The 206,076-nt window shown below is 56.2% G+C and overlaps 8 protein-coding genes across 20 annotated transcripts; 1 reads left to right on the top strand and 7 right to left on the bottom strand.

Annotated features, from left to right (window-relative positions):
• Nucleotides 1-3,861: 3,861 nt before the first annotated feature.
• Nucleotides 3,862-9,619, bottom strand: HYAL2 (hyaluronidase 2). 2 transcript variants are annotated; one of them, XM_056129004.1, is made up of 4 exons: nucleotides 9,513-9,619; nucleotides 6,517-7,496; nucleotides 5,469-5,558; nucleotides 3,862-4,624 (listed from the first exon to the last, which is right to left on the bottom strand). In XM_056129004.1, exons 2-4 carry the CDS (start codon nucleotides 7,444-7,446, stop codon nucleotides 4,214-4,216), a joined length of 1,431 nt encoding a protein of 476 aa, XP_055984979.1. In that variant the 5' UTR covers nucleotides 7,447-7,496; nucleotides 9,513-9,619; the 3' UTR covers nucleotides 3,862-4,213. The 2 variants fall into 2 exon arrangements, with proteins under 2 accessions (XP_055984979.1, XP_055984978.1); XM_056129003.1 differs by lacking the exon at nucleotides 9,513-9,619 and adding an exon at nucleotides 8,308-8,444.
• A 2,121-nt stretch (nucleotides 9,620-11,740) lies between these two features.
• On the bottom strand, nucleotides 11,741-14,981 carry TUSC2 (tumor suppressor 2, mitochondrial calcium regulator). Its single transcript, XM_056129022.1, has 3 exons — nucleotides 14,706-14,981; nucleotides 13,119-13,239; nucleotides 11,741-12,949 (listed from the first exon to the last, which is right to left on the bottom strand). Exons 1-3 carry the CDS (start codon nucleotides 14,849-14,851, stop codon nucleotides 12,884-12,886), a joined length of 333 nt encoding a protein of 110 aa, XP_055984997.1. The 5' UTR covers nucleotides 14,852-14,981; the 3' UTR covers nucleotides 11,741-12,883.
• A 2,884-nt stretch (nucleotides 14,982-17,865) lies between these two features.
• Nucleotides 17,866-27,667, bottom strand: RASSF1 (Ras association domain family member 1). Of its 2 annotated transcripts, XM_056129013.1 has the most exons (6): nucleotides 27,361-27,667; nucleotides 25,016-25,122; nucleotides 21,054-21,158; nucleotides 20,502-20,799; nucleotides 20,268-20,383; nucleotides 17,866-18,981 (listed from the first exon to the last, which is right to left on the bottom strand). In XM_056129013.1, exons 1-6 carry the CDS (start codon nucleotides 27,608-27,610, stop codon nucleotides 18,835-18,837), a joined length of 1,023 nt encoding a protein of 340 aa, XP_055984988.1. In that variant the 5' UTR covers nucleotides 27,611-27,667; the 3' UTR covers nucleotides 17,866-18,834. The 2 variants fall into 2 exon arrangements, with proteins under 2 accessions (XP_055984988.1, XP_055984989.1); XM_056129014.1 differs by lacking the exons at nucleotides 25,016-25,122; nucleotides 27,361-27,667 and adding an exon at nucleotides 24,301-24,675.
• Nucleotides 27,668-28,114: 447 nt separating this feature from the next.
• ZMYND10 (zinc finger MYND-type containing 10) lies at nucleotides 28,115-33,630 on the bottom strand. The gene is made up of 12 exons (XM_056129023.1): nucleotides 33,506-33,630; nucleotides 33,063-33,171; nucleotides 31,239-31,355; nucleotides 31,081-31,134; nucleotides 30,789-30,947; nucleotides 30,616-30,704; nucleotides 30,438-30,541; nucleotides 30,038-30,210; nucleotides 28,770-28,895; nucleotides 28,566-28,687; nucleotides 28,351-28,476; nucleotides 28,115-28,263 (listed from the first exon to the last, which is right to left on the bottom strand). The coding sequence occupies exons 1-12, from the start codon at nucleotides 33,595-33,597 to the stop codon at nucleotides 28,188-28,190; spliced, it is 1,347 nt and encodes a 448-aa protein (XP_055984998.1). The 5' UTR covers nucleotides 33,598-33,630; the 3' UTR covers nucleotides 28,115-28,187.
• Nucleotides 33,631-36,170: 2,540 nt separating this feature from the next.
• Nucleotides 36,171-40,253, bottom strand: NPRL2 (NPR2 like, GATOR1 complex subunit). Its single transcript, XM_056129011.1, has 11 exons — nucleotides 40,124-40,253; nucleotides 38,922-39,013; nucleotides 38,652-38,820; nucleotides 38,416-38,524; nucleotides 37,534-37,670; nucleotides 37,360-37,457; nucleotides 37,223-37,259; nucleotides 37,019-37,112; nucleotides 36,826-36,943; nucleotides 36,436-36,575; nucleotides 36,171-36,349 (listed from the first exon to the last, which is right to left on the bottom strand). The coding sequence occupies exons 1-11, from the start codon at nucleotides 40,199-40,201 to the stop codon at nucleotides 36,282-36,284; spliced, it is 1,140 nt and encodes a 379-aa protein (XP_055984986.1). The 5' UTR covers nucleotides 40,202-40,253; the 3' UTR covers nucleotides 36,171-36,281.
• LOC130037283 (transmembrane reductase CYB561D2) lies at nucleotides 40,125-43,587 on the top strand. Of its 4 annotated transcripts, none has more exons than XM_056129016.1 (4): nucleotides 40,125-40,514; nucleotides 40,957-41,108; nucleotides 41,591-41,628; nucleotides 42,497-43,586. In XM_056129016.1, exons 1-4 carry the CDS (start codon nucleotides 40,219-40,221, stop codon nucleotides 42,998-43,000), a joined length of 990 nt encoding a protein of 329 aa, XP_055984991.1. In that variant the 5' UTR covers nucleotides 40,125-40,218; the 3' UTR covers nucleotides 43,001-43,586. The 4 variants fall into 4 exon arrangements, with proteins under 4 accessions (XP_055984991.1, XP_055984992.1, XP_055984993.1 ...); XM_056129017.1 differs by lacking the exon at nucleotides 40,125-40,514 and adding an exon at nucleotides 40,608-40,814 and having other exon boundaries at nucleotides 42,497-43,587; XM_056129018.1 differs by lacking the exons at nucleotides 40,125-40,514; nucleotides 41,591-41,628 and having other exon boundaries at nucleotides 40,973-41,108; nucleotides 42,497-43,587.
• Nucleotides 43,588-44,135: 548 nt separating this feature from the next.
• Nucleotides 44,136-48,793, bottom strand: TMEM115 (transmembrane protein 115). The gene is made up of 2 exons (XM_056129012.1): nucleotides 47,497-48,793; nucleotides 44,136-44,944 (listed from the first exon to the last, which is right to left on the bottom strand). The coding sequence occupies exons 1-2, from the start codon at nucleotides 48,345-48,347 to the stop codon at nucleotides 44,740-44,742; spliced, it is 1,056 nt and encodes a 351-aa protein (XP_055984987.1). The 5' UTR covers nucleotides 48,348-48,793; the 3' UTR covers nucleotides 44,136-44,739.
• Nucleotides 48,794-53,608: 4,815 nt separating this feature from the next.
• On the bottom strand, nucleotides 53,609-188,898 carry CACNA2D2 (calcium voltage-gated channel auxiliary subunit alpha2delta 2). 8 transcript variants are annotated; one of them, XM_056128995.1, is made up of 39 exons: nucleotides 188,738-188,898; nucleotides 162,782-162,863; nucleotides 122,802-122,918; nucleotides 84,837-84,896; nucleotides 77,488-77,532; nucleotides 74,504-74,645; nucleotides 70,558-70,689; nucleotides 70,378-70,435; nucleotides 69,740-69,790; nucleotides 69,519-69,618; nucleotides 69,273-69,431; nucleotides 68,949-69,056; nucleotides 68,785-68,863; nucleotides 68,240-68,289; nucleotides 67,955-68,044; nucleotides 67,712-67,783; nucleotides 67,294-67,368; nucleotides 64,583-64,657; nucleotides 64,422-64,493; nucleotides 64,269-64,340; nucleotides 64,126-64,187; nucleotides 63,224-63,300; nucleotides 62,263-62,283; nucleotides 59,696-59,756; nucleotides 57,336-57,433; nucleotides 57,080-57,170; nucleotides 56,911-56,973; nucleotides 56,511-56,614; nucleotides 56,160-56,258; nucleotides 55,984-56,072; nucleotides 55,550-55,600; nucleotides 55,323-55,394; nucleotides 55,081-55,233; nucleotides 54,891-54,943; nucleotides 54,760-54,815; nucleotides 54,535-54,661; nucleotides 54,122-54,232; nucleotides 53,937-54,024; nucleotides 53,609-53,824 (listed from the first exon to the last, which is right to left on the bottom strand). In XM_056128995.1, exons 1-39 carry the CDS (start codon nucleotides 188,878-188,880, stop codon nucleotides 53,678-53,680), a joined length of 3,405 nt encoding a protein of 1,134 aa, XP_055984970.1. In that variant the 5' UTR covers nucleotides 188,881-188,898; the 3' UTR covers nucleotides 53,609-53,677. The 8 variants fall into 8 exon arrangements, with proteins under 8 accessions (XP_055984970.1, XP_055984971.1, XP_055984972.1 ...); XM_056128996.1 differs by having other exon boundaries at nucleotides 55,550-55,597; nucleotides 188,738-188,897; XM_056128997.1 differs by having other exon boundaries at nucleotides 53,937-54,019; nucleotides 54,123-54,232; nucleotides 188,738-188,897.
• Between the last annotated feature and the right edge of the window lie 17,178 nt (nucleotides 188,899-206,076).

The raw sequence follows: 206,076 nt of genomic DNA on the forward strand, positions 1-206,076 counted from the left end.
GAATAAAGACAAATGTAGGGGCCAGGAGAGTGCTCAAAGCACTTCCAGCACCACCAGCTGTGACTCTAGAGGTGCTCAGTGCTTTTTGCAGAGTAACTGGGTCTGAGCATTGAACTGTCCAGTCCACACAGCCAGACCAGCATCGCTGGAAGTGTCTCACCAGGCTCCTTGAGCATGGTTTGGGAGGTCAGCTCCCCTTCACCCCAAAATTCCCAAATAGAATCCAGATTGAGTTTATTAACATGTGTGTGCATGTGTGTATATATATTCATTAGTATGCTTTCCTTCTGATTAAAAAAGACAAAATGAAACCTTGCATTATCGCTTTTTTCCTATCTCCCCAACAGTGCTGGAGGTAACCAGGGTTACACCAGGTGGAGCTCAAGAGGCCCTTGTTGCTGGGGCTCAAACCAGGGCCCTATTCATGCCAGACCTCAGCTCCAGAGCTAGAATTATCTCCACAGCTCAAATTAAAACATTTAGTGGGAGGCAAGGTGATAACTTAAGGGGTTGGACTGCGTGAGTTGCATGCAGAAGTCTTGGGTTCACGTAGCCTTCAATAAAGCCAGAAGCAGCCCTTATGCCATACTGGGTGTAGCGTAACCTCACATCCAAAACCTGTAACATTCTTGTTGGGGCTAAGGAGATGGTTCAATCAGCTGAGTACATGCTTTGCATGGGAACAGCACAGGTTCTGACACCAAATGGTCCACTGAGCACTGCTAGGAACAGCTCTCAAGTCAAAGCTTGAGGGGACTTTATAGCAAGCAGTCGATGAGGAACAAAAACTTCTTTGTTCTGTGGCCTGTGGCCCTGTAGTAACTGAGCCCAGTGGATCAGAGGCACCCCCACTTTAAGCATGTTTCTGAGAGGTACTATGTTTGACAAACAGAAACATGGTGCTACTTTGTAGCTGAACTGGGTTAGTGACTGTGATGCCCAAATTACTGGTTGTCAGTGCTGTGTGGGAAACAGTGTCGGGATGAAGGTGTGAGACCCTGTTGTCTGCTGACAAGACCCCGTGGTCACATGACTTCAGGCATGTGCACGGAGCACCATGAGCTCATGCTTATTCACCTTCTTGTGGTTTCATATGTTTGTTGATCCAGAAGCTGGTAACTGAGACGGGCAAAGTTCCGGCAAGCTCAGGATCAGGCTAGTCCCAGGATGGGCTGAAGGAACATCTTGTCTCTGGCCCAAGAGAAAGTGCCAACTGGGTTTACAGCAGGTCAGAGCTAGAGTCTGTGGCATGGACTCCCACTGTGTCCTCCCGCCCATCAGCCTGGTGGCCACTGGAGCAGTGTCACAGTGGCTAACATTGGGGTTTGGTCTTTCAGGATGGTGAGGTTGGAGAAACTGGCAGGGCTAAATAAGATTTGGCCCCAGGGTCTGGGATGTGTCCATCACAGCCGGAGCCCAGGACCAGCTGTGGTGGTGATGGCTGCAGAGACTGGTCAAGAGAGTCTGGCACAAGTCTCCCGGGTGCAGAGAGAGAACATCAGACAAGGACACCTTCCCCCAGATGCTACATGATACAACTGGCACAGTCCAGACTGCCCACAATCCAGCTGGCCTCAGTCCACGGGAGAAACAGCAGGAAGAAGTTGAGGGCACTGAGGGCACAGAGAGCAGGTCCTGGAGCCCATAAGCCACCAGCTCAGACCCAGCCAGCTCTTGCCAGACCAGGCAGGCTGGCTTGGCACCTGACATGTCTGGGGCAAACCAGCTTTATGGCCAAACTCAGCCTGCTTCTTCTGGTTGTATGACTTCATGTCCTTGGCTACCCAAAATACAGCTCGGCTGCCCCCAACTTGCACTTTCCCGATTCCCTTCCAGGCTCCCAGATTTCTGTGAGCCACAGTGTGGTGTATAACTGTGTCAGTGACAAGTGGGAGATTACAGGTCTATGCACAGGTCATTACAGGCATGGAGGGGTCAGTGCTAGGAGAAAAGGTCACAGGTATGTCTGGATGACTGCTGGATATTAACCCTAAGCGTTTTAGGCTTTATCAGTGAATTGCTCCTTTTCTTCTTTTGTTTTTGCACCCAGCAATGTACAGGGGTTACTCCTGGCTCTGTACTCAGAAATTACTCCTGGGGGTGCTCAGGGGACCATATGGGATGCTGGGGATTGAACCCGGTTGGCCGTGTGCAAGGCAAACCTGCTGTGCTATGGCTCCAGCCCTCCCCCTTTCTTCTTCCCAGAGAAGCTTATCATTGTTCCTGTGAGCATCCCTAATACCGTGAGTTTATTTTTAACTTTTCCTGATCTTTCCCCAGCACCCAGCTCAGTGTTGCCACACATGCAACAGTGTTTGTGGATTGGGTTCGACATCACCACCATCACTGACCTCCTGCCTCTGCCTGCAATGACCCCTACTTTGATGCTGTTTTTCTTGGCCTGCACCTGGTGGTGCTCAGGGTCACTCTGGCAGGCTCAGGGACCATGTGGGGTGCTGGAAATCGAGCCCGGGTTGGCTGTGTGCAAGGCAAATACTCTACCTGCTGTATTCTCTTTCTGGCCCTGTGACACCCAGTCTCCACCTTAGTCCCCAGCTGTGCTCCGACGCCTCTATCACCTTTAGTTCCCATTGTAGGGTTCTTCTCACCTATTCAGTGTGACACTTCTTCCAGGATACCTTGTGTGCTGGCAGTCCCAGAGGGCTGCCCAACTCAGCAGGCTGTTCCCGAGCCAGAGATTCCTGAGTAGAAGCCGAATCCACACTGGTATGGTTTGGGGGACCGAGGGCATGGGGTGGGTATTTTGGCTGGAGAAATGGGCAGAGGCACAGAAGCAGGGGAGTTGACCCCTGGACCTCATGACCAATACAGAGCTGATCTTTGAGAACCTCTGCCCCAGCTCAGGATCCCTTCCTTTGCCCTATCAGGCGTCCCTGCGCCGGGTGTGGACTTGATGCTAAGACTAAGACCTCAGGCTGGAAAGACATCTCAGAGGACTGGAGAATGTGCCCACCATGAGGAGGTCCTGGGTTTTGTCCCTGGAATTGCATGGCCCCCCAATCACCCCATTATTACCAGACCTTGGTGGTCGCCAGCACTGCTGGGGCCTGAGTAGTACTAGGCTGAGCATTGCCTGAGTGACCTCAAGCACTGCTTAGAAAACACCCTGTTCCTCCCCACCCCTGCCCCCCCCCCCCCCCCCCCCGCTTTAGAAAACAAAAACCATGGGGCTGGAGTGATAGCACAGTGGGTAGGGCATTTGCCTTGTACTCGGCCGACCCGGGTTCGATTCCTAGCATCCCATATGGTCCTCTGAACACCACCAGGAGTAATTCCTGAGTGCAGAGCCAGGAGTAACCCCTGAGCATCGCCGGGTGTGACGCCAAAAACCACAGGTTCAGACGCCAATTCCCAGCTTGCCTCTTTCCCATCTTAGCCAGTGCAGGACTATGAACCAGAATGGGGGAGGTGTGCGTGGCTGGGGCGCACTGCCCAGAGGGGAGAGCAGAGCGGAGGAGGCGCCCCTGCCTGTGCGAACAGCAGGGAGAACTGGGCTGGCCGCCTGCCCAGCCAGAAGATCAAACATCACTCCCCCTTTCTCCTTGGGTGGGCAAGGCGAGGCACTGGCACTGGGCCAGCTGGGGGCAGAGGGGCAGTGGGAGAAACACAAAGGGCCCCACCCCTCACGCACACACACAGTGGACCCAATGCCTGTGTGATCCACACGGAGGAAGCAAAGTATGTGGTGCTGGGACAGAATGTGAGTCCTTCCACTCCCAGGGCGGGCCCAGCAGCAAAGCTGTGGCTCCCAGGGAGCACACTTTACAGAACCGACACCAGCAAGATATCACGAAACGCATAGAAAACCCTGGAATCTCACACATGCCCTGACCCGGGTCCTGAGAGTTCAAGAGCAGAAGCAGTTGTTTTATATTTAATTTACAAAAGAGACCACCCCAATAATAATAATAATAACAATAATAACAATAATAATAACAATAATAATAAGAAACTATCCAGGTACAGGGAGTACAGTCAAGTTCCCTGGCCCTCCTTTGCCCCTCTTCCCCTCTGCGGGACTACCCCTCCCCCTTAGAACAGGGGGGTGGGTGCTGGTGTGAGTACTGCACTGGACATCTCAGGGGCACTGCCCCCTCCCAACTTCAGCTTGTTCACCCTCTACAAGCTGCTGTAAGCTTGGCAGAGCCCTTGCGGCAGAGGCCAGTTTGACCAGCTGCCTGGTGAAAGACCCCTACAAAGTCCAGGGGAAGACCAGTGCTGCTAATGCCAGCAGGCCAGTGGCATGGGACCCAGCCCAGGCCCGACTGGCACCTCCCGCAGTCCCCCTGCGATCCCACTGGCACTGCTCGCCGCCCCAGCCTAGATAGCACTGGCATCGAAAGTGTGTTTGCAGGTGGATGCGATCAGCACGGCTGAGCTCCCCCTCTGGATGCAGCTGGGGTTCACCAGGGGTGTGGCCAGGCACCAGCCGGAAGCTGCTGGCACTGAGGTGCAGGAAGGCACTGGCACTGGGATCACGGCGCACACAGCGCCCGTGGCTGTGGCACTGGGACCAGCTGCAGTAATGGGCCGCCCAGGACACGTTGGCAATGTAGGGTACCAGCAGCTGCGTCAGGTAGTCCTTGAGGTACTGGCACGTCTTCTGTGGGCAGAGATCAGGAATCAGGGTTAGCTGCCTCAGCCCAGCCCAGATGGTAGTTTTGTGTTCACGCTCAGGTGAGCACATACGCTTTTAGCAGCACACATGTGAGAGTAACACATCTGTGGCTGCAATCTCACTTGCTGAGGAAACGCACAAGCTCTTCTAGACGCAAGTATTTTGTGGGGGCTGGGGGAGCGGTTTGAGCCACACCAGGCGGTGCTGGGCACTCCTCCCAGCTCTAGCTTTTAAGGCCATATATAGTTCCGGGGAATAAACTAGCTTCGCCGCTAGCTCTGTCCTATCTCTCCAAGCCCAGACCCTAGCCTCTTAAACTGTGGGTCACAAGCTCATCAAATATGGCAAAAATAAAGGGTTTCTGAATGTGCAAGAAGTAAAAATGATTTCAAAATCAAACAGGGAATGAATCTGAGTTGTTTCTGGCAGTGTTTGTCTTTGCTCATTTGTCAGTGAAAGGGGTCACAATTGGAACAAAGCTAAGAAGCCCTCTCCCGTTCACAGCATGTCCTTTGCTGTGAACGGGAGAGGGGTCCTAAGTTCTCTGATGGGTCTGGGGACACAATGGATGGGAGACAAACCAGTAGGTCACACTAGGATGCCCATCTTGAGGTCTTTTTATGTATTTTATTTGAATTTTTGAGAGACACCCTGGTGGTGTTGGGAGGATCATATGTGGTGCCAAGGACAGACTGGCTGACTACATACAGAACCAGTGTCCTACCCTCTCTACTACCTTTATGATTCTGTCCACCTTGATGTTTCAAGCCCAAAGTCCGTCACTGTCCCTGTCAACTCAGTCCCAGCAGGTTGCCTAAGTCTTACTTACATTGCTGGTGGTGTACCCAGCATCGCCCCAGAGGATAACACCAGCTGCACCCAGGGCTGCACTCTCGCCAATAGTGGAGATGAGATCCATCTGTGTGAGAAAAGAAAGGGAAGAGGGGATGACCAGAGGGCCGAGGGAGGACAGATGGGCAGGCCTCAGCTCTTCTGACCTGTGGACCTTGCAGCTCCTCCCCACCACCAGGCAGAGAGGCTGTTTCACTTTCCCCTGAAATGGTGAAGCCCTTTCCATATCCACTATGGGCCCTAGTTTGCCAAGTGAGGGTCAGTTGGAGTCTCGGGCCTATCAGGATGAACTAAATCCACACTCTATCCTGGGTTTGCCAGGAAGTTTTTGAGCAAAAGTCTCAGCATAGTTCAGTCTCAATTTTTTTTTTTGTTTTGCTTTTTGGGTCACACCCAGCAATGCTCAGGGGTTACTCCTGGCTTTGCACTCAGGAATTACTCCTGGCTGTGCTTGGGGGACATATGGGATGCCAGGGATTGAAGCTGGGTCGGCCGCGTGCAAGGCAAACACCCTATCCACTGTGCTATTGCTCCGGCCCCTCAGTCTCATTTTTTTTTGTCTTTTTGTGTGTGTGTGTGTGTGTGTGTGTGTGTGTGTGTGTGTGTGTTTGGTTTGCAGGACACACTCAACAGTGTTTAGGGACCCTGGAATACTAGGGATTAAACCCAGGCCTGCTGCATGCAAAGCATAAGCCAAACCCACCCCACCCCCTTACTCTATTTCTCCAGCCCTTTTCATTTTCTTCTTTTTGTTTTGGTACTGAGGATGAAAGAATCCAGGGCCTCATATTTGCAAGCCAACTGATCTTAGCTCATATATACGTTTCTAGCTTGCTTTAGCCTCAATTCTTTTATCTGCAAAACAGGGATAAGGGCGCTATCTGTTCATATGCCTAGAGAATGTGGAGAGGGGTCAGACAGCTGGTAAACAACAGGGTGAAGGCCCCAGAAAGCCAAACCTGCAGTGGTTCCCTGAGGAAGAAGGTAGGAGGCCCTACAGGGGTGGGGGTGGGGGGAACACATACCTGGCTAAGCCCCGTGAGCGTGCGGCTATAGGTAGGCCTAGTGAAGACATAGACGGGGAGCGCATGGTTGGCATGGTGGGTGTGTGCCACGCGAAGGGCCTCCTGAACGCGGAAGCTGACAAAGTTGCGACCCTGGACAGAGGAAGCAAGAGTCTCATCTAGGTAGACGGAGGGGAAGAGGGCCGTGCTCTCGGCCCACAGCCAGGCCAGCTGGTCGTTTCGAGAAACCTCTACATCAGGGCAGCGGCCTGTGTAGCTCTCCCAGTTCTGCACATAATCGTGGTTGTAACAGTCAGGGAAGAGGTAGAAGCCCCAGAGGTGCTGAGGCCGCACTGCCTTGACAAAGCGCAGAGTCTCCAGCATGAACTCCCGGGCAGCAATCTCAAACTCGTACTGAGCCTCCTTGACCACACGATCTGACGACCAGTCAGGGTGCTGACGGGCCACCAACTGGCGTGAGAAGCGGCGGTATACGTCCTTGTCCTGCCAGTTGCGCACCCACACAGGCCTCCAGTCTTCCCAGTCGATGACTGCCAGGCCTGCGGGCTCCGGGGTGCGAATGTAGTGCTCCACGTGTTCCTGCAGCATCTTTAGGTGTGCCCAGAGGCTGCCATTCTGTGGCACACCTCCATGCACAGGCTTCCCTGCTGCATCGAAGCGTGGATACAAGCCCAAACGGTCACGGTAGAAGATGGTGATGTTCTGGTTCACAAAACCCTCATTCGGTGAGGCCTGCACGTCAAAGTCCATCAGGTCCTTCCGGTCTAGTGGCACCTTGAGGCGTGGGCCACAGTCCTGTGTGGGCACGTCCCATGCTACCACAAAGGGCCGGCCTGTGAAGATGGGTGGTGCTGTGGGTTTGAGCTCTGAGGCCCATACCACTGCCAACACGAGGGCCAATGTGACAGCAGGACCCAGGCTTGCCCACATGCTGGGAATTGCAGGAAGACTGTGTCACCTGCCTGATAGCAACTCAGGAACTGGGAGAAAGGTGGGAGAGAGCAAGTCAGTCTAGAGAGTCCTGAAGGTGCCCACCACAAACCCACCCACACTCCCAAAGGCCAAGCTGAATGGGGCACTGTGCCCAGAGCTGCAAATCTCTTTCATGGCTGTAACCACAGGCCACGGAGGGGCAAGACCTGGGGCCTCACTGCCAAGAACACAGGGTTCTTTCCTGAAGCAGGTGGTCTATGGCAGGGCAGTGATGGCTGTTAAGTCTGGGTGCCCTCTAAGGATAGAACCAACTGAACTAAGGGCTCACTGCCCAATCACATGCATGCCTGCATACCACCCAGCACAAGATTTCTGAGCCCTGAATTCGCGACCCACTCCATTCTGTGAAGAACTTTTGAGACAGAGAAAAAAATAAAAGGGCATTCGGATAAGGCTGGGCACAGCAATCTCATGAAATAGTTGGCAAGCTGGAACGAAGCCACGGTGCTGGTATCTGTGTAGCACCGCCCGGCAAGAGTGTGGCTGTCAGCACTTTGGAGCGCAGACGCTCTCCCGGGCTTGGTGGAGGCTTCGCCAGGACAAAGGACACCAGGACCTCCCACAGTGGCGCCCGCAGTCCTTCCCTTCCCAGCCACCCTAAAAGCGCGCACTCGCCAGCCAGCGCCTTCCCTCTGGCCTTTGTGCGGGACCCCGCCTCCGCCCCGCACGTGGGGCTTAAGCCCGGCTGGGGACAGTGGGGTGGGGTGGGGTGGGTGTCTGCTTCTTAGAGCGCGTCCCCGGGACTCAGAACCCAGCCTGCGGGTAGAGGACCATCAGGTCTGCACTGCCCGCCCTCACCTCGCTCGGGGCGCCGCCGGGACTCGCGCCATGGCCATCACCAACCGCGGCCCAGCCCGGCCCGCTCCGGCCGCTCGCCCCGGCTCGGCCCCGGACCGGTCCCAGCTCGGCTCGGCGCCTTGGCTGGCTCCGCCCCCCCAGTCTTCGGGCCCTTTAAGAATCCAGCGCGGAGGCGGGCCCGGGTCCGGACTTGCGACCCAGGGGGAAATACATGCCCCCCTTTCACGCTGCCTGCGCCGCATGTTGCGACTCGGGGCCCCCAGCTCTCCGTCGATGACAGGGATACCCATGTGAAACCTGGGGACCCCCCCGCACCGGGCTTCCCCTCGCCGTCTCAGCCGCCAGAGTCAGCAAGCCTGAGATTTCGCCCCCGCCGCTTGCGGCCGGTGGTACGGCCCGATTCGCTCCGCGCCGCGGCCAGCCCCTTAAAGGAACCGCAAAAGAGACGTGGTAGGGGAGAGAATAAAGGAGGCGGCGCTCGCCCTCACAGCCGTAAGGAGGTGCTGTGGGACTCCCAGGCCTTGTTTGGGGGCAGCGGCGGATGTGGCTCTATACCCCAGGGTGGCCCCTAGTCCCTGGTGCCTCTTGGCGTGGAAAGAGGTACCGACCTCCGGCCTCCCAGCACAGGAATGCCCCGCCCCCTAACTGATCCCGGCTCCCCTCCCCCCGAACCTGTCCCGGGCCAGAAGGGAAGCACGGCCGCCTCCCAGACTAGGGGAGGGGGCGAGCGTCCGCCTGAGCCCTCCCCGGGTAGGGCCAGGCTTTTGGTTGTCTTGGCAACACGAGAGCCCTGGGTCTCAGCGTGGCCAGCTGACCTCGGTAAGCCCAGCCAGGGCTAAGGGCACCCCCGCTGCCTCTGATCTGGGAGAGCCCTGGACTGCTGTCCACTCTGCCCACTCTGGGGTGCGGGGCACAGTGGGAGCTGCCGCCCATGCGTAAGTTCCTGGCCCGACTGTGGAAAAAGCCGGCCAGCCAGAGGCTCCTCGGGGCCTTCCACGCAGTATCCTAAACCATTCCACCCCGAAAGCCCCTTCAGGCAGCTGAATCCTACACATCTTCCTAGACGCGCTCCTCCGCGTGGGGCTCAGCTCCCCAGAGAACAGGGGTCCGAGCTGGCGGCAGATGGGAGAAGAGAGATGGGGCGGGGTGCGGGGCGCGGCAATGAAAGCATATAGGAGTCGTCAGCCAGCCTGCCTTGGGCTCACCTGTGTGGGACTCCGTCTGTCCTGGAGGTCGGCGGCCCCCGCGGCCTCCCTCCTGCCGGGATATGACTTTCCTGCCAAGCTGTCTGCACCAGCTGCTGCCCGCTGGGCAGCCACCGCCGACTTGATAAACCCCATCCCCTCCCACCCGTTCCCGCCTCCCATCCCAGCCCTTTCTCCTCACTTCCTGCTGCCCCTCGGAGAAGAAAGGGCCTGAAACAGGCGCGGGGGAGGGGACCGCCTTGACCCTGCTTCCCTCCTGCATGCCCTGTTGGCTGACTGCCCTCCCCACCCTTCCCAGTAGGCCGTCTGGTGCACCACCTCAGGTGACAGGAAGGCTGTGGGACTTTGGCTCAGGTGCCAGCATTCCCCTTGCCCACAGCGTCCTTAATTAAGGGTTAGCTCTTCTCTCCAACCATTCCTTCCCCATGGGGAGTGGAGAAGCTGGGCTTCTCTGCTTCCCCTGGGGGATGGAAGGAATGCTGATGGTTGAAGTCCCCCCCACAGCAGGTGGTGAAAGAAAAGACTGAGCACTGGAGAGGGGGTTGGGGCAACTTCAGGAACTGAGTCAACTTTTCCAGTGAGAGCGGAAGTGTCCCCAGTGTAGCTGAGTGGACAGTGTTGATGGATGTGACTACAGGGTAGGGGGTGGGACAGGATTTCTGCTAGTCGATATTCCCCAGTGAATTTCACCAAGTCATTGCAGAGTAGGGGGCTTCTTATAAACCGGGTGAGGAAAGGGGTGCCTGTAACTTTGCTTGTCCTGGGGAGGGCTGCAAGATCACAGCAGGTTCCTCCAGAGGCGTAGACAGAATTGCACCCTCCAGACCCTACTAGCCTGATGCAGGGGTCTCTTCACAGAAGGCTATTGGAAGACCAGTTAGTAGTGGGACACACCCTGGTGTGTCTGGACATAGCATAGGAGGGTGGCCTTCCTGTGTCACATGGACAGGCCTTGGACACTCCAAGGGTGGGGCCCCTGGGGAAACAAAGGCTAGGCCAGACTGTCCCAGGGCAGGGAACTTCCTCAGGCAGTCAGCAGGAAGGAAGTGAGCACAACCCACTGGGAGGGAGTGTGGAAGCACTACCCTGACCCCCATTGTTTCCAGATTTGGGGTCAGCTGGGCCAGGCCCAACACAGGGAGTTCCCCATACTGGGACAGTGGTGACAGGAGATGGGATGCCATCTGACGCAGAGAACCCTGGCAATGAGGCAGCCAATAGAGGGGGACCGGGAGCTGGAGAGAGTTGTGTTTGCCTTGCACTTGGCCAACCCAGGTTTGATTCTCAGCATCCCATATGGTCCCCGAGCACCACCAAGAGTGCAGTTAGGAGTAACCCCTGAGCATGACTGGGTGTAGCCACAAAACAGAAACAAAAAAAGACAATATAGGGGGACAGTGGAGGATGACAGGGCCTTATGTCTAGCATCTTACCAGGATAGAAGGTGCCCCCACAGAAGAAACAAAGTTCAGGCAGCAGTGTTTCAAGTTTAGGTCTCCAAAAGACTGGCAGGTCAGCTTCTCAGACCCCAGAGTCTGTCTCCCTGAATTCCCTCCTTCCAACTTGGGAGTTGAGCAGATTGCTAAGGGTTAGGCAAAGAACCAGCTCATCAGCAGGCCCTGAAGTGTGGGTCCAATATCCATGAGGCAGGATGGGGTGGGGTGGGGTTAGGTGGGGTGCAGGTGAGAAGATAGGCAGCAGGAAACAGGAAATAGTGGTAGCTGAGCTTTGTCCTCTACAGCAGTCTGCTCTCTCCGTGGTGTCCACAGGCAGCCTGGGAGGGTTTGGGTTGCAGAGCCTGGCAGAGGGCAACAAGGTGTAGCGGCACCCACCTGGCTGCTGTCCACATATAGCTGGGCCTTCGAGATCTATGGAGCTCAGTCTGTGACCTCGTAAGTCAGCTGATGTAGAGGCCAGAGAGCTGCTCCATTCCCTACTGGAGGTAACATTCTCACCTGTGATCAGGAGAGGTGGGGTCAATTCCTACAGAGGAATCTCAAGGCCTTAACAATTCCAGGGGTTCTTTTCTTACCTATTGAACACAATAGGCAAGTGAATGCCCCCTCCCATCCTGAGGTGAGGGGGCTGCAGTGAGGTCTGCGTGACTATACTGCCACATGCTGGTCACAGCTGGGATGGCCGCAGGTTTACCCTCAGGGCTCCTGGCGCAGGCCTCCCTAGTTTGCCAAAGGGAGTCAGGTTCCAGGTGTCACAGTCTCAGAGGATGCCACTTTGTATGCAGGGTCTACAAATCATTTTATTGAAACTGAACATAGAACACAACAGTCTTCCTAGGTGGGGGGCCACCCTCCCCAAGCCACTTTCCACACTCTTAAAGCACAGAGCTTGCACAATAAGGAAATTATATATATATATATAAAAAAAAAGTCATTTCAATGTAGAAATCAGACTCTGCCCCAACAACATCATGGACTAGACTATTTACAAACTTTCACATTTGAAATATCCTTTTATGGTTGTTCTTTCCTTTCTGTCCTTACCCAGTGACTGCAGAACTTTTCCTTGACTGATCCTGAAGGGGTGGGGAGACTGTAGGGAAAGGAGTGGTGGGCTCCTCAGTGTTACTGGCATCAATCCTAGGGTGCTTTCTTTCACAGGGTGGTAGATGGTCTCCTGCCAACAGGGGTAGGGTGTTTGGGGGGAGGGGGGGTGAAGACCTGACGCAAAGTGGGTCAGAGTAGATGGGCTGGGGCAGCGGTCCATAGGTATGGGCATCCACAGCCCTGCCCTGGGTGGGAGGAAAAGTCTCTTCCACAACAGTGTCTACTCCTTTTACAGCCAGTAAACTGTCCGTCCATCTGGAGGTGGGAACAGGCAGGCAGACAGGCAAAATCAGGCTTGCACTGCCTCCAGCATCTGTCCATCACAGGAGGAATCGAGGTAGCAAACGGCTGAAACGCTCTGACAAAGGGGTAAGGAAAGCAAGGGAAAGGAAGTTCCCACTTGCATACAGCTCCCACAGCCCTGGGGCTGGAAGAAGGCAGACCTTGCTTGTAAAGTGCTGTAGCCCTTAGCAGGGCTAGACCCTAGGCAAATTTGGAAGAAAGCAGGCTAGGCAAGGGCCCAGAAACCAGGTATTTCTCATCAGCCCTACCATGCTCCTTGCAGGGATTGCTGGGGAAGGTGAGCTGGTAATTCCACCAGTAGCCCATGCCAGCTACCTCTTTCCCGCACGGAAGCCAACACCCAACCAACATTGCAGGACCATCCCGCTCATAGCTGAAGGTTCCAGGCCAGTGGAGTTTATTCAGGGTTGTAGCCCCAGCCTAGGTTTCTTAATGGAAGCCACATTTGAGCCTGGGGGTTTCTTGTTGGGACAGGGGAAGCTTATTCCTGCCATCCCCCCAGGCTCACACTTCATAGAGGATCACAGGAAAATCCACGTGGATGCGGGGTGTATCCAACTTCACGATGCCCTGCCATGGAAACAGAGGCCAGTAAGGGACTGCTCAGGGCTCCAATGTGAGGAAGTCTTAATGTTCCTCCCAGCTCCTCTCCCAACAGCCCCCCCATGACAGCATATCCCATCTCAGTCTACCTCCATACAGTCAACATAGGATCAGTAACCATTATCCAGCCCCTCACCTGAGGAATCAAGTTCTTATGCACCCGCCTTAGCTTGGCCCGCTTCTGCCCATTCTTGGTGACGATTGTCTCCTCATAGAACTCGTGAGCCAAATCTCCATCCTCATCATAGAACATGGAGCTGTGCAGAGGGAGAGGGGGAAAAGGTTGGGCTGGAGACCCACACCTCGACATAGCAAATACCAAAGACCAGAGAACAATATACCCACTTGAAGGAAGGATGAATGATAAGTCTGGATAATCTCCTGCATAAGTCGGGGGTCTTTGAGAAGAAAGTAGGAAAGGGATAGTGGCTATCAACCCCCAAGAGAAGCCATATCAGAGCCCACTGTCCAAGCAATCAAGATCAATTCTCTTCACTGATTTGTTCTGCCAATGCAGTCACTCCAGTGGGACCGGAGCAATAGCACAGCGGAGTAGGATGTTAACGTTGCATGTGGCCAACCTCGTTTCCCACGCATCAAAGCCTTGAGCACTGCTAGGAGTAAACCCCTTAGCATTGCTGGGTGTGGCCCAAAAGCAAACAAACAAAAAACAGGGCTAGAGAGGGTACAGGGGTTAAGGTGCTTGCCCTGCATAGAGCCAAGGTTCACTCCTTCCTTCCCCACCCCCTGCCCCACATATGGTCCCCTGAGCCTTGCCAGGCAGGATCCCTAAGCACTGCTGGGTGTGGCCCAAATATAAAAAAGTAATTGTTCCAACATCACACCCATGCCTTCACCCAAGACTTCTAGAGTGCAAAGGATGGTGGCCTGGGCATGTTGGTCCTGTTCCAGAAGTAACCACTGGCTCAGGAACCTCTGATGGAACTCAATGACAGAGCGCTTGACTAGCATGTGTCAGGCCCTGGGATCGATCTCCAGCATGGCAAACAAGGACAGAGATTACTGTTCCAGGGCCAAAGTCTGAGACAGCAGATACCTGAATTAGAACTAGGAAAACTAACAGGGAAAAAGCTGCATTTTCCCTGCACCCACCCAGGGGTGGCTGGTGCAGCCAAACTGCCTCTATTTGGTTTCTCTGATATGGAGAGCCAAATCTCCAGCATCGCCTGAGTACCAGTCCCCAGGGCCCCACCCGGGACAGGCCAATCTAGTGCTCCTGTTTGGGGTGCTGCGGGAGAGGGCGGTCAGCACTCAGGATCAGAACACGCCTGGATGCTGAGGTTTCCCCCCAGGCCTCGTCCCCAACACTCTCAGCAGCCCGATCCCTCCACAGTGAGGAACTGGAACAGCCCCAACTGTGGGTCATCTCCACTCAAAGACTTGGAGAGGGAGTTGGGAGGCTTCACCTTGCATGCTGCCGACTGTGAGGGTCCTGAGGTCTCAGGGAGGCCTACTCTAGCTAACAGTGCGGAGGGCCTGCCCGGACAAGCCCCTTCCCCTAGGGAGTCCGTCAGTGCAGGCAGGGCACCAGGAAGCAACAGCACGACTCCCAATCTCTTGTTACTATGGGGGCCTAAAATAATGGGAGTCTCCTGGGGTGCGGGGGGCTGGGGGGTTGCGGACGGTGGTGTAAGCTTTCCAAGACACAGGGTTCCCGGCCGCCCGCCCACTGTCCTCCCCGGGGCGGAACCCGCGCCCTTACCCGCGGCGCGTGAATACGAACGGGGGCACGACTCGGCTTCGCGGCCGCACCAAAGCCTGCTCAGTGACCGCTGCCTCCGGGCCGCCGCCCCCTGCCGCCGAAGCGAAGGGCCACAGGCCCCGAGCTTTGGAGCCGCTGGCGCCCATGTCAGGGCCGCCGGCGCATGGCGGGCCCCGCGGCCGCTACGCTCTCACAGGGCCGTGGGCGCCGCCATGCCCCGCCTCGGCCTCCGCTCACAGGTGCGCCGCCGCCGCCGCCACCTTCCGCAGGCTCCTCTGTCTCCACGGAAACTTCACTTCCGCTTCCGCACGCTCCCCTCTTGGATTGGCTGCTTCGCTTGTCGGTTCGCAAGGCAGGACCAATAACCGCTCTCGATGCTAAGCATCCCACCAGGCACAGCGAGACTTCAGGTCCCAGCAGGCCACGCACTTTCTTGGTGGGGCGCTGCCACCCCCGGGTGCATCGTAGCGTTTACGGCGGGTCGTGGGGCTGCTGAGCTCTCCCACCACCAGATTTGCGGTCGCGTGTGTGGGCCAAATACCTTGTGGACAAGTCAGTATTTTAGGGTTTCACTGCAGGACCGGCCGCTTGATAGATTCTGACCTCATTCTACTCAAACTCCATTTTTTTTTTTTTTTTTTGCGATCGCCCAGTCACGTGTGGAGAAGAAAGCTGGGTGGTGCTGACCCAGCTGACAGTGTCCTGTTTCGGCCCACAACCACCTTACCTGATACGTTCCGGGAAGAAGTCTGCATAAACTCTTTTTATGACATTGGATGGGCAGTAAAGTCCTGAACTCAGGTTCCTAATTTCATTTCTTATTCTTCCATAAAGAATTTCAGGAGATGTCATTAAATCAAAATACATTTAATTTAGGGGAATATGGCAGGAGAGAATTCCGTAAAGTTAAAGGGGTCAAAGAAGTGGTTCAAGGGTAATACAGCGGGTTAGGCGTCTGCCTTGCATGTGGCAAAAGTGGTTTCAAACCCCAGCACCACGCTTGGTTGAGCAGCCACTGCCAGGAGTGATCCCAGAGCAGAGAACCAGAACTAATCCCTGAGCATCGCCGCTGGGTGTGGCCTCAAAACCAAACCCAGACAGAAAGATGGCTTAAAGGGCTTTATTAATGGGTGTTTTGCATATGGAAGCCCCCAGGTTCAATGTAGCACTGATGGTTAGCTGATTTTATAGGCCTTTTCCAAGCCACCCCAGGCTAGTTCCAATGAAAAACTAGGGCTTAGTCAAGGGAAAAGATCTGAGTTCTGATGGTCTCTTCATTTAGTCTTTTGTGTGTGTGTGTGTGGGGGGGGGGGAAGGGGACGATGGGTTGTGTGTGTGTGTGTGTGTGTGTGTGTGTGTGTGTGTGTGTGGCTACGTCTTGATCTGGCTGCCTTTGGGGGTCAGCTCTTACTGCACTCTGGTAACAATGGGGCATCAGGGACTGATCCCAAGCTTTCTGAAAGCAAAGCATGCACTCTGCCAATTAAGCTACCTCTCCTCATTTACTTTTTTTTTAATGGTGAGGGGTGGGTTGGGCTACACCCTTCACTTCTGGCTTTGTCCTCAGGTGTGACCTCTGGTAGCATACAGGGGACCATATGTTGTGCTGAACATTCAGAATGGGTTTGGTAGGATGCTGTAAACCTTTTACTATCTTTGACCCTCATTTTATAGTCTTATCCAGGCCTTTTCCAGGTTTTTTGTTTTGTTTTTTGGGGGGTGGTGGTTTAGACTACACTCAGTTGTGCTCAGGACTTACCCCTAGCCCTGCACTTAGGGATCACTCCTGGTAGTGGTCAATGGACCATAGGCAATGCCAGGGATTGAACAGCTCTGCCACATGCAAGGCCAGCACTTTACCTACTATCTCTTTGACCCCAACATCTTTGTTTCTATTGCATCCTCAGGAGGCAGGGTGTCTGGGATAATGGCGGGAACTCCATCTTGATTTTATGACTTTTTTTTTTTTTTTTTGCTTTTATTCACTGTGCTATTGCTCCAGTTCCTTTTATGACAGTTTACGTCATGTATTTATGACAAATGTATTGCCAAGGGGCCCCTTATCACACTACCTCCTTCAAACCAAACCTAAAGAAAATTTTAAAAATTGGGAGGCAAGAGTGTAGGAATTAAGGGGCTTACCTTCCATGTGGCTGTCTATAGTTTCATTCCTGGCTCTGGTTCAGTCCCCAGCACTGCATATATGCCCCCCCCACTCCTGCCCTGACACCACTAGGAGTGACCCCTAAGCACAGATCTAAGAGTAGGTCCTGAGCTCTACAGTATACAGCACAAAGTTTCCACCTCAGCCCCAAAGTTAAGGAATTGATCAAATATTGTATAGCTACATTCAAATCTAAAAACTTGAAATTCAGTGGCCTTGGGCAGGAAATATTGGTCACTGTCACTGTCCTCCTGTGGTTCATAGATTTGCTCGAGCGGGCCCAGTAACATCTCCACCATGAGATTTGTTGTTACTATGTTTAACATATTGAATACGTCATGGGTAGCTTGCCAGGCTTTGCCGTGCGGGTGAGATACTTTCAGTAGCTTGCCAGGCTCTCTGAGATGGGCGAAGGAATCAAACCCGGCTCGGCCGGGCCGGCTGTGTGCAAGGCAAATGCCCTACCACTGTGCTATTGCTCCAGCCCATCGGTCACTATTAAGAGTATATTCTTGGTGTTTCACTAATAAAAAAAAAAGTATATTCTTAAAATATATAAAATCCTGAATTCAGTCTCTGATACCCAAAAGAAACCAAATTCAGTGTCCTTTCCAAGATCACCAAAGTGAATGCTTCTTGAAAGCAGGAATTAACACCCGTACATAATTAACACTCATAGACTTAGTCACTCCCAGCAGTGCTCAGAACGTGGGGAGAGGAATAATCAAGTGCCATGAGCAATGTCTGGTCCACAGTGGTATGTGAATTGCTGAGAGACACAATTCAGGTGTGTCTGTGTGTTTTCCTAAGCTCGAGCTACCCTTGTGCCCTCTATGCACTGAGCTCCCAATGACTGAGTGAAGACTGAATACCCCTCCTACCCCACATTCCTCATAAATTAGTCCTGTGGTGACTGCAGGGATGCTGTCCTGGCAGTAACTGGCATGAAGGGGAAACAGCACCCGAGTGTCCTTAAGAAGACTACAAAGGCAGGAGAACTGTTAAAGTTTTATTTAGCCAAATCTCTCAGGCCCCGTGCCCTGATGATGACTGTTACCCCCACCCCTTCCCCCACAGGAGGCATTCAGCTGAGGCCACAAACTATTACATACATTCGCACACATCATCAAAAATACTTGAGGGAAAAACCACGGCTTTGGCTGGCAAGCAAGGCACAGATCTGGGTCAGTGCTCACACTCAAAACCTGACCCAGGACATCCTCTTGGGAGGAGGCACTTAGGCACTGTTGCTGCACTTTGAGCCAGTATTCCCTGGCCCAAGGCTGTGGCACCTAGACCTTAGCAGGAGTCAGGACATTGCAGAGGGAAACCAAGACACTTTTCTTAAAAAAAAAAAAAAAAATTGGGGCCACACCCAGTGGTGCTCAGTCTTTCCTAGCAATGCTTGGGGGACCATGCTGTTCCAGGGATCAAAGTAGGGTTGGCTGCAGGCAAGCCAAACACCTTAACCCCTGCACTATCTCTCTGGCCCAGTGAGACTCTTCTTGATGATTGCCTTACCCTGACTCCTTGGTTCTACTCTCTGACTCTTGGTTCTACCGTCCTGACCCCTCATCCAAGACCCAAAACATACAACCTTTTCCCACAGATGAAGGCCCTGCTCCTGGCAAACATGACCCTATTGTTGTAGGTTCTCCAAGAATGTTGTATCTGAGATCCAAATTAAGGATATTTCTGTCTGCACTACCCCTGCTGCCTGGAGCAGCTTCCCAGGGCAACCCTGGTCCACCCTGACCCAGTACACAAAGGGCCAAAGAGTGCAGAGCCTTGCTCTGCTATACCCACTGGTGGACACAGGGCCAACTCCTTCTGTTCTCTGGGCTTGTTCCCCAGTGAGAGGGCCTCCATGCACACTCATTCTTCAGGCCACACAGGCCCTGTCACATTCACACGGCATGCCCTTGGCGTTGCCTACTCCCCTCCTTCCACCAGGGGTACAAGAGGTCATCCCAGGGGGCAGGCATGTAGGGCCTCTTGGATCTTCTGTCGGCAATAGGAATACTTCTGCAGGATCTGTCGAAGGTGTTCCTCCTCCTCCCGCTGCAGGATACGCAGAAAGTTGTGCAGTTCAGGCATGCTGAAGGCGTCCCACTGCAGGGGAGGGCGGGAGGGAAATAGGTTGCAGTGCATTATGGTTACACAATAGGATGGGGGTTTACAGATGTCAGGTTCTTTTTATTCTTCATTTTTGGCCACACCTGGTGGTACTCAGGACTTACACAAGGCTCTTCACTCAGGACCACTCTTGATGGTGGCTCAGGGGACCATATACTGTTCCGGGGATCAAATCTGAGTTGGTTGCATGCACTGTATTATCTCTCTAGCTGGTGTTAGATTCTTGCCTAAATTATCTGCTAGTATTCCGAAGATAAAATGGGTTCCACAAAATAAGGAAATTATATTCTGGAGAGGAAACCACATTACATGTCTAGTTTCCTGAGGACAAATCATGCCAACAGAGTCTATTTCCACTTCTGGTTCCAAGACTTAATACCTTAGAACCAGAAAGCGTCCATTAAAAAGCCTTGATGCTTAAGGGGAGCTGCCACGACATCCTGGGTCCATCTGTGTGGCTCTGACCTAGCCAGGGAGCCCCATGCCTTCAGACTCATCTGAGGACTTTTTGCACTGACAAATAGTAAAGACAGGTTCTCTTGGGTTCTGTGTGTGTGTGTGTTTCTTTTTTTTTGGGGGGGGGCATGGAGGACTTGAATTACACCTGATTTTGCTGGTTACTTGCTCAGAGGTCACTCCCAGCAGTGCTGGGGAACCATATGCGGTGTAAAGGAACAAGTAGAGACAGTCGCAAGCAAAACAGGTGGCTTAACCCCTGTAATTATTTTTCCAGCCCCTCCTTCTGGGTTTTTGGGAAACAAGAAGGAACATGCCTTACACCTGGTCATGAGTGGCCTAGAAACCTTCACTTTTCTGTAGTCCTCTGGAGAGGATTCTACAGGACTTGTCCTCTATCCTCAAACAGTTAAAAGAAACAGGGTGTTGCGGCTGGAGTGGTAGTACAGCAGGTAGGGTCTTTGCTTTCCACGCAGCCGACCTGGGTTTGATTCCCAGCATCCCATATGGTCCCCCTGAGCACCACCAGGAGTAATTCCTGAGTGCAGAGCCAGAAGTAACCTCTGTGCATCGCCAGGTGTGACCCAAGAAGCAAAAAAAAAAAAAAAAAAAAGGAAAAAAGAAACAGGATGTCTGCGGCCAGAGCAATCATACAGTGAATAGAGCACCTGCTTTGCATATTGCCAACCTGGGCTCAATCCCCAGCACCTCATATGGTCGGTCCTCTGAGCACTGCCAAGAGTGATTCCCCCACAATAAAATAAAATAAATAAACCGAAAGAAAAACATGATGGTTATGTACTCACATTCACCTCCCCAGAGTCATTTTCCTTCAGGACAAAGCTTAGGGCCTTCTCACTGGGCCCAGCGAGGAGACGCAGTCGCAGAGGCTGCTCATCATCGGACAGCTTCCGGAGGTACACTGAGGGCCAGGCAGGGGAAAGAAATGTCTGGTTAGTCAGGAGAGTCTCCTCAGCCCTTCCAGGCACGTGTATGTGCATTACAAACATCACACACAGCAAGGTGAGTGGGAAGCCCACCTTGGCCATGGCGCTCAGCCCGTTCAAAGAGGGCAAACTTGCGGGGATCGTCCACCACCAAGAACTTGCGCAGCAGGGCTTCAATGACCTCACGAGCACGTGTGCGGGACAGCACGTGCAGGTGCTTGACAGCATCCTTGGGCAAGTAGAAGGAGGTGCGACGCCTCACTGCTGTGCTCCGCCCCGTGCCCCGCCGGGCATCTTGCAAGGAGGGCGGCTTCTTGCTGGCGGGCACCGAGACAGGACGCACGAGTTTTAGCTGCACCTTGATGAAGCCTGTGAAGGAGCCATCCTTGTTCTGAAGAGAGGGAGAGACTCAGCTATGATCAGGTGAACTGCAACAGATTCCTCACAGCACTTAGTCCAGCTGAGTGTGAAAAGTCACTGCTTGGGTTCAGCCAAGGTTACCTCTGCGTGGGAACCAGGTACATGATTGTGTTCCTGCCCCACCCTGGCCTGGCTGCATGCAAGGCAAGTGCTCTACCTGCTGTACTATCTCTCCAGCACTGTGACCCCGCCCCTCCCTCCTCAACCCCAATGGCTTTAACTCACCAGGCTCATGAAGAGGTTGCTGTTGATCTGGCCATTGTAGTCCTTGATCTTCTGCTCAATCTCAGCCTGAGAAAGGTCAGGAGTCTCCCACTCCACAGGCTCATCCTGAAAGAAGATGACCACAGGTACAGACAGAGCCCTTGAGGAAATCATCATACTAAAAGGCGAGTCCCAGGGGCCATGTGGGGTAGCTTTTAGAAACATATAACCAAGTGCCAGGCCTGATGAGAAGAGCCCAGCACTGCTCCTGGTCCTGCTAGAAGAGACACTTTGCTTTCTTCTGCCGCCTGTCTGGGACCTACCCAGCACTGGGTGTGGCTTTAATGGGACATAAAAGGCAACTGAAGGCCCAAGACAAGGGCCAGAAAAGGATGACTGAACTCCTTTAGTGTAAAACCACTTCTAAACAGCACAGCTGACCCAGCCTTGTAGGAAGGTATGTCCTGGAGAAGGCACGCACTTTGCTTCTCAGCCTCAGAAAAGGGTCATGGGAGATCTGGAGCCTGGAGCCCGCCTGCCCAGGACAGGAGGGGAAGGGCAAACTCTACAATATTAACAGCCTTAGTAGGGGACGCGGGGCCAGCCTTGTCTGTGTCAGACCTAGTGAGGAAACCACTCAGACAAGTAATTCAACTTTGACCCATACTGCATAAACAAAAGGCAACTTCAGGCTTGGCTACAATCTCCCAGAGATGTACAGGCTGCCAGGCAGTCTCCTGGGACAATCTGTCCCCCAGAGCCAAGCAAGTGGCTTCTACATCTCCTCCCTTCTGCCTGGCAGCTTAGCCCAAAGATTTTAGCTCCATCACTCAGCACTTGCTCCATTCTCCCAGGACTGGATGATTCTGGTTTAAAGGATGGGCAGGCAGGGTTCTGGTTTATTTCTGTAGACCTCTCTGGGCCCATTGCATCAGCCTTACTTCCTGTTGACGTCAGACTGGCTCAAGCTGGAATGGGAGTGTCACAGATAGAACTGAGATCACTGCTGACCAATGGCTTAGTTCCAGGGGAGTCCCCACGCAAAAGTCTCTGCAGAATAAACTTGTGCCCAGCTCTGTGCCCAGGCTTTTCCCTAACAGCTGTCTGGAGACTCCCTAAACTTAAACCATCTGATGAGAAAGACTGGGGTAGAAGGACAGATTAAGGGGCAGAGGGTAGAATTCAAAAGCTCAACCTCACAGGAAAATCCAACTGAGATAGGAGGTACTGGGATACTGGGGAAACTAAAGCCCATTTGCTTCAAGTTTCTTCTGGATGGAGTTGAGCAGTAAGAAGTGAAAATTCTCCCAAAATGTGTTGGGGACACTGAGACACTCAGCAAGCCTAAAAAAAACACATGCTGTAGATCTGGAAAATGGGAGATCTGACAGAGGTGTTTATAGAAGGCTGTGCATAAAGGGTGTATGTGTTGTGCAGGCCCCGAGGGCGTGGGGCAGGAAGGAATGCCCAAAAGGAAGGAGTGCCAGGATGGGTGGGGTGCTATGGGAGGAAAGCCAAGCAGACCAGCACCGGGGCAAGGGGTAAGACAATTCTGTTTGCAGAACAGGCTAGGCACAGAGATGACATAATCTTATTTCCCTCCTTTTTTTTGGGGGGGAGGGAGGAGGTCACACCAGGTTGTACTCAGGATTTACTCCTGGCTCTGTGCTCAAGGGTCACAGTCTTGGTGGTGGTCAAGAATGCCAGGGATTGAACCTGGGTTGGTCGTGTGCTCTACCCAATGTGCTATCGCTCCTACCCCAACAGGTTACTATCTTTTAGTTTTCTCATCTTTCCCACAGTGGAAAAGATCCAGGCCCCAGTAACAAAGACAGTCCCAGGGAGCGACACTCAAACCCTGTATCCAAACCCTGAGCTGACTTGTTGCTCTGTAGTGCTGGGGTTCCTGAATGCATGGCATGTGCTCCAGCCATCCAGGACTGAGTTTCTAAATTATAGAATTTTGGGGCTGGTGCAATAGTACAGCAGGTAGGGTGCTTGGTGTGTGTGTGTGTGTGTTTTTTTTTAATGAAATCACCATGAGATAGAGCCTTCCAGTCATACATTGTTCCAACACCCATCCCTCCACCTGTGTAATTTCCCAGCACCAGTGTACTGGTGTCCCCAGTTTTCCCCCCACACACACACCTTCAAGCCGCCCCCCACCCCAGGTGCTTGCTTTAAATGCAGGTGACCCAAGTTCAATTTCCAGCACTGCATATATATTCAATTTCCTGAGCTCTGCCAGGAATGATTCCTGAGCTCACAGCCTAGAGTTCTGGGCCACACACCTGAGCATTGATGGGTGTGACCCCAAAACTAAAACACAAAAGAACAGAGTATAGAACTTTCTTCTGAAAATCACCCACCACTCCTTTTCATGATCTATGTAAGGAATGCTATCCCACTGCTGCTAGTTATATTACGTTTCCCCATCCTATCTCACTTTCCAGATGTTATCTGATGCTGGCTGTCACACTGAAAACACACAGCACAGAAATGTCTGACAAGGGAGACACCTCGGCGACTGCATGTTCGGCTGCTCCACACCACTGAGTCCAGATTAGGAGCCTCCTCTCTCTTGACGCCTTCCAGGCCATTTTACAATCTAGCTCTCTCCACCCTGGTGTGGTAAAGTGCGCCCGGATGCTTACGGTTTAAAATAATGTTTCCTACCTAGCCATTCCCAAATCCCCTTTCTGAAATCAACCGATCTTGGTATACATGTGCGTATATACTAAGTATATAGACCAAGCACTCTCCGTCTGCTTCAGAAAGGAGCCCAGAATCTCCCACATTCCATTCGCTGGTGAACGTTGCTGGGGTGGGGCGACCAACAAGAGTGCTTTCCTTCGCCTCTCTCCTAAGCATACATTTCAATTCCCGGCGAGGACTCCTCCCTCTCCACTTCCTCCTCCCGGTCCCCCAGAAGAGGGGGTGGGTGCGCTCCAACGCGGAAATGGAGGTATTGGTCCAGACCCCGCAGCTGGCTTTACTCATAGATGGATAATGCCCTTCCCTGCTCTAACCCAAAACCACGAGGCTGCGTCCCCTGGTTCAACCAGTCTGTGGCAGGCAGCACAAGGCGTCCCTGGCGCACACAACCAAGGGGCTGAATCCGACAGTTCTGCAGGCTGGCCCCGAGCCGGGCCGGATCCACGCAGACACAAAAGGCGGGCCTACGCACACTCTCGACCCGGCAACTTACGGGGAGGGCGGGGTCCCCGCCGACCACCCCCACCCCCGCCCGCCACCTCCGGCCCCCCACCTGGTCTCGGCGCGGCTTGCGCGCCAGCGAGGTGCGCGCTGTGAAGTACTGTTCGAGCTCCGAATCCGAGTCTTCTTGGCTGCAGTAACCACTGCTGGTCGTGCTGCTCCAGGTCATCTCGAAAGAGGGCGTCCCCGCGTCCGTCTCGCCCATTACCTTGCCACCCGCCAGATCTCCTACCCCCGTGCGCCTGGACCTACAACCACCAACCCGGGCGCGTGTGCGCGTGCGTTGTCAGTGCGCGCGTGCACCAGGCCCCGCGTACGCGCCGCAACCGTTAACACTGAAACGTCGACAGCCCGGACCCAGATCTAGACCAGTCAGGGAAACAACGTCGGAGGGCGGGGCCGCTTACGCCCCGCCTTCAGCAATGACTTAATCGCCCAAGCAGCTCGCTAAGCTCCACCTCGCAGGCCCCCCACTCCGGCGGGGAACGCGTCGGAGCGAGTGCGCATGTGCACCAGCGTGGCCACAAGGCCCACGGCGGATGTGGGAGGGTACCGGAGTCGCGCGTGCGCGGGACCTCAGCCGCTCCGAGCACCTGGCACCCCTTCAGGCCGTTGTGCTGAGTTTGCCCCTCTCTCCTGCCGCATTACTCTTTTCTTGGAATGGTCATTGTGTGAAACACCCGGGCGACCCTCCAGAATGCCTGTAATGTGGCTGGTTCCTTTGTGTATCCCGGCCTTGCCCGTGCGCCTCCCCATCCCGCGCTCACCACATTCGTGTCCCGTTCCAGCGCCGGCTCCCAGCCCAGGTCCCGGGGTCCGCAGCAGTCCAAGCAGACGAGCGCGCGGCAACGGTAGTGGCAGGTGAACTTGCAATCTGCAGAGAAGTCTGGCTGTGAGGCGGAGAAGCCCCTTCTCCAGCTCGGAAAGTCGTTTCAAGAATGGAAAAGAAGCCCCGGGGTGAAGACTGCCTGCTGGGTTCACTGCTGATCACTCAGTGGTGTTTATCACTATTGCTATAGCCCCTTAGTATTGGTCCCTCAGCTTCAGGAAACTGTTGGGAAGTCCTCAGGCATTACGGATCCGGGTTTGCTCCATCTTTGAATTGGATCCGGGTTTGCTCCACCTTTGAATTGCTAGTGCCTGCCGCAGAACTGATGAATTAACTCCCCCTCGCCCATTTACTTAAAGGCATTAAAAAAACAAACAAACCCTTTAATTGCCATTGGTCTCCCTTTAGTTGTCATTGGTCTCTATTCACACCAAAATTTATCAGCACTGGTCTATACACACTGATTCCTCGCCTTCACTCCTTTATTTTTTGGTGTGGGGGGAGGAGGATACACCTGCACCTGGTGATGCTCAGGGTTTACTCCTGGCTCTGCACTCAGGAATCACTCCTGGTAGTGCTTGGGGAACCATATGGAATACAGGGATCAAATCTGGGTGAGCTATGTGTAAAGCAAGTGCCCTACCTGCTGTACTATCTCTGTCCTGCCTTCACTACCTATCAGCTTGTCTCTCCCCACAGGAAACTTAATTGGTTTAGGGTCCTTAGCATCTGATGCACTGCCTCATCCAGTGCTCCTTGGAAGGCACATTCACCTCCTGAGCACTGCTGGCTCCCATGATTGCCCAGGAGCCCATACTCTCAGTTTCCCTCCCACTTCCACTGCAGCTATTTTGTTAGTTGTTTCAGATCACAGCCCTTAATGGCACAGGGTCCTGGGTTTGGTCCTGATCTCCCCCTGCACTGTGCACACTCACAGGTCCCAGACCCAAGGCTTCCATCATATCCCCAATCAAATGCTATTGTGGTGTCCTTATCTCCACTTGAATGCCTCCTCATTTCAAACTGACAGCTTCAAAATTTAACTGAATTTTTTTTTCTTATCCCAGCAATGATAGCTACTACTTTCCCAGTTTGAGGCAAAAGAACTCCCTCCCCACCCCCAAGAAACCCACACACAAATTCATCCTTTTTTCTTTTTATTAAAAAAAATATTGAGCTGTGGACATACCTGGCTGTGCTCAGGGTTTACTACTAGTTCTGTGCTCAGGAATCACTCCTGGAGGGGGTTGGGGAACCACATGGTGTGCGGGGACTGAACTTGGGTTGGTGCCATGCCAGGCAAGTGCCCTACCTGCTGTGCTATCTCTCTAACCCCAAAACTCATCTTTGATTCTTCCCTTTCTGCCTCTGATGCACACATTGTCCTGTTTTTCCTTGTTAGGATCACTTTATTTCCCCCTGCAAACACTGCAGTGTCCCAGCCCTTGTTAATTTTCCTGCAGCTGAAGTCAGGACAGACTCCTATACGGAACCAGAGTCTCCCTACGCACTCTGACCTGGGGCACAAGGAAGCGAAATATCTTTATGGGCTAGAGGAATGATTCTTATCCTTGGAGGCCCGTTAGCATCATTTTTTTTTTAAATCTGATACACTTCCAATGACGGATTCAACAAGCCTGAGGTGAGCTTCAGGAAGAGCAGATGGAGAACTGAAACATTCCCAGTGATCTGACATAAGCAAGTGGGAGAGCAACCTAACCTCTCTGCTTGTCTGGTGATTCCTGAAAGGGCAAAATGGCTGGGTTTCATCGTTTAGCACCCGGCTCATGGGGTCTGCAATGGGTATTGGCTAAATAAAACCTCAACATAAATTCCTGCTTGCAGGGCACGCCCCCCCCCCCCCCGCAAAAAAACAAAAAACAAAAAAACCTTCTTTTTCCTGGCCTTCCATAGGTACATAAGTCCTCTTCACCCCAGGGATTCTGGAGTGAGGGACAGATAAGTGATCTTCGATTGAGGGTACACCTGGGAATATGGGTTTAAAAGACTAGTAGGTGCCTATTAAAGTCTTTCTCAAGGGCCAAGGTTAAAACTTGAAATCCATGCCTGGTTACATACTGGCAGTCTCTGCCCAACACCCCCGACAGGTCGGAGGCAAGGACGAAAACCATTTGTCTGAACTCTCACCTGGGGCAACAGTAACGGACCTGGTCCTTGGGGTCGTCCCCACCTACCCCCTCCATCACAACTTGACCCACAGCGACACGAGCTACCCCTCTGCCGCCTGTTTGGCTCTCGCCAGCGTGCGGGGCCGCTACTCACGCGCGCACTGTAGGCCCTTTCGCACGACGCCCCAGATGAAGTCGCCGCAGAGGTCGCACCACGTGTGTGTGGCAGGCCCCGCGGGCTGGAAGCGGTGGCCGCGGCCGGGGGCCAGCTGCCGTGCGGGGTCGCGCGCGGTGCCCGGAGCGATGCGCAGCGCGTTGGCGCGCTCCAGCCGGGTGCGGCCAGGGCCTGGGCGCCGCGCAGGGGACAGTTCTCGTAGCTCAATGAGCTCAGGCTCCGCTGACATGGCCCGGGCGGGCCGGGACTCGGGACTCCCGACCCGCGCCGGGCGCGAGCGAGTGAGCGCCGGGCGGGCGCGGCTGCGGGGCGGGCCCGATGCGGCGCCGCCCCCCGGGATGCTGGCCTGGTCGGTGGGGCCGAGTCGCGCCGCGCAATGGAAACCTGGGCCCCCGGCTGTGGCGGCCCGCAGGCAGTGTGGGGCGACGGGGGTGGGGGTGGAGGGGGTGGGGGACGTTCCCACAGAGTCCCCGCCTTCCCTTCCTTCCCTCCCCCGAACGACAGCAACCACAGAAGGCCGCTCAGAGACACATGTTTCTGGAGGCCAGCTTTACTACTGTGCTTAGAGGAAGAGGGTCCCCACATCCGGCCCTTGCCCCTCAACCCCCACCCGCCCGGGCCTCCTGTGTCAGCCGATGGTCGGGTGAGGCAGGAAGCGGGGGCTGCTCCGCGGAGGGGGAGGAGGCGCAGCGGCTTGTCACCACCCGACTGTGCTCGCCACCTCGGAGGCTGTGCTGGGCAGAGGTTCAGGGGAGCACTTTGGACGGCCTGTATGTATAGCGGATGGCCCGCAGGCTCCTCAGCCTTCACTTGGCTCTGTCACTCTGGTCGGCCAGTTTGCAAACATTCCTGTGCTTCTCCCAGTGCTTGACCTGGCACTCCCTGCAAGCAGATGGACGGTGAGCTGGTGGCCTATGTGGGAGTGGGGTTCTGAGTCCCAGGTTCTAAGACCCCCCTCCCCCACCTCACCTGCAGCAGTACCATTCCTTCTGGCACCGAGAGCAGCGCTTGGAGGCCTCTGCGCTGCAGTAGGCGCAACGGGGCTTCTCTGGAGCAATTGCCTGTAGCACGTCCAGCCTGTAGGTCTCAGCCCACCTGGGAAAGGGTCAGGGGGGCCTGACTGGACCTGGCAGGGGACACCGGAGCACCCCTTCCCCCCTGCCGGCCGCAGCAGCTGTCCGCACCTCCTTGCCTGCAGTCGCAAGTCCCGCTCAGAGGGACTGAACACGGTTCGCAGCTGGTGTTTGGCGATAGCCCGCCACTTGCCTCTGTTCTCTTGCTCCAGACGCGCCCAGATTTCTGGGATCTGGGGTAGGAAAGTGGCAAGGAGCATGGAGAAATGGATATAGGCGACAGCGTTCCTGAAGTGCGGACTTCCTAGTGCCTACCTGCTCCAACACCAGGTCTTTTTTCGGGGACTGGGCTTCAGTCAGGGCCAGGTGGGCCAGGAAGGCCTGCAGGTCCGTTAGATTGGGCAGCTGGTCCACTAGAGTGTCTGTGAGGAAGGCCCGAAGCTGGAAGGGTGTTGAGGGGAAGTCAGTATCATGCTGACCCGAGGACCAAAGAACAGATCAAGGCTGGGCTAAAGGTGCTCGCAGGGCCCACATCCCACTACTGCCGAGTTTTCCAAGTGGGCCACTACACTGCAACGATCTAATGGGGCTTGTAGTGACCTTGAGGGTAACTAGGGGCCACTTTCTGTTTTGCCTCAAAGAAGGTAGATTTAGGAGACTGGAGTGATGGTACGCTTTGCCTTGCACACAGCTGACCCAGGTTCCACCCCTAGCATCTGATTTGGTTCCCTGAGCACTGCCAGGAGTAAACCTGGAGCATCACCAGTGTCACCCAAAAACATCAAAACCAAAGAAAAAAGAAGTTAGGTAGGTAGGTAGATTTTGGGCCAGAGAGATAGTACAGTGGGTAGGGTTTTTTCCTTGTACACAGTTGATTTGGGTTTGATCCCTGTACCCCATATGGTTACCCAAGCACTCCCAGAAGTAATCCCTGAATGCAGAAACAGGAGGAACCCTGAGCATTGCAGAGTGTGGCCCAAAACCAAAAAATAAAAAAGAAGAAAAATTTGGTGGGGTAGCGCACAATTTTTCTTTCCCCCTGAGAAAGCATTTACTGGGACTTGAGAAATAAAAGGTAAAGGTAAAGGCCCTCCCGTTGATCGTCGATTTGCTCGAGCGGGCCCAGTAACGTCTCCATTGGAGACTTTGTTGTTACTGTGTCTGGCATATCGAATACTCTCGGTAGCTTGCCGGGCTCTCCGAGAGGGGCGGAGGGATCGAACTTGGGTCGGCCATGTTGGCCGCTTGTAAGGCGAACGCCCTACTCGCTGTGCTATCAGTAGGTCGGGTGCTTGCCCTGCACATGGCTGACCCAGATTCAATCCCTAGAACTCCATATGGCTCCTGAACACCATTCCTAGCACTGCAGCATATAGTTGCCTGAGCCCTGCCAGGAGAACTCTGAGAATCAGGAGCACACCTAGGGCGTGGCAAACAAAAACAACAACAACAACAAAGAAATAAAGGGCTATTTGATAGGCCAGACACATTTGACCTAACTCTGCATTAGTGGCTGTGTCTCCTGAGGCCCATAGGTAGAGGGCTGGGGTGAGTGGGGCTTGGGCAGTATGGGAAGATTTCACCTTGAGTAGCTGTCCCTTGGCAAAGTTGGTGAGGCAGTAGCGGTCCCGGGCTTCAGGGCTCAGCAACAGGTTGTACAGGGCGAGCCACACCTGCCCATCCAACTTGCTCAGCTTTTGCTGCTCTGAGGGGGCCACTGTCTTCCAGCAGCCTGCCTCAAACCGCTGCAGTGTGCCTAGGGAGAGGAAGCAGAGGAGGTCTCTGGACCAGTCTAGGCTAGGGTGCTGTTCAATCCAGAGCACTGCAAGTCCTCCGGATGGACACATGGGCTACTACCAAGCCCAAGCATAGGCTCATACTGGGCAAGGTGGCCTGCGGCTCTCTGTGGGCCTCACTTCCCTCAATTCTGGAGGCTGGCCTAGAAGCAGAGAGCTGGAGCTTAGGCTGACGGGGAGGCCTTACCTCCTTCCCCCTGCCGGCTCCAGGGACTGTGCTCCAGCAGCTCCACCAAGAGGCAAGGCAGGTTGTGGGTGCTGAGCATGCGGTTCAGGGTGCTCAGAGAAAGGCTAGGAGTGGGGAATGAAGCCGCTGAGAACAGGCCGCAGGCCCAGCTCCCAGCCCTCCACAGCAGGCTGCCCACCTATCCACGCAGTCTGTAATGTAGCGCAGCACGGAGAGGGCTTTCAGTGCGATCTCAAACTCCATCAACTCTGCCTGCTTCTGCAGCTCCTGGGGGGGGGGGGCACAGGGTGCTTAGGCAGGGCCACCCCTGCTGCTTCCAGCCTTCATCAGGCCCAGGGAAGCTCAACCCACCTGCATGGGGTTGCTGTACTGGGACTCCCCCTCCTCCTCCTCCTTCACCTCTTTTTCCAGGGGGCTACCATGGCCACTCCGGGCCACCAACAGAGTCAGTTTGCGATGGCAGTAGTCCAGCAGGTCCAAGACAGAGTCCTCTGCTGACTCACACACCTCCTGGGGAGTGGGCCGGGGAGGGGCGGCAGGGAGAGGATGGGGAGAGAGAATGGACGACATTCTGTCTGTTGCTTCCCACATAGAAAACAGGTCCCTGGCAGGACAGGAGTTGTGTGAGGAGGGTGGGCCTCACCTTATGGAAGAAAACCGTCTCCAGGAGGTTGATGATGGAGGCCTCATGGTGAACCTGACAGACACAGACTGGAGCTGCTGCAGGGGCTGCCAACTCTCCCTTCTAGTCCAGCACCCACTGGAGGGGCAGCTAGGGAGGGAATCAAGGGTGCAGCTCACCACCATGTATATGGGGAAGGTGTTCTGAGGCTTGAAGTCCTCCAGCTTGCACAGAACCGGGAACACCTTCTGCTTCCATATCTCCACAGTAATCAGCTCCTCCACCAGTGTTGGGATCTGAGCAGCACAGGGGAAGGGCAGGGACCAGGGACAAGGAGGAGTCTTTTTTGGGCCTGGCAACCCTCCTATCCCTGGCACAGACTCACACTGCTCTGCCCACATCTTCTTCTTTTTTGGTGGGGGAGATGGGGAGACAGTGGTGCTCAGTCTTACTCCTGGCTCTATGCTTAGAAATGAGACTCCTGGCAGGGCTCAGGGGACCATACGTGGTGCCGGAGATGGAACCGGGTTGGTCACATGCAAGGAAAGTGCTCTTCTTGCTGTATTATCACTTTGGCTCTGCCCACATCTTCATCCATGCTCCGTGCCCACCTTTTTTGCCTCTCTCTTGCTGGTTTTACCTTCCAGCTATTCCTGACATCTGTGGGGGCCAGCTTCCTCCTGTTTCCCATCCCCCATGCTCCACGTCCTTGTCTTGTTCCCAGGTTGCCGGTTCCCCTCTATGGAATCTCTCCTCCCAATTCAGGTGTCCCTCTTAGGCCAGCCTTCCTGCTCCTGCCCTGTCTTCTTCCTGGCCTCTGGTTTCTGAGATCTTGTGTGCCGCCACCTTACCCTTTTTCCTTGCAGAGGAACATTTTTGTTGAATAATATGTCAAGTTATCTATTAGATCCTGATCCAGCAAGGCTAATCTCTAATTTATGATTTTTTTTTAAAATTTGGGGCCACACCTGGCATTGCTCAGGGGTTACTCCTGGCTCTGTGCTCAGGAATCACTCCTGGCAGTGCTCAGGGAACCATATGGGATGCTATGAGATGCCAGGGATTGAACCTGGGTTTGTTGCAAGTCAAGCAACTTACCTGCTGTACTATATCTCTGGCTTTTTTTTTTTTTTGTGGAGAGGCTACTCCTAGCTCTGTGCATAGGAAAAACTCCCAATAGTGCTTGGGGGACCATCCTAGGATTGAGCTGGGGTTGGCTGAATACAAGGCAAGAACTTAATCTCTTTGCCCTAATTCCTGACTTCTAACTTCCTTAAAGAACAGATTCCTTCTTCCATTGTAAAATCCTAGTCTCAATTTCAGTGGCGGACCCTCTGGCCTTACCTTATATTCAGGAAGGCATTTATTTAGGGCTTTTTGTGGGGCAATTCCTGGCAGTGCTCAGGGATTATTCCTGGCGGGGGGGAGGGTGTTTTACTCCATATCTGGCAGTACTTAGAGGCTATTCCTGATTCTGTGCTCAGGAAATGACCCCTGGCAATACTCAGGGGACTATATGTGGTACCAGGGATTCAAATTGTGGTGCCAGGGATTCAAATTGGGGCTGTAGTCTTTGGAATCACATGCAAGGCAAGTGCCTATCCTTCTGTACTATCTCTCTGGCCCCATACTCTTGACTTTTCAGATTTCTCCAGTAGTGCATGAGGATCATGCAGTGTTGGGATGGAGCCTGGGTCTCCTGTATGTAAAGCAAGTCAAGAACTCAAGCCTATTAAGCTCTCTCTTGGATCCAAGAATGGTCCTCCCCTGTAGCTTGGGCTATCTTAAGATCACCATATCCTAATCAACCCATGCCCCAAAGCTGGTCTGGGGTACCAAGGTCCTGTTCAACAGGGGTGCAAAAGCAAATGTTTATTATACTTCTCCTTTGGGGAGGCTACAGACCAGCCAGAGGGAAGAACAGGTATCCAGAGTGTTCCTGAGAGATAGAGTAGCGGTGGAGGGGATTGAAGGTAAGAAGCCTGACTGTGACCCCAATATACCTTCCCATGGGTGACCAGCAGCTCCTGAATGGGCTCGCCCTGGCTGGCGGTGGCATCAAGAATGGCCTGCATGTTCAGCTTCTCCAGGTTCTCGTGCTGCTGGTTCCACCTGCCCCAGAGTTATAAGTATTTGGGTGCAGATGTGTGTGGTCTGAGTAGGCGATGGGGTCCCACTAAACGACTATATTCCCTTATTCCAGAAAGTTTTGCCTCCCCAGCTGGGGGCTCCTCCGCTCTGGGCAATCTCTCCGCCTAATATCAGGGCTGCATTCCACCCTTCTGAAGACCCTAATCCCATAACTTCCCTGACCTCCCCGTGTGTGTGTGTGTATAAGAGGAGAGAAACACCCGGCAGTGTCAGGATGAAACCCGGGGCTGCGCTCCACAATCCTTGCGGCCATCTCCCAGGTACCCCGCTGACCCTCGGTCGGGTGCTGCCTCACCCTCCGGAGCCCATCTCGAGCAGCGGGAAGCTTTGCAATCCCCGCACCAGCACATCAGCCTCCCCGGGTAGAAGCAGCTCCAGGTCGCTCATGTCTGTGCCGAAGTCAGCGAGCGTGGAGAACGGGTCCAGTTGACTCTAGGTAGCAGCACTGGGGTGAGGGTGCAGACAGGCTAGGGAAGATAATTTCCCGCCGAGCCAAAGTCTGGGACCGACGGTTGCCGAACAGTTGGTGTGAGTCGGTCCTCGTTGCCACGGAAACAGCGGGGCGCCTGCGCAATGACGCCTGACCCGCCCCTGCTCTTGTCCGGCGTGGTCCGCACTCGCTGGCCGTGACTCGCTTCTCCGGCTGCAGGCGGCAAGGCTGTAGCTATGGCTTACGAGGCTCTCGTAACTTCCAGACGCCCGTGACCTAAACTTTCTGCTTGGACGTCAAGTCGACCCGCACAGGGTGGGTCCCCACGGCCTCCCCAGCCCCGCTTGCACGGCTCCTTTCCAGCCCCGTGGAGGCGCTTCTCCCGGCTGCCCAGCGCCATCTGGTGGCTCTACCCGCTTAATACTAATTCTCCCATCTACTCTGGGCTGCGCACCTCCCCTGAAGTCAGGAAATGGGTCTCCCCTATCCCTTACCCCCCTCGGGCTGTGTTCAGAGTTTGCTCTTGGTTCCGCTCTGTGCTCAGGGATCACTCCTGCAGGACTCAGAGGACCATATGGAATTGCCAGGAATTGAACCCTGGTCATCTGTAAGGCAAAGACCCTACCCACTGTAGTATTGCTGGGGCCCCAGCCAAGGTTTCTTTTGTTAATTTTTTTTTAAAATAGATTTTATTTGGAGGATTTTTAGGTATGGAGGGAGGGAGAGAGAGTGAGAGAGTAAAGTTGACACGAAAGCATGAAAGTACACATCTCAAGAGGGGAGATGCGGGCGACACATGTGCTCGGGCACCACATGTGCTCGGCCACGTGGGCACAAGCAGCACATGGGCTCGGGCAGCAAATGCGCGCCTTGTTAATTTTTTTTAATTAAAAAAATTTTTTTTATGTATAAGTACTGCTATTTATTCAGCCACTGATTAGCTGATTGAATTGTGCATGAACTCCGTTTTTTTTTCATTTTTGGCAGAAAAAAACCTCCATTTTTTTTTCATTTTTTATAATTTTATTTATTGAATCACTGTGAGAGCAGTTACAGAGCTTTCAGGTCTGTCTCGGTCATGCAATGAAACACCTGTACCTTCACCACCACCAAAAAACCCAATATACCCCCATCCCACACCCTCCCCCTACCTGTGGGGCAGATGATTTCCACATTACTCTCTCTCTCCACTTTGATCACATTCAATATTTTGACACCAGACCCACCATTATTATTTGAGATTTTACCCCAACACTCAGATCTGCTGAAAAGGCAACAGTAGACAATTTGTGTTCTATTGCTGGTTATGAATAACATATGATGTCATGTGGCTGCAATAGTGGCTGCACAATTTTGAAATTCTGAGATTTTAACACTTAAATCTGGAGGGATTTCTGCCAAAAGCCACTGGGTTTTGAGATTTGCTCCTGAGTCTCTGGGATCATGGCCGTTGAGCAGCTTCATCAGGAGCCAGAGAGGCCATTCGTGAGCAATGACTCGGGATCTCGTTGGGACGGGGAGACCAGGACCAGCTTCACCCCCATCCTGTGAGGCCCAACAAGTTTCATCACTGCGGGCCCAGACCTGACTGTCCAATGGCCTCTGGAGGGTGATGGCCACCGAGCCGCCTAGGGGGAGCAGGCAGAGGGACAATACCCTTTCCCCCCTGGGGGTGGCCCGGCTACAGTAACCTACTGTGGGGTCAGGACGCATTTCTGCCAAAAGCCGCTGTGTTTCAAGATTCAGCCAAGGTTTCTTAAAGGTGCATATTAGACGTTGCTCTCTGGCCCGAGGGTGATTCTTTCCCTCAAAATTTTGTCTAACCAGGTTGCTAGCAGCGCTGCAGCTTCAGCTTTTGCCCCTCTCCTGCCTTGGGACTTCATTTTTTTCTTTTTGATTTGGAGGCCACACCCAGTGGTGTTCAGTCCAGTCCATACTTGAGGAGACCATAAGGGAGGATGGAAGTTAGGTCTACCACATGAAAGTGTCTTACCCCTTGTACTATGTCTCTTGCCTGGAACTTCATTTCTTCTTATTCTTTGAGTTTGGGGCCATAGTCAAAGATGCTCGGGACCTACTCCTGGCCCTATGCTCAGGTGATGTCAGGGGCCCCAATTCAGGCCACCAGCTTGCAAAGTCTTCATGTGTGCTAGCTCTCTGAACTATCTCCCCCATCAGGCAGTTTTTATTTTTGGGTCACCCTGTGCTCAGAGCCTGCTTCTGGCAGTGCTCTTCATTGGAGCTATCTCCCCACCAGAGGCTTCCTCTTTTCCCTCCTTCAGGCCTCAACTTATGCTACCTCCAAGGGCCCTTCCCAGCCCTGTAATGGGTTGCTGCTCCAACTCTGATCCCACATCACTCTTAAAGCTTCCTCTCCCTGATTTTTCTTTCAGTTTCTTATTAGCGGGCTTACTAGCGCCATCCTACTCAGCAGATGGCGCTCCTGAGCGCTTGCACCAAGGCCGCTCCACTCACTGTAGCATCTGCGCGGACTGCTCAGAGGAAGTACTCAAGGCAGGTAGGCAGAAATGAATGACTTTATTTACAGAAGTCTGGGTCAACCTTGAGGTGGGCCAGAGCAGTCTGCTGCTCTGTCCCTTTGTAGCAGGCAGGGTAGGGTAGGCAAGAATCTCCACTAGTTTCACTTCCAGCAGATGATGATGTTGGGGTCATTTTCCAGCCGTTCATCTAGCTCATGGTAGCTCATGCCTGGGCGTGGGGGTGGAGGTGAGGTCAGCAGCCTTAGCTTGGCCACCCTTCCCTGACCCCACCCCAACTGCCCACCCTGCCTCTACCTGTCTTGCAGCAGATCTCATCATAGCTGTGGCAGCCTGTGTAAAGTCGGGCCGGGCTCCGTTCTTCACGGGACACACGCACAGGATACTTCTGTAACCGCCGGATGAGGTTCTTCATAAGTCCAAACTGGATCAGTTTCCTGGGGTGGGTGGGGTTGCAAGAGAGAGGAGTGATGCCCTGGCCAGAACTCTTTACAGTCTGGTCAACCCCTTCCAGCATTGCCCACCAAGTCATCACCTTCAGGAAGCCTGCATGGACTAGCAGTACCATATGCTTCTGCTCAGTCATTACTTGCATTCTCTCGGATCCCCAAAGCTTCCCAAAGAAATACAAAATGGAGTGCCTCAGGAAACCCCCTCCCCCCATGCCCCTACAGAGCCCCCTCTGACCTTTCATCTACACGTTGCAGCTGCTGGGGATGGCGGCCAATGAGATCTCTCACAGTAGTGCCAGGGCTGAGGCTGCAGTATAGCTGGAACACATCCCGGAGACTGGCCCTCTTGTGCCCTGTAGGTGCCAGGGGTCAGCTCTCAAGGTGGCCCTCCTCTCCCCCATACAGCTGCCTCCAGAGCCTGTCCTTACCTTGCTTGGTCACGTAAGACAGACACGCCTCCTGCAGGGACTTGTCATCTACCAGGTCCTGGACCTTAGGTGTTGGGCAGTACACGTTGGAGTACTAGAAGGTAACAAGAGGCACAAGGGCCAGAGTGAGGGCTGGGAAGCCTTACACAGGGCCCATTTGGCCCAGTCACATGCTGTCTCCAGGGAGAAGCCTGACTCACCTACCTGGAGGATGGACACCAGTGTCACCACACCGTAGTACCTGGGGAGACAGAGGCGCTCAGCTTTTGAGAGTCATGCCTTCCCAGGCCCCACTCAGCCTTGGCCCTTCACTGTCCTAAGCCAATGGCCACCTCACTCACAGAAGGTTCTGGATGGCGATGCGCACCAGGTTGAGCTCCACGTCTGCCTCAGCTGAAATCTTCTGGACGTGGCGAAAACCATCAATGTAGGGCAGGATCTAGGCAGGGCAGGACAGGGTAAGGAAGGGCGGGATGAGGCCAAGGTTGTGGTGATTAGGAGGAAGGCCTGCACACCTGTTGTGTGGTGAGGTCCCACTGTGAGTTGAAGAAATCCTCCTTGTCCTTGGTAAAGACAGGCACATCATATTCCTGGGCCACAGGGGGGTCAGGCCGCTGCTCAATCACCTTCAAGTGGATGGTGTTGGACTCATCTGTAGGGGCCCCCATTCATATCCTTAGTGCCATTCCTCCCCAGCCCCTTTTTTGTTTGTTTCTGAGCCACACCTGGTGATGGTCAGGAGTTAGTCCTAGCTCTGTGTTCAGGAATGACTCCTGCTGGAGCCTATGGGACTAATGGGGTTCTAGGACTGAACATAGGTTAGCCATGTGCAAGGCAAGGCAAGTAGCCTACTCATTATACTATCTCTCCATACCCACCATTTCTTCTAAGGGGCTTTTTCTTGTTTTTTAGTTTTTGGCCACACCCAGCAGTATTCAGAGCATATTCCTGGCTCTGTGCTCAGGGATCATTCCTGGGTGGGGCTTGGGGAGGCATGGGGTGCCAGGAATTGAACTTGGGTCAGCTATGTGCAAGACAAGTGTCTTAACCACTGTACTATATTTCTGGCCCACAAAGAGACCCTTAATTTTCATTCATCCCTCTCATTCACCCTTGAGGTAAGCAGGCATTTCTGAATGAGCTAATTACCTCCTTTTATGGAGTAAGAGGAGAACCAGAGACGGCAAAGAACATGCAAAGAGCAGAGCTGGGGAGGTCTTGTTGGCCTCTCATTTCTCTAACCTCCTTCCCACAATGCACTGGACGCTGGCATCATCAGCCCCATTCTTGACTATTTCCTAGCCACTGGTGCATGAGTCTCATCCTTGCTTGGAGTCATCTTCCCCTGATACTTTCCTATCTACCCTTCTGCTGTCTTTGCAGAGGCTGGGCCTTACCAATGGGCAGAGTGCACCGGCCTGAGGCATTTAGCTCCTCCAGTAAGATGGTCATGATGGGCACCAACTTCTGCTTACTCTCCTCAGATGACACAAAGCTGCTCTCCAGCTGGAAGGGGCATGGACAGCATGGTGGGTATACCTCTCAGGATGCATGGCTAGCACCCTATCCCTAGTCTGGGGACACCTTCCCCAGCTCAGCCTGCCCACCCACTCAAGCCCATCATTTTGTGGACCTCCAGTGTGGTAAGGTAGCCAGCCAGTTTTTTGACAATGGGCTCAAGGGCACAGGTCTTGGCTTGGGCATCACACACGAAGCCTAGGTTGAAGAGCAGGGCATTGCGGCTGTACTTCTTGTGCTCAATGCACACCGGGCAGCCAATGAGTTTCTTCTCCATAGCTGTGCTAGACGGGGTGAAAAGATGCAAACAGTTAATTCCTTTAGTCTCCAGGCCTATCCACATTTCCTGCGAACCCCTCCATCCTCTCCTGTCCAAGGGTCTCACACAGTGATAAGCTTGTTCTGCAGCTCTGGCTTGGTGATGATGTACACCTGGACTGTGTCAAACAACTCCCGGGAGATGAAATCCTCAGGGACCTGGAGAGGGGAGCAGAGTGATAAGAGGCACCTTAGAACTGTTTCTCAACTTTTTTTTTTTTTTTGCTTTTTGGGTCACACCTGGCAATGCTCAGGGGTTACTCCTGGCTCATGCACTCAGGAATTACTCTTGGCAGTGCTCGGGGGACCATATGGAATGCTGGGAATCGAACCCGGGTCGGCCAGTGCAAGACAAATGCCCTATCTGCTGTGCTATCATTCCAGCCCGTTTCTCAACTTTGTCCAACTGTGGCCCCTTCCAACCTCATTCCTTTCCTGTGACTCCCCCCAGTCTACCGGCCCCCTAGTCTTGTGCTCTAAATGCTTCATTTATCTGATCTCACCTGTGGCCCCTTGGAATGTTCAGTGGTTGAAAAACACTGCCTTAGAGGACCATGGAGCTGAAGAGTCAGGGTGACCTAAAAAGCAGAAAACTGCTTCTCTCGCTTTTCTTCTTTCCTCCAGGCTATTATTGTTGCTGTTATTATTAGGCTTTTGGGCCACACCCGGTGGTGCCTTACTCCTGGCTCTGAGCTCAGGAATTACTCCTGGCGGTGCTTGGGATACCATATGAGATGCTGGGGATGGAACCTGGGTCAGCTGGGTGTAAGGCTAACACCCTACCCGCTGTACTATCTCTCCGGCCCTCTCAGGGCTTATTACTGTTGACCGTATGGGGTTCCAGGGATTGAACCCTGGTCAGCTGTATGCCAGACAAACGCCCTACCCGCTGTATTCTCTCTCCAGCCCCTGCCTCTACTGTTGTTTCTAGTCATTGGCTATGTTTTTGTTTTCATTGGCCATGTTTTATGTTTTTATGTCTCCTGGCTTTTGCGTATATACTATACCCTTCAGCTCTACTCCCCTTATTTAAATTCCTGTGCATGCAGAGTGGATCGTCCACTGTGGCCCCTCTGCTCTCCTCTGCCCCCCAAGTCGTGATCTCCCGCAATCACTGCCCATGTGATGATTATCGGCCCCAACACCCCGGGAGCCAGGGCCAGCATTAGAGTATCCTCTCCGATACTGTCTGCGAACGAGAGTGGCGTGCCGCCGTGTCTGCGTGCAGCACGGGGATCCACACCGCCTCCCCGCGAACCTGGGTGGTACCTGATAGGTGATCTTGGGTCCCAGCGTGGGGTGGAATTCGCTGAAGAAAATACATTCGATGCGGCAGCCGCTGCCCATGGCTCCAACGGGCGAGAATGGGCAGTTCCCAGGTGCCCAGATACTGGAAACACACCTGCCAGAAGCAGCCCAAAGCCCCGCGTCTTGGGATCGCGCAGGCCTGCGCGCTCCTGCGCGCGAGCGGCCAGCTGCTCACGGGCGCCTGCGCACTGCGGCTCAGAGGTGTGGCTGAGGGTGGGTGGGGCTCATCCAGGAAGTCCCGGGCGGGTACGTCGCACCCGGAAGTGAGGAGACGGAGCGGCGGCGCGCACGGCCGGCCCCCGAGTATCCCGTTTTCTCGGGAAGAAGTCACCGCGGACGGCCGGTGTTGCAGGTGAGGCAGGCTGGTCCCTAGCGGTAGAGGCTGCATGAGAGCCGCACAGGCGGGTGCTGTGCACTAATGCATTCACGCTGTCGTACGGATGCAGCCGGGAACTACAACTCCCCTAGTGCTCCATATTCTTCCTGCTGGCGCTCTTGGCAGGAGACGGCGTGGTGCACTCTGGTACTTGTAGTCTTAATACACGGTCTTGCGCATCCTACCTGGAAGGTGGGTCAGTGATCATTTCCAGTTCGCATATGGGTACATGCTGATAGGCCACCGATCACGGCAGCTTTATAGTAACTACTCCTGGTACTTGGCTTGCTACTTTGCCTCTCTACCTTAACTTCTATCTTAATTTCTTGAAAGAGACTGATATTCCTGTCTAGCCCTTTCTCCAGTGAGGAACTGATATAGGGTACCTGAGACTCTTGCCCCTCTGTCATGTTTTCAGGCTACAGGTACCGGCCTGGATGACCATGGCCCTTTCTGTGGAAACCGAATCACACATCTACAGAGTTCTACGCACTGCCTCTGGAGCTGCTGCCCACCTTGTGGCCTTGGGCTTCACCATCTTTGTGACTGTGCTTGCCAGACCTGGCTCCAGTAAGTAAAATTCATGGTTGACATCTGGGAAAGAAAAGTTACGCCTTTTCTGGGCAGCAAGGGCAGTAGGAATCCTTGTATCCATCTCCTGGAACAGACCTGGATGACTGGGCATGAACGAACCACAGAATGTTGGAGGGATAAGTAGGACAGAGCAGGTGGATATGGGAGCTCTGCCAACTTGGCCCTGCCCCAGAGTACCTGGATTCTTTCTTTGTCTTGGTGCTTTAGTTGACTGCCTTTGCAGTGTGCTGCAGAAAGGAAGGAGGACTGACAGAAAAGTCGCCAAGCATGGCCTCTAACCCAGGGAGGAACTGGGAAGAGACAATAGGTATTGGGTCAGCTTGCAAAAAGAAGTGGTTCACAATCTGACAACACTGCTTTGGGCCGTGAACTGCCGTTTCCCTTAGCCTGTCAGGGATGGTATGGCTGGCTGGGTTCTTCTTGCTTCAGCCCCAAAAAGCCTCCTCTTCTCATTCCAGGTTTGTTCTCCTGGCACCCTGTGCTTATGTCTCTGGCTGTAAGTAGTGGGTCTGACCAGATCTTAGGGGATTAGGGGAGATGCGGGAGGTAGTATAGGTATGGGCAGTGGCCCTGAGGCCTTTTAATCCTTACACTCAGTATCTGTTTGGATGGGATATGGGATTGGAAGAATTGCCTGTGTCATCTTTTGCCCAACTCCATCTCTGACTTGAACCCCAGGATGTTTAAGACCAAGTACAAGTTGGTTGAGCTCATTTTAAGCACAAAATGAGGCTTCACTCACCTCCATGCAGGAAGCTTAGGAATGCATTTGGATGATGGGTTGGAGGACAGTGGGCTGAAAGCATGCTTTGCATGTAGGAAGCCTGGCACTGCATGGTTCCCTGAGTACTTCTGGGTAATCCCCACCCAACCACCCACCAGAACTGGGAGTAGCACCCTGAGTCATGAACAGGTATGGTCCAAAACAAGAAAAAAGGAAAAAAGAAAAAGAAAAAAGGAATGCATCTGGGTGAATGTGTTCCTTTATACCTTAATCTATAGTGACACATCTAGTTTTCCCTGTAACAGTACACCTATGCAGCTAGTGCTTGCCAAGAAACTGTATCCATTCTGTGTCAAAGAAACAGATCTTGTGAATCATTTATGACTCTCACATCTCAAACCTTGTGTGCTGGGTAACAGAGATAGCATTTTAGAAAAGCATCCAGGAAGAAGCTTGGAGAGGCACCTTGCTGGTTCCTCAGGCTGGATGTTATATCCAGGAGTTCTCCAGGCTTGCCCCTCATAATGGATACTGTTGTCGGTGGTGAGAGAATGAAGAGGGGGGACTGCTGGCATTTACTGGCAGCTTGTTACCTAAAGCCCTCTTCTCCTCACTTTGTGTCCCATTCCTGTCTTCCCAGTTCTCTTTCCTGATGACCGAGGCCCTGCTGGTATTCTCTCCTGAGAGTTCGTTGCTGCGCTCCCTCTCTCGGAAGGGCCGGACACGCTGTCACTGGGTACTGCAGCTGCTGGCCCTGCTGTGTGCACTGCTGGGTTTGGGCCTTGTCATCCTCCACAAGGAACAGCTGGGCAAAGCCCACTTGGCCACGTGGCATGGGCAGGCTGGGCTTTTAGCTGTGCTGTGGGCCGGGCTGCAGTGCTCAGGTGGGGTGGGGCTACTCTACCCCAAACTGTTGCCCCGATGGCCCCTGGCCAAGCTTAAGCTGTATCATGCCACTTCTGGTCTAGTGTGCTACCTCTTGGGTAGTGCCAGCCTTTTGCTGGGCATGTGTTCACTCTGGTTCACTGCCACAGTCACTGGTGGGTTCTGGTACCTGGCTGTGCTCTGCCCCATTATCACAAGCTTAGTCATCATGAACCAGGTGAGCAATGCCTACTTGTACCGCAAAAGGATCCAGCCATAAGCTCTTCCCAATTTAGGGGAATCCTGGGTTTGCTCCAGCTGGGCTGGATTCTCTCAGTTGACTAGGTCATGGGGCCACCTCAGGCACTGGAGCAATCAGAGGAGGAGTCCTGTGTGCAACATTCCTGCTTGCTCCCTCCCCCCCATGAGTGTGCCCCCTTTCCTCTCCTTTGTCAGAGGAGGATATATATGAATTATGTCTGGATAAAGCTGGGATTGTAAGAGTGCTTCCCCAGAAATTCAGTTCACGTTGGTATGTCCAGAAATTACAGGAGGAAAAAAAAAGTAAAATAAATGACTGAAAAGACTAACTGGGAGGCAGAGCCCAGAGTTGAGGGTAGTTCTTGCAACTGCTGTCAGCACGAAATGTTGGGCAGCTGGGTAAGATGGTCATCCCTTGTCCCGGATTGCTCACTGACAAGCATGCAGGCCCTAGGCTGTCACTGAAAGGAACAGCTGTGTCCTGTAAGCCTCCCACCTGCCTGCTATGCTGGGGTCTCCAGACTGGTGGTCAGATCTCAAAAATGCCTGGATGGGAGCTGGGGATGGGCTGTCTTCCTAAGTGTCATGCACCAAGCGCTCTGCCTTTGAGGTAGGCCAAGGATAAGACCAGTTCCTGGGTTAGGGAGGAAGCTCAGGTGCAGAACAGTTGTCTTTTTCTAGGCTTAATCCTTAACACCAAAAAAAGGGCTTTGATAGAGACTGGAAGATAGTAGAGCAGCTAAGCCATTTTCCTTGGATGCAGATAATTAAGTTTGATCCCTGGCACTACATATGGTCTCTTGAGCCCACCAGCGGTGAATCCAGGAGTTTTCAGGAGTTAGCCCTGAAAACTGCTGATGGGCCCAAAACCAAAAGGAAAAAAAAAGGCTGTGATAAGAACCCCTTAATCGTTGGTCTGTGACCAGGGCCTCCCTTGACTGGGGAACGGAGGAAAGAATACATTAAGGCTGAGGTGGCAGCTCTGGAGGATATTGGCAGTAGGCATAGAGTTAATGGTGGGAGCAGTGGACATGGGTTGCTGATCCTAGTTGGAATTTCCCTAGGGAGGGACCAAGTCCCCTAAATGGAAACACCCCCAAAGCTGAGCAAAGTAAGGGGGCTGCACAAGGTGGTCTTACAGAGCCGAGGAGCCATACCTCAAAGAACTGCTTTATTGATACTGCGAGGCTGGGCTTAGCCGCCCGATCAAGTGGTCCTGTAGAAAATACCTGGGGACCATGGCTGCTCTGGCCCAGAAGCAGTCACCGCCACAGTACAGGGAATCAAATCTTGACATGAACATAGTCTTTCTGGGGTGGGCAGGGATGTGCAACTCAGGGCTTGCTCCTGCACAAAATGTTGCGGGCTTGCTCCTGCTTCGCCATAAAATGTCGTTTTTCTTTTGGCAATTTCCTGCCTTGGCTCTAGGCTCTCGGCAACCAGTCTCAGGTGTGAAGGCTGACTTGGGAGTTGTGGCACCTGTTGTCCCTTGTTTGGGGCTGCCTGCTGGAATACAGTCTTACCTCAGATGGCCTGGGACTGTCTGATGCCTTAGAAGTCCCGTTCCTGGCATAGTGGTTGTCTGGAGTTGGAACCAGGTAACAAGAATCCTGGGTAGTGTTGGCAAGAAACAGAAGACTGTGAAAATCTCCAGTGGGCCTTCTTCCCTCTCCTCAGAGCAGTCAAAGCTCTGGAGTAGCGGAGAGGGTGTCAAGGGGAGCATGGGCGAAGAGGCGTTACACTTGAGGTGGTCTGGAGTTACAGCTTTTGGGGAGCTGCCTCAAAGGTGATTAGGCTGGACTCTGGGAGAGCCCCCTTTCCTGGTAGTGTGGGAGCCTTGTCTGAAGGCAGCGAGTTTTCCACCTTGGCCCCAGCCTCCTCTTCGTCGTCGTCCATGCTGGGCCAGACAGACTGGTCCTCCACTCTCTTCAGCCGCTCATTCAGGGCCTTCAGGGCCAGTTGCCTGGTCAGAGGAAAGATGGCAGGTCACTCTGGGTCTGGACTAGGCCCCTGCCTGGCTGTCTCAGGAAGCTGACACCTGTTTCTGCTCAGGCTCCCTGTATCCCTGTCTCCGTGCAGGCTCTGGACTCACAGAGATTTGGACTCACTATATCATCAGAATGAGGACTCAAAGGCTAAAGCCTTCCCTTTATAACTGGGGTACCAACAGATTGAAAAGGCCAGTTTGGGATCTGCCAGACCACCCACCTGGCAGCCCAAAGACTGATTCTGAGAGTGGTACTACAGAGTGGGCAGAACTGGTGTTCTGGGCAGATGGGTGGCAGGGCAAACCCTTGGACAGAACTTTCTGATTGGGCAACAGACACCATACCCAAGGAGAGGGTTGTTACTTCTCCCCTCTCTTTATTAGGGTGTCATGAGTCCTTTGGCGTGACTGTGTGGGGAAAGCTGAAATTCAAACACCTGCCTCAGCTCTCAGCCTGGGAAACAGGCCAGCTTGGGCTGCCCACCCCTCCTACCTGACTGTTAATATTCTTCCCAGAAATACCAGGACCACAGCAGACTGCAGGGTCATACTTAGCCTTTGTAGAAGAGATAAAGGAAAAATCGCCAGTGAGTAGGTCATGGCCTAGAACTTAAGCCCCCTGGCTCCAAAGGGCAACCCTTGAGGGTCCTGCTAAAGAGCCATGCAAGACTCTTGCTGCCAGTGATAGCTTCTGGGAGCACTACTGTGGCTCCTTGATGCCTCAGCCTGGAGACCGCCTGTGGAGGTTTCCAGATCCGGCAAAGAACCAACATCTCCATCATGCCAGGGTGTGTGACAGGAAAGATAACAAGGACACAGGTACAGGAAGTCCCAGCATATTTCCAACCTGTCCTTTAGCGTAACACACAGCAAGTTGGCAGTCAAAATGTTTTTTCCCCCTGCTGCTACCGACCCAGACACCTGCCCCATGGAATCCCTTGTCAGTTCTCTTAAAATGCCAAAGCAGTGGCCTGTTAATGATTTCCTTATAAGGGTCAAGGATGAGAAACTGCTTCCTTCTACTCAGAACCATTGGGGTGTGGGAGCTGTATGCAGTTAGATCTCAAACAGATTGGAGAAACTTGCACCCCTAGTAAGCTAATAACCATTAGGCTTGCTGCATCCTACACACACACACACAGACCCCGCCCCACCCCATCCACCTGTTAATCTCCTTTGATCTAGGCAAGGATATTGTGAATATCAGCCAACCCTAACAATCCAAGAACTCTCATCGACAGAGTTCACTGTCAGTGAACTCTGGCTAACTCCACCTCAAGTGCTTTGAGGGCAGTTAGTATAAAAGCTCTCTGGCTCCATCTCCACTAGATAAGGTTAAGACATTTTTTTTTTAATTTTAGGATTTATTAGCCAGAGACAAATATAGGCTACAGAATTAGGCCCTGGCGCTTGGGTAACATGTGTATCTTTGACACCCACCATCTTGGACCACAGTAACCTGTCACCCTTTCCAGCTAGAAACTATGAACAATGGGACATGGAGCTTGGAAAACAACTCAAAGGCATGGAACACAGACCTGGCATGCTGGGGGTCTCGGGTCTGATGTGGCACTGCCTGGCCTCCCAAGCATTGCCAGTATATCCATGGTGAACCCCAAAATAAAACAACAAAGGGATTGACCTCAAACCCACAGCTCACTGGAGAGCACACAGAGGGCTAACTTCAGAATTTATAAAGTGACCAAGCCAAGAACTTGTTCCTTAGGTGAGCAAAAGCAGAGCTTTGACAAAGTGCCTGTTCTAGATTTCAATATTCAAGTAAACACATACCTTCAAGAAGGCTGGAAATGGAGCTATGACCACTCTCAGTCTACAGAGCTGAGCTAGCTTAAAAAAAAAGAGGTGTCTTGCCCTGGCCAAGGTGTATCCAGTGAATAATTCAGCCAGGTTGCCTGATGGCTTGGTTTACAGATAAAAGAAGGGTGGTTTCTATCCCAAGGTGTGGTCAGCAGACTCCCTCAATCCTGTGTCCTGGTTTTGGGGTACATATACTCCATGTGGTGGCTAACCCTAGTAGTACCCAAGTAAGAGGCAGAGAAATACAACATCTAAACTGAGACACTTGGAAATTGGGGGTACTCCAGATGGCTTCTAAAGGTTTCCAAGTCTCCTCTGTTATTCCTTCCCTATTGGGGTGAAATGATTCAGCAGGTGGTTTCTGGCTACCACAAGATTAGGCTCTAGGATCCCAACGGTGTGAGAAAAGGCCAGGGTTATGTGTACCATGCTTCCTTTTGGTGTCTCAAAAAGCATCAAAGGAAACTGGGCATTCCTTGAGATATCTTAAGTGGCCTGGGCACAGGAAGGCAACTTTTACTTCCTAGTGTTGGAAAATACTAGATGCTATTTCTCAAGACACACAAACCAGACTTGATCTCTTCCTGAATCTACCTAACACCTGAACCCTGGCTGCCACCTACGCACAGCAAGCATCTCAACTGTCAGAATGTGACTCGAACAAGCAACACTCTCCTAGCTTGACAAGGATGCACGAGATTCCACAGTACCTTCTCCGCTCTGCGTCCTGAGGGTCTGTGCCCGGGAGGCTGATGGTGATGGAGGACGGGGCGCCCACATCATAGCGCTTCACTGTCTTCTGGCAGAGCTTCACCTTCACCAGGAGGCCATGCACCAAGTTCGCCAACAGCCCCACCACGGGCTGCAGGATCTCAGGGAAGAAGGTGGCGAATGCAAAGTGGTCAGCCATGTCCCCTCGGCCTCGGCTATGGCGCTGGTAGAAGCGAAGGTACACCCAGCTGGACAGCAGCCCGAAGCCGTAGGAGGCCAGGGCTGGACTCTGAAGCAGAGTGGCTAGCCGCAACAGCAGCAGCAGCCCCAGCAGCAGCATGGGCACCACACTGACCCGCACCTGGGGCACTCGTAGGACCACGCAATCCCCCATGGTTTGCTTGAGTGCCACTAGGACTCCCCCAAGGAAGCCCAGGGCACCGTGGATGCGGATAGTGAAAAGGTAGACCAGGTTGAAGGAAGCCATGTAGGTGAGGAGGTAGGCAAAGGCCCCCAGCAGCCCCACAGATACATTCACCACCGAGAAGAAGATGAGCAGCTCCAAGGCCCCCCAGAGAGGCTCCAGCAAACGTCCTGCTACCACCACTGTGGCCAGACTGATGGCCACATCCCACACATGCTGCTCCATCAGCCCATGGGTGGCCAGGGTCCAGATCCAGAAGTTGGGTGGAAAGAGGTAGCCTGGGGTGACCGCCAGGCAGCCTGTGTCCACGGCGAAGGACAGCAGGTAGAGGACTAGTACCGCTGTGCACAGGGCTTTCACCACCACGCTGGCGCTGGCCAGGATGGCCCCCAAGTGCTGGCGAGCGCCCGGCAAGGCGCGCTGCATCTTCCCGGCGAGTCGATTTGCGGGAAGGGTTTAGTGGGCTCGGGGCCTCCCCGGGGCCTTGTTCCAGTCCGGCCCCGTCGGGAGGCCCGGGCTCGGCCTAGTCACTGGCCTATGGCCCCGGTGAAGGCTCCACTTCCGGTTGGGGCGGCTCCAGTCACACAGGGCCGAGTGTGGTCGCGGGGCCCGAAGTTGGCCCCTCGCGGGGACCTGAAAGAAGGCCCGAGGCGGCTTCAGCACGCCTGCCTGCCCGCCCTGTGGCCCCCCGCCGACCGGGCTGGCGCTGATCTCAGGACTCGGCTTCCTCCATTCGCTCCGGGCCTGCAATCCGCGCGGGAACGGAGCCGAGTTTGGGGACTGAGTCAATCCTAGCCAGCTCCGGGTCTGGGTCTTGGGCTTGGCTACGACCCGTACCTCCTCCCTACTCAGGCGCCGACAAACAGCGGCGCTGCGCCTGCGCGTCCCAGGAGGCGGTGAGCGCAGGTCTTCCGGCTCCGCGGCATGCCGGGACACGCAGTCCCAGGCCGAAGCGAGGGTTCCAAGTAGAACTACAAGGCCCAGGAGGCTGTGCGCCCGCGCCATTCCTGGTGATGCCGGTGGTACTAGGCGGGTGTGCCTGGGAGTTGTAGTTCTCAGGACTGTTTCCGCCGGGCGGGTTCTCGGCTGGGAACAACGACCTGCTGGGGTGCCACTGGCCGGGAGTCCGTTCAAATAGAGGTAGCACGACCTCAGCGCACACTCTTGCTCATTCTCCGGGAAAGAAGGGCACTTCTTATGTATGAGCAACTTGAGTGGGTGTTTCCTTGAGGTCAGTTGTATGGCTGGTTCTGGTGCGCTTACTCTTGGAATTTACAAAGTTGGGGTATACCTGGCTCATATTGTATGGGGTGTGCCAGGTCTAAGGAAATTTTGCGTGGCTGTTATGGTGACATCGGCCAAGTTCCTGAACTTTTTGTTGTTATTTTGAGGCCACACCTGGCAGTGATCAGACCTTCCTTCTGGCTGTTTGCTCAGGGATCACTTCTGCCGGTGCTCAGGGTGCTGGGAATTAAACTTGGGTTGGCCGCATGCAGGACAAGCCCCTTCCCTCTGTACTATGTCTCTGGCCTAGTTTCTGTACTTTTTTGAAATTCAATTTTATTGAAAGTCAAATCTACTATGAGAACCAAAAGGGGTTAAGATGTAAAATCAATCGAGTCTGGATACTCAGCGCAGGCTGCCCATGTTGCAAGTATAGTGAAGGGACTGGAGAGATAATACAGCAGGTAAGGCACTTGCCTTATTCGCAGCTGACCTGACCTCAATCCCAGACACTGAATATGGTCCCCACAAGGAATGATCCCTGAGCACAGAGCAGGGATTAAACCCTGAGTATTGCTAGACCCAAAATAAAAACAAAAAAATATAACTGGATGTATTTTATCTTGGCATCTCTATACCAAGACTTCTGGAGCTATGTTGAGGCAGGGGAACTTTTAGGGGATATTAGTTAGGTTTTGCTCTGTGGTCAACTTCTGTGGAGTTGTGAAGAAAGAGAGGTGTCATTGCCAAGGCCTAGGATACCTTCTGCTGTTTAGTATTTAAGATTCCCTCAGCCACAGGCCAACTCATTTCTGAAATATTTTGGGCGTTGGAGAGGGGTTTGAGCCACATGCAGTGCTGCTCAGGGGCTATTCCTGGCAGTGCTTGAGGGACCATATGATATGAACAGGGGTCATATTGAACATGGATCAGCTGTGTGTAAGGCAAAAGCTTTAACACCTCAATTATCTTTCTAGACCTCATTTCTGAAATTGTTGCTAACTTCTTGCCCTTCTCATCTGGGGAGAAAGAATTTCTCAGTTTTCCCCCATCTGCATAGGAGTCTTATTCCTCTCATCTGTGGTATGGAACTAGTATCCAAATCAAAGATTGTGCTGAGGACTGCTGGCTGCTCACCAGGTGAATGCAGTGTGTGTACTGTATGAAGAGAACAAGTGTCAGTAGCACCAGGAAACCTGCTTTAATGTTTCTAATTTCCAACAAACAAACATGTGCTCAAGCCCTTTGAGCTATCTCCTGGTCCCTCTCCCCTCTCTTCTTTTCTCTATCCACCTGGCTTTGATTCAGAATACTTTTTCTGTTTCTTTTTGGACCGCACTTAACAGTGCTCAGGGCTTATTCCTGACTCTGTGTGCAGGGATCACTCTTTGTGGAGCTCAAGGGATCATATGTGGTGCTGGGGGTCAAATCCTGGTTGGCCATGTGTAAGGCAAGCATCCCACATGCACTGTCGGTTCAGTCCTAGGAAATTTTTCTTTACTTTTGAGGGGAAAACCACACCCAGGCAATGCTCAGGGGTTACTTCTGGCACTGCACTCAGGAATTACTCCTGGCAGTGCTGGGGGACCATATGGGATGTCGGGGAATCGAACCCGCATCGGCTGCATGGAGGGCAAACAAACATCCTATCCTGCTGTACTATTGCTCTGGCCACCCCTGTCCACTGTCCTGTCCTCCTGTTGTTCATCGATTTGCTCGAGCGGGCACCAGTAACGTCTCCATTGTGAGACTTGTTACTGTTTTTGGCATATCGAATACAACACGGGGAGCTTGCCAGGTTCTGCCGTGCAGGCGGGATACTCTCGGTAGCTTGCCGGCCTCTCCGAAAGGGACGGAAGGCAAACACCCCTATTGCTCAGGGGTTACTCCTGGCTTATGCACTCAGGAATTACCCCTGGCGGTGCTTGGGGGAACATATGGGATGCTGGAAATGGAACCCGGGTTGGTCGGATGCAAGGAAAATTCCCTATCCACTGTGCTATCGCTCTAGCCCCACCCCTAGGAAATTTTTAAAGAGAGATTTTTTTCAGTCCCAGGAAGTTAACTCAAAGGGCTAGAGTATGTGTATATATCTCTCTCTACACACACTTATATGTATTAACACATATATATATACATATACATATATATGTATGCTCAGGAGATCCTGTGTAGTGCTAGGGATTGTATTTGGGTCAGCTGTGTGCAAGGCAAATGCCCTACCTGCTGTACTAACTCTCTAGCCTCTAGAGATTGCATGTGGAAACCCTGGGTTTGATCCCCAGTATGACATGGTCCCCTAAGCACAGAGCCAGGAGTTATCCCTCCCACCATTGGGAGTTCCATATCCACCAAAGAATAGTTTTTCCTGAGTCTTTGACTTTGAGACAGTTACACAAGACAAAAGCTGGCTGGCACTGAGGAGCATGGCCTTAGCAATAGCATGGCCCACATAGCCCTGAAGACCAAAGTTGCTATGTTTTCTTTCCCAGTGGAGCAATAAGTGGATTAAATCATGAACACTGTTTCCAACTACCCAACCCTCATTCCAATGCGGACACAGTGGATGGGAATCATTTGAAGTGAAAATATGAACATTATTTAATAACTGATCTTCTGTAATAAACCATTTGAAAATATTTTACAAGGAATCACACACACAATAATTTACAAAGTTTCTTGACTTTTTTGTTGCTGTTGTTTTTCCGACTTGTCTGTACAAAATAGAACAACAACCAAAAAAAGGGCAGAGAAAAGGAAATGGCCCCCCAGTCCCGCACAGATCCCCCCAAGCCCGAGGTGAGGGGCAGCCAGGTCGGGTGGGTGATAAGCGGAATCAGACCCAGCTGGGGCTTGTTGGACAACTACCTGATGGGGATTGTTTTGCCTGTTTTTTTTTTTGATTTTTTAAAACTTAAAATATATGTTATTCTGTATATGTTTGATTCTTTTTTATTTTTATATTCTCCATTGAGCACCTGACTACACTACAGTTACACACACGCCCCCGCAAGACACGGCTGGCATCTAGGCTGGGTGTGCAGCATGGGCGGCCACCCCGGCACCAGCAGCGGGCACGGACCATACACACACACTGAGAAAGCGACAAGCAACATGACATTAATTAACGGAGCCATTAATTAATGCATCACCCTCCCCCCTCCTCCCAGTCCATCTAAGCCCCCTGGCCACATCCCCCTGTCCTTAGTCCCCCGCCAGCCCCAAGCTGGGGTGCCTTTGGGGGAAATGACCCGAATGAATGGTGTGAAAGGATGTGCCTGGGCCCAGCCTCTCTGTGCACAGAGTGTGTCCGTGTGTGTGTATGTGTGTGTGTGCGTGTGTGTGTATGTGTGTGTGTGCGTGTGTGCGTGCGCGCAAGTGTGTTCAGCAGGGAAGAGCAGTTTGGCTTCCTGGAGGCAGGAAGTGTATGAATGGGAGATGGGGGTGAGCATAGGCCAGATTAGGGTGGGACAGTCCAGCTAGGAGAGATCAAGATACCCCTGCTAAGGCAAAGGGCAACATCTGGTGAGGGATCCTCTGCCAAAGGGTGCGGGCAGGGGCACGCAGTCCCACCGGGGGCCTGACACTAGTGAGAAATGGTTACAATGAGCACCTGCGGGGTGAGAGGGCCTTTGGGGGACACTGGCGGCTAGGGAGGCACAGAGGGCTCTTTACCCCCTGCCCCAGCATTTGGCACTGTTTGACATTCAGCTTTAGAGGCAGAGGACCAGCGGGCTGCAGGTCAAATTTGCGGTGGGCAGTGAGCAGGAGATGGAGTGTGCACATGCCAACCCTCCCGCCAACCTTTTGCCCTGTGTAAGGCTTTGTGAGCCCCGATCCCACACCACCGTGTGCCCTCCTGGGCTTTTCTGACCAGAAGTCACTTTCTGTCCTCAGGGCTCCAGATGTGGGCGGTGGTATCTGAGCCAGTGTTCCTGTCACTGTCCTGACACCTGTGGTGCTGGGATGTGGCCGTAGCATGAGAGGGCCAGAAGCCCCCCCCCAACAGGCTACCCCAGGACCTCTCTCATGCTCTGACTTAACCTGGGATCGCAGAGCCCCAAACTGCCCATCTCAAATTCCTCCAAAACTCCCAGAGGATCAGGATTTGGATTGGGTGGGCTAGAAGGGTGAAGCTGGAGTCCAGTTGGGCCTAAGTCTCCCCACAAAGGGGACCTCAGGCAAGCAAGCTGCGAGGCCTGGTTTGTCAACCACTGCGCCTTCCTGTCCCAGCTGTGGGGGATGAGTCCAAAGGGACAGGGAGGTTCTGAGGGCATTTTGTCAGTTCTGTGGTGACAGGTGGCTTGGGAAGCCTAAGACCTGCAGGCCTTCCTTTGGAACCCCCCCAACTCCTAGGTGCAGATCTGGGGTGGGGTCTGGCGAGCTCAGATCCTTGCTAAGGGAGGGGCGAGGCTCTACGGCGGCGGGTGGCAGCAGAGAGTGAGGGGCGGGTGTCGGGGGGTGGGGGGGAGCTGGGAAGAGGCGGGGAGGCCTGCGGGGTGGGGGCGGGGGCGGGGGAGGGGCGGGGGCGCTCAGCGGCGGCGCGAGGCGTGGGCGTGGGCGTGGACTTGAGGCTGCGGCCGGGGAGGCAGGCCCAGGAGCAGCAGCAGCTGCAGGGAGACCAGGACGCCTAGCGACGGCGGGAAGGACGCTCCGCGGCCACAGTCTGAGGTATCTTCCTGCGGGCAGAGACAGAACGGGCGCAGGTTGGCCCGGGCGGGCGGGCGGGCGGGCGGGTCGGGCAGGATCAGTCCTGGGTCGGGACGCGCAGCCCCGCGACCTCTTCCTTACCGTCGCGTTGTAGTCGAAGCAGATGTGCGGGCCTCTCCGGTACCGCGGTCTCTGCACCAACTCACACTGCTCCGGGCCGTCCGCTGGGCATGGGTGGGGAGTCAAGGAGGCGGCGGCGCGGGGAGGGCGCGCGGGGCGGGAGGGGGCGGCGCGCAGGGCGGGGCGGGGAGAGGCGGGGTAGGATACAGTGTGTCTCCTTCTGCAGCAGCCGGCCCGCCTCGCACTGGCTGCACAACGGCTTCTCGGCCACCACGAAGAGCAGGTTGGTGTTGGTCAACCTCTGAGCGTGGAACAGCCTGCGGCAGCCCCCCCGAAGGCGGGGCGTTGAGTAGCTCCGCCTTCGCACTATCCCCGCCCACTGCCGCCCCCATATCAGCAAGGACCCCACCCCCAAAGCCCCACCCCTACACCCGCCCCAGGGCCTCGCCCTCAGGGCCCCGCCCTCAGGGCGCCCCTACATCGGCCCAGGGCCCCGCCCTCAGGACGCCCCACACCAGCCCAGGGCTCCGCCCTCCGGGCCCCGCCCCTGCTTCAGCCCCAGAGCCACGCCCCCATATCAGCGTAAGGCCCCGCCCCACCCCATCCCGGGCGCCCGCACCTGGAACAGTTGCCGCAGTCGATGATGGCATTGTAGGAGACGTTCACTGATCCGAAGTAGTACTGGGTCTGTTTCATGACACAGCTGCTCTCTCGCCCCTCGGGGCTCCCCTCGGCCTCCGCGGGGTCTGCGAAGGCGCAGAGCATCTTAGCCCTCCACCCGTGGCGTGTAGCTCCGCGCCGCCTTCGACCTAGAGAGGGGAGGGGCCGCCACACCCCTACCTACCTGCTTGGAACCAGCTGTGGTAGATGAGCCCATAGAGAAGCTGCTGGAACAGGGACCTGCAGGGCAGGGAGCCTGTGGTCAGTACCCCGTACTACTTCTGAGCCTTCCTGGCCACCCTCTTGCGGACTCACCAGGCGGCAGCAGAGGTCCACCAGGCCAGGTTAAGGAAATCTGCAATGGTGGGCTGCAGCGGAGAGAGAGAGGGGCCAGGGCTGTGACTGCTGCACCCCGCCCCCCAATTGCCCCCAGCTCTCTAGTCAAGAGACGGCAGGTGCCATCTGTCTCCTGATCCCTACGTCTACAGGAGTCATTGCCACTCACCACAAAAACACCGCGGGGTGCAGCACCCAGGTTGCCAGGAGGTTGGGGGGCACAGGCCGCCTGGTAGTCATAGGACTCTTTTCGGGCGTAGAAAGAATTATTGTAGAGGGCCAGCATCAGGTTGGCATCCACCTCACTGAAGAACCTGCCCACCTGGGGATTCCGAGAGGGAGCCTTGTCAACCCCCAGAAGGCTCCGAGAGGGCTCCCGTCCTGCCCTTCTACCTGCTCTCCGGCCCTCACCTGGTCCCACTGGTGGTTCTGGTTTGACAGCACCAGGAAACCCCCGTCATCAATGAGCACACACAGCAGGTCCTGAGGGGGAAGAGGGTTCAGGCCCAGACATCCCTCCCCAGGGCCTGGCAGGCCAAGGCTGGGGTGCAGGGGGCACCATCACCCTAGTTCTGGTGAAGATGATGGGGGAGCTTCAGGCCAAGGGATGGGGTCAGCTAGGCTCGGGGAACACATACCTCGTTGTTAACCTCGCAGTCCATCTCACAGTGGCTGCTGGGGCCGCACTGCTGGGCAGAGAGCAAGGACCATGAGGTGTCCTTCAGGTTCCCTCCCATCCCTCCATACCCTTCATACATCGGGGCTCCTGAGCCAACTATAACATCCTGCCCTCCTCTAGGGGCCAGAGCCACCTGGGAGCCTTGGTAGGGTTTCCTGGGCTCCCCAGAAGGGGTACTGCTGGGCTTTCTGTCCCCAGACTACTCAAGTACCTTTTTTTTTTTCTTTTTGAATCACACCCAGGGATGCCCTGGGGTTAGTCCTGGCTATGTACTCAGGAATTACTCCTGGAGGTGCTGGGGGACCATATGGGATGCCGGAATCAAACCTGGGTCGGCCTCGTGCAAGGCAAATGCCCTACCCACTGTACTATCGCTCTGGCCTCCTTAAGTACCTTCTGAGGTTGGTCCTGATGGGTTCGGTTGCTGGCCAGCACCTTGAACTTCTCAGCCCAGGCTTCTAGGTCCAGTTTAACACCTACCACTGGAGGGAGAGTAGGGGGCATCAATGCCTGTCTACCTGGACAGCATCTGCCCACTGTCTCTGCTCATCTCCATCCTGGGCATTTACCTGCTGGCCTCAGTGTGCGCCCGCCCAGGCTGAGCTCCACAGCTGTGCTGACAAGGATGCCCACCGTGTCATTCTCCAGCTCCACAGGCCTCATCAGGGCTGGGGGTGGGGTGGTCAGTCAGGAGCGGGTGGTCACCCTGATCACTCCCAGATGGGCTCTGTGGACCGGGGCACCGGAGCCAGAGTCCGCGCCCAGTCTAAGTGCCCACTCCCAGCCCGGTATTTTGTAGGGTGTGGTTCTTCTTGTCCGTCCCTGTCTCAGTCCGCCCTTGAGTGGTGGCCTCAGAGCACAGCACTGATGTGCTGACATAGACAGGGTTGCAGTGGTGTGTTTCCTGGGTGCTCACTCACCATCCTGGTGTGGGGGTTTGAAGATGTAGCCCTGGTTATCCAGGCTGCGGCGGTAGAAGCTGGCATTGAAAGGTTCAGGGTTCTCTGTCCAGTCCTCAGCTGCCCTGCTCAGAGACAGGCAGAGTCTGATGGCAGCGGGGGCCCACAGGGGTGTGGCAGCAAGACAGGTGGGGCTGGGCTGGGGCAGGACATCAGGTCATGGGTGATTCTTTTTTTTTTTTTCTGTTTGGGTCACATCCAACAATGCCCGGGGGTAGTCCGGGCTCTGCACTTAGGAATTACTCCTGGCGGTGCTCAGTAATATGGGATGCCAGGGATTGAACCTGGGTTGGTGGCTGTGTGCAAGGCAAATGCCCTACCTGCTGTACTATCACCCTGGCCCCCATGGGGTAGCTCTTACTTGTTGGGGAAGACACGTGTGATGCCACCATCCGTGGAGGCAAACACCGCCAGGAGGCTGTACCTGGGGGGAGGAGGGAGGTGAGGTCATAGATTTGCTGTCTGCCAGATGGGACCAGGATCTGGGGCCTACCCCAATTTCCTGTCCCCCTCGGCAGAGCAGTGCCTACGTGTTCAGATCCTGGTCCCGCCACACTCGCTCCACCAGCTGTTGCGTGATGCCTGTGTCCAGAATCAGATTGTGCAGGAGGAAGTTGTTACCTGAAACGGGAGGGCGGGGTGCGGGGGTGTCTTCTCAAGATTCCTGACCCACCTGCTTCCCAAGTCCAAGGTCCCACTAGAATCTTCCTCCTGGCCTGGCCCAGGCCATCTGCTTGGCTTGGGTCTGCCTGGGGTTGGGTTCTCCTGGGCTGCTCTGGCACTCACATTGCTTTGAGTCTGGAGTCACTTTCTCCATGAGCTCAATGAAGTTTTTCAGGAACTCGGTGTTGTTGTCTGAGGCATTCAGGTCCTTGCAGTACTCTCTGGGGTGGGGAGGGGTAAGAAGAATGGGCTTGGGGGGCTGGACAGATCAGTGAGGTATAGGTTTCCCGCAGGCCTGCCTGGCCAGGTGCTGAGAAGCCTAGGCATGGGTAAGGTGTGAGCATGACTCACATTTTCTTTTCTTTTTTGGGATCATATCCAGCGGTACTCAGGGATTACTCCTGGCAGGACTCAGGGAATTGTATGGGATGCCAGGAACTGAACCCAGGTCAGCTTTGTGCAAGGCAACTACCTTCTGTACTACCTCTCTGAACCCATGATTCACATTTTAATTGGGACCACCCCAGCAGTGCGGGGGTAGGGTCTTGTGTGTGTGTATGTGTGTGTGTGTGTGTGTTTGTGTGTGTATTTGGGGGGGTCATACTTGGTGATTACTCAGAATTACTCCCGGCAATGCTCGAGGGGCCATATGGGATGCTGGGGATTAAACCCAGGTCAGGAGTGTGTAAAGCAAGTGCCCTACCCATTGTACGATCTCTTCAGCCCCATGGATCATATATATTCTTACAGGTGGCAGCCATTCTGCTGGCCAGGCTGCTGGTCCTGGATAGGTGATGGCTGATGTCAGAGTGAAGACCTGCCATGTTCTCTTGCCACAAATAAGAGTTGGCCGAACGCCCACCATCCGTGTCCCTGGATCCATGTGCCTGGTGTGGGTCCATGGTCCCAGTTGGCACATGAAGATAGGACTGCGCATGGAACACGCCCCCTCCCAGTCGGTTCAACTTTGCCCCTGGCTGTCACATCTACCTGTGTGTGGGAGTCCAGGATCAGGCCTGTGGGTACCAAGTATGGAGCGGGGCCCCGGGAGCTGAGTCTACGACTTTATCTTGCTGCTTTCTGGCCCTAGCACAAGCACCTGGAGCCTCAGCCCTTCCCATCACACCCAGAGGTGACAGGTGTCAGGGAACCGGGGCCCTGAGACTGGTGCTCTCTGGCAGGGGTGCTCTTCCCTGAGGCGGACAGGTCCAGTTCCTCCTCAGAACCCTCGTCAGGCAAGGGCGAGGTGGACAGGAAGGTCCTCTTGGCTGTCTTGCAGAGCTCGCTCCTGTCCTGGCTTTCCACCAGAACTCCCCCATGGCCAGGGTGGCAGTGACCTGCACAGCTCCAGTGACCCCTTGCTGCCTCCCCAGGCTGGCCGGGCCCATGACTTGGTTGCCAGTCCCCACTGCTCTCTGGCCCCTAGACCTTCTGTGGAGTGCCCACCCTGCCCACCTACATGTGGAGGCCACAGCTGATACACCCGGAGTGGCACTCGCCTGCAGTTGAGATCCGTCATCTGCAGTCTCCCCCCAGTATATACGCTGACATTAGTGGATTACTTCATTCACTCACCAACACAATTTATTGAGCTGTCCTGAGCCAAAGATACGGCGGTGGCAGGAGCGGTCCCTGCCCTCAGGGCTTCTGTGCTCCCCCCAGCCTGGTCACTCGTCCCCACAGCCACCGATGCACACAGCCTGCTTTGTATTCCCACGCGGGACTCCCGAACACACACACAGACTCACAAGCACGAACGCACATCTACATGGTCACAGAGAACTCGGTGCATGCACCACGTGCACACACGCGGAGGGGAGGTGTGTCCAGAGCCCGTGCGGTGCCTCAGGGTGCCCTTGGGTCTCTGTCGCTGCACCCACCTGCCCTCAGCCCAGGCTGGGCCACAGGGCGGCCGACAAGTCTGCAGGCAGAGGGTGCATGAGAGGGTGTGTGCGACGCCCAGCAGGCGCTGAAGATCTGGGCCCACCCTGCCCGAGCAGCTCCTCCGAGTGTCTGCCCCCCACCCCCTCAGTGAGCCACCACCGCTAGACTTGGCACTGCCCACAGGGGCTCTGGCTGGCTCAGCAAACACTGACTGACACAGGACAAGTATGGAGTGCGGGTTGAGGGGGCAGTGGGAGGGCACCACAAACCAGACCAACAGCTGCCCAGTGCGGAGTGGACTGCAGACAGCCAGCCCAAGGCAGAGGGGGGCTCCTTCCTGGGGACCTGGGAGGGCGGGAAGGTGTGGAGTTCAGAGCCCTCCCACCCCAGGCCAGGGCGGAGCCAGAGTGGCGGTCACAGCTGCCTGGGGCGGCTGCATGGCCCCCGGTGTGCACACGGCCGCACGCACGGTGGGGCTATGCATGGGGGTGGCGACACTGCACAGGACAGACACACAGAGCTCCGGGTAGCAGTGCAGGAAGCGGGCCAGGGCGGTCGGGGTGGGGGAGGACACCTCAGCAAGGCCACACGCAAGCTACCTGGGAGCAATGAAAACATGTCCTTCAGACTCAAAGCTGCTGGGGAGCAGGAACTCAAAATCTGCAACAGAAACGGGGGGTTATCCGGCGAGGGCTGGGGAGGCAGGAGGCCAGGGGGCTCAGAGCTGAAGGGGCTGGAGGGACGGGGAAGAGGGTGTCTGGGGTGGGAGGGGGAAGGCACCAGCAAAGAGGGAACCCGCCACTTCCACGTTCAAGTTCGAGCCAAGAGAGAAGGGGCAGGTGGGGAGGGGAGGGCCTGTGGAGACTAGAGCATGGCAGGAGGAGGGCAGTTATAGCCAATATGTTGCCCGGGCCGGTCCTCTGTCGGCAGTGAGTCCCTTGGCGTGGCTGTATATGCTCCCATACGGCTGTATAGCACATATACACGGACACACACACACACATATATATATACACACACTGCTATATATATGCATGGTCTGGGGGAGGCGCCAGTCTCGCTCTTATCACATCCATAATGGAAAAAAACCGCATGCTGAGCTTCCTTTGCCTCCAAAGAGACTTTGAGGAAGGGAATTGGCTTTTGGCAGCGGATTGTATCTCTCTTTCTTTGCTGCAGCTGTTTGCATTTTGGTAGGTCTTGCTTTTATTCTGTGTCAGGCATCAACATGGCCAAACCGAGGGGGTTTCTCACGGGCAGAGACAGTCCAACCAGAGACGGTGTGGGCAGCTGGGGGTGGGCTGCAGTGCATTGTGGGGCGTGGGGGAGTCCCATGACCCTCCCTGGGGCAGGAGGCTGGGGGAGGGGGCTGGGAGGGGTAGGGACATTGCTCAAAACTGCACAGCTACTCTCTGGATGGGGGATATGTGGGGGGGCTAGAGTGGGGTTTCTTCCTAGCACTCTCTGCTAGCTTCCTTCCTAGCAGGGAGGAGTGTAGGAGCTCCAGGGCTGTGGGGTGCTCTTGAGGGAAAGTTTCCCATTGGGCCTCTGACTGGAGCTTGTGATCTGGGTGTGTGTGGAGGTGAGCATGTTTATGTGTGCGTGGAGGTGCACGTTGGAACGTGTGTGTGTTTTTGTGTGTGTGTGAGTGATGGTAATGTGGGTATTGGGATCTGGTCATGTAGCCCTTGGAGTGCTTCTATGGCCTTTCCTTGCCTAATGGACTGGCCTACATTTGGGAGGGGTCCCCCATGCTCAGCCATTGTCCACAGGTTGTTCTGCCTTCCTAGTGTATCCTGACTGCAAACTTTCTTCCTCTGCCCTCTCAAGGCAGGGGTTAGTGGTGGTGGGGGGATGGGGGGTGGGGTGGGCCGTCTTTCCTCTTTCCAAATACTCCCACAATGCACTGCAAGATTCTGGGAGGGGGCATTCGGGGTGGCCGGCAGGCTGGGCAGTCACTGGTTGGACCGTTGCTTTCTGATGGGACTGTGAGGCAGGGTCTGGACACAAGCCGACAGGGAGAGGGAGAGAGAAGAGGAGGTAGGGAGGAGGGGGGAGGCTAGGCTATGGCTGGCTTCCTCCCAGGGCCCTGCATTTCTGGGGTCACTGGGGGGGAGTTGGGAGGGGGAGAAAAGACAACTCAAGCCAGTGGGAGCAGGGCACGACCCCCACCCCCATCTAGGCCAGTGTGGGCTTCTCTCTCCCCTTTGCTGGACTGAGCTGGCAGGACCCTGGAGCTCGGTGTGGAGTCTGCTTCCAGCCATGGGTTCCGAGATGGGGCACCCCTCATGACTCTGCAGGTCCTCTGTGTGCTGGGGGTCCCTGTGCACTGTGCAGCACCCCGCATGTGCTGTGTTCTCACCACCTGGCTATGCAGCCTGCTTTGGGACTCACTGCCTCCCTTTCCCGACGTCTCTCTGAGGCCTGGAGCCCTTCCTTTACACGCACCCTACTTCCCTCTAAGTTTTCTGCTTGCTCTTAGGGTCCAGACAGATCCCCTCCTATTGTCGGCCGGCCCACACTCCAGTCTGCCTTTCTTCCAAAGGGGCTGTCTGCAGGAGTTGCAGGAAGGGGGCCCGGGGCATCATCCAGGATGTGTCTTAGGCCTTGCTCTGTAGGCCACAGGCTGCCCCTCTCCTGCCACTGCCTTGGAGGAGGGCCTGAGGTCTCACAGCCCTCTCTGCCCGGCTTTGTGGGATGCTCACTCTGGAGCCGCTGCTGGAGATCAGAGGAGGGAGAATGACCCCAGAGGAGCGCTTGAGCTGCGGGCGCTTTCCCGTAACCTCGCCGCAGCCCCTCGGGGGCCGGTCTCCCCATTAGTAGCTCAGGGGTGAGAAGTCTCCAGCTCTGGCCCCACTGTTGAGTTGTCTTGGAGGGACAGAGAACGGGGAGCAGGCGGGGGCCTGCCCTGTGGGTGGAGGAGGATGAGGAGGGGGCGTGAGCTCTCAGGACACAGGACCCTGCAGGCAGAGCTGGGGTCAAGGGCCCCTGTCGCTAACGGGGCTCAGGGGTCAGAGGAAAGGCGAGAACTAGAGGAACCAAGGGGATGCTGGGTGGGGTTCCTGGAGAGCGGGGATTTGGCTCATCCTGGGCAGGGAGGGGGGCAAGCAGGGGTGTGAGGGCGGGTGGGGGAGGAGGAGGGTGCACTGGTTCTGAATATACTTGCCCTTCAGTTTGCTGATTGGCACTGGGACAGTCCACCAAGAGAGAAAGCGAGGAAAACAAAAACAACACAAACACAAAAACAAACGAAAAGGGGGAGGGGGAGGGGCACAAACAATATTTTATTCAATGGCTGTTTGAATGAAAATATTGTGTCTCATCATCATACCGAAAGGAAACTTCTTGCAAAAACGACATGAGAGAGAAAGAGAGAGCGAGAAAAATCAAAGAGATGAGCCCCAGTCGGCCAGGCAGGTGGGGGGCGCCTGGTGCGGCCAGAGCCCCAGCCTCCCTCCCAGTGACCTCTGGTGGTGGCAGGCGACCGCAGGCTCCGGAGGCCTCTTGGGGAAGACCCAGGGTGAGTTGGGCATGCAGGGAGGAGCTGCAGGCAGAGAAGGGGGCAGGAAGAGGGGAGAGGAGGGCAGGGCAGGGGGGTGGGGGTGGTACAGGGCTGAGGGAAGGAGGGAAGGGGGGAGGGAGGGAAAGGAGGAGCAGGAGGAAGAAGAAGGAGGGAGGGTGGTGGGCCAGAGGGAGGGGAGAGGCAGGAGAGGGCAGAGGGGAGGAGGAGGATCAGGGGGCAACAGACAGGGGACGGAGAGGGCTGTGGGGAGTGGGGAAGGAGAGATAAGAGGAGGGGGTGTCTTCCAGGAGTGCAGCCCCCAGGGATGTGCGGAGGAGGCAGGCTAAGGCGGGAAGACACGGAGCAGGAGAAACCAAAAACAGAAACCTCAACGGAAACCATGAGAGAATGGTCTGGAACCAAATCTGAGAAAAGGCGAGCATGCAGATTTCCACAGACTTTCCGATGGCCATGGCCGGTGCCCCAGCCTGCGGGCACCTGGGGGCTGGGCAGATGGGGCAGGAGGGGCTGTCTTGCCGCAAGCGGCTGGTTCTGCTGCCTGGGGACGGCCAGGGTGCGGGCGGAGGCAGGGGTGCAGGGCGCAGGCAGGGGCTGGGCCACTTACACTTGACCTGCAGGATCTGGTCGCTGAGGTTGGCCTGGAGGTAGAAGGTGCTGTAGGGTGGGAGCACTAGCCCGAGGCTGGGGAGGAGGGAGAGGAGGAGCTGGTCAGTACTGGAAGGAGGCTGGCCACAGGCCTCTCCCCAGGGCCTTGAAGCCGGGTGGACAGGCCTGGGCTGTGGCACTTCCTGAACACAAGGACAATGTCCCAGTAGCTGGGGGAGGAAGGGGGCTCATGGCCTAGAGGCCAGCACCCTGGGCACACACCAGGGCCTGGTACTCCCCCCCAACTCTTCTGGAGGCCTTCCAGGGCTCCCCCAACCCCTGCTCCACCCCTCACTCCCAGCAGCCTCTCCCAGCACACCACCTGCCCACACAGCTTCCTCCATCTGGCTGGCAGCAGCTCCCAGGGGCTGGAAAATCCCAGTGAGTGAGCTGGGCGGGTGGGTGCTGCCTGGGAGAAGGATCCGAGTCCCCAGAGATGCCAGCACTAACTCAGGCTGGTTCTGGAGGGGTGATGGGGGCATTCCATGAGTGCACGAAAGAAAGCCTGCAACTGACTGGCCTTCCCTACTGGGCAGGCCTGCTGCCTGCAAATGCACATACTGAGGATGCTATCCAGGGATGGACACCCCGGGGGGCAGGACTCAAGAGATGGCCATGGGGAAACTTTAGCAGCTGCCAAGGGAGAGCCAGGGTGTCCTGTGTGCCCAGAAGGTGGCGATGGCTCCTAAAGAGCCAGCAGGAGACCCCCAAGCACTGAGTTCAGGGTGAGCAGCCGGTGACTGGTGCCCCATAGTGCAGAGTCCTACCGCTGGCAGGCTGGCGTGGGAAAGAAGGGGGGACAGCAGGGCTCAGGCTTTGGCTCTGGGGTGGCCCCCAACCCCCCATCCCTGGCCTGCTCACCTGTAGTTGGTGCTCCGTATAGGTACCCAAGTGTAGTTCCGCATCACTTCATCGATGTACCGCTGCGAGAAGAGGCAGGGTGAGGTACTGTGGCAGGAAGGAGCGGCTGGGGGGCAGGAGGGTCCCCCACCCCATTTTCTCACCTCATCCAGGGACTTGACCAAGGCTCGGATCTGCCTGTGGCCCTTGTTGCCGTCGATCATACTCCGACGGATCTGGGAGGGCAAGACAGGAGGGGTGCGACCCCTTTCCTCCTCTGCGCTGGGTGCCCCCCATCCCTACTCACTTCTCCCTACCTCCTCCTTATTCTCGTCCTCCAGCTCTGCATCCAGGAAGTCCAGAGTCACAGGCTCCCGGAAGTTGGTGGTCTAGGGGAGGTGGGGCAGGAAGTCAGGGGTCCCCATCTGGCACAGCCTGCCCTTCCTGCTCCTCCCCACCCCCCCTCCTCCATGCTCACCTGGGGCTTAAGGTTGGGGTGAAGCAGCACATAGCCGTTCAGGTCAATGGCAAACACGTAGCCGTTGGCACCAAGCTGTGGGGGAGATTGGGACTCAGGGCCAGACGGCTGGGCAGACCCCCAGTGCTCCTCCTTGTCCTGATTGGCTTTCACGGATGCGGTGCCTACCTTTCTGAGGCCTCCACATGCTCACATGCCCCGTGAAGCAGGCTTGCCTCTGTTGCCAGGCACAGCACTGGCCCTGGCCGAGGATGACCAGCGTTGCTGTGGGGTTTACTGGCACTCAGTTCCGGTTCTTTCTTTTTTTTTTTTTTTCTTTTTGGGTCACACCCAGCGATGCTCAGGGGTTACTCCTGGCTCTGCACTCAGGAATCACTCCTGGCGGTGCTCAGGGGACCATATGGGATGCTGGGAATTGAACCTGGGCTGGCTGCGTGCAAGGCAAATGCCCTACCCGCTGTGCTATCGCTCCAGCCCCTCAGTCCCAGTTCTTAACGGAACTGCTGGTCTGTTGGAGTGCCCCACAGGAAGGTGGCTAACCATGCCATTTCAGCAGAGCACGGCAGATCCTGGGAAGCCTGAGGCCTGGGGCATCCTTTCTGGATGGAAGAGAAGGCAAGAGGCAGGACCCTGCATACATTCAGCCCTTACCTCTGAGCCTGCTTCTCGTAGCTTACAGGAGCCAAGGATAGGCCCTCATGGGGCCCAGGGTTAGAGTGCTGCCCCATCTGCCTCTTCTCCACTGGGGCCCTTCCCTGCTTTTTTGGGGGCCACATCCAGCAGGGCTCGGGGCTTATTCCTGGTTCTGCACTCAGGGATCACTCTTGGCAGACTCAGGGGACCATATTGGGTACTGGGACTTGAACCGGGTCAGCTGCATGCAAGGCAAACATGCTACCCACTGTACTATTTATTGCTTGGGCCTTTATTTTTTTTTTTTTTGTCTGAAGGTGACTGACAGCAATGACTAAATAAGTCATATGCTATTTACCTGCAAAGGTTAGTTTAGAAACCCTCCCCCGTCTTTCGTCCTTAGGCCTTGGCCCAGAGAGTTCCCTCTGCTTCTAAGTTATCCCTCCCTTTCTTTTTCCCCAGGCACTCCTGCTCTTTCCGCAGTTCACCCCATGGCACATGTTTGGCCTACCCTGTTACTGTGTGGCTGTGAGCTGAGAATAGCCTTGTATTCTGCATTGTTGTTGTTGTTTTGGGCCACAACCAGCAGTTCTCAGAGCTTACTCCTGGCTCTGCACTCAGAGGTCATTCCTGGTGCTCAGGGGACCGTATGGGGTGCTGGGGATGGAACCTGGGTCAGCAGCTTGCAAGGCAAATACCTTATACTCCTTCCCTGTTTTTTTATTTTTAATATCATTTTTTGAGGATTTTGGGTCACTTAGTAGTGCTTAGGAGTGCAGTCTTGGGCTTAGGGACTGTGCCCGGCAGTGTCAGGGATGGAACCAGGGTCAGCTTTATATGCAAGGCAAGTGCTTTTGTTATCCTTTTTTTTTTTTTATGTATCATCATGATCTTTTTAAAAATATTGAATCACTATGAGATACATAGTTACAAAGTTGTTCATGATTGGGTTTCAGTCATAAAGTGTTCCAACATCTGTCCCTTCAACAGTGTGCATTTCCCACCACAGTGTCCCCAGTTTCCCTCCCGTCCCCCCACCTCAGTCTGCCTCTATGGCAGACACTTCTCTCCTCCTCCTCTCTCTCTCTCTCTCTCTCTCTCTCTCTCCCTCCCCACCCCCCTTTCTCTCTCCTTTTAGGCACTATGGTTGCAAGGCAAGTGTTTTAACCTCTGTACTTTTCATAGATGGGAACTGGCTCAGCAGCAGAGTGCAGTCCTTGGGCGTATGAAGCCTTGAGTTCTGTCCTCAGCACAGTTGTGAATCCCTCCTCCTCCTCCAGCACTGTGGGGTGTGACTCCGGTGGTTCCTGAGTATCACCACCACAAATCCCCCCAAGTTTTTTTTTACATATGTTTTAGGCCCTGGTGGTGGGGTGCACCAGGTGGTACTTGGGAGGAACCAGCGTCACACACACAGTGCCGTGGGTGGCTGCCAAGGCCACACGGTCTATTGGGGTGGGGGCTTGTGGGCCAGGGCATAAGCCCATGGCCTTGTACATTTGTTTACTCTACCACTGAGCCACAGCCCAATTCAGTTGTTTTTGTTTTGGGGGCCACACCTGGCAGTGCTCAGGGGTTATTCCTGGCTCTGAGCTCAGAGATCACGCCTGGTGAGCTCTTGGGACCATATGTGATGCCAGGGGTTGAACCTGGGTCAGCCTGTGTTAGGCAAAAACCATACCCGCTGTGCTATTGCTCCAGCCTCACCAGTTTTTTTTTTAAAGTAGCAGGAAATGATTGAAAGAATAATTATATTTCATGATGTGAAAATGACCTGAAATTCAAATTTCAGTATCCACAAATAAAACTGTATTGGAACACAGCCAGGCCCACTTATTTGTTTTGTCTGTGGCTGTCTTTTTCATACAACAGCAGAATTGAGTTTGGCTACGAGTTTAGGTTGGCAGAGCCTCACAGTCCGGCTCTTTGTGGAGAGTTTGCTGGCCCCAGCTTTAGGCCCAAGGTCACTGCCTCTGGATGCCATCTCTGATAGCCTGAACTCAGAGGTGCCTATGAGGCAGTGTCATCCACATCAGGACTGTCCTCTGAGCCTGGCCTGCGTCCAGGCAGACACTCACCGTGTAGTTGGGCGTCAGCCTCTTGATGTCATTCAGAGCCACATCAATGCCCATCACGCCCAGGATCAGCTGGTTCTAGGAGCAGAGGCAGAGGCATGGTGGTCTGCCGTGTGCTCTGTGCCATGGAAGCCCCGACAGCCTCCTAGCTTTAGGCCTCAAGCTGCTCTCACGAGCCGCAGCAGGCTTGTCTGGCCCAGGATGGCATGCACCCCCACCCTTTAGGGGAACTCTTTTTTTTTAAAATTTTTATTAGTGAAACACCATGAGGTACAGTTGTAGACTTACAAATTTTTGTGCTTCGGTTTCAATTATACAATGATCAAGTACCCATCCCTCCACCAGTGCCCATTTTCCACCACCATGGATCCCAGTATCCCTCCCACCCCCCATCCCCCCCATCCTGTAGGGGAACTCTTACCTTCTTTTCCCCTGGGCCATCCTGTGTCAGGTTGAAAACAGGGAGGGTCCCGGTCACCACTAACCCCAGCCCCTGAAGGGAGAGGAGGATGGGTCAGTCTGTAGCCAGCAGTGTATCTGACTCAAGTTTGGATCAGGGTTCACCTGTGTGGCCCCTCCTCAGAAGGGGCCTCAGGGAGTCTAGTCCTGTAGGTACCTGGGGGATGGCAGCCAGCCCCACCTGTTCCTTGCCTAGAGGCCTTACCAGCGCATCCTCATACACGTTGGTCCATTGCACCTGCTTGGCCTCCTTGCCTGCCAGCACCATGGGCCGTCCCAACACGTCTAGATATTCCTAGGGAGGGGGTCGAGGGTGGCGGTCAGGAGCTTGGCCTCTCCCACCCAAGGTTCCATTCTGCCCGCCCATTTGCCATCTCGCCACCAGGGGGCGCTCTCACCACACAGGAGCCTACGTCCCAGGTATCCAGCAGAAGCAAGAGGGGGCTTGGGAGGACACTCCCCATCCCTCCTCCCCCCACCCCATTCTCACCTGAGTGTTGATGCGGATGGCACCAATGGAAGGAATCTCAAAATAGTAACCTGTGAGGAAAGGGGACACAGAGGCAGACTTGTACCTCTGGATGTGTCTGCAGCCCTAACTTGGCCCTTGGGGCTCCTTCTCTTTAAGATGTCACTCACTCCTCCCTGGCTCATGTCCTCAGAGCTGCCTGCCATGACCCTGGCAAGTGGGAACGAAGGTCTGAGAGGGACCATGAGTCCAGGGGTCCAGGAAGCAGAGCTGGGGGGAAGGAAGGAGCCTGAGGCCGGAAGTCCCTATTCTAGGATGACAGTGGCACTCAGGGCCCACCCAGGAACAGGCCCTGTGCAGAGGGGGATGGAATGACCAGGAAACAGATGGAGGAGCAGGTAAACCAGGTGACAGATGGACAACAGACAGATGGGCAGAAACTGTTTATTTAGATGGAAGCTAGTCGGCCAGAGAGAGGGACAGACATTGCCGGGCCAGCAGCTGGACACCGCCTGAAGGGATGGGCAACTGGGCCACCAGGGCATGCCCTGCAGGACCCACGGTACCTTTGTTTGTGCAGGCCATCCACTGCAGCGGTGTCACGTCGTAGTTGTGCTGCCCCACGGAGAAGGTGAACACACGCACCTGTGTGTAGCTTGAGGTCACTGCCCCGGTGGGCCCGGACAGCCCTCCCCTCCGCTAGACCACCCCCGCCCCGGCTGCGCCTCACCGTCCGGTTGGGCCAATTGTATTTCTCAAAGACATCCTGCACACGGTCCTCACCACCGTCCGTGAACATCATGATCATCTTGTTGCAGTTGGCGCGAGTGATGTTGGACTGGGGGGGAGGTGGTCAGGGGCCCTCAGCACCTTCATTTGAGGGCCAGTTCCCCTCTGTAGGCAAGCCTGGCCCTTGCCACCCTGCTGCTACCACACACGGGCGGCCTGCTAGCCTTGTGGGCTCTAACACGGCCTGTCTGTCTCGATCTGCTGAGTGTCACCCAGCCAGGCCCTTGCCCACCCCTGGCTGCCCACTTGCCACCCCAGGGCTCACGTTCTGCAGCTGGTCGAAGGCGTACTCAAAGCCGGCCTTGTAGCCTGTGGTGCCCTTGGCCACCATGCCCTGCACGGCTTCCTTGAACACCTTCTTATTCCGCACGTTGGCTTGTACCAGGTGGGTGAAGCATGACACAGGTTGGGCCTTCTCGTTGAACTGCAGGGCCAGTGGAGGCTGGTGAGGGGTGTGTGAGGCCACCCAGGGGCAGGGGGTGGGGCGGGCCCTCAAGCCCGCTGCACTCACCGAGGCCACGTTCACGTAGTCATCGTCAGAGAGTGTGTCCAGCATCTCGCAGACGGACGTCTTCATCAGCTTCAGGGTCAGGCCGCTTACGCTGCCACTGCTGCGGGGGCCATGGAGATGCCAGGTCGGGGCGGCAGCTGCTCTGCCTTCTGCCCTCCTGCTGCTTGGCAGTCAGCTCTACCCCCTGCCCTGCCCCCCGCCCGCCAGCATTGCTCACTCACACGTCCACAATGATGACCATGTCCTTGGGCGACGAGGCCCCCTGGATGTACCTGTGGGGGAGCCTCGGTAAGGCTGGCTGATAAACGCTCAGTGCCTAGTGCCCGGCCAGATGCTATTTTTTGCACCAAGGACTCCATGTCCAAAAACAGTTCCTCCCCATGGCCCACGGGATCAGGTCCTATAGCAGATGAACCCCAAGGAGCACTGGGCAGGTGACCCAGAGAGGGCAAGAGAGAGGCCAGTCTGGGCCATGTGGGGACTGAGTTGGCAGAGGAGCAGAGGTCGGGGTGGGGGTACCACAGGAGGGCCGGGCTGCTGAGGGTGCAGATGGGTAGGACAAGAGTGGGTCAACCCCACAGGGCAGACCCCCACTCTTGGGAACCTTCCCCCCTCCCCCTCTCTCCTGGCCCAATTCCCTCAGCCCCGAAAGGGTGGTGTGTGGGGCAGCGGACGGGGGCAGAGGCAGCTGGGAGGCCTGCCCGGGTGATGGGATCCATTTTCCAGTGGCAACGATGTGTGAAATGAAAATTGGACAGAGCTGACTGCGCCCTGCTTGGAGGCCTGGAGACGGGAGGGAGGGGGCAGGCAGGAGGGGGAGCAGGGGGTGGCCCTGTCCCGCCCCTCCTGGGCGGCTCACCAGGGTCTCCTTCGGACATCGTATAGGTCTATTTTCTTGGGGGCTCGCCACGGAGTAGCTGTGGGAAGAAAGGGGGTGAGGGGCCGCTCTGGCAGCTGAGGGGCTCCGCAGGAGAGAGCACAGGACCCCTGCCACCCCATGCCCCCCATGCTGAGAGTGGGGGCAGGGGCCAGTGCCCACCTGGATAGTAGCGCGTGACCCCTGTGGCGCTGCCGAAGACCTGCCACAGCAGCGTGGGGTCCTGCCTGCGGTTCTCGATGAACACGTTCTCCAGGGCCTCCGTCCAGTTGAGCTCGTTGAGGATGACTGTGGCTGTGGGGGACGCATGTGGCTGGAGTGGGAAGTACTGGCCTGGCCCCACATGTGTCCCCAGACAGCCTCAGCGGTGCTCAGCCTCCTGCCCAGGGCTCACCAGCTCCATTAGGAGGTCTTCCTGGTCATTACCCTCTGTCCCCTGAAGTTACCAAAGAAACAGCTTGGCCGGCACTTCCGCCAACTCCCACAGGACAGGCAGGGCAGCTGTGGCTGTGGCCCCCAGTGAGGAGCCTCCCCTAGTGGCAGGGAGCTGCGACTGGGAGGTCTGTGCTCTGTGGAGCCTGCCACTGCGCCAGGGAGCTCACCCACTCAGCATGCACTCCAGGCCGTAGCCACAAGAAAGCAATTAAGGGCCCGATGATGGGGCTGGAATTATTCAGCTATTAAGGTACCTGATAAGCTGGAAGCCACTCAGCTCCATGATTAATCAACTGGGGCCAGGAGCGGGCAGGGGCGGGCGTAGGGGTTCTCAGAGGGGCAGCGGCTATGCCAAGATCCTACTCAATACCGGCGCGCACACACACGCACACACAGGCATACACGCACACATGCACGCACACGTGCATGCGTACACACATTGCACAGGAACACCTCAGCTCCTCTCCCTGTCTCAAACCAGGGATGCTCCCCCTTGGCTCAGGTCAAGCTGCCCAGCAGACTCTCCTGTGGGCACAGGCACCCCTGTGGACATGACATGAGACCCCTCCATGGGGTCGCCCCACACCAGTTACCCAGCCTCCCTTTCACTGACTTCTGGAACTGCAGGTCTGAGTTCCCTGGGAAAACCTGGGCAGCCACAAGGCCAACTTCCTTCAGTGAATGGATCCAGCCTGCAGATCCCACACCTGGGGAGACTTGGGGTGGCCAGAGGCACCCACCAGAACCTCACCCTTTCCCCACCTTGTCTGGGACAGCCCTAATCCTCCCTGCTGTGCCTGGCACAGCTCACCTGTGCTTTGTGCTCACCCGGCTCTGTGCCCCCATTAGCCCCCACACTGTTATCTCTGCCTCTGGTTTCTTTCTTTCTTCTAGGTGCTCTGCTGACATCACCCCCATTCCTAGCGAAGGTGCCCCTAACCAGTGCAAGCTGGAGAAGGCCTTCCAGAGGCCCTGTGTGATTCTCTGCACATGGAAACTTCCAGAGCAGATGACGGGTTGTGGGTAGAGATGGTCAAGATTCCCAGACTTGAAGGGCTGGATAGGGCATTTGCCTTGCACACGGCTGACCTAGGTTCGATTCTGGCATCCCATATGGTCCCCCGAGCACAGCCAGGAGTAATTCCTGAATGCAGAGCCAGGAGTAACCCTTGAGCATCGCTAGGTGTGACCCAAAAAGTAAAAAAAAAAAGATTTCCAAACTTTCTCACCTGCTTCCCCCATTTCAGCAAAAGTCACTAAGTGCTTCCCTGGAAATCTACCTTCTTTAGCAAACGAAAAGAAAGTACACCCTAATTGTACCTGAGACTCTGACTAACTCTTGGATGAGTCTAGCACCAACTTTGGGAAAGCCAGCCTAGAGGGTGCCCACACAGTCCTGGGCTCCTGTCTACAAGTGTGAGGTTTCTGCTGCCTTGTTTGCCCTCTTTGTCCCCTGAGCCCCTGTTTGCTCCTCTCTGGCCCTGAGGTTTGGTTTTCCTCAGATGACCATAAAGTAAAAACAAGCCTCATTCCTAGCCTTGGCTGTGCCTATTGAACGGTATGTGATGGTTCTGTTCCTAATTTAGAAAAGGCACTGAGCCATTTCATTTCTTTTTTTGTTTGGGGAGGGGGAGGAGACGAGGTGGAACAAACCCGGAAATGCTCAGGGGTTACTCCTGGCTTGGCACTCAGGAATTACTCCTGGTGGTGCTCAGAGGGCCATATGGGATGCTGGGGATTGAATCTGGGTTGGCTGTGTGCTAGACAAGCACCCAACTCCCTGTACTCTAGCTATGACTGATTTTCTCTTTAAGAGAAAAATAAAATTGTGCTCTGAACTATCATATACATAGTGCTGCCTGCTTAGTATGACCCCACCCCAACCTTCCCTGGCCTCAGTTTCCCCATCTACACAGGAGACTAAGAGCCAATTGCCCCAGAAGCCCCTCCAGCTGCTGTAGGATGTTCCTGACTCAGCTTTAAGAGTCCAGAGAGAAGCTGGACCTGGCGGGGGTGACCTGTAGGCTGCAGCTCTGCCCTGAGCACTAGCTGCTGGCCACGCAGGTGTGGACGCCCAACCCCACACACTCATGCACCCATGCATCCACGCACACACCATCAGACTTGGGAAACGGGGACCATGCCCCCTCAGGCAGGCGATTACAGATTTAATTAAAAGTGACACAGTAAATAAAAAACATATAAAATGTAATTTGTGTGGGTAGCGAGGGGTGACTGGGGAGGGCGGCGTGGCTCCTGTTTTAATTAGCGTGCCTGCCTGTGATAGCGCCCCTTGGCTGAGAGGGCAGGTGGCCTGCGGGAGGCTGCAGAGGGGACCAGGGCGGGGCCTCCCTCAGGACCCTAGAAGATTCCTTGTGTGCTGGAGTCTTCCCAGTAGCCCTGGGGCCTCCCCCTGCAGCCCCCTTCACCTTGTGGGCTCTTTGGATTCTTTTTTTTTTTATTGGGTGGGGGGCACACCTGGTAGTGCTCAGCGGACCATATACAGTGCTGGAATTCACACCATTGTTGTGCTTAGGACTACATGCAAGGCAAGCGCATCACCCTCTGGACTATCTCTCCGCTCCCCGGAATTCTGACACGTAGCCACCGATCCCAGGGCCTTCAGTGCTGCTGCCTGCACTCCTGCGTGGTGCCTGACTTACCAGCTCTGCATCCCCCACCTAGGAAGTGCCTCCTCTTGCTGGACTCACATCCTTCTGGCTGGAGTGACCGGGGTTACCCCTTTGTGCAAAGCTGCCTAGTTGCTAGAGCTTGAAGTCTAAAGTAATCCCATTCTTACCTCCCCACTCCCTCCCAGCCTGAGTGGGTAGAGGGGGGTAGAAGGGGGATTCTGTCTATAGAGCTGGGGGCAGGGAGGGAGCAGCTGCAGGAGCAGGCAGGGACGCGCCAGTGAGGGCAGAGCAGCATGTGTGTGTGTGTGTGTGTGTGTGTGTGTGTGTGTGTGTGTATGTGTGTGTGCGTGTGCATGTGCGTGTGTATGTGTGTGAGTCCCACGTGTGTGTGTGCCCACATGCGTGTGTGCGTGTGTTTGTGTGTGTGTGTGTGTGTGTCTGATGCATCCACCACAGGCATGCGTGTGCACAGGGCTTGGCTGGGCTTTTTCACCCGCAGAGAATTAGCATTAGACTGTGCCCATGAGTGTCTGGATGCCAGCGTGGGGGGGGGGGGTGGGCAAGTATTAGGTAAAGGTAAAGGCCCTCCCGTTGATCGTCGATTTGCTCGAGCGGGCCCAGTAACGTCTCCATTGGAGACTTTGTTGTTACTGTGTTTGGCATATTGAATACTCTCGGTAGCTTGCCGGGCTCTCCGAGAGGGGCGGAGGAATCGAACTCGGGTCGACCATGTTGGCCGCTTGTAAGGCGAACGCCCTACCGCTGTGCTATTAGGTAAGCCTTCTTTTTTTAAATTTTGCTTTTAGTCACACCTGGCAGTGCTGGGGCACCTTATGATGCCAAGGATCAAACTGGGGTTGGCCACATGCAAAGCAAGTGTCTTAACCCCTGTCGGATCTGTCCAGACCCAAGGTGAGCATGTATGACCTTGGGTGCAGGTGGGTGGCACTGGCCTGACACTGGGGTACAGCCATACTGGGCAGTGGGGGGCAGCCCCCGGAGGTGGGAAGAGCTGCTCCGGTCCATGGGGCTGCACTCACAGCCTTTGTAGATGTCCGTGGGGATCTGCACGGCTGTGTAGGAATAGTTGACCTTGTTCTTGAAGTTTGGGTCTTCAATGAAGTCCAGCCTGAGGGTGCTGGCCTTGGACCCCCTCTCCATATCCTCAGTTTCAGGGTCATCCTGTGGAAAGGGAGTCCCCGCCCCAGTAGCAATGTTAAGGCTCCAGCAGGGAGTGCTGGAATCAAGGTGACGGGGCATTTTGAGACTGTTGCAGAGAGGGGAAAGGAGAGGGAGAGAGAGAGAGAGAGAGAGAGAGAGAGAGAGAGAGAGAGAGAGAGAGAGAGAGAGAGAGAGACAGGGAGAGAGAGAGCGCCCAGGGGGTCTCCTCACCCCACCTTCCATACTCACAGATGCTGAACCCAAACTCCAGAGCCAAATCTGAACCACCCCTTCCCCACCTCCTTGGAAACCAGTTAGGGAAGGAGGCCAGGCCACTGGTGGGGAGCAGCGGGCACACAGGCCTCGCTCCAGACCCCCTTGTTCCCATGGGCCCTGCCCAGCCCCTGCAGGGAGCCCTTTGGGATCAGAACTGGGCACCCTGACCCAGCGCGGGGGAGGGGCAGCAGCCCTGCAGCAGCAGGACTGAAAGGCCCCGTTGACTTTCTAAAACGAGCTGCAGCCGTCTGACAGGTGCCAATTACGGCGTCTCTCGGCTGGGCAGGCTAGGCATGCGCCGTGTGCCCCCGCCCACCACCACGGCTGGCAGGAGCAGGTCTGCCACTACAGTGGCGGATGCCGCAGCCGAGTGGGGTGGGCAGGCCCAGTGCAGGTGTGCAAGGGGGAAGGGAAGAGAGGTACGGGAGGAAGGAGACGCGGAGCCTGAAGCAGACAGAACCTGGCGGCTTTGTGCCCTGGGAGGAAGGGACAGAAGCAGTGGAACCCGCCACAGGCTCCCTCACTGCCCACCCCCCCACGCCAGTGACTTATGCTTCACCCCAGGCTCCTTTGGGTCCTGCCCTTGTTTCTGCCTCCAGGCACTGCTCAGCCCGTCTTGCCTGGGTGACTGTACAGGATGGTCCCCCCACCCAGCCAGCAGTGCTCTCCCTTCCCCAGGAGGGCTCTGGGTTCACTCAGCCTGGGGGAGGTGGGGGGATTCTTGCCGCTTGGGAGCTCAGAGGGGCCTGCAGCAAATACCCTCTCCACCTCTGGGCGATGTTCTACAGCAACCCCTTGCCATCCGCTGCTCTGACCGCCCCAGCCCTCGGCCCCGGGGACCCCGCCAAAGCCCTTGGATTTGGGAAAAAGCTGGGGGTGGGGTGGGGGCAGCCACCAAGCACGGAGGCCGGGGCCGGATGGAGCAGGGAGCCGCCACCTCTGCGTGGCGCCACTCACGTTCTGGAGGAGCAGGAGGCGCGGGAGAAGAAAGCCTCGAAATGTCAGCGGCACATGAAGGGCGGTGGGAAATTTAATCTCCCAACTTTCCCAACTAATGTGACATTTGGATTCCGTTCTGATAAGCTATCAGCTGGCGAACTTTTTCTTTCCTTCTCTTCCCCCCCACCCCCACCTTCTGGCTGGCAATTTAAAAGTAAATGGTCTAGAAAGATCTCTAACTGTACCTCTGGCAAAGATTAAAAAACAAAAAACAAAAAACCCAAAAAACAACACAACAAGCAGGGGAGTCGGCAAATGTGTTCCTGATGCTACTTATATCCAGGCCTGGCTCCAAGACCTCCAGCCCTGACCAAAGCCCACCACGTGCTGGAGGGGGGCAGGGAGGGGCACGGGGGGGGTGCTGCAAGCGGAGGGGGTGCAAGGAGTCAGGGGTTGGGGATCTGGATCTAGTTTGGGGCTGCTGGGAGCAGGAATTCAGGATGTCCTGGTAGGAGGCTGGGCACAGCTTGGCCAAGGAGCCCCCCAGTGGGCCGAAGCCACCCCCAGACTCAGAGGCTTTATGAGCGGGCAGCCGCAGTCTCCTGGTTTATATTTAATGCACTGATTGCTAAAATTACAGCCCGCTGCTGAGGGGGGTAAGGAATTAGATTCAGGGTCTAATTAAAGGTTCGCTCTTCATTTGAATTTCAGATTCCAGCTTTAATTTTAGCAACTTCTCTGGGAGCCATGGAGGCTCAGCTAGGCCGACGCACACCTGCTTTAGCCCCGCCCCTCCTCCTCAGGGCCCTGCCCCTCCACCCCCTCCCCTAGGGTCCTCCAAGCTAGCCTAGTGCCAGGGGCCCCTAGAGGGATTCTGCTCAAGTCTGCCTGGCTTCTGCGGTCGCTGCATGCTCTGCTCACCCCAAGAGGTCCCCCACCCTCAATCGCTGGTTGATGGGAGAAGACAGGTCTGCGGGGGGGGGTTTCGCACCAGCCAGTGCAGGTCCAGTGGTCTACTGTTCTGTCTGTGGGGGCCACAGCCTACTCCGAGGGTCCTGCACCTCGGGAGGTTCCTATTGCCTCAGCTGGTGCCCCCACTCCCCAAGATATCACACATGGTTCACCTGAGTCCTCTGGTTAAGGGACTTCCCTGGGAGGCTCAAGTCCATCAGCGACACAGGCGGGAGGGCAGCGCCACTCTGGGCTCCGTGTGGGACCCCTCAGCTGCAGCAGGGCCCTCCCCTCCATCTGAGGAGTGGGCACAGGGCCGGGCTGCCACTGCCTCTGCTGCCTGGGGTGCACGGACGCTCAGGGCCAGCAGGGGTGGGGTGGGAGGGCACGTGTGAGACTGGGGCTCCCTTCCCCACCTCAGAGACACCTGGACAACGCTGCCCTTGGCTTCCTGCCCTGACCCCACATTGCTCCCTCCCCTTGTCCTTCCTACACCCCAGCTGACCTGGAGGAGGAGGGTGGGGGCTGGGAGTGCCCCAGCCTGGAGGGGTGAGGCCTCAAGGGAATCGTGGGTGGTGTGGGCTGGAGGTTGTGGGGGGGTGGGCCACCCCAGTTCTGCAGGACTGGGCTCTGAGTCTGAACACCCCTTTATGGCTAAGGACTGGGGAGTGTGTCTTTGCCAGGTGGGGACACTCACCAGCTCAGCGTCAGCCTTGGCATCGTAGTATAAGATGTCTTCCTCCTGGTGGGCAAGAGAGAGACCTCAGCCCTTACTTCACGGTCTCCGGCAGCCTGACCCCGCACCCTGGGCTGCCACCAGGGAGAGCTGTATGAGTCACACCTGCAGTGCCCCCCTTGCACCCCGCCAGGATCATATGGGGGGCCTCCCAGAGTCCAGTGCCGGGGTCCCTGGCTCACGGCCCACTGGGAGACTGCTGTGAGGCGTCCTGTGTGCAGAGGCGGGACCAGGATGAGGAAGACGGAAGCATCCGAGTGTGGGGAAGAGTGAAATAATGACTCGACACTGCATCTTCCAATTTCTTCTATTAAAAAGCCTGCTCATTACGGGCATGTACTTATTAATTATCTGTGATTTGTTGTGAAATACAAGGGGGTTTACACAACAGGAGCGGCAGACAACAGAACCCGGCCCCCGCGCCGCCTCAGGCCCTCGGCTGCCGGCGCTGCCCCTCCCCCTCCCCCCAGCCCTGCTGCCCGCCTGGGTTCTGGGCCATCTGCACGTCATAATCACCGGCCACCCCAGGGACCCGTAACACAAACGGGCTAATTTCCTGTTTAATGATCTTTAATCAGAACTGAGCACGGCTGACAGAGGCCGCCAGAAGGTGAACCTGGTGGCATCAAGTGCCGTCCGCTCAGCAGAGGCCGCCCTGTGCTGGCCCCCATGGCCCCGTGGCCAGTAGGGGGGCCAGGCCCAGGATCTGAGTCACTCCTGGGGTGCCACAGCAGGGTTCCCACGCCAGACCTGCGGCGCGGAGCTGGCGACCCTGTGCTCTGTTTCTTTGTGGTTGCCAAATGGGGTGATGACCAAGTGGAACCTCCAAGGCCTGGCACATGGTGAGCAGAGAGGCCACAGCACAGTGGACAAAGCTGTCTTGGTCACCCACTGTCTCAGCCTGGCTGGGCCCCAGGTTCTGTGTGACCTCAGGGCGGTGCTGTTCCCTCTCTTGAGCCCGGCCTCCTCCTGCTGCTGGGAGGAGCTGGCCACAGTGCCCCACTGGGCCTGAGGCATGGGTCCCAGATGGTCTCCCTCAGAGATCTGGGGTGTGGGTCTTTGGCTGTACCTGGATGCATAGTCCTCGCATTCTACGACACTGAATTCTTCTTTATTTTTTTTTCTTTTTGGGTCACACCTGGCGATGCTCAGGGGTTACTGCTGACTTATGCACTCAGGAGTTACTCCTGGCGGTGCTCGGGGGACCATATGGGATGCTGGGAATCAAACCCGGGTTGGCTGCGCGCAAGGCAGACGCCCTACCTGCTGTGCTATTGCTCAAGCCCTGCAACACTGTCTGGCAATAGGCTCGCAGAGATAACAACCTCTTATTCCCCGTCTGGTGCTGCGGTAGAACCCGGAGCTCCCGCAGGCAAAGGCTCCAGCGCTTTCAGCCCTCAGGGGCCCCAAGACCACAACTTCTTGCTGAACCAAGGGTCAAAGGCCAGTTTTGGTCCCTGGGGTCATCTTCTGTGCCCACATCTGGGTTGACAGCCCGCAACCCCAGTCCCAGGGGGATGAGAGACTTGGCACCCTCGCTCTGGCTGCTTGCCAGACTCATCTCCACCCCCACCACCACCCTCTAGTCCCAGAGGGCTGGAGCTCAGGTGGGCACCCGGGAAGGGGCTGAGCAGGGCCCGGCTCTGGGGTGCTTGGCCTTCCCCTGCGCGCGCCTCTGACCAAAGTACGTAATGAAAGCTGACATCACATCAAACACAATAAGGAGTTTCGGTTGATGAAGATCATTCCTGAACACACAAACCCATTAAACCGAGGGGGAGAAATATCAATTCAACACACTCGCTGGCGAAAAGAAAATGTGATTTGTTATCTAAAAGGGGGTTATAAACATGGTTCTGATGCTCTTTCCCTTCATAATGAAAACAGGCGGGCGTGGTGGGAGGACTGCAGATGAGAATGAGAACGCGGGGCTGCATCCCCCAACTTTGGGGGCAGGCCTTCTGCAAGGACGCGAAAGGGTGCGGGTGGGGGTGGGTGGTGGTGTCCTGCCTGCAGTGGGCTGTCCCTGGGGCACCTGGAACTCATACAGGCCTCCAACGCCCCTGACAGCCCTGCGGCTCCCCTGCTTCCTCTATCCGTCCTGCCATCTCAGGAGCTCAGCTGAGGGTCAGATACTGGGACAGGGGGAATATGGAGAGCGTGGCTCGTGCCTCACAGGAGGCTTTTCTGCGTCCTGCAGACTGTGGGACGGCTCAGGATTCAGCTCCTTGCTCTTCAGGGGCTCAGGTACACATGGCTGCACTGATCTCTAGAGACCTGGCCCAGCCCCTCCTTGGCAGGGAGAGCAGCCTGGGAGGGTGCACGGCCACAGCACGGAAGCCCATTGTCAGCAGCTGGCGGTGGTGGCAGGATGGGGCCAGCACACTTGGGACGCAGGGTCCCTGCAGAGGCTACCTTGTGTGTGCTTTGGCCTCTGCAGTGCCCAGTATCTATACCAGGGCCCCGCCCACTGGATGGACAGGGTCCTGTGCCACCTGCAGGCCGTGGGAGGGGCTTGGCAGTGGGTCCTGGCCTCAAATCCTGACTGGAACCTACAGATACTGGGATGCTGAGCACGGAGTGAAGACCCCATTCACATGGGGATGCCTGGAGGTAACTCCATCTCTCAGGAGGCAAGGACATTTCCTGCAGCCCTCAAGAGGAGGGACCTGGGGACCTGGACTCCCCTTATCCAATCAGGAAGAGGGGGTATGAAGAGGACAGGGCTTTCCTGGGGACTGTAGCCTATCCCCAGTGGGGTCTCTGTGTGTGCACCCCCCTCCCCCCACAACCCAATGGCAGGGCTGGGGTGGGAGGGCGTCCCGCTGAGTGGGGGCACACCACAGACCCTTGCTCCAGCTGCCTGACACTTTAGCCTCAATTTTCCCAAGCTGAGGAAGAGGAACACCCCCCCTAGCCCCCAATGCACACCTGCCCCTGGGGACATGGGCGGAAGGGCTGAGTCAGATGACACAGTCTCTCTGTAGCCAGAACAGTGGGAGACAGTGTTGACAGTTGGGGCTTGGGGGGTTAATGACATGGGGTGAGTGGGGGGAGAGAAGGGAAGGTGACTCCGGAGGGGTGACCAGACTTTGCACAAGGCCAGCACTAGCCGGCTTCAGAGTATGTTTTCTGAGAGAGCTGTCTGGCTGCAGACCTTAGTCCAGGGTCTGCTGGGCCATCACCTCTGGCCTGGCCTCCACTGCCTGCTCTGGAGTTCCTGGCAGAGCCCCTTCTCCCCACAGCCTCAGTCTCCCCTTGCATGCTCCTGGTATGGGACCACCTCCCTCCTTACCCTTCCCGAAGCTCCAGCATTGACGCAGAGGCTGGGGGCAATGGCTTCCCTTGCATCTCCCAGCCCTGATCTGGCCCAGCTCCTCCTGGGGACACTGCTGGGGTCAGATAATGCTGGCATGACGGAGAGCCGGCATCAGGCTGTGTCCAGCAGGTGAGCATCTCCACCTACTCTAACTGTCCAGGCATCAGGATACCTGCTGCCTCTCTGTGCTTCCCAGATGTCCCTTTGCCTGGGGACCACGGCCTGTGGTCACTGGCTCCCTGCTCTGCCATGCCAGAGGTCTGGGGTCTTGGCCTGGAACTTCATATCCAGACAGTGCCTTGCTTTCCTACCCCTACCTGGGGCCTGTGGGCTCCAGGACCCCCAAGTCCCAGCCTGGTGCTGAGGGAATCTGGGTGAAGGTGGGGACGCTTCCTGTCAACCAAGCAGCAGAACCCAACAGCCTGGCCCCATGGCCATCTGTCTCCTCTGTGTTTGGAATTCTGGGGCAACTCTCAGAAGTAAGAAGTCAGCATCTGCTGGTCACTCTGTCCTCTGGACCCCTGGCAGGGCACACAGTTGGGTGATGGGCAACTAAGTCAGGCTAGAGGAGCCTTGAGCCGGCCAGGGCAAGGGATGCCAGGCAAGCACCTTACCTGGACACTGTTCACCACGGAGGCCACAAAGGTGGGTATTTTGGATAGTGTGGGCCAGAGAAAGGAGGGCAGAGGCCCAGCCCTCTGGCAGAGGGTGGTATCTAGGGCATTCCTGGGAGAGAGCGCCCAGAGGACGGGCCCGCTGTGGAGTCTGGGGAGGGAGCAAGGGTTTGTCTCCCTGGTTGGGGAGGAATGTGGGCCTCGTATCCTGTACCTGCTCTTTATCCTTGTCCTGGGAAGGTGGGCGAGGGAGGTACTCAAGGTCCCTGAAGGTCACAGGGAAAGACTTGCTTTCAAGGGGGGTGTGCCAGGGAGAAAGACAACTTCCCTTCCCAGTCCTAAGTCGTCATTCCCCTTTCCCCAGTCTGGACAGTCCCCAAGGGCGGCTGCCGCCAGCTCTCCTCTTGCTGGGCTGCCAGGCCATTCGCACAATGCCTCCAGCCGGCAGCGTGGATGCCACAGCTGACCCTGTGCTGGGAAGGGGGCTGGTTATGGCTCCACCCTGCCTAAGCAGCCGGAGGGACTGATGACAGGGAGGCCACTGACGGACTGAGCAAGGGCAGCAGGGCTGGGGCATCTCTGGTGGAGCCTGGGGGACACGGGCCAACAGGAGGGGCTGAAATGGAAAGGGCAGGAAAGCTAGGTGGATGATAGTTTTTTCTTTCCAATATGTTTTTATTTTGGGGGGTGTTGGGTCACACTCAGTGGTGCACACGACTTACTCTTGGGTCTGTGCTCAGGGATCACTCCGAGTGGTGTTTGGGGTACCATATGGGGTATTGAACCTGGGTCCGCGGCATGCCAGGCAAGCACCTTACCTTTTGCACTACCTCTCCAGCTTGCTCTATCTCCTATTTTCTAGTTCCTGTACTTGCTCTGCACCCTTGTCCTGGGAAGGTGGGTGAGGGAGGTCCTCAAGGTCTAGAGAGGGAGGAGCTGATGGGCTGGGCAGGGCATAGCCTCACTGGGACCAGTCGGGCTCAGGAGAGACAGGGTGGAGGGATGGTGCTGTGTGGAGCCTAGGGGGCGGGGAGGGATGCACAAGAGGAAGAACAGCCAGAACTAGGGCTCTGCAGCTGAGGAGCCCGGCAGGGGTTACCTGCAGGCAGGAACATGGATGAGCTGGCGGCTGCCATCCCTGGCTCTGGGCAAGGGGCTGATGAGGCACAAGACCCAGTGATGGGCCTCTGTTGTAAGGAGGAAAAAGGGCAAGGCTCTGGGGTGGGCGATGGCTTAGGGAGTCCTGTGCTCTTGGGAATACTCGAGCAACCCAGGCCAACTGTGCTCTGCAGGCAGCAGAGAGAGCCACATCGGCAAGGTGTGCTGAGTCCAGGCTGGCCTGAGGTTTGAACAAACTGATGGGGGTCTGGATCATAGGCATGAACTTCCCACACCTGAGAGCCTGCTGGTAAGTGCCTGTTCCCAACAGGTAAGCTCAGGTAAGAGGGGGGGTCTACCACTCTGTCCCCATGTGCTTGTCAGTTAAACAGGATGAAATCTCATCATCTCTTGATGCCAGGCCGAGAGCCAATCAGGGTCTGCCCCTGCCCCTTTGTTGGGCTCTGGAGTCCTGGCACTGGGAGTGTTTTGTCCTGGCTTGAGCAGAGACTGTCTGCGCCCCCAAGTGGCAGGACTGCTGCTGTGGAGAACAGTGGGTCCTGCCAAGGGGTTTGGTCCTGGGGTTCCATCACCGTTGGTAGTAAGTCTTGGAGAAACCTGCCTCAGTTTCCCTTTTAGCTTACTGTGACTCTGAGATGTGGCCAAAGAGAAAGGGTGCAGAGCTGGAGCGATAGTACAGTGTTGTAAGGCGTTTGCCTTGCATGTGGTTGACCCGGGTTCGATTCCCAGCATCCCATATGGTCCCCCGAGCACTGCCAGGAGTAATTCCTGAGTGCAGAGTCAGGAGTAATGCCTGTGCATCGCCGGGTGTGACCCAAAAAGCAATAAATAAATAAATCAAAATTCAAAGAGAAAGGGTGCAGAAACCTTTGCAGCCACTGCCCACAGCAAATGCAGCGACCTGAGTTTGTGAGGGATGCCTGGGGTGCGGGCTGGGGGTCAGTGGCTCAGCTTCCCTCCTGCACGTCTGGCCACGCTACTCACTCTCCAGACGGTTCCAACTATATCAGTACTCACGCCTCCGCTCCACTGCGGGGAGGTGAGGATTCTGTGGCAGTGGCAGCTGGTCCCCTCAGTTCTGTGGCTGTGCAGGCCTGATCCCAGTCTGGGGGCCTCCCGGGGTGGGGGGAGGATGGGGCCCCCACATTCCATGGTGCTTCCTCCCCACTTGTCCTTGGAGCTGGAAAGCCAAGCTCGTGTCCCCACTTCTTCTGAGCGGGGGGTGGGGGGAGGGAGAGCCAAATGCTGGGATCCACTCAGGCCTATTCTTCCCCTTAACCATGTCCTCACTGAGGACGCACCTGCCTGCAGCTCAGGGTTGGGGGGGCAGCCCAGCGTGGGCGAGGAAGGGTGCGGCGTGGCATGCTACATCTCTCGCTCTCACGGGCCCTGAGAGTCTGACTTTTTTTTAAAAGCTAGAGTCAGCAGCTTTTAAATATCTCTTTTTTTGGGACATGCCTGGCAGTGTTGGGGGCTACTTCAGGCATTGTGCTTGAGGGGTTGTCCTGGGGGGCCATGTGGTGGCAGGGATCCAGCCCATGAAAAGTCTGTGCTCAGGCCCCGAGCTACCTCCATGGCCTTAGAGTATCTGCTTCCTCATCAAACCAGACGAGAGGCTTCTTCTTTCTTCTTCTTTCTCCCCACCTCCCTGCCCTCACCCAGCAGTGCTCACTCCTGGCAGGCTCAGGGGACCATACGGGGTTCCAGGGATTGAACCCGGATTGGCCAAGTGCAAGGCAAGCACCCTACCTGCTGGGCTATCTCTCCGGTCCCAGTCTGATAACAGGCTTCTTACCTTGGCATCTTAGCCTCTCTGCCCTCCTGCCAGGAGCCTGCAGCCCTCGGAGAGGGGAAAGGCTCAACTCAGACCTGCAGGAACATACTAATAAACCTGATTCTGGCTGCAGAGGAGCGGAGAGGGGGTGCCCTCTCCAGTGCCCCTCCAGGCCAGCATGCTGAACTTCACCCCAGGACCTCTCCTTCACTGCCAAGGGACACCAGCTTTGGGGAACACTCCTTAAAGTAGCCTGTCGGGGAACACTGTGGCTCCTCTAGGGCAGAACAAGACGTTCCCCGATCCCAGCAGATAGGGGAGCCTGAAAGGTACACTGAGTGTTGGGTTCCTAGCTCCATTCCAGACAGACCTTGGTGCCCCTCAGCGGGTCAGGGCAGTGCATCACCCCCCCCCCCCCCCGCCCACACACACACACACCCACTCCCCACTCGCAGGGGACCGGGAAGGGTCCTGTGATTCTTACTTTGATGTTGTCCTGCCAGCGGTGGGATTTCTGGAAGTTCTCAGCAGCATCAGCCAAGTTCTGAGGGAGAGAGCACAAGGAAGAGAGTCATGAGGAGGGCCAATGTCTGCCCCGAAGCCTTTTATTATTTTCATTGTGTTATTATTATTATTATTTGCTTTGTAGGAATCAAACTCAGTACCTCCCACACTGTCTAGCTGAGTCCCATGCCTATCCCTAAGCCTTTTATATTATTATTATTATTATTATTATTATTTTATTTTGGGGCCACACCCAGCTGTGCTCAGGGCTTACTCCTAGCTCTGCATTCAGGGATCACTCCTGGTGGTGTTGGGGAAACATATGGGGTGCTGAGGATCGAACCCGGTTTGGCCGTGTGTAAGGCAAGCTCCCTACCCTCTGTACTATGGCTCTGTCCCAGCCCCTTTTATTATCATTTGTGCATGGGGCGGGGGGAGTTGGGCCATACCCTGCTGTCCTCAGGGATTACTCCTGGCTCTGTGCTCAGGATCACTCCCGGTGGGGTTCAGGGACCATATGCCATGGAGATCAGACAGGGTTGGCAAGCAAGCACCTTACCCACTGTACTATTGCTCTGGCCCCCGCACCTGCTTTTCTGGGTTCCATTCTCTGCCTGATTCCACCCGGTTTGCTCCTGGGTCTACTCACCCCCAATCTCTGGCCTCACCACAGGACCTCAGGGCCAGCTATTCCTGGTTGCCTCCCACATAATTTCTCTAATTCTGGCCCCTTCGGAGCTCCTGGCTACCTTCCCGGGGTGACCCTCAGGCCCACCTGAGCTCACTATACTGGCATGGATCCTGGTGCCTGGGACTGCTGTGCCCACAGTTCCAGCCTGCTTCCATGCAGACCACCTCCTGTTCCACCCTGTCAGCCGCTCTCCATGTAGCTCCCGCCTCACCGTTGTCCTTTGCCATCTACTTATCCTCCACATGGCATTTGGACTTTCAAAACATGGGCCGAATTCTGTGCCCCCCAAACTCACCAGCTGCTCTGCACATAAAGAGTGAAGCTTTCCTGAACCCCCAGGCCTACCTGTGCCTTGCTCTGTCCCTCTACGTGCACCCTGGAACTCTCAGCAGGGACTTCGACACTGCACCCTGACCTCAGACCTGGGGATGTACCTGCAGCCGTGTCCTCAGTGACATTTCCTGCCACAGTGTTGACGAACTTTGAGGGGTGAGCCCTGGGCAATCAGTGCACCCCCCCAAGGGTGTTCCCTTGCCACATTAAAACGGCCTTATAAGGCTGCAACTGGGCCAGGGCCTTGAGGAGCTCTCCTGCCCCGCCTCTGCCCTGGCCTGGGAGTACCGACAACTTCCTGCTCTCAGAGCTTGCTTCTGACCCTGGGATTCCCAGGCCCCATGAACATGGGGGCTGCTGGCCCCGCCAGCTTCCAGGCATCACCCCCCTTCCCAGCTCCTTGAACTCATAGAGGCGCCCCTGAGGGTTCCAAGGCCTGGGTCAGCCCGCTGACTCGTGAATAACGGAGTTGCAATAGCCACAGCGAAAGGATTACTTTTAATCCTCAGTAACGATCAAGCCATTATTATTTTTTCGGTGTTACAGATCAATCAGTCCATCCCCGGGCGCTGGACGTGTGGAAACTGCTAAACACGCAGCCTGGTGGTGCGGGGGAAGGGCAGCGGCAGCTGGATGGGGCTGGAGGGAGCAGGCCAAGGCAGGCTGGGGGTGGGGTGGGGGGAGGCGGGTGGGACAAGAGGTGGGGGATTGGGAACCCCCTACTCAAAGGCTTAAGTTGTGAGCCTGGCCTAGATTCAAGTCTGACTTCCTTGAGCACATGCCCCCCTCTCTCCCCACAGATACCACGCTGGGCCTCAACTTTCTGCCTTTGATTGGAGAGTGACCATCCCCCTCAGGGGATGGGGAGGATGAGGGGGAGGGAGGATCTTAGGCAGCCCCATAACTCCAAACCTGGGAAGCTGCCCATAGTGGCCTGTGCCCTGCAGCTCCTGCCTCTCCTGTGGGGGCGGGGGTCCCTGAAGGTCTGGGTGGAAGAGAAAACTGAGGCCCAGAGATGAAGAAAGAACACCCCAGGGCCCTGCCTGGCTGGGGGAAAATGCTCTTCCTTCCTGTTCTTGACCCCAAATGCCTGTTCCCGAAACCCCCGGCTCCCCGCCCTCCAGTCTGGTTCTGCTCTGAAGACCTTTCTCATTCTGGCCCCCCAAGTCCCCCACTTCCGTGGTTTCTTGCCACTCACCTCTGGCCTGGTTTATTGCCCCCATCCAGGACATCTTCACTTAAACCGCTCCTCTCTTCCTCCCACACCCTGACTCCTGCCACGCCCCATCTTTCCCATCACAGTACAAGGGAACCCTCAACCAAGCCTTCTCTCTCCCTAGAGCTCTGTGCTGGGCGTGGCCTTCTCTGCTAATTGCTGAGCTGAGAGCCAGGGCCAGGCACACAGTAGGTGCATAAAGGAATGTCTGCTCAATTGAGGTCAGTGTCTGTGACCTGGGAGCAGCGTGGTGTGACCCCCAGGTGTGCGAATGAACCCCGAATCCCTCTGGGTCTCTTCTCCTCCTCTCCCAGGGGTTTGGGCTGCCTGGGAGGGGAGGGTGGTTCACCCGTCTAGGCCCGGCAGTGGAACCATGGTGGAATGGCTGAGCCGGGCTGCTCGCGGCCAGGTCCATCACGAGAACAGCGGGCATTTCAGATGCAATTATCAGGAGTTTCACTTAACAATCAATTTCTCTCAGCTCTGCGAACTGTTCTTAGAGGAAAAGGCAAGAAAGAGGAGGGCTGGTAGTGTGCTGGGCGAGGGACAAAGCTCCCCCGGGGAGCAGCTCCCCACAGACTCCTTCAAATTTCACTAAGTTAAATTGCTGTGGAGCTGAGAGGCAGACGATGAACCTGAAATGAGGGACCTGGGGCCACAGTGGGGGCCCCTCAAAGGCCAGATCCTGGGGAGGGGCTCTGCATGCCGGGAGGGGTAGGGCTAGAGCGGGGGCTGGAATCCTTGATTTCTCCATCCTCTTTGAGACCACACTTACCCAGGCAGGGGGCCCTCACTTTCCTTTGCCACCCCCGTCCCCCAACTTCTGCCCCCTTCCACCTGACCGCTCCTCCCCACCAGCCAAGCCTGGCCGGGCCTGGACAGCAATGACCCATCAATCAGGATTTGCTCGATGCTGTCCAGAGGGAAGGGCTGTTACGGCTGTTTGGGACTTAATTAGTGGAAGCTACTCCCTCTTCCAAGAGGACAGGAGAGGCTTAGGATGAAAGGCGCTGAACCTGTGGGGCGCCGGATATTGAGATCTGGGCTGGGGATACTGAGATCTGCAGCTGTGTTGGGGGCTTGATGGTGGAAGCCAGAGGCGGTGAGTCCCAGCCCCGAGAACACTCCCCAAGGGGCTACAAGGAGGATGGGGAGACACCAGATGTGGGCTAGCACCTGCCTGGGTACTGCCCGTCCAACACGGAGTCCTTCCTGCCCTTCTCACAGCAGTGATGACAGATGGGAACCTTCATTTCCCTAAATCACAGTGCAAGGACTGGGGTTCAGGACATTCATGCCACTGTCCCAGGCCGCTGATGAAGAAGCAGTGGAGAGGCAACAAATTCAGGCCTACCTCACACAATGCCCCCAGGGGGCACCACTGAGCACCCAGCCTGTGAAAAATAGTAAAACCTCAAAACAATTCAGGTCTGCCCAGGCTATTGGGCTGTGGGTCCACTGGGTCCACTGGGTTGGGCTCTGGCTCTTCTCCAGGAGAGGGTATCCATCACTCAGGTCTTCACGGATGATGCTCAGAGCCCACTCCCCAACGCTGGTGTCACTGGGCCTAGACCCTAGCAGGGATTAGCACCAGAGTGCCCTAAAGCCTCTGCCCCGCCCCATCTTTGCCGCCATCGCTTCCTCCTGCACCCGTCTCCCCCCCACCCCGCGGGTCCTGTATTAGCTCTGTATTGTGCACTGATAGATACTAAATACAGATTTCCAATTTCCAGAGCTGTTATGGTCTAATGAGTAAATAATATACATATTTAAAACTGTCTAAAAACATATCTGCATAATTAAAATATCTGCATAATAATGAAGCAAGATGCAGCTTAGCAAGTAGGGAGCTGGAGGCCCCAGGGCTGACAATAGAGCAAGGCATGCAGGTGGGGGTGAGGGCTGATCTCGTAAGGCCTCCTTCCTACCATCTCCACCTGAGGGGGCTTGTGTCTGTCTATCCGATATCTGCTCCAGGCAGGTGCCACGGCATCAGGGACCACAAGATTCCCAGTTTGGCTCTGACCCTGCAAGGACGGGCGGGGGGGGGGGGGCGGGGAGCCACATAGCCAGGTGCCCCGCCGCCCCCCCTCCCCCCACCTGGACTCTCTGGCAGGTAACTCTGCTCCCTGATGGGCAGGACCAAAGGGGCCGGACAGAGAGGCTGAGCAGAACATGTGACTTGCACAGGACATGTGGCAGACTGCCTGGGGTCCTGACTTCCTGCCAGGCACACTGGGCACTTGCCCATTACCAGGTCTCCTGGACACTGCCACTTGGCCTTGCCCTTTGGGTCTCTCCCCCACCCCCCTCTCTCTTTTTAGCTTTTGGGCCAACCCAGTAGTGCTTAGTCTTGGCTCTTCACTAAGGAATTACTCCTGATTGTGCTCGGGGGACCACATGGAGTGCCAGGGATTGAACCTGGGTCGGCCATGTGCAAGGCAAATGCCCTTCCCACTGTATTATTGCTCCAGCCCCTCCCTTCTTTTGAGGCACCTTCTTGTACCCCTTCCTGTATCATGCTGCACACCCTAAGCTCCTGCTATGATCCATTCAATCCCCTCCCCTTTATACTAATATAACATTGGTTTATAATTGTGGGGTGTTTGAGCCACACCTGGCAGTGCTCAGGGTCTATTCCTGGCTCTGTGCTCAGGGGTGACCACTTATGTTGTCAGGGATCATACTGGGGTCAGTCATATGAAAGGCAAGTACAACCTGTATCTAATAATATACTTTCATACAGGTCATGCCCAGTGGTGCTTGAGGAGGTCTGAGGCCCCTCCTGCTGGACACTTGGCCTGATACTTGCGGGCCTGATGGACTGAGCCTCAGGGGCTTAAGAACCAAGTCCAGAGGTGCTCAGCGGGGCATGTGGTGCCCGGGATTGAATTCAGAGACTCATGCAATGCAAGTCATGTGCTTTACCACTTATGCTAAGCCCTCCTAGATTTTAAGACCTTAAAATTTCAGCGGTACAGGTTAGCACCTTTCTGTATGGACTCCCCACACTGACCAGAGCCGTCTTGGATCACCACCATGGTTTTGGCTGGGTCTCCAAGTTCTGCTGCTGGATGCCAATTCCTTTGGCTTTAATAACTTCTATCCCCTTCCCCCTCCCTCCTGCATAGTGACTGTCTTTTGCTGACCCACCCTTTTGATATTAACTGTGCTTCTAGATTAAAAAGAAAAAAACATCACTGGAACCAAACAAACAAACACCCCCATTGCTGCCTGGGCTGCCGCCAAGGGCTGTCACGTGAGGGGGCCGCATTGCCGCTGTGGGCACGACAGGCTCCCTGACCTTTCCCTCCCCGGCTGCACGGCGTCCTTGGTGAGCTGATAAAAAAAAATTAGTAAAATGGATTTTTTTTGTTCAAAAAAGGTCAGAATGCATGTAACAGGGAAAAACTCATTCGTGGTGGAGGTCCCTGCTGGCGGGGAAGCACCTGCCTCTCCAGTCCGGGGGCTCTGGCTCATTCCCTCCCTGCGGCCATCAGGGCTCCGGTATCGATTCCCGGCCCTCCCCCAGCCCAACCTGTGTTTTAATTTCCCAGGAAAAATATGAAGAGGTGAGGGGTGACTGGTGATGAAGATGAAGTCCCAGAGACTTCGGTTTCAGAGACAGGACAGTCTAGAATATTCTGGGCTCTGGTCATGAAACACCTTTTGAAAGACATTCTCCCACTGCAGGCTGTCACACCAATGGGGCTCCTGTCAGCAGGAGGGATGCATGCTCTGAAGTGAAGCAGGCCCTGATTTTTTTTTGCTCACCACACCTGGCAATGCTCAGGGATTACTCATGGTTCTGCATTCAGGGATCACTCCTGGCGGTGCTCAGGAGACCACATAGGATGCTGGGGAATGAACCCGGGTTGGTCACGTGCATGGCAAATGCCTTACTCGCCCCAAAGCAGTCCTTGTTAAGGATGCAGCTGCCCCATCCCACCCCCCTGGCTTCTACTCTCAGAAGGAGAATCCTGCCCTGGATGGAGCATGTGCCCGGACTGGAGGGCAAGGGGCAAGGAGAGGGGCACTGTGGCCAGCTCAGATATTCAGGGCAGTTTCCAGAACTTGTAGATGGAATTCACCCCCGGAGATTTCATCTCCAGGCAGGGCTGCTTTCATGAGGTGAGTGTGGCCCCTTCATCCTGGGCTGAGGCGGTAGGGTAGTTTGCCTGGCCACTGCAGCTGCTCCTCAGTGAGCACCTGTGAGAGGTGCCCTGGTAAGAATAAAGTCTAGGGCCAGAGAGACAGTACAGGTATTACGGAGTTTGCCTTGCCTGTGTGTGACCCTAGTGGGAATCCCCAGCACCATATCTGGTTCCTTTAGCACTTCCAGGGGTCACTCCTGAGCAAAGAGCTAGGAATTGCTCCTGAGCCCCTGAGCACTGCTGGGTGTGGTCCTCCCCAATGCACCGCCCCCTCTGCAAACAATCCTTCAGGAGGTAGCACCAGTGCCTAGCCTTGAGGCAGCTTAAGCTGAAGGAGGAGACTTGTGGGAATCCAGGCAGCTCATCCCGAGGCCCTACCCTGCCCAGAACATCCTGGGAGCCCAGTCCTGTTGGCACCACTTGGCTCCAGCATCAAACCCGCATGGCGCTTCAGTGACTGGACTCTGGGAGCCAAGTAGAGGGCCTCATCTCTCTGAATTCTGACCTGGTGTCATTTATCCTTTAGAAAAGCCATGCAGATTTCTTAGTGGTTAGAGGAGCGGGCCCCTACATTTGTCTAAGGGGGACCAGGAAACATGGCACTGCTGTCCCAGGCCAGTTCCAGAGACTCACGTGTATGTGGGGTGCTTGTGTGTGAAGATGCCCAGCCCTTTGGCCCTGTGGCTGGGCCACTGAGCCAGCACATACTGCTTCAGACCTCCTGTTTCCTACCTCTGCCCCCACCCGCATGGGGGCCTGGGTGCATGGGCTGAGAGCAAGGTGTGGACTCACTGGAGAGAAGCCCTAGGTTCTGGGCTGCCTCTGCTTTCAACCTCTCACCAAGGACCTCCTGACCTATTGCTTCTGGTTGAAACCGGAAGCCTCTCTGGCCTTGGTCTGATCTGGCTCCCTCAGCTCATGCCATAGGCTGTCCTTCTCTTGGGCACTGCCTTTGTCCACTATCCCCAACACCCTGGCCTGGCTTTGGCTCTGCTCTAGCCCATCAGAGTGTTCTACTCAATAAACCGCCCCACACTGGGATATCACTTCCCCAAGGTCACCTCTCGGAAGCTGCTCCCCTCCAAACTCCCTATTCCTGTGCTATCCTTCACCCTTCTCGACCCGACCTTTCCAGAGCGTCCCCAACCCAAGCTCAGCTGCCTGGCACCTCCAGACTTTCAGGCCTTTCCTGGGGCTCCTGTGCCCCCACCCAACACTACCTGGATGCCCCCACCATGCCTCCCTTGCTTGCTGCCAGGGCCCTGTGTGGCCTGCCTCTGCCAATAGTCCACTAGACCACTGTCCACCGTGCTAACTCTGTCCTGCTGTCCTCCTGGGCCCCTGCTCTCCTCCTTGGCCTCCTCCATCTGGCAATTTAACCTGGGTAACCTCAGCGCTTTGGAGTCTCACTTCAGGTCCTAGTGCAGGGGTTTGCTCCTGCAGCTGGCGGCCCTGGGGTTGGGCCATTTACCCACAAGTGCCCCATGCTACTTAGGTCAATGGGCAGGTGGCTCAGGAGGGCTCTGAGAGGCTTGCTGGTCCCAGGTTTCCTGTGGGACACAAGTGGCAACAGGCACCAGGCTGGACAGCTGGTGATAGGCCATGGGTCTGTGAGACGGGACAGAGTGAAGTGGGTGGGGCAAAACAGATTCCATACCCGGGTCTTCGTGCTCCCCAGGCAGAGGGCCTGAGGGTGCTCCAGGAGTTTGACTGGTACTGCCTCTCACCAGGACCTGACTCCATCCAGAACTGTGTGAAGCACATCACTAGCATCCCCACCTGCCACTGCTGTGCAGAGATGGAATGGCCTGGAAGCAGCAGTCCTGGTTATTGGAGGGAGAGGACAGGGATGGTGGAATGGACCCTCATTAGGTCAGGTCAGTCAAGACTTTGGGCCCTTGCCCATAACCCACACTGTCAGCATTGACGGGATCCTGCTCCCACACCCACCCCATACCATCAGTGTAGACAGACCCTGCTCCACAGCCCACACTGTCAGTGTAGACATGGCCCGGCTCCCACAACCCACCCTATATCATCAGTGTAGACAGACCCTAGTCCCACACCCAATACTGTGTGTACAGACATAGCCCTGATTCCGCACCCTGCACTGTCAGTGTAGACAGGACTCTGCATTTGTAGACAGGACTGTGCTCCCACACCCCACACTGTCAGTGTAGACAGACCCTGTTCCCATACCCCGTACTGTCGGTGTGGACAGGCCCCTACACTGTCAGTGTAGACAGTGTCCTCCTCCTACACTCTGTGCTGTCAGTGTAGACATACCTTCTCCACACCCTGTGCCCTCAGTGAGTTCTTTCTTATCTCCCTCTTCCTGTTGTGATTCAGTTGCACTGTCCTGATAAAGCAGATTAAGGCCTTCATAGGAAGAGCCACCTGGGGCAGCAAATTCATTGGCAGAACCTAGGGGTGTCATTAAATATGCTATGCTATGAAATGTGTCCCCCAGAAAGCTGGCCTGAGCACCCCGTCAGCCTGAGCCCTGTCCATGAGGACAGCAGCACCAAAGCCCCGCCCAGCACCATACTCTCTTCCCATGATGTTATTTTTATACTTTTTCCTAAAACACAGCCTGAGCAGGCCCTTCTCGACTCTATTAACATTAGGAATCTAATCAGTAATCAGGCAGCTCATAATTTTCTGATTAGCTCTGATTAGGCCCAACTTCGGGGGGTGGGGGAGAGGGAGTGGGACAGGGAGGAGGGAGGCGGGGCTAGAGGGGCGCAGGGATGTGGCTGAGGGACAGCGCGTGGGCCGGGCCTGGGGTAGAGGGAAGGAGCCCTGATCACACTGTGTCTGTCCTGGGGAAGAGTGTGGGTGGCTCTGTTGGGTGAGAGGCTTCCAGGGGTCAGAGGAGCCGGCAAAGGCAGAAGAGAGGGTGAGAGGAATGGTCAGCACCACGGACAGGGCTTGGAAATCAAATGGGACCCCAGACTGGAGAGGGTTCCCTTGGTCCGTGTGGAAGGTCCTAAGTACACTCTTTCTTCTTTCTTTCTTTCTTTCTTTCTTTCTTTCTTTCTTTCTTTCTTTCTTTCTTTCTTTTTCTTTCTTTCTTTCTCTTCCCCTTCCTTCCTTCCTTTCTCTTCCCCTTCCTTCCTTCCTTCCTTCCTTCCTTCCTTCCTTCCTTCCTTCCTTCCTTCCCCCCTTCTTCTTTCCCTTCCTCCCCCCCCCCCCCCTCGTCTCTTTCTTTCTATACCCAGCGATGCCCAGAGATTACTCCTGACTCTACACTTCGGAATCGCTTCTGGCAGTGATCAGGGGACCATGTGGGATGTCGGGGATTGAACCTGGGTCGCCCATGTGCAAGGCAAACACCCTGCCTGCTGTACTATCGCTCCAGTTCCTGTTTCTTAAAATTAAAAAAAATATTTTTCGCGTTTTGGGCCACACCTGGTGGTTATTCCTGATTCCACCTTCAGGTATTACTCCTGGCAGTGTACAGAAGACTATCTGGAATACCAGAGATCAAACCTGGGCCAACTGTGTGCAAGGTAGAGCCCCACCTGCTGTGCAACTGACTTTCGCAGCCAGGACAGGTCTGCTCAGAGCATGGCAGGTGTGGTGCTCACATGGAGCTGGCCTTGGCCTCTGTGAGCGCACCACTAACAGCCCGGCCCAATGAATCTCATCTTCAGTGTTAGAGAAGGAGGCCGGAGGGGTCCCCAGGCAGCAGTGAGTTAGAAGCTGAGCTGGGATGTCCAGGCCAGGGCCAGGCCCTCTCCATGGAGGGGCTTCTTGTTCTCTTAGCAACAAGTGCTTTGATCGAACCGTGAGCCAGACTAGCTCTTCTGGGCCCACTACACAAGATCCCTACCCCACCTACCCCAGGTCCTGGCCGGGCACAAATCTTCCAAACCCCCAGATTCTGTCCTTTCACCAAGCCTCACCTCCTTGGAATCACTTTCTGAAGCTCTGGTCAGGTCAATGTGGAGAGGAACTGCCTGAGCCCGGTGTGGACCACAGGTCACCACCCCTGAGGGAGGGAACCCTCCAGGTGACCTCTGATGCAATGCATGAGTGTGCTGGAGGAGACATGCACAGCTAATGCCATGCAAATTGGCACGAAGGCAATCAGCCTGACTCTAAAAGCTGCCCCACCGGCCGCTGGCTGCCTCATTGTCTTTTCTGTCAATTTGCATCTCATTACCCAGAAGGCTGTGCTCACTGGAGGTTAAAAGAAAAAGAGCATCAAGAAGGCCCCACTGTGTCTTGCCTTGGGACAGGGCTGCTCAGTGGGCGGCCCTGTGAGACGTACTCCACAGGGAGCCCTGCCAGGTTTGCCACCCCACCGTCACCAGAATGTAAGTCCCCATCATTGTTACCTCCCCCCAACATTAGAGTGCCCCGTTATAACCACCAACATTCTCATGGCCACTGCCAGTATTTCCCATCACCACATTCGTCACCCCTGTCATCACTGCCAACCTCATCACTGTCAACCCTGGGGTGTCTGCCAGCTTTGTTCCAGCCTCACGGTCGGTGTTCTTATCATCACCACCCCCACTATTAGCCCCAGCGGTACCCCATCCCTATCACTACCTCCATTTCCAGCATCAATCACTAACACCAATCCCCAGAATCACTGAAAGGCCGGGGAACCTGTAAACAAATGATGCGGTTGATCAGAGACCTCAAAAATCTACCTCCTTGGATCTGGCCTGGGAACTGGTGCGCATCTCTGGGTGTCTCAGGAAGGGAGTCTGCAAAGCTAGGCTGGGTGAGTCCTGGGGACAGTGGGGTTAGCTGACTTCCGGCCCAGTGGGACAGAGCTAGGAAGCTGTGTGTATAACACTGACATCCTTCTCTCAACCTTGACTGTTTCATCTCTATAGGGGGTTTCTTAAGACTGGAGAAATACAGTGAGTCAGGTGTTTTCCTTGCATGTTGCCTTGCACGGGTTCAATCTCCAGCACCCCATATGGTCCCCTGAGTCTGCTAGGAGTGAACCCTGAATACAGAGCCAGGAGTAAGCCCTGAACACTGTTGGGTGTGACCCCCAAACAAAGAAAAAAGTAAGTGGGATTTTTTTCTAGTGTTGACTACAGGGAGCTGGGAGTGGGGATGGGGGCAGATGACAAGGGGGGCACTCATAAAACCTGTGGCAGAGAACTGTGGTTAGATCGAGAAGGGCGGGGGTGGGGGCTCCCAGGAAGAGGAAACAGACTAAACCTGAGGAACGAGGTCAGGTGGTAGGGGAGGGGAGCCTGAACCCCACAAAGTTGTGGGGTAGGACTGGGAGTGAGGGGGTTTCTCAGCAGGGAGAGGGATCCTCAGGGCCAGGTCTGGCTCAGCCCAGCGCCCTCCATCCCAGACTCTGCTCAATGGACAGCCATGTCTCTTCCCAGCTTGTCATGGGTCGCGCTTTGCCTTGTACACGCTCCCTCTGCAGGGCACCCAGACCTTATTCCCATTCTGCTGACTAGGACGGCAAGGCTGAGAGAAGGCAGACCCAAGAAGGGTAGGTGCGGGGCTGGAGAGATAGCACAGTGGGTAGGGCATTTGCCTTGCACGTGGCCGACCTGGGTTTTTCCCAGCATCCCATATGGTTCCCTGAGCACCGCCAGGAGTAACTCCTGACCCCTGTGCATCGTCAGGTGTGACCCAAAAAGCAAAAAAAAAAAAAAGGGGTAGGCGCTCCCCCACCCAGTCACCCAAAAAAGTAGGCATGGAACCTCATCTTTTCACCTAGGCAGTCACGCCATGGGCTGTCGATGCTGGTCATGCCACCCCATGGCTACCTGCTGGCTTTGGTGGCAGCAGCATGGGTGCCAACGGGGACACGGAGGAGCAGGGGAGCCTCAGCTGGCCAGAGGCGACAAGCAGACAAAGGCCTGGAGGCGGGGGGCGGGGTCTGCACAGCCTGGCGGCCAGGTGGCAACGCCCAGGGTAAAAGCTGCTCTGAATCGGCCCCCTCCCGCTGCTGCAATCAGCCTCGACACTTGGTTATTACGAGGAGTAAAGGCGGCCGGCGGGACAGCTGGAGCCTTGGCGACAACATTCAAGGCGTTTGTCAGAGCCGTGGGACACGGGCTGCCAGGCGCTAATGGCTTCTGCTCGCTGCTGCCAAGTGAGAGGAGGGCGGGCAGGCGGGGGCGGCCTTGCTCCTGCCCGGGCCTTGTGCCCACCTCATGCTGTGCGGCTGCGCTAAGGCAGGTAGGGCCCACCTGAGCCTTCCAGATGCCTAGCAACGGCCACAGAGCAATGGCACCAGGTGGGGAGGGTGGGGCAGCGGTCACAGAGCACATGGCTGGCCTTCTTTGGGCATCTCTGCGCCTTCTGAACCCTCTCAGGCCCTCCTGGGATGAGGGTCCACTATGCTGGCAAACCCCCTAGAGCAGACACTGTGGGGGAGAGACCCCTCGAGTGAGAGACCTTCCCGGGATTCAGATGGCAGGGGAGGGAGCCTCAGCTCCACAAAGCTGCGGGGTGTGTGGGGTGGGACTGGGAGTAAGGGGGTTTCTCAGCGGGGAGAGGGGTCTCGGTGGAGTTTCCAGCAGTCCTGGCCTTGATGTTCCTTCCTGGGCAATGGGGGAAAGGACACTTTCCACCCAGGAGAAAATAAGAGCACACAGAAGTGTTGGCCACAGGGAGCCCTGTGACATCTGGGGTCCTTAGGAAGGTCAGACGGTGAGGGAATGCAGACTCCAGGACTGCCTGAAGAGGGGTCGTGCCTGGAGAAGGGGCAGCTGCAGGGGAGGTGAGAAGCCCACCCAGGTGGTCAGGACCTGGAGTGAGGAGGATTCCTAAAGTGTCCAAGGCGGGAGGAAGGAGTGTCCCTGACATGTGTCTGCAGGACATCAGCTGTCACTGTTCCAGCCTCTCGTGTTGACAGGCCGACTCCACTGTGCCCCAGAGGGGTCATCAATTCCCAGGGCAGCACCTACAAAACAGGTCCCATGTGCAGATGAAGAAACTGAGGTTGGGCGGTGGTTACTCAGTGTCTCACAGCCTAATGAGGGTAGCAGGGACTGTCCCTGGGCTATGTAACTAAACCCCTTTCAGGCTGATTTACAGGCGAGACACAAAGCCCTCTCTGAGGAGGAACGAGACTAGGTCTGCCTGGAGTCACAGAGCATGGGATGGGGACCTGGTGGGGCTGAGTGGGGTCGGGGGCTCTTGGGGGCAAGGGGAGACCTAGATGGAACTGGACATAGCCCTCAGCCTTTGCTGCAGGCCCTCACAGTACTGCCATCCTGGGAAACCCTGAGTTTGGGAGTCCTGATCCTTTCCCAGGGCCCAGGCTGGTGGAGGTAAGAGGGTCCCTGAACAAAGTGGGGAGTTGTGTCCCACTTCCAGGTAAGCGCTGGCTCCCAAGTGCCCTCTCTCACCTGTTGCCAGATCCAATCTGGCACCCTCACAGCTTCAGGCTGGGGCTGGGGCTCTGCTGTGGGGCTTTGTTTTTACTTGGGAACTTCTATTTGCAGTTGATCACAGCTGGCGGTATCAGGAGCTACATCGGGCCCTGTGCTTGGGGGGCGATGCAGAGCTGGAGATTGAACCCGGGTCAGCTGCATGCAAGGCAAGCACCTTAATCCCTGTACCATCTCTCTGGTCCCCTCTTAAAAAAATAATCACTCAGGAGCTGGAGCAATAGTACAGTGGGTAGGGAACTTGCCTTGCACACGGCTGACCTAGGTTCGATCCCCAGCAACCCACTCATATGGTCCGCAGAGCTCTGCCAGGAGTGAACCCTGAGCACAAAGTCAGGAGTAAGCCCTGAGCACTGTTGGGTATGACTCCAGAACAAAATAAAACAAAGGAAAAAAAACAATCAAACAAAAATCACTCAGTATGTCAGTCGACTCCTATCTTCTTTAAAGAACTTTGTATTATCTTTCCCCTGCTCTTTAACAGAAAGTAGCCCTCCCCTCCACCCACTGCCCTGCAATTGTGCTCGAGACTGCTACCCTCCATGGTTCCAGGATCCTGTGCATGGTATCACCCGCTCTGGCAAACACTGGTGTAGACTCTAGTGACCCTCTGGGGCGGCTGCATGTGGCTCTGCCTCGGTCTCCACCTCTAATACCTGCGAGAAGGGACTGATGAGGCCTGCCAGCCCGTCCATTCCCGAAGGAAGACCCTAGGCTCCTGGAATCACTAGGGGAGACCCCAAGGTTATCCTCACCCCATTTCTTTCACAATGGGAAAATCAAAGCAGAGGTGAGATTCCCCTGGGAGGGCTGAGCAGTGGAGTTCGCTATAGAACATGCCCAGTACCCCTGGGTCTGTTCTCTTCCCCGAACCCACAGGCCAGGTGCTATCTGAGGAGGGAAAGGTCTTTGCTTCCCAGTGCCAGTTCAATCGTAGGGCACCAAAGATTTCAGGCTTCTGGGCCACCTGCCTTCTAGTCCACTGCCCTAGCTGGCCCACGCACCCAGAGCATCCTCAGAGTAGGTTTACCCTCCCCAGGCCCCTTTGGGCCTCCAATGGGGGAGATCTGTCAGACAGGAAGGCAGTAGAGGTATGTTTGGCTTTGGGTGGGAGATGGCCACGAGATGGATGCCTTTCTTTGTGTTTGACAGCTTTGGAATTCTGGGGTGAAGGGCTTGGCAGAAGAGAAGGAAAAATGGGTGCACATGTGTACATGGCAGTATAAGAAACATGTAAACATGCGAACAAGCCAGACAGACGTGGTGTGAACATGCATACATGCACGCCAGCACGGGCTCAGGTGCATCTGCACATGTGGGTGGGTTCTCACTTTGGGGTCCAGCGCTACCTCCTAAGGGGGGAACTGAGAAGCTTCCTGCTGTGGCTGGCTGAGGGTGGCCTACAGCTCCCACTGCCTGTCCATCTGTGCCAGGCAACACAGACCTTTCCGGCTTGGTCACACCCAGTGGTCCCCTCTCAAATGTCCCCTCAATTTGCCCTTGGCTTTATGTTCTTCCCAGCCAGTGATGACTTTGTTTGAGGTTCTTTCCCCTACTGACATTGCAGTATGGAAGAGCTGGGAAGGGGCCCCAGAGCCCTTTATTCTTTTATCTGTAAGTATGCTGGTGGCCAGTGCTTTGTTCCAGACACAAACGGAACCAGATGCAGCCCCACCCTCTCGCGGAGTCCGCTGATGTCCAAGCTCACCCTCCCAGTTGTAGTCACAGAACTGCAGCACCAGGCTGGTCAACACCTTGGACAGGAAGCCTGTGCACGGGTCCAGAGCAATGCCCACTGGGCACCTTTGTGTCATAGTTATCGTTCAAGGCCTGCACGTGACCCACCCAACCACGGAGAGTGCGGCTGGCACTTCTGCCACTTCTTCAGAAGGAGCCTCAGGATAACATGACGGCTGCTCCAGTGCAACACTGGCTGGAGCAGCCAGGAGCACCCCCGAGCCCCTTCAGCTCTGCATCTCCCACTGGCTGCGCCCAGGACAGCAAGAATTCAGTGCTCTGTCAGTCCCAGCCTATGGCGCCCTCAAAGATGGGGCTTTGGGGTCTGGGGAGAAAGAACATGCCAGGGTTGTGAAAGAACATGCCAGAGCCTGCCTGAGAGTCTGGGGGCACTGCTGTGAAGGCCTCCCAACACCCCTCCATGGAAGCCAGATTGGGTCCCGAAAACGAGATGCTTCTTACTGAGATAATGAATTGCTCCATTTAGGGGTCTTGGTCCAAACATCTCCCTCCAAGACTTCGGGGCAGACTAGAAAGCTCGAATCTCCCTTTCTCCTTTGCTTACCAGGGGGCTCCATGAGACCAGTTGTGGGTCCTGAGGCCGCTGACCACGGCTCTTTGGTCTCATCTTTATTATCACTCGTCTGTTTCACTACATGTGCTTTTGTGAGAAGCTGCTGTTTTACTGAACAAATTAGGGGAATTAACAGAATTAAACTGGACTCCCTACCCTGCTGACCCCAGTGGAGCTGCACTAGGCAGGAGAGAGCCCTGTTGCTTCATGCGGGGGGGGGGCAGGCTAGTGACGCCCCCACTGCCTTTCCTCCTTCCTGAGCAGCTGTCTCATCCCTCCCTGTATCCCCGGGCTGCTCCCTGGCTAGACTGACCGAGGTCAGCAGGGCACCCTGCTCCCAGCACAGCCCCGCCGGGCCTGCTTGGCCAGCATCTGGCAGGCACAGCCGTCTCCCCGGAAAACGAGATGCTTCTTACTGAGATAACGAATCGCTCCATTTAGATCCAAATTAACCTCCCCCAATTACCCCATTTTCTACCACATTTCACCAGATCGAAATCCCCTCTGCCCGCGGTCATGCGCCCAGACCCTCTGCTCCGCCTGACCCTGTGCATCCATTAGGCCCAGAAGGGCTGGCAAGGGGGCCACACTTCCCCTTTTTTGGAGGGTGGGGGAGAGGGCTGAGGTGGGCGGAGACGGGGAAGCTTGATGCAGCTGCTCCTCTAAGGAGAGGGAATTTTTATTTTATTTTTTTTCAGCTCATTCTTTGAAATAAGGATGCAATATGGGATCAATTTTTGATGACAGTGAAGTAAAAGGGGAAAATAGTAGCAATTTTCTCCTCTGAACATGCCCTATTTAATGGAAGGATGTCACAGTGGAGCTTTATCCAGAGAGAGAAGGCCTGGTTCCCAGGGACATATGGTCAATCAGAGATACCGCAGGCTGGGGTGGGGGTGGGGGTGCGGCTGGGCATCCCTCCCCCAGGGCAGCCCTTACAGAGGGGAGAGACGAGGCTTCGGGTTTCCATGGCCTTTCCCCATGCCCTCTGTGGACAGACTCTCTTCCCTGTCCTGACAGCAGGGTGGACCCTCCTGCTTTGCGCTCCTGGCTCTCTGGCTCTGCCTGCATCAGGACACGGGAGCCGGGACCCCAGGGAATCCCCAGGTAATCAGGAGTATAAAATGCTGTCCAGCTGCCGTGCCTTTGTGTGGAACCTTGGAAGCCTGAAGCCAGTGCTGGAGGAGCAAGGTGGGGGCGGCTGAGGGGAGGGGAGGGGCGGGCACCCCAACACGGGGAGTGGGAAGTGCTGAATCTGGAGCTGACCAGATTCACAGAGCTCTTGGCTGTGGGGTGCAGGAGGCAGGGATGGGAAGGTCTCAGGGGAGATGGGTTATTGCAGGCAGATGGAATTGTGCCGCTCTGGGGATGCAGGGGTGTGTGGGCCAGGAGGTGGTGCTGAGGGAACCTCAGCCTCCTGCTGGGTCCTGCGGGAGTTTCTGGCCAGCTCCCTGGTTTTAAGCTGCCCAGTGAGGTTCAGGTTGGTTCCTAGGCTGGAGGGACTACGGGGCCTGATCTGGCTGCCAGGGCTACATTTCCACCAGGAATCCCACCATGAGCACAGAAACCTGGGTAGCCCCACACCCCCTCCCCATGGCTGAGCGGCTCCCTGGCTGTCTCACGTCTCCCATTTCTAGTCCCTCCATCATCTGTCTTCCCAGGTTGTCCTCACCTTGAAGGACAGAGACTGGGGGGTGGGGGGCAAAAAGACTTAAGAGAGATCCTTCAAAGGCCAGCAGCTCAGCCCGACACCTTCGCACAGAGATGCGGTCACCCAGGCGGCCATGTCCTGCAAACCCTCACGCCAAACCCCAAGTGCTGGTGGAGTCCATAGTCATGAAGACAGCAGCCACGTGTCTGACACCAGCCTGCTCGCTTGGTAGGGTCTTTGTCCATGACTTGCCTCTGAATGGTGAGAAGAACACAAGTGCCTTTTCCCTGCACCGCCCACAGGCCCACTAAGCCTCAATATCCATCCAAGCTACTCAACATGGGGTCAAAGCAGCACAGGAGGAATCCGAGTGATAGAACAGCGGGTGGGGCGCTTGCCTTGTATGTGGCTGACTGGAGTTCGATCCCTGGCATCCCATATGGTCCCTCAAGCACCACCAGGAGTGATTCCTGAGTGCAGAACCAGGAGTAACCCCTGAGCATTAGTGAGTTGGCCCCAAAATAAATAAATCAAAAGAAACAAACAAACAGAAAAAACCCAAGCAGCAAAAGGAGTGGCAAGGACAGCTCCCTTTGCTCCACAGGGGAACTTCCAAAAGCAGGACCCCAGAGGGACATGTCCCCAGGCCCGCAGGGCAGGTGAGAAGTGTCAGACTGGGTCCTATGTCCCACTGCCCATCTGTTGACCGACATTGCCCCAAGCCCGGCCGCCGCCTCCCTTCCCTCCGAGGCTGTGGCCGGGCCTCTGAAATAATTAGCAATTCTGCGCGACAAAACGCCGGCCCGATGGGATAATAAACTCCAACATCTGTCAGAAGAGCGAGCTCCTATGGAATTGCCAAGAGAAACATTTTTCTCCTCATTCAATTCACATTTAAATCGAAAACAGCCCCTCCAAGTCTGCGCCAGGCCGGTGGCACCGGGCTCCGGGAGCCCACAAGCTGTTCTCAGGCTTGCAAAGAGGCACCGACGAGTGGTGATCACTCACTCAAATTAACAAATCATTTTATTTAGAAGTGAAGAGAATGTGTAAGTGGCGGGTGGCTTCAGTGCCATGGAGGAGGGGAAGACGTCCACCAGCCTCTTGCTGTGTTGGCAAAGAGTCTGCTGTCCCCTAGAAGAAAGGCCTCCTGGAGGGTTCTGCTGGGGAGCCAGCACCCTCTGGCTGCCCCGTGAGAGGCAGCCTGGCCAGGAAACACTATGCCATTTCTATGGGGGGGAGCTGAGGCTCCATGAAATGCTCCAGGGCTTTAGTTGCTCTGTTGACCTGAGAAAGACACAAGGCCTGCTCTGAGGGAGCTCCAGCCCTGTGGGGCTCTGCCAGCAAAGCAACCTGGCTAGCCTGCAATCCCACATTTGGGCCATAGGAGGTGCTGTGCACAGAACCTCGAGTGCAGAGCCTGGCAAGCTACCCGTGGCGTATTCGATACGCCAAAAACAAAAACAATAACAGGTCTCATTTCTCTGACCCTGAAAGAGCCTCCAATATGGCAGCATTGGGGAAATATGAGGAAGAAGAGGCTGCTAAAATCTCAAGGCTGAGACGATCAACGATGTTACTGGTGCCCGCTCGAGTAAATCGATGAACAATGGGATGACAGTGATACAGTGATACAGTGATGGGTAATACTGGCTGATGGGTAATACTGGCTTTATTCAACACAATCATATTCTTAAGCAGGGGTATAATTTTTTTTGGCTATACCCTACAATGCTTGGGGCTTACTCCTGTCCATGTTCAGGGATCATTCATGCCTGGTGGGTCGTGGAGGACCATATGGGTGTGGGATTAAGCCGGGTCAGCCATGTTCAAGACAAACACCCTACCCATTGTACTGCATCTCTGGTCCCAAACAGGACTATAATTCTCAGGGAGCCCTGGAGACTTGATTTCCAGGCCCAGGGCCTCAGATTATGTATTAAAGGATGTAAGCCTGAAGTGCTTTACTACATCTTTTACTCTACCTTTTTTTTTTTTCCTTTTGGGTCACACCTGGCGATGCACAGGGGTTATTCCTGGCTCATGCACTCAGGAATTACTCCTGGCAGTGCTTGGGGGACCATATGGGATGCTGGGAATCGAACCCGGATCGGCCGCGTGCAAGGCAAATATCCCCCACCCCCCGCTATGCTATAGCTCCAGCCCCTTTACTATACTCTATTATATTATCTAAGGACCTTCCCAGCTAGGAAAGTCTCTAAAAACTAGGGAATAAATACTGGTAAGTTAAAAAAAAAAAAAAGGTAGATGAATAAGGCTCCACCTTGGCCAGCTCGACTGTGGGTTCCCACTGTGCCCACATCCCTCTGCCTCAGGCTCCCTCAGGGAACATGGAGCCTTCCTCTGCTGTCCTAGAGTTTCTCAGCATTCTGTGCCCTGTGGGCAGGGACCACTGAGATGGCACCCCTAAGCCTCTGAGTAGACTCCCTCCCTACACGAGCCCCAGTGCCCAAATCAGCAGCTAGTGAGTGAACCCACAGGTATCTGCCGCAGACACTCCATGCGTGAGACAGGACCCCAGCACCTCTGTGTCTTTGCCTCTTCATGCCCAGCTCAGTGGCATTCCAGTGTGAACACCTTCCCACAAAGCTTCTCAGAGCTGTGGTCACCATGGGGCAGGTCCCAGGCTGGATGACAAGGCTGGTGACCCTGGACCAGTTCTGAGCTCCCAGTGCCTTCTAGGGCCAGGGCTGGTTAGTGGGGGGCTGAGGGCATGGCCCACCCTGCCGAGAGTTTCCTGCCTGGGAACATCAGGAACTGCTGAAGTAAATCCAGAAATGCTCCAGGAGGTGGAGGGTTCTGGTGGCTTGGGAGGTGACAAAAAAACAGGAGATAGGAGCATGGAGGGCTGCGTGGGAGAGGGGAGACTCCCAGGAAGGCAGGAGGAGGGGAAACTGCGCTGGGAGGGTTGGGGGCATCCGCAGAGGCTCGGCTGAGACCTTAATTTCTCCTTGGGTCACCTTCATGCAGGAGGTGCCAGGAAATGTTTCTCTTCCCTGAACTGCTGATTGCGGGGGCCTGCAGGCGGTCCTGGATGTGTTGGCTGATCCAGCGGTTCAGGGAGCACCAGACAAGGGGCAAGCACACAGAAACGGGGGTGACTCAAAGCCCCAACTGATTGTCTTGGAAGAGACGGCAGAGGAATGTGGGCCGCTGCTCGGGCAGGGAGGCCACTTCCGATGCAGACAGGTTCCATGCATGGGAGCTGGTGCTATGGAAGGGTCTTAGGTAAGACCTTTCCTTTCTGTGTGGAGAGGAGTGAGTGGGACCAGCAGCGCAGCAGGAAGGAGAGAGAGCACATGTATACCAGGAGGCGTGTGAGCAGGAGAGCGTGTGCACCAGGAGGCGTGTGCACCAAAGAGGCATGTGGAAGCAGGAACACGTGTGCAAGCAGGAGGGGCGTGTGAGCAGGAGCGAATTGCATGGGCTGGCACCTGTGGCCCGCTGAGGTGGTGCGTGGTCGTACAATGTGCGGTTCTGCTATGTGTCTGGAGGTGCTCATCTGGACGTGGGAGATTAGAGATGGGTGGGAAAGGGCACATGATTATCTTTTTTTTTTCTTTTTTGGGTCAGACCCAGCGATGCTCAGGGCTTACTCCTGGCTTTGCACTCAGGAATTACTCCTGGTGGTGCTCGGGGAACCATATGGAATGCTGGGGATTGAACCTGGGTCAGCCACTTACAAGGCAAATGCCCTACCCTTTGTATTATCGCTCCGGCCCCCATGACTGTTTTTTAAGGGCACGGGGCTCCCAAGTAGCACTCGGGCCTGTGTGAGGACACTCCTGGTGAATCTGTCAACTGGGCCAGACAGCTGAATGCAAGGATCCCAGGATGGATGCTGTGCACCTGGGCCCTATGGTGCCTGAGACCACCAGGGCCTTTTGAGGGCCAAACTCAGAGGTGCCAGGGCTACAGGGTTCGAACCCAGGCTCATGCACGTGTGTGATAGGTGCCCTATCTTTGAACTATCTCCCTGGCTCCAATATCTATATGTTTTTTTAGCCTCAGGTGGGCCCCACAAACCATGAACTCTAATTTTTAAATTTTATTTATTTATTTATTTATTTATTTTGTTTTTGCTTTTCGGGTCACACCCAACGATGCTCAGGGGTCACTCCTGGCTCTGCACTCAGGAATTACTCCTGGCGGTACTCAGGGGACCATATAGAATGCCGGGGATCAAATCTGGGTTGGCTGCATGCAAGGCAAACGCCCTACCCGCTGTGCTATCACTCTGGCCCCCCGAAGTCTAATTTTTATTATTTTTTTAATTTTTTAGTTGCTGGGGATGGAACCCAGGGTCTCACACATGCAAGGCAGGTGCTCGACCATTGAGTCACCTCCCCGGCTTGAACCATGAACTCTAAAGGGCAGTTGAAGTTCTCTCCTGCTGGCCAAAGACCTCACCTCTGCCCGAGTCTTACCATCTTTTGGAGGCTCTGCTCAGTGTCCTGCTGGGCACAGGTGGTCATCTGCAGAGTCTGGGTGTGTTCTTGCCTCCTGTGGCTCCTAACAGGGGCAGGGGAGACCCCACAGACCCTCAGGCTGTCCTGTCTCAGGTCCCAAGTCCGGGGAGGGGGTCTGGCGTGCACTGGAAGGAGCTGTCTCCTTTCCACCCTTCACCCCACCTAGGTTTCTGCACATGTGGGTTTTTTGTTTTTGGGGGCTGGAGGCAGGGTTAGGCAGGTCATGTGGCACTGGGGACTGGACGTGGATCCTACGCGTGAGAGCATGGCACCAACTCTCGCACCAGCTCCCCGACCCATTAGCTCTGCACTTGTGGATGGTGTGGGGGTGCACTTGGCACATTCCCAGCTCGCCTACTGGCCTCCCTCACACCCCAACACCACACACACAGCTTTGCCCGACCGCTTGTCTACAGGCCTGCCCGTCTGCAGGTCCCTGCTGGCAGACAGGGAACACTCAGTGTGTACCTGGGTCATGGTGGGTAGGGTCTTGCCCAGGGGACTCAGAGTGCTGAGAGGAAGAGAGCCCCATCCCAGCCCCACCTGGCTGCTCTCATTTAAGGGATTAAGGGGCAGCCAGGAGGAGCCAGCCACAAGCAGCTGCGTTCCCCTTCCCTGAGGAGGATGCACAAGGCTCCCCTCCATCACCTCCCGAGCCCGCCCCAGAATTCCAGAGCATCTGCCGGGGGCTGGGCCAGCACATAGCAGACACCAGCACATAGCAGGCGCTAACACTGGCCGGCAGAAACCTGCCGCCCCTGCTTTTCTGGGGTCGCCTGCGTGTCCCACACTGGGGTCTAAATTCCTGTGCTCAGGCTCAGGCCTCCCACTTCCATGTCCCCCTTCAGTACTGTCCCCCTACCCCCACCTCCAACCAGTCCCGCCCAGAATCCCTTTGTTTTGGCCCCTTGGGGCCAGTTCTTCCTTGGCAGCCCCTTTACTGGGACATCCCGAGGCTCCCAGGAGGTGGCTGTGCCGCTCACCCTCTGCTGCAGGCTGGAATGGAAAGAGGTGGAGAGGTGAGAGGCGGGTTTGGGGGCTGGGCCCATTCATTATGTTCCTCTCCTCCCCCTGCGTCTGGTTGGTGTCTTGATCCCCGAGCCTTGGGGTAAGTCTGAGAGGGTCGGGCTTCTCGGTGGGAGAGGTAGAGTTGGAGGGGTGTCTCTCAGGGTGGGGCATGGGGATATGCCTGAATGAGACTGTGAGTTTGGGGGTGCTCCCAGGCTTCTGCTGCTCAGTCTCAGAAAAATGGGGAAAATAGGAGGTGAGGATGGTGACTCTCTGGGAGGGCCCGGCAGGTGGAGCTGGGAAGCCCCATTTCTCCAGAGCTGGGTTCTGAATCTGCAGGCGGAGACCCCCACATGGGATCACATCATTGCACGTGGGGGTCTTGGCAGCAGTGAAGGCCTCTGAAGGCACCATAGCCAAAAAATTAATTCAAAATGAAATGCGTCAGGAATCTGAGGTGCTTCTGAGGTACTCGCCTGAGCTGTGAAAAGGGGCTGCAAGGAGGGAGACGGAAGCAGCCCTGACTTGGGGGGTGGCTAGGAAACTGGCTTCGGCCTCAGCAAGGGGGGCTTAACCCAAGGGGGATCACTCGGACCGTCAGCAGGAGGGCTGGCTCTCCACAGTCAGGGGCTGGCCTCGCTTGGGCTCATGATTGGAACAGCAACTTGGTTCCCCAAGTCAAGAACCTATTCCTCCAGAGTCAAGGGGCCCTGAACCGTGAGCCAGGTCTGGTCCTGAGCCCCTGAACTGAGCTGGGAACTGTGCATGGGAGGTACCAGCGACCCAGAGGTGACCTTGAGGCCCCCAACACCAGCCCCTTTGGCATCTCTCCTGAAGAGTCAGGTGAGACTTGGGACCTGCCACTGCTGGTACTAACAGCAGCCTCATGGGGAATCAGGGGTCTGTCCCCTTGGGCACGCACTGCAAGCTTGCATGAGTCTGGGGGGGTGCACAGCTGCCCCCCCTCCCCAGCGATACCCAGAGTGGGTGACCGCAGTAATGCCCCCACTGACCCCCCAGGAAAGCCAGGACACCACAAAAGGTGGACATGGGGCAGAGCCAGCAGCCTCCTGGGGCCTGTTCCCCGGAGTGACCCCTTCACCTGGGGCCCACTCCTCCCACCTCTTCTGGAAGAAAATCACAGGGTACAAACCTGGGGCGGGGGGCACATGGAGACTGCTTTTAATTAAGTTTCAAAGTATCAGGTCCTAAGGGAGCTGAAGCCGGAGAAGGTAGAGACAGTGGGGCGGGAGGGAAAGTAGGCCACGCCGCTGAGGGCTCCAGCCCAATCCGTCCCGCCGGGGCTCCCTGTGAAACAGGCCCTGCAGCCTCTGGTTGATCCAGCAGGGCATGGGTGGGGGTAGGGGTGCCCTCAGCAAATGACAGCTGGGTGGGAGCAGCGCCCAGCTGTGATGCCCCTGCTGCCCGGTCCCCTCTGGACATGGCGGGGGTGGGGGCAAATGTTCTATCGTGGGGAGGAGGATGAAGCCCGCTACCTGCGGGCTGTCCTACTCAGGGGTCTGCAGGTGTTCTGTCTAGGGCCTGCTGTCCGGAACAGCCTTACCACACAGCAGGACCAGATTCTGGTGATGAAGGGGGCAGGTGGCGGGAAGCCCAGGCCCTGTGGGACCTTGTCCAGAGGGGATGTGCATATTGGAGATCATCAGATTTCCCACTGACCAAGCATTTGGTGCAACAGTTCCTGCTCACCCAGCCTCCCGGCCGCCCTGCCTTTCCACCCACCTCCAGCCTCTCTGCACATGTGCCCACCTTGGGAGCGGTCGTGTATAGATGCTCCCAGGGCATGGCTGAGCCCACATGATTCCTTTCTCCTATGTCCCCTGCAGGCTCCTGCCCACGACTTCCACCTGGTCACGATGCCTGAGGCCCTGGGTCTGGGCCCTGAGTCCAGGAAAGGCCCTGATCACATGCCCGGGGGACAGGTGTGCCCGGGGGCAGGGCCAGAGCCGCCCTAGGAGGGAGCCGCGTAAGCAGCAATTTTCCTCTATTCCTTCCTCTCTTACCTTTACTTGGGAGAAGAGAAATGCTAGGGGAAATATGACAGATGCAATATTTTGCAAAATGAACTAATTATATGGCAGCCACACTGAGATATGATGCGAGCAGAAGAATATCGATAAAAGGTGGTTCCGGTGGACACACGGTGGCAGGGACATGGCAGTGCTGCCGTGAGGACAGGCGGCACCCCTCACTCAGGCCGTATCACACGGTGAGGCCTGGAATCACCATCTGGGGGAGCGAGCAGGTGTGTACAGGTACACAGGAACACACAGACACCCCCACATTCACAACACTCTCCCCTCCCCTCCCTGCAGTACAGCTGTGTCTGACCCATGTGCATGGCACAGGTGGGTTCATGTGCTCTGTTCAGATGCCACCACTTGTCTGCTGGCTCTGGAGACAGCGGCTCGCATCAGCCCACCCCTCCCAGCCTGCGATGCCCAACTAAATGCCACACTTGGCACCCGGGTGTGCAGAAAGCTACTCTCGAGCACAGAGCCATCCAGAAGGTACAAGACCCCAACCCTGATCCCTGTCACCACATGCCTCTGCCTGCCAAGCACTGTCCGGTGGAGCCCTGCACCTCTTTGCTGGGTCTGAGTGTCGAGGCTATCACTTGCACCTCTGGGCTGAGCATTGAGTGACCTGGGCACCTGAGCACTACTGGGAGGCCCCACTCATTGCCCCAAACCGAAGGGCTCTGAGGGGCTCAGGGCCTGGAGTCGTGAGTCCAAGCTCAGACAAGCGTGATCCGGGCAGGAAGGTGTGGGGCTAAAATCAATTTGCATAGGAACCCTTAGTGCAGAGGGTCCAGGCACTGCCCAGTGGCCTCCCTGTTCGCTGATCCTGCCAGCTTGCTGGACTTCCCTTTTGGGGAGGGTGTCCATCCTCCCCCCCGTACTCGAGGAGGGAAGGCAGGAAGAGTCCTGGGCCTTCAGCCTTTTTACTCCACTTGGCTCCTGTCCCTAAGTGTCACCTTCACCCAGCCCCTCCTCAGCACTGGGGTCTGTCTCCCCTACCCTTAACCTGCTATGCTAATCTGCCCAGCCCCCCCCCCCCCCCCACCGCCCTGACCACCGCACTTCCTGTGGGCTGGGGCACAGTTCCCACCCATACCCGGAACTCAGAGGGTCCAGACCTGCTCGCCCCTGCCCCCCTCTGATCCTCTGCCCCCACCCCCACCCCTCCAAGCTGCGCTTCTCTGAATGTTCTTTCCCACCTTCCCCTGTAGTCTCTGCACAACTTTCAGGCAAATGGAACAGTTTTCCACCAAATCCCAAAATGAGGTCTGGTGAGGGGCATCTTCCCCATGGCCCCACACACTTCTGGTGACAGTAATCAGACCTCGGCACCTGTGTGATGGACCTGGCCAGGACTCGGCTCCTGCCTTCTTCTGGGTCACTCCTGCCTGACAGGTGGCCTCTGACCACCTGTTTTGCAGTGAGGAAAACAAACCCAGAGAAAGGAACTTGCCACGGGCTGGAGTGATAGCACAGCGGGTAGGGCGTTTGCCTTGCACACGGCCGACCCGGGTTCAATTCTCAGCATCCCATATGGTCCCCTGAGCACCGCCAGGAGTAATTCCTGAGTACAGAGCCAGGAGTAACCCCTGTGCATCGCTGGGTGTGATCCAAAAAAAGCAAAAAAAGAAAAGCAAAAAAAAAAAAAAAAGGAACTTGCCCGAGCTGCAGCACTGAAGAAAACTGTACCCCTGCTTCCTTGTCTGCTCCCCCCTCACCTGCCCAGCTCCCCTCACCTGCTCAACATCCCCCTCCACCTGTCTACCCTTCCTTGAGTCCTCAATCACCTGGGTGAGTCACCCCCACAGCTTCTTCTCCAGAAGTCCCACTGAGGAAGGACTAAGGTCTCATTACACAGGGAAGCAGGGTGTGGAGCTCGGCTCTGCCGTGTGGCCAGCCAGCGCCAGCTCCAAATGATGCAACAGCCCTGGCCGCAGGGCTGGTACCTAAACTGTCTCCAGTTCAGGGTAAGTCTAACCCCACCCACCATCCCTCCCCATGCTTCTGCTCCCCAATCTATCACTGACACTCGCCCCTCAGTACCAGCCGCTGCCCAGAGCTGCCCTTTCTATCCTCCCCCGGGCTGTGGCCTGCACAGCCACCCGCCACCCACACCCACACATGTCCATCACTTGCTATAGTTCTGCTCCCTGGGCCTGGCTCTGCCTCGCTGTCTCTCTCTCCATCCGTCCCTGCCTGGTTGCTCAGGCTGCCTCTTTTGGATGACGCTGACTGGGGCCCAGGGAAGGTGAGGCTGGGGCTGACACGTCAAGGTGCTTCTGCAGGGGTGTGGTTGTGCAGGGGGATGGTGGGGGGTACCATCTTTTTTGCTTGTTTCTGGCTTTGAGCTATACCTGGCAGTGCTCAGGGCTCACTCCTGGCTCTGTGCTCAGGAATCTCTCCTGGTGGGGCTTGGCGCACAATATGGGGTGCCAGGAATTGAACCCATGTGCAAGGAATGCACCCGACCTGCTGTGCTGTCTCTCTGACTCCAATCTTAAAAGGCTTGAAGGAAGTTCCCCTGGGCTGGGCCAAGGGGAGAGTATACTGGTCCTCCCTAGTCTGGCCTGCTCCTGGCCTGCTTCTGGGCACCTGCTCAGGGCACCTAGCAGCCAGGGGGTGAACGTGTGGGTGAGAGACGGGGATGTGCCCACTCATCCCTGTAAGTCCAGTCACCCAGGATGGGCTGGACCCCCAGGGCCTTGGGAAGCTGGTGGCGAGGCCTCACAGCCCTGGCTCTCCTGCTCACAGCGCTCCAGCTGGTGTTGACACAGCAAACAGACTGCGTCTCCCTTTTGCTGAGGCACAGAGTGGGCAAATACAGGAAGGCTGGAATAAAGGGCCGGCAACCGTGACCAGCTTCTCAAACATGGAACTGCGGCGTGTGCCAAGAGGTAGGCAGCATGGAGCAGCCGGACTGTGCAGCCGCAGAAGTATGAAATATGGCTGGGTCCTGGGTCCATGCCCTAACTGAAGTGGCACAGTCTCCTCCCTGGGGCCTACCCGCGGCATACTCTTTCTTGAACTGGTGCCTCCAAGGTCCAGGCGTAAAGTCCTGATAACAGAACAGTGAGGCTCCATGTGTTCCTACTGCACAGGTAGGGAAACCAAGGCACAGAGAATGTGAGATTTCCCCGGGCTACTGAAATGCTGAGTGGGGCTCACTATACAGAGAGTGAAGCCCCGGATTCTTGTTTGTTTTTTTGCTTTTTGAGTCACACCCAGCGATGCTCAGGGGTTACTCCTGGCTCTGCACTCAGGAATGACTCCTGGTGGTGCTTGGGGGACCCTATGGGATAACGGGGCTCAAACCTGGGTCGGCTGCATGCAAGGCAAATGCCCTACCTGTGTACTATCTCTCCAGCCCCTGAATCCCTAACTCTTGGTGACCTTCTGGCTCTGGGCCTGGCCATGTATGACAGGCACCATGTCCTATCTCTTCTTTTGTTTTGTTTTTGCTCTTTGGGTCATATCCGGCTATGCACTATGCACAGGGGTTATTTCTGGCTCATGCATTCAGGAATTACTCCTGGCAGTGCTCAGAGGACCATATGGGATGCTGGGAATCGAACCGGGGTTGGCCACATGCAAGGCAAATGCCCTACCTGCGTGCTATCGCTCCAGCCCCCATGTTCCATCTTTTGAAGGGGCTCCTGGCCATGAGCTTTTTCTTCTTAAGTGGTGCTCAGCCTTTCTCCCACCCATACAGTGCTTGGCCACCTTAGGCACTGGTTCAATGCTTGGGGACGAGGTTGTGCTGCCAGGAAGCACACAGAGTGCCCAGCTCCAGGCTGCACTTGGCTATGCTCAGGGGCCTGTTGTGTTGGACACTGAGCAGAGTCAGTGCATTCTAACCACTCAACAACCTTCTGGCCCCTTGGGGTTTTATATATATATAGGCTGGAGTGATAGCACAGCTGTAGGGTGTTTGCCTTGCATGCAGCCAACATGGCCAACCCGAGTTCGATTCCTCTGCCCCTCTCGGAGAGCCCAGCAAGCTACCGAGAGTACCTCGCCCACACGGCAAAGCCTGGCAAGCTACCTGTGGCGTATTCGATATGCCAAACACAGTAATAACAAAGTCTCCAATGGAGACGTTACTGGGCCCGCTCGAGCAAATCGATGAACAACAGGACAGTGATACATATATATATATATATATATATATACACACACACACACACACACACATATATATATATATATATATATATATATATATATAGGCTTACTCCTGGCTCTGTGCTCAGGGATCACTTCTGGCAGTTCTTAGGGGACCATATGGGGTACTAGGGATCTAACCTTGGGTTGGCTCATGCAAAACAAGCACCTTAACCCTGTACTATCTGTCCGGCCACATAGTCTGCCTCTGTACGGTGCGCAGTGCTAGTGAACAGAGGTCGAGGCAAGCAAGGGCATGATAGAAAACCTGGGGGTCCCATCCAAGGTAAGCCTGGTGCCTGGGGTGCTCCAGGCTTGGAGAAGAGAGGTGAGGGTTTCAGAGGGCCTTCCACCATTCCCCCAGGGGCTGGGCCCTTGGCACTGTGTGCCCTCCTCAGCACCCCTGGGGCTCACTCCTCCCCCTTGGTCCACTGCTATGCAGGAGGCAGAGTCTTTTAAATCACAGAAAATGGGGTGAGAGGCACCTGGCTGCTCCCAGCGCCACCTGCTCTGCAAAGGAGTCGGGTTTGCTCATGCACAGTTCCCAGCCTGGAGCAAGGAAAGCCATCTCACCCTTCTGTGACTGTCACCTTCCTGTCCTCTCAGGGGACGCAGCGCTGCACTGGCTGCCCCTCCCACCGACACTCAGCGCTCAGCCTGGGTCACTCGTGTCTCCCTCACTGTCAGGAATCTGCACTTTCCTTCTTCCCTCTCCTGCCGTTGAAAATTCCACTCTCCTTCCAAGGCCCAAACACCACCACCTCCAAGCTGTCCTTTCAGACCTCCGGGTCAGCTGCTCTGCACGTGGGGAGCCCACAGCCTGTCAGTCTGAAGTCTGGGTGTCCCAGGGACAGGAACACTCCAGGCTGCTGGCTGGCCGAGCCTTAGATGTACCCCTCCCTCCCCCAGCCCTCAAACACAAGGATTTCAGAACAAAGGGCCAGATGCTATTAAAACTCAATTAAATTTCTCACATCTCTGATCCTGAATTAGACTGGTTTGTCCCTGTGGCACTTGTGGGCCCTTTTATTCTGCCTCCTAGCCTCTGCCTCCCCCCACTGCCAGCCAGGACCCCCTCCCTGAATGTGCGCCTTCCCTGGGGCACGGAGCCCTGCATCTCCCCTGCATCTCCCTCACACCCAGATGGGGTTTTCTTCACTTTTCATGGTCGCTATCCCTCCAACCTCCACCATGCGGTTTTCTTCACTTCTCGTTGTCGCTATCCTCCCAGCCCCTGCCATGCCCTAGATTTCTGTGCCTCTGTTGGTTGGGATGTAGGGGTGCTAAGGGGAACCCAGCACTATGGCCTCCAGTCTGCATCTGGAGCTTCTCCACCGCAGCCCCCCTCTCCAGCTATCCCCAGGACTTGCAATCCAGGGCCTGTCCCAGGTCCCTGCCGGTGCTCTGCCCTCCGTCTGCAGCCCGCACTTTCCTTCCCTCACCCCAGCTTCTGGCGGCTCCCAGAGGGGCCCCTGCTATCCTGAGCAGAGTCCTTGAGGACAGAAATACCCTCTTGGGGTGAGGGTTGGTCGTGAGATGCCTCAGGAAGCGGGAGACGGTGAGTTCCATGGCCTGACATGTGGCTACATCCAGTTCTTTCCTGCAGAAACCAGTCTTGAGGAGAGCCCAGTAGCGGGCATGGGGCGTGGGGGGTTCCACCAGGCCACAGACCCAGGGACATCACATCCCGGGCTCTTAGGACCTCCCTTTGCCTAGTACCTGGTTTCCTAAGCTTGACTAAGCTACTGCCCCCTTTGCAGAAATAAAAGGGAGGTCCACCTAGAAATCTACCTTCTTGGCCCAGATAGTACAGTGGATAAGGCCTTGCACGTGGCTAACCTGGGTTTGATCCCCAGCACCCCAAGCACCACTAGGTACGAAGAGCCAGGAGGAAACCCTGAATACTGCAGGGTCTGGCCCAACTGCTTCTCACCATCTCCCCCAAAGAAGTCTACCTTCTGTAAATGACTGAACAGAGTGTCCCCCCACCCCAAGCATCCACCCAAGGCTATTCCAGGCCCATCAGGGAGTAGTACTAGCCACTCTGGGAGAGGCCTCGTGGCTGCAGAAGAGTGACCCCAGTCCCCTGAGCCTCTCAAGGCACCTGCCACAGGGCTGATCCCAGGGGCCAGGGAAGCCCACCCCCCAGCCTATGCTGCCTTTCCTGAGCTGAGCAGCACAGCGCTGCAGGCGGGTCTCCAAGGAAGGGAGGCTGTTCCCCAGGATCTTTGGCCCGGTGCTGCTCAGGTCTCACCACCTGCACTATCTCCCTCCCTCTTCACTGTCAGGGCCGCCACAGCCTGGAGGTCTTCAGGGGTCTTGGGGTTCCCGGTGGTTGGTGGGATGTGCCTCCACACCCGTGTTCGTTGGCTGCTGGGCACGGCACAGCCTGGTGCGACTCACGGCAACACACAGCGCCCTGCGCCAAGGTGTGCCCTCTGAGCCCCACATCAGAGAGGCTTCTCAGCCTCTGGACGCAGCTGATTGTCTGTCTGTCTGTGGCTCTTTCCTCTTCCTTGTTTCCTGGCAGAGCTGCTCCCCAGAGGCACCCATACAACGGACCTGCTCACTGATTTGGCACCCGGGCCCCCCGCCCAGCTGGGGGCTCCTCTGGGCAGCAGTGGCACCTTGCCAGGACGCAGGCAGCGTCTGGGCGCGGGGCACATAATCAGCCGCCAGCGCAATCTGGGAGCCCGCTTGGCGCCCACGCCTGTGCCTAATTGGCGCCATGTGTGAGGCTCCTCTGGAGAGCGGGAAGTGGAAGGTCAAGATCGCTTAATGTTGGTAATGGAGGGGAGGCAGAAGCCACTGCTAGCTCTGCGTAAACACCTTTTAATTGCTCAGAGCAGGCTGGGCGGGGGCAGCAGCAGCTACGGAGGGCATTCATCCCCCCCCCCCACTCCACCCCCCCAGCTGCCCTGGGCTGCAGCGGAACCCAGGGGCTGACCTTTGGGAGGTCCAGAGTCACAGTCCTGGCCATCCTGGCAGTTGGGACACCCAGGGCCCCTCAGCCTGTCCAGCCCCCATCAGTGAGAGCAGTGAGTGGACCCAGCTGTTCTTTGCTTTGTTTCTGGGCCACGCCTGGCAGGGGCTGGAGCTGTGCTCGGGGACTCTGCAGTGCCAGGGAGGGTTCCTGCACTCAAAGCACACACTCTATCCTTTGAACCACACCCCAGCCCCTAACCTCGCTCTGAACTGGTTTCACGCTCCCTCAGCAAGCTGACATGGCCACCACAATTTGTGTTAATTAAACCACATTCAAGTGTGAGCCACCGGTGGTATGCAAACTTGTTAACGCTGACATTTTTCTCCCCCACCCTTGCTGCCTCTTCCATGCAGCCCCTATCACCAGCTTACCCCCTTGAACCACAGGAAACTCCTCCTTTCAGATCTCCACCTCCCTGATGTCCCAGAGAGCACTCTGCTTATGGGGTTTCTCAACTCGGGGCTTTTGCCCCCCAGGGACATTTGGCAAGATCTAGAGGCTCTTTATTTTTGGTGGGAAAGGAGTTTTGGGCCACATCCAGCCATGCTCAGGACTTACTCCTGCTTCTGTGTTCAGGGATCACTGTTGGCAGGCTCAGGGGACCATCATGTGGTGCTGGGGATCGAGCCCAAGTCGGCCACGTGCAAGGCAAATGTCTTACATGCTATACTATCACTCTGGCCCTTCGGAGGCAATTTTGGCTGTTACAACTCAGGGGGTGGCATGCCACTGGCCACACAGTGGGTAGAGGGCAAAGCTGCTGCAGGGACAATGCCCCAGCGACCCCCAGCAAAGATTCATCTAGCTCAGTGTCAGCAGGGCTGAGGCCGAGAACACCTGCACGAGAGGAAGCCCAGGACCAAAGGGGAGTGTGCGCATCCACATTCGTGGCACTGGGCAGACAGTTCTCTTCTTGATGAGGGAGGTCAGTCCCACCGGCCCTGCCCCCGGCTCCATCTCCTGGTCCTCTGAACACCCAGCCCAGTTCCTGAACAGGCCTGGCCACACTGCCAACAATGCATCAGTTTAATTGGGTTAAGTGGCCATTAGCGGCAAAAGCAGGGCGGCTATGTGCAGAAGGGTTTTTAATTTTGCTTTTTAAATGATGCTTGCTCCCCAGAGAGGCACTGATGGTGGGAATGCTGCCCACTGGAGCCCCCATAACACCTGCACCTCCTTCGTCCTAGTGGACAGGTTGGGTCTAGAGTCTCATCTCCCTGGAGGGACACTGTAGACAGGAATGCGTCCAATGGTGCTTGGACAGACCCAACCCCTCTTCCCTTGGCATGATCCCCGGGGACAGCCAATGTCACTGGCCACTGGTAGCAACATGGAGGGCAATGGGGACGGGGCAGCAGTTTGTGGGGGCTGGAGCCCAGTGGCCTGGGCTTATCATATGGTTTTGCTGTGAGCTATGGGGCATTTGATTTAGCCTTTCTAGGCCTGAGTTTCCTCAAATGTAAGCTGAGAAGAGGCAGAATCTAGCTTGTAGTGAGGTGGGCGGTGGGGGGACCCGGAGTGCCTGGCTCATCGGCTTGGCAGGCCCACAGAAAGAGGCCAGAGTATAGGGAGGATTTATTTCTGCCATTTTAGGGACGGTGCCCTGAGTTTTCACAGAACTGTCTGAAGAATAATGAGAAATACTGGGGCCCAGCCCTGCCACTGAAGAATCTGATGCACTTGGTGCTTTGAGGAAGGAGGGTGGGCATCTCAACTTAAAAGTTCCTTGTGTATGTGTGTGTGGGGGGGGGGCGGGGCGGGGGGGCAGCCGGAGAGATAGTGCAGGGGTTAAGGTCCTTGCATGCTATGGATCCCAGTTCGATTCTGCAAAGCAAATGGTCCCCTGAATACCACCAGGGGGCACTCTGGAGCACAGAGTCAGAAAACACCCCCACCCACCCCTATCCCCAGCACTGTTGGGTGTGCCCCCTGCAAATAAAATCTCCTTCAGAGGGGCTGGAGAGATAGCATAAAGGGTTGGAGCACATGCATGAGGTCCTGAGTTTGATTCCCTGCCCTGTGTAAACCCTGGGTTCCTCAGTAACGCCAAGGTGCAGGTAGGTTGAAGATACTGTCTGAAGGGGCTGGAGAGACACCTGTCTTGCATGTAGCCAACTGGGAATGGAACCCTGGCACCACATATGGTCCCCTGAGCACTGCCAGGTTGAGTACAGCCAGGCTGACCCAAAAACCAAAAAGTGAAGACAACTAAAAATGATACTTCCTGGAGGAAAAGGTACAAAGGTGAGGCATCTGGAAAGGTCTTGCTCTCCTGACAGCAAAAAGTACCTGCATGGGGAACAGGACGTGGAGGAAGGGCAGAGCTCAAGGCCCAGTTTAATTCCTGGTCCCCCAGTCAGCGCCCAGCTGCCTGGTTAAGGGAAAGAGAGAAGCACGAAGCAGGGGAGGGTTTAGTGACCACTCTCCCAGAAGGTCTTAGTTACCACTCACAGCCTTTAGAATTTCCCACTAGCACTGGCCCCCCTGCCCCGGGCAACCATTTTCCGGAAGCTGCAGTGCCCTTGTCGTGAAGGAGGTAGAGAGCCCCTCGGGAGTCACCCCTCAGCTTAGCTCAGGCAGGGACCTTTCCTCTGAGTCACACCACAGGCGTCAGGGACGGTGCTGGCAGAGACATCCCCTCCACGGATGGATGCTGAGGTCACAGGGGCCTTTGTGAATTACCAAGTGTAAAGGCAGAACTTCTGGCTAGAGAGGGCCCTGGGTCCTTTCACGGGTCGGGGAAACAGGAGGCCTGACCCAGGATGGGCTGAGAGTGCATGAAGGCGGGATGGCGGTCCTTCCCCACTGCCCAGCACACAGGCCACAGGGAGTGCTGATGAGCAGACAGAAGGGAGCACCCCAAAGAGACAAGCCTGCCTGAGGGGCGTGTCCAAGGCTGGGCTGGGTGGACAAGAGTCCTGACTGGGGTCCAGCTTCACCCCCAAGGTGCGATAAGAACTTAGACATCTGCTCCCTCCTGGGCTGAGACCTGGAGAGAGAGGACCTGGTTTCGTTCAGCGGGCCTTCTCCCCTGGGAGCTGCAGTCCAGACAGGGTCCCCCATATTTCAGTGGCTGAGCCATCACCCGCCTCCCTGGCCTGCTCCTGGCCCCATGAACCTTGCCCTGTACAACTAGAGAACGTTGAGAAAACCACTGAGGGGTGCTAATCACACAAGGCTGGGCACTCCCACCTCGCGCTGCTCACAGGTCTGCCCTGCCGGCCCCAAATGAGGACTCCAGGTCAGACCATGGGGGCTTGGTTGAATTACTGGAGAGGGACAGAGGAGTGGGGAGTTGGTGGGGGTCCAATCCCCCAACAGTCCCCTCTGCATTAGCACTCTGGTCACAAGCAATTGGTAGAGGAGAAAAGGGCCAGAACTTGATTAAAAGCACAATTAAGGCCCAATTTCTCTTCGATGATCAGGACCAAGGGGAGGGGGACCGGCAGGCCCCGCTTTCGCTGAGGATTTGTGGCCTGGAGCCAGGGGGCAGCAGCGGGAGAGGGAGCTGCAGGGAGGGCCGGGCAGGGCGAGGGGGCCATGCCCGCCTTGGGAGTAGAGAGCTGGGAGCCATCGCATTGAGCATCAGAGCTGCCTGGGTTCGAGCCCCGACTCCGCCTTTGCTGGCAGCTGCATGGCTGCACAAAGTCTGTGTCTGTGTCTGGGACGTGGCCTCTGCATGGGGTAACTCAGAATGCGGTCAGTTGGGCCAGGGAGGAGGGCCTCTCCCATCATCTTTCACTGAGAATTAGGGCCCATGCCAGGCCGTGGGCTGGACATAGAGGCAAGAGAGGAGGGACACACACGTGCCTCATGGGTGCAGGAGGGTTAGATCAGCCTCCCTGGCCCTGGGCAGCCACACCCCATGCTGTCAGGGTGGACAGTTCCTTCAGCAGTGGGAGAAGAGCTGGGGAGGGACTCCAGCCCAAGAGCCCAGAGCGAATGGCCAGGTCTGGGTCCTGGCTCCGGCTGCGAGGTGGGAGGGACACCCATCACCACAGCACCCCCAGGGGCAAACCTATGGGGAGTGGGACCAAGGGCTGCAAACTGGGATGAGAGCCAGCAAAGCAGGAGTGCAAGCTCAGCTTTGGGAGAGGCCAGTGTGCACCTGGGGGACTGTCATCCCAGCTCAAGGTGGCCTTGGCCCGCTCTCCATGACATTTCATGGTCCCCAACTGTGATTAAGAGCCCCTGAAGGTCAGGCTGAGCAGAGCCTGGTTCTGGGTCCTTGGGGTCATACCAAGTGGGTATCTTCAGGGGCTATCTCTTCTGGGCCCCTGGACACCAGCCTTGCCCTGATCCCCCATCACACAAGGGAAGGCAGGAGACCCACCAGTGACAATGGTGACAGCTTCTGGGGGGAGGGGCTCAGTGGACATTTGGGCCAAGTAGCCACCCTGACCTGATCCTGCAGGTCCCTAGTGGGACCCTGAGCATGGCTCATGTGCTCTTGTTAAAATCTCTTTTGCATTGCTGGGGATGGAACCCAGGGATCTCATGCACGCTGGGGAGAATCTTAGAGGGGAGCCGCATACCTGGCCCCTGCTCTTCTTCTTTTTCCCCCGCTTCAAATTGGCTTTATTGAGCTACTGTTTACATCTGTAAAAATTAACCCATATAAAGCATACAAGTGGGTGGCTAGTAGGCATATTTGGAGTTGTACAACCATCACTGCGATCTAATTTTAGGATATTCTCATCACCCCAAAAAGAAACCCCATACCCATTAGCAAACACTCATTGTCCCACATCTTCCAGCCCTAAGCAACCACTAATGGACTTTTCATTTCTATGGATTTGCCTAGTGTGGACATTTTGCAGAACGGGGATCACACAAGTGGTGGTCTCTGGTGACTGGCCTCTTCCTCTGTCCGACCTTTCCAAGCTTAGCCATGCCAGCCTGTGGATCAGCACTGCCTTCCTCTTCATTGTACCATACATCTGTGGCACGTTCCTCTGATCTGGGGGCAGCTTGAACACCCTCCCCCCTGCCCCATTACTGCACAGCCTGCCCTGGGATCTGAAGTTCCACATCCCTCCCCACCTGCGCCTGGGGGTGGGCCAAGTCCTAGGGGCTGTGGCTTTGCAGACCTAGTCACAGCTGCCTGGCAGGTTCTGTCCCCTCGTGGAACCACAGAGCCAGGAAGCTGACAGAGACCCCCGACTGAGGGTAGATGGGGAGGCTGAGGCCCAGAGAGAAACAGAAGTATGTTCCAAGACACAGGCCGGCAGGGGCTCCAGCCCCCCAGCACCAGATGACCACAGCCCTCTCTGGGGTACATTCGGGGTCCCTCCACAAACCTGACCCTCCCAGTCGTCACTGTCAGGGCTAGGCACTTACCCAGATCACTGACAGCCCAGGAGGAGCTAGTGTGATGGGTCACCCAGTTGCCTCATCCACAGAGAACAGCTGCATGCAGGGCTAGGAGGGTACCACGGGCTAGGAGATGTGACTCACAGAGCCTGGCCCTCTGCCTGCCCACCCCTCCCCCAGACAATGAAGAGCACCCACCTTCAGGGCCTGCACCTTCCTGTCCAGCAGGCTCTCAATGTCCCCAGCCACCTTCTCCACCAACTTCTGTGGCTCGTTCTCCTGGACCTCAAACAGATTCCGGTTTTCCTTATAGATCTGGAAAAAAGCAGAAGCTGGGGTGAAGATAGGAGCGCCCCACCTTCTTGGGCCCTGGCACCCACCTGCTCTCTGCACAAACTACCCACGAAGTTCTCGCCCCCCACCCAACCATGGCTTTGACTGCAGAGACAGCTCAGCGGTCTGGGGGTGGGGAGATACAGTGCTCCCGGGGAACAAAGCAGGGCCATCGCTGCCCCATTGGGACTGGCCACACTATCGCTCCCCACTAACTCTGGGGGGCTGGACACAGCAGAGGTAAGGCGTGGGCTGCAGCGAGGGTGGGCATCAGGGAGATGACCCGCCAGGCACATTGCACCCCACACCCCCACAAGGATGCTCTCAAAGCCGCCCGTGTCTGCACGCGGCCCCTGCACACGTATCTCTCAGCCGCCCTCCACGGTGGGTCCTGCGGCAGCACTGCTTTTAACGGCTGCTACCTCTAGGGTATTTGCAGAAATGAGAGCTCTGGGTGCCCCCTGGGCCTCTCCTGTCACTCAGGGCACAGATCTGGGGGCAGGGAGCAGGAAGAAGGCTGGTGGGGGGAACAAATATACCTCCCCCATTCCTTCGTGGGTGGGTCTGTGCACATGTGCTGATGGTGTATAAATCCCATAATATCTGCATGTGCATATGTGTGCGTGTTTGTGAGCGTGTGGGTATGCACGCGATGGCTCAACACACACGTTTGCCTGCAGAAGGCTGAGTGTGGGGAGGGGTAAGTGAGGGCCTCCACACCACGCCAGGGGCTCGCCTGTGAGCCGCAGATTCCTGCAGGCAGCCTTTGTTCCTGGCTGGGGTCCTGAGTGCACACATGTGTGTGCATGTGTGTGCCTGAGCGTCACACACTGTGGATCAATCCAGTGACCCCAGCAGGCTCCTTCACTGGAGGTCACTGGGTGGGCAGCCACCAGCCTGTGCCATCTCCCTGCACAGAGCCGAGGGCTGTGGGGACAGGGGTGAGGAGAGGAGATAAAGGAGTGTGTGTGGGGAACACAAAACAGGCGGGAGAGATAAGGTCGCAGAGTGACAGCAAGATGGGAGATAAGGCATAGGACAGGGATGGGGGACCTGCGCCTCCATAGCCCCTGGCCTGCCCCTCACCCCAGCCTGGCAGTCCAAGGGTTAAAGCAACAAAGCAGCTTAGGCAACCTCCCCCCCCCCCAACACTCCCCAGCCCTCTGTCCCTCCCTGCTTCTTTTTCCCTTTTTGTCCTTCTCTTAGAACAAAATAATTTGTGGTAAAGTTGCTCTTTCCCCAGAAGCGAGAGCAGTGAGTGCTGGTGGCACTGCCAGGGGCAATGGAGGCCCCAAGTGGGCATCAGGTCAGGCTGCAGGTCAGGCACCCCCTTCCCAGTGGCAAAGTGTGCTGGAGACAAAGGTCTACAGGTTCAGAGTCTGGAAATGCAGGGATCCTAGAGCCTAATGCCCAGGGTCATTGATTGGCAAGGTGCTTGCCTTGTGTGAGACTGACCCAGGTTCTATTCCCAGCACCAGCCATGGTCTCCTTAAGCCCATTAGGAGTGGGGGTTTGAGCATCAAGCCTAAACCCTGAGCACAGCTGGATATGGACCAAACAAACAAAAATGCTGGACTATGAAGTGGTAGGAGAGATGGTACAGCGGGTAAGGCACTTGTGTTCTACACAGATGCCCGGGGCTCCATCCTCAGGAACACATGTGGTCTCCCAAGCACTGCCAGGAGTGATTCCTGGTCACAGAGCCAGGAGTTAAGTTCTGAGCACCGCTGGGTATGGCCCTAAAACCAAAAACCAAACAACCCTCCCCCTCAAAAAACAAAGAACCCCAAAATAGACTAAAGTCCAATACCCAACACTAGGGAAACAGCAGAGGACAGCTCAAGGTCAGCGGCCAAGCAGGGCTCCCCATCCTCTCAGAGTCCTTTTCCTCAGACTCCAGGGCTCGGGACAATGCCCCCACGGCTGCGAGGAGGCCACATGCACCAGCAGGGGGTGCAGCCACTTGCCTTCTCGTCAGGGAAGGAGTTCTGGTGCCTACTCCTCTGCCAAGGTCATTCCGGGCATCCTGATTGCCTGTCCACAGTAGCAGACCCCGTACCCAAGGCTGGACCAAGCGTTCCTGCCAGCTTTCCTCGGGACCTGTGTGCCCCAGGCAGACTGTCACAAAGCTGGGCCAGGGTCTGAGGGCTTACTTCCTGGGAACAGGGTCACACGATGATACTCTCTCCCCAGAAGAGAGAACCATGTCCAGTCCCCCTGTCTCTGAACCGTGGTGACCGATCTAGTAAATGAGGGAGCAGCAGTGCCCGCCTCACTGGTGGACGGGGACTGCAGAGGAACCTCTGTTACTGTCACCATAGCTGTAGTTCAGGGTCCCTGGGATGCATGGGAGTCACAGTCCCTGCAGAGCTGCTTGAGTCACTCCCCCAGCTGTCTTGCCGCTTGTCCCTGACACCTGAGTCTTGGCCCTGGAAGTGATAACAAGAGTGCCCAGACTCGGGGACACCACTACCAGCGGGAGGGTGTGGATGCCACGTTCACATCTGAGAGCAGAGCTCAGGCTGGTGGGCCCAGGAATGACTCTCCCCCTCCATTCCCCTTCCACCCACACCTGAGTTCTGCAGGGAGCTTAGGACCACCTGTATGTGGCTGTTTCTGGTCCTGCCTCTACCCACCATGCTGCTCTTCAGCTGGTACCTGGAGCCCACGACCAGGCATACCCCCACACACCTTTGCTCACTCTTCTCCTGCTCTCCCGCCTTTTCCTGCCTGTCTGATTCCTCCCTAGAGCGGGGCTGGGGAGGGGATAGAAGGACTTGCTGGGGCTGTTGAGGGCAGAATCCTAGAACTGCAGGGACAATGCAGTTCCCAGCCAAGCCTGCCCCTCACTGGCAGATGTCCCACCTTGGAGAAATGGTACATCTCTTGATGGCGCCCGGGCGGTCTTCCCATGTGGATGTGGGGGCAGGAAGCCTAGGGGGAGCCCCGGACTTGCCCAGACCTGACTTACTTGGGCCTCGGCCTCTAGCTCTGGTCCCCAGGTCAGCTTGGAAGCAACAAAAGGTCAGGGCACACTGGGTGTGGGAGCCCCCAGACAGAGCAGCAGGCACGCCCACTGGCGTCGTTGGCCCCGTGAGTTGGTTGGGAGAACCTGCAGTGCCCCCAGCCACGCTTCCAGGCCCCCATCTCTGCGTGTGAGGGGCCAGCATGCGTCCCAGAGTTCCACTCCCGCTGGCCATAGTGGGGGTAGAGAATATGACAATGGAAGGGGCAGGGTGGCAGAGGAGGGGATAGGCTGAGGGAGCAGGCGGGCACTGGGAGGACTGGTGACGGAGGGGCAGGGGCGAGAAGCGACTGAGGCCTGAGGGAAAGGTCAGAACGCCTGGCCCCCACCCCAGTTATGGAGACCTGCCCCCCCATCTGCCCCCTCACTTCTTCCCTCACCCCACCCCAGCTTCTCAGTCCCACTTTGTCTGGCGGCTTGTCCGGCCAGCCTGCTGCTTCCCTGGGACTCCACAGGAAGGTGGGGGGAGCCTGAAGGGCACTCGAGGAACGGTCACCTTGGACAGGACGCCAGCGACAGACCAGCCTCTGCCCCACAGCTCCCAACAGCTGTCCCTCAGAGCCTGAGTGCTGGGCAGGCTGGGAGGCCGGCAGCAGTGGGGTCTGCACTTGCCAAACCCCCAGCTTCAGGCCAGCACCCAACCCGGCTCAGAGAAGAGGAAGGTGATGAGAGGAAAGGGGATGGCAGAAGGGGCAGCAGGAGGCTGCAGGGGTGGTCCTGGCCACCCTGCAGGTGCAGGAGATTTACCCATTTGCCCTCTCACCACCCCGGGGTGGGGGACCATGGTAACTAGGCCCCCTAGCAGGTAGGACACGACGGAGAGGTACAGATGCACGGGACAGAGGACCCAGCTGGGTCTGTTGAACCTGAAGCCCCCACACTGGGTTCACTAGATAATCCCATCCCCGCATTTATCACAGAAGGGAAAGGTGGGGTCTTTGGCAGAGGGGAGCATGCAGCAGGGAGCTGGGGGTGTGGTGGGTCTGAAAGGGGCCTGGACTGGACCGCAGATGAAGCTGAATATCCAAAGTCCAAGGAAATCAGGGCAGGGGGTCGTGTTCTTTTTCACTTTTTTTTTCTTTCTTTCCTTAAGAAAAAAATTGGGTCATGCCCAGCAATGCTCAGGGCTTACTCCTGGCTCTGCAGTCAGGGATCACTCCTGGTGGGGTTTGGGGGCCTAAATGGGGTACCAGGGGTTGAGCCAGGTTGGCTGTGTGCAAGGCAAGCACTCGAACGGCTCTGCTGTACTATCTCTCAGCCCCAGGAGGGGGTGGGAAGGCAGGCAGAGCCCCCGCCTCCAGCCCTGGGAATGAAAACAGGTGTGTGCTTGAAGCATGCTCTGCAGTGAAGGGGAACGGGCCCTAATCTCTGGAAAATTAAATCAGAAAGAAAATGGAACGAGAAAGATTTGACGCAGTCTGGGTCCTCTTGCTGGCTTTCTTTTCAAAGGCCGGCCCAGCTGGGGGTTCAGCTGGCAGTTTCAGCACCGCGGCCTCCTCCCCCTGTTGGGATGATGGGGCAGGGCACAAGGCAGGGCTGGTGGAATGAGTGCAACAATTGGACCCAGGGAACTTGCCCTCCTCAGTCCCCTCTCACCCTGTCTTCACTGGTGTCTGGTCTCTGGTCATGCAAAGGGAGAGAGCGAGGCAGAGAAACAGTGCAGCGGGTAAGGTTCCTGCCTGCATGTGGCCAAACCCGGTTCAATCCCGGGCACTGTACAGGGTTCCCTGAGCACTGCCGGAAGTTAGCCCTGAGCATACCGGACGTGAAGCCATGAGTGTGGGCTTCACCTCTAGCCCTCGAGCCTGAGGGTCCTGAGAAAGTGGTGAGAGGACTAAGGGTAGTGCAGGGGGCTCCCGGACTGGTTTGCATGGGCAAGCACTTGGAGGCGGGACCCAGGTGCACAAGGAATTGGAGCAGCCCTGGGAGGGAAAGTTGGGGGCTCATGGTGACCCAGACCAGGAGGGTGGTGGGGACAGGCAGTGATCAGCTCAGGAACCCCAGACAGTCAGAAACATTGGGGCCAGGGCCCTGCCCTCACTCACCCCTACCTGGCTACTTTCCCCTTCTCTTGCCTTTTTTGGAAAAGTCAAGGGTAAGGATCTAGCTGCCATTCAGGCTGTAAGGGCATGGGATCGATGGGGGTCTGGGGCGGGGGACCCCACTCACCAATAGCATCTAGGACAGCTCCAGGACAGGATGCACCCCCGACCTGCCCTCCAACCAAACAGCATTCGCTCCAACAGGACCAAGGGACTGCCCTCACGAGTGTGAAAGCCTGACACCAGCTGCTCGGACACTTCTGGGCCAAGGGTACAGAATGGCTGTGGGGCAGGGGCCATATCCCCACACCCCCTGACGTAGCGTCCAGCAGACATGTGCCGCAGAGTGCCCTTGCCTGAGCACAGGAGGGATCCTCCTTCCCTGGTACATCAGGAGAGAGCTGGGTGGGAATGTGTGCCACTTAGTTCCCGGCTACATCAGCTCTGACATCTGGCAGCTGCCACACTGGCTCCCACGTGGCCATGCCATGTGGCCACTACCCTGTGAGGGGTTGGCCCCGTCACGAGCAGCTGTGCATCAGGCCACACCCAGGGCTTTGGATGGTGGGACGCTGCCTGTCACATCATTAATGACTAACCTTCCCATCAAGAGGAGACTTCTTGGAACACACCATTTAGGCTGTTTACAGAGGGCAGAACTGCCCAGGTCATTGCAATGTGGGCTCTGACAGGGGACATGGAGGCAGGAGCACGTGAAGGTGTGGTCCCTTCTCCCCACCTCCCACCTGGGCCTTCTACATTCACGCCACAGTGTCATGTGGGCTCTTGAGCCCGGGGCAGTGGAGATGGGCCAGATGTTGCTCCTGCACTTGGAGGACACCCCATCTCAGGGTTCAGAGATCCAGATCAACAGTGGCCACACAGGGATGGCTTCAGAGTGTGCTGAGATGCTGGGGACTGCCCTGCTTGGCTAGGGCCGGGGAGGGGGGTGTGGTATTGAGGAAGACAGGGGATGGGGGGGTTGGGGTTAGTGAGTCCGTCTGAGCAGGTTCTGAACAGCTGGCCACTTAGGCCATGCAGGGGTGGACGGGACTAAGGAGCCCTAAGCAGGAGTCACGGCCTGTGCAAAGACCAGCAGAGGGGAGAGTTCATGGGTGGCTCAGTGACCCCAGCAAGTGGTGTGCAGGGGGCAGTTGGAGGCCAGGGACAGACTGGGACGGAGGGAGGGGTGTGGTTTAGAGTACAGGCTGGGGAGGTCTGGGAGGCAGCAGCCAGGCGCGCCCACCACCAGGTTCCCTCTGCAGCATACACAGGGGCCCCACGCCCCTGCCGCCACCCCCAGCAACGCCTCCCTGTTTTTAAAGTTAAAGTTTAGTTGACTGTCATCCATTACCGCAATTAGTACATTATGTCTAATTATGCAATTAGTGTAAAAAGTGCACTTGCTGCTGAGAATGGGAAATTACGCTGCCTCGTTACGCTGTAAAATCCATGTCATAAAAAGGCTCAATTTCTTGTTTTTCAAAAGACACAAAACCCAACACAAAACAATAAACTAAATCCTCCCAGTTGAGCGAGGACCAGTCTGTGCCAACCTTTCTGTGCCTATCCCCACGAAGCCCTGCAAGGCCAACTCCCACACAGTGAAGGGCATGTGGGCGCTGCCCTGAAGGACGCTGAATGACTGAGGCCCAATGTAGGGATGACCCATCTCTGCTCCCCTGAAGTGTGAATTCACTGCTGTTTTCACCCTTTTTTGAGAGGGGTGTCTAGTGGTGCACAGGGAACCACGTGGTATGGGGCTGGAAGCCAAGCCCCAACCAGAGCCAGTGCTCAGCTCTCCATGCTGGTACTCTTCAGCCTTTCTGCACTTGCAGACAGAGACCTGTGGTACACGTCCATGGACCAGCAGCTACAACCAAGGCAGCTGACCAAAGGTTTTTCACCTTTCTCCACCTGCAGGCCAGCACCGGTCCATGACTGGAGGTTGAAGACCACTGTTCTAAGACATCTCCACCGCCCCTGGAATGTGACTTTCTAAACAGACTTAAAACCTAATTGGTTGGCAATCATGAATCCTGATTTTTCCATCCCTTAATCCAGACCTGCTTAGGAGCCGGCCCCCCTCATGAAAGCCCCTGTTTCAGGTGGGAGCAGTCATGGGGTAGCCCCACCCTGCTTCAAGTGTGTGGGGGCTGGGGGCCCTCCCCGGGGTTCCCCAAGGCAGAATTCTGAGGCTCCCACTGGTGGGAGGAGCAGGGAATCTTCCAGTTTGGTAGCGGGACTCTTGGCTGCCATCATTTGGCAATAACGTTTTTTTGGGTTTGTTTTGTTGCCATCATCAGCTGTGCTTGGGGCTTAACCCTGGCTCCATGCTCACCTCTGGCAGCCTAGGGGAACCATGAGTGATAGGGTTGAACCCAGGTTGATCCCAGATTGAACCTTACCTGCTGCACTCTCTCTCTCTGGCCCAAGATTACAGCATTCCCACGCTGTACTGATGTGAAGTTTGGTCGTGACTATCTTCTCCAGGATACGCAAGGGGATGGGTGGGAGGTGAGACAGGAATCTGAAAGATTCCATGGAAGTGACAACCATCCAGCATTCCTGAGTGCCCACGTGGGCACTGGGCACACTTCTGTACTCAACAACATGATGCCAGGGCCAGGTCTCGTCAGTCATGCCCCCACACTAGGTCCTGAGTTACAGCTCCAGCAGGGGCTGCTTTTACCTGCCACACTTAGTCTAGCCTAAGAAGACCTCCCCTGAACCCCTTCCTCACAGCTGTTGCCACCCCAAGAGCCCAGGATTCTTGTCCAGGTCCAGTGGTGGGTGATGTCCCCGCCAAGGCTTGGCCTGACCTCCAGAGTTGATGCTACCCTCTGGCAGCTGTCACCGTGCAGCCAGGCAAGGTGCACCCTGGGCAGAGAACCCAGGACCTGGAGCCTGTGGGGGCCCCCGAGCCTCGGCCGCCACTTCCATCTGCAGGTACATCCATCCATTTTGGGGGTGCTGAGGCTTCTAGGTGCTATCCACCCCAGTGGAAAGCATTCACTGAGAAGACAGCTGGGTTGTGGGGGGTGAGGGAGTCTGGACCCACTGGAGGGACACCTGTTGCCTCTGACGAAGGCACTGGGGTTCCCGAATGGTTCCACCTCCAGGCCATTGGCTCCACAGGAGACCCTGGAGAACTGGACAATGGGACCGGCCCTGCTGGCACACCCCAGCCATGGAGACTCTCCAGGGGCCCCGTCCTCTCCATTTGGTCCAGGAGGGCAGCAGAAATAGGGAATTGGAGCCTGAACTCAACCAAACTGCAGGCAAGATCTGGGGGCCTCTGCCTGCTCCCCCTCCCTGAGCTGGGAGCCACCGGCTGTCGAGGCAGCTGGGAGAGAAGCTGTGCCCAGCATACCAGCTGGCACGGGGGAGTGTGAGTAAACACACCCGCACTTCCCCAACTCGCACAAGTCTCCGGGTGGCGGCCGGCTGGTGTGGGCGCCCGTGTTTATGGGAAACAGATTGTTTGTGCCGGCGACTGGGCCCTCTTGCCGCCCAGCCTGGCTCCTCTCTCAACTGACTCTGCCGCCTCCCCACCCAGTCCCAGCCCGCCTTCCGTCCCCCCAAACCCTGCAGCCTGTCCACTGCAGATAAGCAGGGGAGCACTGACAGGGCTAGACGGGGCTCAGCATGACCCCTGGGCTGCTGGGCCGATCCTCCTTGGGCCAGGTCGGCCACTGTCCCCCCTTTACAGCAGAAGATACCAAGGCTCTGGGAGGGTGGAAATGGGCTGGAGATAGCTAGTAGTGAGTGGGGGAGCTGGGAATCTGGGTCCCTGACCCTATCATCAGTGCTAGGTCCTGGGGTCCTCGGTGTGCCCTCACCCCGGACAAGCCCAGTCTTCTGTCTCTCTGGGTGGCCACCCGAGCAGTCCGGCTCTAAGACACCCAGATAGGGGCTCTGCCTTCACAGCTCCCACAGAACAACCTGCTATTGGCCTGTGTCCAACCTTGATACTTTGCAGTTCTGAGTCTCCATCTTGGGAGCTGTCACCTGGCAGTTTAAGTGAGGTCCTGTTGCTGTCTCCCAGGGGCAAGAGGACTGGCAGGAACAGGACAAGAGCTTGGGAGCGGCCTGTGGTGGGCCAGGGTGGACTCCCCATCCGTTTTCCTGCAGAAACCTTCTCTGTCAACTCCCATGGAGTGATGTCCAGGAGCTGAGGGTGGAGTGGGCTTTATCTGCCATGGTTGAACCATCACCACCTTTTCCTAGCACTGACAGTTTGGAGGACCACTGTCTTCAGGAGCTGGGCACACTCTTTCAGGGACCTGAGAATGGCCAGAAATGGACCCTGCCCCAACAGTGCCCAGTTGGACTTTGTGTATGTGGGGGTGTCACCTGGTCTAACTATATCCACTTGTTCCTAACCTGTGACATAGAACCAGCAGGGGCTCAGCAGCTCGCTGGCTTCTTATAGATGAGAACACGCAGTTGCCAGCAGGGTGACCATCCTGTCACCCTGAGGTCCATTGTAATCCCAGTCAAGAACAGCCCAAGCTCCAGGGTTTGTGTGTCCCCACCTGCTCCTCCAGCCGCGAACCTTCATCCGGCATGTGCACAGCCCTCAGCTGCTTAGCGAGCTTTTGGGGTGTTCTTTGTGGTGAGAGGCCAAACGCATTGGCTCTCCCTGAGCTCCCTCCAGTGACCCTGAGGGTCCAGGAGTGGCCCTCACCTCACCTGGTTCTCCAGGACCTCCTTTCCTTGACAGGCCTGAAGGACCTGCGATCCTAGCATGAGCCCTCTTCTGCTGCTTGGTGGAAATGTGAGATCCAGGCCTATCAGTGGCCGGTAAAGACAGAGATGGAGGTGAGCTAGTCCTTTTCAGGCCAGGTCACCCCACAGTCCTGTCCTGTCCGCGTGTACCCACTGCAGCTAATTGGCTCATACATACAAACCCCACTCTCCACTGGGTTCACAGTGAGGAAAGACCCAGGCAGCTGCTCCCAGATCCTGTCCTGTCTCATACTCAGACTCTCAGATAAAGCACCAACTCTGGGATGGGCCAGACACCCAGCAGCCCCGGGTCTCTGCAGGGCATCACACACAGCCTCTCCAAAGTTTTTTCAGTTCTGGAACTCTTTTTTTCTTTCTGGGTCACACCCAGCGATGCTCAGGGGTTATTCCTGGCTCTGCACTCAGGAATTACTCCTGGCGGTGCTTGGGGGACCATATGGGATGCCAGGGATGGAACTCAGGTCAGCCGTGTGTAAGGCAAATGCCCTACCCCCTATGCTATCGCTCTGGCCCCCCAGTACTGGAACTTTTGTTTGTTTTTTTGGACCACACCTTGTGGTGATCAGGGATTATTCCTGGCTTTGCGCCCAGAGGTCACTCCTGGTTGGGCTCTGGGAGCTACATGGGGTGCCAGGGATTGAACCTGGGTCATTTGTATGCAAGGAGAGTACCAAACCTACTCTATACTATCTCTCTGAGTCCTGGAAGAGCAAATTTTCGGGCCTAGATACTCGACAATTTGAAGGCCCTGAGTCTACATCCTGGTGGACAGGGCCAGGGAAAGCTTGGAGCAGCTCGGAGTCTGGAACTGGGGGCAATGACCTGGCCTGGCTGACAACTAACTTCTGGACCAGGATCTCCAGGATGACCCGCTCCTCTGAGTCCAGCTAACCACATGCTGGCCATCTTCCTGTTAGTATCTCCCTGCTCCTTCTGGGTCCTTCCCATAGATTTTCTTTGATTTTTCTCCTACTTGCAATTTACAAGCTCATCTTGAATTTTATGGATTCTTGTAAGTGCCCTTAAATCTTTCAGAGAACAAGTTGGAAGCATAAAATAAACAAAGGGGACTGAGACGCTGGCTGAGCGGACATCACCCGAGGAACAGCACACATCAGGGAAGCCAGCACGAGGATGCACGTTCTAGAGATGCACGTTCTAAGGACAAACACTCAGAAGGGATGTCTGTGCCCACCAGCTCTGTGCTCATCCATCATGCCAGGTTCTCATGGGCCCGCAGAGGAAAGTAGGAAATGCAGGTGGTCACCACACTGCAGTTCCATAAAGTTAGGAGCTCAGGGACTGCCACACCCAGTCCTATCAGGGTGCTCTGAACAGGCCCTAGTCCCCCTTTCCTGCACGCAGAGAGGGCCAGCCTCAGGACCCCTACATAGGCTCAGGCTCTCCCGTGAATGCCAGCACACCAACTGCTGCAACCACACTGCCTTCCCTGAGCCATGCTGTAAGTCTGCCATGCCACCAACTGTGCAGACAGCACCCACTGCCCAGACCCACCCACGCAGCAAACATCGTGAGGACCTCTGGCCTGACAGCCACATACATCAACAGCAGAGAGCTGTGTTCAGGGATGGGGTGAGAGGCAGATGCTGTCCCAGGCCCCCACTTATGGCAGGCTGCCTCCTCACAGTCCTGCTTTGGGGGCTACTTGATCTGGGGGTGATTACCACAGAAGATGCTCCAGCGAGCCTGCATACTGGCCAGACCCACGCCCAAGCCTGGAGGTCCCCATTGCTCAGGAACCAGCAGGTCTGGGATTCAGTGGCGATCCAGACCCCTTCCGGACCCCTCCCATGGGGTCCTGTAATTCTAAACCCAGCCCCCAAGGGCCACTCATCCCAAGGCTCTGAAGGTCTATGCCACAGAGCTGGTGGTGTCTGCAAGCCTCACCCTGTCTGGTGTGACCCTGGAGAGCTCATGCCCCTCTCCGCTGGCTCTCTGAGGTTATATAGAAGGTTACTCTGTTGGGACAACAGGCTCCTGCCTGCTAGGGTCATCCCTCAGCTCCTCTTCTCAAGCCTATCGAGCCCTCACCATGCTCGGTGGCTCTGTGGGCACCCTACAAACTCACCAGGCCCAGGGGTTCATTAGCCCAACCTCTGCCCAGTGGATTATGAGAGGACACACCCAGCACAGTGTAGGGTACAACACGTGGGCCCGGCCTGAGAAGTTTGTTTCTACTCAAAGAAACCTATCTTGGCCTCAGCTGTGAGTCCAGACCCCCAGGATACAGATGGGTAAACCGAGGTCCCAGAGGAGGGATGAGCAGTAGGGCAGGGTCAGGAAAATTCTGCTCCAGCTGTGGCACATCCTACTGTGTGGGGAGGGTGTGGTAAGGCTTCTGGAAGAGGGGTCGTGAGAGGGGAATCCACAAAGGCTTGAGGGATTGTGCAGGGGAAGCGAGGCCAGTGGGAGAGAGCAGCGAGGGACCCTCACGCTTCCCTGGGGATCTGGGGGAGGGTCCGAGAACCTAGGGTGTCCTATGGCAGGCTGAAGGCAGCACAGGGACCACACTCTTGGCCTCACTCTCCCCTGCAGCGGCGCCAGAGCTCAGCAGCTGGGCAACGCTGGGCCCTGCGTCCTCTGCTCAGTGACCTACAGCAGGAGGGAGGGACGTCTGAGCTTCCAGCCTCATCAGGGCTCCCTGAGCAAGGAGGCGGTGAGGGCAAGGATGCCAGGAGGACGAGAGTGGAACAAATTGCCCCAATTATGTAAGGCAGCCCTACTTCCTCCTAGGCAGGGAGAAGAGAACCGGGAACCCCCCACCCATGCCAGGGGGGCTCTACTGGGAAAACCTCCATGTGGACCTGCCCGGTCTCAGGAGTCCCCAGGCTGGAGCTGTGGGGTCTTGTGATGGACCCCAGAAAGGCCCTTTGTGGAGACTGACAGGGTAGGATGCAGACAGGAGCCCAGGTTCAGTCCTTATCAGGAGATCCCTCGAGGGTGTGTGAGCACGGCCGGGCAACTCTGGGTTTCCGGCAATACTCTAGATCCCAGGTCCTTGCCTGCCCTGGTCGCCACAGAGCTCGGGCACTCTGAGTCCCTGCAGAAACCAACTCCGGCCCTTTTGTCGTGCCCCAATTTGGTCAATTCTTCCCAGTGCCTCACAGGAGTCTGAGCAGAAAGTCCCCTCCAGCACAGCCCCCACACAGGCCCTGCCACAGAAGGCTGAGCTTCCATCTGCCCCCGACTCCAGGAATCTTCTGGATGCCCACCCCTTTCAGACACCTGGGGGCAATGGAAATGCCCCAGGTCAAAAAACTTCCAGGCAGTGACTCTGCCCTGCCCAGTGCCCAGCCTGCAAGGTGGGCTTGGAAGGCCCTCCCACGCCGTGCTCGGGCCACTTGCTAAGACCTCCGGGCAAGGGCGGCCAGGTCAGGGCTGCCAACTGCCCCTTCAGCTTGTCCTGCGGCCAAGAGTGGACCTGAGCATGTGTGGGGAGCTGGTCTATGTACATGGCTTGATGAGTACATGACACACACACAGACAGGTTTCCCAGCAAGTATGTGCCCAGGTGTGTATGTGCCTATGTCCCTGTGAGCGTGTCCCCAGGTCTGTATGTGCCTGTGTCCCAGATGTGTGTGTGTGTGTGTGTGTGTGTGTGTGTGTGTGTGTCCCAGCAAGTATATCCCCAGGTCTGTGTGTGTATCTCAGGAGTGAGATCAGGCTCACAGGTACTCATGGGGGGAATCTCAGGGTAAATGAGGTGGGATGCATCCTTCCTCGATCACAGATCTGAGTATCTGTGTCCTTGCTCAGATATAACACAAGTTGGTCCCTTTGAGCATCACCTCAGTGGACCAGGACCCTGCTGTGGTGACACATGAAGACTCTAGGCAGGCATGGGTGGGGGCCCCTTTCTGGCCTCAGTGCGTATACCTCTCTATGGTGCCAGTTAGCAGAGTGCCTCAGTGCACAGCTTCCTCTGACATGTGCTTGTTGGGGGGAGCCCAAGGATTCTCTGAACACTAAGAGTAAAGCCCCACCTCCTGAAGCAGGGCCCTCCCCGGCCCACAGCTTAATGAGGCTTCGTCCAACTCCCAGTGTAGATTTGCTAGAGAACTCTCAGCGCTTCACCATGGCTCGGCTTCTGGGCAAGACACCACTCCTCCCGATCTGAGCCTGGCCCTCAGCAGCCGGCGCAGTGGGCCACGGTGCCACGGGAGCCAGGCGGGGACGGCAACGCAAAGTGGGTCCATATGCTGCCCGGGCCTGGCTAATGGGCTGACAAATGAGAAGGTCTCCCCTCCAGGAGGTGATGAATGAGAAGGCGCCCAAGACAGCTGGGGGACAGCCCCTCCCCTACCTTAGCCTCAGCCCTAACTTGGCCTCTAGGGGGTGCCTAGCCCTGACACTCAGCAGGAGTAGGAGATGGTGTCAGCGTGGGTATGGGCAGAGAGGGGTGGGGAGCAAAGGTCTTCAGTTTCCTTTACTTATCTAAGAGCACAATAACCTCTATTTGCCCCCAAGTCCTTTTGGGGAGAAGGTAGGTTTGGGTCACAACTTGCAATGTTTAGGGGCTACTCCTAGCTCTGTGCTCAGGGATCATTCCTGGCGGTGCTCAGGGGATGATATAGGGTGATGGAGATCAAACCTGGCTGACCACCTGAAGGCAAGTGCCCTGCCCACTTTACTATCTCTCCAGTCCCCGAAAGTCCTTATGTGGCTGCTCGGCCACGGTTTTGGATGTGAACATGGAGCAGGGCTTAGAGCCAGACAGACGCGGGGCAGCCCCCGTGAGAGGGGTCCAGCTAGGTGTGGTAGCCCCTGCCCAGGTCCCCTGTGGACTCCCACTCCAAACAGCCCCAAGCCCCCTGCTTACACAGGCACCCCCACCCCCACCCCGAGTAAACAGAACCCGCCCGCTCTCTCCCAGGGGCTGCTAATTCCTCACCAGAACTGCTCGGACGTGAAATTGGAGTGAGACAATGTGTGTTTAAGGAAATGATTCTCGCATCTTAAGAGGCTCGGGGAGCCCGCCCTGCACCCCGCCCGCCCACCCAGAGGCAGGGAAGGAGCACTTGGCATCGGGAAAGAGAAAGGCGGAGGTGACATTCCGTGCCAAATGAGCAGCCGCCACAGCCAAATATTGTACTTGCCTCCAATCTTCTTTTATTTTTCGAAAGAAAAGGCTTTTACAAAGTGAAAGAGGCTGTTGGAACACCAAGGCTGACGATTGTTTGAAAATGCAGGCCCGCCACGCGCATGCCCATCTGAGCACTCCCATCCCCTCTACTTGCTGCCTCTTCTCTGCCCACAGCCGCACCCCTGGGTGCCTGATCCCACCATCAGGCCCCTTACACCAACTGCATGGGCTGAACGCTGGTGTGTATGACCCAGCCTCCTACCCTGGGCTAGCCCTGGACATGGGGTCTGACTCTGCTCTGCCTTCCTACCTGCATGGCGTCCTTACAAGTAAGGGGTCATGGGGGCAAAGACCCAGAAACCTCTTGCTTCGAGGCCTCAACCAAAGCCCAGCCCACAAGGCCCCCGCCTGCCTCTGTAGGTTGTCAGGGCCCTGCCACGGACAGCCACCCTGTCTATGTGTGCCATTGTCACTTACATCTCTGCCACTGGACCTGTGTAACCCCCACTTTTTGGCCACTTTGTTGAATACCACCAGCCACCTGGGAGTCTGGGCTCATGAAGCCCGCCTGTCTCCAGGTGCTAGGACTCATCAGTCCCTTGGCAGGATGACCAGCACCCTCTGCTTGTCCATCCACAGTGAACATTTTCCACCCTGACCTCACAGCCGGACGTAAGGGGGTCATCACTGCCAGGAGCCAGCTGATAGTGTAGCCTGGCCCAGGTTTCCTGTTTCTTGTAACCTGGGCTACCCCAGCTCTGGGCTGCTTTGCCAGGAGAGGACAGAGGCATGCTGGCTCTGAGCCCCAAATCCCCACCTGGCCCTGCCCCACACGAGTGTTTTTCAGACCCATGCCCTGAGAGTGCTGTGGGGTGACGGCTTGGCAGCACCCCATCTCACAGCTGAGACACTGGCTCCGAGGACTCTTGGGAGGAGGCACAATCAGGGGCTCCACAATGGGGACACTATGGGTACTGAGTCAGAGCCCCCAGACCCAACATTCTTCTGGCTTCCATGACCCTGCCTGAGCACTGTTCCTGGCTGGGTTCCTACCCAGGCAATGCCCTGGGCAAATAGGAAATGCCAAGTTATACTCTGGTCAGCATGCAGGGGTGGGAGAAACAAAGGCCTGGTCTCAGCTGCACACGGTTCTCGGGGAGATGCTGAGTCCAGCCTTCTGTGTGGAACCCGGAGGCTTCTGCTCTGACGCTTCTTGGCCAGATCTGCCTCTGCTCAGTCCTGTATCCTTTGTGCCTCCCAAGTGGGGGTACCTTTATTCCCATACCCCAATAAAGTGCATCTTAGCATCTGGTGCCACAGAACCACACTACCATAACTGTTATGGCCCGTGCTGGGGGTGGCCCCAGAAGGCTGGTTCTAAAGTGGGCACGACCCTGCTGTCTTGGAGAGCCTTGGGAGGATGAGTGCCCACAACCCTAGTGGGTCAGGGCCGAGGTACAATCCATCAGCTGCTCACCCATCACCAACTGAGGCGGCAGACCCGGGGTTGGTGCAATATTTCAGGAGTTTGAGGAGTTCACAGCAGTGTTATTTGAGGGACTATGGAATGGGACAGTTGTTGCTGAGGGCTATGGATGCTCTGGAGAGAGACAATGAAAGGCTGAGTGTGATTAATCATGAATTTAAGGTGAAGTGTAAAAGTCAGAAGGCCCCTTGGCAGGATATAAAGACTCTCATCTCCTGCAGCCAGAGGCAGAAAAAGCTGAGAATGAAGCGCCAAGACTTAATTAGAAAAGTGGCAAAGATCTAGTAAGGGTAACAGTCTCAATCCCAGCAGGTTGGCTACTCAGGTCAGACCCTGATTTGGTTCCTGAATTATGGGTTGGGGACATGTGGGCCACTGCATTCAAGAACCTCGAATCCCAGAGCCCCCCTAAACGCTCTGACCTTATAGAAGTGGTCGCCCTCCATTCCTCTATTACAAGATAATTTGCTCCTCTCAAGATCTGTACCTCTCCTTTCTAGTGACCAGACCTCAAATTAGGGCTAGTTTACAGCAAGACCCACCTAGGAAGTGCTGGGCATGCTCAGGGAGAAACGGGACCATTTTTGAAGGAGTTGGAGGATCAAACCAATTGGCTGGATCCTGGGATTGCTGAATCCAGGGTTGCTGGATCAAGGATGGCAAAAGATCAAATTGGAGATGGAAGAGATGACTGATACGAGAGCACTTTCCCATGATGTAGGATCTAACACCACAGCAAGGAGCATGGAAGGTAGTGGAAGCCAGAGACGTGCAGTGGCCCATGTTAAGAAAAGTTGAAATGCCAGAACTTCTAGAGAAAATCATTGAAAATAAAGGATCTGGGGCTGGAGTGATAGCACAGTGGGTAGGGCGTTTGTCTTGCACGCGGCCGACCCGGGTTCGATTCCCAGCATCCCATATGGTCCCCTGAAAACCACCAGGAGTCATTCCTGAGTGCAGAGCCAGGAGAAACCCCTGTGCATAGCCGGGCGTGACCCCAAAATAAAAAAAAAATTAAAAAAAAATAAAGGGTCTAAGGTTCTCTAAATAAAGAGTCAGACTAGCGGATCTACCATAGGGTCTTACCATAGAATCGGAAAACCTGTCATGACTATATTCCACGGAAGGGCTCAGAGGACACTTCTTTTTTAATTAGGGGGAAAGGAATGTGTTAGGGAGCAGGCGATGAGAAAAAGAGAGAAAGAGTCAGAGAGGACTGTCTCTGTCAGCCTGGGAATATTGCTTCAACTCATATCCTAAGGGACACAGAAGGATCTCAGCTCTGGGCACTGCAGCTGGATCAAGCCAAGATGAAAGTGGCCAGCTCAGGCCACATGACCTGGCCAGCCCAGTGAGATATCTGTTTTGGGGAAAGATGCTGTGTGTGGCATTTATGCCAGATTTTAATAGAAAAACTGTAGTTTAGATAGCTCTAGAGCCCAGATGGTTTTCAACAGAAAACTATGCATCATGCAAAGGGTAAATTCTGGTTGTCTCTGGGCCTTGGTAGAGGTTGCACATGATTAAATGGCCATGGTGTATTAAAAAAGATTTGGTTTCTATCTAACCCCTCAAATCATGAGGTCTTGTGAAGCCAAGAGCAATCCATCGTGAGAAAGAAATAATGCATCCTTGATCAAGTATGGGCACGATCTGAGGGCACAAGAAAGCTCCAGGAGCAGGTGGTCTGAATGGCTCTCATTCATTCACGACTGTCGCATGAGTGCCCCTCTCTCAACTATGACTGCACAGGGAGCGGGGGAGGCGACTCATGATTAGCTGATGCAGGGGAATGAGACGGAGCTTATTCTCATATGGGTCAGCTTGGCCTGCTGATGTGAGCGGAAAGCAGACAGCAACTATATTCCAGTCTCACTAGGGGCTGGCTCTGTGAGATAGTGCTAAGGAGAAATCCTCCCAAACAGCAAAGCTTTGGACCGTACACCTGGTCACCCATTTGGTATTCAGAGAGGCGAGTGTGTAGACTTTTGGAAAGTGACAGATGAACTGGCTGTTTATCAGGATGATGTCTGAAGGATTGGGGACAAAGAAGCTTGGTAAAGAGTCATGTGGATAGACTTTTGAGCACAGGCACAAAATGTGAAGCTGTGTGTGTGTTAATACGTATCAGAGAGTGGTACCCAGGAGGAGTCACCAAATTATCAGATGAAACACTCAGCTACTTGCCATTAGTCAGCCTCTCTCATCAGACACTCCCTGGGCTGGTACAACTTGTGCACGCGCACAGAGCAGCCCCGAGGCAAAAGCAGAGATTCTGCATGGACCCAAGACCAAGGTGAATGTAGCTCCTGCTGCCGCCGGATGCCTAACCTGCAAGAAACATAGGTGAATCCTGAACGCCCTCATGGCATGATTTGTCAAGAAGACCAGCCAGCCCTCTGGTGACAAGCTGACTTTACCACACCTCTTCAGCCTTCGAAGGGTTGATTTATATCAGTGAGGCTCAGCACCTCTGTCGTCTCGTTTGACAACAGACAGGGCATTGGCTAGCCTAGACCTAAGGGTTTAACTCACTGGTAGGAGCACCCCATTTTATAAAAAAGGAAGTGTTTCTGTCCTATCACTTATTGCACCACTCTGAACTATCAGCCTGCCAGTGTTGGGATAACTTTCCCCCCTTAATAAAGCTTTATAGAGATATGATTCCTGTATCTTCAAATTCACCTTTGTGGCACGTACAGTTCAGTGCCTGTTTATCTATGTACAAAGTTGGGCTACCATTAACACTTTAATTTTAGAACATTTCTGTCACCTACAGAAGAAACTCTGGCTCCCTTGAGTCCCTGGAAATCTCTAATCTGCTCTGTGTTTTGTGGGATTTATTTATTCCAAACATTTCGTATAAATGGAATCATACAATATATGCCCTCTTGCAGGCTTCTTTCACTTGGCACAATACTTTCAAGGTTCACCTACATTCGTAGCACAATATAAGTATCTTCTTTTGTTTTATTAATGAAGAATATTACATCATATAAATACACCACATTTTCTTATTCATTCACTTGGTGGACATTTGTGTTGTTTTCACTTTGAAAAGCATTATGAGGCACGGGAAAGGTAATGCCACGGGTGCTGAGACACTTGCCTTGCACGTGGCCAATCCCAATTTGAATCCCAGCACCACATACGGTCCTTTGAGCACCACCAGGAGTGGCCCCTAAGCACAGAGTCCTGGGTACCACTTTTTGGGTGTGTCCCCTCAAATCAAAACCTGAACAACAACAACAACAAAAACAACAGAATATTACAAATACTGTTGCTAAAAACAATATTAGTGTGAAGCCTTCTGTATGGGCACACGTTTTCAATCTTCTCAAGTGGACTTTCTTTTTAAATAAAACACAGCAAGGTCACCATCAGGAGGGAGCAGCCATCCAGCGAGAATGAGGCACGGCCCCTCAGGCACAGTGCTACTATGAGCCTAGGCCCATTGCAAGTTTCAAGTCCCTCTGGGAGGAACACACGGGTTCAGCGACCAAAGAGAGGTTGTAGCAATCTCATTCCCGTCACTCCCAGTCTCCCATTTGGGCAATGTTGGTTTCCTCTCGAAAGTGTCCCAGGCAAGGGGCCAACCAGAATTTAAAGCAGCTGAGTGTCACAAGGAGACAACTGAACTCCATGGAACAAATGGGTCTTGATGACTCCAGAGGTGGGCTGCTCTGTAGGATACTGAAAGTCCTGTAGAATCAGCTCCCATTCCTCAACTTCCTGACAGGTTGAGTCTTTTTGTTTTGCTTTTAGTTTGGGGGCCACAACCCGTGGTACTCAGGGCTTACCCCTGGCGTTACACTTGGACATCACTCCCAGCAGTGCCTGGGGAACTATATGTGGTGTCAGGGATCCACCCTGGATCAGCTGCATGCCAGGCCAGTGCCGTAACCCCTGTTCTATCTCCTGAGTAGCTGAGTCTATCTCTGGGACTCTCCCCTAAGCCAAGGGAGCTGCCTCACCCCAGGTCTCTTCTGAGCAGCAGCCTACATTCAGCCAAGGGGGGAGAGCAAGAGACAGACCAGGAGCTCTGACCGTAGAACCAGATGTAGAGCCTCTTCCCTGTGTTTGTTTGGGCGCTGCACCCAGCATTTGCTTGAGGATTATTTGTGAAGGTGCTTGCGGGCCCCCGTGGTGATGGGGCTCAAGACCAGGCCTCCCACATGCTAAAGCTGGGCTCCGGGCCTTGGTGCTCCCTCCCCGCCCCTATCAGGACTTCTCTAAAGAGCCACGTCTGAGGCTGCTGAGCCCACCAGTCAAATGCTGCTAGGCTTTTCCCTCTCTGCCCTGTTTCATGCATCCCCTCACCAAGAGGGGCGCCTCAGGTCACAGCCTCCCCTGCAGGACACCTGTGCATGCCTCTCACGAGTCTAGTTTCAGGATCCAGAGCCCAAAGAGGCCGCTGGCCACCCCCACCAGTGTCAAACCCTGCTGGTCTCTGAGGCCCAAGCAGCCTTGTCTTGGGGACTGCCTCCCACCTCCAACCCCCACCAAGGAGCGGGCCTCACCCCCTCAGGGGAAGACTGTGCAGTGACAACAGGTCTGGGAGTGGGAGGTGACAGCTCCCCTGGACACAGGCTCCAGACAGAAGGCCGAGAGGGCTGGGGCAGGCACAGGTGCCAGGGAAGGCGCTCCAGGGGGAGGCAGGCCTGGGGGCGGGGGTACCAAGCCCTGGTCCGGGAGATCCTTCAGGGAAGGGGTTTGAGGCGGGTGAAGGTCGGTGTGGCCACAGACCAGGCTCTGGTCCTACATCTGTTTTGCCGGCCCCTGCCTGGCAGTGTCCCATCTCCCCCCGGGGTTCTGGTGCCTGCTCTGAATGGCCAATGAGGCCATCTGATTGGCTCATCAAGGGCAAATAATAGCTTTTGCTGAATTCAGCTGCAGCCAATCAGAGGCAATCAAGCACACAAGAGACCTGATGGGCGCACCCACAGGCACCAGCTAGCCCTTCAGTCAGGTTCCAGAAGCTTCTCTCCCCTCCCCCTACCTTATGTCTTGGGGTGGGGGCCAGGGGAACTGAGTCCAGGAGGTCTCAGAAGGAGCACAGCTGGGCTCCAGGCATTTACTTGGCGCATGCTGAGGGGACCCTGGCAGAGACAGAGTCTTGCCCAGTGACCGGGAAAGAGGCACCAGCCGAGCTTTACTGAACCCCGCCCTGGCCCTGGCCCCCTCCCCCTGCAGACCGCCTGCCCTCCCTCCCTGGTGTCTCTGTGCCCAGTTTCTGCCTCTTCCCCGGAGGAGGAGAGCGGAGCCTCCAATCAGACCCTGGGAAAGCAATTTTTCAATCTCCAACTGCAAACACTAATACTGCTGAAGCTAATTTTACAGATTTCCACTTCGAGGCCTCGCCTTTGTCCCAGAATCCCACAGCCCGAGAGATTAGTAGTTTAGAGACTGGAAAAAATAAGGTATTTTAAAATTCAGCATAAAACTCAGGCTCAGTGAGCTAAAAAAAAGAAGAAAAAAAAGATTTTTTGATTGGAAAAGGGCCTGTTAGTGAGGGAGGAGCCAGATCTGGTGCCTGCTCCTCTGGGCGAGGGGTTGGAGGAGGGGTGCTGTGCCAGCCCTCCACCCCCACCTCTGCTACAGCCCCTGAGGCAGGGCTAGAGCCACAGCTGCCTAGGGAGGGGGGACAAGGGAAGAGTGAAAATGTGCAAAAAACCCAGCCTGAGTTGCACGGTCTAAGGACCCCTTAAAGTTACCCAGGAGTCCCATGACCTCCACCCCAAAGCCTGCTGAGAGGTGGCTTTGAACCCCTGGATGGAACAGGCGCCGCCCACACTGCGGGAGGCCCATTCCACTCCACAGCAGACTCTTTGGGCCTTGGTTTCCCCATCCAATATCCCCCCCAATTGGGTCTCTCTAGTACCCTGCGGTCCAGAACTGAACCCCTGAGACTGACCCCAGGCCCCACGCACTGCGCCCACCCCGCCAGGATGCAGAGGCTTGAGGGAGGAGGAGCTGAGGCGCCCGCACGGCTCCTCATCTCTCACAGATGAGCGGCGTAATCACTTGGGCTCTCCGGGGGCCACAAGCTCAGAAACGTCCTAATGAAAAATAAATGTATTTACAGGGAGACGTCAGAGCTGCCAGGACGAGTCAAAGTAATATGCCTGCGACCAGCTCGCGGACTTTTATTTCTTCCCCCTCCACGCTCCAGAGCTGCTCCTGCGGCGTAGAGAGATAAATATTTTAAATAGCGACACTTTGGCGATGCACGGTTATGCAAGACAAGGAATAATTAGAAAATAAATTACTTTTTTTAAACACAGAGTTACAAACATCAGGCGCATCAGATTACTGCTCTCCGAGGCCCAGGGCCGCCCAGCTCCAGAGGCCAGCGCAAGCAAGGACCTCAGGGGGCAGCGACACGCCAGCCTGTCCCCACAGCCCCCAGATGTGACATCCCCTCCCTGCATGAGGAGCCTCCCAGAATCGAATTGAAGACCACACTTGGCAGCTTCCAGAAAATCTCAGCGATGGAAAGGCTTCCTCCGGCGTCTCACCAGCAGTGGCGCAGACTAAAAATAGTTTAATCTCCTTGAAAGCAAAAGGAGCAATCAGCAAAACAGACACTGGGGCCCGCACGCTCCCCGCTCCCCCCGCGGTCCTCACCATGCTCTGCCCCATCCATCCGGGCCTCGCCCCAGCTCCTGGCATCATCAACTCCTGCCTCACCCTGGCCAGCGTCCTGCAAGCCCCCAGGAAGGCATCTCTGGCCCACTGCCCAGGACTTCCGCGTTTTGCAGCTTTGGACCACTTCACATGCAGGACACATGTCCTTTAAACCTGGTGGCACCCCCCTCCCCTCCAAGAGGAAGGCAGGGCGTGTGATCCTGCTCTACAGATGAGGAAACTGAGGAAGAGAGGTGGCATGACCTGCCTAGGCTAGGGAAGGATGCAAGTCTGATCCCTAGCTGAGCTGTGCGCTGGCCGGAGGGGCTCTCCTCTGCAAAGGAGGGGGCAGCTGGCTTCCTATTCACGCTGTCTTTCTGGTTGGATTCTGAGACATCAAAGCAGCCCGGGGCGGAAGGAGTGGAAGGAGGTAGGCTAGGCGAGGGCTGGGTGAGGCGCACACTTGTGGGGCACAGGCAGGCCAAGGGGCACAGGCAGTTGTAGTTCATACAGCTGGGACAGCGCTGGGGTGTCTCCCTTTTCACCTGCTGGCCTGGCCTGGGGTCCAGAGTCCTGTGTTTGGACCCCACTTCTCCTACCAGCTGTCTGTATGGTGGAGGGTTTACCTCATCCATCTCTTGGCCGTGATTTTGAGATTGGCCAAGATGATCTGAGATGGAGGCTCCACCAGGGAAGCCCACTGCCCTTTCAGGGTTCCCCTCCCCACAGGGGCCTGTCGCCCAACCTTTCCCTACCTGCCTTTCCTCTGCGCCCGCCTGCTTCAGCCTAGGAGCGAGGACAGTGTCCTTGTCCCCCACTTGGTTTCACAAGAGAGTACTCCAAAGCAGGGAGGGGAAGGTCATGTCCCTAAGGTTACACACAGAGCTCAGAGGAGGCACATCCAGACCCCTCGTGTGACCAAGAACTGTACATCCCTGTGGACGGAAGTGCCTTCCGTTCCCTTCCCCCACCCTCCAGAAGGAAACCAGCACAGGAAACAATACAAATACACTGGGCTCTGGGAGTTGGTCCAGCTCGCCCAGTCTCTGGAAATGCCACCCAGGAGACTGGAACTAAAACCTCTTTTCCCACCAAATATCTTTCCTCATAATCAGCAACTGCCTAGAAAAAAATCCCCATGCCATGAGTGTTTGTTTGATTTTAAAAAAGCCTTTGGGCCTACTTGTAGAAAGGCCCACCTCTCTAACCCCCTCCACTGTTCTCAGAGGCTCCCCACTGCCCAGCCTAAGCCCAGACCTGGGCTGACAGTTTGTCTGCCACCAGGTCAGTTCCGGAAGCCCAGGCAGGACCCAGGAGGTCTCGAACAGAGCAAGAGGAAGGCCAGCATGCCAGCCCAGGCACGCCTCCTCCCTCAGCAGACGCTCCTGCTCTTTCAGTCACCGCATGGATTTCACTTAAACAAATAGGGCTCAGCTGCTACAAAGGCGTGAAGCAATGATGCCTGGTGGATTGAACTTTCACTCTTTATCAAAGCTCCCTGACACAACAGTAAAGGGCTATTTAGAAGGCAAAACGCCAAGGGACTAAAAACAAACAAACAAACAAACATGGAGGCCAGGGTCGGAGTAATAGTACAGAGGGTAGGGTGCTTGCCTTGCACACCGCTGACCTGGGTTCAATCCCCGGCATTCCGTATGGTCCCCGGAGCACTGTCAGGAGTAATTCCTGAGCACAGAGCCAGGAGTAATTTCTGAGCATCGCCACAAAACAAACAAACAACAACAAAAACCCAAAACCAAAACATGGAGGAGGCACCAGAACACCATTGTGTAGAGAGCTGGAAGCAGAGGATGGCAGGCGATTGAGTCAGCAACGGAAGCGATGGAGTGCTTGTCTCTGCTGGGAATAACCAGAGCTGAGCCCCAGGTTAAAAAATAAAGACTCTTCTCTGGAGAAGCTGCAGCCCAGGAGGGCAATTTATGTATCCCTTATTGCCCACCCCCAACCCTGGCCACATCACCCACGATGAACCCCAAGGTCCCCCGGCACACCCAAATCCCCACCTCTACGCTCAACTGACTTTGAGGTCCAGAGGGCCGTTAGTTCTCATCCTCAGCACCTGGCACACACTCTTTTCATTTGCTTAGATATGAGGGGATGACGTGGCGGCTCAAAGCCTGGATGGAGCAGGTGGAGAGGCACGGCACAAGAGTCAGACAGCAAAACAGATACTCAAAACGGGAAGGAAACTAGTTAAACATGAAAATAAGAGTGTGGAAATGGCTATCCACTGTGTATAACCAGGACCAAAGAAATACGCTAAAGGATGTGGGTAATGAGAGCTGGGTTTCTCCCTGTTGGGAAGGAGAGAAGAGGAGGATGGGAAAGTCCTGGAGTGCAAGTGTCAGAGGTTTCTGTGTGCACCCGCAGTTTTGAATCTATCTTTAGAGGAAGACTAACGGGCTAGCAGCTGGACATGGATTTGCTGGTTCTGGTGAGAGAGGCTGGAAGCAACTCTCCCCAGTAGGAATGAGCATACTCAGTGGGCCAGAGAGATGGCACAGTAGGTAGGGCACGTGCCTTGCTTGTGGTTGACCCGGGTTCAATTCCCAGCACCACATATGGTCCCTAAGTATGACCAAGAGCGAGCCCCCATGAAAAAAAAAATCATATGCAGCCCCCAGCTTTTCTGGAGGAGTATACTCAGAAGTGCTCGGGAGCAACTCCTAGCTTAGTGCTCAGGGGTTCACATGGTGCCAGGGATCAAACCTGGGCATCCCAGATGCAAAGTATGTACTCCAGCCCCTTGGGCTTTCTTTCTGGACTCTCATCCTCCAGTGCTTGAATTCCAATCACCACTATCCAATGAATGGAACCAAAACTCCTTGGGAAAGTGTCTGATTCCAGGGAAAATATCAAATATGCTGGGGGTATTTTGTGGGCAGTGCTCAGAGGAGGACAGGACATATCAAAAGGATCCAACCTGACAGACCTCCCAATGGCCAAAGGTGGGCTCCGAAACAAAGCCTATAACATTGAAAAGTGACCCACAAAATACAATAGGAACCCATGATTCCAAACTTATAGCAATAAATAATTCAATAGACAAAGAAGGGATAGTTTTTTCATTCCAAGAGAATTTCAATTAATAGACATAGACGGAAAGAGCGGTATAGAAAGGCACCATTAGTACACTATGGTACTAATTGCAGTAGGCAAGATCCACCAATAGATGCTAAATTTAATGGGCAAAGCCTGAGGAGAACCAGAACATTTGCATAGTCTCAAAATATCTCCCAAAATGTATTCGCAACAAAGGGGAAAATAAGCTGCTTTACAGTGGAGGAACTGAGCAGACAGCACCTTAACTGAATGAACTGAATGATCAAGGTGAACATCACCGATAATAAGACTCTGGCATCCTATGCCCCTGATGTGAGGCCCAGAGGAAACATCACTTCTATATCTTCCTTAAAAATGGTTACTCTCAACTGTCCCGGGAAAACACCAAGCAATCCCCCCCAAAAAACAACCCGAATAGTGATGAGCACACTGCTACTGGTGCTGCAAGTTGTGTTACTGGAACTACATCCAAGTGTGAGGCATCAAGTGAGTGCTGTGGTTTGTTGTTGTTGTTGTTTTGGTTTGGGGCCACACCCCGTTGTGTTCAGGGCTTACTCCTGGTTCTGTGCTCAGGGGACCAAATGGGGTGCTAGGAATCAAACCCAGGTCAGCTGTGAGCAAGGCAAGTAATCCTACTATACTACTGCTCCAGCCCTTGGTGCCAGCATTTTAAGCAATATCACTGGCCAGCACTTCACATGACCTTTAAGTCTGGGTCAGTGGTGTGGATCAGCCATGGAACATGTGATTCCAATGTGTAGGATCATCAGTTTGGGCTCTGGCACCCACAGAAGATATTAAGGCCATAAAGAACAAGGAAAGATACAGGAAACTGTCACAGATCCCACCCAGAAGACTATGAAAACTTGTTAACAAAATACAATGGGGTGTCCTGGGTTGAATCTGAGCATAGAAAAAGGCTGTCAGTAGGAAAACTGAAGCATCCAAATGGAGTCTTCACTTAGGTTACCAGTTACGTATCCATGTTGATTTCTTAGTTTTGATATTTGCTCTGTGGCTCTGCAAGATAATAACTTCATTTTGAATTATTATTATTATTGGTTTGGAGGCCACACCTGGCTGTGCTCAGTGCTTACTCCTGGCTCTGTGCTTGGGGGTCACTCCTGGTGGGCTTGGGGGACCATATAGGATTCTGGGGACCAAACCCAGATCGGCCACGTGCTAGGCAAGCGCCCTATCTTTTTTCTTTTGTACTATAGCTCCAGCCCTTTATAATGCTATTTTTAATAGGAGACACACCCACAGTGCAGCACCAGGGCCACACCCAGCCGAGTAGGGCGGGAGTGGGGGTACACAGCCCTGGGGAACGCACAGCCTAGCACATACAGAGCATGTGCTTTACCACTCAAGCTATATTCTCAGTCCCACGATGATAACTGTAGAGAAAACTGGGGGGAGGTTAGGGAATTTCTGTACTATTATTAAAATCTCTCTAAGTCTAAAATTATTCAAAATAAAAAAGGTTTTTTTCTTTTATAAAAAAAAAGCTATAATACTATCAGAGCGCTAAGAGACATCATAACAATATTGAAACAAGAACAAGATGTTATTTTTATAAAAGGACCAAAAAGAGATCCTGGAAATTAAAAATATGGTAGCAAAATGAAAAACTTGATCGAAAGGCTGGAAGATAAAAATCCTGAAACCTCCTGACACAGATATGGAGGGGGAGGGTCTGCAGCTCAGGTGGTAGAACACACGTCTGACACAGGAGGCTCTGGGTGCCAACACCTCTGACCAACCCAACTCTGAGACAGAGGTGGCCCTGGAGGCCTCTGAGCATCAACAGCTGAATTCTGATCTGCTGGCCCATACCAAGGATCAGAGTGGGACACCCAGGCAGCACTGCTGGGTATGGCCCCTATTTTAAAAAGGGGGGAGGGGGAGGAAATAGGAGAGGGGTAAAGGTACTGGCCTTGCATGCAGCCGACTCTGTTTTGATCCTAATACCACAGGACGCCCTGAGCATCACTTGGGTGCCCCCGCCCCCAAAAGAAAAAGATACAGAGAACAACAGGGATATGGCTTAAAGCACTGAAGGCAGACTTTGCTTGGTGGGGCCCCGAGATTAATCACTGGCACTGTATGCTCCTCTGAGCACCATCAAGGGTAACCTCTGAGCACCAATTCAGGAACAGCCCCTGGGCACCAGTGGGTGGGGCCCCAAAACTGGAAAAAAAATCTAATGGAGAGATCATTTTTCATTATTTTCTCCTTTCTGGTAGGATGGGGCCACGGTGGAAAACCACTTACCCAAAAGTGCTTAGGGACTATTCTGGTTCTGTGATCAGGAATAATCTCTGGTGGAACTTGGGGAGCATATGGAATGCCTGGAATTTAAACTAGGGGGTCAGCTTCATGCAAGACAAGTTACTTTCTAGAACCTTTAACTTAGATCTCTAAGAGCTGAAGGTTTACAAGCATCTACTAAGAGTTAAGCAGAGAAAAACAAACCTCACTAAGGTCTCCCAGTGAGGGGTTTCTCAGCATGGGACACAGGGAGATGGACATGCTTCTAGAGAGGAAAATTTGGTCCTGTGCAATGAACCAAGACTAATAATGCAAGAAACATCTCCTCAACTCAGGGCCACAGGCAGTGGAGTTCTGCCATGACAATTTGGAAGCCAACGGTTCCACCATTTCCTCCTATCCTCAAATCCAGCTCCCATGTACCCTTGCTCAGAAGCTAAATGAAAATGTTCTCCAGGGGCCGGAGAGATAGTACAGCGGATAGGGCATTTGCCTTGCACAACCGGGTTTGATCCTCGGCATCCTATATGGTCCCCCAAGCACCATCAGGAGTAACTCTTGAGTATAGAATCAGGACTAACCTGCATCGTCAGGTGTGGCCCAAAAAGAAAAAAAAAGACAGACAGAAAGAAAGAAAGAAAGAAAGAAAGAAAGAAAGAAAATGTTCTCCAGCTGCATGAGGGAGAACACCAGGGCCCGAGGAATAGGAGGAATCCAGGGACAGGGACAGCATCCTGAAAGAGACCCGAGGGGAACTGCAGGCATGTGGCTGCAACAGGAACAAGACTCCTCTGGGGACGAGCCCCTGATGCATTTGTGTGGAAAGCAGGGCTGAGAGTAGCAAGGGGGTCCTAGAAAACTAAGCAAATGGACCAGATAGTTGCAGGGCAATGACCAGAAAAGCAGTCTGCTGCTTGAACCCTGATATGTGTCTAATGGGTTCCAGTTCTGAATAGCATTTGCCTGATGGGAACAATGACAACCCCGAGTCTCACTCACCATATCATGACACAGGTAGGGCTGGGGTAGGACTGGAGAGGGAAGGGTGGGGAGGTGCTGGATTCTCCTCCCCCAGCCCTTCTGTGTGCAGAGTTGCTACCAGCGACAATCACGGAGCAGACTTAAGTATGTCACTTAGAGATATGGAGCTCAGAGACGGGAGGGGACAGCCTCTGGGGAGCTGGAAATGAGCTCAACACAACACGCCTGGTAGAACGATGACTTTACACCGTGCGCCTGCGAGATGCTGATTTAAAACCCCTAACTTAAAAAATCCATCTAGAAATGTAAGAGAAAGCAAAGACGGGGAGAGGCACAGAGCGAGAACAATGTAGATGGCAGGGTTGGGGATGGGGATCCCAGCCTCTGACCTCCAGTTGGGGACCCCCCAGTGACACCAGGGACATCACCGGCATCTCTGCCCACTCTTGGGGCAGATGAAGATAGTCGTTGGCTTCTCCCAAGAACACAGACCACATGCCACGGACCCCAACATCCCACTGGAATTGGTGGCCGCTGATCTGAGTGGCTCTGTGTTCCCACTCCTGAATTTACCCAAATTTGGGATTAATCATAAATCAGATTGGGGGACAATAGTCCACACGTGGCTGAGAGATAATGTTCCATGCCCTGGGGCTGCGGGCACAGTGGGGAGGAAGAATCTCTGAGCCTCCACCCTCCCCCATGTCCAGGCAGGGCTGGCATCCTCCTGACTCTGCAATCCCCCCTGCTTCAGCCTGCGCGGGGTGGGGCTTCCAGGCTCCCTGAGTCCACAGGCGGAGAGGACCAGGTGGGCTGCAAATGGCTTTGCTCACTAACACCCTCCCTGGAATCCCAAAATCCCAGTGTCAGTTCCAGGAAACACAGACCCATGACTGCTCAACCCTCTGGGTTCCTTACTGGACAGGGCTGTCTTCCAGGGGACTGGAAGGGTCTGCCCCGTGCCCCTGAGCTGCACGCAGAGGGAGCGCCGGTGAGAGGCGAGTTAGGTGTGGGAGAGGCCGGGAGAGGCCAGGGCTCCTGAGAGTGGGGTATTGGGGCCACCCTCCCCCCACGGAATGGGCCCCCTTGGGAGCTCTCATGTCTTATAGGGGAAGAGGGAAAGCTGGGGTGACCCAGGAGAGCCCCCTCTCTGCCCAGGCCCTGCTCTGGCCTAGGCTCTTTCATGTCCCGACACGCTGGTGGAGAGCCCAGATCCCCAAACCAAGACCATGCCGCTGACCTGTGGTGAGGGGCTGTTCCCAACTCGCCCACCAATTGCCCAAGTTCATTGTGTGCTCTCTGCAGAAGGCCTGAGCCTCCTGAGGACGGACTGCAGGTCCCGCCACCCCTCAGGATGGACACGTCCTTCCCCAGCTCTGCCATAGTGTGTAAGGAGGCACCACTAAGGCAGGTGGGAGAAACTCGCCTTCTCGGGCAGCAGACAGGCAGTGTCCTACCCCCGTTTGAGTCTGAGGTGGGAGGCAAAAGCACCACTCCCCCCACCCCCTGGGCAGCCCCATGCAATGAGAGGGTCGCTGTGCTGGGAGCCCCACCTCCACCCCCGCCCCCGTCTGCTGGGGCTATGCTGCTGCTGTCACAAAGCTGTGGTCTGAGGCTGAGCGTGTGCAAACCTCAGGGGTCCTGGCGGAGTTGGGCGACTGCCAGACCCTCCTCGATACAGAGCAGTGAGTTTTCAGGGCTAGGCTCGCCACCCCCCCCGCCCCTCCCCCAGACTCCAGACCTCGGTTCTCCCTGAGCTCCTCCACCACTTAGCAACGGAGACAATTTACATAATGCATCGAGTGTGAGAGCAGTGACGGCTGGGGAAGCAGGGTGCCCGTCAGTGGCTCCTCTGGAGGAAAAATACCTGCTCCCACACCATCACCTCCTCCCCGCACAGCAAGAGCTGCGAGGCTGCCGGGAATCAGGGGCCTCTAAGTGCTTGGTCACTGCCAGAGGGGCTGGGAAAGGCCACGCCAGACCCGGCAATGGGAGAGACCAAATGGGAGGAAATTTCCAAAGCACCAGAGGTGCGAACATAATCCCCCCACCCCCACTCCAGCCGTGCTCCAGAGCCCCTGCTGGGTGCTGCATCCCGAGCCTTCCCGGAGGAGGCGGCGCTCCAGCAGGCGGGAAGCTGTAGCCCAGGCCAGGCTGCAGCTGCCCGGGAGGCGGTCACGTTCAAACACAAAGGCGACGACGGAAGGGGGAGAATACAGAAAAATTACTGCCACGGTAATTGCTTTTTATATAAATGTTCTTTTTAAAAGTTTTCCCCAGTGTGAAAGTCCCTCTTTTAAAAAAGAATAAATTCGCCGCACACCAATTTATTCCGCGCCTGTAGATGGAGCATAATGAAGGCTCCTCCGTCAACACCTGATCGCGAGCAAGTGGCTGTCACTTGACCCAGCTCCCGGGGCTTTTGCACGACGAGAGGCAGTTATGGGGCTCAGGGGTCTGCGTGGGGTGCTGTAAGCAGGCGCAGACCTGCCTTCCAGGTTCAGCATGAATCTGGAGTGGACCCTGGCCACGATCACATGGAGGATATGGAACAGGGGGTGCTCCCAACCCCATGGTGGGGGGCAGGTCAGGGCTGGGGGAGTTGGGAAGCATGGAGACCCTCCTTGCGAGGGAAAGGAGGGCTGAAACAGGAGCAGCAGGGGAGAGAGGGTGGCAGGTGACAAGGAGCAGCCTGCCAGGGGCAAAGGAAACTCCTGGGAACTCCAGCTCTATTCTAAGCCAGAGGCCCCCTGACCTGCCCCCTTCAGAGGCTAGTTCTCAGCCCAGGGCAGGAAGCACTGGCCCTGGCCAAGAAGCCTGGGAACAAAGCTCCTGCCCGGAGCCCCTGCCTAGCTTCCACTCTTGTGGGAAATAGGGGCTCCCCACCCAGCCGCTGTGAGCACTGGACTGGGGACAATGAGGACGGCCTGCACCAGGCCTGTCCTCCTCACAGTGGGGTCATCTGGAGTTGCTACCCAGGGACACTGACACACAGAGGCATGAGACACAGATAAAACAATCAAACTGATGTCAGGGCTACGGAGTCAGGCAGAGAGACTAGGGAGGTGTTCCCATTGCACAGGACATGGTGTGTGTGTGTGTGTGTGTGTGTGAGAGAGAGAGAGAGAGAGAGAGAGAGAGCTTCCACAACTGAGATTTCTCAGCTTCACTAATTAATCAATTAAGTAGTTCTCGCCTCTTCAGGTGACAGAGCACCAGCTCCTGCCTCCTTGCAGTCCCACCCAGATCCTAATTGTGCCTGTTCACACCCCACATGTGGCATGGAGACCAGTGCACTCAGCCCCATGCACACGCATGCACACGCATGCACATGCATGCACATACTCGCCTGGTCATACCTACCCAGCACACACAAACAGGGACCACATGATCTCATATATACACACACACACACAGCACACACTCACACCACACTTGCTTTCCTATACACATGCATGCACACCTGGTCACACTCACACCGCACCCTTCTTTTTTTTTTCTTTTTTGGGTCACACCCGGCGATGCACAGGGGTTACTTCTGGCTCTTCACTCAGAAATTACTTCTGGCGGTGCTCGGGGGACCATATGGGATACTGGGAATCGAACCCGGGTCAGCCGCGTACAAGGCAAACGCCCTACCCGCTGTGCTATTGCTCCAGCACCTGACCACTCCCTTCTTTAGAGAGACACAGAGGATCACTGTCCATGCCCCTCTGCAGTAAGCGCTCTCAGGCTCCCATGCACACATGCACTCACCTTCTCTCTCTGCATGTACACACAAGTACACTCACATTCCCATATGAGACCACACATCTCTCCTCACTTTCATGCTACCACACACATGCCATGCAGGTCAGAGCCAGTGTCTCCCTAAAGCCATGGGATCAACCATCGCCAAGGGCCGGAGGCCTTTGGGTCTGCCCATGGCCTGTGACTCTCCTGGCCTCATCTCCCCACAGGATGCAGAGATTCTGGGGAGCCCCTGCCTTCGAAGCAGAAACAGGAGGGAGTGCCTTGGGTGAGAGAAGTAGGGTTTCCTGGGGAAGTGGGCTGTGGGCTGGCCTGGAGAGGTGGGTTAGTAAGCAGAGCGGCAGTGAACCGGGAGCAGGAAACAGAAGCCCGTTGGAGGTGGGAGGCTCAGGCTGTGCCCCTTGGCTAGGCCCCAGAAGCCCTCTAGGAATAACTGCTGAGGCTGTGGAGTGGCTCTCCTGGCTCTCTCTCCACAGCCCCCATCCTCTCTGACCCTCACAAAGAGCTCCTGGGGGGGCTGGGCCCTCCCTTCCAGGACACCTGGACTGAAGCCCAGCTTGTCTCAGCTGCCCAAGGTCTCCATGGTTCTGTGGGGTGGTCTCCATGGTTCTGTCGGACCTACCCTGGGCCTCAGACTGTGTCCCTTTGATTATCTATTTGCTGAATGGTGTGGACTGCGCGCAGTCCTGAGTATGGGCAAGTGTGTGTGTGTGTGTGTGTGTGTGTGTGTGTGTGTGTCTATCTGTCTGCATGTGCTGCCTGCTTTTCCACTCAGTCTCACCTCCTCTTGGGTAGGGGCCCAGTTCCTGACCTGATATCCTAAGACTAGGGCACTGCAGTCAGGAGGGCCTTTCCTGGGGTTCTCTGATTCCTAAAGCCCAAGGGTCAGGGTGGGGTCTGGGGATTCTGCCCAGGATCCCCCCTAGACCATGCCAAAGCTAAGAAATGCATAGAAGGCACAGCAAATTTGAGGCTCAAACCTTGTCTGGACACCAACTGTCCACTGGACATGGACAGGGAGCCATGCCTGGAGGCAGTGGTGGGAGGCTGGGCCAGGCCTGGATGCCGGGATGCCCGGATGTCTGGATGCTGCCTTCCTTGCCTGCCTTGTCTTGGTAAATGCTGCTTGGGCAGCCCCTGGGGCCGCTGTGGTTTGTCAGAACCAATTAGTTCTCTGCCTCTGCTGAATGCCTGGGGCTTCATGAATCTCAGACAAACGACCCCGTGGCCGCCAAAGATCCAGCCCCAGACTGGGGTGGAGGAGCGGGGAGAAACACATCCTCCGTTGCCATCCCCCACCTCCCACCTTGAACCCCAAGTTCACTCCTGCTCTGAACCCCAGCCACAGCAGCCACCCCACTCACGAGAAGTCGGGGATGGAAGCTGGTTCTGGCATCTGCCAGGCAACCTATCACACTGGGCCCTGTCAGAGCCGATCCCCAGCTGTGCTGGGGCGACTCAGAGAGGCAGAGTGTGCCCCTCAACATCCACAGGGGTCGGGGAGCAGCTCCTTACTGAGACTATTTCAAAGCCCGGCAGGCTCCCTGCTGCGGACTGCACCCACTCCCCAGACTGATGGACTCCTGAGCAGAGAGCTCAAAATAGGGACGGGGGGGGGGGGGGGGGTTTGAGGTGGGGGACTTTCCTGTGGCTGCGAGGCAGGCAGAGGGGGTACTGGGGCTCAGAGGGCTGGGAAGTGCAGCTGCTGGCTCACCTCAGGAAGAAGCAGGCTCCGGGGCTGGTGCCATGCCCAGGGTTGATGCGGGTCAGGGGTCTCGGGACAACCCTCTGCATGGTGCTTCTCCACCCCACCCCACCAACACACACACAGACTGCACCAACCTCCTGCATCCCTCTCTGGGGAGGGGGAGGGGGGGGAGAGAGGTGCGGGAGACCCCAGACAGTTGGCTGGCCTCGGGCAGGAGCTCCTGCCACAGATGAAATGCCTTGTGAAAGGCGTCTCAAAAATGGGATTTTCTCCCATGGGCGACAAGGAAGCAAGTGGTGGGGAGGGGCGAGCAGGCTGATGAGTGCGCCCCTCCAGCCCTGTCTCCCCACAGTGTCGGGAGAAAGAAGAGAGGTGCCAGTAGTGTCTGCCCCGGGACAGGGCCTGAGAAGGAAAGAGGTAAGGGACAGGGGGTACACAAAGGGGGTCTGGCCCAGGCTTTGGGCAGGACCCCTTGCACGCACCTCTTTGTACCCAATTATAATCAAGCAGCGGCCTCCCCACGTCTCAGACGCCCTCCCAGGAGCCCCCGCGCAGCCCCCTGCATCCCCGCTGGGTGCCGAGCAAGAGGACCATATGGAGGGAATAATAAGACAATTAACTTTCCATTAAAGAATAATATATGTGGGTTTTTAAGGGACGCGGGCGGCAGCAATCCCCCCCCCCCCCGCGGCATATTTCACACCAGAGCCCCCATTTTACTCCCACTCCACCCCAATGCACCCCACCCCCATCACTTCCTCAGGGGGGGCAGAGGGCAACCCGGGACTCCTGGGAGATGTTGAGGGGGAGGATAGGGCAGCACCATGAGGAAATGCAGAGTCCCTGGTTCCTGAGTCACTGACTCTGAAGCTTTGGGGGACTCTGGGAAGGGCTGGGTCAGGCCGGGGGGAGGGCATCCCCCTCATCTGAGCAAGCTCATCAGCTGGCATGGCCATGCTGGTCCCATGGTGGGGTGGGGGGTATTTGCAGGAGCCCCAGGTCACCTCTCCGGGAGCCGTAGAGGGGAGCAGTCAATGGTGCAGGTACTGTGTTCTGGCCCTTTCTCTGCTGCTTCTGTCCCTGGCACCTCGGCACACTCACTATGTGCTCTCCTGGCAGCCCCTCGTGAGAAGCCCCAGTGCCCAGAGAGGCCCCTTTTCAAATGGGGGCAGACCCTGCCCTTGCCCAGCAGCAGAGCCAGGGTGAGTGTGTCCATGCCTGGCGGTACGGGGCAGGGAGGCCGAGTGGACGGGCCCTGAGAGAGGCCGGGAAGCCCTCAGGAGCGGGTCCCTCCACGAGACCAGACTGGTCCTCGCGGGAGCCCGCTCCAGATGCGGCGCTCCGAAAATATTAATTACACATTCCCGGGGAGCGCCGAGCAGACGGCGCGCGGGGATGGCTGGGGGCAGACAAGATGGGCTGGGGCTGGTTCAGAAACGCCACTCCTGCCAGCACAGACGCAGCCACCGAGCCCCCATGATGGTCCAGAGAGCATAGGAGAAAACCATGCGGGGTCCGGGACATCTCCAGAACCATCTCAGGGTTCCACTCTGTGGCTGGAGGATCAGCATGGCTGCTCCAGAGAGGGGCTCCAGGGACTGCTCCATTCTTCTCCTCACCCAACCCAGGTGGGTGGGTCTGTCAGAGCTGAGGGGCAGTGTGGACCCTCTTTTCCCTTTGTCTGACAGGACCAAAGGAGTCCCCCACCCCGGGCTGCAGCTGGACACACACTCGCCTGGGAGTTGGGGTCGCCGGGCTGTGGGCAGGTTCTCCAGCAGCAAAGTTGGGGTGGGGGGTCGTTGGGGGGCCATTAATGCAGACTGGGGAAGGTGCAGAAGGTCCAGTCTGGAATTGAGCCTTCTAGGATACCACCCAGGCCCATGCTCCCACCCTGCCCTGAACTGGTCCCTGCAGAGGATTCCCTCCTTCCCTCTGCAGGGTCCCACAAGATGGGGCCTCACCCACACCAGCTACCCAAGGTGGGACTGGGACACCTGACAAGTCTCTGAATCCCCTCACTTCTTACTCCTGTCTCCCTCCACTGTGTGGCCTCCCCACAGCTCCCAGAGCCACTCCCCTGCTTCCTGGACACCTGCCCAGAAGGGGTAGGTCCTTGGCTCTAGCTTGTGAGGTGACCTGGGATCCAGCGTAGAGAGATGAGCCCATTGCCACAGCATCCATGATGCGCCCCCCGCCCCCAGGCACCTGATGAATTATTCATCCCTGATCAGCCTCATTATGCAGATGAGCTCGGAACCCAAGCATATGCTCCCCGCTCTCCCCCCCAGGATGGGAACAATATGGTGTTGGTGGGGGAGGGGAGAGAAGGGGGGCGGAAGACCTCACTCAGCTTCCGGGGGCTCTGGGGTGAGGGGCAGACTTCAGTAGAGACCCACACTTCTGTGGTCTATTTGAGGCAGGAGTGGGCCAGGATCGGGGTCACCAGGAGGGCTGGCTCAGTATCTGCCTACGTAAGGGGGTGGAGACAGCACATGAGTACTGGGCCACTGGGAGCACTTCCCATGTAGGGACTCTGGGAAGGGGTCTTTATGGACAGCCCCCCACAGCACTGATATGCATTTCCAACCTATGAAGGGGCTACTGTTTGTATCTCTCCGCAGGGCTGTAGAGGGTCCAGTGGAGGAGGGAAATGTCTCAGGAAACGCTCCCTCCCTGAGGGGGGTGGAGCAGATGGAGGGGGCAGCCGGGCAGGGAAAGACGCCCGTGGGGTCCTGGACGCCAGCGTCATCCCAGCTGCAAGGTAATGGGGGACAGTTCTAATCTGCTCAGGACACCCTAGGAAGGACCCTAGGAAGGAGCCGCAGCAGCCAGGTAGAGCTAATGCCAGGGGTCATGACAGCGACCCTCCACTGATCCACCAGTGCTGGGCTCAGGCTGGCACACGGCCCCCTCCTGCTACTTTCACCCAAAAGCTAGGTGAGGCGCCTCCTACTCCCACGGGGTCATCCTAGAACTCCTCCTGCTCTCTGCTCCCGCCCCCCTCCCCCCCCAGCACCTTGGGTCAGGAAGCATCCCCAGAGCTGTCCAGGGGAAGAAAGAGGCTGAGGGAGCAGGCGAGAGAAACTGGAGCAGGACAGAGCTGCCGGGGAGCAGGCAAAAGGGTGCCAGGAGGGCCCGGAATGCCAGCTTAGCACTTCTCTGGCCTGCGCTGGACAGCCCTGCTCTGGCCCAGATCCTCACCCACAGGCTCATCCTGAGCTCAGGCTCGCAGGGAGGAAACAGCCCGAGGAGGAGGAGCAGCGCCCTGGGCAGGAGCCAGAGCCCAGATCCACACCTCCCCCCACCCCTACTGACTACTGGGCCACTGGGCTCGGCAGGATGTGCTCATGGCTGAAAGTCCCTGGGATCACTCAACTCCCCACAGGTCAGAAGGGGACAAGACACCCTAAGGGGGAGAAACCACCAATCCAGCTCCGATTCCTAGAAAAGGTCTATGCACTCCATTCCACTCCACTGCCATTCTCACCACCTCTTCCTCCAGGCAGCCCTCCAGCCTGTGCCTGGGCCACAGCTGAGCGTGAGAGAGGAGCCTGTGGCAGGGAGTTGGGAGGAAACCCACCTGAGGTGGATTCATCCCTCAGCCAGCAAAGCGTTCAGCCTTTCCTCACTGGGGAGCTCCAGGCTCTGAGCAGTCCCTGACAACTATTTTTAAAAATGTGCTGGAGCTTAAGAGGGAGATTCTTGAAGGTACCTGCATCCCTACTGGCATGAACTCCATTTTCAGACCCCCAGAATCTGGACAGGCACACAACGAACATCCCAGAAGCTCTCGCTTCTTCTTCATTAACCTACGCGGCTGCGCCTGGCAGTGCCCACTCAGAGCCTTGCTGATGCCGGGTGCTATTCCTGAGCACAAATTGACTTCTGTTCCGGAACAGCATTTCCTACCGTGCCTTCTCTGGAAAGCTCTGCCGGCCTCCAGTGCCGCTGAGTCACGGGGAGTTCGCAGGAAGGGAGTGGGATGGGGGTTACCACGATTCAAGCCCCGCAGCCAGAGAAGGGAGGTTCGAAGAGGCTGGGTCAGTGATGGGAGAGCCCCCAGTAAGAGAGGTTCCGGGGTCCAGACCGCCCCTCCCAACCTCAGTGCCAGCCCCAACGTGTGCCTACACCCACTTCCAGTAACAACACACTCGTTGTACCCCATTCCCTACCTGCTATAAGCAGAACCTGGAAAAAAGTCTGAGGCAACACCAGGGTATCTGCCCACCTCCCCTCCCCCTGATAATATTTTATGACCCTGACCAAGAGGGACACAGTGGCAGAATGGAGTGTCTAGTCACAGAGCCCTGGGTCATAGCTGAACCAGAACGCTAACACCGTTTGATGCTCTGGGGCCCATCAGTCCGGCGAGATCCTCTGGCCAGTACCTACTGGCCAGAGTCCCTGACCACACGTTCCGGGCCCCATGGCCGTCTCACCCCCACCACTCAACCCTCTGAGCAAGTGACGGCTCAGGAGCTCTTGTCCTGACAGAGACACATTTTGCAGCCTCTGGGGGTGACGGATGGCCTGCTCTTCACATCACTATTTCAAACATTAACATAATCTCCCAGGATGAATGTGGCTGCTCGTGCCTAATCAATCACCCATCCCGCCCCCTGATCCCTCATCCTCCAACACGGGCTTTCCACAGGCTCCAGCTCCAGCACCCTAGCGGCGACCCTGCTTCCTCCGCTTCTGTGTGGGCAGAGCATCAGGTTCCATGCGGCAACCACTGGACACAGCACCTCCAACACCGACCCCCACCTCCCCAAAGCCTGAGGAAGCCACTGGTCTTGATGCCAACTGCCTGGGGGACGGCTTCAACACGACCGCTCTGGAAGAGCAGGCCGAGCCCCGAAGGGGGGCACCCCTCATTTCCCCACCTCCCTGTCCAACAGGTGGGGGCTTGAACAATGCCAACCCTTCCTGGCTCCTTCTCCAGCAGCCCTGGCCCCAGAGCCACTCACAAGAGGGTCCCGGAAGGGAAGGGAAGTGGCGGAAGGCAGACTTACCTCACGGAGCTGCTGGACGCCCCCGAAGATCCGCATCACGCCGTCGATCTCCTGCTCCAGGCGCCGGGCCCAGTGCTGCATCCTGCATGCAGAGAGGAGAGAGGAGTCAGGGGACCCACCAAGCACGGGAACAGCCCAGCCAGGCCACCCTGGGGTGAGTGGAGCAGCAGGCCTGGAAGGGTGCGGTTTCCACTCAAGAGGGGACAAAGGCCGTGCACCGGGGTTCCCCTTGAAGCGGTGACCCCGCAGCTGGTCCCCTCGGGCCTCGAGGACAGAGGACTGGGTTTAAAGGCACCCAGAGTGGCGGCTGCGAGCAGCCTGCAGGGAGCCTCTATTTCAGCGTGAGCAGCCAGTCCTTGATGCTGCTGCCCTGCACAGGGGGACGCCGGAGGCAGGGAGGAGGGCGTGTGAGTGAAGCAGGTGGAGGGCTGCTGGGGACGGGGAGGAGGGTGGGGGAGAAGGCAGGCAGCCTTGCTGCCACTGCCAGGCGTGGCCCTTCCCCTCCGCCCCTCAGTGCCTCGCCTCATTTACGCTGCGGTGAGAGCTCACCGGCAGCGCCCTTCCTGGAAGACAGACACCGCGGACGCCTGGTGTGAGCCCCCACCCATCGCCCCCTCCAGTCGCCCCATGAGCAGGTCCTTCCAAGGATGCTCCCTAGGCTCCGCTTCCCCCCATCTCAGTGTCTTCTAGGCCCACCTCACGGGGCACAGAGCAGGGGGCTCCAGGGGGCTGCCCAGGGTTCTTTGCAAGCGGGCAGGGAGGACATGAGCTCTGGGTGCTCAGCCTGCACCCTTAAACTGGCCAGTGTCTGGGAAGGGGCCGCAGAGTCCTGACCTATGACACCCCCTCTAACTTCAGGTCATGCCGGTGCAGGTGAGCACAGTCGCATGCCCACTTGCCGGGAGCTGGTTGGAACACTGCCATGCTGCCACAGGTGCTTTGCTGTGACCAGCGGCTCTGCCCCCACACCTGAAAAGGCACCGTGCTGTCCCCACCGCTGCCTGATGCACAGCAGGGCTCTTGGAGGAGCACCACCAAATGCAAAGACACAGCCACAGGGCAGGGGCGTGGGGGAATGCCAGTCCCCCAGTCTGGAGTGAGGAACCACGGGTCTCAGGGATTGTGTTTGGCCCCAACACCTGGCCTGGGCCTACAACCCGCCCTGTCCCCCCGGGGGCCCGTTGGAGCCAGGACTTGGCTTGCTCCAGGGTCAGAAGAACCCAAGCCTCTCCTCTGGTCCCTGGCCCACCTTCCCCTTTTCAGGCCTGGGGTTGGGGGCTGGGCCTGTGCCATTGTATGTGCCCTGGATGGTTGGCATGGGAACTCAGAGCAGGAGGCGGGCGGATCACTAATTGCAATTTGCCAAGCTGAATGTCAGGACCGTGATGGGGGAAAAAAAACAACATCAAAAGAAAGAGGAAGTGGCTTCAGTTTGTTGCTGGCTGAGCCACACGCGGAGGCCCACCTCTGTTCCCCATCACAGAGAAATGCAGACCCCTAGCCGGGGCAGAGGTCAGGCAGCAGGTCAGACTCTGAGGGGCCAGGAGCCCTCATCCACCAGCTGCAGGAGGACAAACGAAGAGCCTGCTTAGCCCCGGCTCCTGGCCACCGGGCAGTGATGATGGGCCCTGGCTTCGGAGGACTGTGACAGGTGGTGGTTTTGTGCTCCCGAGACAGAGCCCAGGTGGGTTGCCACACCACCCCACATCCAGCAGGGCAGGTGGCATATGAATGGGCAAGGACGAGGAGCTGATTTCCAGCAAACCATTAGCACTGCCCTGGCCCTAAAGCAGACCTTGGCCATTCTCTGCTCTGGGAAACGGGCTGATCACAAAGCTGCCTGGGACAACTAGGGCACCCACCGCACTCCAGGTGTGGTGCCGTGGTGCCAGCATTCACCTGCCCTCTCGGTTCAGTCACAAAGAGGCAAACCATTCACCCCCAATTTACACAAGAAAACAGAGGCACAAAGAAAGATTCCAGGTTGCAGCTGGGGGAGTAGTTGAGCCCAGAGCAGGGCCCCCGGAGCGTGCTGGGGTCCTTGCCCTGGAAATGTGAAATGGACCAGAGAGGAAAATGCAGGCTCAGACAAAAAGCCCGGTTTCCCCTCTGGAGCATGGACTGGAAACACTTGCCAGCACATCACCGATTCAACCCCAAGCCGCTGTCTCCTTCCAGAGTAGCTCTGAAGCTCTGCTTAAGGATTTCAGAGAAGTCAAAGTAAATTAATTGGGAGAAGAGACACGGATGCCAACTTTTCATTTTGCTCAGACAACACATTATTTTCATGAGGGCCATCGTTTCATCTGGGCTATTTTCAACTCTCAGCATAAAGTCCATTTCTTCCTTACACACAAACACTCTCTCCACCTGCTCCAGTTTCTCTACTCCCACCCCAGCTGAGGGGGTTCATGCGCTTTAGGATACATTCTGGGGGTGGGTGGCTCTCAGCCCTGTGCACTGCCCAGGGAGGAGATGCTCTGAGCCTTCACTTCCCCCAACCCCAATTAGGAAGGCAGCATGTGTGTCCAAGAGCTAAAAGAACATGACAGATAAATCGCTTTATCATCACAAGGACATGACTCGGTGGGTTCCAGGGTTTGGCTGGTGTCCCAGCACAGGCTCCCAAGGGGTGGCATGTGGGAGCTGAGAGAACAGGGGTCCAGGAGCCCCCTACAGCCTCCAGCCCTGGGGCCCGAGAAGGCCCCCCATACCGCGGCCTGGTGGAGTCAGGTCAGAGGTTGGGGGTGGGAGGGTGAGGGCGGGTTAAAACATGGGGTGGCATCAAGATGCGTGACCCTATGGCGTTAAAGGCAAGGTGATGAAACGTTGGCGGGGTGCCCATCAGCCTAGGCCAGCTCAGGTGGTGCTGTGACGTAAGGCCCACCCATCCACAGACACCCCCACCCCCTGGAGGGTTTCTGAATTTTGCACTGAGAGGACACAGCTTGTCTCCAAGTGTCCTGAGGACCAAGGGAACAGGCGTCTGGTAGGACATACAGCTGAATGAGTTCCGCATCACCAGTCACCCAGCATGCCCGACCTGGGGGGTACAGGTCCTGACCCTGGGAAACTCAGGGCCTGGGCAAGGGGTGTGTGGCAAAGTCAGCCGGGGCACTAAACCTGGTCTCCTGACCCCAACTTCAAGAATATGTGGACTCCAGGGAGCCTCAGGGGAGAAGCCAGTGCTGCCAGCTGGGTGAGCTTGGGGACCCTGAGACCCCTAGCCCCTGGGCTTTCCAGCGGGTGACAGTGATTGGCAGGGTGAGAGAGACCAGCAGGGTGACAGTGACCAGCAGGGTGACAGTGACCAGTGGGGTAACAGTGACCTGTGGGGTGAAAGAGACCAGTGGAATGACAGTGATCAGTGGGGTGAAAGTGAGCGACGGTGAAAGTGACCGACAGGATGACAGTGACCAGTGGGGTGACAGTGACCGACAGGCTAACAGTGACCAGCGGGGCAGCAGTGGCCAGTGGGGTCACAGACAACTCCAGGGACACAGTGAAGGTCAGCTTAGCCTGGACCTTCCCCGTGGGCTGGGAGTTTCCGGGCACAGTCCGGCCAGTGGTCAGGTTCCCCGGGAGTCCTGCAGTTGAGGGCAGAATGCTGAGGTTCCCCAATGCCCCTTTTCACCCCTTGCTCCCGGTCTGCGCTGAGTCTGGGGTCTCGTTGGGAGGAGGGCAGCCCTGCACAGGTGACCCCTACCTAGTGTGGAGCCACCAGGCCTTGGCCCGCAGGGCACCTTCAGAAACTAGAGGACTAAGAGGAGGACAGGAGGCAAGAGGGGGCGTCACCATAGCGCCGGGGCAGCCATGGAGTGTGGGGAGGTGACAGGACACAGCAGCGCAGGCTCACCTGGGGGCCCAGAAAAGAGAGAGGGCTGGGGGGGGGGGTGGGGGGACAGGCAGGGAGGGGGCCAGGGAGGGAGGGGGGGAAAGAGAATCTGCAGGCAGATGCAGTGGCATAGATTAAACTGTTGCCAGTTGTTAATTTTATATGTGAAGTTGTTGATCAGAATGTGATTTAATTGTACAGTATAATCCAGGCTTTTGGAATAAATTATGCAGAAAACTCATCTATAATTAAACAAATCAAAAAACCAGAGACAGGTGACACTGCAGGCGCCCCCTCAGAGGGCACGGGTGGGTGTGGGTGGCTGGACCCTGCAGAGGGGCAGGCACAGCCGGACAGGAGGGGTGGGGGAGGGGTTTGCTCACGAGGCGACAGGTGAGGCCCAAGAGAGGCCAAGCTTGGGAGTGCAAAGGTTCCAAGACCCCCACCACAACCTCTGCCCTGAGGTACTTTTGCCATAAATGCCCTGCACGAGGGGCCTCCTACCCCTCTCCTCCCCTCCTGCCTCCACCGGAGCCTACCTGAACCAACCCGTTCCACAGGGCAGGGCTGACGGCTGCCCTCGGCTCTGCGGGGCCACCCGTGTACGTGCGTGGGGGTGCTGGGACAGAACAGCAGGTGAGGTGGGGGCCGGGGGTGGCACAGGGCGAGGCTGGGGCAGGGGAGGGGGGGTGGAGACACAGTGTGGGGTGGCCACTTCCTTCCAAGGGCACAGAGACCCAAATTGGCAATGGAGGTGGGGGGCCATGGATCTCTTGCTACTCTTGCGACAAGTTGGGCCAATCACTCTCCCAGCTCTGGGGGAGGCAACTCTGGGTTTAAAATAAAGTGCTATTTAATTATTCCGATTATTTTTCAGCTGGCCTGCCACCTCCCACCTTGGTACCTTCTCAGTCTTCTGAAGGAGAAAGAAAGAAAGAGGAACCAGGAGGGGGTGGTGGGCTGGAGAGACAGACAGGGCGTGAAACAAGCCCAGGAGAGCCGGGGCGGGGGTCGGAGCCATAGTACAGCGGGTAGGGCACTTGCCTTGCACGGCAGCCACCCAGGTTCAAGTCCCGGCATCACTACGGTTCCAAGAGCAATGCCGGGACTGATCCCTGAGCACAGAGCCAGGAGAAACTCTTGAGCACCACCAGGTGTAGACACACACATAATAAAAAACCAAAATTAAAAAATAGGGCTGGAGCGATAGCACAGCGGTAGGGCATTTGCCTTGCACGCAGCCAACATGGCCGACCCGAGTTCGATTCCTCCGCCCCTCTCGGAGAACCCGGCAAGCTACGAGAGTATCTCGCCCGCACGGCAGAGCCTGGCAAGCTCCCCGCGACGTATTCGATATGCCAGACACAGTAACAACAAAGTCTCCAATGGAGACGTTACTGGGCCCGCTCGAGCAAATCGATGATCAACGGGAGGGCCTTTATTAAAAAATAGAGAGGGGGAGCTGGAGTGATAGCACAGCGGGTAGGGCGTCTGCCTTGCACGCGACCAACCCGGGTTTGACTCCCAGCATCCTATATGGTCCCCTGAGCACCGCCAGGAGTAATTCCTGTGTACAAAGCCAGGACTAATCCCTGAGCATCACCGGGTGTGACCCAAAAAGAAAAAAAATAGAGGGGGGTGGGGGAAGAGGAGAGGGAGGGAGGGAGAGTTAAAGAGAAAGAGAGTGAGAGAGAGAGAGAGTGTGTGCCCTGGGCTAGAGGGTACCCTGTGCTAGACTGACCCCCACCAGCGGAGATAACGGGCTGAGGGTCAGGAGGCCTCTACCTTATCCCGGCCAGAGGACGCATGCTACAAACCTAGGGTTCAGCAATCTGGACACTGTCAAAAAGGTGTGGGGCAGGGTCAGTCCCTCCCCTAGACCCCAGCCCCCAGGTGAGTGGCTACCCTGAAGGGTGAGGACATTTCAGAGCCACTTCCCTGACCATACAGCCGTCAGTGCCTACATCAGGCCTGGCTCCTCTGAGACCTTGTACCAGATCTGCTCTGAGGCCTCAGTTTTCCCACCTGCCAAGTGGAGACAGAAAGGTCCCGAGGAGGCCAGGAGGTTAGAAACTCCCCCTGGGCTACAGCACTAGTGGGAACTCCCCCCCCACACACACACACACCACGCTGGTGCATCCGAGGATGCTACAGCACCGCATCACACTGCCGCTGAGATCCCATGCCCAGGAGAAGCCCTGGGCAGGGCAGGACCTTGCCCCTCCCCATACTTCCCTGGTCACACGACAATGGCCTGCTTCCATGGATCAAGCCACAGTATCTTTGGGACTCAAAGCCTATAGGGTATGGCTCCCTGGCCCCAGTTTGATCATGGGATGAACGGGCTGCAGGGGGCAAAATCTGGTCAAGGTCACATGCTCCTGAGAGCCACTAAGTGTCATGGAGATCAGAGCTGGGGCTCAGAGACGTATCAGCCCACATAGATCCCAAAGGGGCATGTGGACTCGCAGGAGGGGCCCGGGCCCAGGTGAGGGGGATATGCTTGCACGGTTGACTCATGAGATCCAGGCTCTCCTGGTCACAAGAGCCACCCACCCTTCCGCCAGCAGAAACAGGATTTAAAGGGGCCCCTTCCCTCTGCCTTTTTGTTTGTTCGTTTTAGGGCCTCACCCAGCGGTGCTCAGGGCTTACTCCTAGCTCTGTGCTCAGAGAACACTCTTGGCAGGCTCGGGAGACCATATGGGATGCTGGGGATCAAACCCAGGTCGGCCGCATGCAAGGCTAATGCCCTACCCACTGTACTATTGCTCTGGCCCCCAAAGGGGGCCATTTTCGACTGACTTGTGATTCACTAAGGGGACCCTGGTGTAAGGAACAAGACACCCTGAAGCAGCTTCCACATGCACCCTCCCCTCCAAAGCAGGCAGGGAGGAAGCCAGCGCCCTTATCACAGGACCCCAGGACCTGAGGAGAGGCTGGAGCAGCAGAAGCTGAAAAAATCCAAATCCACTAGCCTCCAGGCATGCATCCTGGGCCCCTGGCCCACTCTCTAGTCAGCTCTAGTCAGGAGGAGCAAGTCTATGCCTCCTCCCTCAGACTACCTGGCTCTGATCAGGGCACCTTCCAGCCCAGTGTTTACTCCTGAGGGGCTGACGGCAGAGGGCGGCAGAGGGCAAGTGGAGGGAAGAAGGCCTGGAGATAGGAGTCCGCCTCCCCCTGGGCTGGCAGCCCACCCCATTGACAGTGCAGGTGAGTGGGCAATCAGGGAGGACTGCCTGGAGAAAGCCAAATGAGGATGACGTTTCTTGGCCGTGTGTGGACAGTGTAGAAGGCCCACAAGAGCCTGGCTTTAGTCGCTCCCAAGGCAGGCCTATGACCTGGATCAGGCCTGTGACGTCTCTGGACCTCAGGGAACAGTCTAGAAAGTGAACGGAGGCCGCAAAGGACGTGCACATGGGCCCATTCTAGCCGCTGAGGCACCAAGGCCCTGACGGACACTGCTCTGGGGTTTCCCAGAAGCAAGGAGAAGCCCCTAAGGATGGTCACTCCAGCTCCCTTGGGCACAGTTTGTCCTGGGGTCTCTGGAGGCTGTGAGGGGGGCTGAAGGTAACAGAAAGAGCCGGTGTGGGGGGCTCACTGGAGCTGCTGACCTCATTCCCTGGCCTGCTCACTGGCCCAGCCCCCAGCTCTCAGTTTCCTCTTGGCCAGGTCACGTGATGTCCTGCTTCCCAGGAGGGCTGATGGTGGCCATCGTGCTTGGGCGGCACCCCAGAGCCTGTCCCCCAGGGACCCACAGGGAGATGAGCATGGTCATCTCCACAGTCGCCACATGAGCACGTCTAAGCCTCAGAGTGGAAACTGAGGCAGCAGCCCTGAACACCAGTTTGCACCAGCATGCCCTCCTCAGGAGGTAGGCCTGTGTGCCCCATGTCACATAGGATGGCTGCCTGGACCAAAGATGCCCAACACTGATACCCCACTGCACCCGAGCCCTCACCCCTCCTTCTCCCAACCTCACTTCCCTTTGAGGGCTCAGCTAACAGCTCCTTGGTTTGGAGCAGAAGCGTCTCTCACACCCACATCCAACCTACAAGCAAGCCTGGCAACCTCTTCCCGTGAGCCTGAATCAGCCTCGACCTGCCACCCTTCTGCCCTCCAACACTTCTCCAGGGACAAGTGACCCGCCAGCTCACTGGCCTCTGGCTTCTATCCCACAAGGAGCCTGTGTCCTGTCAGGGCTACGTCCCTCCTGACACCCTGGTGCTTTCATCTGGCTCCAGAGGCGGGCAGAGAGGGAGGACAGGGGGTTAGGCACCTACCTTGCATGCAGCCAGCCCCAGTTTGTATCCCTGGTCCCACACTTGGTCCTCCGACTCCAGCCAGGAGTGATCCCTGAGCACAGAGCCAGGGTAACCCTGAGCACCGCCGTGTATGACCTCAAACGAAAAACACAATACATCCCCTAATCCTATCCCTATTTCTAACCCTAAGCACAACTCCAACCCCAATACCAACCCTAACCTGTCACCAGCACCGCCCAGCCCAGATGACCCTCCCATGGCCCCTCTCACCTCCTCAGGTGAAATCACCTTGCAGGCCCCAATGGTAAGCTGCACCCCCAGCAGCAATGGGTCTCTTGTCCTCCTGGGATTGCTCTTTTAGCCCGGACACCTTCAGATCTCCCTGCCTGGCCAGGAGCCCGAGGGAGGAGGTTCCTGGTCTCCAGCTTGGAAGAACAGGCCATCCGCTGAGGGAACGCATCCCCAGTCAGATGCCCTCCCTGGTCAGCGTGTGGCTGGCCACAGGGCCAGGTGGAGGGCTGGCCAGGGGAAGCCTGTGGAGGGGTTGGGGATGTGCACACAGCCCCAGGGATGGCCCAGGAGGCCCTCCCTTTCCTGAGCTCCTCGCAGATGAATTATTAAAGCTCACTTATGACGGCCTGCCCGGCTGTGGCTTCCCTGCATAATTCATGGCTCTCCGGTGCTGGCGCGCCACCACTTTCAAGAAGCAAGGCCACAGTGCAGGCAGGCGTGCTCCGTCCTGGGCCTCCCCTGTCACTCTGTCCCTACACCTCCTCCTGCCCCTAAAACATGTGGACTTGGGGGCCAGCATCCCTTTGTGCCTCAGTTTCCCCCACACAGCATGTGATAGGCGATTTTCAGACTATCATGGCCCAGGGTTCTTCCCTCTCATCTCTCCTAGTCGTCGTGGGGCCTCCAAAGTGTCCACCCCAGGTGTCTGGCAAACCTCCCAGCAGTCCAGAGCTGGGCCTTGGCCATGAACAGGAGGCGTCCAGGAGCCAGCTAAAGCCTCTCTGGGCAAAGCAAAGGACCTAGCCAGGTTCCTGGGTCCCTGCCATCCACTCAGCTGCTCCCTAGGTCCAGGACCACCTGCCCCAGTCACAGACATACTTCGTGGCATTTTGGGGTCTGCAGCATCTTTCTCTGCCCAGAATGTCAGGCACACTGGGTAAGGGATCCTTCCCTGGGCCTACTGGGCCAAGGGATCCACAGAGCTTCAGAGAGTCTGGCCCTAAGACACATATGTGGGTGCTGTGAGAGGCGAAGGGGTCCAGCCAAGCCTGGTTTCGGGGCTGCAGAATAGGAGAGGACGGGATCCAGAGGTGTCGGGGCAGGTGGGGAGTCACAGTGGCCGGTTCCTGCCCCACACCAATAGCGGGAGCTACAGTGGAGGGGACAAGCCAGGGCCTGTGCATGTGCCACCCGGCTCTCTGGTCAGATTCTGATTCACATGTCCCCATCTCCCCTCCGGCTCATCCTCCCCACCCCCCAGAATGAGTCAAATCCTCGCTGATCCACAAATAGCCGTCCTCTGTGTGTGTCCTCAACTTGGCTTCCTGCCTTGAGAAGGACAGAGACCCCCTCAGGACCCTCTGCTCCCCCGCAGGGACCGCCCTGGGATAGGCCAGCACCCCCCACCCCACCCCCCAGAGGAAACCAGATTCAGGAGGGGAGGAGCAAGACTTGGGCACTCAGTGCACCAGGGCCAGCTGTGTTCTTGGCCTCCTTGCCACTGGGAGCCCTCCTCACTGACCCCGAGCCTGGCTCCAGCTCCTTACAGAACTTTCTTGCAGCCTGCAGTGTCTTCTGGAAACAGCCTGGTATACATCCACCAGAGGAGAGCCGGCAGGGAGCGACGCCCACCCGGCAGATAGGGCTGGGGAAGGAGCTGCCACCTCAACAGGCAGCAGAGTGAGAGAAAGGCTCTGTGTGGGGGTGCTGCAGTCACCCGGAGGCCCACAGCAGCCCCACCGAGGGGCGGACTGACTTGGTCTGCTTCAGGGATGAAGACTCTGACACCCAGGGTCTAAAGTCACTCCCAGAGCTGCAGAGACCATCTGTGCTGAACCAGAATTTGAAGCCAGCAAAGGCTAGCATGAGAACCCAGGTCCTGTCCCCTTGGCCATAAGACACCCTGATCCCAAGATTTATGAAATAGAGTGCAGATAAGGTCTTTTTAAATTTATTTGGTTTGGGGACCATAGAAGACTGTGCTCAGGGCTTATTCCTGGTTCTGTGCTGCCGGCCGTGGTCGGGAAACCATTTGTGGTGCCAGGGATAGAAACAGAATCTGCCATGTGCAAGGCAAGCACCTTAACCCCTGTACTCTCTCTCTCTGGCCCCTTCACTCTTCAAAAAGAAATTGGGGTGGGGGCCCATATCCAGCTGTGTTCAGGATCTAACTCCTGGCTCTGTGCTTAGGGATCGTTACTGGAAGGTTTCAGGGAACCATATGCAGTGCCAGGGATGGAACTGCATGCAAGGCATGCACCTCATGCCCTGGACTACCTCTCCAGTGCCTCATTTATATTCTTTTTGCTTTGAGAAGAAACCCGTCCTCTATCAGGGTCCATACTGCCTCCCCAAGCTGAGTACAAAGGGGAAGGCCTTCCTCACACCCCATTCCTAGCCCAGAGCTCACTGCTAGGAATGCCATCTCAGCAGTGAAGCACCCAAGAGCCCTCACCTGCCCCCCAGCCCACCTGTGCTTCCACTTGGGAGCCTGGAGCAGGTAGGGGAGAATGCCCACTGCCCACTTCCTCTGGAATGTGCTTTTTCCTAGCCTCTGGCATCATCTCAGAGAGCCAAGCTGCGAACCTAAGGTGAGTGTTGAACCCTCCTAGACCCAGGCAGAGGCAGCTCCTCTGCTGACCGGTGAATCCTTCAGAAATGCAAATCCCTCCACTGGTGGTGTGGGAACCAGAGCTGCATGGAGGAGGAGGCTTCAGGTGACCCCCACCCCCTAGGGGCTTCACCTCCTCGTGAGGTAACCTTGTGGTGGCCAGGCAAGAGCAGCCACAGCTGCTTAGTGAGTGCCAGTTCTCAACCCAGCAAGGCACTGACAAAATACTCCGTAGGGCTGCCCAACCATCTGTGAATCCCCAAATAGCTCAATTCCTTCCATCCATCCATCCATCCATCCATCCATCCATCCATCCATCCATCCTTTTTTCCGAACACTTGTCCGTCCGTCCATCTATCCAGGTTACTGAGCACCCCTCAAGCCAGGCCCCCAGTATGCACTGGAGAGGGATAGAGAGGTGAGCAGGGCAGACACAGACCTGCCGTGGGGAGTTGGAAATTTCAGCAGAGCAGACATCTGATCCAATCCAGACCTGAGGAGTCCTAGAGCCTTGGAGGTGGGCAGGCGTGGGAGTGGGGGGGCTGACCCAGCCTAGGGATCTGGTACTGCAGAGTTAAAAGGACGCCATGACACAGGATACAGCACACGCAAGGGGGAGCTCTGCCCATAAACACCTCCTGGACACCACCAACCAGCAGCCAGAGGCACTGAGACCTGTTCCCACACTGAGACCTAAAGAGCTCCAGCCTCAAACACACACACACACACACACACACACACCACTTTGTGAAGGATGGCAGAGAGGTTTGAGGAGAAGAGGAAAGTGAGTACAGACAGTGGATGAGAAACCAAGGGTTTCTAGGGCAGGGCTCTCTGCTCAGTGCTCGGCACCCAAGCTGGACAGGCACAGGTCTGCTAGGTCTGCTCCAGAGAACACAAACAGCTCTGCCAGCAACTCCCATACCCGGCTGCCTCACAAGTTCCTTTTGTACCATACCTGGTCATCCTGGTACCCAATCCTTCCTCCTCTGGGGCTGCGAGACACAAACAACCTGGTCCTGCCAGCCACTCAAGCCAAATCCCCTGGGACCCTTCCCCCTTCCTGACACCCAGGAAGTGAGTGCTGCACCACAGCCACTACCTTCCTCCTCTGCCTGTGCCCCACTCCCACCCATGCCTCCCACCTTGTTCTGGATAACCAGCAGGACAAGAGCAAAGGTAGAGTGGGAATGGTGCTTGCCTTGCACACAATCCCCTTGGGTTCAAGTTCAGACAAGGTGCCCTGAGGCACCCTTGGGTCCCCTGAGACCTGCCAAAAGTGACCTCTGAGCTCTGAGCAAGGAGTAAGTCCTGAGTATAGCCAAGTGCATGGGCCCCAAATCAAAACCAAACAACTGCCAAAGCCTCAGGTGACTTTCTTCATGGCTGCTGCCCTCTGTCCACTCTATTCCACTTGCCTCTGCTCTTCCTACCTGGAATACTTTCCACCCCAGGGCATTTGCACTGGCTGCTCTGCTTGGCACTCTCTTCCCCTACATATCCACATGGCTCCCATCCTCTGCTCCTCCCAGATCTTGCTCAAATGATTCCATATTACAGAGGCTTACTTCATCCTATCCCAGTTAAACCTATAACCTCTCCCCAATTCATCATCCTGTCCCTTCTCCATGCCACTTCTCCCTCTCCAACCCTGCATTCCTCTGTATGTGTACCCCTCCCCCCCAGCAACAGTTGTTTGGGGGCCACCTTCAGTTGGCTCTGAGCTCAGGATCACTCCTGGCAGGGCTCAAGGAACCCTATGTGATACAAAGCAAGCGCCCTACCCACTGTACTATCTGTGGTTGACCTGTACCTCCAGCGCACACTTGTGCCAGATGTTGGGGGTGTGGTGGAAGAAAGGAGACCCCAGTTGGAAAGAGTATGAATGGAGTAAGAGTCTCAGGCTGGCCCAGGATCTCCCTGGGAACAGTCTGTGTGGCCCATCCTCTAAGTTGTTCCACATATAAGGACATCTAAGGGCAGTCCAACAGCCCCTGTCCCCAGGCCCGTACACCCCTCAGCACTGAGTAGCATGGGGGGTGATTTCTACCATGGAGTTTGGCTTGGGCTTCTCAGCCTCGCTCACCAGCCCCCAAGGCTCACAGAGAAGCAAGGAGGAAAGGAGCCACTTCGTCCCACTCCTCAGATGGGGAGCAGAGATCCACCTGGCTGCCAGCAGCACTTGCCAGTTTTGTTTAAATGAAGTTACCAAGTGTGGCCTCACTTCACACATGGGCCCTTGACTCGAGGGGCTGAGCATCTGGGAGGAGGCCTGGGGGCACCCACACATCTGGTGTCCAGCACAGCTGTCAGGCCACCGGTCAGCTGACCGGTGACTGATCTCCAGCCCCGGGGGGAGGGCAGCAGCAGCACTGGGTCACCAGCTGGCAGCCTCAGAGGTGGACCTAGTATCTCCCCCCACCATCAAGACCCCCCAGCAGTCAGACCCTCACTCTGCCGAGAGGAGCCCACAAGTGTAGCACTCAACAGTCTCCTGATAGTGACAGATGTTGCCAATGGTGCAGCATCTCCTGGTACAGGGTTGGTCACACAGGGGCGTATGCTCAAACAGCAGCTGCCCACAAGCATGGACGCAAAAGGGCTCAACTAAAGGATCAGGAAACCAAGGGGCTATAGAGATGGTACAGCAGGAAGACTTCTTGCCTTGTGTGAGACCAACCTGGGGTTGATCCGCTGCACCACATATGGTCTCCCATCAGAATTCCTGGTTCTGATCCCTGAGCACAGGACCAGGAGTGGGTCCTGAGCACAGTCACCCCTAAAACAAAAACTATTAGGAAACTAAGGCACAAATGACTCTAATGAGGCCAGATGGCTCACCTCTGATCCCAGTTCCTCAGGCCCCGAGAGACCCAGGTTTCCCAGAAGGCTGAATGGACATAGCAAGACAGTGCAAGCACAGGGTTCTGGGTCTTTCCAAGGGGTCATGCACTCCCCACCCTTCTCCTCAATTTTTTCAACAGTTTTCTTTTGTTTTTTTGGGGAGGTGGAGGCGGAGAGCCACACCCAGCAGTGCTCAGGGCTTAACTCTGGCTCTGTCCTCAGGGTTACTCCTGGCAGACTTGTGGGCTGAGGCTCAAACCCATGTTTGCAAGAGCCTTACCCACTGTACTATCTCTCCAGCCCCCTATTATATTTTTTTCTTAGTGTGCTTATATTTTTTAATTTTGGGCTGACCCAAGCAGTTCTTAAGGGGGCTGGGGGGGGGGGGCACTCTTATTTGGCCTGGCTCTGTAGGTAAGACAGTTGAGGGATTGGCCAGGCAATGCAGAGCTACTCAGGCCCAGTTTGGGGACAAGGGTGCCATGCTGTACTGGGGATCAAACCTGGGGACTAATTGGTGCAAGGCATGTGCCCAGCACTTTGAGCTGTGCTCTATTCACCCACCACCCTCTCCCCACCCCCTCATTTAGAAGATGGTGCTTCTAGAAGGCACTGCTTTAGGAGTCACCAGGAGACAGATTTGCCCTGGGCTGGTCAGGAACCATCTAAATCACCTGCTAATGAGCTAATGGCCTCTTGGATTATCCCCTGCTCACCTCTACTCTGTGCCAGGGAATCTCGGGTGGCAAGGTACCAGGTCTTGGGGCGCCTAGGGAAAACTGTAGATAACTCATGCATTGTGGATGCCAGGAGGGACTGCACAGGGGTGCAGAGGGGGGGGATGGGGCCGGCCTGGGGCTACAACATGGCTGATTTTTTTCCCTTCCATACCCTGGCCCCTTGCCCTGTGCCCCCATCAGAGAATTACCCACAGGAAGGGGTGGGGGACTCTCTCAGCATCTCCTCAGTCCTGACTGGGGGCAGCAGAGACTATGGGGAAGGGACGCTGGAAGTGTAGATCAGAACACGGTGAGATGTAGGGGTCCCACTTCACACACATGCATACACACACACACACACACACACACACACACACACCCCACAGCCATGCACCATAGCTATTCAACTTCATTTCTGTTTCTTCACTGTCTTGCAAGGGGGAGAGTGGAGGGAGGGAGAAAGGAGGAGGGGGAATGGAGTGATTTGCTCTGCTCCCTCCTCCCCCGGATTATATACATAACCTCAGGGGGTTCAAGAGCCTGCTTCATCCCTCAGGAGCCAGGCCACAGAAGGGGGTTGGGGGCTGCCCTCCCCCCATGGCTCCAGCAAACAGTGCCCTGTATGGGGGCCTATCCCAGATCAGGTCAAAGTCCCTCGTCCTCTAGGTGCATCCCCTGGGCTGAGACACCAGCACAGCCTCGCTGCCCGCTGCTCGAGAACTCTGAGCTCCACAGGCCTGCAGCTTCCAGGCTGGCCCTCACCCTCTGCAGCAGACACATCTCTGCAAGGGACGAGGTGAGGTTTAGGGCAGGCCAGGCATGGGAACTGCGGGGCAGCCTAGGGTGCCCTTGAGGAGGCTCCAGGTCCCAGGGGCACTCAGAGGGCAACTGGACTCGGTGCGGCTCTCACTGGAGCAGGCCCTGGTGGCCCACCTGGCCTGCCCCAGCAGCTTCCTCCAGCTTAGGGCCACTCCAGGGTTCTGAAGCTCCACCTGCACATCCCCCCAACCCCCCGCAGGAGATGCTGTTCCCTGATGGGCAGACAGTTCTGAGGGGCAGGGGCCTGCCTTGTGCTGCCCCTATGCCCAGTGGACCTACCCAGTGGGTTCCTGAGCACCCATGTGCGGGGCAGTCAGAGATGGCAGCTCGACAGAGGGGTGGCAGGGAACAGTCCTACAGCTGTGAAGGATAATTCTCGGGAAATGGTGAGGGCACAGAATCAGGGGGAGCAGAGGGGGAGGGGGCTGATCAAGACTCCCACAGTGAGTGGGAGTAGGGCCACAACTGGGGTGGGGGTAAGGAGACTGGAGCCTGGGCCAGAAAGCACACTGGAGCGGCCAAGCCCTCAGAGCAGGCCCCTAAGTTTGGGGTGTGCACCAGCCAAGGTCTGGTGACATACTTGCACTGCCGCCTTCTGCCCCAAGTATCCTGCCTCATGCCTCGAGGCATGGCGGGGGTGTGGAGGTAGGAGGCTGGGAGGACTGTAAGGGGACTGGGTGGGGTACACCTCCTTCCTCCATAGGCCAGCTGACAGGGTTGACTGGAAGAGTCACGGGGCGACTCAGCCCCAGCCAGCCCTCTCCCCTAGGTGACAATGGGGAACAGTGGCCGGTGTGTGTGTGTGGGGGGAGTCCCATGCAGCAGTAGACAGAGCCCAGGGCTTCTGCCACCTGTGCCCATGGGGACTGATGCCTCCACAGGATGACCAGCCTGGACCCAGAGCTGGGACAGTGCACAGAGCCCACACACGGGAAGGGCCAGGATTGATCACAGGTCAGTGAGGAGAAGCCTGCTGGGGGCTCCCAGCCTCTCACTGTGGCGGTGAGCAAGCCCGGGAGAGTGAGCTCTCACAAGCAGCCCCCAGTTAGCTATGTCCCCCCTTGGCCACACCTCCCTGAGGGGTCACTTCCTCAGCTGTGCCCCTGTAAGGCCATGTCAGCTACATTCTCTAGCCCTGTAAGCATCTTCTCAGCCCTCTTGGGCTCCCCAAGGCAACCAGGGGGCCACATGCTCCACAAGAAAGCCAGCGTCCTGGGAACATGCTCCAAGGACCTCCTCTGAGAAAAAGGCAGCCCTGCTCAAGTGTCAGTGGTCAGGGGCTATCTGGAAAAGTACCTTCTGAACTGCAGAAGAGCTGTAGGGGCAGCAGCTAAATGCTCAGACCCCAGGTTGGGTGACTGTCCTGCCCCCTCCACTCCTGTCCCTTGAGTTCAGTCTCACCTAGTCCAGCAGAGACTCCATTTCTCTCATCTGGAAAACGGGAATTAAAATGGGCGAACTCACCCGCCGGCGTGTGTGCAATAGGACCCTCACCCTAGATCACAATGCCGGAGGTTTTACAAAGGTCTGCTCATGCCCTTCCATGTTTCCATCAACCTTAACTCCCCCCTTCCTTCTCAGACCCAACCTCGACACTCAGGGCTCTGATCTGACTCTACAGTAACAACGCCCCCCATTCTCCAGCCTCTCCTGCCTTCTTGCTAACAACATCCAAGTCTGCAAGAATTTTTCCTCCTTCCAGCCCCAAGGTGACCCCATCTGTAGCTCAAGGGTAAATCCTGATTAGCCCGAGCCAATCATAATACACCTTCCTACTAGCCAGTGATTGGTTTCAAGTAGACATGTGACCCAGCGCTAGCCAATGTGGTTAGAGGGGAACTTGGAGGGGTTTCTGAGCAAGGTTTCTTGGCCTCTAAAGCAGAACCCGGAGAACATATCTCTTCTTTTATTTCAAATGTCCAGTACATGTGATGTCTGGAGCTGTGGCAGCCCTCTTGTTGCCACAAGGGAATTCAGCCAAGGATATACAGTGGCATCAAAAGTGAGGTCAGCCAAAGTGCAGGGGAGAACTTGGTCCTCGATGACGACTTCTCCTCCCCACCTCTGGCCTTCCTGTCAGAGAAGAAATGGCCTTACCATGACGAAAAGTGTCACACTGGGCTGCCAAGGACTCTGCAGACTGAGCCTCTTCTCCATACAGACCAACACACTTCCCGTTACCAGCTTATAAGCACTCAGCTCTGGGCTGCCTCCTGAAGGCCCTTGGGCACTGGGTCTCGAGCTGGGGAGAGGGCACAGCATTGGAGAAGAAGCCCCAGAGTGTGGGGAGCCAGCCAGCTAGAGTAAGCAAAGGCTGGAGGCAGCGGGGCCAGCGCTGCTGTGGGACCCGCATGTGGGACAGGGTGGGACAGGGGTGCTAGAGACAACCCCAGCAGGGCTGAGACGTGAGTTCAGAGGCTGGGCTGAGACGTGAGTTCTGTCCACGGCACACTCGGGGGGAGGAGGTCATCACTAGCCTCAGTGTGCAACACTGCAGCAGAAGGGAGACGTCGCCTTTTCCCTTTTCTAATAACAACGCTGGGGGCAGGGCAGCGGTGGGGTGTTTTGTGTTTTGTGTTTGTTGGTTGGAACTGGTGGCAGCTCTAGGCCTGACCTTTAAGGCTTCAAATGCAGCATTTCAGGCAGCGCCTGTAGCAGGAGAGTGCGGGCTGCGAGGGGAGTGAGCAGGGCTGAAATGCCACGTCAGGCTGGGAGCTGCGGGGAGAGGGCCCACGTATGTGGGGAACACACCGCCCATTCGTGCCCTCCTCCATGGACAAAGGAGGCCCTTGAAGGGTACCCACCAGCCTCGCTGACTCCAGAGCTGCAGAGGCCTCCGGGGGGCTAGCCCAGTGGTACACCAGAAAGGGGCGGGGGCTACCACATAGGCACCTTGCCCTGCAACGGGTGTCAGAGGAGGACTCAGATTGCTCCTGCATCCCATGCCAGCCTATTTTTATTAAAAAGAACGAGATGTAACGACATAGGGCATACGGCAAGGAAGGCCGAGCAGCCTGTGTTGAGCACTGACAATGGGGTCCCGCCACTGTGTGCAGGCAGCAAAAGTGGGGGCCTGAGGCTCCTCTTGACCATGACAGACTCAGTTTCCCTGGCCGTACTGTGAGGTGCTTGATGGCACACGGTTTCCTGTACCTGGATGTGTCCTTTCCTGGTTAGGGTACCCTGAGGGTCCAGATGGCACAGGCACCCTTCCCTATGGGGGCTCTGCCCACCGCCCAAGTTCTTCAGTCACCTCTGCCCTTTGCACAAGTCCCTTCTTGAAATGCAGAGGCCACAGGGCCATCCCAGCACTGACAACACACACACTCTGAGAATGACAGAACAGAAAGACATCCAGTCTCTCAGACATCAGAACCCATCAGATCGGGGCTCACAGCGCAGCCCTGACAGCCAGCCCTGAGCCCAAAGAGCTTCACAAGTGAAGGTCCCAGCAGACAAAAATTTCTCCTTGAAAGGAAGAGGCTTTGCTGGAGGTACCCCCAATACAGAGACATGCAGGAATCATCAACACAAAAGTTTGGAGGAGGGGTGCTGGGGATTGAACCCAAAGCGTACACTCTATCTCTGAACTGTATCCTCAGTCCTCCCCCCGCCCCCACCCCACGTCCTGGCAGTCATGGCTCTCAATTCCAAATTGTACAACTGACAGCATAAGTGTCTTGTGGGAGCAAACCCCCCAAGCCGATAGCAGATGCTCCGTGGGATGCTAGTCGGCAAGCAACTGACGAGAAGCACCCCACTCAGAGGGAAATGTCAAGTCAAGGTCACACAGCGGAGTTCCCACGCTGCCTGAGTCCAGACCTCCAGGCCCAGGCTCTGGATCTCTCCAAGTGAAGGAGAAAGTATCTGCTTTCCTTCACAAAGGACTCCCCAAGTGCCTCAGAGTCCCATCCTTCCACGGCATCTAAATACCATCCAATTTGCAAAAATTTGAATTACAAGGATGCAGCCTCCGTGTTTCCTTTGCAGACTGTCAGTGAGCCAGTTGGTAGGTGATCAAACTTTCCAGCTCAGCCTTAACTCAGGCTGTTCCTGACATGAAAGTTTGCAAAACACTGGTCCTAACAACCAGGCATCTTTATTTCCCACTGCCAGCAACTACCCAGCCGAGTCCTGGCACTAACTTTAAAGGCAGGTGCAAAAGGTGGACACTGGAAGCACATTCTGGGACAGAGCGATAAGCTGTGCACACAAGCCCGCGGCTGCCTTCATCCACACACAGCGCGCATCACCTGAGTGCTGGGTACGTGCAGACATGGTCCCTGCACATAAACAACATGTGAATGTAATGCATGTGGGAACATGCGTCCACATGCGCCCGCAGGTAATAGAACACAGTGAACACGCACAGCACACACTTCCACTCCCACCCACACACACAGGTCTGCAAAGACAAAGGGACACAAAGCATGCCAACACACACATCAAACATGTGCACAGAGGCCCAGGAGGAAAGACCCAGAAAGAATAACTGGGTCTTGGGTGCCTGGAGGGCCAGGCTGGAGGTAGGTGCTATGCTGGACAGAGAGGGGGATTGGGTGGCTGGAGAGACAGTACAGCAGGTAGAGAGCTTTTCTTGCACAAGGCTGCTCCAGGTTTGATTCCCAGCACCCCATATAGTTCCCTGCGTACCGCTAGGAGTAATTCCTGAGAAGTGGGTGGGGGTTTGAGGGTGCAGACACTGTTAGACAGAGACCCTTTAGAGATCAGGTCAGGGGCCACAAGCCCTTACTGTGCCAACCTGTCCCACGTCACTGTCTACACTTCAACTTTCCATCAAAGGAATCCTGGCTTTGAGAATGACCCCAACACCAAGAGAAGATGAGGAAGTCCCCCAAGGTCATCAACTGGTGAGAGGTGTCGCAAAGCCTTCATATGCACCCAGAGCAGCTGGTCCAGAAAGATAGGGGTGCAGGGAAGGCAGGGAGGGAGCATGGGGTGGGGGGAGTACAGCATCCAGGGGCTGTGGGGGTGGGGGTGGCTTCTCTCCCCTTTGCCTCCCTGTGTAAGGAGAGCCATTCCCTAGGCTAGGGAGGATTATGAATCAGCAGGTAAGACCTCCCATGCCCCTCCCTCTCTGCTCAGCAATTAGGCTGATCAGAGCGCAAAATGGGTCAGTCTAAGAGCAGCTTGGAGGCCCCCAAGGCGTGGTCAGAGCCCAGTGCAGGAGGCTGGAGCAGGACAGTGAGGGGAGCAGGGGACCTGGGGATGTCAGGGCCGCAGGAAGCGCTGAGGGAGGAAACTAAGGCCCGGGGCAGGAGGCACCTGGTCCAAGGTCACCATTAACTAAGGTGCAGCTGAGAGCACTGGGCAGAGCTCACCTTTGATAGAGACCCCTGGGACCAAGACAACCCAAGTGGGTGCTCTCTGGGTCCCAACCTGAAGACCCTACACTGAGACCCCATCCCCATTACCCCTGGGGGCTCCGTCAATGGCACCAGCAGTAGGGGTGGGAGAGAGGCTGATGGCCCCTGAGTAGGACCAGGGTGACCCCAGGCGTGATAGCCCAGGGTCAGCCCCAGGAGGCAGCTCCCACCATGCACCCATAGCTCCTTGCAATGGCTCAAAGAGATCCCTGTGGGGACCTAACCAGTCCCCCAGGCACATCCCTATCCACAGGGTCACCTGCCTGCCAACTCCCTATAGCCACAGGCAGAGGCTCCTCAGGTTACTGGGGATAAGAGAGGGAAAGGAAGAGAGCAAAAACCACACACACCTTCCTCTGGGAATATGAATATCGATTCTGTAGCTTCTTGTTTAGACAAGAGGCACCAGGGAAAAACCCAACCTGACACCAGAGAAGCAGGCCAGCTGGCTGGAGGGCTGAGGGCAAAAGGGGAAAATCCCCCCACCCCCTCCCCCCACACTGAAGTGCCCCCTCCCCTCTGTGAAGCTCTGTGACCACCCCCTGGGAGACACGGTTCCACGTTCCTCCCCTTTTCCTGGGACCCATCTTCATCCCAAGTGCCTGCAAGGATAACAGCAGTTGGGGGGAGTGGGCTGCTGAAAGGGGAGTGGGAAGAGACCACCCTCATCATGCACATGGGCCACGGGCCTGCCTGCTTTCCCTAACCCCCAACTAACAATGAGAATATGGGTACCCAGCACCCCCTCGCCCTCCTCCCCACCTTCCACCCACCGTCCACACAGCTTGACAACCCAAGGCCTGGACTAGGTGGTCTGAAGTCCCCTCTGGCCTGGTAAACTGCTGAGAGATGCAGCCTTCCGCCTCCACTCAAAGTCGCTACCCCATGACCTTCATCTCCACTGGGACAGGACAGGGCATCTGAGCACTGGTCTGCCTGCCCCCTTCACAAGGGCCAGGCCCAGGAGTGAAAGTCTCAACGAGGGGAAAGCACTGGGCAGGGGTCCCCCACCAGGACTCTGATCTAGAAAACTGAGCGGGGAGGGTGACAGCTGGAGGGCCTCCCACAGCCACGACTCCCCATTCTCTTCCACAGAGCTGGGTTGGGGGCCAGGGAGGTGGTTCAGTGGTAGACACGCACAGGCATACCTTATATGTGAGGCCCTGAGTTTGCAACTAAATAAATAAATAACAAACCACAAAGACACAGGCTTGAGTCTTTATTACCAAACTCCTGGACCCCCTGAGAACATGGGCCTAGCTGAGAGTCTGCATATATGTGGGGTTATGGGTTAGTCCCTTAAGCCTTTCTGGTCTCAGTCTCCCTGTCTGTGGAGTGGGCATGTTTCTGGGCTCTGAGCTCAAGGACTTAGGTGAGCAGGGGTCTGGTCATACCAGTCTGGAGATTTTCCCCCCATCAGTCAGCTGAGCATCAGGGTTTGTGAAGGAGGGAGGTGCCACTCATGGCACTGATACACCATGTGGAGGGTACAACTTGAGCGGAGGTGGCTGAAGATGCAGGACAAGGTCTTGAAGGAGGACACGCAGAACAGGAGGAAGTCCAAAAGGTGCTTGGCCCTTGGGCAATGTGAAGACTGGCGGGCAGGGGCCATGAGGCCACAGCTCAGGGTCAATGCTAAGGTTGAACACAGCTACCAGGGTCCTATTGGTTCTCCAGAGGCATCTTCCCCCATTAATTTCTTCCACGGAGCAGTTGATCACATTTGGGGAAACCGAGGCAGGCAAAGTGTCCCTTCCCGCACCCCCCTTCAATGGAGAAAGGCATCCTCTGGAAACAAAAGCTTGAGTTCTCACCCATCTATACCTGATGGGTGCCTCTTCCTGAGAGCTGGCAGGATCTCCCAGCCACACCAGCGGGGTGGAATGAGCAGTGCCCTGCACACGGTCGGGGGGGGGGGGCTGAGAGGGAGGCAGGGTGTAGAAGGCTCCCCACACTGGTGAGTCAGACCCTCCTGAGGGGCAGAGTGTGACTTTGAATCCGAGGGACACTCCCTCACAATTAGGGACCTCAGTTTAAAATGGACTGACCCCGTCTCAGGAGGGAGTGCCCAATAAAGCTTGCGGGGGTGGGGCAGCCGAGGGCGCCCTCCCCAATCCTCCACTCTGGGGGTCATGAGCACCTGGCAGCTCTATGTGGTGGCGGCAGTGGCAGCAGCAGGCGGCCAAGCCTCACCCCTCCCTCCTGCAAGAGCTGCGGCAGGTTGTTGGGGAAATGGGGGGCTCAGATTAGTGATGCTGTCTCCCCCCCAAGATGGAGAGGCACGGGGAGCTAAAGATGTGGGCTCACAGGCCCAGACAGACACACGTCACCCACCATTAACCGTAGCTAGACTGACGCATGCCCCGTCATGGGCACTGAGAAAAAAGGAGCAAAGACTCAGCTGTCGTTAATCTACTGGGGGGCCCTCAGGCTCCTCTCTGCTCCCCGCCCCCCCAACACCTCTCTCAAAGGAAGAGAGGCACGGGCCAGAGCCCCCACTGGGGCAGACAGGGACAAAAAGGGTGCCCGTAGCCAAGGGCTCCACCCCACACTCGGCTGGATCCCCACCGAGCAGGGGATGGAGAAACCTAGGAGGCCAGAGAACAGGGGCCAGAGGTCCAGGGAGACGACAAAGAGGTGGGCCGGGCAGGGCGGGCGCAAAGGCGCACGAGAGGCATGCTGGAGCAGGGAGCAAGGCAGAGACGAAGAAGGGTGGGGGGGGGGAGGGGGAGCGGGATGCCAGGGGGAGAGCAAAGAGACCCAGGGGATGGGGGTGGGGGGGCCACGGTGGCAGGGCTGATGGCTAGGGCTGAGGCTGAGGGAGAAAAGAGGAGCAGTGTGTGGCGCGGAGCATGTGGCGTCCCTGCCAACTCACCCGCAGACACCACAAGCACACGCATGTCCCTGCACACACATGGCTTCCTCCCTGTTTGGTCCAGGGAGGAAGGTGAGCCTCCCCCCACCCACTCTGCCTCCCGCAAATCTAAGCCCCTGAAGTCCTCTGTCCTCCTCCCTTGCCCGGGGGTTGGGCCACTACAGAGACAGTGTGGTCTGTGGACGCCAAACCACATTGGTTTCAAAACCAGCGGTGCGGGAGGCTGGGCCTGTCACTCTGCCAGACACTAATGAGGAAATGACTTTCCCATCAAGGACCCTCCCCGCCCTGGGGGGGAGGGGAAAGAGTCACCCACTGCCATAGGGTGGAGGGTCCCACTTCCCACTGCATAAAGCCACCTGTGTCCATGTCTCCGCCGAGCCCAGCCCTAGCGGCCCAGGAGAGTTCAGGGAGGCCACAGCTCACCCCAGGCCACCTCAGTTCTTCACCTCAGTTCAACAACAACAAAAAAACCCAACTCCAAGGAGCCACTGAGGGACGGGAAATGTCCCCCCCTCCCCTGCTTCCCTCCAGGATCAATGGGCGTCCGCGTCTGCGGGAACAGGGCAGCTGAAGGGCGCTGGCTGACACGGCAAACCCTGCGTGTCGTCGCAACATGAGTCACCTCCCCCTGGACCCTCAGAGCTGCGCAGCCCCCATCCCACCCCCACTGTCTAATTACGGTTTGCAAGACATGTCCCAAACCCTCAAATTAGCTCCAACTCTATCGACAAGAGAAGCGCGTCCAGCTGGAAATGTGCCGCTGCCATCACACCCGCCTCACCATCTTCTGGCTGGGGACTGAGGGACAGGTGTCCACCCTCGGGACTCGCGAAGGCCCTCCAGGGCAGACCTGGCAGCCAGTGACCTACTGAAGACGGCAAGGAGAGGACACGAGGAGGGACGAGATGGAAAGAGGCGAGACTGCTCCTTAAACCTTCACCCAAGGAGCTCTGAAGTGGCAGGGAAAAGAATCGTGGCAGTCGGTGCTTGGAGGAGAAAGGAACAACAACATAATGCTTTTGCGCTTTTGAAACATCGTGGCTTAAGTCCATTTTCATCGTGGCAGATGAAAGACAATCTCGCGCCCACGAGCCCTGAACTTCCACAGGATTCGATTCTCTTCTCCCTGCACGCCACCGCCCCCACCCTCCACACACGCACACAGACACACGCAAAAAATCCAGACGGCTGAGAGAGGACACGTCCGTGCGGCACCTGTAATTTGCCAACTGATCACCCGTCTGAGCACAGCCAGACTGCAAGGAGAGCGATGACAAGACGGAGCCACTCTGCGCCGTTCCCGAGTTTGCTTTTCCCCTCATGGGCAGAACCTGCAAAGCTGGAGTTGGCAGGTTTTAAGGCACAACCAGGGGCTCCCACCCGTGGGTAGAAGCGGCCCAGTGACGCAGAGCCAGTTTCTCCCCTCCCCTGAGCTCAGCCCCTTCCTCCGGGCACCAGCAGCTCTGATCCACATTTCCCAAACCCCAGGCCTGGCCCGGGGGGAAGTGAGTGCAAGGACAGGTGGCTCCTGAGACCTGCAGATAGGTCAGAGCAAGGGGGATGCTTGCTTTGGACTCCCCAAAGCCATGGGGTGTGTTGAGGGGGTTGAATCTGGACACTGATATAAAGCGGGGGCACGCGGAGCTAACTGCCATCCTAAAGGCCAGTGGACACATGTGGCCAGGCAACCCAGAGGGGAGAAGTCCCTGAGTTCCCGAGTCTTGGGGAGGGGCGGGGGTGGGGAGACAGCTGCTGGCAGAGCCAGGACACGCGGTGGGCGGCGCAGTAGGGGGCCCCCACCCCTGCACTTCTGCCTCTCCAGAAGGGACCCTCCGCCCCGGAGCTGGGAACACCGACCCGGTCTGCGGTCTGCGTGCCCGTGTCATCAAAAGGGGCTCGCCTCCTCCGCATCCGACCCTCGCCTCCCAGGAAAAGGCCGATCAAGACAGGTGTGGAGGTGCCCCCCACGCCGGCTCTCAAGCGCCCGCTTCCCACCGGCGAGGAAACGTGGGGCAGAGGCGCAGCTCCAACTCCCCAGGACAGGGGTCGCTGGCCGCCCCCCGCCCCTCACCTCACCCGGACCGCGTCAGGGGACTCAACAGGCAAGCTCGGACCCTCACCCCATCCCGCGGTCGGGAGCTCGGGCTCTGCCCCGTCTCGGGGGCGGGGGTGGGATGGGGAGAAAGGGGCACCGCGGGGAAGTTTCGCGACGCAGCCAGAAGCGCCGGGCGCTGCCACCGCCCCCGGGCGCAGCGGGCGGCGGGACCCGGCGCCCCCGCCCGGCGTGGGGCTCGCGGCGGGCCCGGGGCTGGCCGCCGGGGCGCGGGGCTCGGCCGGGGGCAGGTCGTGCGGCCGGCCGAGGCCACTTACGTGTGCTGCTGGGGAAAGCTGTAGGCAGCGGCGCCGGGGGCGGCGAGCGGCGCGGGCAGCAGCAGCGCGGGCAGCAGCAGCCAGAGCGGGCGCGGGGGCCCCGCCGGCCGGCGGGCGCCGCAGGTCCGAGCCGGCACCGCCATGTTTCCATTCAAGACGCGGCGCCGCGGGGAGGGGGGACGGCGGCGGCGGCGGCGGCGGCGGCGGCGGCGGCGGGGCGGGGGGGCGCGGCGGCGGCGGGCGGCGATCCGGCCTCGCCGCCGCCTCCGCTCCCGCGCGCGGGGCCTCGCTCGGGGCTGCACCGGCCGCGGCGCCGCTGCGGCTCGCGCGTCGCGAGGTCTCCGCCGCGCTGGCTCGAAGCGCTGTGCGCGCCCGGCCCGGGACCGGCGCTCAAATAGCGGCCGCCGCCAGCCCGCCGGCGCCGCCCTCCCCTCGGCCGGCCCGCCCCCGCGCGCCCCCGCCGCGGCCACGCGCCCACCCGGGCCTGCGCGCACCTCGGCCCCGCGCAGCCCCGAGCCTGCCCTGCCGGCCCGCGAGCGCGCGCGCCCTGCGCCCCAGCTGCGGAGCTGCTCCCCGCTGTGCGCCCCAGCCCCCGCCTCTGCCACCCGGGGCTCCTCTGCGCCGCCCGCCCTTAAGAGTTCCCGGACCCCGCTGCCCCGGGGTCCAGCCCCCGGTGACCCTGCTGCGGGCTCGACCTTCAAGGAGCTTAAGGCCTGGAGAGTCACGGGCTGCGTTGGTGGAAAGACAGGCTTCACTGGAGACGGGAGAGAGGGGAGGGATTTGAAGCCCCACGCCAGTGGCTCCTACCCTCCAAGAGTCCTCTCGAGGGAGCTTGGGTGCCCGCAGAAAGAAGGGGCTGGGATCTCCTTCCTAGCTCCCCGGTGCGGCAACCGCCAGACGACAGAGACGGACCCCCCGCAGCCCAGCAGCCCGGCCATTCTGTCCCTAGCTAAGCAGGCACCCTCAGCAGCTCATCCCAACTTCAGTGCCCAGGACTCGCACAGCCTCCCTGTACACTCTCGTGACAGGAATCTCCTCCTGCACAAGCCCATCTGCTCTGACCTGGAGGGGCTGGACACCCCTCTGCTGCTGGTGGGCAAAAGGCATGTGTGTGGGTATTGGCTCTGAATGCTGCGGCTTATTGGGGCCTCTCAGAGCTTCGTTTCTGCCCTTGTGAATGCCTAGGCGAGTGCTACTTACCCCCCTTTCCAGGAAGAAGTGAGAATGGGAGCAGTTGCTAGGTAAAGTGAGACTCTTGCCGGAATAGAGTATCCCTGAGAGCCTTTGAGATGGAAGAGGTGCTGCGTCCCACCAGCATGGTACAGGGCAGTGCCACAGTGTCTGTCCACAGGTTCTGAGCTTGGCACAGGGAATGAGGGACATCTACCTGGGCAGAAGGCCCCACCACAGACTTCAGGACAGGTTCCCTCCTGTCCCTCACAAGGCAGCCACAAGACAAGAGTGGCGACCCCCTAGATTAGACTCAGGGGAACAGAGTTTGTGGGCTGCAAACAGGGTTTAGGACAAACCTCACTTGCTCTGCAGTGCAGCCTGAGCTGTACCCCTCTACCCTGCTCTACACTCTAGCTATTGTTTGAGCAGGAAATCACACTTTGTTTCATTTTTAGGCTACACCCAGCAGTGCCCAGGGTTGTCCCAGGCTCTGCTCAAGGATCACTCCTGCAGGGCAGTGCTCAGGGGCCCATATGAGGTGCTGGGAATTGAACCAGAGTCAGCTGTGTACAAGGCAAGTGCCTTAACCCCTTTTCTATCTCGCTGGCCCAGCAAACCACTTTAGAGCTTCCTGCTGTCCTGACCTAAGTCATCAGGAGCCAGACTGAAGTTTGCCAAGGGATTCCAAACTATGAACCCTGCTCATTACTGGAGGAGGACAGGGCAGGATGGGACCCTGAGCCCTGAACCCCTGACAGGATGGGTCTGGTGAAAATCAGGTCTAATGGACACTGGCAGGTGCCAGATCAATTCGGTTGGCAGGAAGCAGGCAGGGTCCATCAGTTGCATTTGTGTCCCCCACCCCAAATCTCTGAGCATCTGAGCAAGGTGATTAATCCAGGCTGGACAGAATGGGGGTTGGGTGTCCTAAGTGGAAGACTCTACAAACCTGGGCTAAGAAGCCCCTCCCTAGCCCCTTTCATAGCTCTCTCCTTACCAGGGCTGCGGGAGCCCCCCATGTGTCTGCTAGACACTGCCTGCGCACCTGACCCTGGGGAACCATGCTCTTGGGTGTACTTTGGGGTAATTGTGCCTCCCTGGGAAGACTCAGGGGCAGTCTCCTGTCCTTTGATACCTGGACAACAGTACTATCCCTCAAGGTGCCCAGGCCAGGGGGCAGTTGGATCGTCCAAGCACGATGCAGCAAGTGGGCATTTGTTGTTGGGCATAACGGTTCCAGCCTCCACAGATGTGCACCTAATTGAGGCCACTGGCGCTGAGGGAGAGGCGGGAGATTTGGGTTGACAGGCCGTTAAAGGAAGACAAATAAGGAGGGAGGTAATTAAGAGTAAATGGGTAGTAAGAGTTTACACATTCCAACTTCTGAGGCTCGCAACATCCCAGTTCCTGGTGGCTGCTCCCGCACAGGTTCAGATCAAGGGAGAAAAATAGAAGTTTCTCAGGCATAGGGGACTTCCTGGCAGGCACGTTTATGGGTTCAGCAGCCAGGGCTGACCCACAAGGCCTGTGTGGTCCATGGGGCCTGTCTGAGGGGAGGGAGCGGGAAGATTGCAGACTGTGGGAGGGACCCTGCCTGGAGGGGGCTAGGCAGATGTCACTTCTGCCTGTGGACTTAGAGGCAGCTAGGGGATCTGGAAGAGATGGACAGATCTTCACGGAAAACCTACTATGTGCCAAGCAGGTCTTGGACGTAAGCAAGGAATAAGCAAGTCCTTATGCTGCATAGTAACGGCAGAGGTTGGAGACCTACTTAGGGACATCAGATACACCCTAGAGTACCCATCTCTGATGAGTGACCCTTTTGCCCTTCCACAAACCCAGGGGCTGGACAGTTCCTTGTCATCTCAGGGTTTCCCCTGCAGTGCCACCTAGAATCCCTTCTTTCTCCTCCACCGTAGAATCCAGAGTAGTTATGGGCATAAATGCCACTTATCCTAGTAAACTTTCTTGGACCTTCCCACTCAACTATGCAGGCCTCCCCAGACCTAACCCCCACTTCTTGTCTCCACCACTCTGCCATCCACACACAGCTGCCTCTGCCATGGGTTCAGAAACTCTTGTCAAACTAGGACCCAGTGTCCCCTCAGGGCTTCCACACAGCCTGGTCACTGATGGGCACAGGGATGATTGAAGAGTGGCTCCAGGAGGCTGGGAGATAACCAGAGGGGTCTGTCCTGGGCACAGGAAGTGTTGGCATCACATATCACAGGTTGTGCAGGAAGTCATCCTGTTTTCCTCCTTTGGCTGTATGAGAGACATGGTACCCACTTGGCAGAGGTGGTCTTGAAGTCCCAATGCATGCCATATCCTGAGGGCAGGATTCAGTGCCTGGTACGAACTTACTGGAGTGAAGCCAGAGATATGCTCAGGCATCTCCAGGAGGTACAGGTCCCTCATAGTGGCAGTCAGGGGAGGCTTCCTGGGAAAGGAAGAAGGATTCCAGCTTGGCTTTGTAAAACAAGCAGGATGGAGTGGACACATCAAGGAGAGAAGCACTGAGGCCAAACATAACCTGAGTCTGCCCTTTCCTGCACCATTTTGGGGCGGCTGAGTTGGTACCAGGGTTGTCAAGTGTCTTTCTGGATGAGAAGGCTATAATTTGTCCCCTCTGATGTGCATATTCTCCCCCCCCCCCTTGGGGCTGAACTCCATGGTCACTGTGTTAGGCTACAATTCACATATAAGCTGATGCCAGGGGCTCCGATGACCTGCTTTTTCCTTGGGGACACCCACGGCTGGGGTGAAATGTTCCTACAAATGCCCCTGCCTGAGCATGTGTATAGATGCAGTGTGGCTCCCAAGTGTAAGGACACCCCATCTCCCAACGCATCAAAGTACTTCCAGGAGCTTCTGCACAATCACTGACCATTTTGGTGGCCCCTCGCTGTGACACCTGGATGGTCAGGGAGGACGTGCTGAAAGAAGGGACCTTGAACCTGATGTAGAAGGACAGGGAGGGTTTAGTGGCTGGAGGTGTGGGGAAGAGCACCCTGGGGTCTGGGCTAAGGCCTGACCAGAATTACAGAAAACTGAGGAAATGTCTGTCCAGGTTGTACTTTGCCTTGTTGGAACTCTTCCTGGGAAACACAGATCTGGGGGCTTCTAGCAGAGAGAGGGCGACAGTGCCTGTGTCCTCAGAGGTCACGAAGTGTCGGATGCCAGTACTGCCTGCCTGCTCCTGCACCCCAGATTCTGGGAGCCCAGGAGACTTGTATCCTGGAGAAGGACCCTCAGTTGCATGAGGACGGGGACTCTAGGGTCACCTTCCCCACCTCAGCTGCCCTGATTAAGTCCTTCCAGCTCAGACATAATGGACATGTCCACGGGTGCCCAGCCAGAGAGCTGCTCCCACTGGAGCCCACCTTGAGCCACATTCCCACCAAGCGCGGATCAGGAGAATCTGGAGTTTCCCAGAGTTCTCATCAGAGCTGCTTGTTTTCCAGAAGCAGAAATGGAGGACCCAGCTGGGCAGGGCAGGGCAGGGCAGGGCAGGGCAGGGTGAGTCTCACTCAGGGGTGTCGTAAATCCTGAGACTCTAGCTCACTCCTTCCTCTGTGCCCCACCCTTCCCAGCCTTGAGGCTGTTAGAGGCCTCAGATCTTCAGGTAGAACCTAACCTGAATATCTGGCCAAGGGGGTGGGAGGCCCCTTATGAGCCCCTCTGCCTCCCGTGTGCAGGTGGTAGGTGGCGCTAAGGCCCCGACTCAGGGTTTGCCCTCGCCCTAGGCTTTCTCTTTCATTCTGGCAAAAGAAAATGAGAACAAATAAAGGAGAGCAATTCCCCCCTCAGAAGAGCATTAGGTGTCTGAACGGCTTCCAAATAAATACAAGTCTCCTCAGAGCCTCGGGCCTGCACTGACAGCAGCTCTAACTCTCCGCCACCAGCCGTGCTTTTCTGCCTCCAGGTGGAAGGGGAGAGTGTCGGGGGGCGAGGCAGAGGCGGCCTTCCATCACCCCCTAACGCCCAACAGCGTCTCAGTGGAATGGCCACGGCAAATTGCCTCCTCTGATAGGCACCCCCCAGCCCTCTGTGGAGGAGAGGAGCGGGCACTGGCCTCCCCATCCAGGCCTGGGAAGGGCTTCCTGGCCGCTTCTTGCCCTTCATTTGTTGTGTGTGGCGACAGATGAAGACAGAAACCACCTGTCCCTAACTTGCTTATTTGCAAGTAAGGAAACTAAGGTACAGAGGGTTTTGTGGCATGGTGAGTAAAAGCAGCAGTCCAGGGCCATGTCTGCCGTGTGAGGTCAGCTGCTCCCTGAGACGATGCAGGGGGAGAGCTCTCTCCAGGGGCAGGTCCACAGCTCCATCCTTCTTCCTCTCAAGAGGGCACATTGTGAATACTGATGGACAGGAAAGGGCTCAGAGAGGTCAAGGTCAGACCACAGGAAGTACCGAGCAATGGACTGAGGAAGGTCCTGGAACCTGCTGTTTCTGCTGCAGGCATCCCTTGACATTTTTGCATGGTTTTGTTGTTATTGTTTTGTTTTGGGGGCCACATCAGGCAATGCTATTACCTGGCCCTGCACTCAGGAATCTCTCCTGGCCGTGCTTGGGGGACCATATGGGATGCTGGGGATCGAACCCGGGTCGGCCGTGTGCAAGGCAAGCACCCTACCCCTTGTACTATCACTCCAAACCTGCATCTCTTGATTTTTGCTCATCAACCCTGGTGTGGATTTGCCTCTGCGGGGCATTAGGGGGTCGGGGCAAGGGCAGAACCTGGCCGGTCCATCCCTTTGTCTAGCTGATGGCTTGAAGTTCCTTAGAGGGGCAGTGAGCTTGTGGTCTGCTGCCTCTGGAAAACAGAAGGAGTCTGTGCTTTGGTTCCTGAAGAGTCCGAGTGTGTCTGCTCTGAGGGGCTGGATGGTCCCCAGGAGGCCCATTTCATGAACCCCTCAGGTGGTGCTGCCACTCTGGAACCTCCCCCTGAGTCCCTTGCCACAAAGAGAAGAGGGAGCCTTTCTGCCAGGAAACAGTCAGATCTCCTCTTCACGCCATCTGCATGGGCTCCTCCGTACCTAGTGCCGGCGCCATTACAGCCCTCGCTGCTCTCCCAGGAGCCGGGGCCCTCGAAACTTCTGTTCCCAGGACTTCAGTGGTGTGGGGCAGGGAGTAAGGATAGAAACTATCCCATTAATGGTAGTGACCGGGGGAGGGTGATGATTCTCCCTCAGCCTCCCTCTGTTGGTTCAGAAGTAAGGTCATTCCCCTCAAACACCACCCAAGCGCACTTAAGTTGTCCAGGTCCTTGGAGGAGAATGGTGTTTCCCAGCCCAGTCCCCTATGGATTCTACAATGGCTCTGACACAGGGGGAGCAAATGAGACATTAATATCAATGAGGAGGGGCTTGGAGAGATAATACATGTTAGAATGCAGGGGGCCCAGGTTCAAACACTGACAATGCATGGACCCCTGAACACAGAGCTGGAAACGGTTTCTGAGTACTGCTGGTGTGGCCTTAAAAATATAAGATGGAATCTGCTACCTGGGGTCACGGTGAAGGCTGGACACCAAGACAGTAGTCCCCCAGGTTGGGGAGGGGCACAGAATTGAATGCCTACTCCTTGGACCTACTCCCTACAGAGGGACTGAGTTGGGGGGTTGTCCCTCCACCCCCCCCAACCAGCCCAACCAGGGTTTCCTGGGTAGAACACTCTTTCCTCTGCCAGCATGAAGTAGTCATGGGGAAAGTAAGTGAAAGGAGCAATAGTCTTTTTTTGTTTGCTTTTTGGGTCACACCCGGCGATGCACAGGGGTTACTCCTGGCTCTGCACTCAGGAGTTACTCCTGGCAGTGCTAGGGGACCATATGGGATGCTGGGAATTGAACCCGGGTCGGCTGCGTGCAAGGCAAATGCCCTACCCTCTGTGCTATCTCTCCAGCCCTGAAAGGAGCAATAGTCTTGATGGATAGCACTACCTGTGTGGCGGGGCAGGAAGTGGGGCAGGGATGGGAGTTAGGTGGTGGCATCACTGCCCAAACATGGGAGTGAGGAAGGTGCACCTGGGCACAGTGGAGAAACCATGGCTGCAGGGATTCTGGACCCCTTCTCAAATAAGCTCCAAATCTGGCAGGTGAGATCCCACATGGCTGTTCTGGAGACGGTCAGGCCTCAGGGGGCCTTTCACGGACTGTAGGACCTCTAAGATCCCTCACTCTGTTCCTCTAATGGGCCAATGGAGCGTGGAGATGCTCTGGTCTGGGCCCAAAGTCACCTCATGAACACTGGCGCCTCCCTAGCCCTTGCCTGGGACTCTCCGGGAACCTCTCTTGTGGCCAGTTTTAGCTTTCTGCTTTCCACACGCTGACTAGGGGCCAGCAGAGGCCTCCTTGGATGTCTAGAAAGCCTGGGTCCAGCCAGACCCTCTCTCTGCAGAGGGGCCCTTTCGGGGTTCCTGGCAGTGAGAGGGGGCTTGGCAAGCTACACAGGGGCAGGCCACCGAAAGTCTGGACGGGGTGAGAGGCCTCTGCTGCTATGTCCCCACCAGCTGGTGGGACTCTCCCCCACCTACCACCATGTAGCCTCCCCAAGCCAAGCCTGGCAGCTCCTAAGCACCATCTTGCTGAGGTCTTAATTTCTAAATGAGGGAGGAGGAGCCTTGGCAAGGCAGAGGGAGAGGGAGAGACATGCTGAGAGAGACACAGAGAGACCTCGGGAGGATCAGGATGTGGATTCAGCAGTTTGCGACAAACCACTCAGGTCTTGCCTGAAAATCCAAGCCAGCTGCGTCTGGGTGGTTGGGAGCAGGCCAGGGAGAGGAAAGGCAGGCATGAGTCAGGAGCGGGGTTGGAGGGGGGCTGGTGCTTAGACAGGGCAGCAGGAGGCCTTTGGGCCCAGGGAGGGAGGGTGCTGTCAGGATTGACCAGCGAGTCTGCGGCTATGAATTCTCTCTCCCCTCCGTTTTACGGGCATCTGGGATGAAGCTATGTGACACCCCTCCCCCCGCCCCACTCTTCTGCAGGTCAGGTCCTGCCCTCAAGGGCCCCTGTAGCTCCCTGCATTTCCCTGCGTTGTTCTTTCCCAGCAGCCTGTTTCTGATGGGACAGAGGGTTCCTCACGAGCTCCAGTTATTGCCTGTCCCCATTTTTTTCTTTTTGGGTCACACCTGGTCATGCACAGGGGTTACTCCTGGCTCTGCACTCAGGAATTATTCCTGGCAGTGCATATGAGATGCTGGGAATCAAACCTGGGTTGGCCACGTGCAAGGCAAATGCCCTACCCACTGTGCTATTGCTCTGGCATCTCCCTGTCCCCATTGCCCCAAATGCACACTCTAGCAATTCTCCTGGCCACTCAGAGACTCCCTGCCCAATCAAGTGTGGCCCGCAAAGACCTTCTAGAAAGTTGCACTGGTCTGGTCTCCTCCACCAGTCCTCCTCAGCCACCTTGGCAGAGACTAAACACCCTTCTTTCTCCTTACTGAGTCTTACTGCAGATTCTAGGTAAAGATACACTCGGGCCCTGGAGCCCCCTCTGGGAACCCCAACTTCGAATTTCCCCTGGGAACACAGGAAAAGGACTAGCCCAAAGTTATGTTATCCTGTGTTTTTTTTTTTCAGTGAGAAATTCTTGAGGTTTCCTCCTGAGAATAAAAGAGAATCAGTCCCCTCATAAGAATCCCTCCATGCCTTCAGCCCTTCCGATCCCACTGCGGACCAGGTACTGGCTGAAGGAAATGGATTCTCCTTCAGAGTGGTCGTGTTTCCCCATGGGGCAGGTGAGGCCCCAGGAGTGCTAAGTGAGTTCCGTCTGACTGGAAACAGTGGAGCTGAGGTCTGAGTCCCAGTCCAGCTCTTGGGTCGAGGCATGAGGGCCATATTATAATTAAAAAAAAAGATTTGGGGGCTGAAGAGATAGTACAGGGATTAGTACAAGTGCTTGCCTTGCATGCAGCTGAGCTAGTTTGATCCCTGACACTACATATGGTTCCCGTGAGCATTGCCGGGGCCACTCCCGAGCACAGCGCCAGGAATAGCCACTGAGCTCCTCTTGATGAGGCCCCAAATCCACCTCCAAAAGGTTTCATAATTCAATGCTTCTCTCCATACAAAAAACTGTGCACCTGCTATGCACATTAGCTGCCCTGCTCTCCCGGGACCACAGAGCAGCCTTTGTGTCTGAGCAAATCCTGAGGGGGCACCTCCTTTTTCCTTGTTGAACTGAATCAAATGTCTCTTCTGCTGATGCCACCCAAGCAACCTCTGGGCTTAGCAGAAAGCAACTGGGGACCTGTCCCCACTTGGTTGTTGAGCAGGCCTGGGGTTTCCATAGGCATGGCAGGAACCCTCTGGCCCAGCCCTCTTTCCTTCCAGGACCTAGATGAGGCAGAGTTGCCTCCACCACCTGCACTTTGCTCAGCTCTGGACAGGGGTAGGCCCTGCTTCCTGCTGCGGGAGGGGCATTCCTCTCTGCAGGTAGAAAGGTGAAGGGAATGCTGGGGAACTGTAAGAGGGGTGGAGGGAGGCTCCGCTTCAGGGCGAGCCAGTGAAGCGGGCAGGGCTGCTCTGTGGCAGAGGCGAGGCGGTGTCTCCATGATGAAAGCACGGAGCAGGCGGGCCAGGAGGCCGAGCGGCGGGTGGTGGCATGGATACAAGCTGCAGTCGCAAATCATGGGAGAAATGTCCCCTGAGCACAGGGTGGAAAGGACAGTCATCTCAGCGCCGTGGCCTGATTCATAGTCTGGGAGGCAGCGGCCATCCACCGGACCCTTTTGACCTTGATCTCATTCCCCACTGACACTGCACCTTAGTCTCCCTGAAGGTGAAATGGGTGCAGGAGGGCCCTCAGAACTCCTGGGAGGCTCAGGGCACTTAACTCTGAGCTAAGACCTACGAGCTGATGCAAAGGCTGCACCCCTCCGACCTCGCTGGCTCAGGGATAGAGAAGGGCAGAAAATTTTCCTCCATCTCTGTGCACACCTTCCCCAGACTGCTGCAGAGAGCTTAGAAGTGAGTAGGATGGGACTCAGAGCACTTCAGAGTGGAGGTCAGTGAAGACACAAGACACAGGCCCCCTCTGCCCACTACTAAAGTGTCTATAGGAGAGTGGGGTGGCCTGTGGAGCCATGTGACAAACGAGGACAAAAGCGGTGGGGCGGGGGGGGGGGGGCGACGGGTGGTAATCCAAGCTCATCTGGAATTCTCTCTGCTGTTAGGTCCCGGGAAGGAGCCCTGGGGCTAACCACATTTGTCCATTAAATAGGTCGGATGGTCACAACCTGGTGGCAATCTACTTTTAAGCAATGGGGATTTCATGTGAAGCTAAATTTGATGCAGATTGTCAATAAACAATAGATCTCGGTGGGCTGTTCTGAGGGAGGATGGCAGGCAGGCTGTTCTCTAGGGCCCTGAGGCTCCCGGGACAGAGTGAGTCCCCACCCCAATGTGGGCACGTGTTGAGACAGGTGCTAGGTTCAAGGCTTCGGTTCCAAAGGGGTTTCAACCCACCTTGTGTGACCTTGGGCTTCTGTGCCCGGGCCCTCCCCTCCCTCTGTAGAAAAGTGCTCACAGTACCCCCCTCCTGCTTGCCCCTCAGTTGCCAGAACACAGCTGGGGACTCTTTCTCCCAGGTTGCACCTCCACCCTCTCCAGTTACGGAGAGGGGGGTATTTATTCATCCTCCGCAGCTCTGAGGACTTAGCGAACTCATCTGCCTCCTGGCTCGGCTAATTGGAATGGCTCCCCCACCCCTCCTCCTGCCGCTCTGTAAATTATGCGAATTCCCCCAGTCAGAGGCCTGGGTGATGGACAGCCCTGTCACAGCAGCCTAAGTGTTTAGAGAGCAATTGTTCGGGGAAGGCTGATTCCTCTAGCCTGCGCAGTGCGAGGCGCCACGGGGAGAGCCAGCCCTGCCCAGGCAGCCAGGCCCCAGCCAACCGGGCCCCTACCCCTGCCCTGGGCCACCCGCCACCGAGCTGGCTGCCGCACGCGCCACGTACCGGCTTCCGGTACGTTATCCTTGTCATAACAATCAGAGCAGCCGAGAGGTATTGCTCTTAAACCCTCAACACACATTTTTATAACCTTTCTGTTTAATAAGAAAGAGACAGCTCCAATTAGCTGGGAATATTCTGCAGAAATGGGATTATTTTAAAAGCTCCAGCAATATTATAAAATAGCTTCAGTAAGTGAACAGCTGTTGCTGGGCCCCTCCCGCCATGCGCACTGTGCCTCCCGCACCCGATCACCAGGGGGGCCTCGCTCTCCTCCACAGACGCCCCAGTGTCCCTGCGAACTCTGCTCGTGCTGGCAGTTAGGGACCCTTCTTCTGGCAGCAGGGTGGAAGCGGTGTGGTGCGGTGGGCCAGTACGGTACCCCGTGTACTGAGTCAGAGAAGAGGGGCCATTTAGACCTTCCCGGAGACAGAATAGTCTGGCTGGAGTCCTGTGTTTCCTGGGAAAGCCTAGGTGGACACCCTTGTACCACCTCTGAGGGGCTTCCAGTGCTCCCTGTTGTTGGTGACCAGGATGAAGTCCTCAGTGTGATGGGACTCTCTGCAGTTCAGTTTATCTGGGTTGCCTGGACCCCTAGTAGGGTTACTTTTGAGTCCACTGCACCCAGGCCCACTGAGCATTTAATCTATGTCTGGGCAACTTCTTTCTGGGGTCACTTGTCACCCCTTTGAAACCGGCTCCCTCCCTTCCACAGCTCCTGCTTTCCTTCTCTCCAGATTCCTCTCCCTTTCCTGGTCCTCCCCAGCTAGCCCTGGTCAGTTCCTCACCACACAGAACAGGTGGGCTCCTTGGAGGAGGTGGCAACAGACTGATGCCCAAAGTGGGCAAACTGCTAGGGACTCTGCGCCAAGTCCAGGGCAAGGGCTTGGGCCAAGGAGGGCTCCTTAGGGGTCCTTAGATGCCCCACTCACCCACCCTGCTAACCTCTTTAGGCCTCACTAAGGAGGTGAAGGTCTAAGGCTTCCTTCTTAGCAACTGGAAAGAGCAGCCTCCTGGCCTAGGGAACTCCTTTACAAGACCCCCTCCCAGGGCTGTGGTCCTGGTCTTGGGGTCACTACTTGAGGAGTGGGAACAACTGGGGGGCATACTTAGGAGGAGACCACAGCCCAGGAACTGCAGTGTGATGCAAATGCACCATGTGCTAAATGGGGAAAAATGAATTTTACACCCAGACAAAGTGACTTTTATCATGTTAACGACCATGGTGTGCTCATCATGTCTGCTGCAATGAAATGGGGCCTGTGCATGTTTTGCTTTTAGTTCTGCTTTTAAACGGAGGCGCCTCCCCCCGCTGGTAGCAGACAAGCCAAACCCCTCAGATTGGGAATGACAGAAGTGCCGACTCAGCAAAAACAAAAAAAGGATAATTTTTTTTTTTTTACGTCTTTCTCTGAGCCTTCCAGCAAAAATAGAGCTTAGAAGGAGGAACTGGGGTGTGGTGGGAGGAATCCAGGCCTAGAGACAGAACACAGCTTTGCTGGTCCAGCCTATATCTGAAATCCATGTGGGACCTGAGACCTACCTTACACATTCCTGACCTCAGCTTGCCACCAGGTGCAGGAGAGAGATGGACTGGAGCTGCTTTACCCTGGCACTCATCCAGATTCCCAGGTCAGACTTTGTCACAGTGCATATGTCTGGGTTCAGAATTTCCCTGTTTTCCATCCTGGTCTCCAAAGGGCAAACCTGGGCACAGTCATCATTGAGTTGGTGGCACCCCCAGTGGTCAGTTATAAGACCTGCATGGAAAGGACAGGTTTGCCGATGGACTCAGGGCTCCTTCCGTGCTTGACATGTACCAGGGGCTGGTTAGCGAAATGCCTGAGTCCCCAGCAGCTCTGCCCCCACCCCCCGCACCATCACTGACACATGGCAACTCCATATTGTACTCATCAAGAGTCAGGAAAACACCATCTGATGCCTTGTACAGCTGCCCAGCCCAGCACCCAACTCCCCGGGAGGAGCCGTATTGCTCCCGGTGGGGGCTTAGCTGAAGCAAATGAAGAGGCCTTTGGGGTTGGCATATCTGGGAAACTCTGCCTGAGTCTAGGCAGCGCTTCTCTAGAGGGTCCTCCCGGTCAGGCAGGCGGGGTGTGATGAGCAGGGATCAGCGGCCAATTAACCAGCCCCAGTGGAGGCAATTAATCACTGTCCGAGGTCTTCCAGGCTCTTCTGCCATGGTCACGGCTGCACCTGTGCCCTGGTGGTAGTCGGAGCCTGGACAGCAGAAGGGAAGGGACTCGACGGCTGTCAGGATCCCCATGGCCCTTGCAGTCACCATTACTGACCCTGCTCCTTGCAGCTCAGTGCCCCTGTCACTCACAGCCACCTCATTGTGGTTCTCCCCATCTCCTCCACGTCCCACGAGGAACCTGCTATCCCCATCCCCACCCACACTCACACCGTCTCCTCACTCAAGTCCCCCAAGTCTCAAAAGTGAGGTATAGAGACGTATAATGACACAGAGAGGGTACGGCCCTGGCGGCAACTTTCAAGATAACTACCCCTTCCCTTCCTCAGGGCCACCTGCACACTGAGCATATCCACCCTTGGGAGTCAGTCAGACTGGGCTCAGTCTGCAAAGACAACCACCTCCAACTCTTTCATGGTTTAAAATAATGCCAAGTTTCTTCTCATTGCGACATGCCCTCCATAGGTTGGCTGAAGCTCTGCTTCATGTCATCCGCTCAGTCTCTCTGCTTTATGTCATTCTCTCATGCTATCTCTGAGCCCAGATAGCTGAAGCCTGTAAAATTGTCATGGCAAAGTCTGCGAGGAACCTGAAAGGTCTCACACCAGCAATTAAATGCTCTGGCCTGGAAGTGCTGCTCTGCTTGTCACTCATCCACTGAAGCCGACACCTGCCCTCTGACCGCCAGGGGGCGGGAAGGTGCAGTTTTAGCGCAGAACCAGGTGCCTTTGGAAATGCAGTATCTGCTGAATTTCTCCTTCCTCTCTCCTCTGTTTCCACCTCCCAGGCCCATACACAATTTCTTAGACTTCTGGGCCAGCAGAATTGTGAGTTTTGAGACGGTACTTCCTCACTGGGAGGCATTAGGCTGGAGTTCCTATTCCAGGAGAAGATTCTCTAGGGAAGGAGAATTCAAGGCAGGGTCAATATCGTTGATGCTCTGGGGGCCTGACTGGCACGTAGCAGCTCCAGGTTTGGTCCCCACCACCACCAGGCCTGAGGAGCACGGCATAACCGGGCCTGAGCACCAAAATCTTCAGGGCTAAATCCCTGGGCAGAGTACTGCCAGGAACTGTCTGCTGACACTCCAATGCTTGCTCACAGCCTGACCTCCCAGAGGTTAAGCAGCAAGGGATAATCTGAGACCCCAGAAGGGAGAAGGCGTGCTTGGGGGTTGCTCTGGGAATCATATGTGTGGTCCTGGGGCTTAGCTTCAGGCTCTGGATCCCTAATGTAGTGTTCCTTTTGCTCCCCTGCCTTGGCCTCGGCCAGAGGGGTGTGGTGGGGAGATCTGCCTGGGCCAAATGGTGTCCTGGCGCCACAGTGTCCATACCAGGGAGAGTGTGGCTCTTCCCGTGCTGTCTACCACAGAATGCCAGAGGCTGTGATGGTCAATGGGAGGAACTGTGATCCTGAGGGAGAGCCAGGGGTGGGAGCAGCAGCACAGCGGGGAGCACTTGGGGTGTGGGGGAGCTTCTGATGAGAACAATCCACCGCTAGGGGACTGGCCCAGGTTGGGGGTACAGGGATGAGGATTGGCGAGTGCGGGTGGGGCCCAGGACTGCAAAGCAGCAGAGACTGAGCTCAGGCAGGCAAGTTCCAGTCTGGCCAGACCAACAGCTGTGAGTGGGCTGCCAGACCCCCTCTCCCTGCTCTTCCTTCCCATCTCTCTCCCCTCCTCCCCAGCAGAGCAGCCTAAGCCTGGGGAAGGGACACGTCAGGGTGAGGATAACTGAGCAATCTCAGCCACAAATGAAGAAACCTCCTTTGGGTAAGCGGATGACTCAAGTCGCAGAGCACATGCCTTGCATAAGTAATGCTCTGGGTTCAGTCCCTGGCACCACACACCTCACCCTGGCACCCACAGGAACAAGAAGAAAAACCTCTACCTACCTAGTGCACTTCTCATATCTCAGGATTCCTAAACATTCAGCCCCAAACCATCAAATTCATTGTCATCGCTGCTTCTTGCCCTACTCCAGGCACCTGGTCTTGGCCACCCAGGCAGGCGAGTGTCCAGGCGGTAGGCTTGGATCTGGCTGCAGCTACTACTTCAGAATCTTCTGGACCTACTTCCTGAGAGTCACTCAGTTTCTGGACTGTGAGTGGAGACCCTTGCTCAGGGCTCCTGAAGGGTGGGGCAGGCCCAAGGTCAGTGCACTCACACTGAGAGTCAGATATACTAAGTCACAGCAAGGTCCACCCCACCCCCAGTTGTTCCTGTCCTATTCCAGCCCCACGATGGGAAATCTCTCCCCATCAGAGGGAAGGGACGAAAAAGAGAAGTGATTTATTATTCTATTCCATTATGCCTGTTTCCAGAGAAACTAATTATGGTGCATTGTTGTATTAGATACTTTCAGAAAGATTACATTTTCTTACTTTGGCCGATAAAAAAATTAAATCCATCAGTTTTCCTAAACACATTACAGTAAAGACAGACTTGCTCCTTGTAATTATTAATCAGTCAGATTTGGGGATGCAAAGCGTTGGACTTAAGCTCACTACAGTCACGAACAATGTCCCAGGATCGCATTTGGTATTGAAACAATTTTTCAGTTTATTAAAAAGTCATTAAGGCAGCTGGGATGGGAGGCAGGGGAGCTGGGCTAAGCCGCTGAGTCAGGGTGTGGAACTTGGAGGGTGGGGGCTGGCGGTGGAGCAAGGGAAGGGGACGCTGTAGGCAGGAAGAGCCTACAGGTCTGTCTCATTGAAAATACTCCTGTCGGAGGAGATCATGTAGGCAAAGCAGGACCCGAGAAGTCAGCCCTCTGCCCAGTCAGAGCTATTCCACCCACGGCCATCCTGCCCCTCCCCCATGGCCATTCCGCCCCGCAGGATCTGCCCAGCCAGGCAGTCAGTGTCATGGAGCACCGTGGACTGTGGCACAGTGGGAAAGTGACTGCTGGGAACAATTTGCCCTCCTGAGCCCTGAGCCCACTTTCCAGTGGTTGTGCAGACAGTGGGGCATCGACCTGACCACCCCCCTTGGCAGACAGGGAAACTGGCTCCTCCTTGGCCAGTGCAGGCCTTGGGAATCCCCAGCTTGGGCCAGGCGGCTGGCCTATTGGAAGGACACCTGCTGTGGTCGGTGCCTTGTTCCAGTCGCTGGCCCTGCTCACTCAATCATTTAATTACTCCTCTGACACTTCTACTCCCAGGAGGGATTTGCAGGGCTTTAGGAGACTGGTCAGCGACAAGCCCAGCTCAGCCTGAGTCCTGACCGGGTCAGGAGCAGAGGGGCAGCCAGAGGCCTGGTCTTCAGCCATTGCTTGGCCACATACTGACCACTATCTTTAAACAAATCAGTTAACCTCGTTGCACCCCAGTACCTGGAGAAAGGGGTACCTGTCTCCTCATCAGGATGAGGGTTATCACGAGATCTGGCTGTCCCCGTCACATCGCCTGTCCCTGTGCTATAGCTGGCTCCTCCTCAGGGGCTCCTGCATCCATGTTTCTTCTGGCTGGATTATTGACTTTTTCCACTCTCCCTCAGCCTAAATCCCCCCAAATCTAAATGGGGCCTGGGTGATTCATGGGCCCTGGGCCCAGCCTGCTCTTCTTCCCTAGCCATGGGCTCTCCGAGGGCCAATGCTATTCCTAATGGCCCCCAGAGGAACTTAGAGACCAGAACTTACACCTACTGGGCCTGGCTGGCCTATTTTCTTGGGGGACTATGTTGTGAGGGTGAAACAAGGATCAGACATTAATAACCCTCGGGGACTCTCTCTCTCTCTCTCTCTCTCTCTCTCTCTCTCTCTCTCTCTCTCTCTCTCTTTGGGTCACACCCAGTGACCCTCAGGGTTTATTCCCGACTCTGCATTCAGGAATCACTCCTGGCAGTGCTCAGGTGACCATCTGAGATGCTGGGAATTGAACCTGAGTTGGCCGCATGCAAGGCAAATGCCCTACCCACTGTACTATCACTCTAGCCTCTCAGAGACTCTCTCTTTTGGGGAAGGAGAGCCGGGGCCACAGCTAGCAGTGCTCAGAGCTTACT

The sequence above is a fragment of the Sorex fumeus genome, unplaced genomic scaffold (genome assembly GCF_029834395.1).
Source record: "Sorex fumeus unplaced genomic scaffold, SorFum_2.1 ptg000072l, whole genome shotgun sequence".
Lineage (NCBI taxonomy): Eukaryota > Metazoa > Chordata > Mammalia > Eulipotyphla > Soricidae > Sorex > Sorex fumeus.

Bases quoted from the DNA above. Each gene is read 5' to 3' on its own strand.
- HYAL2 (XM_056129004.1), bottom strand. From the start codon at position 7,446: ATGTGGGCAAGCCTGGGTCCTGCTGTCACATTGGCCCTCGTGTTGGCA. The intron at 5,559-6,516 runs GTATGTGTTCCC...TTTCTCACACAG, and splicing joins CGCTCACGGGGCTTAGCCAG to ATGGATCTCATCTCCACTAT. The intron at 4,625-5,468 runs GTAAGTAAGACT...CTCTGCCCACAG, and splicing joins CTGGGTACACCACCAGCAAT to AAGACGTGCCAGTACCTCAA.
- TUSC2 (XM_056129022.1), bottom strand. From the start codon at position 14,851: ATGGGCGCCAGCGGCTCCAAAGCTCGGGGCCTGTGGCCCTTCGCTTCG. The intron at 13,240-14,705 runs GTAAGGGCGCGG...CCCTCTGCACAG, and splicing joins TTCGTATTCACGCGCCGCGG to CTCCATGTTCTATGATGAGG. The intron at 12,950-13,118 runs GTGAGGGGCTGG...TTTCCATGGCAG, and splicing joins ATAAGAACTTGATTCCTCAG to GGCATCGTGAAGTTGGATAC.
- RASSF1 (XM_056129013.1), bottom strand. From the start codon at position 27,610: ATGTCAGCGGAGCCTGAGCTCATTGAGCTACGAGAACTGTCCCCTGCG. The intron at 25,123-27,360 runs GTGAGTAGCGGC...ACTTCTCTGCAG, and splicing joins AAAGGGCCTACAGTGCGCGC to ATTGCAAGTTCACCTGCCAC. The intron at 21,159-25,015 runs GTGAGCGCGGGA...ATCTTCTTTCAG, and splicing joins TGGAACGGGACACGAATGTG to GATGAGCCTGTGGAGTGGGA.
- ZMYND10 (XM_056129023.1), bottom strand. From the start codon at position 33,597: ATGAGCGACCTGGAGCTGCTTCTACCCGGGGAGGCTGATGTGCTGGTG. The intron at 28,477-28,565 runs GTGCGGACAGCT...ACCCTTTCCCAG, and splicing joins TTGCGACTGCAGGCAAGGAG to GTGGGCTGAGACCTACAGGC. The intron at 28,264-28,350 runs GTGAGGTGGGGG...ATCTGCTTGCAG, and splicing joins AAGGAATGGTACTGCTGCAG to GGAGTGCCAGGTCAAGCACT.
- NPRL2 (XM_056129011.1), bottom strand. From the start codon at position 40,201: ATGGGCAGCGGCTGCCGCATCGAATGTATTTTCTTCAGCGAATTCCAC. The intron at 38,525-38,651 runs GTCCACAAAATG...TGCCCCTTCCAG, and splicing joins GCTACCTTACCACACTGGAG to CTGGAGAGCAGCTTTGTGTC. The intron at 36,576-36,825 runs GTCAGAGGGGGC...CACCCACCCCAG, and splicing joins CTGCAACGTGTAGATGAAAG to GAAACTGATCCAGTTTGGAC.
- LOC130037283 (XM_056129016.1), top strand. From the start codon at position 40,219: ATGGGCAGTTCCCAGGTGCCCAGATACTGGAAACACACCTGCCAGAAG. The intron at 40,515-40,956 runs GTGAGGCAGGCT...TCATGTTTTCAG, and splicing joins GCGGACGGCCGGTGTTGCAG to GCTACAGGTACCGGCCTGGA. The intron at 41,629-42,496 runs GTAAGTAGTGGG...CTGTCTTCCCAG, and splicing joins CTGTGCTTATGTCTCTGGCT to TTCTCTTTCCTGATGACCGA.
- TMEM115 (XM_056129012.1), bottom strand. From the start codon at position 48,347: ATGCAGCGCGCCTTGCCGGGCGCTCGCCAGCACTTGGGGGCCATCCTG. The intron at 44,945-47,496 runs GTACTGTGGAAT...TCCTCTGACCAG, and splicing joins CAGGACGCAGAGCGGAGAAG to GCAACTGGCCCTGAAGGCCC.
- CACNA2D2 (XM_056128995.1), bottom strand. From the start codon at position 188,880: ATGGCGGTGCCGGCTCGGACCTGCGGCGCCCGCCGGCCGGCGGGGCCC. The intron at 56,073-56,159 runs GTAAATGCCCAG...CTCTCCCTCCAG, and splicing joins GCGCACACTGAGGCCAGCAG to TGGTAGGTGTTAAACTGGAC. The intron at 55,395-55,549 runs GTATGTGTTCCC...CTTCCCCCTCAG, and splicing joins ACTGCGAGGTTAACAACGAG to GACCTGCTGTGTGTGCTCAT.